General features: G+C 31.5%; 8 protein-coding genes across 11 annotated transcripts; 5 read left to right on the forward strand and 3 right to left on the reverse strand.

Moving 5' to 3' along the window:
* Nucleotides 1-13,128: 13,128 nt before the first annotated feature.
* Nucleotides 13,129-134,074, forward strand: LOC126836232 (protein trachealess). Of its 2 annotated transcripts, XM_050569457.1 has the most exons (14): nucleotides 13,129-13,694; nucleotides 34,681-34,713; nucleotides 48,603-48,647; nucleotides 112,071-112,312; nucleotides 120,577-120,656; nucleotides 120,753-120,842; nucleotides 122,712-122,883; nucleotides 124,214-124,335; nucleotides 127,755-127,948; nucleotides 129,724-129,830; nucleotides 130,939-131,086; nucleotides 131,304-131,434; nucleotides 131,998-132,146; nucleotides 132,234-134,074. In XM_050569457.1, exons 1-14 carry the CDS (start codon nucleotides 13,444-13,446, stop codon nucleotides 133,311-133,313), a joined length of 2,844 nt encoding a protein of 947 aa, XP_050425414.1. In that variant the 5' UTR covers nucleotides 13,129-13,443; the 3' UTR covers nucleotides 133,314-134,074. The 2 variants fall into 2 exon arrangements, with proteins under 2 accessions (XP_050425414.1, XP_050425415.1); XM_050569458.1 differs by lacking the exons at nucleotides 13,129-13,694; nucleotides 34,681-34,713; nucleotides 48,603-48,647 and adding an exon at nucleotides 97,099-97,623 and having other exon boundaries at nucleotides 132,234-134,073.
* A 402-nt stretch (nucleotides 134,075-134,476) lies between these two features.
* Nucleotides 134,477-138,310, reverse strand: LOC126836240 (N-alpha-acetyltransferase 80). 2 transcript variants are annotated; one of them, XM_050569470.1, is made up of 5 exons: nucleotides 138,075-138,310; nucleotides 135,813-135,929; nucleotides 135,590-135,738; nucleotides 135,013-135,088; nucleotides 134,477-134,945 (listed from the first exon to the last, which is right to left on the reverse strand). In XM_050569470.1, the coding sequence occupies exons 2-5, from the start codon at nucleotides 135,911-135,913 to the stop codon at nucleotides 134,774-134,776; spliced, it is 498 nt and encodes a 165-aa protein (XP_050425427.1). In that variant the 5' UTR covers nucleotides 135,914-135,929; nucleotides 138,075-138,310; the 3' UTR covers nucleotides 134,477-134,773. The 2 variants fall into 2 exon arrangements, with proteins under 2 accessions (XP_050425427.1, XP_050425426.1); XM_050569469.1 differs by having other exon boundaries at nucleotides 134,480-134,945; nucleotides 135,813-135,960; nucleotides 138,075-138,308.
* LOC126836237 (putative glutathione-specific gamma-glutamylcyclotransferase 2) lies at nucleotides 136,955-138,001 on the forward strand. Its single transcript, XM_050569467.1, has 3 exons — nucleotides 136,955-137,237; nucleotides 137,315-137,353; nucleotides 137,416-138,001. The coding sequence occupies exons 1-3, from the start codon at nucleotides 137,031-137,033 to the stop codon at nucleotides 137,785-137,787; spliced, it is 618 nt and encodes a 205-aa protein (XP_050425424.1). The 5' UTR covers nucleotides 136,955-137,030; the 3' UTR covers nucleotides 137,788-138,001.
* A 5,238-nt stretch (nucleotides 138,311-143,548) lies between the features above and the next one.
* Nucleotides 143,549-149,124, forward strand: LOC126836235 (tether containing UBX domain for GLUT4). The gene is made up of 9 exons (XM_050569463.1): nucleotides 143,549-143,882; nucleotides 143,958-144,013; nucleotides 144,088-144,257; nucleotides 144,391-144,550; nucleotides 145,430-145,760; nucleotides 146,092-146,225; nucleotides 147,418-147,641; nucleotides 147,797-147,971; nucleotides 148,845-149,124. The coding sequence occupies exons 1-9, from the start codon at nucleotides 143,802-143,804 to the stop codon at nucleotides 148,972-148,974; spliced, it is 1,461 nt and encodes a 486-aa protein (XP_050425420.1). The 5' UTR covers nucleotides 143,549-143,801; the 3' UTR covers nucleotides 148,975-149,124.
* A 5-nt stretch (nucleotides 149,125-149,129) lies between these two features.
* Nucleotides 149,130-154,673, reverse strand: LOC126836233 (mismatch repair endonuclease PMS2). Of its 2 annotated transcripts, XM_050569460.1 has the most exons (15): nucleotides 154,558-154,673; nucleotides 154,319-154,404; nucleotides 154,085-154,244; nucleotides 153,822-154,027; nucleotides 153,052-153,191; nucleotides 152,862-152,967; nucleotides 152,624-152,794; nucleotides 151,708-151,872; nucleotides 151,309-151,432; nucleotides 150,517-151,247; nucleotides 150,297-150,445; nucleotides 149,996-150,096; nucleotides 149,683-149,780; nucleotides 149,456-149,605; nucleotides 149,130-149,311 (listed from the first exon to the last, which is right to left on the reverse strand). In XM_050569460.1, exons 2-15 carry the CDS (start codon nucleotides 154,376-154,378, stop codon nucleotides 149,240-149,242), a joined length of 2,433 nt encoding a protein of 810 aa, XP_050425417.1. In that variant the 5' UTR covers nucleotides 154,379-154,404; nucleotides 154,558-154,673; the 3' UTR covers nucleotides 149,130-149,239. The 2 variants fall into 2 exon arrangements, with proteins under 2 accessions (XP_050425417.1, XP_050425416.1); XM_050569459.1 differs by lacking the exon at nucleotides 154,558-154,673 and having other exon boundaries at nucleotides 154,319-154,547.
* Nucleotides 154,674-155,087: 414 nt separating this feature from the next.
* Nucleotides 155,088-162,743, forward strand: LOC126836231 (RNA polymerase-associated protein CTR9 homolog). Its single transcript, XM_050569455.1, has 19 exons — nucleotides 155,088-155,363; nucleotides 156,409-156,507; nucleotides 156,610-156,849; nucleotides 156,916-157,488; nucleotides 157,633-157,752; nucleotides 157,833-157,964; nucleotides 158,025-158,203; nucleotides 158,287-158,495; nucleotides 158,554-158,735; nucleotides 158,815-158,995; nucleotides 159,142-159,290; nucleotides 159,366-159,482; nucleotides 159,551-159,696; nucleotides 159,994-160,434; nucleotides 160,604-160,730; nucleotides 160,817-160,941; nucleotides 161,025-161,057; nucleotides 161,127-161,534; nucleotides 161,612-162,743. Exons 1-19 carry the CDS (start codon nucleotides 155,322-155,324, stop codon nucleotides 161,655-161,657), a joined length of 3,549 nt encoding a protein of 1,182 aa, XP_050425412.1. The 5' UTR covers nucleotides 155,088-155,321; the 3' UTR covers nucleotides 161,658-162,743.
* Nucleotides 162,744-165,919: 3,176 nt separating this feature from the next.
* LOC126835863 (uncharacterized) lies at nucleotides 165,920-217,858 on the forward strand. Its single transcript, XM_050568709.1, has 6 exons — nucleotides 165,920-166,324; nucleotides 185,111-186,139; nucleotides 204,015-204,148; nucleotides 206,688-206,850; nucleotides 211,013-211,072; nucleotides 217,425-217,858. The coding sequence occupies exons 2-6, from the start codon at nucleotides 185,155-185,157 to the stop codon at nucleotides 217,856-217,858; spliced, it is 1,776 nt and encodes a 591-aa protein (XP_050424666.1). The 5' UTR covers nucleotides 165,920-166,324; nucleotides 185,111-185,154.
* Nucleotides 217,859-270,705: 52,847 nt separating this feature from the next.
* Nucleotides 270,706-273,141, reverse strand: LOC126835865 (GS homeobox 2-like). Its single transcript, XM_050568712.1, has 2 exons — nucleotides 272,667-273,141; nucleotides 270,706-271,109 (listed from the first exon to the last, which is right to left on the reverse strand). The coding sequence occupies exons 1-2, from the start codon at nucleotides 273,139-273,141 to the stop codon at nucleotides 270,706-270,708; spliced, it is 879 nt and encodes a 292-aa protein (XP_050424669.1).
* Between the last annotated feature and the right edge of the window lie 15,217 nt (nucleotides 273,142-288,358).

The raw sequence follows: 288,358 nt of genomic DNA on the forward strand, positions 1-288,358 counted from the left end.
CCGTTTATTTACAACTATCCCAAATGACTTTAAATGTATTATGTTTTATTTTTCCTCTTAGATGTGGTAAGAATAGTACTTAAAAACAATCACCGAATTTAATAGAAAGTACAGCGTATTATTGATCAATTATATTGTTATGATGAAAGTATATAATATAGTTAACAGAAAACACATGTGTGTATTATACACGTGTAAGTACAAATTATAAGTTGTAATTTTATTTCTTAGTAATATTTTTTAAAAACATTTTTTGGTTTTAATAAAGTGTATTTTAAGGACTATATTATTATATATATATATATTGTATACAAGTGTGTCGGCTCGGGTACAAACGGGCCAACGCCATAAATAACGAGGACGTAGAGATGATAACAAGTCGGAAAGAAAACTAAGATCAGATAATTTAATTTTTAGTTTTTTTCTGTTCGTCCGGCAGTTTCCAAAATGATAATAAAAGAAATATTGTTTTGAAAAAGTCCTGTTATTGTTATGTATTAGGTTTACGCTAGGTAGGTGCTTACGACATTCGTGTTTTTACCAGTCGACCCAACGTTAAAGCCGTCACGAAAATGTATTTAATTGCTTGATACTATTTTCTTTCCGCTTAATAAGCAGTCTCATACATTTCTAGGACCTTAACTGTGTTTATTACATTTTTCGTTATAATTATATTTATATAATAACTGCAACGGGTAACCTTCTTGTTTAATGACACACGAAACTCTAGTTTCTACGCTGCATACACGATATACCTACATAATATTATTAGATGTGTACTAACGGGTATACGCAAAAGTAGCACATAAATTAACCTTAAAGATTGTCTATAGTGCCATGATAATACCGTGCTTTAAAAATTATCATATGCTCGATTATTGTTCTGTTACTTGTTGTATAATCAAATATTAAAAAAAAAAAGTGTTATACAAATATTTATTTTAGTATTTAAAATGAAATAATTTCGAGGTAATACCACTGCGTTATTATTTTTATAAAAAAACAAACATGGATATTATACTTTTAACTCGCGGCTAAGATCAAAGGAAGCAGTATTAGATGTAATAAGAAGACAATTTACAAAGTGAAAAAACTATTTACAAATTATTAAGTAACAACACGCAACAATTATTAACTTTATTATACAGTATAATATCCATTATTAAATTATTTTCACTATTACTAGGGTCTATTACTAAGATGTAATTACTAAGGCTAGTTTGAAGAATTTTTCAATTAATAACATTAAAAGTTGTCACACATTAAACGAATATAAAAGATATACTATTCATAGATTTTCACTAGTGTACTTATTTTGCCTATTTGATACGCCGACATTTCTATTGCGATGGAAATGTTGAAAAATAGAAACAATTTGTTAAACTGGGACATAAGTCCATTACCAAACATTTTATGAAAATGTATAAAACGTGTTGATGATATACAAAGAGGTATATAAGGAGGTAATAGGTTGCCCGTAATAGGTTTCAGTCTATCGTTAGCGCTGAAGATCGCTGAACATTGTTGCCGAAATACGTATACGCGGAAAGTGTATTATTTTATGGCTAAGGGTTTTCAAATATTCTTTATTATTATTTTTAAACAAAACCTAATTTGAATTATTATTATAGTAATTTACTTTATGCAATGAGTAAATTACAGTAGAAAACACATTTACATAGTCAATTCTATTCGTTTTTCTTGAATCTTTTGCAATTTAAAAAATATAATGATACAATTTCACCTCTATCTCTCTAGGTATCTTTATATATAAATTTCTTCTGTTCGTGTGTAAGTATGCAAACTCCTTCTAAACGGCTGGACAGATATTTATGAAATTTTGTGTGCGCGATTAAGTTGATTCGAGAAAGGTTTAGATTCAGAATTTGATCCGATAGAACATGTTTTTAATTTTTAATTAATTAAAATGATTAATTATGATTATCAATAGTATCAATAGTTATCAAACATACATCTCTATGGTTTTTCATACCACAGGGATACAGTGATCCGATCAGCTGATTGTGTGTCTATTCTAATACACGGGCAACGCCGGGTCCGGGACCGCTTGTATTTATATATTATATCTATTAGTTACAAGACTATTATTAGCTCATAAGTAATAACCAATAACGGTTAGAGTAGACCGATAAACGTTACATGTTCCATACAGACGGACGTTGTGAATATTAGCACGTAATAGGATTGCATTTTAGATATAATATTACATAAGAACCTTTTTGTCCGCCTCTCGAGGCCGTATTTCCTTCCGGTAGTGGTGGCTTGCACACGCCGAGCTGAGAGAAAAAAGGAACGACCTCGGCAACAATATAACAGAAGCGGTTTTGGGGGGTAAGAAGCGTGCAAAAAAAAATTATTCTCGGCCTGTGAATTAAAAAAAAAAACGCTTAGGGGTAGCCCGATTCGCTTCAACGCTAAACCACAAAACATTGGAAATATATTTTTTTCCTTTTTTTTTTTTGTCATTCTATGGCTGTTAATGCATCGAAATGTGCTACACCGTTCTTTTATTTTTATTATCCCCATTACATCATAATGCATCCGCTCGAGTGTAAAATGTACCCGACGCCTGCCCCCGGGGGGTTAAAGGATCACTGTCAACACCCCGCAAGCATCATGTCGTATATTTGATAATTATATTTGAGCCACGGTGACGTCTTCCATCCGCGACGTATCAGCTGATCTCTAATAAAAAACAAAATAACAGTACACGTACCTATAAAAATCTGTATTATTCCTAATAATATTATATACTCTGATTATATTGTGTGAACCGCCGTTACATCGTGTTTAAACCGCAATGAGCTGTGTTGGTTTAATGCGTTGAAAAACTACCTTATTATTTATTTTAAAATGAATATAGTCTCGCCGAAAAGACAAACAAATTATATTTAATTTAATTTTATAGTAACTATTGTGTATATTCTGGTGTATATATAATATATATATATATATATATATTAGACTTTGTTAAAAAAAAAAATATTTAGTTACCCTCCAATTGTAGTTTATACAATAGTAGCTTATTATACTAAGGCGAATAAGAAATCCCAAAAATGTCATACCTCTAGCTCAACTTAGAGTTCTTCCTCATGTTTTTTATGCGTTTGTTTAACATGTAAGTTTTTAATCTAACTAGAAAATCAATTAACATTTTATCAATCTAAAAAAAAAAATCTCTAACTTTTAATATGACACTTTAAAATCACTAGGTATTAGGTTAATACCTAGTGATTTTCTTAGGTCACGATAAAAAATATTTTATCAAGTTACAGCCTATTGAAGCCGATAAAACTAATAGCTTATTTTATTTAAAGTACAAGTTTTAAATTTATAATTTATTCTTAACCAGACTTGAAAAAAAATTAAGTAAGAAATAATAAAATAATGTTCTAAACTAAATTAAAATTTTTAGTTCTAAAATGTTGACAATTTATTTTTCAATTTTTAAAGATTTATATGGCGCGTAAAGCAATGGGAAAACACCGCACCATAATTCCTCTTCCCTTTATTCAGTTTTGACTGCAAACCAATCTACTATAGGAGGATAATTATAAAAAATAAGAGAGAGATTTATATGAGATGTACATTCTAACTTATTTTCTAATGAGTACCATATCACTGAAAAAATGCATTTTATCGTTTTATCACACATGTATATGCGCAACACATGTGCCGCTAATTGTTTTATCGACATTATCTAGTCTTATTGCTATTCATCAAATATAGGACGTGCTACTTTTTTTAAAACGAGAAACGACTTTTATTTAGTCGTTAAAGACTACATTCATATAATCAATAACACTCATACTGGATAATGGGTTAATAAATAAACCTATACTATTATTGGTTTTTGATATTATATAGTTAGTGTCGTAGTGAAAAATCACTAAAACACTGTACTGAAGGGTCGTACTCTGTGGGTCTGATAATTTTCCGGGTCGAAGGATTCGCAGCGAACACAATATGATAATAGCTCTAAAAAAACGACAATCGAACGAATTTACATATGTTTCCTACCAGTCCCTTGGGCGTATTAAAAGCACAAAAAAAACTAACAACGACAATTCTATCGAAGGAACATCGCATAAGTGATTTCACGGGCAATTCGTTCAGTTTTTCGCATAAATTATAGAATATATATTTATAACAGTATGTGTCGCGAGGTATATGTGAAATAAAAAAAGTTTTTCAGCCAAATGGTGGAATTATAAATAATGATATAGTATATTAAGAAGCAGTTACAAGTTAGTATCTAAGGTGGCTAGTATATTAAAACATCAAGTTTCTGGCTAATATTGTAGCTTTTAGTAACTGGCTTAAAACAATTCATAGAGAATTTGGGCCCTTAAACTATTTTGAATTTATCATTTAGCTCTAATTCGAACGTTAAACGTACACCATATCTCTTATCAGATAACAGCGTAACGCTTTTTTGGTAACACTTTTTTCGGTTATGTGCCAGAGCTAAGACATGTAAATGTCAAAAACAATCATGCCGTCGTGTTGTTTGTTACAGGCCACGGTATGATACGTACAGGAGATTTGTCCATATTTTTTATCATAATAACGCGGCACTGTCCAGAGCATCTGTCGCTTTTTTTTTCATCTGGAGTAGTGTCCCTTTTTAATGTCTCGCGGTCGCAAAGGACGACGCAGTGCTACTAATGACGAAATAAGGACACGGTTGGCTATAGCGTGGAGATGAAAACGGCCTTTGCGCGTTTGTGTGTATGTAATATAATTTTTTAATAAAGATAGAAAGCAAAAACTACCCAGCCATTTGCTAGCCCTCCGAATGATTAATGAGAAAAAAGTACACGAAAGCTTTATATAATACATTGTCGCAGTGACGACACAGGTGAAATATAAATGACCACCAGAGGGTCTTCGCGGCCGTCGTATGTGTATAGTAGTATCCCATAGAAGATATATGAGAGCCCGTCTGTATAATACGGACTAACACGAGAAATCGAGTAAAACTAGCGAAGTATGGCTAAAGGGCGTGCCCGTGACGTGCCGTTTGCTTTTGGCAACTTGTAAAAAAAAAGTGTAACACATGTTTTGGCGCACTAACGTTTTTTCTCTCTCTTTGTCTATAAATATATATATCTCTCTGCTGTCTCTCTCGCGAGGCTGTTTTATTAATAACAGTATGGTCATTTTGTTTTGTTTTTTTTACTTTTCACTTAAACTAACCATTTGCACCAAATATATTTGTATATTTATATAGTATAAATATCAATTTAAAGGGTAAATAACGAAATTACAACTATCGATTAAGATATATACTTAAATTTATTTTAGTAAATAGTTAGTGCAAACGGTCATAACTATTCCAAATGGAAGTGTCCGTGCAAAAACTAAGTCCATTTTCATCAAAAATTATTTTGTCATGTAGAAATGACCTACATTTCATCGCAACAAACAGTAAAATGGGACCATTACTTAAAAGTATACTACAAAACGTAATTTCCCCGCCAGTTGTAGTAAATGGGATAAACAATTTTCTTTTGATCATCCTTGCCATTTTAAAAAGTGGAGCTGTCATTTGGCATATATTATAATATATTAGATATATACCAAATAGCTGTTTTCAAATAGAACATATTATTATGTTATTGCTAAATTTGAATTTTATCTCTGTATCTAATATTATATTCAACCGCCACTAAACCATAACAGTTTCATGCAATTTTTGGCATTGCGTATAATATTAAATTGTGATGTTACTCATAAAATCAAGTGTTAAACATTTTCCATAAAATGTCAATAAATTATATTGAAACAAAATTGTCGAAGAAGCTCGGCATATTTAATATGTGTAATATTAAAGGACACTTAAGGATACACTACAATTAAGTTTTGAACAATTACTCTTAAAACGCTAAACATTTTAAATTGAGTGTTAAAAAATGTAGTTGGGATGACTTTATATTTTAGATAAATGATAATATTATTAAACTATCATCTAAAAAGGTACGATTTAAAAAATGTATAATTATTTTTAAATTAATGTTGATGAGTCATAATTTGTATTTAGACATATTGTTTAAACGTCGTTTAATGAAAAAAAAAATGAAATGTATACGCAGAGCTGTGCTAAGGAAGGGGGAATGAAGCAAGTGCTTAAAGTGACTTAAATTAAAGGGACAGTGAGCACCAATTTTATAAAATAATGTCAGTAAAAGGGAGAGGAAAAGTAGTTGCAGAAGGGCGGCAAAAATGGGTTATCCTATAGGGGTAGCGTGGCACTGTATAGGTAATAGATGTCGTTTGAAAATCAAGAAAATGTACAAAATACATTAAACAAGCGGTACCTATATAGTTTGAAATGTTCTTAAGCGTTTTGTTTCTGCGCATTGTTCGACTAACTACATTCAATACGCCGGTTAAAAAACTTGTATTAGCGTTAAAATATAAAAACGGAAGAAATACTAGATTCGTTGAAAGTTTAACAGCACTTACTATGTGGTTATAGGGTCAGGCCACGTGCAGGACCATGCGAAAATCTCGGTCTGTTCCTTGTGTAGTTCTAGTGGCCCGGAGTTTAAGTACCGGTATTTTTACATGCAAATGCCGTACCGGTAGGTACAGACGTTATGTCTGCCGACCGTCTTCCGTCGCATCTGTCCGAGGGGTTTCGTTAAGTAGGATTATGTCGAAGAACCCTTTACACGGCGTAATAGTCCATAATCCTACACGGGTCGCCGCCAGCAGCATTTGTTATAAACACTCTCCCGCTGCCGTAAACAACGATTTCCACTTCATTGGTCATTATCATTAACCATTATTATTGTTATTACTATTATTATTGTTATCTTGCCGTGAACTCCACCGCGAAGCCTCCCTGTACAAACTTTCCACCTTTCTATTATTATATTTTTCCTATACCTACAGACATACGCAAAGACGGTGGCGACGACAACGACCGGTTTATGGCAAAACCGAGGGGTCCTTAACAATGATATTATTATCGATCGACATTGTCTGTATTTATCTGAAAAAAAAAACACAAGCGTGGCAAAGTACAAATCGTTTTTTTATCGATTCTCGTCTACACATTCTTACTATTATTTTTTTTTTTCATTAAAATGTTAATAAACGCATATTCTTTTACCAATAAAAGCAATAATTAATGTTCGATGTTTACACCCCATTTACCGTAATTACCGCAGTCGAGGGGAGAAGCGTTTAAAAATTAGTATTCAACGTTAAAGTCGGCACCCTTAAAAAAAAAAATCATTGTAAAACAAATACCTTCTCAGCTCCGCACCGAAGCTAAAACATTACAACGTCGGTGCATCGAATGCGACACGTTTTAAGAAATGTACCGTCGTTAAGATAAATAAGAATAGGCATTATTATAGTATTATTTTATAGACTGTTAATGTAAGTGGTTACCGCCATTGGTCATTATTAGACATTTTATAAGAAAATAAAAAAAGTATTCTTTTCGCCTCTCTGGAAAAAATTACAATTAACATATTGTATACTTGATTCTTGAAGCGCGATGATAACTATAAGACAATACAAGTAACCAAGTTTTCAAAAACTGTTGTGATCAAATATTATATTGGTCAAACATATACATTATATATATTTGAACTTCTCTTTTTTATTTTGATATTTTACAGTTTTAATAATTTGTTTAAACGTCGCTCTTAAGAACACATTAAAAATATAATTGTTTCCTCAAAGCTTATAGCTACGGTTTCCTGGAATATTTTTTTTTTTTAATCTCGCGACGGGAGTAAGACTGTATAATGTTTAATTATCATTTGACGAACATTTTTTCAAAATTGTTAAATGTCATTAATTCGGTTTTCAGGAAATTATGTGCCAATGATTCGGCAGCGATTTTTTCCCTTTGTTCTACTGTAAAATTATTTAAATAATTTTGATTTATTAAAATTTGATTTATAATTAGAGATAATAAGCTCTATTTATATAGTAGGTTGTCCTTCCAATAGACTGTCAAATGACACATCATTTTATTTTTATTCATATTAATATAACTATGTAATACGTATAACATTAACAAGTAATCAGCATTCGTCATTTTTATATTAATTAAATAGCATAAGAGTTTTAGATAGAAGTACCTATTATAAATTATGTACCTTCTCCCAATACACAAAAGTGTCTCAATAAATTTACTATTGACCAGGATTGACATGGCCATCAGGTCAGATGGTTTCATTCATTTTGTACAATAATATATTAAAAATAAATACAGAACTGAGTTGGTGAATAGTATAAATGTATAATAAGGAGAAGAAAAGGGCGCACGTGAATAATCTTTCGGATTATTACGAACACTATATAATATTTGATATAAATGTATGTACACTTGTTTGTGTCGAAAACGGTTTGGAATGCGAATCACGTTTTACTGTATGTAAATTAGAGGATAATTAATTCGCATTGAAATTTCAGTTTGCGTTTTAAACGTATATGTATGGCTGCAGACCGGGGCGAGAAATGGAAATGTTAAAATCAATCTGTGTTTTCAAATATACATCACAAGCGGTGTTCATCTAATTGGGCACGTATATTTTTGATTATAATGTATTACAATATACGTTATTACTATTATTATTGTTATGTGGTCTAAATTGGATTAGCCGTTTTTACGAGCCGACTATAACAGTGCAATAGAACACATTAGTGTCAAACAACTAAGGGGTGCGTGTGTGTTTTATGGAACGATTTTGAGCACATGATGCACGCTAATTGTCTGTTTTTACGATTTCCCCATTATAATTTTATATCGTCTCGGCCTACAATGCGCGGGCCGTGGCGGTCGCTGGAGATTCACGAGCCTCGGGGAAACATAATATACAATGTGCGTTAATAGAAAATCAAGTGCATGCCTACAAGCATATAATGTAAAGTGATTGCAGTAATTTCACATGTTTACGTACGGCAGATTGGTGGTTGGCACCGAAACAGAGTATTAACAGGAGTGTAATGTTAATAAATTTCGATTACTAAAATTAAAGTCAACTGATTTTTGTAAAAGCCATATAAATGTGTACAATGCACCTATTCTCCATGAGTATACCTACACTGTTCAAATTTATTTCTAAGGGAGAAGTTGCACTCATTCGTACGGTACGAGGCAAAGAAGAATTAGTTATTTATATAACCTATCTGCGCGTATATAAGAGTCTAAATTGGTAAATCGCATAAATAATAAATTGGACAAACGGCTTTTATTATTATTCTTATAAAAGCGCACGGCTTAAGGTTTCTTGTTAATAGTGAAAAATATTATAATACATACTATTATCTATTTAGTTGATAAAGTACGTCGACTTATGACTTTAGGAAGGGTGATGTATAAATATTTAAATTAAATAAATAAACAATTAATATAAAATAAATACACGTGAAGTATGAACTTACTATATACTTAGGTATATAGTAATACTTGGATATAACTTACCCAATTTATATAACACAAAATTCAAATCCTCAGCAATAATAATTAAATTTGTTATTTCATAGCAGATTTAAAAAAAATGTAGTATAGGTACACCAATAAATAACTTTAACTAATAAATTACTTTCCAAACAGCGGTGAACGTAGACTAAGTCCAAATACATAAATATATGTTTTGTTGTATTCTATGCAGGAAAAAATTAGTTGTATTAACTAAAAGTATCAATTTATTTAGAAATTCCAGCTATAAAATTAACGTGTCACTATATTATAACCATTATTTTATAGTTGGTCTAACTATTTTCCAACTCTTCATTGAGCAGTTATGTATGATTAGCTAAAATAGATTAACTCACTATTAACACGGTCTAGTGTAATAATAAATACCTATATGATCGTTGTTTGCCAGCCATCCGTCGCGTCGGTCGGTATATATTATTTTGCCGACGCATCATGGAAGGTAATATACATAATATTGTATTATGAACGTTTGTTTTTTTTCTTCGGAAAAGCGGTAACGACGACGGTTGTTCAAAAGTAAAAAATATCATCGTTTCAAAGATAATTTAGAGGAAAAAACAATATATTAGAGCTAGCCAAAGGAGGTCTTTTAAAAAACGTTTGCTGGTCCGGCGCGGTGCTAAAGTGGTGCTGATTGATCCTCATTGAATTTGTCATGCAATGATCGGCATGGAAGAACAAACGGTTCAACGCAGTATTTATATGCATTTACTCGTATACAGTGTGCGCCTCGGAGACGTGACTCCCGCTGTTTATACGGTAAATAATGCATCGCCCGATTAGCTGCACATATTGTACATGATGTATATATATACTAACGTGTGTGCTTGGATATACATTATATGTATATATGCGCGTAACTAAGCATTAAGGTGAGTCCCGAATAGGTATTATCATATTTTAAACGGACTTCGGCACATATTACGGTATGACTAGGCTATATTAGTGTAATATATTATGTTATTATATATAATATGTATAGGTATAGGTAATGTGTATCAGTGTATGTTATTTGTAAGCGAATAATCAGCGGCCATCAATAATGGGCGCTTATGGACGCGGTCTGTCGCGTCTGATGTTTTTGTGGTGTGTGTCTGTGTATTGCCGGTGGATTGTTCATGAGTAATTTGTATACCTACTACTAAAGTGTAAATGAAATAAAATACAAGAACGTATATTATTTAGGATTTCTGAAAACAAAATAGTAATATAACATAATATCGATCTGCGGCGACGCGATCTACAGTATTGAAATTGCACAGTTGAATACTTTAGATTATGTAGCCTAAGCTCGATATATCGTGTGCTACTGTAATGCAAATTACTGTTATGCAGTTGTATTGTCGATGTGACAGTATTTTCAACCTGTGTTCAACTAAAAATGGTTCAGATACGTTGGCTTATTCGAGCTAAAACATAAAACACATAATTATTACACGTATAAAATATTATTCTCTTTTGGTGTATAACATATTTTGTGTAATGTTTGAGAATTGTCTAACCACAAGAACTATTCTCTATGTTTTTAGGAAACAGAATGTGACGTGCTTAGCAATAGTCGTTGGCTAGGCTAGACTGAATCCATTGCCAATTTAGTTTATACATTTTTGATAATTTTACTAATTCGATACGGACGGTAAATTTTGCCCGATGACAAGAGAACATTAACTCACATGAGAGTGCTACTTATAAGCAGGGGCTTATAATTGCAAACTAACATTATCATTAAGTTCTTCCCCTCTATTGACCATGCAACCTAAGTTATAGAACGCAAAACTACTTTTGAATGATTAACACACCTAAGCGGCTAGCCTTCCCTCTCTCATAAAATGTGTCTATGCTTTTAATTAGTGAATTAATTAAAGCTATTTTTTTATATTGTAACAATGGGTTCAGAATAGTTTTGTACCTACTGTACTGGTTTATTCAAATTTAATTTGACTACTATTTCATATAGACCTACAGACTTACTTCAGTAATTCTTTTTCATCGTTCGTCGTTATTTTACGTTCTTGGAACGAGTGTGGTGTCATCATGTCAACTAGTCGTGTAATTGTAGACTTAGTATAAACAGCAATAAGTGTAATAGACATAAATAAGACGTTTAGTAAGCAGCAATGCTTGTAGGATTTTTAATTTCGAAAAATGTAAAAAAAATTGACTATCCCGATTATTGTAAAGTTATTACCTTTAATGCTCCAAGATCTCACCGACGTCCTTTGTTTACTTATGACCTACTGCTAATATAGTATTTATTTATTTTTCAGCGTAAACCGCATGCTAATATTGAGTACAACAGTATAACAAACATTATAATTTTGACTTTGATTCGAATTTGAGATTATACAATATTATGTTTTCTGCCTATGTTTCTTTATTATGTTGCTGAATACTATCTTGTTGTTGTGTTGAATTATGCATTTTATTTTAATCATCTTATGATTTGCTGAATTATTATACCCCGTAATATTCTTACGTGTGAATATTTCTTTAGTCTTTGTCCATTTGAGTCGTGAGCGAGAAATTTCGTAAATAAATAAATTAAACAAAATAGAAATTAAATTATTGCATTTATTCTCGTTGTCCGTATTATCCTATTTAAACTTAGTTATAAGGCATAAGCTATAGCGTTAATCTTATACGGTGCATCCAGCCTTAACGAATTGTAATGTAGAGAAATTCATCTGACTAATTTAAACTATAACGTCATACAGTATAAAAATAAGTTTGACTTTTGACAACGAGACGTTATCGTAGGCTGTTTCAACACTATGCACCCTTTTATTATTGTGTTAAGAGAGCGTCGCACCGGTGATTTTCAGTGGTAAAAACATGTTTAAGCAGACTGAAAATAACTTGCTTAATTTTGGTTTTAGAGTAAAAGCTCTCATTATAAAAATAAAAGAAAACAATATTCCGGAGGGCATCTTTTAATTTTATAATGGGTGCTTTTACTCTAAAACCAAAATTAATCGAGTTATTTTCAGTCTGCTTAAGCAAGTTGAGATGAAAAAACATTTTTAAATCGCCTTCAAGGACGCTGTCATAGTCCAAAAATAAATTAACTTCCAAAATAGAGTCCTAGTTATTGAACTAATATACAGTTTAACTTTTAAATTAGGATTTTGTAAAAAATTGCCTATACTTTACTCCTTAAAAATGGGCGGTGCGACGCCCTCTTAATAAAAAGTACCCGTGTCTTCACTCGTGTTCTACGGCGCACACGATAATTACTTTAATTACACAAATTCATGTATGTATCATACTCAAATGCCTGCTTTTCTGTGTGCAATTCGTGTTTATATTTAGCTAAAAAGATAGAAGTAAATACAATGCGAGAACCATGAGGGTGCGGTAGTGTTTCTGACGGGGGGGTCACGTTTCTCCCACTTACGGCCATGTCCCCCCAACGCAACGTTTCCGTGGTAGACACGCGGACGACCGACAGGTAAGCGGGACACCTATGTGGCGCGACTGGCAGGTAACGGCACGCACACACCGCACTTACCGTCGGGGCGGAGCGTATGGTTCTGGTGGAGGATCGTACGGGGCCCGCCCATCGGTACGCGGCACGCCGCCGGGAACGGCTTGTACCGGCGGCCGTTTATCAATGACGCGCTGCCGCCGGCCGTGTACCAGCCGCTGCACCACTGCACCGTGTGTCCGTGCGCACAGACACCAGTTTATCGATTATTTTCCGTGATGGCTTCATTCGGGTTTCTCGAGACGGATAATTTTAGCGCCAAAACCTTCTGAAAATAACCGTTTGGTCGGTCTTAAAACGACTAGTTTTTCTCCGTGAATAATTTACGCGCGTTTTCGATCCGCAGTGATTTTATAACACATATTATTGTTATGGCGGTGTAGTATAGTGACGCGTTTTATCGCGGGTGTTCAAGTGTGTATCTGCGATTTAAAAAAACAAGGATTATAGCGATAGCCGTAAAAAAAACATGCACGTCGAGTTGGACGGTGGTGGTCCATCACCGTGGGCCGCCGCCGCCACAGTGCTTGGGCACCACCACCATCATCACCACCACCCGGGATACCACAGTGGTGGTGGTGGTGGACAGGATCATCACCATCACCACCCCGCAGCGGCGGCGGCTGCCGTGGCCGCTGCAGCCGTGGCTAACGGGTTTCACCCTCATTCCGCCCACACCCCAATGGACCTGCACGTACCTCAGCCTTTTCCTTACTACAGGTGAGTTCTTGGCACAGTCGTTAGCTCTTATACAGTTACATAGGTACCTAATATAGTCGTTTTTCTATAATTCCATTAAACATCAATATATTTTTTATTTTTGGGTTTACATCAAAATATTCGAATTTTTGTTCTACACAACTGTTCATGTATTTTATGAAGATGGCTGTTTGTCTTTAACTTCCTACCGAATATTACAGGTCGAATGTCGATCATAGTACAAGAGTATATCATGCGTTTATTTTTAAATTGTACAACAATATATTTTTGAAAATTCATGACGCCTTAAATCATTGAAAATCCTCTTACAGTAAAACTAAATATCTGGCTTTCTATATAGGTGTTGGTCACGTAACTCAATTTCCCAAAAATTATCTATGCAGTGTGCTATTGAGTAGCGATACAGTATATTTTTATTGTCGTACAACTATAGTATATACCTACTTCATTAAATATTCTCAACTGCTAGAAAATAGCAGACTATGCCCATTAACCGTTCGAAAAACTGTGCTTGGTATTATTATAACTTGATCAGATGTATAACGAAGAAATTAATAGCGATATAATGGCAGCTTCGTTTGTGATCACGATCTATAATTATAAAATTGCAGTCTCCTTTTATTGTCATTCGCCTATGCTACTAGGTAAATATTGCTTTCACTTCGTCAGAGACCAACGACTTTTTACCAACTTTTACTATTTCTCATAAATATTACCATCGTATCGGCTGTATATATTAGTAATTAAGAGGTTTTTTTTTTTAAACGGATCGCTATTTGTCACTATCACGTATATATTTCTGCGCCCTAATGCCTGTAGTGAAATAATAACCGTGTCCGAGGAAATACCGTAACTTCCAATAACTTTTCGTAACGTGATACGAATGCGGTATTATTCGTTTTATAAGCTCATAAAATTTCAACGGCTCTATTTGGGAAAATTCACTTTTCCATTGTTGGCATGTTTGAATCTTTTCTATGTTTACAAACAAACGTCTGGGGAAATGCCAGTGTTATTTTGTGGGTCAATCCAGATATTCATCTGCTCCAACACAATACCGGTTAAGTCGATGTTACCGAGTCCCGCGGGAACACGTTTATCCTTCGTCGTCACCCGACAGGCACATTCAAAGCAACAAGTGGCCTGCGATTAACCGACGTAAAAGAATCAATAGCACATTGGCGATAAACTATATTAAGTATAATAATGATAATAATAATAAATTAATTGGGCTTTAAGGTTTTAATTGTACGCATAATCACGATTATACTCAATGTGTTATTAATAAAAAAAAAAAGGTATTATTTTTCTGAATGTCGGTAATAAATAAACTGTTCAAGTAAAAAACAATAAAAGATTGTCAACTGCTAGTCATGTCATACCGACAACGCTGCGTGTGTGGGAAGAGTACATATAGGTATTGCGATGAAAAAAATATGATTTATATATTATATGTTATTACTTGATACAAGAAAAAAACCATTGAAAATTTAAAACGTACCGAATAACGACGATTTTTTTTTATAATTCATTTTTTTATCTGTTAACATCACATTACAGTTGTCGCGCACATTACAGTCGTTCATAGATAATATAGTAGGTAGGTATACAAAACAACATTTACATTTAAACTATTAAACTTGTTATTATAATTTTCGTAGTTAAAATTCTCATTGCACAAATCTGACAACAACAGTCGTGTTGGTCGAAAAACGTTAAACACATTTTTTAAACAACAGACAGTTATATTATATAACAGTGCATTTGTAATTGTCGAGCCATCATATTTCCCAATAAAGGCTAATAATAAAATAAAATAAAAATATAACAGTGTTAGTAAAACACACAAATTATTCATTTGGCGTTTTGAAAGTAGTTTTTAATATTTACAATATTCAAAAGCAATATACTATTGAAACATTTGTGTTATTGATATGAGATAACCTGGCAACAACGTGATGAAACCATATTTTACAAAAAAAAAAGTGTTTTGTAAAACTATTATATAATTTTTTAATGTAAAATATTAGCAAAATATATCATCGAGCTGTGTGTATGTGAATTTTAATAATTACTTTCATGATCTTTTAGTATAAAAATCTATTTGAACGTAAAATAATTTTTACATTTTACGGTTCGCGGAAATTAACATCAACGTCCTTTTGGTCCATGCAGTCATGCATATTTTCTATATTTCGATATATTATCTAAAAAAAATTAAGCCACTGTTTCGGTGATTAGATATTTTATGCCTACTGATTGTGAGAAACAATGTGGTATTATAAAAAATGTATATTATATTTAAATTTTAATCTAAACAATCAACTAGCATGAAAATCAAAATGGTGACATAATACATTATTGTACAGTGTTGTTTTTATAGGAGTCGGGAAATGCGTGTGACTGCGTAGCGTTTGGTTTATTTGGTAATGAATTACACGCTTTTCTCATAGGGATATTATTATTACAGTTTATTTACATTGTCGTGTCAGTCTGTACTCTAATGCATTGTAACTAAGATGAAAATATACCTAATATTGCAACTGAATTCTTAGATTCCGTCGCAGTTACTGTTGAATAAATACCGAGAATAGAACATTAGTACCTACTTATACCGATAGTGAGAGGTGTAATAATAAGAAAAAAATAATTATTTTAATTATTTTTTAAATTTACTTTTAAAAAAAACCTTCATTAACAAAATATAATTTGTAAAACAATAATAAAATAATAAATTATAATTAAACTGACAATAATAACTGTAGTGACGGTTTAGAGCAAAACATTCGATAAATATTAATATATTTAAAAATATTGTTCAAGAATAATTACTATTAATAATACAAAAATGATTATCAACACAATTTTTAATTTTTAAGTAAACCAACTTAATTAATAAAAAATATTGTGAGTATATTTAGAATCATTGAAGTACTATAGCTATAACAAATATATTTTTAACGTTTATTTTCTATACAATAATATATGTATAATTATAATTTATTTACGTTGAATATGGGATTTGTTGTCTTTCAATATTTCACTTCAATGACATGGATATCCCTAGCCATTGGTAAAAACTGGTTTTATATTGTAATTTTATTGCTGCATAATATTTAGTCTAATCGCTATCAAAATTACCTATACATGAATGTTAAAATGTTAATAGTATAAACTATTCCTACTCAGCACTCTGATGTTTTTTTTATAAAAACAAGATAGTGTGTGTGGCCGTTAGTCGTATTTAAACATTTGTTACAATGGATTTCGATAGTAAGTAGACTTTAAGTAGGTACATTCATCGAGGACTCGAAAGGCTGTAGGTACTTCATTTTGCAATTATATGTTTTAAGAGCTGTTAGCAGTTAATAGAAAAATTAAAAGATTTAAAAAAAATTAATTTCGATCGTTTTATCTCCTACGAATCGATTTCTATGATCCGACGATCGTTTGGTTTGTTAAATCCTAGTTTTTTCGAGATCTATCTAAGATTAGAGATACATTTAATCATGGGAGGGGCCCATCTTACACTTGACGAATTCGATCGAGCAATTTGCCAAATTACTATAGACAGACACAGAACTCTAAATGGTAGAGAACGAACAAGGCATAATTATAATACATTAAAACACCAACGCCAATGCAGTTAATTAACTGGTCTGCATGTATTTTGATTATAACACATCACGGGAAACCAGTTTTTTGCCAACTATTATTTATAGTATTATTCGATACTCGATGTATATTATAACAAATGGAACTTACCTACTAAACATAGACATAGTATGCAGTACACCTACATAATATTATTATAACCAGTCGCGTTACTCTTTTTAATATATTTTTTTATATACCGTGAAAACGACTCGAGTGGAAAATGGTAAAAAAAATATACTTTAATAGTAATAATTGTTATTCTTTTTTTTTTTATTTACTACAACATCATCTAAAAGATAATATACGTATATAATACACACCATACAGCTTGTACAGGTATATTATTGAGAACCTCCTACTCGATAATAGGGTCCGATACGATATAGTATATACATTATTTTTCATTATACCAAACCGATGATGTGGGAGCCAAGGAGTAGCCTATATAGTATTACCAAGATCAGTACCTATCAAAATTATTGGGTTGCGGTAGATTTTATGTCTTTGACGACCTTCGAAGGGATAGGTACTGAAAAGTGTTTCGAATTGGATCTCTTGTATTTTTTTTTTATATTTTAAACATAGGTATATGTGACTTCAGTATGATTAGGTTTAGGGTTATATATAAAATATATCTATATAATATCGTATAGCAGTGATACTTTTAACGCATTACGCCAAATTAAAATTTAGGACGGTAGGTGAAGTGTTCAATACTCAATGGGCACAGATAAAAATAACTCTACACTCCCCCCTCTTCCCGTCCTAAATTTTAAACTTAACGTTAAAACTATTTATTCAAAACTGGTTAACGTCTAGTCAACATTTTCAGCAAATTATTCTTAATTTAAAAAAGTAATTAAACAATGTTACCATTTAAGTTTAAAAAGTTAATAAAGCTCTAGAAAATACAAGTATAACATAAACAAAAATAAACTAGCGTAGGGCGCTGGGCGTTAAAAGATATACGAGTATGTTATATGTATATATATATATAGAACACATTTTATGTATAGGTATAAGGTGTCTTATCAAAAAGAAGACTGAAAGTGCATACCATTATATTATGATTACTTTTCTTCTATTCTGATCTCATCTCAATGACCGCCGACGATCATCAGTAAACACGAGAGAAACCTGTTGATAATTCGTTATTGTGAGATAATTGATAGGCATGACCGTTTTACGTTTAGTATGATTAAAAATTATCCTAAAGTCATCGTTCACATAACATATATTTTGTACCAAGCGTATTGATTAGTTTAAAACCGTTGAAATCTCGGTCAACGCTTGTATACTTAAAAAAATACACAATCGTACAAGAAAATATAAATATAGAAAAGTCTGGGACACTGTTAGTGTAATAATTATTGTGTGAAGTAAGTCCAACCCTCCACAATAAAAATAGGTACACGCAGAGTTGAATGACCAACAGCAGCTGTCAATATTTTCAATTAAACTGAGTTTTTAATTGCACATATTTTACGGTAACTGCTTAAAAAAACGATTAACTTATAATATGAATCTTTTTGGTTCTTGTCACTTGAACAGCGCAGCGCAGTTTGGATGCCTTGCTACTTACTAGCGATTTCCTCTAGATAAAATAATTTGAAAATATATTAGTAACAACCAACGTTGAATCTATCACAGTTATAAATTTTGAACGTTTATTAATCGTATAGTTATATATTAATTTAGTCTATTAATGGGCGAAGGAAATTTTTTTTACCCATGTTGCTGCTACCGCCGTCGTAATACACACGAAGGTAGCCGGAGATTGACAAGCTTTGGCCGTTGACAGGCGGTCGCTCCACATTCCAGCATATTTAAGTGTTCTTTGTTCCTTTACACGAACCTGCATCAGACCACTCTCATTCACAAACGGAAACGACTGGGGGAGAATATAAGAATGAAAAGATAAAAAGCTAAAAAATAAAAATAAATAATAGCGTAGAAACATATACATACCTATCTACATTTTGCCAATACCAATAATTGACTGCATTATAATATAGTCGGAACCTGAGGACAACTGCCCCTCCGTTTCATTGTTCTCAATGGTAGTAAAACCAATTCAATAAACACTGACAGGTTTTGTTTTCAATAATAATATAACGTTGGATTGAGTAAAGATAATACGGAACGTTCTTCGCTACCGCACCGTAAGCAGGGTCATCGTAGACGTAACCGCCAGCATGCGAAACCGGTCTATATATCTGAGTATGTATAGGTATACTCATACTACATATGTACACATCTATATAAACATATAGATTATAGTATCTATATGGACTCTGGCTGAGATTGTTTTGTATTCACATCAGCCGAATTGGCGCCAAAATGATATCTTATACTCCTAAATGAGAATTTAAAAATAATAACCGAGAAGTCAATTATACATTTATAATTATGTGCAGATCTAAAAACCATAAATAATAGGGGGTGATTTGAGTAAGGCTAGTAAACAAATTGTTTGTTTAAAAAAAACTACCTAACCCATAAAGGCTATGTCTAAATACAAAATGGCATAATAGTAGGTACATTAATACAATGTTGATGTCTAATGTTTAAATGTTATGAATGGCACTATATGGCATAATATTATGGTATAGTATTTAAGTAACGCTATCATATTATTCGATTGCAGCGTTTATATAAAATTAACGTCAAAATTCTGGTACTTTCATAATTAGTTTCATGGGGTATTTTTAACAAAATGTATGTTTCTTTTTAATATAATTATAATTATAAAAAAAAAATAACTTGTATTATGTACACTTATATAAGTGATAATTGAGTATAATTTGCTTAAAATCAGAAACCTAGATAAAAAAAAAAGTTATGACATACAACAATGCAAGATGACAGAGGGTCACGGTCGAAATGGGGAACATTAAATACAAAATAGATGACTATCTCATTTTAGTAACAAGCATTTTAGGTAGGTAATGTTTAAAATATATAATAACTGTTTTAAAAACTAAAATTATTACATATAAATATTCATTGTGCTTTTTATTAGAATTTGATAGCTGAAATGGATATTGAAGTAGCAGCAACGTTGCCAATAAATGAGGCGAAAACGTTAACACTAAATTGATGTAACGATTGACCAAAATAGGCCTAGACCCGTTTTTTACTAAAACCGTAGAATTCATTTTCACGTGTTTCCAATTGTTTTGTGTTTTGACTTAAACCGATTAGGTTAATATGTTTGTATTTGAAATAGTGACGTAATTCGATATGATTTTTTATTCGAAATCAAGAAGGCCAAATATCACTGATATACCTACTTAGTAGTGGCTGGCCGCTGGCGTAGCGGCACCGTGCCAGTGGGTTGATATTATTATGCACATTTACCACATTTTGTGTATTAATCGCGTAAAAATTTACATATCCCAAGTTAGTTGTTTGATACGTTCATTATTACATAGCTCGTGTTGACATATTCATTGTTGACTAGATATAATCGGTAGAACAGAGTAAAAAAAAAAAAACTATATTATAATCGGTTGGAAAAAAACTACAACCGCAGGGGTATTCGTCCCCTTTTGTTTTTATCTGATGGTCAACCGTGACTGGTAGATTGTAATAACAACGGTGATATTATTATTATTACCGTCGGTTATTGCCATGGCGATAGTTTTTTCCCATCTTTTAGTAGACTACAACGTGTACGCCGAAAATTTATATCATGCCCGGACACCTGTTGAGAATTAAGTGCCACGCTTTTTTGTCTCACTGAACTTCACGTTTCAAGTGTTTATGGTAAACACCGGGTCGGTTATTATTATTATTATTATGGACTGGCCGTCGCGGGTTGATATCAAGTGACAAAATAATTTTCATAAAATGCATATAAAAGAAAAAAAAGGCCAAACACATCATAATATAATCATTGTATCTGATTTAACGAAGAATAATGTTTTTTTCTTTTTCTGTTACATTATATATATATATATATATGTGCTGATTTCATAAAGGAGGGTGTTTTACCGTAAAATTAAACGTGCTGACATATTAAGGATGACCTTGTTTTAAGAACATTACACAATTCATTATTACTATATTGAGGTGTTTGTTAATTGGAATTATATAAATAATAAAATCAAGCTTAAAATTGAATAAATCTTTTTGGTAAAAATCGAGAAAACCTATAGTTTAAGTTCTCTTCTTTTTAACGGTATCAATTTTATTTTTTTCGTTTGACAAACTGGCCAAGTGTTAAGCAATACAAATAAAAGAGCATTGTTGCTCATGAAAGTGGAAGTGAAGTGAGGTTATGAACTAAAGAAATAGCCGACTTGGCCAGAATGTAGATACCTATCACTACTTTGATAGGATGACTTTTTTGGGATGGGGTCTAGCCCTTTTTCACTGTTAGGATTTTTGTTGGATATGTTATATTTACATTTTATTAAATGCTCTTATTGAAGAAAAAAGCATAGGAAGCTAATATTAATTTCCCCTTGTATGATATGTACATATATATTATTATATAATACATTAAACATGTCACACATCTTGTGCGATATTTATAATTATTGTACCTTTTGTGTAAAACGCAAAAAGTAAAAACTATGAAGACGTCTGATCTAGTTTTGTGTGTTTCACGTTCAATATAATAATATATCTTACACATGACCAAGGGATTTTCTAAATGTCTATTAGTACGGCGACGCACGGCCTTGTTTTATTAATCCAAAGCAATTTCGGGTGTCAAAAAATGAAAAAAAAGAAAAGAACGAGAGCAGGCAGCAAGAGAGTGTGTGAGAGAGTGAAAACTAAAGTGCGAAGAGACTTCGGGGGGATTATTATTAGATGTCGTAAATTATACCCAGAACGGTGCAAAGGGAGGACAATGTGGCGGCGGCGGCGGGAGAGTGATTGTCAGAAGTCAACTGGAACACGCCGGGCACGAGGGGCGAAACACTGGGCCAGGGATAGGGATATAAGAATAGGAGAGATGGCGGTGGTGACTCTCTATACTCTAATAAACCCGACACGAATTCCACACAAATCATCCGACGACGCAGCTTTTGCCCGGGTATTACAGCAAAAAGCTTTTTAAATATATATATATACAGATATATATATATATATATATATATACATACATTGACGGGTATTTATATATTATATTACATTGCATGTGTGGTGATATGACCGCGTGTATAGAACCATTGTTACCCGGCATACATATAAGTACAATTATTAAATTATTAGGGAGTTAGAGAGACAGAAACAGACAACCCTTGCAAGAAGTATTTATATATATATATAATATGGTCGACAATCTTTGATTTATTAGGGCGAAATGAGCGAAGAAATTCGCCGCCAGCGGGTTACAAATTCTTCAAAGTCCGCGGACATTTCAATAGCATTTTGTATAAATAGGACATTGAGCAATTTATTTCCATCTAATATTAATGGATCTTAGGGCGGTAAGAAAAATATATTGTAGAATATACCGATTGGGTTAGCTCACTAAGTAGAAATACCGCTATTTTGCGATGCAAGATAATATGATGTTAGATAAAAAAATGAAAAGATATTATGTTAATAAAGATAAAAATATAATACAAGGACATTAAGAGTGTGATTTATGGTTTAAGTCGGAGGATCGAAGGACTGGATATTTTTTTTTTCTGCTGATTATGGAAATTGTCGGCTTTTTAAAACCTTTGGAAATAAATTTCATCATAAATGAAAAGCAGTTCATTAGTTCATCGATAAATTAATATTTTTTTAAAAATGCTTAGTTAATTAAATTATTTAATTAAAAACACGCTAAAGAATTTATATTTTGTTAATATATAATAATAATATATATTATTAGTATTATTGTAAGTATATTATGCAATTTTATAGCTAAATTTGAAGTACAATTTTTTGTAGTTTAATAAGTAGCAAATATTTAGTAATTTATATTTGGGACTACCTCTCAGGAGATGAAAAATGTTTGTACATTTATTTGCCTTAAAATTAAAACCATAAAAATGTAAAGATATTCTATTTTTCTATAAATAAAATGCATTAGAGTGGTTAAAAAAAGTATTAAATCGATTTTAGTTAACAGTGCCACACGCCTTGTAAAACATGGTGAAACTGATGCGCTTGAATAAAGATAAATTTGACAACTTTAAGTTTACAAAAATAAATTGTACTTTAAACGATTTTTTAAATCACTTTATCCGAATTAATTTGTATACTTTAATTGAATATGACAATTATCGTTTATAATTACTACTTCCACGGTTCTTTAACTACAGTATAATGGTTAAAACATTTTAATTAAAACAACATATTGTATTCATTATAAAGAAGTGCTCTTCTCGTTCGATAAATAATTAATTGCAGTTATTTTGTCGGTGGGTCGATCGCCAATACACGTCGTTATAGGTACATATTATAGATAAATTACTTTTACCGGGGTTATGATTTTATAAACCTGTTTTAGTATGATAATCGTTATTATTATTCTCCCATGTATATAATAGTATACTGTACGGACCACGAGTATAGGCTCTATATATTATTAACACTAAATAATATTGTTGGTTATTTATTATAATCAGTTTTTTTTTAAATCGATATTAGGCACATTGAAATATTTTGTCATTAAAATATTACAAAATACACAATACTATGGGTATCCGGTCAATTTGAAATAATATTATAATATAGGGTTAAGACTCAGGTATATATCGCCGAGCAAGTAATACCAAGATACAACTGTATTAATAATTGTGTACAGCATGGGTTTTTTCATTTTTTTAACCACTAAAATTGTTTTTCTTTAAACAAACCCATGTAATTATTACTTTTAGTAATTTAATGGTACATCTGAGTATATAATATAACATAATTTACTTTAAGCAAGGGTGGCCGTTGCGGTTCATTCATAGCTTTTCTGTACGGCTAATAATATGGAATACTGAATGAATTTTTATGACCGACCCATCAGCTACTTATATACTATTGTTACAAACGGATTTTTATACACCAGTGAGTTTTTAATAGGACCATAAAAACCTTGTGCCGCAGTCATTAAAAAAAACGATACTTAAATTCGATCGCCGCTTATATTAAAATTTTTCCCGTTCCGTTATTCGTTTGAATAATAAAATAATGTTATAAGAAACCTAAATCGTTAGGGCAAAAAAAAAAGCCTGTGATATATCTGCACCGCAAAAAAAAAAATCAATTTCATTATAGTATAAAATAACATGTACAGTAATAATATAATTTATGCATAAACAAAACGGTGGCGACACCTTTGCGAGCTGCTCGTTCGGCTTTAATTGAAAACTCGTGTCCTATTACGTGTATATATATTATATTAATAATAAATCTATGGTAGGTTGGTATGTATGGTGAATTTTTTATCTTGTCAGCAAAAGCCGCCGTTATTTTTTTGTTACAGTGTTTACTGTTTACCGTCTGCCGTGTGCATAATAATATAAGTAGTTGCAGTGGTTACTGGTTGCCCGTCGTTGGATGTATCGTTTCATCCGGTTAGAATAATACACATTATCGTCAAAAGCAATTAATTATTTCATCGAGATCAAGACAATAACATATCCGTATTCAGCAATTTCGCGTGCTCAGTTTACAGCTAATAGGACGACCTTACGTTTTGCACATTATTATCGCGTAGTAAATAAGTTCAGAGTAAAGCTAAATTTAGAATTTTTCAAACACTAAAACCAAAGTTTATAGGATTTTTTGGGAAAAAAATAAGTGTTCATATTCAATTTACTGTTGTAATAGTTTAGATTTTGGAAAATTTGAAATTCGAGGTTTCCTAAAAGTTATTAATTTTTGAGTAATTTCAATATTATTTAAAATTTGTATTATTATTTATTACATCTTATACAAGTATATTTTAGCTTTAACGCACAACGCAGCTGCTGGTGTACCTACAATAGAACGAGATTATCTTTAAAAACGCAACGATCTCTTTGGGAATCTTAAAACTCCATTCTGTGCTTCGAAATGACCTTTGCTCGGCTAGTAACCCTACTACCGTTAGACACCCCATCGAGAGACTTAAGAGAGGCCGTTAACACGCGATTTAACCTACCACCGACCCGCATTACCTACAAACCGACTTCGGTTTTAGACGCTATAATGTTGTGATACGTCCGTTAACGCGCGCCAAATGGTTCTCTAAGCAGTCTACATTTTCATCGACGAGGCTTTATTTTTTATTTTTAAAGTTCACCTATAACGTATAATATTTACAACAGTAAACTCTTGAGTCGAAATCGGTCGGCGCGGCGGTATTAATGTGCACAGGAATAGACACGGTTTTAATTATTTAAATCAAACCTGGCTGGACTCATCGGTCATAACCACTCTTTTCTTGTAGTCATCAAGATTATTTTTTATTCGTCACTTTTACTTATGTCATATACGACGTTTTGAGAGCCATTGCTCTGTATCCTAACCATTCCTATGAATGCCTATATCCTTTTTAGTTTGTTCTCAGGCCGGATAATTAATACAAACACAAAATTCCTTTTTACAATTTTTGTTCCAATAGATAAGAATGGCGATTAGTTATCATTTTTTTTATTTTTCAGCATCTATACGAAACGTTATGGGTACCGATTGATTTTCGTAGAACGATTTTGTTAACACAAATTCCACGTCGAAGGACTCGCGCGTTTACTATTCGAAGACAGCCCAATGTTATACACGAAATACAATATAATAATATATTCTTATACATTATATACCAGTGTACAAATGCACGTCGTGAGTGACGGCGTTGTTTAACGCCAATATTTATGATTCACATATGATATAATGTATGAACTTGTTATATATATATATATATAATATTTTCCCATGCAGTGTCGTGAAATCTTCATCGTCTCGACGAATCCGTCAGACCAAACGCGACGGTGCAACGAATAACGAAATAAGTGACCTTAAAAATATTATGAAAAAAAAAAAAAATAATAATAAGCAAAATAAAACAAATAAAATTGTCTCCGGACAAGATTTTTACCGCATGTCGGTCGCCTTCGGGCGTTCGGTAACCCCGCAAATGGTAATGTGTAAATGACGTACCACCGGATTCTTTCCCCTATCTCTCTCTCTCTCTCTTTTCCTCTCGCTACTACCATTTGTGACGGACAACAAATGAATAAGATTGAAAAAAACTACCCGCAACAGTGGAACGGCTGGTATGGTTTATTGGATCCGCGTATACCCATTGTTATTGCGTTTAGATTTCAATTCTATAGTAGGTACCTACGACGGTTGTCACAGATTTTTAATTACTCTCCCGTCCGCCGTATCGGTCGTTATCGGTAATTAACGCGATCAGGCCCTATTTGGGATGTCGCGCACCGATCAAGCAGTGGAAACAATTCGAGGTAAATGACAAAAAAACACATACACATAAGCGCATGTAGAGACTCGTGTCCGGGATGTTTTTTTGCAGACATATGTGCGCGCAGCACCATTACGGAAAAACGAGACGTCCAAAACAGGTCCCCGTGCAGACGCTGTTTATAGGGTTCGGTTAGTGTCTATATCTATAATAATAATAATAATAATAATACAGTCTCATGTACATCGACGGTACAGGAATTTACCGTGATCGGGAGTTGTAATATTATAGTGTGTACCCCTGTATATATATATATTATATATAGCAGGATTTTACCTGCATTATGTATATTATTCTAAAGTCTTAATGTTATTACGTGATATCAACCGCAATGTATTCAATACACGGTCTCGCAGAATAATTTATTGCAAAAAAGAGGAGGGATATCTATGGACGTTATTTTATATATTTAAGGGGGCTCCATACAAACCATTTTTAAGGAGTTTTGTATAGGTAATATTTAAGAAAAAATTGGTTTAAATAAATTTCGACCATGTCAATAAACTTACCGATTAATTTGTATAAGCTTCAAGGTATTATTTTTAATTTAAATCATTTTGTCTATGAGTAAAAGCCATTTTAGTTAACACAACATACATTTTTTGTTCCATCGCACAGGCTCAACCAGTGATCCGATAAGTAATATGAAAACAGATTTGAATTTGTCATGAAATTTACTTGAGATCGGTCGACGTACTTTTTTGATATCTTATTCCTGCTATGTATAAAACACGTTTGAACATTTTATAAAATTTCAATATTTTAAAATAAAATTTAGAAAGGGTTAAAATTAAAAATTGAAAAAAGTACTTCGACCGATCCTATGTAAACTTCATGACAAATTCAAATCTGTTTTTAGATTGCTTATCGAATCACTGGTTAGGCCTGTACGATGGAATGAAAATGATGTGTTTTGACTGAAAAAATGGTCTGTATGGAGCCCCCTTAACACGGAAAACACCACTATATGAGTACAAGTAAAGGCATAAAATCTTCGTATACCTATTATCTATGGAATTAATGTGTTTTTGTACTAATTATTACTACGACATTTCCGATTTTATACTTCATTTTCAATGTTAGAATTCATCAGGGAAAATGTATAGTTTTTTTTCTTCAAAAAAAGGGTAAATGCTTTTATTGAAAGCAATCGTCATTTTTTCGTTTGATTTAGCTTTCAGAATAAGTATATTTAATTTCATGTAAACAATATCATAATGTGGTACTAATTTGGTTCAGACTTTCCAAAAATGTTCGGGCTACGCCAGTTTATGGTTGCTGGTATTTTTTAGGAGCCTGAAGTAGCTTTGAAGAATGTGAACTTTCCGAGTCACTTGTCTAGCTACGCCGGAGCCATAACAATATACCGTCTACTGAATTGTCACATTTATAAACACACTGAACAAGTTATCGCGAAAGTAATATTAATAGCAATTTTAGTGGCTTACATTAAGTGTAATGATAGCATTGTAGTTATGTAACACAATAATATGTTTTTTAAACTTGGAAACGTGCCGTCTATACTTATATAGTGCAGTCTGTCTGGTGGTCGCCGGCGAACAATATGCACTATAGATTGCACTCTTACGATATTGCACACAAAAGGAGGGAGGAAGGCAGGTATACCATATAGTTTGTCAGCAACGCGACGGACAGCCAACTGCGGACACGATCAGAATGCGACAGAGCAGCAAAACGATTTGAAAACTCCTTAGGCCTCGGCCGCCGTTATTATGGTACACACGACAGAATTATTAGATAACAATAATAATTCGCTTACATAGCTATCATTTATCGTGTGCACGGACCACTTTTTCTTGTACGTCGCGAATAGTTCTGCGAAACTCTTATAGATGCTATGTAGCTATACAGCGTCATCCCATATAATATTCCGTAAAGCGTGTAAGAGTGATAACGAGAAACCGTCATTAGATGAGATGACTATCTAGCGTGCAGTTGCTATAAGGCCTACTATGGACAATTATCTGTCTATATGGTCGTGTCGTAGTGCAGTTTAGCTGTATATTAAACAGAAAATGGTTTTTAATTGTACCTCGAGCGCCACAATTAAGCCACCAAATAACTCAACGATCAGTATTGCCTGAAAATGTAACTATAATAATTATAAAATGTACATAAGACATGATTTATTTCAACAATTAATTATGTTTATGTCGAACGTCTATAAATGTTTAAAGTCCATAATAATAATAATACTCTGTGTCTATCGTTTTGTGTTATACAGGGTGATCAACTTATCGTGAACCACTTAGTATCTCACTGGGTTTAATTAATAATTACACGTTTTCTTTACATAGTGTTTTTATGCAATGTAATCTCAATTTTTCATCATTTTTTATTTGTTTTTACCCCCTTAGTTTTTTTGATAGCAACTTTTGAAACAAGGTGAAATTTTATCACCTTGTATAATGTCCGTATTCGAGTTACATAGAACAAGTAACCCATGAGGATTACAAAATAATAAAAAAATAAGTAATGTAATGTAAAGTTAATAAATTTGACGCGAATTTTTTTTATCATTGCCAAGATATACCATCAAAGGATCAGCAGACACAAAAATATAATATTATTATGCAAATAACATAGTAGTATAATAATTATGATAATATATGTCTATGGTGATCGGAGCGGTTGTTCTCTTTAATCTCGGCGTCACCGTTCTTGGTTAGTGTTGAAAATATTATATTCAACTACTTATCTGACGGTTCGATATGCGCCATGCGGGATTATTATCTTTAGTTTATTAGACGTGTATATTATTGTGTTCGTACACCTGCGGATCGGTCACGACAAGCAAATGAAAGGAACCGTCACGTCCTAGATGTGTCGGTTGGGGAAGGGAAGTAAAGTGGTAAAAAAAAAAAAAACAATGACTTTGTCGGGAAATGATTACGATAATCTACGGTTTCGAGGTGGGAAATTCGTATTGTATACGGTATATATTATATACGATAATTATCGTATAGGTAATTTTACCATTGTGCGCGCAATGTGTGTGTGAGTACACCAACGTCTGTCCTGGGTAATTTGCGGTCCACGGCCACAACCGATAATTACATTTTTGTTGTTTTTTTAATATTTTTTTTTTTTATTATTGTTATTTCTTCATGGTAGGTTCATACAGGCGATGCGTTTCTTTTTCTTTTTCCTCAGACTGCTGGACGCTACTCCGGACTCCGGTGGTTTTCCTATGTGATGTTATATACCTATACACGCGTAAGTACTGTGTATACGTTCACACAAACATACATAGGTAATATAAGGTGTTCAAACTTCCAACCCGCCTCGACACGCATACACTGTTATTATAATATGTGTACACTCGTAGTAAATATTTCTACAACTTACGACGTCTCCCCCCGCGACCCATAGTGGTTCTTAACCTGACGAAAGAAAAATCGTTACACCCGTAGAAGATATCCCATAACAGTTTATACTTAAACGTTTGCACGTGGCCGAGCTAGCGCAGGACCGAGGACGTGTTCCACACACTACTCGTACAATATAACACATGGAATAAGCGTGACTTTTCCAAGACATTTGTACATATTGTCTAAACCGCGTCGGGTTTTGTGTTTCATATAGTATAGCCTGCGGTTTATGTTTGCGTTACGTACTTAGTGATTAAAAAGCGTAACCATTACGCAAAATTGTCTTCAACTCTATACTTTACACGATATACTGTATGTTCCTGTGCATTCCTCATTGTAGCTCGCACTACAATAGTATATATACTCAAGACACGGTTTTACAACATTTCATAAGAATATAAATTATAATATTTTTACTGATATTGGTAAAAATTAAAGAATGTTCAGTATACATTTTAAACATCTTGTAGCCCATTAAATGAATCCCCAATGTCCAGGAATTCGTATAATTTAATTGCAGACTCACTTGGTTTAGATTCTTGTGCGATTAGACATTGTAATATGATGTTTATTCATGATCTTGTTGGTTAAAATATCGACAATACTGATTTGCTATTTCAATTATTCTACCCTCCTATCCCTCATCAACTTTAAAGTACCGCTTCACGACATTCGCTCCTATGCACACATCTCCTATGTTCAGGAAATGTGTAGATGAGCTAGGGATATAAAAACATCACTAACTCGACTCTAAATTTCTTAAATAACTCTACTATTACCCGCTCTATTTGGGTTTGTTCTGTAAAAAATACAAGTATAAATAATAAATAAAAATAAAGATTTAATTGGCAGCTGAATCTTTTTTTCCCAGGGTTTTATCTTATATGCCAATTACTCTGTATGTTTGATAATTTTTTTGATAATTCCTTCGTTTAAAACAGCTTAAATCATTAACAATATAAATTGTTTTAATATTTTTAGTATTATCAATCAATGTATATACCCTATGAGCTAGGTATGTAAAATGTAGATGGACATTGATCCTTCCCAGTTTAATATACCTACTCCTTTTAGCTTTAGAAAAGACTCCGTTTTAAACAAAATATTTCGTCTAATACATAACGGTAAAATCCATTTTGTCTCATAATCATTGAAAAACATACCTTTTTTGCGTTTTTTTCAAGTTTTTCTTCAATAATCATATTTTTTTAATGATAAACCCAAAGACGATTTTTATTCTGGTCTCTAGAACATTTTTTTCGCGGTCGTCATCAACGAAAATTCGAAACGTGTAAACTTGGCATACCAAAATTGCATTTTGCTTTAAGTCTCATGAGTCGCGCGTGTACTCATTTTACAGTGAAGTGAACTGTTCTCCTCACGCCCGCTGTCGCCACCGTCGGATTTACTCCGAGATTGTTTTTCTTCTGTAATGCAAATCACTTTTCGCAAAGGCGCGGCGGAGTGTTGCCAAAATATTGGAGGTGCTTATGAAAGAGAAAACCGCATGAATATATTATAGACACCGCGGGCAACGAGAAGAAACTATACTACTATATATACAGACACTTTCCCGAGGTACAAGAACGGAGTCTTCGCTTTAATGGGATTAATTTTTAAAGCCGAAAAAAATGGCTATAGGGGTTATATATTTTCTTTTTTTTTTACATCCGCCGAAGAGTCTCTAAGGAATTGGCTGTAAACTCCGACGGTTCCGATTTTATGTACACTCTATCAGTAAAGCGTTTTTGTATAACATTGGAAAGGCGGTGTATATACCGCTTCGTTCGCTATTAGCGTTTTCTGCAAGTTCAGTCTACGTCGCGGTCCCTCAGGTAATTGTTTTGATGGAGCGAAACGTAAAAATAAGTACTTTTAGCTTAACAACGAAATCAGCTACTTAAAATTATACGGTATCCCACGAAAAAAAAATGGTAAAAAATTAAAAACATGTCAATGCCGGGGAACAGTTCTGTAAAATTTAACTACAAATATAATCGGTTTTAGAGAGTTTTTATGATAGAAAATATAAAAATACCATCTCATCAATTGGATGCTGTTGAATAATCCCCGGGCTCTCCGTATCCGATTTAACGATATTAAATATTTTTGCTCCACTCGAATCGTGTGGCGCACATGTACGGGACAGAGCTGAAGGCTTGGGGACGTTTAACATAACCCTCTCACACTCAAACAACGATTAAAACAATCGTTAAGGTTAACCATAACACACACATGTCGTCTCATAACAATTAGTTTTCAAAAGTTTCGCCCGACTTTACCGCGTCGTTTCCCTATTGGACGACCAGTGACCGCCGGGGAAACGACAACATAAGCCATGTGAAACCAAATACAATAATAATTATTATTATTACATTAGGAAATGCACAGTTAAAGTAGATCAGGACATCACGAGTGTAGCGCTAGAGGCAGTGGTGGGGCTGGGGAAGTTCAACCGGACGAAACTCTTCATAGATTGCCATAGAATTACGATACACGTACTTGTCAATAATATACAACAATATATGTATATTATTTTAATCGTTTTTGCGCCTCGTGGTTTTACGGGCTGCGTTTCTTTCCAACGGAATCCACCAAGCCGGGGCCGCGTTATGATTGAGTCGTCTCCAACGAGAGATTAGAATCGATTCACCGCGCGCTTACCGTCAGCTCTATCGTGAGTTACCGTGAAACCGAACCCCACGTGTGAAGATTGTCATCGGTGAACGGCAATAAAAATAAATCGTTCGGTGCATACCTGCGAGACATTTTCGGTGTCATTATATATGTACTACTACTAACACAAACACACATATGCACACCTAAGACTCACGCGAGAAACGAGAATATATTATTGTTGTACAGTACATAATAATAATATGTGATATCAAGTATACGTACTTCGGGGTTGTGTAATGTCGATAACGCCACCCCCACGCCCATAAACACATGGATATATTATATATATATATATACGCATATCTATATTGTATCTGTGTTGTCTCGTGTATACACTGTGTGCGACATGTGTTTACGTCGCCGCCACCGTCGTAGTCGTCGTCGGTGGCAAGTGTTTGAAAGTACCTGCGATTTTTTTATATTATTACAAAAATATATTATACGTGCGCGTATATCCCAAAGCCAAAAAAAACAAACGAATTACCATACACCCCCGCCTGGGGCGTTTGCAATATTTCAAACAGCTTAAAGTTTTCTATATAATCAATATTATACATGTGTATAAAAACATATTATTACTCCTATTTATATATTTCACTGACGGAAAGGCAGTATAATACAATATTGTCGACGGGCCATATGTGAGAAACGCGCATAATATTCGATATTGCCTTATACGAACAGTGCCGTATCTATAATAATATATATATATATATATATTATAATAAGTTCGATAACGTAGCACAGCCGACTGCAGTTATAATTTTGAGGGTCTTAAACATAAGTCGCGTGTGCTTTGCTTTTAAATTTATATTCTGCTGTTAGTTGAAAATAAACACCGAAAACCGCTGAATACAAGTAGAGTATATATAGCTAAGGAACATAAGGTATATGATTTCCTTAAATATCGCAATCGAATAATAAGTTATACTTTATGCAACTAAAAAAAAAAATCCAAAACAAAATTCTAACCTTTTCTAGCTTTGAGCAATAAAATCCCGACGCTTCCTCTAGGCCCTAGTGTCCCTTATGGAATTATTTTACACTTTAATAGAGCTATACTTTTTTCCCTTTTTAGGTGTATCCAAAACTAGTCAACAAATAATTAAAAAACAAATAAATATATAATATATATTTAAAATAAACTATTCAACTCCGAGATGATTGACCCCTTAAAGCATATTTTCCAAGGTAGTTGACCAATGACTTCATTACAACTTGTCTAAATCTATAAATAGATAAAATAATAACAATAATTTGACCTATATTTAATACTATGGTGAAATAAATTAGTCGATTGGTTCGATTCATTTTTCAAAAGCTTAAAAACATTATATTTAATGATTAATGAGTGTAAAATGTTAATGTTTAATAAATAGCAGCATACTGCTGAACTATGGCTTATAAGTTTTTAGTGTATTGCATACAACCTAACCAAGAGGCACTGTGATCATGAACTGTGATTGTGAACATTTTTTTTCATCTGCAGCTGCACATAGTTATGTGATTATTTTAATTCCATATCCTTGGTACAAAGGTATAATATGAAACGTGGGTCTTTTCATTTTACAACTAGATTTAAAAAAAAATACTATTGTAATTTTGTTTTATTACTGCGTCTTAAATTATCCTGTATGTACTGAGATCAATTACGTTCCACCCACATTCTATAAAATATTTTAAAATGAAATAAGCTGTATTAATTACTATCTTAGTATTATGAAGTTTTATACTACCTAGTATATACACAGCTTTCATTAAAAAGCATGTTCTCAAAACTTACCTAACTAACAAACTATTTTAGATTTTCAACGAAAAAAAATTGTAAATTTGTAATTTTTTTTTTTTTTAGGTACAGAGAGGAGTCACTTTGTTGGCCAGAAAGGTATGCCTGTTATTATTATTATTTTTTATTTAAATAGAATTTTTATTGAAGAAAACACAAACTGGGAACACAATAGAACCTTTTTTTAATAAAAACTCCCGTTCAACATAATCATGATAATGTGGAATTTCGTGATTTTTTTCCCCGCGTCTCTCAAAACCTAACCTAACATTATGGAAATATTTGGTATTCATTCGCACTGCAATGGTAGGAATTTAATTTCGAAACCACTCTAAAGGCACTAAAGCCAGTGTAGAAACACTAAATATTATATTATCTTATTTATTATTAACAGACTAGTAGTTAAAGTGCAATATCGTCTATGCACTATAAGATATTTGACTATAACGTCGTTACATTAAATATTTGTTTAGAAACCTAATAATATACAAAACTATTATTATATTGCTATTATTAAACTATTATTAACTGCAAAATTAAAACAGTGTACATGTAGTGTACTAGACCAATGCGTTTTAAATCAATATATGTTGTAAATAATATGTTGGTAATAGGTATCTATAAAAATAGGAATTTTTTTGTACAAATATAACGAATAATTTTTCCACAACTGTCTTCGGTGTTAGCACCCCATTACAGTAAATTATATACTTTTTGTTTAAGGGTAAGATGACTATATAGGTTTGCTTAGGTGAAAATGTGTTTGAAAATTTATGGTGACAGCGACGTCCTAGAGTGTGAAACCACTTTTTTTGTTAGGGTTTTTTTTTTTTTTTTGAGAGATACTATTCTATAATGTGCCTACAAGAAATCTCAAATGTCGTTACGGCAATGAGAAGTGAATTTATGCATTTTAGGATCACATTGCAGGCAATTATAAGTTTAATTTATTACACCTCGCTGATGCGCCAAGAGGTTTCTGTACTATGTGATGTAAATGCATATAGGTATACACATAATATTATGTTGGGAACTTCTTTAGTATTATATACAATTATATATTATTATTTATTATATTATTATTCTGTTAATCTTACAGTGAACAGTCTATAACTCCGTTGTAACCATAAGACGTATATCTATAATAGAAATATATTGTACGTTATTTTATTTTATATACGTTTGTCTATGTGTTATGTTTATAATGTCTGATTACATGTTCAGATTTATTAAAAAAAAAAATCGAATAAAAAAATTGAACACCTAGTGCTTCCTGTGTGGTTCTGGTTCGGGCGGTCGGATAATTATGTCGAAGACGTCGGCAGTGGCGGACCTAATAATCATAATAGATAATAATAATAATAATATATTGTAATTTGGAACACCGGTCACGTATAATAATAATGAAATTAATAGAAAACAAACACCTGTAATGACCGGTGCGTTTAAAAGCGATTTTCCATGAAAAACAAAATTCAACGGACCGCCCCGATTCCGTCGTTTTGTGTTCTGAGATACACAATGTCTAAACAGTGAGCACAGACTGTATAATATTTTGTACTGTGTGTACTAATAATAAATACCTATAATATATCCGATGAAGATTATCATCGCGTTCCTCCGGTAATCTGCTGTGGGTCGTGACCGCCGGACAAAACGGTGCGGGCATCCTATTTGGCTACTTATACATAATATTATCCGGCCTTATGTTTCCTCTTATACGGCCGTTTCGAAATTAAACACGCCAAATAATAGTTACTCCGTGACGCATTGTCAAGATGCTAATTTGCGCCCATTGACCATATTATGTTGCACCGTGCAACATTATTATGTAAATAACTAATTACTCCTATTTACATAGTACGTAGTCTATTATGATATATTATAATATATTAGTGCGCTTATCAATATTTTCCACGTGTTGCACAACTGTCTGTATAGTTTAAACGAGGACCCGCGCTTATAATAGTATTATTACAGCAGGTATATTATCTCATAACAATTTTAAAATATAAATGTTTACGTATGATTTGTTTATTAAATAACCGTATAATAATTACACTTTGACTCTTCTACTCGATACATCTGCAGAGTGGCCTAAAATAGTATAAAATTAATTACTGGTTTGTTACTCTATATATCAAATAAAATGTAGTTTATTCCAGTTCAACTACGTGGTTGATTTGTACTCGTATGTCTATATATCTATTATACAGTATACTTTAGAACAATTATACCATTGAGTCTAAAATGACCAATCTCGCATTTAATAATTTCAAAAAAATGACCATTAAAGATTTTCTGTTTCCAAATTTTACTCTTACTAGACGACCTACATTTCGTAGAAACTAGATGCTAAAACTAAATCATAGAAGATAATTTTTTATGCGAGGCAATAATCGAGGTTGTATGTATTGGTTTAGCGCATATGTAGTCCAATAAAGAACATAAGGCATTTTATGGGAGAAATTAATTTAAATGATTTAACAAGACTAATAACAAGTTATGATTTTTATTGTACTTAGTTAACTTAATCATAAACTTAATTTTTTAGTTCCTTAAATAACTTATCATTTATTATTGAATTAGTTGAAAATTATTTGAACATTACCCGCTGTATTTTAATTAAAGGAGACTTGAACTAATATGTTTGATATACTAAAAAATTCATAGGGGTTGTACATCCAAGCTTGCCTGGATATATTCTTGTTGGAAGTCCAATTATGTGTTCTAAGTAGTTTTTATATTTAAAATCTAAATTATGGTTAGGTGGGAATCGTTAAAAAAAAAACCAATTACCTTCTTATAATGTAGACATCTGGTATCGACTAACCATTCGTTATGACCGAACAAAAATTGCCATACATGACGTGAGTATACTAAACGATATCGAAAATGATGTTCCATATAGTTATAATAATAATGATATTAATCGTTGTCGGTTGGAAGCGACAAATTCAATGGCGTTGTGAGATACAATGTAGTATCTATATGACAAATGATTAAGCCATCCGTGAGCGCATGTCATAAGACATCGACATTTCGTCACGCTTAAGTACGATTATTTTTCGAAAATCATTCCATTTTGTCATGCTACTCCCCTGCGGCTAATTCTTTGTGTACCGATGATAATCGTGTGTAACCGAATGAAAAATTGGACGGTTTACTTTGTATAAAAAACTACATGTACTGATATATACCTATGTATCTACAAGGATCCCGATCTATATCGTCAGTGATAAATAGTTAATTTCTCCCCTCTCACGTTTAATTGTTATTTCATACATAATTTTTTACACTTTTGCGAAATAAGCGAACAACTATTAACCAGGTGATTTTTTATTTTATTTTGAGAACATTATCGTTGTTGTAAAACACCTTTCTGTTTTCTCATGTTCAAAATTATTTTTTACCCACCATGATCGATTTAATCAGCTTACTTTATTTTAAGTACTTTTAGTATTTACGCGATATTATTTTTCAGACACTATCAATATAATTGTGGCATAAATAAACAAGAATTATAAATAAATCAGGTATTCATTTCACTTTACTAATTTCGGGTAAACTGATTAATCGTGTTTGTTTTTAAAAAGAAGTTACTAATGGTTATTGTTTAGTTTTGTTAAACAAATTGTTGTAGAAAACACTATTTTTATTTCAATATTTAACTAAACGGGGTTTTAAGCAATTCACAAATCATATTAATAAGGTGAGGTGAAAAGTGTGACAAGATATTTTTTTATCCGCAAACACAAATGTGCTATTATTACAATATAATATATAGTCCATGTACATACATATAAGAATATCGCATACTGTATAGTGCTTGTCACCAGTAGATGTGTGAGTCATATAGTGTACTTAAAATAATATTCATTGTTTTGCTAGTGGTCTATGTGCTGTTTTTTTTTACTCTCACAAATACTGCGATTTCCCAGGTTCGTTGGTATCCCTTGGTGCAACGACTCCCATCATGTACATACATACCTCTCTTGTATACAGCTATGCCGTTAACGTTCAATAAATAATACTTTTAAAATCATGCGTATACTACCTACAGCAGCTCACACACAAATACATATCCCTCTGTATAAACAATCGGGCACACGGGTGCTATTGCCGGCTATTGTTCGCCGTCAATCGTCGGCAATATTTATGTTTTGACAGTCTTAAATAAACATTATATTTAAAAGATAATGTCGTTTTCATTGAGAGAAACCTATGCGGTGCATCGCTTCACTGGGAGACTAATGATTTATACGGTAGTCATTATTATACTATTCTATTGTTGCACACATGTACACGAAATAAGTATATATGGTGTTTTAACATTTGGCTGAACGGGCATTGGTTTTCTCGAGACGTCGTAAATGTACATAATATTATGTGTTTTGTATTATTAATAAAATTATTTACAATATTATATCACATTATATTCTGGTTTGAAATAAAATAAATAAAGTTCAACGGCAGATTTCAATAACCGAGACATTCATTTTGTTTTGCTGTAAAACAGACATAGCCAATATTATACATGTACATGTACCTACACTGAAACTGATGTGTATGTCTATTTATGATGAGGTCGTTAGAATATTATGTAATGCAAGATTAACCATTCGTTTTACCGTTATATTTGTACTTATATTATAATAATACATATTTTATAGTATAGTGTTGCACACGGTTTGAAGAATGTAAATTTATTTCCACGGATTTTATTAAAATTGTTTATCTAATAATTATTGTTATATCCTATTGGATTTTTTAAATTCGATTATAGGCAAAATAATGTGATTGATTAAGTTAATTACGATTTATATTAACACTTATTTAAATTAGTAACTACATCTATATAAAGTAGGGTCGAGACATAGTTTAGACGGAGAGGACACAAGTGTTTAGGAATTTTAATATCCAAAAGTGATTTAATCACTTTTAAATAAACCCTTCCAATGCAAAACTGTTAAAAACTATCCATTTCGTATAAATATAAGTTATTTTTTAGATAATAAATCGTGTAATTAAATTTTTTTAGTTTTCCCCAGTAAAAAAGTGGCATTACAGATTTTCTTAATTTTTATTCAAAAATAATTATTAACAAGCATGTATCCTATTAATTCTTCTTGTATAATATCCAGCCTACCGACTTAACCCGAAAAAACCAATTCCTCATTACCAGAACGAAAATTGGACACACCAGTTTGACGCGTGGTTTCTTGATGTCAAATACCGAACCTCCTCACTGTGAAGTATGTGGAGTTCGGCTAACTGTGAAACACATACTCACAGAGTGTACATTAAAATACCAGACCTAACGAACTAATAACGGAATATCGGAGGATCTGTCGGAAACTCCCGGACCTCTATCCGAAGCAATCAACAAACTTATTAATTCTGAATTAAGTAATTGTTTTTAAAAATTAACTAGTTTTTACTCAATGTTTCACACTCTAATGTTCAATTAATGTATAATCAAATGTGTTGTATTTTATGTTAATATAGTCTAATGTAACCCAATGGTCTTTACTGCCGAGGGTAATAATAATAAAAAAAAAATTCTATTAATTTATTTTATTCAGAATAATATATTGAACACATTAACTGGTTGACTTGGAAATATAATAAACAATATTCTAAATAATTTAAAGAAATAAAGAAACCAAAACTACAAAATTACTATTATTCTTATTTTTATGTCTTACATTAATTCAACCATCTTGTATGAATGAAAAAAATATAAATAACAATAAAAAAATGATAAGGCAAAATTGTGTTTAAAATTATACACCTATTATTAGGATTGACTGTCTATGATTATTTCTTGCCGTTGTTACCTATACATCGTAATCAACAATATAATATAAGTATTTTACAGATACCGGTTGACTGTTGATTCATTCAAAGACATCAACTTAGAAATTTAACCCTTTTATTACCGAATTAATTTTTTTGAAAAAAAACATTTTCCGTGTTCATATCTTTAATTAGTTTGTGTACACAGTAAATCACAAAAGAGAAAATAAAGTCATGTTCATTGCAATGGACAGTGGTAGTGAAAGGGTAAATATGGTCGAAGTATTAAATTAATAAAGTTTAAAACAAATTGTATCTACTATAGATTTTGGAAAACTTGTAAACATAAGTTATAACAAAAGATTTAGTTAATTTAAACAATATATACGATTTTTGAGTGTTTTCTCGACTCTGTTGGGGGAAATAATGAACTTTTAAAATGTTTGGCCAATAAAATATTTTTTAGGTAATGATAACTGGTGATTTACAGGTCTATAGATATGTTATATAAACAAAAATCAGTTCAGCATTTTAATAGATATCGTGGGTTTAGATGTAAAAAAACACATAATTGTAAACAAATATTTTCTCAACTCCTCGACGAAGCTAAAAAAACCCAATTTAGATGATATAGGAAAAAAATATTTATGTATTATATATATTTTTTCTGTCGCGTGAACAGCACCGCGGGTCCGCTTAATAGCAACGACGGTGTTGCGGTGCTAACGAAGTGGAAATACTTGCCGTCGACGGATGATAGGTTAGTGTCGATTTGACAACGAAAGAGTAATGGCCATAGAGTCAAGAAAATATATAAATGTATTAAAAAAAAAAAAAAAACAATAAGAGACCCTCAGAAACCAAACGTGGACATGACGTCGCGTCTGAGGGCGGCATTGGAATACAATCGACCGAATTAAAACAAGGTAGAGAAAGAGAGAGAGAGTAAAGTAGAATTATGTGTAAGGGCAAGGGGAGAGCAACAGTATAAATAAGAATGAATAAAAAAAAAATTGAATAAAACAGCGACGACCAGCTACTGTGTACACGAACCATCGATATGGGCGATGGTGGGCAATGGAGTGCGAGGGGGACAAGAACGTCAACCCGATGAAGCCTTTTACGGAATGAAATAATTGTCGTATCCTGTGATCTGTGTCTGTGTGTTTATATGTTGTCGCTATAATATACAGTATAGTAAATGATAATAATACCGGCAGAAAAATAGAAAACGTCGGATATGAGAAAACAATTGCGATTATCGTGTATACGCATTTCCGTTTGATGATCTATGGATAGTATTTAAATAATACTGATTTTATGTATACTTTTAAAATATTTAATTCGTTTTGACTGACGGTATACACACGTCTTTACGAGTAAACAATTAATTAACACATCATTACATAGTACGTGTTGGTTAACCAGCGTGGACATGGTCAATGTACAAACAAGATAAAAACATATTATGTTAAATGATAATGTTAAACACGGTTTTTATTTGATGTCAATGATGATGATGAGACAACAATCAGGAGACTTTTACAATCCTGTAGCATTTATACACGATTATATTACTTGGCTAGTGTAATTGCTGATCTGAAAAATCATATAAACGTCATTTAAAACAACACTGCGTTTATTACAAATGAATATATAAACAAACTTGTTAATTATTGCTTAAAAAATCATTATAGTTAACCCCTGACTGTGTTTACTGTTGTAGGTAGGTACTGCTAACACGTGAGGTTCAAGGCACTTGTGTTAAGTATTAAATTAAAATTTACATTTACATTTGTAATTTTACATTTTAGAGTTGTATCATTATCGAGAAATACGATTGATTGCTAAACATTGAAATAAAAACATATTATATTATAAATAATATCATTGTTTAACGACATATTCAGTTACTTACTGAAATTATGTATAATATATTATGGTTTATACAATACCTGTTCTGACCATCGTTGTGATATTATTTTTCTGCATTTATAGTGCTGATATTTTTGGTAATAAAAAAATGGTTACATTAATAATTGTTTAATGCCTATATACAGCAGACTCATTTTTAGTCTAATATCTTTAGTATTTTTACTGAAAACAAAACAAATTTCAAAAATATAAAATTGTATAGTAAATATTGTTTGTAGTTCCGTGTGATGATTTCATTACATATCTCTACAATTATGTACAGGTAATTTAGATGTTATTTAAAGCTTTCAAATAATTTACGTTTATTAATCAAACTGAGGTGTTTAAACCCATTTATCATTTATCATTAATCACACAAATGGTTTCCAAAATTTGATTCTGACATAATAGCCATTTGGTTATTACCTAATGAAACTATATTGAAGATTCAACGCCACGTTACGTAACTCCTAATTAGTAATAACTAATTACTAATGAGGAAACATACATATAATATTATGTACAGGCGCAGTAAGTATATTGTAAATCAAAAGACAATTTACCTTAAATTAATATGACGTCGTGGTAGAATTACTGCGTTAAGTTATTAGTGTGAGTATGTATAGTTAAAAAATGATTATTTCCAGCTAATTTAAATGGTCTCTTTCGAAGTAATACTGTACGTATAAAGGTTGTTTTTTAACAATAACTAAAACTTAAAAGTTTACAGATTTTTTCTAGCTAAATCCTAACCAAGCCTATGATTTTATGTAGCAGGTTTTTTTTTTTTTGGTAAATCGCTTCTAAATTTTTTGAAAAATAATGATTCATGTTACTTTCAAGGTTTTGTAAGTATATTTTAAGAGTCGTAAAATTGGTTTTACAATTATTGTTGTTAATCCGTTTCACTGCTAAATTTTTTTTCTCTAAAATACCCACCTCTGCTGAATTGATTTTTTTTTTTAATATTCCTAAATGATAAATTTTGTTGTATTGAACCATATATTGATGTTGAAAAAAAAAATTATATTGCCTTGATTCTATTTTGTTAAATTCAGAGCTGACCTCGGAATAAATTATTGTCACAAAATGCCTATCTGACATCACATAACACGCTGCTTCACACCAATAGGTAATGGCCGCGATGACGGGTCTTAGTATTTTATCTAGAATTGCAGTACGAATAACTACACTGTGACATTACTAGATACGTAATGACAATTTGAAGCCAAATGCGGAAATGACGGGTGTTTGTTTAAAGGCTGCGTAAACGGGATACAAGTAAAACTCGGCTCAAATATGGCCCGTGAAAAGTTTTCAGTTTTGTACGAAACGGTCTCTGGACGAAGTTTGGACGGAGCACACACGTATGGCGACATGGCAGCTGCCAGCAGATACGTGACTTAGCGCACAAATGAGCCTGGGCACGTGCTCAGTCTTTCTTGTTGTGAGCATTGTGTGTTCTGGGTCAACCGATGATATTGTCGGCGGCGGCCGACACCGTACAACACCGTTGACCTGCAGCTACTCCTTATAATATTATTACTCGGCTATTAGCTATATATATATATATATATAAATATATATATATTTATATGTACAATAACACCGTAATACCTAATACAATGTGTGTGGTAAAACAATAACGACGCGCATAAACGCGATAGTAATGTACACACTGAACGCAGACCGGTGGTTGACTTAAACAACACCACAGTGCAACGTCAAATGTGAGCACGTATCAACGTCCATCGATTACCGTGTATCGATAATACTTTGGTACAAAAAGTGCATCGAGCGTCTAGGTTGTACCTACTATACAAATGTTGGTACGTTTTCTTCAAGTATTAATTGATATAATATTTATTATACAACGTATGACATTGAATTTGTCATAACTTTCCAATACATTTTCTTGGAAACCTTCAATTGTTTTATTATTTGTAATCATTTTATTTGAAATTAATAAATTAATTAAATAATATCAACTGGATTCTGGTCCCTATAAATAGTATGTAATGTATAATAATAAAAAAAGATTTCGATATGTACACGAATCAAAAGTATCAATGCACATTGCCCATTTTTGCTATTTGTCAACGTTAAAAAATGTTGTCATAAAATGTATAATAATAATAGTAATAATAATAATAATAAAGAACCGTCGCGGCCGAACTATGCTCGTCTTAGCCGACGGACGGTCGAGGAAAAAGACTAGTTTGGGATACACTTGCTGATTAAGGCCGTCGCCGCTGTGCCAACTTATCTGGCAACGACTGTACATCATATTATATTTTTCAAATATAGTGAACCTCCTTAGAAACTCATTAGGTTTTTAAATTTATTAAGCCTAGGCTAGATTGGTGGATGATACTTATCGTGTTCTCCAGTGTTGTAAATTAAATTAAACTAAAAAATACTTAAGTAAGTACGGTTGACTGTACTTAATGTTAGACGTGGTCCGTTATCATTTTATTTTTCAAAAAACTGTATATCCATAAAATATTAACAACATAATGATTATTTATTTTGTTGTACTTTTAATCACTGCGTGCAACTCAATCGATTGTATAATAATAGTATCAAATGTAGTATCGCTTGTGTAAGTATGTACACATTTCACCATTTTCAACGATGGGATGCGGTTCTCGTTTTATGGCCGTGCGCTTTGAAAAGATGAATTTCCGAGCACTTCGTGTATGTCTGTATATTATAATATTGTTGGTTGAAGGTCTGGAGCAATTAGTTTAACAATATTTCATGCTGTTATAGTAAGGCAACGCGGTTTACTTTATAGGTATTACTGATGGGCCGAACGTTTGAAAAAAAAAAAACGAAAAATGTTTGAGAACTTAAAAAATGATCCTCGTGTCAATAATGGATGTTTACGAAAGTGTAATATTTGGTTTGGAGCGATCGCGTGTCCTCATCACCGCTGCCGATACACAACAGAAAAACATGTACCGTGACCGCCGCCGCTTTGGTTAATTATTGTCCATTAGTAATGTGATCTTCATCGTTTTTTTTTCTTTTTAGAAAGTAACCGCAGAGTACTTAAGCGCAGGTCCTAGTATACAGATTAACACAAAAAAGAACAAATGTCCGGTTATTAATTACTACGACACGCGCGCACGGTGTGTGTATAATATAGCACATTATGCACTTTTTACAAGTAACTGACTATCTGTTATGGAGCCGCCGATTTACAAAAACGCACTCCCCTTTAGGCATATATTATAATTACGGTATCTACCCAAAAACTCAAGACCCACTTGTCTCCTTTTAATTTTAGAAAACGTGATCCGTTTCGCTTCCGTCCATTACACGGCCAAGGCGTGCCTAGTGCCTGTACACCATATTACACGTTGTTGGTATTCTAATTATTTACATTATTTTCACGGTAATTCTTGAATAATACCGTATGGTAAATACATACGAGTAATTATAATTGGTATGCGATATTCATTATTTCCAATGCCTGTCTTTCGCAAGAAGCAGCCTCGGTTAGCAGAACTGACCAGTTTTTACCAAATTCCCCTTAATTTATTATATTTTATCAATAATCGTATAATGTAGAATATAAATATTCAAGAACTGTATTGTCTTTTTAAGAGTTTCAAAATAGTAATTAATTTAACTAAATCAAATATAGCGTTTAAATATTTTTATCTTATATCAAGTTATTTATGCTGTTAGGTCATTTTTGATGAAAAATAATAAATGTATGTACATTGTACCTATATGCAAGAAAACTTAATTACTTAAATAAAAATGTAAGAAAATAGTTTTATTAATACAAATTTTACTAAACAAGCTGAAGTAAATAAAATTTGTAAAATTCATAATTAACATGAATAGATGTATACATTTATAACAATAAAATAATAAGAAATAAGAGGCATTGCACATTCTTGTGATTATAAAATTAAACATTACACTTTTATCAAAATTATTTTGTAAAATTTATTTAAAATATTATTAAAGTTTTTTACTAAAAATTATAATTTTTATTTGCTAGCATAATAAACTATAGTTATTATTAAATTAATACATTTCTATTTTTAAACAAATAAAGCAATCATTCATATATATTTCCTTAAACAATTGTAACTAAACATACTAAACCTACAATGAGTAGATGTAAAATTGCAGTTATAATAATCCATTAGGTTAATTAAAAAATTATATTTTTAAACCAACTAATATTTTGTTGTAATAATAGATATTGATAATAATCTTGGGAAATACATCACCATTTTCATTCGATGTACTCATAGATTTAATTCAGTGAAGTATCTCAAAGAAGCATAGAAATCTAAATTAGTATTGTCCAAGCGTGATCGAGTTTAACAGAGAGGATCATTACTCCTTAATTATAAGAAAAAAACCATTTTAACCGAATAATCGATTTATTTATTTACCCGTAACTAACTCATTGCTACTACTCAAATAGACGAATATATCATAATATATATGTTATATTTATGTTTAATAAACCGCATGAAGGCATATTTCCCACGAAACAATAAGATAAGCTTTAAATACTACCTCAGGCGGTGAAAAAAAAAAAAAGATTGTCAAGGAAGCAGATGTAAATGCTCATACCTGTCACTGTGGCACACTTAATAGGTTATAATATATTATACAAGGTTATCATGATTTTGAACAATAGTTGAACATAATTTTATGTTACACTTATGTTATTTTTTTTTCAATGAAATAATTATGCAGGCTAAACATTTTTTTAAATAAAATTTGTATTCTTTAAGTATAAAATTGATGGGTGATAAATATAAATATTTTACAAAGCAGAATTTTTCTGGTCAGGTGGCACTGCTGAGAGCCTTCCTATTCACACATTATGTCATTGTATCGTTGTCATCAGACTTGCTGATTATACATATTTTGTATAGATTGTAAATAAAGAAAATATATTTTTAATAAAAAATAAAAAAAAAGCAGAATGATGTAATGAAAACAATGACAGGTCGATAACCAGTTACAAATACATACTTTATGAAGTATTATCATTTAAAGTTTAGGCGTGAAAGGAAGTGCGGGTAAGTGGTGCTTGTGAATATACCTAAGCAATAGTACAGTCTACCTCACCCCTAGTCTATAGTTTACATTGCTAATTGTCAAAAATTATTTATCAGAGCGTATTAATCATAGATAAATATAATACATAAATAATTACTCACATTTGACTTTTAAAAGTTATTTCTTAACATTATCTTTTAAAATAATATTTTCAACTTGAATATTAAATATTATTTTTCGAACATTAAATATAAAAATGAATTTATTTGAAATATAACTAGCTAAAACCACTTAAGTTCGCAAGTTTTTAGAATGCATTGTATCCATTTACATTATTTAAATGATAAATCTAATAAATACATTTATTATTATTTTACCGAATCTATCACAATTTACAGTATAACAAAAGTATAGTTTTCAATTTTGTTTATGCATATTATCGCTTTTACATCGTGTTTAATTGTAAGTAATAAGTAACAACTTAGTGATATTCCCACCGTCGAATAATTATATATTCTGTATACTTCGCATTGAAATAATAAAACATAATAAGGATGTAGACTGATCCCTCAGGCTATACAAACGGCTACTGGAAACTAGTCAAGAAAGATGTATAAATTATGCTCAGTATAGTATTTAATCACAAATTCGGTTTTATATAACATATATAATATTAGCCCGAGGACATTTCACCATAATAAAACCGCCTCTAAAATCATGATATATGTATAATATATTTATTAAACATTGTAGATCAATGTACAGTATAGTGAATGAGTACATGACTTTTTTTGAAAAATCTGTAAATTACTATTATTACGATATATACCATTTTCTCAGGATTGATTTTACACATTTAATAATTGTATTAAGTAACACTATTATTACAATTTTAATTATACATTTTTTAATGCTCCTTTCTTATTATTCAGTTAAGTTCTAATGTGTAGTATTTTTTCAGACTCAAAACATATATAGTTTATTAAATGCTAATAACTATTACACTTCGCTCGATAGGTGAGATAGAGGAAAGGGGTAAAATTCTATGGTTTTTTATTTCATATTTATTACCATTAGTTTTAAATATGCTGTGCGGCACTGAACCTCAACAGCATGTGCCTGTTCGTGGTTTTTCTCAAAAATCTTTACTTCTGACTTTATCTGCTATTGATAAGTTAGTTTAAAAACTGTAATTATTAATTTAATAAATCTAATAATGTGTTCGCCTTTTTTAGGAAGCCTTCGATGGAAGAGGGACATTCGCCATCGGTTAATGCTAGGTAAGTCCGTTTATGTGTATTTCTTATACTTAAAGCCTCTAAATACAAAAGCGTTAGTACGTGAGAAAGTGTTATAGAAATTATTCCGTTGTTTGTGTAAGCGATTCAATGCATTTTTACCACGGGTAACGGTAAAATGCAGTATTAATTACATATTATAATATGTTTCTGATTGTAAACTAGTCGGGACCAAGTATGGTATAAAGAAATTATTATATCGGAAGGCGTCGAGAACGACGGCGCCTGATCGTCAGAATTTATTGCCCGCCATTTAATAATAATACAATATACTACTTATACCTATTATGTACATTTAAATATACTATATACAGTGTGATTTTTTTAACATGGGCCACTCGATATCTCATAGGGTTTAATAAGAAATTTAATTTAATTTTTCATGTTGTTTTTATACCATGTAATCTCAATTTTTCACAATTTGTTTTTGTTTTTACCCCCTCCCAACTTAGTTTTTTTGATAGCAACTTTTCAAATTTAAATGGTAAAGTATAACATATTTCATTAACTTTTTTAATTGAGAATAATGTAGGTACTAAATATTTTGACTAGTTGATAACCAGTTTTGGACAACTATTTTTAAAGTTATAAGAGTTTAAAAGTTAGGACGGGAGGGGAAGTGCGGTTGGTAAATGCGCAAAGATAGAAATAGTACTACACTCCACTTTTCCTCCTGCCCTAAACTTGAAACTTCAAAAAGCCAAGTTTGAAGGGTGGTAAAAACAATAAAGTTGTGAAAAATTGAGATCACATTGTATAAAAACAATATGAAAAAAAATATTTAAGAAATCTATAATATTTCTTATTAAACCCTATGAGATATTGAGTTGCCCATGATAAAAAAAATCACCCTGTATATATATATATATATATATATAGAAAAAAGAGACACACGTTTAATGCCGCAGTCCGCACGTTCATGTTCATATATAAATATGTTCTTAAGGTTTTTGTATGTTATACAAATTGTGCTTACACCCGTGAGTACACCTAAATCGCTGGAGAGCAGAGGGTAATCCGATGAGTCATTTGCGCGGCGGCCGTGGATTTCATAAACTATAATAGCCTGGGAAACGCCTATACCATCACTGCTGCAGCGATGATAATAATTAATTCCGAAAAATAAATCTTTGCGCGGTCAACGGACTCGAGTTTCGCCTTATTCGAAATACGTATAAGACTTTCCATAACTCCGTTGCCCTTCGAATTTTAAAAAAAATGTATTATATAATACTAATGTTGATCCGCTCGGTGAAATTAATTATTTTAAAAATGTCACACCATACCTGTTTATACAAATATTAATTATGATTATTGTCGTTGTTGGTGGTAATTACTATAACAACCATATTAGTGTTATTGTGATGACCCGCACAAACTTGGTCTTGGTCGCCCTTGACCCTTTGGTTGAAGAATACAATAACGGAATATTATCCATTATCGTCTCGGCACTGTAATTATACCGAGTGTTGGGAATTGAAATGTTAGCAAGACATTTGCATTGAGTACCGCGTAGGTAATATTGCGTATCCGAAAATAAATATATTAAGTATAGTAGTGTTTATACTTCATAGTCACTCAAAACCTGTAGGCATACTACAACTTATTGATAAAAATTACATTTTAAGACATAACGAAATAGAAAACACAAAATGTCTATGTTTTTACATAATAATTATTATATTATATAAAATAGTGTTACATAATCTCAACAAGTATTAAAACACAAGTTCTTACAAGTAAGTTGTAATAGGACAAAAATTGTAAATGTTCTCAAAGTCATTGATCGAGGAAACGCCTCAGTTGGCGTTAGACCCGTCTTGACTTCATGTCGCGTACGTTGTACGTGTTAGGTTCTCTTACCGACAAATTGGACATGGATTATAAAACACAACGATTTTCCAGTTCATTTTCACGGACTCATTAGTCGATATTCTTCGGTACGACTCGGCAGATCCATCTACTTAAATAGTTATAATCATACGGTAATATAATGTAAAGTTGAACAACACTGGTTCTAGCGGTGACACAGGGCTTAGCAGGCATTTGAAGCTACCCTTTACGGAATTTCAAGCCCTAGCTTGGGCTCGCAGGTAGTTTAAGTCGGTAATATAATACCCGTGTCCACGCCTTATTATGGTCATGAAAATAATTAATTTTACGATGATGAGAACTATAATATTTAGTTTGAAATTTGAAGATGAGAATGTATTTTCGAACGTGCCTATTTTGATCACATGTTTGTACATTATAATATGTTTATGTATTGCCTATTTTTCTTTCTACGGACATACCGGGCTCCTTGGCCGATAATCGTTTATACTGGATTCTCACCATGCATTTAACCGAGCGGAAACAACAGCAACAATATAACGAAGAATTTTCCAAGGATATAATAACATAACCTAAAGACTTGTGTGTGTTTATTGAAATATGGCATTGTTCTGAACAAGTGCCGCCGCCGCCGCGGTTAGGTTCGCTTCACGGCCGATTTCTCAGTAAATATACACGGACTAATAGAAAACACAAATAATTTGTTTTTTTTTTTATTATTTATTTATCATCCTTTTTCTCATTTCATTGTTAAGGCCCATTACACCGGCAGTTGGGGATGTCTTAATATATTATTATGTTTTTACGGTAGAAATTTCACGCACGAGGCTCCCATCCTCGTCCGTCCGTTGACCATCGCAAACTATTTTCTTCGCCGTAGCCGATAACGACTTGGTATACACCGGCATGTTCAATACAGTATGATCAATACAGTAATTAGAAATTGATAACAGTTCTTAAATGCTTTCAAACGATTAATATGAAGTAATTTGAGCGCAACGTGGAAACAAACATACTAGAAAACTTATAAAATATAAAAGATAGGTACTTATAAATTCGTAAAAAGATGTTATTAAAATATTTGTTCATAGGTAAACATATTTATACAGGGTGATCAATTTAACCGGAGACACTTATTTACTCGGAAAGTAATAACAGTTTTGTAGACTTTCTTTGTGAAAACACTTTTATTAAAAAATTGCTAAAAATGTTGACTGGTAAACATGACCAGTGTTTGATAATTACTTATGAATTTATTGGTGTATAAAATTTAGGACTGGAGATGGGGTGCGGATGAGTAATGCGCGTAGGTGAAAATAATGCTATACTACACCTTTCCTCTTGCCATAAACTTTAAACTCTAATAACTTTAAAAATATTTATCCAAAAGTAGTTATCGACCACTCAAAATTGTCAGCAAATTATTTTTAATTTAAACGGTTAATTAAAATTTACATACGTTCCCACCTAAGTTTCAAAAGTTGATAGCGCTCTGGATGATAGTAAAAAAGGATAGTACCAATTAGTAAATAATTGGTCATTTTATAATATTGTACAATAACCGAACAAAAATGTTTTCACAAAGAAATACTATAAAATTAGTGTCTAACGCTAAATGTATCACTCTGTATACTATTTTAGCAATATTTTCATGATTACAGTTTTGAAATATTAAATCTCTGACCAAAAACTGTTTTAAAAATATCGGAAAAATTTACTTTTGGTTAATACTTATGTACCTACTACCTAATCGTTAATCTCTAGCAATGCTTTGTGGTTTATCTAAATCAATCATTATAGGCAGACATATATCATAGAAAAATAGCGCTAATATCGTGCCATCGGAGTTAACTATTGCTAATTTCTTCTGACTTCTATAAACTCACATATTGGCCGATTTTTAGGAAATTGACAGTTTTCGAAAAAAAGAAAAAATGTATAAATATATATTATACAATATGATATCATACAATCTATTGTGTTTGGGCTTTGGCAAAACGATCTTGAGCGTTGAAAGCTAAATGGTTTGGTTGTTATTAATTAATACATTTTTCTGTGTATAAGTTGTTTACAGTAACAAAACACAGTCGCAATACTATTAATGATTGACGACAATTGCCAAAAATTATTATAGCAATAACACTTAGTGTATCCACATGGCTACTGTGTTACACTTAAGTTGTTTGTGTGTGATGCTGCGCTATCATTAAAATATGCCGTTTGTGGCGAGAAAGAGGCAGACAGACGGACAGCAGACATATTATTATACAATCGGTGTGTATAAGATAATATGAAATCCAAGTATGTAGCCTAGTTTTCGCTATTTTACGTGCTCGTTCACCTTCCATTGATCGGGTTTTCGGTTTACCAGCGACAGCGTTTGCCATTGTTTTACCGGTTATTATTATTTGTCGATTCTTCTTTTTCTTTTTGATACGAAAACAGTGCACCGCGCTCATTCCAAATCAGACCGGTTTTGCTCGCTGTTCAGTCATCATACGGCGGGTGTGTATACCTTCGTCTCTAGAGTTTCGTGGGGTTAGGAGCACACAGGAATAAGCTGTATAGGCTGTATATATATATATATATATATACACATAGTATATAGTACACGTTATACACTACATTAATTGACAAAAATAACGTTGTGGTTTTTAGAACAAATCGGTTTGGTGATTATTAACGCCGCCTCAGGCAATAATATAGGTTCTCTGTGTTTTTCGATCTAATAAATCCACTAGCACAGCCACCGCCGTAGAAAATCGATATGATTTTAATCATCTTCACGCACCGTACCCCACAGTTCTCCTTCCGAACAACATAATAATAACCATAACATATATAATAATAATGCAAGCAATTACGGCGCGTCGTTGCTCGGCTGCTCGGTAATAACATGTGAGTCTGGGATACAGACAATTCAAATTTTTTCAATGAAGACCAAACGCTTTCCCGTGAATGAACCAATTTTTTTGGGGGAAGTTCGGATTTTTCTTTTCGTATCTTTTCCGTTATTAAAATGTTTTTCAAAATAGCAGCTACTAATCTACTCTAAAATTTTAAGATTTAATTAAAATATTGAACATAATATTATGTTATTTCATAAATATATTTTCCTTACATACGTGTCTTAACGAAGGGGAGGATTATACAGAACACTTGTCTATATATTTATATATGTAAACAATTGAATACATTATTTAGTTTTGAGTATAAGATATTAGTTAGTCGACAAAACATTTACCTAGATGGAATTTTCAGGCGTGTGTACACGCATTTTTCGGCCTATTCTCTGCGTTTCTTTTATAAGAAATATAATAAGTAACTCTTAACACTCGACCGAAGAACAACGGTTTGTATATTGTGTGTAATTACGTTGGTCATTGTTTGGTAATGTCTCCGGCGTACAAGCCGTCCCGCGTCTGCTTGCATTATATACCTTATATATGTATATATAGGTATACGACAGCAAACGAAGAAGAGTGGACGGAGTGGGTGAGAGAGGGAAATGAAGAAAATGCTAATCCGGCCGACATAATTACTAGCGTTTTGTATAAAGCACAAAAACCTGTTCGAAGTATGTGTTTTACCGACGGCGGCAACGCGTTTTTTTTACACCTTCCAGCGCACGTCTTGTGTGTTTGTATGTTTTATACCGTCGTCACATATTCTCCATTCCTGTACGGCCAAACCCAAAAAATCTGCTAAACAAAAATGTGTCAAAATACCAGTAGGGACAAATTATTTGTAGAAAGACAACGACACGTGCGACTTATTATATATTAGAAAATCCTGTGTACGAAATACAATATATTATATTATACCTATACTGTATAGGAGTCAATGTAGTCACTGTTATAACTTAAACTATTATATCACGAACATTATAAATGCATATAAATTGTAGTCGGGGCCGTTTCATTGTAAACAATTAATATATACATCTACATGTATTCGTCTAGCATTATTCGTTTTAATAAAATCGTCCTTGTACCACGACATCATGGCAGTAGTCGTGTTAGTTTAATGTCCAATTTAAAATATTATTATCTAGGTCGGTGTTAACCGGCAAAAGCAAATTTCATGATAAAAAAGTTGCACCGAGCAAAGAATTAACTTTCCTTTCAACGTTTACCTACAAAGAGTTATCAGGCCAGTTCAATACTGAAAAATAATAGTCCTATTACTTAAATATTTTATTTTAAGAAAACCTAGGAAACAAGTGTTATACTACTTAATAAGATATAATACAGTACTAAGTATATATAGAAAAATCTTAACTATTTATAACTAATAATATATAGTTAAGAATTTGTTGAGCGTTTTATGAAAATTAAATAGTAAATAAAAATATTTGTACGTTTATAAGTGTTTGATAAAACATGATTTTCCAATAGTTAGGTGGTCAGGTTAGTAGTTAGGTTTAGAGCATAATACTATAAACAAATTTAAATGGTTAGTTAATTTACGCCTTACCTATAGAACGATGTTTCAATTTTGTTTTGTGTAATTCGTGTAGTTCAATATGAAGTCATTTTAAAATGTCTTTGTGGGAGTAAGGTAGTTTACCTAGTCACTATTTGCTGTTTGTATTTTAATTGTGAATCGCTCTAAAGACTTAGCCTAACCCGTAAGTCGCGTACTATACCATGTGTTCAAATAAAACCGGTTTCTAATAGGTATTCAAATAGGCAACGTTTTCAAAATTACCCTTTACATAGGAAGTTCAACGGGCGTTAGGCATACTAGGATATCGGTTATAAACATGATTCGTTTAGCCTATTAACTTATGCGAACGCACTGCGTTTCTACATCGGACACCCGCGGTATAGAGAAGATAATATCATCTCCACGTTGCGCCGTATTGACGTGCAATAACCAGGGTGAAATAACAGAATAGCTTTTCGAATCGTTCCTTTGACGTGCTGCGGTGGTTTGGGCCGTTTGCGATTTATGGGTACTAATCAGGGATTGGAAATCTCACGCAGGGTTAAGGAGCCGGATGACTTGATCACGGTCAACGTTTACTACGCGGTCACGGGCGGCGGCGACGGGTGAAAAACATATTTTATCCGAGCCCATCTATACCTACCGGGCGCGTGCTCGTCAAAGATTTGTCGGGCCGACGACGTGATCCGCAGGTCGGGCACGTCTTCTGGACGTCTGCGACCGAGTTGAATGTTAATTGGACCGCCGCCGCGGGTGTATCGGTTTTATTTTGTTTTTTTCCCTCCTCTTTACACGTTATACTCTACACAACCAGACGGCGGTCATGATGTAAACACCGTACTAAAGCTAGGTCAGGGGCATTTGGCATGCCGATCGACGACGACCACTGCAACAGCATCGGCATCAGAATCAGCAGCAGCAGCAGCAAATAGCAGCAATAGTGTATATAGACGAACCGACGACGGACACACGTACCTTGCACGCCATACCTATAAAACCCAAACGTGACCCGGTGCAACCGCTCCGTCTGGCCACGAACGTCCTACGTCACGTACGATTTTAAGGTCTGCATCTGTATACACATCTACTATAATACACATTACAGTGCACTATGCCGCGAGCACGTTAATATTGTTGTTGTTTTATTTTATTGCCGCGAACCGTGTCCGCAAAAAGCGTATTAAAAAACCAACTGCGCGCTTCACACATACCCTCCTGCGATTCCAGACCCGAATATCGTATAATATGACGATGGACAGACTACGCAGTTTATGGTCGTCATTACCTACACACTACAACCGTTCATTAAAAAAATATTATGATGATATTTATAGTCAACGCTATAACTGATAACACAATGTGATAAAAACAAAATTAAAATGTACTTTGACAAATTAATTCGTTTTCGTTTATTCGTGCGAATTGTGCTAGAGAGACGGATCTAGATTAGCAACTTGTTTTAATCTTATATCGATTTGCTCAAACTAACTTTGTTTCTCTTCCACGACGCTTAGACAAATCTAATCACCGTTTGGAAAAATAATAGAACACTTTCTCGTAAAGACTTACAACGTATTAATTCTTTAGCTAGTTCTTGGTATGTTTTTAGAAGAAGTCTTGACTCTTGTACCCTAAAGCTAAACAAGGGATGTTATCCTTAATCAAAATGTACGTCCATTCTCTTTTACACAGTTGGTCCAACTAAAATTTTGGTTAATCTAGGGACACAATACATTTCTAGTTGGATAATTAAATAAATATTTAGTTTAAAAAAAACTATAAATTTAGTTTGATCAATATTTAATTTAGTTACTCCAACTAGAAATATATTGTGTCCCTATATTAACGATAAATTTAGTTAGACTATATATTTTTTTCCGTGTTGTGTATTAAATACTTCAGATTATTTAAATCGCATCATGAAAATCTTAGCGGCTTTTAAAAGCGGTCCAATTTTTTTAAGCATCTTTTGTTTAGTATGAATAATGATAAAATTGTCTGTTATTTTAAATTAAACGGATCACGGTTTTTGTGAATTTCCGAATGGGTGAATCGATTTTGAATGCACGGATGCTGTTTCGGAATTTGTTCGGACGCGACGTTGTACAAAAGCGATGACCGTCATTCGATTAACTTTCCACATGCTTCTGGGAAGAGGGAGATGACACTTTAGTTTTGGGCGGCAATTTCTTTGAAGTGTCAAAAAAAAAACCACAACGACAACAACTAGTACCTATATACCATTATACTACACTAACGGTGCCCGCCGTTGATAAACACCGGATTGTATAGTGTTTACTTAGATCTGGTAGGTTTTAAATCCTCCTCTCTACTGTCCTCTCGCTTTTGTAATGGTTAACACCGGGGCACTACGACGATGTCGCAGAGGTCATTACACGTCGCTTCTTACTTGCGGACCCCGTGCCTATCAGTATTACATAGAAAGAACACAGTAAAACTAGTAGTAATTGAGTATTGGGATTTGGGAAATAAAATTTTACGGTCTTCGAAAGTATAGGGGAGAAGAATCCGAGAATCCTCGATAGTTTCTCAGGGATAAGCGCACAGAAATCTGGTTTCAGCGCATCACTTCGTTTTTTATTATTCGGTAGCCGCTAGTATTACCCCTACAATAAATAGGTAACCAAGAAAAATACTATTAGGAGCTAAGTAAATATCACAAAGTTATTTAAATACCATTCGTTTTGCGACGTATTAAAAATTAAAACATTTAATGTATTATTAGATTACTTTGTGGTATTTATTTATAGTTTTCATATTTTAAGGCTTATAACACTTGTACATTATCTTTACTTACACTCTCATACCCAATACATATATACGTTTAGATGCGGCAGATCGGCCGACAGCTGTAGTAGTGGTGGGGACTACCCGCACTTCCACGCAGTTCGACCTCTTCGCAACGACGCTTGCTTGTAACTAAAATTCGACCAATCCAATTTTTCTATACACACAACAATTTTTCCATATCTAGTATTTACACAACTTTTCCAACCTACTGACATTTCATAATACGATCAATTCTGTTTAACCGTCCGCTTGCAATGTTTGCGCAAAAAAAATGTTAAAACTTACACGGTTAAAAGGGATGCTCGTCTTCGTATATTGTATATACACGGTCGTAAGTGCTACGTTTTTTTTTTACTTAACTCCGCGCCACTACCGTGTCGCTAGATATGTGTACATAGTATAGAAACATCAAAGTTTATTTATGACCAACGCCGCCGCAGATTTGTTCATTTGCATAACAGATAAATGCCATTATCGAGGTAGCCGGTGAAAATGAACGCCAAGGTATTTTATATGCAATTTTTGCTTACAATATACAGTATACTTATCGTAACTTATATGATTATATTTAAGGAATGAAAAACATTTTTTTTCACCGACCAAAGGTATAAATGCACTAATCATTCTAACTCGGTTACGGTCGTCAGTTGTTATGTTTTCCTTAATTTTACAAAATCAAATTCCTGTATGTGTTCCTTGAATATAATATATAAATAATATATTATGTAATGTAAGGGAGGGATTCTTATTGCGCACGACTTTGGTGTGTTATTATCCCGGAGTCATAAAACACGGTCGCCAAATTACGGTATATATCCATCTATATCACACTATTTTTACAATACCTTCTGAATGAGAGGAACAAAGTAACGGATGGATTTATATGCAAATAATTTTGAAAAGTGTAGCTGTATATTGCTGGGTCACAAATACAAAATTGATACATTTAATGGAAAAATCAATGGTCACTAAATTATGTTTTAGGAACTATTAAATAGTGTTAACAATAGGCGAATTCATTGCTTAATAAAATAACGCGTGAATTATATGCGCTTTCGAAGAAACTGCTGAACTTATACTTAAGGAATCAAATCTACGCGGCCGATACATATTTATACCTAAGTTTGGCAGTTTCTTTGAAAGCGAATAACTCACGCGTTATTTTGTTAAATGAATTCGGTTAAGTTTATTATTGCATAACTTACAATATTGCTTGGGACGCGAGATTCGTTCGGTGTTTATTCAATTGACCGGTATTATGTTTAATCAAAAGTCCTTGTCGTAACATAATAACGTTGGATACATATATATTACCAGTAATAACAATGAAGGAGGTCCAGGAAAGTAAAAGAAAAAAAAACCACGTTCACCATGTAATTAGAAGACCGTAAAATTATTAGCCGCCGCTGTGAATCATTATGCATATGGAAGTATTATTTTTTGTATATGTATACATATTACACAGACAGATTATATTTTCTCCCATTGCAGTCAGCCTCCCTCTAGCTTATTTAATGTTTTTTTTTTTTTTTAATTATTTCTATACGGAAATCTCTCTACATAGATATCTTCCCTCTGTATACATGATATACAGGTTCCCGTGCAATGTGCACACTATATTATACATACCTTATAATATTATTATCGAGAAAAGCCCGTACTCGTGCGTAATCTCTATGGTCTCGCTTAATTGGGTAACACCCACAATGGCTCACGATTTATAAGGTTCTTGGCATTCCGTCGCAACAACAAACTGGTTGGGACACACGAGGACGGACCCAAGTGTAATTTGTTGGCAAACACACACACACACACACACACATATACATACATATATTTTTACTAATTTCAATTTGATTGTAAATTTCATAAACGACGACCTACAACCTTCAACTTGGTACAACAGAACAAAGCGGTAATATAATTATCATGTAAAGTTGTAACTCTGACCCATGTTTTCATTATATAAATATATATATGTTATGCATAATAATATTACCTATGATCCTCTATCTGTAAAAAAAATATATATATATATATTATTTTGAGATATATTATTAATTATTAAAATCGTTGTACAGATAGCGTGGGAATATGTTAAATTTTTTACTGTCAAAAATCATATAATCATCATAATATCTAGAATATATTAAACAGGCAGGCAAGTATATGACATAAACATTTTTTCCGCGTGACAATAATTATTAAGTATTTATATTATATAAATATATGTATATATAGTACACACAGAGGTTAACCAGATCGTAAACTTTAAACGATTTGTGCCAAGGCATGTGAAACTACATAGTACATACGGTTATTGTACTACCACGACACGTGCTACAGTTCGGGTTTGCCATATTTATAAACGCACAAGCGCAAGCGAGAAAACATTCTCATGATGTAATACAAATTTAATTACATTTAAGCCTTTCTACGACATTTTTTTTTTACTTTCATAAAGCGCACTTAAGGTTACTATGTATTCTGCAACACACACAAGCGTAGTAGGTAATCGTTTTTAAGTCGATGGAATGTAATTATTAACCTTCCCCTACATTTTGTGTTTTCTTCCTTCGATAGTATAATATTATTATCGTCAACACTGCGTGTGTTTGTATGTATATATATATATATATAGGAAAACTCCCTCAAAGCCACGCGGGTAATCCGTAAACATATGTATATACATACAAATATAACTGTCCCGTCTCTTTGTGAATCGTTCCTGTGCGAAATCGTCTTCGGGGGTTGAGTGTGTGTGTATTAAGTCGAAGGGGTGTGATGGAAAAAACGAAAAGAATCGAGGGTGCTCTAAATCATCATACCAATGACGAATTTCAGGGGGGACATTATATTCTACCTACACAATAACGTAACTTGAAGCGAAATCCTTTTTCACCTAAATTATTGGTTAAAAAGCTAGCGGAGTGCGCAGACACCACTACCCTCGAGTACATTTTTCACAGGTCATAAAATGCCATGGATACGTGCATTAACTCTGGCCATACTATCCTTTTTGACTGGCCTTTTATTTGGCGGTAAGCATATTGACTACTCAATAAAATAATAAAAATTAACTCAACAGTCTACTTTAATTAGTTTCCTATTTGATGACAGTGTAGTGCTGGTAAAAGTGTAAAACGATACCTTTTGTTATAATGTAAGATGTCATGACAACTACTCTCAAATTAGACTTATGTAGATATTATGCATTACTTGCATATGTTTAAAAAGGACTCTAGTGACTTTTTGACGAGTGTCCAAAATTGGTTTCAATTCACTTTTGGGTTGATCGTACAAAGCCTGTGATTTTTACGTCAGAAAATTATACATAACAAAACAACAACCAAATGGCTTCCTGACGGTAGGTTATATTGTAAACAGAGGACGAGTGCCAGATCATCAGGCCATTGCAGCTGTAATTACACGGTGCCACAAGCCACGTGACCGACGGCAGCCGTTCAGGATTAGATGGGCTCGGACACAGACCGAAGGTGAGAAAGGGTTGCGCGACTTCCGAGTTCGGGAAATAGCCTGACCGCCCTTTGGATTAAACGAATATCGGCATGTATATATATACAGTGGCCACGCGGCGCTGGATTTGCCGTTAATTAAATTTTGTATTGTTCAGAGAGCAGTTCTCGATATGTGTGTACCATACCTTCAGTTCGGGGAAACGTTTTGTGCTGTTGCGTTGACCAGATTATGGCAGTAGCTATAATATAGTGTGTTGTTGTTATTATACTGTCGGGTATATTTTGTATTACAGTAGATTGTTTTAAAATAATTTTTTGAATTCAGTAGGTTATAATGCAGATATTACGCGGGTCTTGAGGATTTAAAGAAAACGAATTACTTATGGTGTGGGGGAGGGGGGGGGGAAACAAATAAAAATATTCAACGTCAGGCCATAAAACACCGGCCGACCCTGGACGACAAGCGGCCACGATGTTCGACTTAAACGGGCGCGTACCTTCTTATATATTAACTTGGAAGGAAAATGCGATAAAAAAAAAAAAGAGTGTTAAAAACGGGACTGAGAGAAATTATGTTTCATTTTATTTAAAAGTCCCTCCGAGTCGAAAAGAATAATTAACATTCCGACTTTTTTCTTTTTTTTTCAATTATACACACCGTGTTACTTTATATTGAATTTGTCCAGTTTATTTTTTTTAATTTGCATGCGGCTCGGTCATACAATGTCGCCACTTTTTATTATCCCTGTAGAGCGCCTATACCTTTAAATTATACGATGATAAACTAAGTATTTTCGAATAATTAGAAAACAAGAGTAACTTATGCGTTGTATTTTATATCACGATCAAATTTATTCGTAGAAGTTATCCGTCAAACTCATCTTTAACTTGTCTTGTTCACAGCACTCAAAATCATTTTCGCTTAACGAACAAAAACCCCTTTTTCATGTAAAATTAAGACAGTTTGACATAAAATATGAGTTTCAACTTGCTTTTCTGAGAAGACCCCGCCGATTGCTATCAATCAACCAAACTGTTTTTATAGTGCAACGGCAATTGTAATTATACCAGAAAAATTGTTACACTAAAAATATTCAGTCTAAACGATGAGAATATATTGTAGGTACAGTATATAGTTATTAACTCAACCTAACTGTTGCAAGAAAAAAACACATGTATAATCCGAAGGAACGTTTTAATTAGTTTTCCAATTTTGGTATCCGTTCATATGAAGCGACCAAATCGTTTATTGGATTGGAAATAACCTGTACCCTAGAACAACTCAATAGTATCAGAATATTATAATATGTTATACAAGTAACGCACGCCATCATTGTTATTAATTAAACTTATAGACGTGTACTATCAGACTAAACTTTGCCGCTTCCTATGAAAATAAATACAAACGAGACCACCCACACACGACATCCGGCGATCATCAGTAAAGTCTCTCGTCATATCTAACCTAACAAAATAATAGCGACCACAATATCATAACGATTCAAGACCAATAGGCCCTCACACGCTGATATTTTTCGGTTACTTCAATTACTTAAATTACCCTAGAAGATTTGAAAAGGTTTGCTCTGACCTCCTAAACTTCATGAACATTTAAAGCTACATTTCAATGACTTTTTAGCATACAAAACCATTTTTTTTTTCAAGTTCTAGTGTTGACAAAGATTTTTTTTTTTGCATTAATCGATTCATGTGCTGTACTGTTGTACTTATAGCCGTAAACTGACAAATGATGTACCGTCACGATAAATATAGATTCAAATCGGTTTTCACTGTTTTTGTCTGGCAATGAAATCTGGGAATTCGGTCTCTTGACACTTTCCGACTCTCCTCGACTTTAGTGTAATCCATAGATTAAAAACGTAAATTTATCACGAGCAATCACAATGATTGAACGGGTCTGCGGATGTATGTATGTACGTGATAGAGTAGTAAATGATTCATTTTTATGGTCGTCCCGAACATCTTTTTTATGGGCTATTCGTATCCATTTAGTAAGACCGCGGTAGCGGCACAGGGTCCACGGGGACAGATACTTCATTTCTCGCGGCCGCTCCGAACAGTTAATGCATTGGCCCCCGAAGCCGCCGCTGACCTTGTAAATATTTTATTATTTCCACTGCTGCCGCCACCCCCGACGACGACTGTTTTATTTACAAAGAAAATCGTATAGTTTGTGTTAAAAACAAAAAAAAATAACGTTCCTCACGAGCAAGAATTTTGCCCGAAAACTTTAAAAACTAAAATAATTACATACAAGTTACCAGTTTACAGAATATACACTGTAAGTGTGTAATGTATACAGCAAGGGGTACGATGAGACAAGTAACATGTGTTATAATTTTTCAAAACGACCGATTATAAATAGTGTAAAGGAAAACTCCACTATATTTCATAATCTTCGGCATTAATATTATCCCAAACAAAACTTCGTTGTATTAACGGAGGGCGTTCTTTGGATTCTATTGCTATTTTCTATATAGTACATATTATATAGTTTGCCTTGCTCGAGGTTTTTTTTACAACTAATTTACAAATGTAACGCAAAATCTGAAGGACAAACACAAACATTATAATAGTCCAGCAGTCCGGTCTGTATGGTAATTAAACATGACGTTTAATTACCGGATCCTGTCATGGGGTTTAGCAGCATTGCAATGTGTTTTTGCAACCGAGTTTTGTCGTCGCCAACGTTGTTGCCGGCTGCTGATATCCGTCGGTTAAAGACGATGTTGAAGATTATGTCGAATGTTTACGACTGGATTCGAGATTACGTGGTTATAGCGAAATCCGAAAAGTTTTTAACGAGAAATAACAACTAGCCCGCAAAACCGAGCAACCGCGGCAATACGCCTATATATATATATATATACATCCGGACACGTCGATTTGATTAAAACTCCCTGGGCGGTGGATGTTTTTATTGCCAGACAGTCGTGTTTTACAGTCGAAATAATGAAAAAGTCCCAAGTATAAAAACGTAAAAAAAAAAAAAATACAATAATAATTACAATTACCGAACCTTATTCTTTCTTTCCTTTTATTTTTTTGCCGTTTTGCACGTCGTATACGGTCCCAGGAATCGGTGTACTGTAGTATAGCGTTTGACCCCTCGACTGCGGGACTAAAAAAGAAATTAACATAACATAAAAGAAATAGCTGTTTTTCGTGCTTCTGAAGGGTATTGTGGAATAAAAAGTCGGAAGGAAATTACCTCCGGGGGTTCATTTCCGTTCTAAAAATTTTAATACTCTTCTCCCCGCTGCCCCGCGATAATCCAATAAAAACGAACTGTTCCCTTAAGAATTTGACAATCGGTACATATATATGTGCGTTCAGTCACCACCGCCACCGCCATCAGGCTCTTGTGCCCATTTGTCACCGGTCACTGGAACCCTTCTTTTTATTTTTTCTGTTATTTACACCCCGTACAGCGACTATAGTGCAAGACACTGGCAAATCTATAAGAAACTAAAAAAACCGTTTTGTTTTCATTTGTGTTTGCTTAATGGACCGAAATAACACAGTGTCAACCCTATATGTATATATATATATATATATACTCGTACATGTTACAGGGAACTTATCCCAAAGAGTTTGTAGTTTTAGGAAAAAAAAACACTGTATGATATTATACTTAAATATTTTGTACAACATACACACAAATGATTTTATTAACACCATATTTTAATTGTTGTACTTACCGTATAGCCAAGAAATCGTGTACTTTATTCCTATTACAATTATGCCCTGTGCGTTTTAAAGGAATTCGGATCACATGAATTATTTGTAAATAATCAAACAAATAGTGTAGCCTGTACGTATAATCTTAATATTATTACAATATTTGTAAACTGTTGTATGGGAATTTATAGATTACAGTTTAGTTTAGTTAATTATTTAAATTAAATTAACAACATTTAATCAATGATTGCAAAAATTTGCTCGTGTCGGTGTAATGCAATATACATATATGTTTCTAAAAATGCTTGGAAACAGTTTTTGACAGCAGCTCGTTAAGCGATTTTGATATGACGGTGAGTCACACAATAGCATTAGTCGAATATAAAAATATATTAATGATATTTCTCCCTAGCAGATCGTTCAACAGGTCTCTCTGCCAAGAACCCTTATTAGCTGTTCGTTTCGCCATACCAGTTGTATAATGTTGTCGTTGTTGTATTTTGTCTTGTCGACAACAGACAAATGACTTAGCGCGCAAAATGGCCGTTGGAATATTGGTTTGGCCGTAAGCTGGAATAATATTATAATACACAAGACTGCAGCAGTATATGTATATAAATATATGTATATGCAGCCGTCAGATATTATCAATCTGGATGCAAATAAGAGTGAGGTCTGCGGGTCCTCCGGGGGCCTAAGCGTTAATGGGCTGTCATTTATACATCGAACTCGGTTGCGATGACGTCTTGTTTTAATCAAAAACCGCCGCTAAGGTCGTTTTCCGGTACGTCTTACGGTTGTCGGTCCCTCATAATATTCACCCCCTTTCACATTAGCTGATATAATATAGCTCGTCTTCTTCACGCGTTCGTTTGTTTTAAAACAAAAGTAATCATTCCATCTCGAAAACTTTACATTTGCTCGCCACGGTTATAACTTATAACATACGGCAGGCATATAAATTAGCTCACATTAAACGAATAAAAAAATTGCAAATCGAATTTCTATGTTAATATAATAATAACACTAACATATTAGGAGATAATTGAGCATAATACATTTTATCAAAATTATCTCGATTTATTCAAGTTTCACGGTTGTAAATAGCATTGCAGTATGTGGAGTTGTATAATTAATTCCACTTATTTCAGTGATCCGTTGTTAATAATTAATAAGTCAAAAGTAAAGTTTTAAAAATATATGATTGTTATTAAATTCAACAAATATTGCAATAACACAATATAAAGTATTATGCACAATTAACAATTACACAAATTACTAGGTAGGTATATATTAAATACTGAAACACCTAACAAATTAAATAAAGATGCTAGGAGTGCATCTTCTATTGGGTTCCATAAAAATATAAACAAATAATTCCTAAAATCCTAATTATGCTAATTTAACGAATGTATAGTGGAAACAAATTAACGTTTAGTACCTCATAACAAGCATAATCTTTAAAAATGTCTTTGGAAAATAATGCATTTTACAGTATTTTTATTTTTACAGCTGAACGGGTATGAGTATTTTCTAAATTTTAAAGACTTTTGTAATCCGATCTTTTTTTGAGGGTTCCAATGCTTTATTGGCAATCCGAAAGTCAATGAAATCAGGCTACCTATATGTATAATTCTAACGTTTAGTTTGGCGAATTAAATAATACCTAAATTATAATTATATTGTGCCTTGAGAATGCTGAAGACTGGCACGTGGTAAATAAGTTTAGGTAATAATATACATTGTACTAGACGCGCAATATTGTTGTCCGGGAATACGAGGGCTGAAAAAATATCCAATTTTCCTAGAACCTATTTAATAACAAATAACGGATGCCACACGATAAGATAGAGAGGTGTATTTTAAAAACCATTCAGGATATGTATGTAATTTTTTTTTATAAGGGAGTCGAATCAATATGGATACAAACGCTATACAACGCCGTGGCAGGTCGGACCTGGTGTGGTTCTTTTTTTACTTCTAAATTCATCTCATACATATACATATACATATACATACGTTTTTATTGGTCGATTTAGCCGCGCTGACCCTTTGGCTTTTGGTCAGAAGTCGGCTACAGTGATGGTAAGGGTGCACCGGGGAGACAGTATACGAGGAAATAAAAACAACTTCGTCCCATCGGGGAAAACGGATATAAACTTGGTCTGTGGTAGACGGACGGCGGTCACTGCACTACTATTTTGATGACTCTCGTTTACATAATGACCGCGCCGGCTGCTCCACCGTGCCGGGTTTTATCATTATTATCCCTTGCCCTCATCCTTGTTTCTTATTAAAGCGTATCCCTCAGGTCACCGAGATCTCCCCATTCTTATTGTCCGGTCCTATTACATATTATATGCATACCAATTCTATTTAAGTACATGTTATCTCCAACGGCGTATCAGGCTATACTTTGTATAGTTTATAATTCCACAGAATCTTCTGTACGCTGACTTTATTAAACCAGTACAAGACTTTTCTTTTTAACATACGTTCAATATACCAAACGACTATTGGCCACCAGGTTAGAGTGAAATGTTTTTTTATATTTCCATAAATAACACTGGCCCCACATTATAATATATTTTCGTTATTATAATTTATATTGTCATTTGCCAGACGATATTTAAAATGTTGTACTCCATATTAATATTTGTCCATATAGTTTGAGTTTAATACATGGTAAAACAAAATTGTTTCTACTTAAATAATCAGGTTCGTTTGTATCAACCTATCATTCTTGAAGAAGTTTTACAAATCTATCAAATACATACTAGAAAAGAGCAATTTGTTATCTTTTTTACATGCTTTACTTTAACTCGCTAACAAGTACGTACGTACGGGTATTTTTCATATGTTGCAAAATTAATTTAACCCACTTCCCAATGTCGTAGAGGGCTGAAACTTGGCACAGACACTTATCTCGGATGATAATATCCTGTATAATAATATTGGGACTCGGACATCCAGGTCGCCAGACACAGGGTCAAATATGGGGGTCACTTCACTAAAATTTCATGTTTTTTTCAAATCTTCCAAAATGAATTTATTAATCTATTCTCAATTATTAAGTACTTTAAATAGGACTAAAAAGTAAAAAATAAAATAAATAAACGTTGTTAATAAATACGACTTTGTTGAATAGGACCCACGCTTTTCTTTTTAGTAAAAAATTAAAGATGTTTAACATTATTTAAAATATTGTAGTTAATATTTGGTTGTTTTCAAGAAACTGTCATTTTTTAAAAAATATGCTACAATTTATTGGTAAATTGTACTTGTAGTAAAATGATTTTCTACTTTTTAGTTCACTTTTTTATTATTTTTTAGAAAAGCATGTTTTTAAAAAAGGTTTTTTTACTATATTATTAAATTTTCAAACTTCATGTAACAGTTTATATATTACAACGTCATGTTATTTATTACCTGTACACACATCTTTAAACAAAATAGTTATTATAAATAACCTAGTAAAAAAAAATTTTAAAAACAAAACTTGATCTAATGTTTACTAAAAGAATGACTAAAAATGTAACTGAAAGAAATATCTTCGTTATGACTAATAATAATTTTTTTACTCACAGTGGTTTTAGAGCCTAACAAAAAACATAATAATACTAATTTCTTTAGTAAAGTGGCAAAACCTGCGGCTTTCGGCGGTAAAAAAAAAAGAATCACGATAATAACATAATGATAAAACGAGTTGCTTGGATCGTTAAATTAAAATATCATGTATATAGATGCTATCTTTAGCGGCGGTGGCGGCGGCAGTATTTTTATATTTTACTTCAGGAAATATTACATTGTGCCCTGATCTCTCTCTTCCTTCTTTTCTCTCTCTCCGTCTCTCTTATTATTATTTTTCCCTCTCTTATATATGCATATGTTGTATATTATGTGTTTTAAGAATGAGCGACGGCCGGCCGAGTTATACCTAATGTCGTACAAATTTAATATATTTTTGTTTCAAACGAGGTGTGGCGGGGATTGTTGAATGAAACTCTTATACTTGCATACCCGTCTCACTTTATAGAATAACGCAGTGCAGGTGTTGTCCGTCATATCCTTTGGGGATAAGATCGCCGCCTTCTCGGACGCTTATACAGTAGACACTGATAATAGAGTGGTGTCATCCTGAAGTCGACCGCGCGATCGTCGACTGACTTCAAAAACAATATACAAGCCAATAATCTTCAGCCAAACCGTCGGACGAGCTGAAACCCCGTGTTTCTTACCGATATAAGTTTAGCACCCTTCGACGATAAAACTTTATCAAGTGTACACGATTTCGCTTAATATTTCACACTGTAATAGTACATTTGCCGCCTTCTTTTGTTATTTTTTACACGCACAATATTATTACTACTAATATAATGATGATACGAGAAAACGGACTTTAGCGTGTAATAGCCCCACCCTCCCGCTGGGCCCCCCTCCGCGAACGTCTTCCATTGCTAATTGACGTGTCATTATTATTACGCTCGTTTATATTATAATAATACAATATCTATATATGCATACTGTCTTAGCGTCCTAGGTCTTAGCGCACACCACATTTCATAAGTAGTAACCGGTCCACGTCCAACGTAGCATAAGTTTCGTTAACGTTAAGTGTTCCGAATCAAGTCAAACGGCTATTAAGATCTAAACAATATTTTCATAAACAACAAATATCAAGGTTCAAGGTTTAGACAGCGGCAGTATAGTTTTTTTTAAGTATAAATTCAACCGATTATGCTTAGATAACTCAAACTTTAAGAAATAATGAATTAGACTGATTTTTAATAGACAGTTATCATAGGACACTGCACTACTCCAGTTCTTACACAAATGCAGTACTGGAAGTTAATTGTTTTTATTTTCATTGAAAAAAAAAACAATAATTGAATTTAATCACGATAAATCGTGAAATATTGTTAACCACGAGGGCTAAAATTAAATTATTAATTTTACTCATTAACTTGTATAGCCAAAGATGTTATAAACCAACAAAAATACGTAAAACTATTAATATAATGAATAATTGAAAAATAATAAACAATTAATAGAATGTTTATTAATTAATCGAAAAATATTATTAAAAAAATGTGATATTTAATTACAAGCAATTTTATCAACTGTAATAATTTATAATTCATTTACCAATTATTTTAACGCTATACAACTTTAAGAATGTAATCATTATTTGTAATTAACATGGCTGATCATTATTCGTTTATAATTATTGAGAATGCATTATTTCCATTACATCAAAAGAGATCCAGGGTAAATACACAAAAGGCTGCTTTTGTATTGAGACTACAAAAATACGTTTTACAGTTTTATGGGCCACCATTAAATCTGTTTACGGTGGTCTAGGGTCTGTCCAGTCCCCTACTTTTGAGATAATTTATACCCTAGTGTTTGAAGTTTACTCCACTGATAATCCGATAATCGTATTAAAAATAAAATACATACGTTATGGTATAACTGAAAATAAATGTAATGATATGCTTATAGTTGTATACAATACGAGAATGAACCTAACCAAACTGTGTATTTACTTTTAATGAAATTTGACGAGTCACAATAAAAAAAAAAACAATTTTCATCGTAAATATATTTATTTAAATAAATCATCTTTAAAAAAAACTGTGATTCGATTAAACACAATTATTAACTAAAAGAAAGTGTCCAGTACTTGCAATAAGAAAGACTGTAAAATAAAATATGTACATGATATTCAGTTTAGTAAATGTGATTCATTCTTATGATTTTAAACGGTTTTGTAATTTGGGAAAACCCACACTTAGATCGCCTACTAAGATTCGACCATATACAGATATACTATGTCACTACTCACTATCTTAATAGAAACATTATTGGATAAACAGCACTATTATTTAATAAATAGGGCTATATTTTTTAAATTAACATTTTGTTGGTACGATAAATACAAGTAAATGAGTAGGTAGCTGGTGAAAATATGTATATTTTTCTTTCGGCTTGTCCGTGTAAACTATAATAATGCCCAAATCACTTCTGCGGCTACAAGAGCCGCTCCTGCGCGGTATTTAAACCGTAATATGAGCATAATTAGTAACGAGTAAACATATTTTAAAAGAAATACAAACTTGGCGGTAAAATGTCTATGGTAAGCGTAAGCCTTTTCCACGGTAGGGCATTGCACTATATCCAAATCGTGTACTCGGGGGTCCAAAAACAATGACGCGGGTTCCTAATAGTTATTAATAATATTTAGCCGTATTTTATAATAATATGTTATACTATTTTTGATAGATGAACGAAAATATGTTTTTTGTTTGTCGGAGCCCGTCGTGTATGTCCGTTCAATATCATATCCTATTACACACGTGAAATCGGCCATTTAAGGCGGCGGCGGCGGGGCGCGGGACCTCGAGTCAAAATTAAACCCAAAGTGATTTATACGCGCGCGATTAACGCAACATAAATCATGGTCCCGTAAAAAAAAAAAATATTAAAAAATGAATAACTATCGCTGTGTTTGTAACAAATAATAAAATAAATAAATATTAGAACGAACGAGAAAATTACAAGATAAAAAACACACACACACAAACACGCTAGAGTATATTTTTAATTCCACCCTGTATAACTCAACGAGCGACCGTCTAAATCAAATCCAATCGGGTCGGCGACACCCCAAAATAATACACACACATAAGACGTATCTTATTTGAGATTTTGATTCATTATGATTAGTATTCATATTTCACTGGTAGAAATGTATTTTTTATTCTCGTCGGTAGTTTTCATTGGATTGAAAGCAATATTTATTAATTGATTCTGCGCATTGTCGACCAAAAGGATGCATAGGTTGCATCTTTAAAATGTTTGATTTTGGAATTAGTTATATTATGTTTTTGAAATGGCAAAAAGAAAGTTTAGTAAAGTTGTGATTCCGTTTTCATAATTTGAATCCTCCTAGAAATTGATAGTATTTTTTCCCCCTCTTATTTTGCTAATTTATCAGGTGACTTCCATAGCCTTATTACTACAACTAAGTACAGCCTATATATGGCTGGGGGTAATACGGTTGAATAACGATTTTTACGTCTTCATGTAGAATACAAAAAATACAGATTCTTATTTTCGTCGAGTCTGAAAATAGAGCAACTGGAACGATTCGTTTACCAACCGGAGGTATCTATTATATATAAATATTCGTTTAAAGAGTAAAGACATACACAACAATGCGATGACGTGCCCGTGTGGTTATCAAAACGATCGGTCAGGCGTGGGAAGAATTAAAAACGCGACGCGTTAAAACGACCGTTGACCGCTGGCCAGAGAGTAAACGTCGGGCGATTCATCATAAACCGTATATTGCAGTCGTCAAAAATACATAATGCTTTAATTGTGTACGCTTTTGCGTTGAAAACATTATAATTATTATCGCGTTGACCGTCCACATATAAACAACAAACCGTTGCCGTCCGCCCTAACGGTGATATAATAGCTTGCGAACGCGCATCATCGAACGGCTTACACAATATACATCTGTCGGTGTTTTTTTTTTTCCATTTCTCAATTAACCATTTATCGCCACCTACCGCGATATCCGATTAAATCGAAAAACGATTGTCAGTCGTACGTGTATTTTATTAGATCCCCCCCCTCGTCTTAAAGATTAAGGGGCTCCATATAAACCATTTTTTCAGTCAAAACAGATCATTTTCATTCCATCGCACAGGCCTAACCAGTGATTCGACAAGCAATCTAAAAACAGATTTGAATTTGTCATGAAGTTTACTTAGGATCGGTCGAGGTACTTTTTTCAATTTTTAATTTTAACCCTATATAAATTTTATTTCAAAATGTTGAAATTTTATAAAATGTTCAAACGTGTTTTATACATAGCAGGAATAAGATATCAAAAAAGTACGTCGACCGATCTCAAGTAAATTAGTAGTTTTTCTTTTTTATTATAATATGTTATTTTACAATGATTAAAAATATTAAAGTTTTTACCTTTTTCAGTATTTTGCAGAATTCTACCAACTAACGTGAAGGTATATTCAATTAACTTTTTGAAAGAAGCATAATTTTCTTAGAATTTTGACTGATTGATAGCCAGTTTTTAATAATTACTTTTAAAGTAACGAAAGTTAAAAAATTAGGATAAGAGGTGGAGTGCGGTAGACTAATGTGTGCAAATAAAAATATTTTTATATATCCACCCTTCCTAAATTTTCAACTTAAATAACTTAAAAAGTAATTTCCCAAAACTGGTTATTATGGACTTACTATTTATATAATATATATTATTATATTATATATATATATATATATATATATATATATATATATATATTGGACTTGATCATTTAAGTTTCAAAAGTTGATAAAGCTCTGGAAAATACTGAACTAGGTAAATATTTAGGCAATTTATAATATTACAAAATAATATAACCTAAATAATGCAAAAAGAAAAACTACAATATTATCCTAATTGAATTGGTTGTGTCATGTTAGTCAGCTTTATATAAAATTATTTTATTTGTATGGGCCGAAACTTTTCCAGTTCACCTAACCGTTGGGCCTCTTAGACAAAAGTTAAATTTGGACGAATATATTATATCTTACACTATTGATTACTTAAATTCTTCCTACGAGTACAATACACAAAAAAAAAAATATTTATGTATAATATAATTAAACCAAATCAAGCAATGACACATACATTCAAACACTTATATGTCAAGTGGAAGTTGAAGGTGATAATTACAGGAAAAAATTTAATTAAAAACCGTTATTAAAATTCATCAATTATAACTATTGACAAATCTCAATGACGGTAATTGTAACGATTTAAAAACATAATATAATTGTCATGTTTTTGGCCGTTGTGTTGGCGCAATAACCAGTAAGCACTGTGTACAGTTAAAACTATTTCTCAGTAAGTTAATTTATTATACTTGGGTGGTTTTGTTAGTCAGACGACAATAATTTCATTCGCGATTAAATCCCGCCTAAGGGATATAATAATAATAAAAGCGATTTTAATTCAAACGGCTTCTTCGTTCGTTAAGCCACTTATTAAAGACAAACACCCCGGAGATCATATTTTACCTCCTTGGGTGGAGGAAGTGTTTATGTATAATATTATTATAATTTACATTTCGCGAAACGCTTGTGCGGTATGACGAGCAGGGCAAACCTGTTGCTTGAATAATATTATCAATTTGCAACGATTGAATTGAATACAATATAATCACAGATTAGATTTTTATCTTAGGTTATCTGTAATATAATATAGGCAACGCCTTTGTTTGGCTTAACGCCAGTATTCGTAAAACCAAAAATAATGAATTGTAAGTTGTAACGAATAGTAAACCCGACAACAACTCGCAAGAATATGCTTATAATAGGCTCGCTAACAGATTTATATACACTTCAGGTATTCGGATGGCCACGAGATGTATGTCATAAATTATAATATCTCCAAATATTATCAACCTAGAATTAAATCATACACTGGAGAGTTGAGAATACATGAAGTGTAACAGTTGCCAAAGTATTACATATGCATGTGCATGTTAAAGTATTCTTGTAGCTGAGTGACAAAGTTATTATTTATTTTATTTTACAAGCATTATTATTTTTTTTTTTAAAGCTCAAAACTGTAGGTAAATAATAAAATTGTATTTTATTTTGATTGGATCTTACAATTTTGTAAACATGATAGGTTTTTTTAACACCATGAATTGCTTTTAAATAAGGTATTTTTACAAAATTAAAAAAAAAAATAATATTCTTTTTTTCGTAGTTTAAAAGGTTTTAAGAAGAAATAAAAAGGTAAAATACTTGCAAACTACAGGGTAAGTTTTGTGAACTAATCAAAAACTTACTCTCACATATTATCTCATTAAGTCAATCGGCTGTACATTATGAGGTTCGCTTTGTCTACAAGTATTATACAATAAAACAATATAATACACCTAAACCGGTTATATTCTTGACACGGCAACCCGTATAGGCAAACAATAGTAGGTCTAGGAGAGTTGGCTGTCCCATCCATATTCGTCGTATCGCCGTAAAAGCGTTATTGGTGTTTGAGTGTTTTAGTTTTTAAATTACCACCAATTTATAGATTTTGTTCAATCTCTATCTTTAAAAAGTAACAAACTGAAAATACTTTATCCGCGGTAACATTGTTTAAAACAATACTTAATAGTCGTTTCGTCAATTTTTAAAATTTTAAACTGAAAACAAAAAACAGCGAAACAACCATTTGGTGTTAGTCCGTTGGTCTCCCGAGACGTTTGCACTGTAATATTATGGGGCACGGCGCCTTGGAGGGTAGTAAAGGACACGAAGAAACTGGGTCGTTCCACTACTAACCCACACGCGACCGTGCGTCGATTCTACACCTCGCCCATAGTTCACTTGCTATACTTAGAGTCTACCAATGTTCTGTGCGGTGTGCATATTAAAACGGTTGCTATTTTTACACGGCTACGTGTTGCGAAGCCTGGACAATAAAGAACATGCCGAATTGTGCGGGCGCAATTTTATCATTATTTAGAGAAAACTGAGATTAATAGATTGATGGATTGAACAAAGTCCAAATAGCAACGCCAACAGGGAAAACAAATACTCGGTCAATTTGTCAGTGTAAACAACGGACTTTTACCATAACGACCATACAGAAATAAACGCCGACTTGCAACTGAACTAAAAATCTATAGTAAACGGGTAGGTGTACATAATATGTATATATATATATCATACGTAATACAACAGAGTATACGCACTTAAAATAAAGAGATGACAAAGTTGAGAAAAAACAAAAAGATGAGAAAAAGCTGCGCATTATACAGCTAGAATAATGAGAGTCGGGACACTATTGGTTTACATGCAAGGCACGTAGATCGCCGGCGTCGTTATTGTGCTACTCCCAAGCTCCACCTCCCCGACCCTCCCCTCCGAACGACGCCCATCCCGACATCCACAGTCACGCTCATATCCACAAACAAAATAGCATATACAATAAAGAGCTTTTGCGCCATACATAGCGCTTAAATATATATTTTTATACTAGCCAACAAAGTCCTCCGACGTAGCGAATCAAATAAATATTGTAATATGTGTACTATTTTTATAGAAATTTATATTTTAAGAGGGCGTCGCACCGCCCATTTTTAAGGAGTAAAGTATAGGCAATTTTTTACAAAATCTTAATTTAAAGGTTAAACTGTGATGTGTAATTATTAGTTCAATAACTAAGTCTCTGTTTGGGTAGTTATTTTATTTTTTGGACTATCACAGCATCTTTGAAAGCGATTTAAAAATGTATTTTCATCTCTACTTGTTTAAGCAGACTGCAAATAACTCGCTTAATTTTGGATTTAGAGTAAAATCACCCATCATAAAATTAAAAGAGAACAATATTTCAAAGGGGAAAACGGTGCGTTTTTTTCATTATTCTAAGTATAGCGCTCAATACATAGTTTAGAAATAACGACTATTTTAACATTTTTAAATGACTATTAACGTTTTCTTTTAATTTTATAATGTGTGCTTTTACTTTAAAACCAAAAATAAGCGAGTTATTTTCAGTCTGCTTAAACATGTTTTTACCACTGAAAATCACCGGTGCGACGCCCTCTTAAGAAGTTATTTATTTTACTCGTATCAATGAGACGTATGGAAATCATTTGCCTATATTTTAAAAAAACAACACAGAGAAATGTTTTAATTGTACGCAATATTGTTTTTTTCGATTAGATTAAGTTAAAATGACATAGCTTTGGAATACAATCTTAAATTGTATTTATTTGCACAACTAAACGTTTATAACTATCAAAACTTTCAATTCATAACAGACACAATAATATTACCTCTTACATAATTTCACTTGAATATTGTTTACAAAGTATATGATTTTTTGAAAATATCTGAAAGATAAAGCTCTTACACCATCTCTCGCTGTCCGCGGCTATTACTCGTTACATATGAATTTCATATAATGGAATTATTAAAAACAAAGTCGTAAAACGACCATGGTCCGGCTTAAAAAACGCATTTCTCTAGTCGTTCAGAAGATTTACCCTTATTTCCACCCTCGTCTAGCCTTTGTCTTTTTTTATCCTTTGGATGTGGTGTAAGCTCACGGACGCCAGTGTTATCGCTAATAAAAAAATATAAAAGTAGCCAATAATTCATAGATCCATTTTGGCGAAAGTATTATTACTTAGCTACCGAGGGCGTCGCAATTCCCCTTTTTTTATGTCCGAAACAATTGAATCCGACTCATAAATTCGCACTAAAACGCATACACACACGTACTGTTATAGTGGCCAGTTGTGGTCGTTTACTTTACTTTTATACATCTTTTTAATGCTATCTTATAGCGATGCAGTCGATGTATACTTGTGTGTCGTTTTTGCAAAAACCTGTGGTTTTAATATATTGAAGGAAAATTGAAAAAATTGTTACATTATTACGTGCCAATCACTATTGATTTTCGTATTCAAGGCCTGCTTAACCAACATGCATACTGGTTATATGGCTCCAAAAATTATTTGGCCTACAAACTTCGATTTATTATACTCAGACAAACCTAACCTTATACTTTTTGTGTATATTTCTTTTTTTTTATGAAGAGGAGGTATAAATTATAATAAATACTGTGTTGGGAGTGCAACAAGTTTTATTTTATATTAAGCATAATAGAATTTCCTGAAGATTTTTAAATCTTTTTTATGTATTATAATAATAATATGATCATTATATGTATAAAATTGTATTATTACCAATAGTAATATGATTTTTCATCCCTCAAATCCGCCTGAAACTGAATTTATCACTGCCGATCATGTTGCTCAATTTACTGCAATATTGTTATATGAATAAAACCATTTTTTATAGAATCGTTGTAAAGGTTTTTTTTTATATTATCCCAATAACAAATGACATTATAATCAGATCTATAAACTTGACGGAAGTAAAGTTTCTGGTATTACAGATAAGGAATAGTAATTTTTTTTTAGTTTTTTGTTTATGAAGTAGACGGGTCTGCACTTACCGACGGTAGAACATAATATAATATACTGGGGTTATGAGGACCGGCGGTGTATGAGTAAAGACGTTTTTGTCGCATAATTTTTCATTTATATCTCTGAATGACGTTTGATTTCCATATAGATGATGCGATTTTTGCGGGCAAGGTAAAACGGAGATTGGGGAGCGGGTAGGCCCTTTTAAACGATGATTTATGAATGTTAACATATTGGAACACGACAACCCTCGGCCGGTCAGATGGAGAGAGAAAGACAATTCTTATACCCTCCCCCTAGGCCACTGCAACGACCCCAGTACATATATATATATATATATATACTGCGTGTAATAATCCCGGCAAATATTTTTCCCCGAGTGCATTGATGTAAACTTGTCGTTTAGGGTGGACATTCCGATGGACAACTTGACGTGGAAAAATTGACAAAACTATTTACATTTTTACTGCCTACTCTGTCATAAAATGACTTGCAAAAATAAAATCCCTTTATTTGGACTGAATTATAGTATTGTGACTATACAGCGCGCGAGACACTCTTTCCTATTGCGTTGTTTAAAAAACAAATCCTCTGGACACTATTTCAATTGAATCGATGACTGTTGAAACCTCATGAGTCAATAATATCAAAATGTTAGAAATTAAAAAAAAAAAACTGATTAATTTGTAATGTTTCTGCACTGATTAGTGATCAAGAATTTTTTGTTTGCTGGCCATGAGAGTTTTTAACAACCGGACTCGTGTCGTCTCTTCACTCATTGTATAATTAATACTCTTTTAGGATGTGTATTTAAAAATAAAATTAACTCACGGTATAGATGTTAGGTTGTATAACTTATTACAACTAATGTATTTTGAAGCTTACATGTTCCTTGTAATGATGAACATTGCATTGTGTTAGTTTTTAATAAAAAAAAAAACACAAGACTATGATGATTGTTGTTCAACTTGTTTTGACTTAATACGAGCAAGGATAGAATAGTCGGTCCAGACTTATAATATAATATTAATTGTTTTATCATATATATAAATAGACTTGGTACTGATATTTGGGTATATAGCAACAGTGGCAATACCCGAAAAGATTTAACTAGTGAAACCTATTCGCTATTATTGGCACAATGTTATATAAGACTTGCTGCACAGTCGTCTTGAAAGAATTTGAGGTGCAAAGCCTCGTGCGTGTGGTATTTAAACAATATATAATTTTGCTATCAGAGAAACTAAGACTATTAGCGCATGCATGTTCGGGAACGTGACTGGGATGTAACACAAAATCCCAATTCGATCGACATCGGATAATGTCGAATTCGCATAATTTTATGGTTTCATTATACAACTTTTACTCGGGTTCGTTTGTATATACACGCACACATTGTGTGTGTATGTGGTACTAGTGTGTACACGCAGTATCTTAGTAATATAATAATATCACCGCGGTGTGTCTGAAGATGTCTTTTCCTGAATGTCCTACCCCATCCGCATGCCACCGTGTTCCCTTCTTCTTTGTTTAATAATATCCGTGGCATAATTTCCTGACGCTTGTCTAGATTAGCCGTTTAACCGGGACCCATTCCATTGCCGGTTTCCATTTAAGATACCACCACCGACCCTGTCTACTTTATACAGTCATTAAACTTAATGGGCAACTGTTATTCTGTGTAGGCGTGACACGGTGGAATGGAAACAAAACTCATACATATAATCCACGCACTGTAGAATCTACAGAGCTGTTGATCACGTTTGGTGTATTAATGCCCTTGGATACTCACTGCAAACAAAATATAGATATTGATATTATAAGAAAAATGTTTAAAACGATATAATGTAGTTTTCATAGATTTCTATCAAAATTGTTGATAGTTATTCCGCTAAAATTATATTGTCTTGAGAATGAGATGAAGGCGTTTTGTATAGACAAACACATGCCTAGGTGTAATGGTAAAACATATTTTATTACAAAATATAGAACAGAACATTGTTACCGTTGTACTTAAATCTCAAATCGACTCGTTATACTCGTATTATGCAGATTATACAATTAAAATAAATTTTATTAAAAAAAAAATTCAAATAACTTTAGTTTTATGAAATTATTTTTTATGAGTATGAACAACGATTCGTCGTTGATATTTTCTCTAGTATTTTAGTTATGTGGTTTCTGGAATTGAGAAAAAAAATGAAAATAGAGAATATAAATATAATATAATGTATAAATATAATATATGTAGGTATACATATTTACGAATGCTGGAGGATATTTTTTTTTTTTTAGAAAAATCGTCGAAAGAAACGTGCATTTGCGATTGTGTTCATTCGTCGTCGGTTTCCCCGGACGGTTTGTGCTTTGAATACTAAGTTGTGACTTCCCGACTATATGGGAAAATATGAATTTTTCGCCCTCTTCCGCACTACTCCTTTTTTCGCTATTTCTTAAGAAAGCAAAAAAAAATAAAGAGTCTTAAAATCGATTATTCCTCTTCGGCCGTTCTTTCATATTTTTCAACGAGACCGAACTTTACAAAAAATAGAAAACTTTTAAAGCTTATTCCGCTTACGCATTCAACGCGCGATACGCCTCGGCCGTACCGTGATAGTGATATTAGTGTGTGTTTGTATGTGTGTATAGTGTGACCGAAGTATGCGGTCTCGGTTAAGTTGGGTCGCCCTGCCAACGTGCCTTCAACGCGGGTAAGGAGGCCGCGAGAGGTCTTGAGAGAAACGTAATTAAAGTAAAATTGTCATTCATCGCGTGTCTCGTCCTGAGGGCGGCCGAAAGGATGTTTTTCTGACCCTTATTGGATTAGCGCGAGAAAAGTTTAGGTTTTTCCTCCTCGAAATTCAACGAAACCGTCTCATTTTGAAAACCGCGTGTATGACCGCCATTCGTTCAACAAACCGCGTCTGACTGTATAAAATGCGGCAATTGCGGTCCGGTCACCCTCTGGCCGGCTGACACATTCATATATATGTGTAATATTCCATTATAATATCCGACCCCAAGCACATTTTAAGTGTGCCCTTCTTCCTTGACCCTACTTGGCCGTGGGGTCTCACGTGTGCTAAATCGCGCACATTACACGCCAAGGGAAACCGCTAAATTTGTTATGATAATATTATTATAGTTCATGCGTTCGGTATAATGTTATTACATAATATTATGTATATACAAGCAACAATAGCGGGAGATCGGGACCTAAAAACTACGGTTTTTTTTTTTTAAAAGAGACACAATTACAATTCAGTTGAACTATTGTAAAATATAGTGTGTATAAAGAAATAAAATTAAGTTTTCCCAAAAGTAACACAAAACAAATTGACGACTTCAACGTCGAATTAATAACTAAATGGTTTTTCGTAAATATAATCTATATCTATATACTACTCAACACTCACAAATCGTAAACACTAATTTAATTTTAACCAATAATTTAAATAATGATTTTTTCTCGAGAAGGAATCATCAACTAACAATAAAACCGTAATAGGATATCGATTTGTATTATGATACCACCTTCTGAAACTAAATTTTTTTTCAACATTAATAAAAAACATTTTTAAGAAAATAACGCCATTTTCGCTACTTTACGAGGACCCGTGTCGACAAAAACCAATTTGGTAGTGACTACAACTTATAAATATATATAGAAAAAACCCGAATTCTAGTGTGGAGGAGGGTCGGACTAATCCGCGGACGGGCTATAAATCTGTGGCCAATTTTTCTGCACTCTCTGTTCTCTCTCTCTCTCTCTCTTTCAAAATATTACAACGCCTATGCTTAAACAATATATATATATATACACGTCGTATATGGGTTTCCAATAGTTCGGGCCGGTCATGCTCACACGCCCTCGGATATTGGGTCTGGCGGTCGTATAATTTGTTTAAAACGAACGACCTACGACATGCCATGCAGTCGGCTTGTTGTTGGCGGAAGCGGCGCCGTGAAAAATGGTTCAGCTTCGGTCGCCGGCATATTGCCATCGGTTTTCGGCCCATATGATAAATGTACACTGATCGACGGCGGCCTAGGAGATGGCGGGGTCGTCGCAATAACGTCTGAGACAATCCATTATTGGAGGAGGGTGCGATTCGCCGAACCGGAGTGAGGTGCGTACCCGACATACGTACAGCGAGCGGCGGTACATCTTATATTGTTTTTGCTTTCTTTCACAGTCGTGTATACTTAACCCCGTCCGTGTGAGTTAAGCCGTCCAGACATAATAGCAACTTACGCGTTGTCATACGTGATTGCCACAAAGGCTAGCCCCGCTGACCGCGTATATAGCCCAATATAGTAAAAATAATGTCATTATAACGCGAGCCGACGCTCACACGTCGAGTATCTTGTTACACGCTGTTTGTTTTTGTACTTTTAAATCATCGGGTACCCGCTATATTTCAATTCGGGAACAGGAAACGACTTGGTCTTGTCACACACAATCGTACGAAGCCGGAGATCACGGCAGATAAACGCTACCTACCACCACCACGCTCCGCTACCGCCGGTCGGTCCCCGGGGCCTAATAAACCGTTTGTTCATCTACGTGTTTTTTTTCCCCGAGTCTTCTTCTTGTTTATGAATTACGCGCAGACCAAAAGAAAAAAACCAAAAGCAAACCCAGCATATCGCGCCGGGTCTTAAATCAACCGTCCGCTGCTTATATTTTAGTACAATATTCTCAGAAGGTAAATATACTGCCGCACCGAGTTAGGCAGTGAGTAAAACGCATTTGAATTTCATATTTTTTTTTCTTACTTTCCCGCCGTTAATTTATTTTTATTATCACCTTTGAACGACTGTTTTATTTATCGCCTTACACTACCCTCGCCCTCTTGCGCATATACAACACAATAATAATATATACGGCACACTCGAAAGCGTGCCTTTCATTTCCTCCGGTCGTTTCTTTTTTAACTCTTTTAATGATAAAAAAAGCTCTAGATTTTTTTTTTCTCATTTCATTCCGAATCCGCCCTCTGGACCGGAGTAAAATTATTAAAAATTCGCGGGGGAATATTTTAAAAAACGCGTCGGACACCCGTCGAAATTAATATTCCTATCGCACTCTTTGCTCCCTCTAAATAAAAATAAAAAAAAGAGTGTGTGTATATTTTAATGTCAAAACATGCACAAAAAACCAACCCTCTCTCCAACTGATACACTTACTGTAGACGATTTGAAATAAAATTCAAATTATTCTAGCACAGCGGTAATGCCGTTAATAGTAAACATTCGTCAAACGTCATCTATCAAACGTCGGTATGCTCACAGTAAATTTTCAATAGGGAAACATCAACATACCGACAACGAGTGCACAGTATATTACAACCGTAAAATTATCACACTATTGGCGTTCTGGAGCGTCGAAGAAAAATCGTCTGCTTCGAACTTACGATTATTGGCAAGTTTACATTATAAATTCTACCCGCGTTCCCTTTTCCGGTAGGTTAGGATAAAGGGTCTGCAATAAACTAGACAGAGAGATTTTTCAATCGACATAAAGTGATAAATTCGCACTGTGCCAGTGATATTTAATAAAAAAAAAAAACCATTACGATTGGGCCTGTAAAACGCTGACGATTTACACAGTTACGAGGTAAAGTTCCATGTGATTTGTATTGTACATAAAATCACCAATAGGCAACGTTACGTGTAAAACACAATATACAGAAAAAACAAGCTGGTAGGGTCGAAAGTTACGGAGAGGGGTGTGGTTGTATACTAATAGTTTGACAAAAGGTGAAAACAACATTTTAAATTTCAATTGAAATTTTTCTTATCATAATACGACTAAATAAAATTAAACAATTGTTGGTAATGTAAATTACATAAATTACCTATTCCCACAAAAATATAAATTATCAGTTAGTCAACAATTCTTACCCTTGACCTTGTCAAACATTGATAATTGTTCCTGGTAAATCTTCGCTTGTTGTTAACAGTCTTACTAATCGGCACACGCCGTAAGCGCTAATGGAAATATTATGATAAGCGCAGCTTGATGGAAAAAAATAAAAGAACAACAATAAGAAAATCACCGGAGGGGTAAAAAGTTAATCGGCGGTGTACGCACAGATTGCTCGGGATCGTTTCTAAAGTGAGGAGCAAATGGGCCGTTGTTAAGTCGTCAAGTGCCGCAGTTTTTAGCGATTTACCAGTCATAACTTTTTTCTCCAACTCGCTGGTCTCTCCCCGCCCCAGCCGGCGTTGAATTTCTAAACAAATAATAACAATAATAATACCCTCCTGTTTAAAACACTGAAAAAAACAAATGATACGTATATATTATACACAGCGCAAAGCGTGTCTGCGCTCATAGCCTGGGGAGACGTTTGCCACCTTATAATATTCTCTGTCTTTTTCCCCCTTTAATAATAGTAGTAATAACAATAACGAGATTCGTTTAAGATGTAAATCTACGAGGAGGGTTCGGGCCAACTTAATTCTGATACATATTTTTCATAATAATATAATATTTGCCCGCGTCTAAACTGCACGGTAAAGTAAAGCCCCTCTCCCGTTTGGTCGTTGCCGTTGAGCCCAGTCAATTTGTACAGCGGCGCCTATATAGACAACCGCCAGGCGCTGTATAGCACGTTTGGTCGTTTAGTTGCCTATCCGGAGTTCTTTTCTGTTCTTTTTTTTTTTTACTATCTTTGTTGTGATGCTCTTGGATGTTCACGCAACGTGTCGTTTTCGGATGTGCTCGCCAAATAGAAATAATAATAATAAAAAAACATTCTCAAGAAGTTAAAAAAGATTTCGTATATCGAATGACCCTTTAAACAATCTAATTGTATCGCCATTATATTATATAATATATTGTCGAATACAAAGAAACTGTTAAAAACAACTCTTATGTACTATATGTACTAGTACTATAGGGCATCGCGAGTAGTTCGATGAACCATCTTAGAGGTCATCCTTTCTTTAAGAAAATATAAAAAAATAGACCCATAAATGAATTATACATAGTTTGTATAGACGAATTTTGTGAATAAAAACCGCACGTTCTCTTCAAGGGGTACCAAACATGTCTACTATTTTTTTTTTTGCTTACAAATACATTTTTTCAAATCAATCTGTTTTTTTTTTTAAATAACAAGAATATATTTTATACTTATCCTATAGTTAAACGCTGTACTGCATTTAACCATTTAGGTTTGCATTTTTCAAATTAAAGTTAAACGCAGGTTGGTTTAAACCAGACTAGATTTATTCGACACGTATCCGATAAATTGCAATGAGTTCGTATAACAATGCAGCGTTGTAGCGTTTAAAGTAATTTTGTATTTAGTGTAAGCAACTTCAGAAATTACACATACACAAGTACTTGTTGTCGTAAAAAACGATTTGGTAATTTTATTTTTCACTCGTCTTTATACACGTGATCGACGAAAGTTGTCCGAGGTGTTATTACAATTCAAACATTATACCAGAACGAATTAAACCTAAAAAAAAGTAATAGTAATACACAAATAGAAAGAAAGATAACGGCATTCGTACAAAAACGATAAATATTCAATGTGCTTCGATGGCTAGTCATCACGTACATAGCCAACACGACCGGCAGGACAAAAGAAAAATAGATTGACCGTACATTGTTCGTGCTAAGGTCGTAGAGTTAAATTTTCTGTGCCTACTGGGAAAATTACCGTGTAAAAAAATAATGTAATTTTTCTGTACCAACCATAGTTGTACCTTTAAGTGCTATACTCCATAATTTACCGGTTTTTACTGGAGTTGTGATCGATTTCCTTTTCTTTTTTCACATAATATTTGAAAAACAAAGACGATGAGTACAGCGAAAAAAGAAAATACATGCTTAATATTTGTTTATAATTTGTATTATTTTGTATTGTATTAATTCTGGTTATCACATCAGTGTTTTAAATTTCCATCTAACGTAATTTGAAAAAATAGACTTAATTTCTTTCCTGCACCCTTCGTCTCAATATTCGTCTCTGTTTTATTAACGATATCAAAGCTACTACAAGCCTCTTCTTTATGATACGATATTTAAATTTAAATATTGTTTATTTATTTAAATGTTGTTGTTATTCATAAAATTATAAATGATTGTTACACTAAAAGTCAATAACACTTAATAAGACTAATGTATAAAAAATTACTATTGAAGCATTTATTTAATTTTATTTACTTTATGGTCCTTTTGTTTTTTTATTTTTATTTTAAGTAAATTTAATTAATTTTAAACGATTAGACCGCTTATGAACGGTGTACACAAATCGTATGGAATGTATGTTGTCTAAAACAAAGGGGCCAAAGTAAGGGCTACGTTGGATGCTGAACGAGATGAACCATATATGCGTTGTCAGTTGTCACACCCTTGTTTAAATTTGCCGTGTCGGCGCAAATTTCAATTTAGGCATTTAATACCGATTTGCATAGACCTAAAACTATGCGAAACCGGTGGTTTTTTGACTCGTTTATGTGTAAAAAAAAAAAGCCAGCCCAAAAAATCAACAACAAAGGGGTCGGCTTTATGAGGTGAAACGTTTTATCCGCCACGGCCGTTTTGCGCTGCAACGTTGGTCGCGACTAATGTTAAGGAACGGCGCATAATAATATACACGAGAAACATCGTTGGCGGTGCGGGCTGGGACGAAGAAGTATACATATATATACACTTACAATATCTAAAAGACGTTTTACGAGCCAACAATACATTGAAGTGTATATATATATATATATATATATATGTTATATATATATTTGTGTATAGGTGTATCTAGAGGGGCGAGAAAACGGGATTTATCGCGGTTGTAAAAATTTAATGCACCACAGAAAATCCGAAGCCACCGCTGATCCGAACGTGAATATTTTACATTAATATTATTGTATTTTTATAACGCGCCGTTGTTGGTGTATATTATATCGTGAATACGTATAACTCGACCCTAAAGCACTTGGTCGTAGGGATTTCATTCGGCGGGAGGGACAGAGGAGACGGTATAGCGTGTAAAACATTTGTTTCTTTTGCTGGAAGCCCAAAATCTGTTCGGCTTCTGCCCTTATTGCGCGGTGCGGTTTATTCCGGTTAATATAAAACGAATTCATAACGGAGGTGAAGGTGGTCGTGGCTTGTTTGTGTGTGTGTGTGTTATTCGATTAACTCGGCACATTGACAATATTTTCATACTTAAAAATATATGATATTCTTCGTCCAACACGCGTTACGGTTTCATGACCAAATTTCGGTAGCAAACACAATCCGTGTACATTTTTTACAGATTTTAAAATTACAATTTTACAATACGAATGCTCTGTCCTAGGTCCTAGACTCCTAGGTCATATTATGTTTTTTAAGCCGATAATCACCGGACGGCTATACATCATATGTACTATTTACAAGCTCTATTCATCGGCCAATGCCCATGAAAAATTTGAAATCATTAAGGCATCCATTTCAAACGTTGTTAGCTAACACATTTATATAAAATAGTATTATATATCTATGAAAAACTTAAGCAACACTTGTAGGTATATATTATAAAATATTTAAATAAACCCTTATACAACGATTGTTATACTAACCATTGTTTAAACGATTGTAACGATTGTTTAAACTAACAAAAAAATAAAATATTAACAATGTGTCCACCGGACTTTGAGCCAGACAAAACCGAAGCATGTCAGCTAGTTTTTGCTGAGTTACCTTTTATGAACATTTACCACCTAGTCCAATTGATAACTAAATAGTTCTAGTACTAGTGTGATTTAGTCGCTTATTTATTTTGATTAGTTTTTTTTTTGCTACTGAATATTTTTTTAATTAAAGAAAACTATTTTATTGTCAAATGAGTCTTTTTATTTTTTTATTTTACTACAATAAATTGCAATTACGAATACTGAAAAATGTTGAAATACAATATAATATTATAAAACATTTTAGTGTAAAGTAAGCACAGACAAAAATCACTTTTTGGGCACTTTTTTTTTTTAATTTATGTCACCTTAGTTCTCTGCTACATCGCCCATTCTAAAATAATTCGGCATCGTTTATTTAGGGCTTTACTGCCCTTGTGTGTTTGACCGATTCGAAAATAATTAATAATAAGTGGCCCTTATTTTTTTATTTTTATTTTTTTTTTATCGACACTAAATATAATTACCGAACTATAAAACCTTATTTATTGTTGTTACCATAGAACCGCCGGTAAACATAATAAAAACGGGGGTATACATATATATTTAATATAATACCTATATCGCTCGAAGCGTCTATCAAATTCGGTTTGGTTGGGTCCATCATCGAGCCCGTGGGCGTCCGGCGATGGTTCAATGTAAACAAAACCGTAACGAATGCTGCTGTCACCACACACACACACACGGGCCATAATAATGTGTACGTACGTACGTGACGGACAGACAAAATTGGTTTTTTCGGTTTTTTATTTTTTACTACAACATTGCCTCGGCACAGCGTAATATTGGTTTCTTCCAATCTGTCCGAGCACAGCTACCGTTTGGTGGTATCCACGGTGGCCGATGTTCCAGTCTCCACAACTAGTCACCTATAGCTGCGAGTATGAGATATATATTATATAGTAGCTGTTATGTACCTATATGTATAACTAACCATGGACTATGGATATTTTTTTTTCTTCTCCTCCTTTTATCGACATCTACACTATTGTCATTATCATCGGTATTATTATATATATATATATATATATGGATTTTTTTCCGACCGCGTCCATTATGCGCCTATATGTACCGGTCGTCGCACATTGTGAAGTCCACCGAACCAAATACCGCGTCTAGCATATAATATATATATATATTATTATTATTATTATTATCATTATATAGGCGTATACTTCCATGTCCGTCAGTGCCGCGGTAGAGGCAGAAGCGTGCGCCGCCGCGCGTTACACAGTATATGTATACAGGTATATATTATGTATATAATATTAAACGAGAAAAATAGTGGCACAAGCATTTCTGGAAACGAATCGGTACAATGGCCGTGAAAAATCGGACACGGGCGCGGGTCGACGTCACACACAGAATATTTGTGTCGCGCGAGTCGACTTGGGCAACACCGGGATGGGATTTTTTTTTTTATAAAAAATCCTTTTTTTTTTTTTTGGGTGGTTTTTCGGGTCGCGTTGAGATTGCGGCGGGTTGAGATCGTGTATTGTAATATATAAAACCGCTCGTATCTAAATGAATTAGTGTTGGCGGTCCGCCGGGACCGATATGCGGATAATTAAATGCCGGTTAAACGCGCTGGGGCCCGAGGTCGGTCTCCGGAATCCTTGAACTTGCGTCATAAGTTACCCGACCGTAGATACGGATCTTATCGATACGCAATATGGAATCGTTTCGGCCGCCCAAAAGAGAGAAACGGCACTAATTGGCCGCGCGGGACGTCCCGAACCGGGAACAATAACTGCAAGTGAAATATGATGCCCGTTTACATATTATACACTATTATAATACATATATATATATATATATATAGATAGGATTTAACTTTAGCGCCTCCACCGCAAAAGGCCTCGTGTGGTATTTTATATTAGAGGTAGGTATAACCTGAAACCTAACCGCAAAACCAACGTAGCAAACAGTATTGTTTCCATCTTGATTTATCATCTGATTACTGTAGTATATTATAATATTATATAGTATATTATAATATTTCTGTTAAAAGTTAACAAATATTTTTATACGACGTCAATGTCACATAATTGGGTCGTTTGATCGTCCATTAAGCTTTTACATAAAAAATAAAATGTTTAGCAATTCCTATCAAGAAGACGTCCTGCCCTCTTTGGTTTGGTAAAGACTAAGTTATTGTGTATACTATTAGTGCATTGGTCTATTATTTATAAATGATATAAATACGATTATAAAACACTCAAATATTTTATTATTTGCAGATGACGCTAAAATATTTAAAAAAGTGTATTCTATTCATGACTGTATTAAATTACAAGATGATTTGGATAACTTAAATGATTGGTGTTATTTAAATGGTTTGTGCCTCAATATCAACAAATGCAAAATATTATCATTTAATATTAAAAAATCTCATGTTCATTTTGATTATAAATTTAATAATGTTTCTATTGAATTAGTAAATTCATTTACCGACTTAGGAACTACGTTTGATTCTAAACTATGTTTTAATGAACACATTGATAGAATAACCAATAAAGCGTTTAATAATCTTGTACACGAACTTGTACAAATTTTAATAATTTAAATGCCATTAAAAATATTTATTTTGCTTTTGTCAGATCCCAATTAGAATATGCATCCCTTATTTGGTCTTCTAATAACATAGGGGTAAATCATAATCTAGAAGCTGTTCAGAATCGTTTTTTAGCTTTTAAATTTAAAGTCAAAAGACCACGACATTCAGATTATAATGGATTATTATCCCATTTCAGTATAAAATTGTTACATACAAGAAGAACTAACCTTCATTATTCATTTTTATTAAAACTATTAAATAACTCTACAGATTGCCAACAGGAGTTGTTTGCATCCGTGACAACAAGATGATGTAGTTGTATTTATTGAATAATTGTCCTTTAAACTTATTCATTAGTTAGTGTTTATGCTCAAAATCTATCACGCAGAGTGTAAAGGTACCTACACCAATCCGTGTTTGGTGTATTAATGTTGAGTGAACCATTAAATTTATACATTTATCGTACAAGCCGACATAATAGATTCAGAAGAAAAGATAACCACTACAATAATTTAACAGTGTGCTGTAATTTTGTATTTTATCAAATGAAACGAAATTAATAAATTATATCAATCTCAACATAGTCAATTATATACGTCCATTTATTCTACAGACACATTGAGACAAAATGTGAATCTTACTTTTTAGACCTTGTAATCACCTGCAACTGATGCACGCTGGACACAATGTACTTATTAAAAATCATATATATATATATATATATTTAGGGTTAAAGTCAAAAGAAGATAAGGAACTTTGGCCGGAGGGCAGTGAGTGTGTGTGTGTGTGTGTATAGTATTACCCTCGGGTCGGAAATAATATGCGACGCGTGAGGGTAGCATGACTGGGCAACCACGTGGAAGGGAATACAGAGGGCTAATGAAGCGTCTGCGGCCGCTTGATTGCACCGTATTTACTGGTCAGCGGCGGCAGATCATTTTTGTTCGTTTCACCTAAACGCCTTTGACGCCCGGTGCCGTTATTAGAAACCTTACACGGTCTAGAAGGGTAGCAAAAATGTCCTATACTGTTGCGAAGCAAGCCAAGCGTCCGTAGCAAACTGAGTCAGTGTTATAATATTCGTAAACGGACTCAGATTTTAAACATATTGTAGTTCCTATAACATCGTAGTAGAAAAAACAATAAAAAAAAAAATATCGCTAATTATTTATTATAAATTGTGAATTTTAATCATATTATATTTTATGTGCGTTTTGATTACAAAAGTTTATTATAGTCAACCATAGAATATAATGTCAAAATTAAGTTTAAGAAAAAATATATGCATTACATTAAACTCAACAGTATCTGCGTTCCCTGGGCATCTTTCAGTTCAAGTGTTTGTATATTGAAGGAATGTATGTTCACTCCCGAATAGTCCTGTGGGTTCTCCTTATAATCAGAGGTCACGTCCATGAAAGAAAAATCAAGATTTTCACCCCTTTTGACTGAATCGAATGCCAATGCGCATATATAGGTACAGTACATGTATATAATATGTATGTATATCTACCCTAAGTCTGTTATGCGGAAACAATGTTTGGACGAAATGTCTATGGATGAGTTTTTTAGTTTTTATATATAATATGTAAATCAATGGCGACCATCTCATATTATTTACACTTCAACGTTTTGTAATCTTTCTTTCCGTAGATATATCAATAAATACAGCGATAGTCTCTAAGATTGTACAATAATATTACAGTTGTTGATGTTGTATTGAAAACACTGTATACACTGTCTAGAGGTCATTCTATTTGACTATAATATATAATATACTATAGAATCGTATGTATATATAACGTCCACATTTTGTCTAATTATCTTACAACTACGATGAAATTAAATAAATAGAATTTATACAATATTTAAATTTTTTTTAAACGCTCTACAGTTGCTTGACTTAACATAAAAGTGTAATTTATTTACAATAATGAGTTAAGACTATAATAGTAAGTATGTCAAATTAGTAGAAATTAAGACCTATTTTACTATGTATTATATTAGAGAACCCGAAAGTAAAAAAAAAATAAGTCAATTTCTTTTAATTTTTCTGGAAAGAGGTTTGAAAATGCATCATGTTATATCACGACATGTACACTATGCCACACACTTCTATATCTTCTAACAGGAAATTATTAGTCTCTGACTTGCATTATTTCTGCATAAAAATATGTAATAAACTATTATAATAATAGAAACTATTATAGTGATCTATTGCTATACACAACTCAATTTCTCAACAAAAAGAAAACTATTATATCCCTAATTTTTTGGCTTCTAGAGTCCTCGTTGAATTTATACATAAATTAAAACTAGAAATATTTTCTTAAAATAATTATTAGTTATTACCATAAAATGGTGTCAAGATAAATCTTAATTTTACATATTTTAAAATAGCAGTATTAAAGCCACATGCGCTTTTTATTATGGCTTTTCCTTTTGAATAGGTTTACAAAAATAATATCATACGATTTTTTAAAAAAGGTGGAGGGTTTATTTGTTGACTGAAGACATTAGTCCCCTCCAATACGGATTAGTCCAAAAAGGGATCGTGCAAGTAACTAACTTGGTAGTGGGTACTTCGTGTCACTTAATATATATTGATGTGTGTGTGTGTGTGAGTATATTACATGTAACAATACAAATCTTAGAGATTTTGACAGTGGTGGTTTGACCGACGTGGACGTTTTACGCAATAGCTTTTGGCTAGAAATCGCTTCCACGCAACAGGGCTTAGGCAAATGAGGGTGGTCATAATGGCATCATTTGTCAGCCTTAAGAAAGAGGCTTTTTTCTTGATGTGATCCATTTCTTCAACGGGTGCGGAGATTTTCGTGAATGCGTGTACCTACATGCCTTTATACATTATAGGTATAAAGCCATTCATCCGTTCGTACATATCATATGCGCATAAATATAGGAATAACTCGACTTCTCTACACGCCACTAAAACATCACACAATTAAACAAGCTTCGTCAAAAAAATATGTATGCTCTGATATTAGTTCTATGACAATATTTTCATTTAAACTTGTCCCATTAGTTTATAACAAAAATAAGCATATGCTAATAATAATTAATAAAGCTGTTTAAAAACCTATAGAGTCATATCCTTCGGTCACAAACATGGCTCGCGTATGTTATAGGATATTATGATTTCTCGTCTGTGTCTTATGCTATTTTATTATTGTTATTTTTATTTTTATTTTTAAAGACATTGTTAACTTTTTTATAAGATCTTTGCGGCTCGCATTAGTCGTGGTCGCTTTCATACATAAAATTAATATTATACACATTATTATGAATTCCACGAGGTATGGATTATTGTTCATCAACGTATAAAGCACGTCGGTCGGGCAGCCCATAAATTCAATACCGATGAATATTCCGCCATATATTTCGGTGTACAGCAATGAATAGGACTGTGACGGAATGTCAAGTCGGCTATTTGCCAAATGGCGGCGACCTGCAGCCGAGTGTTACGCGCCTGTACTGTCGTCCTGAATATTGATTCGAAGCCTCGCTATATCCTCACCACTCGCACACATATAGCGTCATCGTTTCATTTTTAATTTTATTTTTTGTAAATAATATATAAAAAGTGTCCCCCCCCCCGTACTCCGATTAAACGATTACAACAGGCTAGGATTTTTTTATATTATCAAGGCTAAACACAATATATAGGAACAGTGCAGTTCGCTTGCCGCAGCTATCGCTTAGTAGAAAACGGATGGCCCACGACTAACCATACAATAGAACTGCGAACACGTCTTGCCCCCAACGGCTCACCACCCATCCCAAAAAAAAAACAAAAATAAATTACGTTTGTATAAATTATACAGATCTATATGTACATACATATATGAAAAACTGTTTAAGGTTTTGCAAAAAATTGGTACAGATGGAAAAGACCTACAATTCATAACAAATTTGTATTGGCATCAACAAGGCTAATGGAATAAAGACAGACTTTTTAATGACATCAAAATTAGAAGAGGAGTTCGACGAGGTTAGGTCGACATTACTTTTCAATCTATAATCAGAAGAAAGGCTTTGTCAGAGGCTTTGGAAGATGCAGCAGAGGGCATTATTATGAATGGGAAGGTTATTAACAACCTGATATATGCAGATGACACCGTATTGATAGCTAGCAGCATCGAAGACCCGCAAAAGATTAAAACAAAGTAGTAACACCTAGTGAAAACTTAGGTCTATATTTAAATGCCCGAAAACCAAACATATGGTAATCGATAAGCAACAAAGCCCGATAAATGTGCTTAGACTTAACAATGCCCCCTTAGAGTACATATTACATAAAATTACATATCTTAGACAATGTTAGATAACTAGGATCGTTCTCACGAAATAATATGCCGTACAGAGAAACCTGAGAAAGCAAGAGCGGCTTTTGTGAAAATGAGAAATGTATACTTTAGTCATCAGCTAAGCATTAATCGCCGAATTGAAATGATGCGCTGCTATGTATTGAACGTACTTTTTATGGAGTAGAGACTTGGACTCTACCCGAAGTTTCGATCAACTGAATACAAGCGTTTGAGATATGGATATACCGCAGAATACTAAAAATTAGTTGGTGCGTTCACATAACGAATGTCAGCGTATTAGAACGAATGAATAAGGATCTTGAAGTAGTGGAAACAATAAAAACGCAGACATTCAGAAAAATATAGTCTACTACAATTAATAATCCAGGGCAAAATAGTTGGAAGAAGGAACCGTAGAAGACCTCAAATGTCTTGGATGGACAACCTCAGAAGGTAGTTCAATACATCTACGAACTGACTATTAATAATAGTGAGTATATAATACATTAATACCTGAGAATCCTTATAGTGTTTAATGATTATACAATATAAGCATTCTTATAGAGGCTATACAACCAGTTTTGGTCGTGATATTTTTTTTTTTGGAGCTCGAAAAAGTTTTTAAGGATCTAAACTTTTTTAGCCCCCTCCTCTTACTATTCCTACGCCTATGAAAGATAGTATAGGCACCAGGCGGACATTACACATACAATTGGAATATTTTCGAACCATTAAAATATTATTACATTATTCTTTCAATGCATTGTCCCCGTTCTCATATAGTATATATTATTGGTCTGGTCGTCCGTCAATATAATTTATTTCCATGGACTATTTTGGAATCGTTTTATTATATTTGTGTTTTGAATGTATGTGTTTGGAATAGAAGTCAGCATTTCGAAAACGTGCGCAGTGCTTGATCGTGACACGTTTAACCCATTGAAAAATTGTCGAACGTGATTTGAACGTTTAAACAAAAAATATCTCCAGCACTATATCGAAAATATAATCAATAGGTACATATCGTAATATAATTAAAAACAAAAAGCTTCTATTATACTGTTTGGTTGTTGTGGAAATATTATAAAGATAGCTTGATTTTTTTCGATTGTAATGAAAGATATGTTTTACGTTTTGAAGTAATGAAATTTGAAATATATCATTCAACGAAAATAGTGCCAATTGACTTTAATCACAGATCCATTTCTATTCTGTAAAATTTAATTGACTAATAGTAGTATAATGATAATATTACCCAGTCGTACATACGAAATGTATTAAGTAATTTATTAGAGGTCATTTGAGGCATCTAGTTTCAAAACCAGCCCTAAGACATTTTGACAACGTACTACGGGTACTAAGTGACCACAATGTATTACACGTTATGTAAAACTGTTATTGAATATCAAATAAAGAATATAACTAATTCAAACTGTGTTTGTTTGAAAATCTTGGTTGGTTCTATCTAAAGAAATTATTTGTTGTTTTGTGAAAATTTTCAAAAATTGTATAGCTGGTTATGAAACTATAAGCGCCTCATTTATATTTGTCAGTCATGTAATAATATGCTATGGTTGTAACATACCGAAAATTATTGCTTAAATGCAGTATACGAGTAGATATATAAATATGATCATAAAATAATGAAACACTATTTCATCTATAAAGCGCTGTTGGTTATTATGTGTATACTTTCTATACCTATACACGACCTTTACACGCGCGTGTTCTAGTGGTTTTAGGTTTGAAGCAATCATATTGGCCATCATTGTTTGATTCACTTAATAATTAATTAACTCGAAAACACGAAACCCTAACCCTAAGCATATTAACAGTATATCAAAAGCGGTATAGCAAAGGGATTCTTAAAAGATTTTTTATTTTGTTAGGTGATGGTCCCCCACTTAAGCCCATTATAGGTATCCATTATTTTTTTTTTATTATTGTGGTCAGTGACTTTAACAACTCTTTCTGAGTAACTAAGATTTGAACGAAGTGTGACTTATCAAATGTATTGGCATCATAGAAAAGAATAGAAAGTTTCACGTTACCGAACGGTATACAGACAACAGTTGCTAGTTAAACGTTTTGCAACTAGACTACAATATCAGGTAGACCCCGGAAGTACACAGTAGAGGTGTAAGTCCAGTTGTCGAAAGAAATAATTAGCGGCAAAAAAACGGAAGTTGGTCGAAAGGCACCCACTCGGCGCGAGGGGGTTGCGCTAGGGGAGCGCTTGGCTAGGTGCAGGAAAGGGTGTGTGCGTTGATGAATACGGACGACGGGCGCAAAACGGTAAGCGTTGAACAGTTCAACTTGAACACTATAATATCTCTATGACGTCGGCGTCGGTGGCGGTGGCTCAACACGAAAATATAATATTATAGTAACAGGTAAGCGGCAAGTGTGGGTGGAGCGTTCCGAAACCAATGACGTACGTGCTTGGGCGTGTCCGGCAATCGCGTCGCCGCCGACTTCCTCCACCACCCACCCCGCGGCCGACGGGCCAAGGCGCGACGTCTCCACACGGACAACGACGTTTCAGTGTGGACCGCAACCGACCCGTCCTGGACGTGTCCTGCAAGACGTGCACCGACGCATACAATACACGCGTATTATACACATACATACATACACATCACACACACACACGTATCAAAACGTTTTCGTAGTGTCGCGACCGTTTCGAGGATAACTGTAAAAAAAAAAATTGATTTATTTTTTGCTCTCGCGTCTTTTATTTCTATAAACGTGTCTAGGGCTCAGATCACGTATATACACGCCGTAGTAATATCTTGTGCACCCACCGCAAGTCGATCACGCGCGCGATATGCGGCCCCGTTGAACGCGTCCGAGAACCTCGTCCACCATGCTGCCGTACCAGGCCATGGCCATGGACTACGCCGTCGGGTCCGCGTCGTTTCAGAGACACCCGGGTGCCAACATGGGACATCACCATCACGGAGCCGGCGGACCCGGCGGCGGTCCTGCAGCCGCCGCAGCTTTCAGCCCCTCGTGGTTTGTGCCGGCCGATTTGTGCATGCCGTTCGCCAAGCAAAACCAACCGCTCGTCGAGCCAGGGTCAGTTCCATAAAAATAATAACATTGATAACAATTTTTGAAATTTTCATAATATTATATTATATCATACGATACAATTGTCGATGTATAAGTACCAATCCGAGTACTTTAGGACGTACGTACCTACGTCCAAATGGCTGCGGTAGGTACAAACAACAACATTATTGAAACCAGTATTTTAATCGAGGTTATTTTATTTGGGTTAAGTGCCTAAACTAAATGAGACAATCGCCCCAATAGTGTCCGCATACCCTGTAACATTGTCCTGTTATTTGAGAAATTGCAAATTTTAATAATACCTAAATTAGTATGTCCAACTGGAAATAATATTTACGACGCTTGTACGCAGTGCACTCGCTCCGGTCAGTAACGAACACCGAAGTTATATAATACTATACTTATAAATTCTCTAAAATCGTAGTATTATTTACTGTAAATTTTATTAACAAAGCATATGCCTAGTCGAAAATACAACATTTTTAAGAACGTCAACTATAAATTGTGATTGTCGCATAACTAGTTTTAACTAAACATGTTTTTTTTTTTAATATACGCATCTCTGTTTTTTACTCGTTATATAAAGACGAGGAAATCAATTCTAATGATATGTACGATTACAGACTAAGTACAATTACTCGACATTTAAAAAATCAAATATTTTGGGAACTTTAGCACAAAATACGATAATATAGTGCAGTTGAGTTCCCTCTGTGTCTATTCATATTGTTAGCTGTTGAGTTAAACGCGGAAAGAAGCTGAGGGCGTTCGAAAACAAGTTAGGCGAAAAATGTGTGGACCAGTGCTTAATATAGACACAGGAAGATGGCGATAAGTTGTAATAAAGAACTAAAAGAGCTGATGGACATGTAGCCAGTAACTAGCTTTATAGACAAAAGATTCAATGGTTAGGCAATATTATGCATAGAATAGAAAACGAATCATCAAGAGCAGCCTTTTGATGAAAACCTCAACAGAAAAAACTACGCGGCAGGCTTAGAAAATATAGTTGAATGGAGTAAAAGAGAATGTAAAAGCTTTGAGTATAGAAAATTGGAAGGAATGGATACACAATAGAGTTAGATGGCGAGATTTTATAGTGGCGACCAATACTCTCAAAGATGAATTACATCCATCACAAGATGAATAAGAGCGGTTGAGTTAATAATATTTGAAAACTACAAATTTCAAAAGGTATAAGCGTATAAAAATATCATATGAATGATGTAGATAATTTGGCCATTTAAAAATTTAAAATAGCATCATGCCTATAGAAATTAAATAATAGAATAGTAATATCAAAAGGAGATATAATAACATTTTAACAATAATAGGTACAAAACATAAACTAAATTATTGGAAAAAAGTGAAACCACGAAACCGTAATTATTTTTAGAGAAAACATTAAGTTGTCTTTTATTATATTTATCATTCGGTGTATAAGTATGGCTAGACTTTTTTTTATTGAAGATAGGGAGATGGTAAAAATATTGTTATATTGAGTATATATTTTCTTTTTAAACTAACAAAATGGAAAAAACAGTAATAAAATCTATATTTCTTAATACTACCTCACTAAAAATGATTCTTGAATCTGCTAGGATACCTAAAAAGGATATCATTTGAAAACAAAAGAATATTACGTTTATTCAAATAAAAATGATCTATAAACTATAATGACTATAATTAATAATGTATTCTAAATTTGTATACTATGAAACCATTATTATTAACATAATATTATTACAAATTCTTTTATAATCATGTATATATATATATGCATTTAACGTTTAAACTTTAAACATTCATTAGTACAAAGAGTTGTATAAAGGGGTTGCGCGTAGGCAATTAAACGGTATCCTACCGCTAAATTACAACCCACCCTATTTTATTGACAACATCCGATTAGCCTTAATTGTTGCTTTGGCTCTAACGAATCACTTTTACAGAAATCTGGAATTTTTTTAAATATTCAAAAACTGACTGAGAACCTAAAACTCATTTCATTTAAGTTACATGCGTACATTACGTATATACATTACGTGCATTAAGATTAATTTTATTTATAAAAAAAATAAACAGGTTGAAATTTCGGCTTGTCATTTTAAACTCATCATCATATAATTTGGGGAAGCTAACTTCATTATCTTCACCAGCATATTATTATCTACTCTAAGAATACTCACAGGTTGTGCCTCCATTAAGATTTAAGACCTATAGTAAAAAACAAAAATTAAGTTATAACAGAAATAATTTCACTTGACTGTCTTATTTTAATATTATAACACAATATTAAAAATAATATTGTACTCTTATTATTAATACCAAATTTAAGTTCTTATAACCCCTTCGTCCAGTGCCGTGTTAATGAATACTATACCGCCTGTGGGCAGATTTCAAAATGCCGTCCTTTACTATCCTCCTATACCCACCACAAAAAAAAATTAATAATAATCACACTGTTATAATATTTTAATTAATTAATATTTAATACATACTTATATTTGCATGTACTTTACATCAGTTGAAATTGTTCAAATTTGAAGTATTTCAACTCGGAACTAAATATAAAAATGTATGGTACAAATATTACAAATTTAGTATTTTTTTCTGGCTTTTTATGTTACGAAGTCTTTAATAATGTCATTCTAACCCATATTTTAAAGTACACTATTTTCGATCGACATTAAAACCAACGATGACATATTTTTATTAGACATACCTAATGATGTTCTCTATAGTTTTTTACTCTCTTCGAAACTGAGAAAGATCTCTCCCCTCTGACATTGAAAGATGGTATTTGCTAAAAAAAACAATAAGTGTTCAAGCTATTTTAACGTTTGGAAAATAATAGTTTAACACCGAAAAATGTTTAATGTTTATGTATAATGCATTTATTCCAATAAGTAATAATTAATTCTTCCTAAAAGTTATTTTACATTAGAAAACTAAAAAACTTTTGTTTTGCTTGGGTTTCAAAAAGTTGCCGGCCCTAAAGATTTTCCTTTCGAGGCAACAGCCTCCTTACCCTCTTACCTCCCAATCCCCCTGCTCCCCATTACTCGGCAATGTCTTCAGAAGACAGTATCATTGTTATGAGACCGGCGACGGTACGCGTGCCGAAAACGTCGAAGAATTCTTGTAGGACCACTGACACAACGGCTGTCAATTGTTAACGCGGTAATTGGATGCGGGTGGCCTCAGGACGACCATGTACTTTTCATTAGCACTAGGAATCGACGACGACCACAACCGAGACTACACATAAGAGACTTAAGGTTTCACGGTTGGCACCCACTATAACACACATATAACATACCCGATGATATCTACAACAGCAGTAGGTTTAAATATCTCCGGATGACTTGGCGTATTTGTTTGTGTTCGTTGTTTATAACCACCCAAGGTACTACAGGTTGATGATAACCAAAACGAATTTTTTTTTACTGTTTTTTACATCTATACATTTATATCCAGTAGGTACAAATATAGGTATACATATATATGCGCGTATATGTGTGTGTACATCCAATCGATTCATTTATACTTTGTATAACAGCACTACTATATATACTAATCTTGTGGGCTCCGCTCGTAAGAAGTAATAAGTATTCTGTATTATATATATATATATATATATACTGTACCAACGAGAGTATTTTAATCGTCGATGGTGCAGAACGGTATATCGACCTCAGGGTTGTATAGTCGATGCTTTTTTTAATCATGTTTGTTGTGATCCGTAGACGTTGGATCAGTTTTTTTTTCTAATGCTTTGATTTTTAAATCTTTAAATATTCGTATAAACCTCATAAGATATTGCAGGATAAAATACCTATTATTTTTGCCATGTTTACTTAAAAAACTCTCTGAAATACACATGGTTTGTTATTTAAAGCTGTTAGACTTGGCAGAATTGCCGGTGACTGGCGATTTATGTACGTTAGAGCCTAGAGGTTTCCAACGTGTAGAAAAACAGGCAATAACATAAGTCTATTTGACAAAAAAATAAGTATTTAAAGTTTTCTATAAAACTGGTCGGTGCCCAATAAGAAACTAAGTATTTATTCAGGTTTAGGTAAATAATTTAATTAAAATCCGATAGAAATCAGTTTTAGTTTTTTGTTAATGTTATGTAAAAAAAAGTTTCAAGTCATTGGTTAACCTTTTTTTAAAACCATATCAAATTTTTTTTTTGTTAATAAAATAACATAGAGTAACTATTACACAAAGTATAAATAGTAATAAATGTGTACAAATGTAAAGTGATTATTTGTTTAATAATCGGCTCTTTCAAGTTTAATAAAATAAAATAGTGAACCTAATTTCGGTCCCTTCGATTAAAATGTATCCGCTAATGAGTTACTCTACTTATCTCTGTTTTATATTGAACTATGTAAGTTACTATTGACACGTTTCTTTAATGGTTATTGATAATTAGTCATACAACATATTATACAAAACTATTATAAGATAGAAGACATTTTTGTATTTCATCTCATTTAAAAAAAATTGTTTAAGCAAGACTGAAGTCAATGCCGAGGTCGGTCACACACAATACGGGTTACTCTTTTGAAAACGTTACCGGGTGTCATTGTTAGTAACTTACTAGGCGATTTTTTTTCCATTACAGGATGCAATTATAAATGAATTATTCGGGTGTCTTTATCTCAAGTTCACAACTCTAGGGTCGACTTTATGTACTAGTGCAAAAAGGTGTTCTATACAATACTATCGTCTCGGCGGCCAAAATCCCTATCAGAATGTTACACTAGTCGCTTTGTGCAGCAGCTGCTTAGTGTTTTTCCTTTTTTAATTTCCTGAATTGCTCTTTATATTGTTATATCAGTCGGCGATAACGGCGTTTACACCACGACGCCCTTTGCCGTGCACAGCACAATCGCAGTGATCGTATCAGACCCAGCTCGTATTTTAGCAACTCATTTCCGCCCGCGTGAGGCCGCCCACAATAGCATACATCCCGAAGGGAATACATTAGGTATATATATGCCCGTACAGATCTTTGCTGACCAAATGCATTACTGACTTTTACGATACGCCCGTGAAAACTCATAAAGTATTTGTGGTGTCGTTGTCTATACCTGTATATGTGTGTGCGCCGGTTTGAGCTTTTTTTTTCCTTATTACGTTGTCTGTATCTTGCTTGCTGCAGAGCGCGGCCAGGTTTGTAAAAAATGGAAGCTATTCGACGGCGAGGGTCCTGTACATTTGCCACAGCTCTGCGAACAAATCGACTATCAAAAGTCCTAGTCGATCTATAATCTCATGTATAACCTTATTGATGTACTACAGCTCCCAATCGACCATCTCACAACACCGTTAGCCGTTCGTCGTGTAATTTATATTAACAAAATAATAATGTTTCAACACTGATTTATCGTGAAATGGTGTAAACAAAGTACCTTTGATTTCTCATACATGACCTCTTACAGTGAGTATTTATGTACAAAAAAAACGTAAACAAGTGTAACGTACAAGTCGAAAACATTTCTATTTTACACATAACACACACACAGAAACACTATAATGTATAGTAAATTCTCTTGTATGTCTGTTTTTACTTTTTACACCGTGCTTTTGACAGACTACAAAATATTAATGACATAAGTCATAACTTTTACCGTCTTTTTTCTGATCTCACCGCATTACGTGGAGTTCTTGTGTACAGGAAACTTAAAAGGACAAAGGCGTATTTTTACCTACTCAAACAAAAACAAAACAGTCTTTTTTTTCTTTCTTATTTACAACTGTCGGTGACCAAACTTTGGGGGCGTATATATATATATATATATATATATTATCATTATTATTTTATATTAGTAATCTTATATAGTCTTGAAACAGGTCGTTTGGCGAAATATTTAAATTTTACGACTTTTCGCTGTTTATATTATAATCATCGACACGTGAAATGACACAAGTTTTTAACTTTAACCGCGCGCGCGGAGGGTGCGAGAACGCAGACCCTTTTCTTTTAAACACGCCGATTTTTAACCCCCTCGTCGTAACACACAGCAGTCGAAATAACGACCTCGGGCACGTCTGATTAAAAATGTACCCGACGGCTTTAAGTTCATTTTTTACGAGTACAAATCTCTCGACGGCGAGGCTACATCAGTTGTATAACTCGCGCTCTCAATAATTGCATGTAAACACAAACACTCATTTTCCAACCGACCTTGCCGGGGGACATGACCATAACAACAAAACAGTTGGGCCGATGCCTTCACGATTTATTTACTACAACGGTTGATAGCCTGTACATGACAGGATGAGCCTTTTGTCATAATATCTATAATTACTCCGATTTCACTTGGTTGGGAGCAGGGGGAGGGTTATTGTTTATTAGTCTCAGTGCGCCGAAATTGAGTTGCGATTGTCATATGTAAGTTCAGATTTCAGAATAAGAAACACTGTCGTCAAGTCCTACCGGACAATCCATTGTAACAATAAACTAACAGGACGATAATATGCCGTATGCGTAAGATTAATATTTAGGAAGATCTATGTCTTGCGAATGTGCGAGGTATCCCATATGCACGCTATTCGGTTCTTGCACAATGTAAGTCAGTGGTGTTCTAATTTTGGCACTTGGCCGAGATAGCTTTGACACATCCATACGAGCTCGACTCGGGTTGTTTGGCTTTCGCATTGTGGCGTGTTCAATTGATGTTATCCGTCTCGATTTGGTCATACATTTATTATTAGTATAGTGTTGTCGGGCAAGGTGTAACAGATCGTCTGGTCTAGTCAGTCAGTCAGTGGGTATGAGACGACGTGATCTCCGGTGGCCAAACGGGGAGGACGTGACGGCGGAGGATGCGCCTCGGTTGCACGTGATATCAGCCGTGGGCACGCGACGTCAGCTGAGCCCTAAAATTTTAATATTATTATTATTATTATTATCAGTGTTATAAACATACGGATACGCAGACACACACACGTACTAGCGCGTTATAGTATTAATATTATTATACACCTTTAACGGTATAACGAATGGCAATATGTATGTATAATATACTCTGTATACACACCGCGGGCTCCGAATAATTGGTCACCGCCCGTCGGTTTCTATCTTTTGACGACCCACGCTTTACATGTATTATAATCTAATTTACGCACATTGCCGACAACGGTTACCATCATTATTATTATTATGCGCAACACTAATACTAAATCGGGCTTTAATATATATATATATATATTTATATACACTTAATAATATAACATATATTATATTATTATATTATATACTATTATAATAGTCGTACGACAACGACCGTGCATGCGTATCTATAAACGAAAAGTAACGAGCAAATTACGCTTATAAGTCTTTGTACTTTAATTTGTTATTATTGTACCTACTATAAGAACCAGCCACGCGCGCGTGATGGAATGGCTCTCTTTTATTTGGTACTAACCGCGCGTATCCTATGAACGGTCACAACAGCACGTTTGCTTACTTCCGGACGTACTTTTTACTATGCGTTGCCGTGCATACTATTATTTTGGTAATTCGATTTAAAGCCCTATTTGACTCACGCACGATTCGGTTATGTCAGTCGTCACACGACCCGGACAGGCCAGACTTGGTGATAATGCGGGGTTGATAAGTTCCCAGAGCCGCATCGTCCTACGCACGCAGGACAAACCGGGGGTAAACAACTCCCACAAAGCAATTTGGAACTATAAATATGTTTTGCTGAGCTTTAAACAATCAATTAAGTTTTCTTCACTCCAGCATACGTATAAAATAATATGTGGTTGACATTTTAAACATATTCATAAATAATTATTAATTTTGTTAAACTTATAATAGTTATGGAATATATTATTAAACATGTATGTTATTATTATTATCGAATTCTTGTTAATGACTAATGTCGTGTAGAAACTTAGAAACTTCTGCTGGCGCAGAGTTTAGTAATTGTTAAGAAATTGCTAACATATACTGCAAAGAAAATCGATGATGATGTTTACACAATATTAATAAAATAAAAAAACTCAACCGTATAGAATATAATAAGCTGAATGTGAACGTTTTTACTGTGAATCGACGTTAAAACGAATTAATATTTTCAAAGTCGAGAGCTCGCCCACTAATCATTCCACCAGGAGGGGGATAGGTGTACGCCTTAGATACGGTAAAAAAAGCAACACGACCGAACCACTTTTCACATTTTATCCGTCCCATGGGCCCACGACCCCATACATCCGTATACAAATCCCGGAAACAAGCTCCCTTTTAAGTGAAATCGGGTTGTGTTATATTTTTTTTGCTACGCGTTAATACATTTTTTTGCCAATGCAAGAGCCAAGGTTTGTCGATAAGTTACATAATATATCTATACCAACAATACTATTGTTACATATTACTTCACGCTTTACCATAAATCAGCAATCATAGGTGGAATACTGTACGGATAAACAAAGTTATTTGGAGGGATATTAGACATTTCTAGTAACTTTGCTATAGTAATATCAGACGGACATGTTCCCGGTAAGAAAGTTCCGATATCGCAACTAAGTTTTGTATCACTAATGTTACAAGAAGTAATAGTTGAGGGAACTTGTACGTCAGCACATTTTAATATTGGCAAAATTCCGGCAGGGGTCGACGTATTTTCTGTTGCTGATGATTCATTACAATTTGGTTTTGCACGTTTAATCCATGATGTAAGACAATTTGTTTGTCCATCGCGTTTCCTTTGCCTTTAATCCATAGTTCAACTAGTTTTAAACTACGAAGATTAAACAGTTTAATTTAAAACTAAGAACAATAACAATACATAAAAAAAAACACTGTTACACGAAGGAAAACATACAGATACAATTATGAAAATTTTAATTAAACAATAGTTAACAATACTATTGTTTATCTATCTCGATGTCATATGGTGATAGGTGGCCCTTCTGGTATCTGGTTCTTCTCATGGATAAACTGTAGTTCAACCATGGTTATTGATTATTCTGTGATACAAATTACAAAAATTTGAAGAAAAACAAGGCCATGGAAGGGGCGACTGCCCCCCCCCCCTGAGGGCGCCTCTGGGTGGAGTGTGGACAAATCAGTTATCACAATCATACATTTTTAGGAATTCATTGGAAATTCAGGTGGGACCGTCCCGTCCCGCTACTAAAATCAAATGTATCTTACTTTTTGTTATATAATATACAAAGTAGTATAATATTGTCTATGACATCGAATAATTGTCCTTGGCGATTCTTGGGTGCTATTACCAAAATACTTACTAGAATATACGGACTTTTTTTGATATACACAATATTAGTGACCAATAAAATCGCAAAGAGTGATTCCTTTAAAAATATCGAACCCGAACTCATATTGTGTACGGTCAGAGCTTAACGCAATGTACTTTGGACAAAGCTAATATTATTATATAGTAAAAGTTGCTTATGCCAGGCGACGGGTCTCGGGGGACGTTCGATTTCGCACGAAAACGTCCGTCCGCGCGTCACCGGTTTTCATAGGTCTCCGATGAATTGCAGGTAATGGCCCTTCTTCTTTTACTACCGGCATCTCGTCATAAAAACCTATACCGAGAGAACAAAACAAAAAAAAACCAAAGACAACAACAGTTGCATTTCTTGTGTCAGACAACGGAAATCACGTACCGAATTTTTCACCGTACAGAAAAATAAAACGACCACCGAGTTGACCGCATAATATTACCGCATGGTCGTTCTGTTATTGGGATCTAGTGAAAAACGACAAATTAATAATATTAATTATAACAATAATAATATACATGCTATGTTTATATAAAAAAAAAAAAACACTTATAATACTTCACGTTGTGTTATTATAATTGTTTGTGGCCGAAGATTGATGATGGATTATTTAATCAAACACCGCGACGGCAAACGCGGTCTGGGGGGCGGCTTCGGGTCAAAGGCGAAGAAGGCCCGGTAGCAGTTCATGGATTAACGGGCGGTGTGTTTTACACAAAACAAAATCCAAACAAACAATAGCGGCAAATATGTATAGTAAAAAAAAAATTAACACCTATAAAAAAAAAACGACGACGTTTCATGCGATCCGTAACGGAATGTTAAACACGTATACGGGATAAAAATAAATGAGATCAACGACGCGCTCTGCAGTCATTCAATATATTTTATAATAATAAAAAAAATGTATTATTATTACCCTATAGTTATAATAATATACCCAATACAGTCGAGTAAAAAAAAAAACTACCGATAACAAACTATACAATATTAATTCGGCGTTGTGTGTTAACAGTTTTTAACCGCATATAGGTACCGCCGCGTTTTCCACAATATCGTGTATCAATGTACCTAATATACTGTAGTACTAACAAAACGGGCCGTGTCCAAAGAACAGTAGGTATAAGATATTAGTTGACAATCAATAAAAATCCAAATAGGTAACAAAATAAACAGCTAATAACATATTATATTTTATATTAATAATAATAATAATGGTATATGTACCTATGATATGTATTATTCATGATATTATATTGTTGGAATTGGTGATTTTATTATGCGATGAAATGTAAATAATACGCTCGTGTCAAATTCAAATTTTGAGAGGGGGAGGAGGAGTTGGTATCATTTTTTGAACTGCGTACTAGCTCACACGAGTTTGCGGTAGCCGTAATGGTCACTAGAGAATACGCGATACCTTTAACCGGCGCAGTACATCCGACAAACACTTATACATTGCACATACTTTTACTTATACGTGAACATTTTGAGTGTTGTACGGGATAAAGGCGAAAATGCTTTAAGAAAAGAAGAACCGCGCCTCGTAACCTAATAACAAACGTATGCGCGGGTAGGTTGTGGGGGGCGGTGGCAGGGGTGAAAGCGTGAGGGGATGAAAGTGCCGAGTGGCCGCTACCGCCCGTTCGTGAAGATGGTCCCGTGGGGACGAACACCGCTCGGGCAATTTGGTCAATTTGCTTGGTAAAAGAAGAGAAGAAGTATAACGCTGCGCACATAACGGGGGAAACCGTTGTCATTGATAATTCCTTTTCTCTTTTTTTTCTCTTGTACATATTATATATATTTATACGTATGTGAGTGTGTTTTTTCTTTCATTCGACCCCAAATACACTCGACGCTAACGTTTTTATTCCCTCCGTCGTCAATCACCTCGAGGTGTGCGTATGAGTAACTTCGTTTACTTGGCCGGCGCAAAGACGTGACCCTTTGAAACGGAATTACATATATTATTTAATATTATCGCCGAAGTCCGATAACGAACGGCCATTGCGGATTATTGGCTAGTTTAATCTGAAATCGACTTTTTGTGTATATATATATATATATATAAATAATCATACAATCCTATTATTGCTAGTACTCTCACCGGACACACGGACTTGGGGAACAGTTCAAAGACTCAAAACTTTAGAAAATACCGATTATACACATTAAATTCTTCAACACTGTTACACTTACCATATAAATAACGACAGGTTACATAGAAAAATGTTATAGAAAAATATTGGAAATTGTACTAAGAGTCTAGGAAACTAATTAATACAGAACTTTAAAAAAAAATAAAAACTTTAAAGCTCATTTGCCAAAGTTAAGTTAGGTAGGTCCTAAAAGAAATATATTAAACATGGTATTTTCTAAATGATCATATTGTGTGGGAGATCTAAACAGTTTTATCAAACAAAATAAATAAACAAATAAATTTATCAAAAGTGTCATACTTTTTTATATGATTATTTATATTACTTTATGTGTTTTCCTCTGATAAGTATAAGCTATAAAACTTGTAAATATTTTAGTTTAATTCCTACAGTCATGTTACTTATACCTACTGTGCACGCTGTCGTAACACATCCAATAAAGAGTGTAAATAAAACAAAACGGCGGCCCTCTACCGCTTAAACATAATATATAAGCGGATATGATATTATTATCATTATTATTATCCTGGAGAATACCTACTTTTGATTAAACGAATATACACCGTTCGGACGCAATTGATTGTGTGTTGGCCGGCGGAAATGTCTCGGCAGACGAGGGGTCAAGTTAGCCTCTAGGGAAATCGGCCGACATATATACATTCATATTATATATACCTACCATCGTATATTATTGTCCCCTTAAAAACAAACACGGGCGACCAGGTCTTATTAATTTAAAATCCGTTTTCTTCCAATAACTTGAGCGCGTTTAAGTCAATACAACTTACCTATACACTCTTATATGTATATAATCCTATACTGGAACAAGGATATCATTTATTTCATTTATGTGATCGAACGATAGCTATATTTTCTGCAGAGCATCTGCTGTGGAAATTTCTGTTAAAAATGACTTTTGCCATCGCACACGTCGTCGCCGTCGACATGTATGTTTGTCCATTTGTTATATATTTTTTTCCATAACGCGAGAATTCTAGTTTTTTTTTTTTTTCTCTTGTACTTACAGATCATTCGGGTATATAGAGATTTATTGCTACTGTGACGCTCTTCTCGTGGTTCGGCTGTTAGAGAAATAAACGATACGATCGGTATAAAAAAAACCAAGCATAATCCGTTTAACGATTCGTAATACCGAAAACGGCCGCGATATGTAATATTATTATAGCGTCGAGGACGAAGAATGGTAAAAAAATCCTGTATATATACACCTATTATTGTCTACTGCGAGGAGCAGCCTAACCGGTAACGCGGTTCTCATAAACACATTAGGTACCGACAGTTTGGCTATGCCGTTAGGACGCTTTTCGCTATTTTAAGTCTAAATGTCTTAATTTTTAAAAGCAATGCCTTATTTCCAGAATAAAAACGAATGTTTATTGATAATAATTACACCTTGTACATTTTTACTTAAAAAAAACATACAAAGTATACTTTTGCTAGACTTTTATCACGAGCCGTCTTACAAGAATACTTGAAGAAAATTTTTGTTTGAACAAAAAAGGGTCTTATATGAACTTAGCATTGTTCGTGATAAATCATACAATTAAAAAAGTATTTATCCAAAAACGTTTGTGTCTTTACGCAATGAACATCAAATCATACATCCTTGCGGAAAACGGAAAGTTCAATTCTACATTGACAATATTTTCCCAAAAATTACATTGACCTTTCTTTATTCTTAGTTTATATATTATAATACACCAATAATTGGTTACAACCAGTCTAGGACAACATTGTAATACATCTAAAAGAAAATTATGTACTACTGATGGACAAATTGTTTTTCTATTTGTTCTACATTATCTGTGTAGGTACTCTAGTCTTCAACGCGTACTTATACAATCGCCATTAACCATCTGATGGTAAACATATAACCATGCTGCAGACTCTGCTCTGCAATAAATTGTTCTGTATAAATATCCACTTCGGTCAGTTTTTCCAGAAAAGGTAAAACGTTTCATATCCTACAACCGTCCGTATAGATTGGCAAAAATAGCATCGCCTTTTTTTCTTGAAGATTAAATGGTATTTTATTGATATACATAAAAAATAGTAGCCCGTCGGTATACACTTCGACGATTAATTACAGTAATTAATGGCAAATTGAGTAATAAAAAAACATTATCTTTCTTAGTTCTCAGAATTTTATCTTCTCGATTGTAAAAAAAAAAAGTTAGTAGATAATTAAAAAAAAAATAATAATATGTAATAACTTTGGTTAGTTGTTTTACCAAAAATAATGGCTCGCTATACTCAATAACTTGTTATATATACATGTATGGTTTTCAAACGAATTAAGAATTTCGAATGTTTTGGTGATAAAATTGCTTCTTTGCGACAAATTGGGTTCTCTTATACGACCTGTGATGGTATTTTCACAACACCGAGTTCTTTTGCCGTCTGCTTTTACATGATATAATATGATGCGATTGCGGTTTAATACTGGACCGTCTCCAAAAAGTTGTAGCTAAATCTACATTCAATACCGCGTCTCCACGGTGCTTACATGGAATGATGAAAAAATACATACCTAACATAAACGGACATTATAAACGACGATAGAGCGTGTGCAATATGATTTCCTACGGCGTATACCTATACAACAACCGTGTGACTCGAATAACGTTTAAACGGCGCAGTGTCCATATAAGTCGCGTCCGGTTTCCCGGTAATACGTCCGCCGTGCACGGTGTATAGTGAGAATAATAATATAATGGCAATAATAATTAAAACAACCCCCGGAGACGACTCGCGCATTTTAAACGTGTCGCTTTTCGTGGAAAAAAAAATAACAATAAACTTTTATTTTCTCGGTCGTTCGCGCGACGAGGTGTATAATAATTAGGCGGGCGTATGTCGAACTGTCAGTTTAGGTACTAAGATAATAACCCATACAATCGACACAGGGACACTACGATATTTTACAAGCGAGATTGTATTTATTCATTTTATATATATATATATATATATTTTTTTTTTTTTATTGTCTCACAGGATACTCGAGTTGAGGAAAGAGAAGAGTCGCGATGCGGCTAGATCGCGGCGGGGCAAGGAGAACTATGAGTTCTACGAACTGGCCAAAATGCTACCCCTACCAGCGGCCATCACGTCCCAGCTGGACAAAGCGTCCATCATTCGGCTGACCATATCGTACCTGAAGCTCAGAGATTTTTCCGGACACGGTGACCCGCCATGGACCCGAGACGGACCCCCGTCGGCGTCCAAGAACCTTAAAGGTAATTGAATAAGTTGTTAATGTATCATGTTGAAAAAAGTCATGTCGGTTTCCATTGGGGGGTGGGAACACAACAAATCCAATTTGAACAAAATCGTTTTTCTAGCCGTAGAAAAGTATTATAATTACTGTACTCGTCTGGTTGTAACCTAAAAACTACGGTAGGACATACTTATTTTGAAAAAGTAAGCATTACTACGCTATACCACTATAACACTGACATATCTTCACTATAACGTTTTACTTCGTTTTATTAGCTTTATTGCAGGATTTTTCTTTGGCTACGATTTGTAAAATATTACATAAATCATCGCGTCATGACTCATGAGTTTTAGTGTTACAGAGTTTAAACAAAAATATTACATTAGATGCTCAAGTCATGTCATTCATAACAATTCCAACTTTTTTAATAATTATTGAGGTTAGCACACTTGGATATTGTTGTATAAACTGTTGCGGTTACAATGGATACAATATAATTTATGTATATTATACTTAAGCCGCAGCCATCGGTATACCACGTGTACCGATATTATATATTGATCGTATATTGTTGTAAGGCTTTTACCCCATCCTCCCTTGAATTTTAAGTCGAGCGTTTTCAATTTACATCATTTAAAGCAGCAGACGATTGTCCTGGTCTTGTCGGATATTTACTTGCTTGTCCCAGCTACGTTGCTTTTGACAATCGCTGATTTAACGGATCCAGTTTACTCAGCACCACCGATTGAAATCAAGACTTTACCCCATCCCCTCCCCCCCCCAAAAAAAATGGCCATGTAATACGGTGAAGCGGATTTTCGAGCAGATGGTCGAGACGCAGATAAAGAAAGAAAAAAAAGAAACTTTACACTCGACCAGCATTCAATTAAAGGGCAGAAATGTCAAAAAGGGGACAATAACGCTCTACGTATAATTTCCAACGTTATTCCTTGTTTTCTTTTCCTCTCTATCTTTTTTTTTTTAAAGAAGAAGAACAGTAATGATAATGTACGCTTAAACGACGTTTATGGGGCGATGATGTTTTCGAAATGTTCCAGATAACTAATTCGACCGTCATAATAACGCGACTCCCGCACCGGGCGCAACCCCTAAAGGAATAACAAAAAAAAATCATAATGCACTCAGTAATCGAATTTACATGAATCTTCCCTTTTTTCTTGCCACGTGTACTGCTGCTATGTTGGTTAAAACAAAATGATGTCGTGGAATGTGTCACGACCATCAATTGAATCATTTCCATCGTATTACGTTATATGACGGAGCACGAGCGGATTAAGCATACTATACACACATGTATAAAATATATTATACATATATAACAAAACAAATGTCACAATCGAATTTATTACAACTCAAACGAAGGGTTTACTGCATGAATGGTTCAAGTGCAAAAACATATATTTATTTATGATAATACAATAAAAAAAAAAATAGTAAAACGGTTGAATTTGATTGAAAATTTACATGAAAAAAAACGGATTTGGCCTGAACGACTGATTCGATTACCTATGCTATGACTACTATACATATTTAAAAATGGCAAATATATTTAATTATTATCGGGGTGTTCTGCTATAGGTTCCTAGAGTCACGTATTCTCAGATGGTCTTAAGTTTCCAAGTTACTCCTATGATTATTGATAACATATTTTCAACAACCTTGCCTATCGTGGTAGTTTTTTTTAAATCAGACTATCGTGAGTATGAAGAATACAAAAATAATACTTATTGGAATTCCTAGGAACTCTAACCGTGAGGGATCATAAAAAGTTTACAAGCGTCATGTACGACAATGTATAGCAATATTTCGGTCTTCGTAACTTGTACTACTTATGTATATAATAAGAAACTTTTAGTAAAATATTATTGTAGGTATAGGTAGTGTTTTTTTTCTAAATAGGTTTAAAGGGGCCAGAAATTTAGAAACTACTAGCAATTGTTTTTGTGTTTAGGGTTTTATTTGTTAAGCATACAATAATGTTCAAGACAATAGTATTTTATTAAAATATTGCGAGATGGGCGATGACTCAAAATTATTTTCCAAAAGTAATTTCCACTCATTATTTTACTTATCATGAGACGCTTTCAGTTTTTCAAACGACTAGGACATTTTGGTCTTCGGGCGAAGCCCAGACATGTCCAAATGACCACTGCGAACGTCAATCAAGAAACGAATGGTAGCGAGTACTCGCGATAGATAATTCGATTTCTCATTTAAACGCACATTGGTCGGACGGTCAAGTATAAATTAATTTACCTCCACCGCAAACGTTTATCGAATTACCCATACACTTGTCGTCGGGGGAATTGCCGGCGGTTGTCGACAGCGGGTCAGTACTAAATTGCGGCTGTTATATAGTTTTGCCCGTCAGATGTCCATGATTCGAAAACGGAAGCCAATAAAAACACCATAAAGTTTATTATTATATTATGGTTTTGATGGTAATTAGTCTGAAGTTGCAACTAAAATTCCAAACTGAAAACAATGACTATAGGCGATTATAGCGAGCACGATTGATTTTATGTAGGTACCTATTGTATATTAATGTTGACGTTTATTATTTAAAAAAAAAACTGTCAAATCGAACGGATCGGGTATTTTTCGAATTGACATACGGATTTTGTCCTCGAAAAATTAGCATTAACATAATATAGTACGGATGAAGTCTGAAGATTATTTTTCGGTTCATTTGACTTGCGTAGCACCGCCTCCGGGTCTAGACAGGAATCGTGTTGGAATCGCTTCGACGGCGCACTCTTCGCTGTAATAATAATAAATAATAATAGTAATAATAAAACGTGCGACCGGCTCACAATACGGATCTAACTAGCTAAACACAGCCACCGTCGTCCCTTGTCAACACCACGGCTATATTATATAACATGTATAAAAGCGAAAACTATAGAAAAGAGGGTGGGTCGTGCCGATTCAGTTGACGGCGACGGTATGTGTGATTAGATTAATAATCCACACGGCACTACCCCTGAAGTCTGAACGTGCTCTACCGCCTACCATACACAATGAAATTTGCGTACATTATAAACGAACACTTTGTCGCCGAAAATTTGCATGCCTAAGAGCTGGTGCACACTTAATAGTCTGTCGGTATATTATTTTTTCGGAGGAGGAGAGGGCGTGGCCATTTTATTTTATTATGACGAATAAAAAAAAAAAAAAATTATGTACGATATTTCCGTAAGACACCGTCCGCCGAATATTATAACTTATAACCGTCACTGATGAGCTGCCGTTCAATACGGTTCGATATTTTTATTTTTCATCGTCGATAGATATCGTTTATTTTTGTTAACTCCGCCTGCATTGTATTCGACTTGGTCATTATTCTCTTGAAAATTTGCCGACGATTACAATAATATAATCGCTCACAAACAAAAAAACTAGTCCAAAACATTAACGAGACCGGAGACTACGAAATTGCATGCATTATTTGTAAAGAAGGGATAAAAATCAATAGTTCTTTTAAAACAAATAGATACTTTAATAAAAGTTCTACATTAAAAATGTTCAATGAGAGTTCTAATTAATATTTCTGTACCTATTTCAACGTTAATACTAAATAAATTTAGTTTATCTAGACTTTAAAACAACAAAAATTACTTTCAACTATGTTGTATAATAAATTAACTAAACTAATAAAACGTCCAGTACCACTCGGTCTTACGATTTCTAAATTTAAGATTCTCTATGCTATGGTTATCTTATTCTGCAGAGAATGTAAATAAATACTAAAAGAGTCAAATGGTTATTGTACTACATTATAATATTACTAAGTAAGTATAAAATCTAAAAATGTAATGGTTAGATAAGAATTTTGACTACGTTTTTACTTTTATTGTTTTAAAACTAAATTTTTAGGCGAACAATGTAGTTGTATGTCATTTTTATTTTAATAACGATCCAACTATAATCGTTTATTAATGGATATTGTAAAATACAAATTATCGGGTATACTTTACAAAATAGGTAAAACACAGAACGAGACGATCAACCGAAAAATTGTAATATATAATGTCTTAAGGAATTGTTTCTAATGAATCAGTTGATCACTTCATTAAAACAGTACACCGAAACTCGGTCTTGTTTCCTAATTATGTAGGCCTAGACAATGGCGAAAATACTTGGTTAGTTAAATTGCTTAAGGCGTCTGCGAACGCGCTAAAAGAATTCATCTGTGCCTTTTTTTTTAACAACGTTCATTGTCGAGTGAAATTCGTTTGAATAATCGATTCGAATTAAAAAACCGATACCGTTTGTCTGGTCGTGTAACGCTAAATCATTTCTTCGGTATCGTTTAATTTTTTTTATTTCCCCATCATTTCGGAGGTCGTGTTTTGTTCTCTTTCATAGTACAGGTATCATTCGGACGCACTGTGAGAAAAACTATGCGAGACGTCCCCGCGCCGACGCCGAGCTTTCCCGACAACGGCCGCGGTGACACACACAATGGGCTATAAAACCTAAATAGAAAAAGGAGAAAAATAAAAAAATATATATAAAAACCTTACCGAACGGGAACAACAAGCGACAGTTGGTAGTAATTCATGACTCGTGCCTTGGAAAAATGACAATTTCTTCCACGGCTGTCAGCACGAGACTCTCGCGAGCACATGCCCATTGTTGGCTCGAGGACTCATCTCTTCTCCACGGTCAATCATCCGATCAATATTTTCTGACCATCGTCGCGGTAGCAATTATTTTGATTATATATAGGACCCATCTATATAATATTATATATATATACCTGCCGGCTACCGGGCCAGGCGAAAACACTATACACGAGCGATATACGTTATTATTGTACACATACTCGTGCATAGACGACAAAATATTATATCAAATCCCGCTGCTTGCTTCTTCTCGTACGTATCTCTGTATACCTGTATACACTTTATACCGACCCAGGTGTAACGTGATAATTCCAATCTGTCAAGAGAGCGTTTCGAAATAAAAAAAACTACTTACTACCCATACAAATATACAATGCCGAAACGTTAATGTAATAATAATCATAATGGGTCGTAAACAATTTCGTGACCAGTAGGTTAGTACTGCTGTAATATACAATTTTGTCTCTCGTGACAATAATATCTAGATAATAATAACCATATTATATTAAAAACGAATTCGCTCCAACCGCGAGGAAACTCAATTTGCACTTGGAATAAACAGTTTTAGTTTAAATCGTAACATGTTTTATTCGAAAGTTTAACGATTTATTTATTTATTATGAAACTTAAAATGATTTTGTAAACTATGTTTGCCAGCCTATCACACCACATGATAAAAAGTTTATAATGGCAGTAATAATTTAATGACTTCAACAAAATAAAAACAATATCATTGTTTCGTTTCCGAAAATAATTTGATGTTAACTCTAAAAAAAAATTATAAAAATAGAATAAGTAATTATATTTTGAACGGAAAAAAATGTTTTCTGTATGGTTTTTTTATTCTTAACCAACTGTTCAAACAATCAAACTTATATTTTTATTAAAAACACTTTAGTGCTATGCAATTGCAACATCTAAACTAGAACTTGAGTCTTGAAGATTTATTTACTTTAATTATAATATTGAAATCTTGAGCCAATAATAAATAGTAAATAGCAATAATAATACGGTATTTGGACTGTCCACCTGTGTACTTAAAAGGAACTTCCATTCCCCAATATTCTCAAATAAAATATTTAGGCTTATTATTTGTTAAGCGCATTTCACTACTATCAATGAATGCACTGCCTATTATTTCTTACAAGCCTTGTAAAGGTTTAACAGTATAACATATTACATTATAATATTATTAAGTGCGGTAAAATTTACCGGGGTGGCGGCATCGTTGCTGCCGGGCGTGAACATATTTTCAAATGAATAATCATAATTATTATTATTATTAGCGGCATTATAATTTCGTATTTACAGTGTCTCAATAACCGGCAAACGAGATTATTCTGTTGACAATATTAATAATCATAATCATAATATAATATTTTCATCAAACAAACCCCGCCCGATGACAGTGTACCGTTTTAAAGCGAATTAAAATCGTCGCCGCCCTCAGGCTTGTTATGGTTTTACAAAGAGGATGAGGGAAGATTTGAGCTTGGGGAGAGTTTAAAACGCAACCCGACTGATTGCCGGGCGCGAGTTAACCTAGTTAAAGACCGAAGGCGAGGGGCGGGTTTATAAAACAGTTTTCCTCTCGTTCTTTTTATAAACATTTTTGCGGTTTCAATCAGCCACCCGCAAAATAGGGGGGTTTTGGATTTGTTAAGTACACACACACACACTCACGCTCCGTTGGTTTAAGTTAATTTGGATAACAAAGGTGCCTGCTCACCCCGCTTAAATACACACAATGTATGTATTATATATGTTTTATACTATCCATATATACATTGATGTTATATTATACACGAGCAAGCGAAAAACAAATAAAACGTAAAAAAAAAAAGTATGTGGAAAGCCTACAGATTTGGATCAACGTTTCTTGCGTCGTTATAGACAGCGGTCAATCTTACATAATAGTTGTGTATGTTAGTTCACCGGATCGAGGGTTTTCCGGTCTTAAACCCAAACGACGTGGTTACTGAAAAATATGATTTCAATAATAGGATATATAAAAAAAACCTAGTACAGAACCGACAAGCGCGACGGTTACATATTATTTTTCAATTAATTTTCTTCACCTTAACTCGATTCTACGCTTTAGATCAGCGCATATATTATGTATCAGCATACAGGCAATGATAAACGGCGGTTGCGATAATCATAAAAAACAATACTCAATACTTTTATTTTCCCTGAGTACTCATTTGAAAGTGTTCATTGTGTTAAAAACTAAAAAAACATTCGAATCCAATAAATTACTAATAGGCTAATAGCATTAATTGAATTGTACTGAATACTCTAACCTATATAACCTAACCAAACCGTACAAATGGAAAGAAACGTGTAATATTTTTGAAGGAATTGCCACAAAAATGTTGGCGAGCAATTCGAAAAACTTATCTCGCGTTATAAACGTCATATTTGTGGAATACGCATATATATATATATATATATTCCACAAGTTGGCATTTTCCCCTTGGATAAAAAGACGATAAATAATTGTTGACACCCCGAACACATGTGTGGCGGTAGTCCCTATGGGACGACTTTTCTCCGGCACGACAAGGCAATACTTCATAGTTTTTGTTGCCGGTTATAGTAGTCGGTGTGATATTAGTGCTCCTATACAATATAATAATATGAGACATGACGGTACAGCAGTTACTCGTTGGCCGTGTGACGTTTAAATAGTACCGGAACGATGGGAAATCTAATTCTATACAAAATATTAAACCATAATAATATATTGCCAAACTAAGATATTATAAACTATATATGTATTCAACCGATTCTTTTATATTTATATTAATATACAGAGCTTCCAAAGGAAAAGCAAGTTTTCATGTAAAATAATCGTGTCGCATAAAAAAGTTTCTAATAATATCATAATGATTCAAAACTTGGGAGTCTCGTTGCTTTTGCAGTCAAACGTATTTGCCATCATAACTATAATTATTTTATTATTAGAAAATCAATTGTGGACATATGTATAATATATTTTATTAATTTTGTATTATGTATTTATTATTGGACAACGAGCACATGTTTTTATTTTATAAATTCTACTTGATAGTAACACCTATCACCGTTAAAAAGGGTTGACACTGGCAGCTATCTAATTTTAAGTTATTTCGATTTCGTTTATGAGGTATATAGTACGGTGGCGGTTATCATATACATTTGTACAAAGGGGTTGTGGTATATTGTCATGATAATATTATATAAGTCTATACATGTGGACTGTATATTTTACACACACATGCCGTATAGCGAAGCAGTATAATAATAATATGTTTGTACAAAGTAAACGATCAAGTTAGCGGCTTAATGAAAGTCGATGTAGGGTAAGGCAATAGTAAAGTGTTGTACAGCCATGACGGCCGCATAGACGACGGACATGTTTACTCGGTCCGGGGATTAGGACTGGGGATTTTTTTTTTGATTAAACTGAAATGTATTTATACTTGGGGAGATGTCGTCACGAGGGAAACTATATGATTTCGCGTGCGTTTAATGAAAATATATATTATGTGAGCTTGAGCAAACACCGTGCGGGACTTCTTCTCTCTATTATTTATACACACAGTTAAACCGGGCGATTTTGATGACAGCCATTTGTATCGTTTTGTTTCAGGAACCTCAGCCCGTAACAGATCTCCTAGTACCATAGCCATGGAACTGTTCGAACAGCACCAGGGAACGCATATACTTCAAGTGAGTCTCTCTATACAACATACATAATAGCACATTATTATGGTATGTGCATACAGTTTTGTTATATTGACAATTTGTGTTTTAATTTGTTCATAGTCGTTGGATGGTTTCGCGTTTGCATTGGCTGCCGACGGTCGATTCTTATACATATCAGAAACCGTGTCTATCTACTTAGGTCTTTCTCAGGTAAGCATGTTTTACTAAACATAAAACCACTATCACTAGATAGCGAAACAACTACATTTAGATAACTGTAGACGGTATCATATGCAAAAACAAAAAACAAGCCTATACAAGTGTGTTTAAGTCTCCCATTCCCTTTTCCTTGTCATTATTTGTTCTTTGGAAAATGTTAATAATACATCCGCCAAAACACTTAACGCCGTACTATAAACATGCATATATTAATAGTTAATCAGCTTTAATTTAAACTTAAACGGCGGTCTGATATTATTGCATAACTAATTGCAAAGAAATAAGTTAGTTAGTGGTGGTTTTACAAACGAATGGTCGGACGTCCTAATTGAAATATCAAATATTTTAACAACATTGCTCTTAGTCGACCACTCGACAACGGTACGGCCGTAACATAGTATACTGATTTAATAGATGAACCTATTATAGTTTTAATTCTATACAACATTTTGAGAGGATATCACACACATATTTTTTAGGCATACGGGATAGGGAATTTTTGAAAGACCTACAGTTTAAACTTTAAAAAGGCTTAAGCCTTTCGCTGTATCAGTTCTATACTAAGCATAATAGCGAGAGTGCTTTGTATAAAGACAATTTGTTTATTCGGAGTGACAGAGTATAGCAGGTCACGTTTAAAATAGTTTTATACAAAAAAACTATATAGTGAAAATCCAGACTGAAAATAGTACATTTCAAAATTAAAGAACTTCAACTTAAGCGTATCAAATATATTTTCAATACATAGACAATTTTTGCCATAGTTTCTTTTTGTATTTTAAAACCAAAAATAGATTTGATAAAAACGCCTTTAAGGGAATTTAAATCGAGGTCAATGGTATTTACTTTGATTTTAAAATGTTTTTAGAACATGTTTTCTGTACATTATTATTTATTATAAATCCAGTTATCCAAATGATTGTGGGTTGCTATAAACTATATTTAATACTTTGTAAGTAAGAAGGCCAAATTAAGTGTTACAATATACAAGTCATCGGATCCGACTGGTTATTTCATCAAACCATAATTAACATTATTAATATATAGCTTTACCGGGCAAGTTTTTTAGTTACCGCGGTTCAGGAGGTTTTCTCCTTTTGGGGGTTTGCCTAGAAATTAAGACGAGGTGTTTTATGGTGTGAAGGTAGGTAGGTAGATACGGCCAATCGGTAAAAGTCGACGGCCTGTCTACTGAAATCAATTCCCCCCCCCATCTCCCTCCCCTCCATTTACCTCCCCGAGTACGTACGGCCACGTTGATGCGTGCGGACCACATCAAAAAGCGCAAAACCCCGGGTCTCCCCCCGGTGTCGGCCTTTGCAACAGCAGCGGCACCACCAACATAGCTATTGATTGTGTCGGTGGCAACGGCGGCGGGCGACTATCCGCGTCCGGAATTACGAATGAGGAACACGCTCGCACGGCTCAAGTGTACGTGAGTCGAATTCGAGTCTGAGGTGCCGGCACCGGAACCCGCCCGCTCGGCCTTAAAAACCCGTCAAGCTCTCCCCGTACGACCTTTCTCTCTGGATGCCAACCATGGGGGGGTTGGGGATAACCGTGCGCAGCACCCCCGCGTATACGGTCTAAATTAACGGTATTCGGGGGGGGGGGGGGGTTGGAGTGTAACAATGATGGACGATGCGAATTGAGGTTTTTTTTTCTTATTTTATTCCTCTCTCTCTCTCTCTTTCTCGTACGCACACACACACAGGTTTATAATTTATCCCTTCCCCTTTCCCACTGTACACCCGCAGTTCAATCTACAACTAGCCGCACTGTCCGCAATACCCGTGTGCCGGACAAACGTATACCTATTATAATACTATATTTGATTTGTCGGGGTTTTTTGTTTTACAGGTGGAAATGACCGGAAGCAGCGTATTCGACTACATCCACCAGGCGGACCATTCCGAATTAGCCGAACAACTGGGACTCGGTCTTAGCCAAGGCCAAGGAATGGCATCGCCGTCGCCGAGCAGCGCCGGTTCCGAAGAAGGAAACTCTAACGTGGGCACGGCCAACCCCGACGGTAAGCGATTTCTCACTACGTACAGCCCTCAAGCGCCGCCGCCGTTGTGGTGGTGCAGTTGTTATGCGTTTCACGTGATTAGCCACAAGGCTCTCACCCTTGGTGTTTTTTTATTAATGCCTCGTCACGCCGTACGAAACACTGAAATCCAATCCGATTTATGACCAAAAAACCCAAGAAAAACATCCAAGTCGGGGAGAAAATTAGTTTGGTCCTTTTTTTAGTGCGACCAGCACCGCTAGAGCGTATCGGAGTTATTTTATATGTATATATATATATTTATTATATACTATATCTAAAGAACTCTGCAGGAAGCTATGGCTTACTGTGCTGTCGCGGATCTCCATGTATTGTAAATATTATAGCGTTGCTCGAAGGGCCGTTATCCCTTTACTTCCGTGTACATTGCATTCGACTGCATGCACAGAAAATAGAAAATTATTGTATTGAAAAAATGTTTAAGCAAAACATTTCAGTTTTTTACTTCAGTTGTATAATTCTAACCAAAACACATTTCTAATAGAATATTTCCATTTAATGTTTTAACAATATTTTTAAATTTATTTTTGAAATATTTAACCTCGAATCAAAAACTAATTTTAGATTGTTAAAAATCATATATATGTACAATACTTGTAATCTGTATGGGATAATTATATGCGAACACAGTAGGTACATACTACGTATGTTGCGATAATCAGCGCTTATATGTTTTTCAACCGCCTTTAGGCTAAATAGCTATATATTAACGCCTTAGGCGGAGCTCGAAGCGGTCTTGAGGAGACTATAATATATCATAAAACACCAGTGTTCAAAAAAAAAAAAAAATGGAAAAATCATTTATGGAAGCTAAACCGCATTTATCCCAACCTTTTTTGCGTAACAGCAAGTTGTTTCCTACGAAAATCCATTTTTTTCCACTTACCGGCCATCGGCTTATTCTATATATTTGTACGAAGCCAGCGAGTGGATGCTATAATATATCCAGTGGGCGTGTAGGGAATCATGGATCATTGGTTTGGCCGCAGACGGTCGTGACTGTACGCGATTATCGCGCGGACACACCATTCATTGAAATAGGATGGATCCCATGGCAATAAACATAAAAGGTATCTGGTACCTCTATCACCTATGTACAGTGTTATGGCGAGTAAGCCCACTTTAAACGCATCACGTCCGACACAAATGAAAAGTAATAATTAAACGATTAAAAAGTATAAACCATTGCTTTTTTGCTTTTTACTATTATTATCTATTTCGAGGATTACTATATTACCTATATAAATTGAATTAATATGAATAGCCTTGCGTTTTTTGATTTTGCTTACAGTGTCTTCGGTGATGTCGTTGTCCAGCTCGAACGCGTACAAGGGCCTGGATAGGGCGTTTTGCATCAGGATGAAGTCGACGCTGACCAAACGCGGTTGTCATTTCAAGTCGTCCGGATATAGGGTGAGCATCACTGATACGTCCAAGCACTATATTGAGTGTTCCGTCTAGCGAGTTCTGGGGCTTACACATACATATACCTATATATATATATAACACACACATTGGGTTTTTCTCCCGTTTTAACGAATGCGACCGTACTTCATAATAATATACTTGGGGTGGTTGCCGCGTAATTTCCAACTCGAAATCCAAGAAAGGGTTCGCCATAATTGTGTGATCTCATGTCTAAAACAACCGCGAGCGAGTGCGTCATCCGTCGCGCACGACGTTTAATATAGTATATAATAATCACAACAGGATCGAGTTCAAATACCAACACTCCAAGTCCCTTTCCCATATAATTTTAACCCTTTTTTTCTATTTTATTGCGACAATAGTGTCTGTCGAAACTGGAAACATGCTAATAATAGTTGCCTAACGCCCCTGCAATGACAAGCAACGCGATATTCCCAACGGTCGTATCTCCGAGTTCCTAAGAACGAGATCAAGTGATGTATCGCTAGAACTTAAAACTACAAGTGGGCTCGTATAGTCCTAGTCAAGTGGGTCATGTGGTAACGCTAAACAAACGGGGTAGTTGCAATTTTCAAACAAAATTATTTAGGCATTTTAACTGAAAACTTTTAATTATAAGCAATTTGAATAAAACACAAATTAAAATAGGGTCTCTACTCTCTAGTTTACGCTATTATTCGACTTATGGAGCAATTTAGTTAATTGATTTTATCTGTCTCCAATATTTACAATTGAACCTTTTAATATTGTCATACTCGAGTCTTGCCTTTTAAACAACTCTACAATAACTTTTGATTTTTATACACAATTAGTAAAATACATGTTGTTCAGATTTGCACCTGTAATAAGTCTTAGAGAAAACGCGATTGCCATGGCCCATGTCCATCTCGTTGTTACTTATCCGCCGACTTGATGTGTATTTCTTTATTACCTAATATATGTTTTATACGTATTGCAAACATTTGAGAATTTTAAGATGCGCTTGTAAGTCGATAATAAAACGAAACTCAACCGTGCGCTATGCGATACAATATTAGAGGTAATGTAAAATTTATAATTATATAATTTGAGTACAACTATAAATTTCGATAAGAAAAGTAAACGGTCGGTCAGTGACATGATAAAGAGGAAAAATTAGAGGTTCCTATATATATATACGTGTGTATAGTGATTGTGCGTGTACAGAGACGGTTGATTGAAAAGAAAACATTGACCGACGTCTGAACCCCAAACGAGAACGCGATGATTCACAGAAACTGCAACTCCGGAAATTAGCTCTCTTGTTCTCTCATAAATGTGGCATGAAAATAAATTTATTGGACTCCACCCCCGTAATCTAATTGTAACTCGTTTATATTTTCGACCTGGCTCGATATGTACCGAATACATACATAATAAATAATAACAATACAAACGCGGTGAAAACGAAACAGAAGTGTAACATACCTATTTCTAAAACCTCAATAGTGGGTTTGATAAAGAACAATAATAATTTGCTTACATTGTCGGTCAGTCACCGAAAAACAAAAGAAAACCCAAGTCGGTTCATACGCAATGCGTGTAAGCGGTCACATCATGACCGACGGTACGTGTCCCGTAACGTCTTATAAATGTCCCATAACGTTTAGCCATATTCATGTACAAATATATACCTCATATACATGCATATGACGTATATTCTGTGTCCACAAAATCGACCACAGGTGACAGTTGTGCAAGCATGTGTGGCGACAACTCACAACAACCAAGAGAAAGCTATACACAGTTACAGTATCTGGGGTACCGTACCGGTTAATATTATAACACCTATAACATTACCTACATAATGTTATAATACAATGATAATTATAACAATAATGCAGAATTCATAATAGCTCCTATACATTATTATTTACACGCTTATAGTATGTATGTTATTGCTGGGAATAGAAATCTATAAGGAAGTCATTCGAAGAGACCCGAATAAGAGTCTACCTCAATAGGTAGAATAATATTATAAGATATAGCTAAGTCGATAAGTGTAAAATTGTTTGTAAAATCATTACAATATTATATCTATCAATCTGCGGCTTGGGTCAATTTTACTTAGTGACAAGCGTGAGTTAGCTGTTAGACAACTATATTGACATGTAAATTACAATATTATCCTTAACATTGTTTGAAAAAATTGCACTCTTTTAAAAAAAAAATTTGAGATTGGCCTAAGTTGCGGTGTGTGTAAAAACTAAAATATATAACTATTTATAAATGAATACATATGTGTATGAAATCTATACAGTTTCGGTGGATCTATACACAAGCGACAACCGTTTTACAAAAACAACCGTGAATAATCTCACTATATTATAAGTGTCGGGGTCCCCACAAATCAATCCGAAACAATATCTACAGTCGATGGATTTTTTCCCCCGCCTAATCATATTTAATGTCTTCGACGGAACATCTGGATTTTAAGTGTGAACGATTCGGATTTTCTGGACCAACGAGTCTTAAATACGCTACGGATAGTTTTCCACTCGAGACAATCTTTTAATGAGCCTAATTAATTAAGTGTCCGTAAGCGGTTTTACCGATACGCGTTTATCTGTCGGTCGCCTTGTCTTATTCCTATATAGATGTATAGTATCTTTGTTCCGATTAGGCGTTGAATGAACACAATGGAAATGAGTTCGGACGCGTTTCATTCAAAATATTATATTATATAATATCGTAAAATAATATAACATTATGCAGGCAACCTATGCATCGAGTTTTCCGGAGAGGCCAGAAGAGCCCTAAGAAAATAATTAGATATTCGCTCCGCATATAGAACTCTATGTACGGTTTTATGGTTTTATATAGGTATTATGTAGTTTTTTTTATAAACAAAAAAAGTACACACACACACACACACATGTCAAATGACCAGGAGTAGACGAACGAAATTGAATGGGGACAGACAGAAATATAGTATAAATATTGTACAAGCGACGGCTGCAGAGGATTATGACCGTCGCCGGGATGTACAAATCATATCCGACAAATCGTGATGAGTTTACGTGAAGAGAAGAACGCACCTCTGGTGCCGGGAGGAGGTTGTTCTTTTTTATGTCAATTACGTGGTAGAACTCTTGATGTCGCGTTAACCGTCGTGTCTTTCACACGCCTGCGCAACCGCAGTGGTAATTTATTACAATAATAATAATAATAATAAAATGATAACGCAGCGCATGTTATAATAATATGTAGACATAAGTGTATGTACCTAGGTAATCTACACGCACAAAACGACAATATCGCGCGCCATATTTAGAGGCACGACGATGTTGGTCTATGATATACATATATAACATGCATATAATATGCATGCACCTAACTTGTTTGTATGGCTTTTATTATTGAAATTGCGCTTTGTCCGTCTACAGGTGGTGTTGTTGGTGTGCAGACTCAGGCCGCAGTACACGTTCTCCCACAACCGCAAATGTGCGCCTCCTCTGCTGGGCGCCGTGTCCCTGGCCATAGCCCTACCGCCGCCGAGCGTGCACGAGATCCGATTGGAGACCGACATGTTCGTCACCAGACTGTATTTTGATCTCCGAATAGCTCATTGCGAACCCAGGTACAATAATAATATGATATCATACAAAATGGTCTAAAACCTAATACCGACTTTCTTCCTGTACAAGGGGGCAAACTTGGATTGTTGAATTTAACAGGGCAAATACCGCGCATAATGATGTCACGTCCAAATGAGCCTATTAGAAATTTCTATTATCGACTAAAGGGCCCAATCTTTAAATTTACTGCGGTAGTCGCGATAACATACAAGCACCAATGGTGTTTTTACCTGTATAACCATCATAGGCGGAGATCCTATTTAATATATTTAGGGGGGCTTAAATTATAGGTATAGCAAACAGACCCGCTGGGGCTTCGCTCCCACACCCCCTGACAACAAGAAATTTAATTACACAATTACTATAACAATATTATAAATTTATTATCCTATTACATTTTGTAGCAAATGTATTTAAAATATTTTCACAGTTTAATGCTTTAGTGATATCCTTTTCTATACATAAAATTGAAAGTTCATTAAATCGGGTTTACTCCTTAGATGTTCTTAAATATTGCAGAAAAACTCCTCTCAAATGTAGCAGAGCTAAAAGGAATTGTTAAAGCAATTTGGAGCATTTTATCAAAATTAGGAAACACTTGAGGTGTAATATTCTTTTTTAAATCTTCAATATCTTATTTTTTATTGTACAATGCTGTGAAATTTTTCTTTAATTAACAAAGGAAATAATTAATTTTTGGGGGGGCTTTAGCGAGAGTGCTTTGTATAAAGACAATTTGTTTATTCGGAGTGACAGAGTATAGCAGGTCACGTTTAAAATAGTTTTATACAAAAAAACTATATAGTGAAAATCCAGACTGAAAATAGTACATTTCAAAATTAAAGAACTTCAACTTAAGCGTATCAAATATATTTTCAATACATAGACAATTTTTGCCATAGTTTCTTTTTGTATTTTAAAACCAAAAATAGATTTGATAAAAACGCCTTTAAGGGAATTTAAATCGAGGTCAATGGTATTTACTTTGATTTTAAAATGTTTTTAGAACATGGTTTCTGTACATTATTATTTATTATAAATCCAGTTATCCAAATGATTGTGGGTTGCTATAAACTATATTTAATACTTTGTAAGTAAGAAGGCCAAATTAAGTGTTACAATATACAAGTCCTGTACAAGTACAATGCTGTGAAATTTTTCTTTAATTAACAAAGGAAATAATTAATTTTTGGGGGAGCTTTAGCTACAAATTAATTATTTGGGGGTAGGAGGGCTAAGCCCCCGTAAGCCCCCTCGATCTCCGCCAATGATAACCATATCTAAATAATTATAGACATTTTGATTTTTAATTAAATTTAGCAATTATTGAGTTATTTAAGCTTGTACCAAACTTTTCCAAAAGCAAGTTATAGTCATAATGACGGAATCGATTTACGTGCAACATTTTACATTTACGACACTAAGAAATTAGAAAATATACCAACACTATAAGTCGATAATTTTTTATTATGAAAAAATACGTTCCCATCTGTTTTGACCACACCAACTAGTACCTAGCTATTTCAAAATAATCAAACATTTGAAATGTTAATTAAAAATATAGAATTGCAAACAAAACGAAATGCATATACCTATAAGCTTTTAAGTAAATTTTTGGTTATTTTTATGTCAAAAACATTTTCTCTTGCATTTGTATGACGATCGCTATTTGTGTAACGCCGGTTTGACATTGAGCTAAATTTAGTTTATTTTGAATAGGTTTATACATATATAGTAGGAATATAATATTGAAATTGTTTAATTTTTGTGTGGACAGGGTAGCGGAAATACTTGATTACACGGCGGACGAACTGACCGGCATGAACTTGTACACCCTGTGTCACGGCGAGGACGTGAGCAAACTTAGAAAATGTCACCTAGACCGTAAGTATACATAATATAATATTATTACTTTTATTTACTCTAGCCGGAGACCTCATCGTTAGTAGTGCAGAGAGTATAATAATATGGTGGCCATTATTACAGGCGCGCGATCGGGAGCTGATATTATAAATTATAATATATTATGTTTAGAGGCGCATAAAGTATGCGGGTTGGGTACTCGGGTGTATACATAGGTATATAATAATATATTATATTCCTTAATCGTAAGTGTGTGTGTGTTTTTAAATGGCGGTCGACTGTACCTATTTATTTATTTAGGTATATATAAAACGATTATATTATTATTTTCGTCAACAATGTACATCCTACCTACTTGTATGCGGTACCATATAATTGAGTTAAATGACAACCGGAAGGGGTAATCAGCATTCAGGTCGCCGACGCTTTTTGTTTCTTTTTTTTTTTTTTTATTACTATTTTTCTTGTCGCAGTTAAACCGTCAACGACTGCTGTTGTTGGTGGACGATAATGCGCGTCTAATGGGCAAACGGTTAACAGGAGGACGGCAAGGGCGGAGCTTCCGGTGCGATACCTGTCCGGCATACACGATGGTTATGATGAAGTGATTGTGTGATGTGCCTAATATGCTCACGTCGTGTGATAAATCTTTAGGGAGGGATCGCAGCTGTGTGTAGGCAGTAGAAAATGTATTATTACAGATTATATTACTGCATAGGACTTCTATTTGGGGCTTGGGGGCTTCTACCACAAGCTTCTAAGACAATGATTAACTACTACAGCGGTCACTGGCCATTATATGTACCTACCTATATTAACCACTATGACATACATTTGACGCTACGACCAGAGAAGCGCAAAATAAATAGGCTAGTCAGTATTTGTGGGGAGCATGCGACAGACTTATGACACATCGATATCGTATCGAGGACTTAAGGGAGATGCTCGATTCATACCTACCTATTAAGTTTTGCTAAGTCTATACACTATAGACTATAGTGTATAAGTTAAAATTGACTCGCACTGTACAATGTAGGTACACGGCCATGTACATGTCTTAGGTATATTAGTTTTTTTATTTACTATATGTTCGATATTGAAACAATAAAATGACGTTTTCGTTTTTCAGTTATCAACAAAGGTCAAATGATGACCCATTACTATAGGGTGATGAACAAGAACGGAGGGTACACTTGGATGCAGACTTGCGGCACGGTGGTTTGCAACTCGAAAAACGCCGAAGAACAAAATATTATTTGTGTAAACTACGTGGTCAGGTAATAAAGTGTTCTTTTTTTAGATATTTTATCCCCACGCGCTGCAATTAGGCGTGTCTCCTCGTTATGTATTCACAACGCTTGCTGCCGTCCCGGTTTTATATAAATAAATGAAATAAAAATTAAACAAAAAAAAAAATAAAATTCTAAATTTTATAATATATACGAGACGTACTTGTGCGCAGAATATTGATGTGGTGTATTTTTTTTTTTCCAGCGCCCGAGAATATGACAATTTGATAATGGACTGTTGCCAGATGGAAGAACACATCAGGCAAAGAGCGGTTAAGAGAGAAGAAACCGGCGGCAACGACCCGGAAAACGGTTCGCCGGGCGGTGACGGTGGCGGTAAGTACAGCTATATTGTCTATTACAACTGCTGTGGTCTCTGTTCTCCAATAAATGTATCATTAATTATTATATAAAAGTTTAAACTTCAAAGTATCTATAGCAAAATATAGGTACCTGTGTTGCGACCGCTTGGAATAGATAAATACCTAATCGAAATATAGCATTTACTGGGATTGTCATTGTTTAGAAGGGGCGGCTTCTGGTGTACTGTTTGTTTTGGAAAATTTAGATGGATGTCTCATTCCCCCGCTATTTAGGTGTGACTCCCAAATTTTCTTCTCATTCTAAAACCATCACGCGTGGACATAATATGCTTTTCAAGATTCTCGTTCTCAGTTCTTTTTTTACCAAGCCTATTACACGTCTTGTCTACGTAAGAGCATCAATTATATCAATTATATTATTATGATATCATATTCACCATTTACCCTCCCCTGTGTTTCACTCCATACATTTGATTTATTAGTTAGTAATGACTAATGCGATGAATATAGAATTAATATAATATTATTAAAACAAACAAACCATAATGTAAATAATAATTGTTTTATTTGCTATAGACGGTCGAGGTGGCAATCCTAGAAGAGATCACCTGACACCCGCCGATTTGGACGACGGGCCATCGGCCGATGGCCATGGAGATCCAACTCGTGGACGGAACCACGTGGACATCACCCAATTAAACAGCGGGCCGCCGGAACGCCTGCAAGTAAGTGTCTGCCGAACTGTAAAGACGATTTTAGTGTCTAGTAGTATAGATACCGTCCGCTATAACATCCGCTGATATTTTTTGCAGATAAACAACGTCGGTATTAACTTACTGCCGAAAAAAGGGGACAAACGGAGGGCACACAAAAGGAAAATAACCGAACTTATGTCCCGGGACGAGGACAACAGCTGCTGTAGCAGTTCCGAAGAAGACACTGTGGCCAGAAAACACTTTTCCAGCCTGAGTCCGGCTTCGTCGTCGTGCCAGTCCACTTTGCCGCCCAGTTCACCGAAAACTATCGGCGGCGATAAACGGGGAGGCGTTGGCGATCCAAACGCCGTCAAGGAACTGGAACACGCCATGTCCAAGCACCTACCGTCGTCCGCTGCCGACAAGACGCCGTCGGCCGTCCACCAGCCGACGGACTTTAGCACAGACGCGTTGCTCAAGCAACAGCAGCAAAAAAGTACCATTCAGTGGATCGGTGCCCACCACCTGGGCCACCAGCATCACACACATCACCCCAACGGGCCTTCGCATCATCCGTCTCACAATCAACACCACGGCACGTTGCCCGCGTCCGCACTTCTTCGACAAATCTACGCCAACCGCGAATCTGTAATCAGGGCCAACGTGCACGCGCCTAGATCGCCGGGCGGCGGCGGTGGGACGGCCGTCTACTACCCCGGCGAGATGAACACGTTGCCGACGCCGCCGGGCAGCGAGGGCGGTTACGGCGAGCAGCAGTTCATGCCTCAAAAGCCGAGCGGCGACTTCAACGGACTGGTACCGCCGCCGTACAACTACGCCGACTATCATTCCGCGATGACTCCCCCGTCTTCCGTGTCACCGCGGGACAAGCAGCAGCCGCTCAACGCTTACGACGCGTACGCTCCGACGGCCGACGTACTCCGACAACAGTACGGACATCACGCAGAGGTGACGTCGTCGCTGCCGCTTAAGCCACAACCTTACAACCCCGGACCCGTGCTCGACCACTATGACCAGTCAGCGCAATTCTATCATTCGGCCGCCGGGTTCCATCTTTACCATCCGTCGTCAGCTGGTAAAACGGCTGCCGGTGGCCCACCTCCTCCTCCGCCACCACCAGCAGTATACTTGGACCCGTTAAAAAATCCACACAACTGGTACCCGACGCCTTCATAACGACGATAATGCAACAGCACAGCAATAAATATAATATGATACCAAACCTTATTTATGTTATTTAATAAAATATATTATACCTAATATTGTACCTCAATGTATAGGTAATATAATGGTAAACAAATTGGGTAATTTTTTTTTTTTTAAATCATTTTGAGACTGTATTACTGTCGTTAATAAATAATATAGTCTTTTTCATTTTATCTTTAGTTTCTAATTTATGATTATTATAAATTAACTAACCTTAAATAACTATAGGTATGTTTGTATTAGCTTACCAAAGGATACGTTTTAAAAAGAAACTGTAAATTTAAGATTAATGTGTACTAACAATTTCCAATCGTAACCAAAGATTAAGTTCAATAGTGTAAGCCATTACCTGCACAACTCATACGGTAGGTAATTTGAAGTGAGAAAATGGAAATAGTTATTTATAGTATAAATTTTAACTTTCATAATTCATACCTATGCATTTAATTCATTTAAATAAAAATTATTATTTTTTCATCCCCACTAATAGTTTGTTTCAATAGAAGTAAGCACATGTATTATACATTTACTTAAGTCTTCTAAAAAAAAGTATCATTTAAGTTAAAAAAAAATGTATAATATTTCAAATTGAGTAAATTACCGAACCGCCTATTAATTTAACTTCTTCTTTTGGCTTTCTAAATAACTAATTTATATTAAATATTATTAATTATATATTTATATTTGAATATTTTTTACTCGAGACTACATGGAACATACAATTAAACATACGTATTATAATATTCATAGATGAATTTTTGTTTATAAATGTCCAACTATCATTTTGTTATCTTTAATATTATTGTTTAAATAATAGTTTTCATTGTGAACCTTTATTTAAAGTATTAGTAAGTAATTGTTTTTAGTGTATGATTATACTATACTACGATCTAGTAAAACAAATTAGTAGTTAAACATAAAATATTTATAATCCTTTGAATCATACATACATAATGAATATCATATCAAACTTTATTTTAAATTAATTATATATGTGTAATTTTAGATTTGCATTTTTCATGATTAAAAGACTACTAAACATTATGTTAATGATGTCTGAAACTATTATTTGTAAAAGTTATGTACTATAATTATTTCCATTATATAATATTCTATGTACTCATGAAAAATCTCAAAACGTATTTTGGCATTGTTTTTAGTTAATTTTTTTTTATATATTATGATTATTTTACGTTGGCTCAATTAATTTGTAAATAATGTAATTTTTTTAAAACTATATATAAATTAGTATTGTACAGTATACACAATTTTAAACTATTATTATTATTATTATTATTATTAATAAAGGTAATACTGTTAGTTAGGTTAACTGAAATGTGCAATAGCCACACATGCGTTTATAACAGTGATAATATAATTCCTTGTTTGTAAATTAAAAAATATAACAAAAACAAAATATAAGTTGTTCATTATAATTTTTTTTTCATGTATATCTTCTTCGAAGGACTTATAATGACAGGTAACTTTTGTACAGATGAAAAACTGCCATAAATGGACACTGGTGGACACCTCACATAGCCAAGCTTGGAATAAAAATCTTCTTTATCTTTAGTAGACAAGTACACCGTATTTATTCCCAACCTATTGAAAGAACAAAATAAAAATTACTTATGTTCGTGGACATTTAACAATTTATTTCAGTCTTTACGTTTTTATGTATTCCTCGGTTTTATACATTAAAAATTTGCCAAGGCCTTTTCCACGATATCTGTGGTCAATAACAACTATAAAATATAATGGCTCAATTACAGACATTTATCATTAAATAATAAATAGATGCTTACATTGTTAAATAAATTCATTTAAAAATTTTATTATCATTACAAATTACAAGTATAGAAAATATAAAATTCTACAAAATGAACATTTTAAATTTTAAGTTTTTCTTTGGAAGTTTAAACATTTTGTTTTACCCATATCATGTTTTTTGTATTAATAAAATCTATAATATTATGATAAATGTAGGCAATAAAATAAATGTGATCATTTCAGGATACATTTCATTTGCTTTATGATGAGCAGTATATTTTGTATGCACTCTAAAATGCTAAAATATTAACAGTAATTATTCAAAATTGGTTAGGTTTTAATAGGTTATTTATTGTGATTATAATTAATTCAATTATATTCTGATTACAAATTAAAACATTTATTTTGAAAATATTAGTTTTCTTTCACTTTACATTGAACACAATTGACACGTAAAGAAATAATGGTTAACTTACCACTTTCAACAAAGCAACTGCCTAGCATTGATGGTATCGGAGTAATTTTCGAATGTCCTATTACAGCCTTATTTCCGTTATTTTCAAGTTTTTTTACTAGCACAAGTGATGTTGGTAACGTGTCACATGAAGCCTCCAAGCTATGAAGTCTTTAATAAATAGATAAGTAATACAATTATTGTTAAACCAAATTTTCTATTTTTATATAAATAATAGTTAATACCTGGCAGTTTCACTACGAGGCCATTCAGAATTGATTACAGCACAACAATCTTTAATGAAATGTTTATTTCTATGAAGTTGCAATACTCCAAATTCTTCCATGTCTCATTTTTAAGTACTTAAAGTAAAATCAATCACAATTTATACTTCTAAAAAAAAACATACAGTTGTAATTTAATTTAAAAAAAATTAAAAATTATCAGAGACGCAATTAGCCAAAATTTGTTTGGACGTCTAAAGTTTCCAGTCATATAGATAACAATAAAAAAAAACACTGAAACAATGTTAATCATGGTTGTTGACACTTTTTTGAGGTGTAAATAATTTTTTAAGAGTATAAAAGCCTCAAGGCTCGTCCTTTTTTATTATTTGCTCTGTAAATTGGATAGTATAATAGTATATTATATAAAAATAAATTTACATAATATTATATATTACACAAAAGTGATAAAGATGTGGTTTTTTAATTTAAATTGTGTTTATATAATACTGAAATAAAACCACTTTGATGTGTCTACATAAAACTATAAAAAAAAACTGTTTAAATACAGATATAATTTTTTTTTTTTTGAAAACTGATGGTTATAGACTAGAATTAATTAGAACTTTAAAGTGAGGCTGTGCTATTGGTTTTATAACATTTTAGTATTGAAAAAAAAAAATTATGTCTAGATGACAATAGCAAAAGTCAAAATGTATCATAGTTAATTATATACAGTGACCAAGGTAGGCAGTAGAGGAGTTTTCTTTTTTATTACGTAAATTCTCAAACTTTACTAGGTACTGAATTAAAAAACTGACTATTACAAATAAACTGTCATCAAACAAGTTATAGGTCTAAAAAGTGGACTTAAATTAGATCTACTCAAGAAAGAAAATATTTTGAAAATTATAATACTCTAGTTTTTAATGATTTTAAAAATATTAAACATTCTATAAGTCTTAATAATAAAAATAGATATTCTAGTATACTGTAAAATAAATGTACAAAAGTAAAAAAAAAATTGTGTTTTCAATAATAATAAAATTGTAGCTTACATTTCAGTGTTCAATAAAACAGCGCTATCTATTTGTCTAAATAAGAATAAACTATTATTGATTTTATAATGCAATTTTCTTGCAAATCCTTAGAAACCCTATCGCTATGTTATCAAAAGTTAATAAATAAGAAAAATAAGAAAATTATACATCAGGATTAAAGCAACTATAGGTAATAAAAATGAAACTCGAAAATTTATTGGATAGTCACCGCTTTATTAGTGAACCAACCGACACGATGGACAACCATATGTTTTGGATTTTTGGTTATGGATCCTTAATTTGGAAAGCAAACTTTCCTTTTATTAAAAAATATTCTGGGTACATAAAAGGATACACTAGGCGCTTTTATCAATATAGCCCTGATCACAGAGGCACTCATGAATTTGTATGTTATAAACTATATGTATATAAAAATAATATGTCCTTTATGTTAAAACTAAACAGTATAAAAATAATTTTCAGCCTGGAAGAGTAGTTACACTCATACCATCAACTGATGAGGTTAGTACCAATAAACCATAAGATTGTTTGTTAAATGAATGCTTTGCTTAATATTTTTACAGAGTTGTGTATGGGGTATAGCTTATGCAATTGATGATCGTGAAATAAATCAAGTATGTGCGAGCTTAGACTTCCGTGAACGTTCAGGGTATACTAAGAAAGTGATACAGTTTTTTACTAATTCACCCGATGATGAAGCTCCAAAAAAAGTTACTATCTACATAGCTGATGAAAATAATGAATGGTATGCTGGAGAAGCTCCTATTCAGCAAATTGCATCAAGAATAATAATGTGCCATGGAACTAGCGGTCCAAATCCTGATTATGTGTATAAGTTAGCATCAGAAATGAGGCGAATAGCTCCTGATGAAGATGACAAACATTTATTTGAACTTGAAGCTGCGTTAAAATTAATTGACTGTAAAAATAAATAATTAAAATCATATTTTGTTAAAGTAATTTAATAGTTGAGAAATTATAAATGTTTTATCTATTATTTACAAAATACGCGTTTGATTTTAAATAATATTTTATAGAAAGGTGTATTTTACAAAACAAAAAGGTGTTGAAATTAGAAATTGTTTTATTTGTTTATTTTTACTAAAATGTAAGCCAAGAGATATATTATTATTCAATAAAATTATTACTATACTGTCATTAAAAACTATCATAACCAACGTTTTCTGATTTTGCAGTTATTATAAGATTCTAAAATACCTACCTATTGGTTTGATCCTGGAATTCTTTGAAGTTTATCATTTTTTACATAGGTTTTAAAGATTTGGTTCCAATAGAGGAACATTTAAAAAAATGTTATTTTTTAAAATGTTTTCAGTATACTGATAATTAGATCGTAATTAACTTTTACAATTTACAGCAATACTCAATTATATTTTTACCAATATCGTGATTTACAGAAATTACTACAAATTTGTAATTTATAATTTATTGTAAAAAACCTACATATCTAGTACGATGTAGAGATGATAAGGTGACGCCATTCCAACCAAATCAGTGGGTCAAGAAATTACGGCATTTTAGTAGTACAATTTTGTCACGTAGATAGCGCCACTATTCGCCCGGAGGCCGACTTTTATATGGAACCAATAGGGTTTTTTACATATTATTATATGTTACTGTCATTTTTATTGCTAAATAAAAATATATTACATCGAATTTAAGTTTAATACAAAATTTCACCTAATGAAAAACCGTTAACAGACAAGCAGTGGATGGATAAATTAAAAGCCTAAGTAGCCATCCATGATTATTTGTCGTTAAAACAAATTGTATCTGCCAAGAAAAACAAAATAAACGATTGCCATTTGCCTCAACCCAACCAGTAAAAAGAAGGTAAAAACTGAAAACAGCCCTTCCACTACACAATTGTTCAATGAAAGTGTTGTTAAAGAACTCGAGGAAGAGGAACACATTGATGTCGAAGATAGCGAAGAACCAAAAAAGAAAGAGGAAGAAGAAGAAGTAAAAGATATCGATGATGAGTTGGGAAGTGATTTTTACCAAAAAGAGTATTGACAATAAATTGTTGCCTCGGATAGACAGGCATTTATTGCTATGTGAATTTTACATGAAAAATCAATTTTTATGTTCTGGTGTTGGATATTTTGTATAATGATAGTATTTACAATTATTATTAATTTATAAACGACATGTTAATTTTAGTTAGGTTTAATATTACGCCTTTAATAAGTATAATACAGACTAGTGGTGGGACTATTCGAAAAAAAACAATTCGAATATTCGAATACTTTTTTCGCACGAATATTCGAATTTTTTATTCTATCTATTTTTAATAATTTATTACAAAATAAATATAATTATAATGAATTATTCTTAAAAAGTATAGTTAACCTAACTAAATGTTTAGTATGTTAATCCAACTACTCGTAAACAACTAAATTAGTTTCTAACTAAAATGATATTGTAGGCGCAGCCATATTATAGTAGATCAAACAAGAATATTTCCAAACATTTACTATAACCAAATTATTTTTTTCCGTGTAAAAAAACATAACTAAAAAATCTCTTAGATTAAGAAGTTTTTTTTAGTTTTTTATGCGAAAATTCGAATATTCGAATTATTTATTACTATTCGAATTATTCGAATATTCGAATTATTTTCATACGAAGAGTTTTATTCGATTATTCGAATAATTCGAATAATAGAAAAATTCGATTCGAGGTCTTAGCTCTAATACAGACCTATATAAGTCCTGAAATCTGATAACATTTTTGACATAACAATTTAATTGTTAAATACTTTTTTTTATTTAATTCTTATAAGTTATATAAAGTATTTGGGATTCCATATAAATGAGTCCTATTTACTTATTAACTCAACATCTGAAAAAAATCTTATATTATTTTTACAGTATATAATAAATTGATGCATGTTTGAAAATAGGGTCCGGTGAGTGGTGATATGAGATATGTACGTCAAAATCTTTCAAGTAGGCTTCTCTAATCATATCGTGGCCTTAATAAAACTATCCGTCCCTCTAAACTATACTTCTAAAATTGCATTAAAAAAAATGTAAAACCACATTCCTAAATCCTAATAATTATAGAAATAATATACATATGATTTAAGATTAAAAACATAGTTAATTTTTGTTCACTAATTAAGGCGTTGCGTCGTCTGCACCAGTGTAATGTCAAAAAAAGTAACAATGACCTATCATATTATTTAAAAATATTTCCAAACCATTTTCATTAATATTCAATTAATTAAGTTTTATATCTTTCATTTGATCAAGATTATTTTTATAATAAATAATTGTTTGAATACAACGCATGTGCATACTGGACGAGCTACTATATACAGTATACACCCTTCTATCAACCACAATTACTCTGTCAAATAATTCAATCTATGCTAAATTCATATTAATAATTTAAAGCAAATTTTGTGTTCAAAGAGATCCTTTATTATATAATATAATATAGGATCTCTTTGAACACAAAATTTGCAAACCTTTGCTGACTCTGTGTGAGTTTTTAACTGCTGGAAACAATTCGTTTCTATGTTAACTTCTGCTTGTTGTTTGAATAACAGGACGTAGCAATTGTATACCTATTGATAGTATATTAAAAGTCAATACTTAGATTTTAATATTTTCAGCGAACAATATGCATTGTGTCGAAGCGTTCTGCAGATATATTTTACGTTAAAACAATTACTTTTTTGAACGACTTAAACATTACTGTCATGTTCTACCATAAGTTTGGGCGTAACTTCAAGCTATTTCAAAAAAAAAATCCGAAGGAGGCCAAAAACTCAAAAGGGGTTTCGCCTGGAGTCTTGATGGTAGGTATTTTGAACACATACAGTTATTATATTATGTAACATAATACAGCAATATGTTCTTTTCTCTCATTGTTATTCATAATAACTGTTTAAAAAAAAACAGAAAACTTTTATAAGAACACTTGGAATTTTAAAAGTTGGTGAATTAATTTAAGCATTTGAGAGTCTAACAGGGCGATTTTACATTTGGTCTTCAGAGTAGGTAATGCAAAAACCCAGCATGCTGTGTAGAAATCTCTTAATATATAATAATTTAGATACCAAATCTAAAGTCCAAATCCAATTATTACAAAATACTATTTACTAATATTATGTTAAATTTTTTTTTTAGATTCAAATGCAATTATTTACACGTGGCGGTCGATCATAAATTTCCTAATAAGTATAAATAATACGAAGTAACCCGTAAGCAAAACATGTAGTAATTTATTTTAAATATTAATAATAATTTAATTGTATACAGCTGTAAGGGTCCGGAATTAACTACAGACGAAATAATTGTACTTAAATTTCTCTGCTCAGTAAAATTCTTACATATTAAATTTAAAATAAAATAATTGAAAAAACATTTTTTTTATACCTATGACGGTTTGTTAATTCTAGACATTTTTCTAGTGCTTGATTTAGTATAAGTAATGTATTCCTCAGACGAATTTATAAAAAGGGAGTGTAATTATTGGAAATATTTTTTTCAACTAAATCAATACATTTATGAGTAATATATTCTGGTCTCACTTGGAAGTAAAATAAAGATACCTAGTAGGTACCTACGCTAAAATATCTAAACAATTGAGTTACCTCCCCTCCCCTCTACTAAGTCAAGTACTGTGTGGATTAGGTCTATGTACGATGATGCCATTTTACTTCCAATTCTCCCTTTATAAGTTATTCTGGACAACCGCACAATTATAATTTATTTATTTAAGTAAATTTACACATTTTAGCACTATTGTCATTTCAGATAATTGAACTAAACTATTTTAACAATTTTTTCGTTTGTAACTTCTCACTTTCGCGTTGTGGTCGTTCTCGTTATAGTTCATAAACCTCTCACATTTTCTGCTCAGTAAAAATTAATTACTTACTTTAAAATTTGCGTCCAGTTAATCAAGTCACAACATTTTGTTCACCAACAAGATCTTTTTTGGAAATCAAATTACCAATATCTATCTCGTGGATAACCTCCTTCGTACTTTCTTATACGCAAAGTCTGTCGATACCGGGATATTTTAGTCATTAAGTTAGTCATAAGTTAGTGCATTGAGTTAGTCTTAAGTTAGTCATTAAGTTAGTCTTAAGTTAGTCATAAGTTGTATGCCCGGATCGACTTCGATGCATAAGTCCACCATTGTCTGTTGTATGGCCGCCCAGTCTGTCGATACCGGTTAGTCATTAAGTTAGTCATTAAGTTAGTCATAAGTTATGCCCGGATCGACTTCGATGCGTAAGTCCACCATTGTCTGTTGCGTGGCCGCTCAGTCTGTCGATACCGGGATATTTTAGTCATTAAGTTAGTCTTAAGTTATGCCCGGATCGACATCTATGCGTAAGTCCACAATTGCTTGAAACGCCCCTATCACACATTTCTGGTGGTTGTACAGTAAATTCAATTTGAGCATCATCGTAGATGGAGATACCACATTAAAAAAAACGAGCCAAATACTCTACCTCATGGGTGGTTTGGAAACGAGTACACAATCCCTAATACGAAGTAACCGGTAAGCAAAACATGTAGTAATTTATTTTAAATATTAATAATAATTGAATTATATACAGCTGTAAGGGTCCGGATTTAACTACAGACGAAATAATTGTACTAAGTTTCTCTGCTCAGTAAAATTCTTACTATTTAAATTCAAAATAAAATAATAGAAAAAACACTTTTTTATAAGTCTGGTTTGTTAATTCTAGACTTTTTTCTAGTGCTTGATTTGGTATAAGTAATGTATTCCTCCTTATTGACGTCTTCTAATAAGGTACACCAACGAAATTAGTGTTCCTAGGGATGATATTTGCATCACCAATAATTGTTAATATTTTGTGTCTACATAATATACCGCGGCATATATAATTATATAAAATACTGTTGTTCTTATTCATTTTTATTTGGTGTCTTTGGCCTTTGCCTTATGAACTTAACTTACGTTCATTATTTAAGGAAATTATGGAACATTAAGTATTAGTACATGGATCCACGTCACTGATTAATTGTTCTATATAGTTAGACTTTAATATAACGACTGGCGTTTCAAAGTAGGAAGAAAACTAATATTCGAAAATTGAATTTATTCCCTTTCGGAACACCATGTATACAGTATGGATAATTCTTATGAATGCTACTATAGTTATTAAAATGTATTAATATATACATTTAAAGTACTATAATATACTTATAATTAATTTATAGAACAATTCTACGCTTATTTATTATTATTACTATTATATAAAATTAATAATTAAGTGTAATGTTAGTGTATAGGCTATTGAAACCTCTTTTCTTTTACTATCAACATTTTTCAATTCCTACTTATTCCTTATTCGATTTAATTAACAACTATACATTTATCCTAATATACCTTATATTAATAAGTTTATGTTCAGATTAATGTGTAATTAGTTAATAGTTATTATATATTTTACAAATAATTAACATAAAAAAAATGTTATGTTTATCGTCCATAGTGGCGTCACCTTACCTTGTCTACATCGTAATATCCATGACAAAATAGATTTATCTAATCTAATTTGTCATGGTGATGTCTAGCTACTACAATAATCAATGGTTTTCGTTACCAGCTACCGTGTTACGGTTTTCTAATATTTGGTGATAATTTGATAAGAACAGTAACCGGTGGCGGGTGACAAATGACAATGATTAATGAAAATTTTAATTTTGAGAGTTGTAAAAATACGTAATACGGATAACGGAATACCTAATTTAAATATAATATACCTAATATAGCAAAATAATACATAATTAAATAACATAATATATTGTCTATATATTTTACAGTAAACTAATTTTGCGATTTGTACTTGAAGTGTACTTAAATTTTTGATTTATTCCATTTTTTTCTTCGTAAAACTGTTTTTATATACTAATCTGCCTATTTTTTTAAAATGGCCACTAGTTTAGTAATTCTTGGTGATAATGCTGCCAGAATTACTGTTAAAGTTAACCCTAACATGACTATACTCAATGTAAGTATTATTTCCATTAAACATATTTGTTAATTATTATTTTTTATACATAAACATTTATTTAATTTTAAATAGGTGCTCGAATTAGCTTGTACAAAATGGAAAGTAGATAGCAACAACTATGATTTGAAGTAACTTTTTTTATAATTTTATATAATTGATGTGCGAATGTATAAATAGTAGGTGTATGATTTATTTTTAATAGGTACCATAATAAGATATTGGATACAACTAGCCTTATCCGGTTTACAAATATTGCTAACAATGCTTTATTGGAATTAGTACCAGTTGCTAAATCTAGAATAAACAGCCCAGTTGGTATATGGCTTCAATTAGAAGATGGGTCAAGGTTGACTGGAGAATTTACACCAAATCGTATGTTATTGACCTTCCGTTGGTAACAAGGGTGATAAGTAACCCCAATCTATGAGTGATATACTGTTACCAATGGAATGTTAAAATTGGTATGTTCTATCTTGAACTATATTGTGCATATTATTTATGTTAGAAAGTCTATGGGATGTTATCCAGTCAATTCTTAAAGAAAATGCTGCTAATTATGATAGTCCGGCTATAATTTATACCAGAATGGAAATAATAGGCAAGGAGCAGTTACAAAAGAAATCTTTAAAAGATATTGGTCTTGTTGGTGGTAAAGCATTATTAAGGTTTGTTAAGTAATAAATCCAGAATATCATAAAAAAAACATGTCTATGGTAATTATATTTGTATAAAAATTCAAATCTATAAAATATTATTGCACAGAAACCTCCATGGAATAATACTTTGTAAATATCTACAAAATAAAATATTTTCATTAGTGATAACAGGATTTTTTTATGTTTAGTTCATTTTACTTTCATTGCATATACCTAGTAAATAATATAAAGTAGTAATTATTTGCTGAGAACGTATTGAGTGATTACTGATATTCAGAAAGTTGAGCATTAGAACCATACTACTTTTATTACCAAATGGGTACAGCTATGAATAAGTATACAAAATTCATTTTACATCCATGTAATATTATTAACATTGAATAGTTTACACCTAAGTTAGTTATTACCTTTTTAAATTATGTGACAATAACTTGTTTTCACTGAACTTGCTGACATTTTTTTTAGCTTCACATTATAACTAAGTATTATAATGAGATTTTTTTTTATTTTTAAGTTTGGAGCCTCAACAACTATGTAACCACTACATTAATATTCATTATAATATAGTCTAAAAATCAATATGTATACAAAGTTACTTAACGTGGTCACGAGTTGAGAAAATTTATTTTATCCACTTCTCAAAAACACTTGATGCAACTTAAATATGCACACTATAAATACAATATAAAATATATTATAAACTTGTTAGAAGCGTTTGTAAGTACAGCTTTACAAATGTGCAATGAAAAACCCAAACAAATATCTATCCTTTTCCTTAGAAGGGATGGAAACTTTCTTTATTTTAGTCAAATGTGTTTACATTGTTAACATACCTAGGAATAATTGAAATAAATGGAATAAAATAATAAAATATTTTATTTTTGGTAGGTTATTAAATAAAAGTGAATCAGTCGAACAAGCTCATGTGTATGTGCCTCCAGAAAGAAAGCCAAAAATTGAAGAATCTTCTCAACGTTTAGGTCATAGAGAGAGGTCTCCTATTGATCAATCTAATAATTTAGGTAATCTAGAAAAATTAAAGGAAGAAGTTCAACAAAATCAAGAAACCACAGATATTAATATTCCACCAAAAACTGAGGCAATAGATACATGTGCAACTAATAAAACCATAGAAAATAAGGACAAAAAAAATAAAAAAGATATTAATCCTAAACTCAGTGATGAAGATCTCAACAATTTCAAATCTACTATAAAATATGTTAGTGAAAATATTGTTTATAACTATCTAAAATCTATATTATATCTGTAACAACTATGAATAAGACGTGTGTAAGTCAAATTTTAGTCAAAATTGACTAAGTACGCTAGGATGTAGTCCGAGGCGTCTAGCACACGTTGAATAAATGTCTAACTCGTTGGACCGACAAGAAGACTTTGAGAGAGATGTGTTATTGGCTAAGTTGGGATTTATGGCAGCTGGTCAAAGTTTAAAACCGCTCCCCTGTAAAATCACTGAAATTGACTTGCACACTTATTCACAGTTGTTACAGATATAAGTTTTATAAATATAACTTCAATTTATTTATTAGCTAGATGAACGAGAGACTTTGTTGTTTGACATGATGGATGGAACTTTTGTTACTTACAAAGACGAAGGTGATGATTTCTATGAGCCTACAGTCAAAGATGTAACACTTGTGATGAGGGATTTGAAAAGTTATAGGTAATCATAACATGTTATAAATTATTTTTACCAAGTATTTGATGTATTCATATTTTTAAAAATTATTAAATATTCATTAAACATTTTTACACATAGGTATGTATTTTTTAATTACATCTTATATAATGAAGCACTATAATGTGTGTGATCTTAATTAGGGATAACAGAAAATGTAATACTATCGTTATATTGATATCAGTCGACCATTGAATTGATAATTTGATGAAAATATTGAATTAATTCTTGATTGTATAATTTGTATAGGTAGTGTATTACTATAATGACACTACCATTTTAAACTTAATACTTTTGGCTATGATTATTAATATTAATATATATTTATATTTATATCAGTTTTATAATATAATTCATACTAAATAAAATTACTGTTTGCACGTGGTAGGTGTAGAATAAGATGTAATGGCGTATTTTTTAAGCTGGTAAGTTTTAATTTGATTGACAAACTAGACTCTGGTATGGTAACCTAACCCAACCATAATCTGGTTGATTTTGGGACAAATATTTTGTCAGCATTTGTTGTGAAATGACTGGTGGGAGTTTTTCTTCGAGGGAAAGATATTTTTAAGGCATAGTGACTTGTTGAAGATCACTATAAAACACATAATCTTGAACATAAAATAAAAACTACCCACCTAAACCGAACCAAGTGCCTACTTTAAGCGGTTTGTTTTTAACATTGTTTACATTCATTATAATCTGGTTTAGACGATATTGCACATACTAGGAAGCTGTCCACTGTATAAAATTATTATTTTTAATTAAAGGATTTTAATGAAGATATAAAAAACACAAAACCAAAAAGATAGATTGCTTTTGGATTTGTTGAATCTACAGTTTATATATATATATATATAAATTAGAATTCTTATTAAATTACCTAAATTTAGAATTAAAAAGCCATAAAAATTAAATTAAAATTAATGCAAGTGAGTTTGGGTTATTTTTTGTTTCTTTTTTAAATACATAGTGTTACCACTCCCAAATTTTTATGCCCCATTTCTATTTTTTACTGTGTAGGTTCATATTTATTATAATTGTTATTAAGATTATAAAATATTAATATATTTGTATGGTTTAAAATTAAAATACATTTATATGATTAATTGTTTTAAACAAATTATTAACATATAATAGACCATATATATAATTATAAATTGTGTATTTATTTTAGATCTCAACTTGAAGATGGTCAACTATGTACAAATGCTATGCGAGTTTTACAAAAAACTCAAAACCAATTGAACTTGTTATACCAGTACAAAAAGTGTATTGTTAGAGTACATTTTCCTAACCGATTAGTGTTACAGAGTGTTTTTAAGTCAACTGAAAATGTATCAGACGTAATTAGTTTTTTGCGAAAATATTTAGTCGATGGATCAATGGAATTTCATCTTTGTAAGCATAATTTTTAAAATGTTACTGTGAAATAATTTAGTACAATGACTTACCAAGAAAAGAAGTCGAGGCGTTTTACAACTATTATAACATCTTCCTTACTTTATATGTATTATTATAAATTAATTAATTAACATAATGGTACAATTTTTTAGTTACTGCACCACCTAAAATCATTTTAAACCCAGAAGAAACACTTTTAGAATGTGGATGCGTGCCATCTGCTATGGTACATTTTTCAAGTATGACAGAAAGTGATCATTTGAAACCAGAGCTCAGGGAGAAAATTGTTTCTGCAAACCAAGCATCAATAGCTGCATATCTTGTCAGGTTAACAAAACACATTCATTTTTATATTATATCAATGAAATCAGGGTTCAACTGGGAGATCACTTTTGGGGGCTCGGGAATTGAAGATTACAAATGATAAGATCATTAATTAACAATACTTAATCATACAATATACTATATATATGTATGAATGTATGTATAAATATATAGCATTCTTAAAAAGAGACCAATAATATTTGAGCAAATAGGTGATAATAGCAAATAATATGATTTCTTTGTGTAGCAAGTATATTGACTAGAAATTGTACCCTAAAAGTACTTTATTGGGTCAAAAATTCTTGTAAGATAAGAAACAAACAAAAAGATTAAGGGATTATTTATGTATAAAGAGATACCATTACTTGTATATTTATTAACTAATATTAGTGGATAAATTGACTAATCTTACATTTTTAGAATAATTATAATAGGTAGCAGATTCTCATGACAATTAGAAACAAAATCGGTAATGTCACCCAATTTTTTTTAAACATTTCATACTCTAACACCATACAGCTTAAGAATATATAATCTTTTTTTTATTTCTTTCAAAATGTCAAAAATATTTTGGGTTTATTATAAGATTGTAATGGAGGATTCGATTAAAATATTTTGAGTAATATTGTTTAGGTAACACAAATTATATTCTACTTTTTAAAATACTTCCAAAATGCCATTCTTCTTAATAAGAAATATGATAACATATAAAATATTGTTTTATGAAAAAATATGTTGTCTTCTTGAAAATTAGGATTTAATACATCATAAGGGTTTCTTTGCAAAACAAAATAAAATATATACTTAATATTTTTTCCATTTACATAAAATATATATATAAATAATAAAATAATTTTTTAATTTTGTATATTTTAGGAAAGAAAGAGCTAAAAATTCTAAAACAACTAGCAATGAAGTACCACATGATGAAGCTCAACAAAATCCAGGTCCTAGTAGAAAGTCGAATCAAGAAATCAAACAGAAACCTAAATGGTTTAAGCCATAGTGATATATTAAATATTTTAAACACCTATTAATGTCCAAATTAAATTTGAATTCTCGATATCATTATTAATAATAATTTATTATTGTATAAAGGAAAATTTAAAATTAGTTCAAAAAAACAAAATAATTAAATTTATAAAATATAAACCAAATTATGTATATATTCATAAAATACATAGTTACTGTTTACAAACTAAAAATGATTTTATAATTTTATTCAGTCTTTTGCAATTGTTGCATTCTTTTTTATTTATACTCTCGATTGATTACTCTAATTTTTGTTCTAATAACACCAAGTTTACTAAATGTCTCATAGTTGGTCTTCCATGAGGGCAATTCTACAAAAAAAAAAAAAGTATTTTTTTGTAAGCTGTAAGATACAATAAGGATACAAGTTCATAGATAGCATATTTTAGTAATAACTTTTATAGTTAGTTAGATATTATAGTAAGAGGTAATATTGCAAATGTAAAAAGGCTTACCCAAGGTTGTTCAATTACTCCCATATTATTTATCAGTTTTCTCATATCATTTTTATTTAGCACAGTCCCAATCATAACAGACTTACGACAAGCCCGAGAAGCAAACATAGAACGAACTCTAGATGGCCTACATAGGGTATGTGGTGAATCCTTTAAAAAAGAAAAAAATTTGTTCACTTTTGAAAGATATGTTTTTAAGGATATTTTACGATGGGTATGATTCATACTTGCAACATAAATAAAAGTTCGTCGACATCTTCTTTACCAAATTTCCAATTTTTACTCATTGGGATCATGGTCATTTTTACTTTTTTTGTAGTTACTTCTAAAAAAAAAAAAATCAGAAAATATAATGCATGCAACGTCAAACATATGAACAATTTATCATCATGTCTAAAAACTAAGTAGAGTAAGTTAGTCCGTAAACTGTTATATTTTTATTGGTATAATAGAGGTAAAAAAAATAATTGCATTTAATATTATGCATACAAGTGTAGTTTAAAAATAGTATGTAATTATAATATCTAAAATTGAATTTACCACTTTCTTGAATTTCAAAATCGAAACCATTCATTCGGAAAATATCAATATTTTCAATTAAAATCATTTCATTAACAGCAGTGAGCTCCAATTGTTGTGGCCTATAACAATAAAAAAAAAAACATACTTGTTATCTAAGTAGCCCATTTCTTACTCATCTAAAAATATCATTCTTTTAATTATTATCATTTGGTAATTATTTATTTATTTGGTATTTATAATTGTATACTTAATACAAATATCTGGAAACCAATTTTTGGAAAAATATTAATTGAACTTATATTAATTAATTTATACTTACACAACAAGTTTTTGACTTGTGATTTTAGTGGTTTTTTGTAGTGTCTCAAAGTTATATTTCTCGTCAGTAGCATGTTGATCGACTATGAATAAATCTGCATCGAGTTTTGTAATAATAAATCCCAGGTTAAACTGTCCTATTATACTCATCTTTTGTAAAAAAAAAAAAATAATAATAATAATATATAAATTGTATAATTATACTATAAATATTTATTTACTTGGCTAAACATAGTTTTAGTGATTTCTTTACTTAATTCGTTTTCAGCTTGTTTATTTTTATTAGGATCAATTGCAGCATAAAATCGGGTTTTTGCTTTTCTTTTTTTCACTTCTTTACTCCATAAGTTTTTTAATCTTTGTTCTATTTCATCAATAGTTATTCTCACAACAACTTCTCTTCTACTTGCGGTTGCACTTGATTTATCTATTTCGATGCATTTATGAGGAGTATTCGAAGATGAACTGTCAACGATGTCTACATCAGCTTCACCTACAGATGATATATTCATTTCATCTGTTGAACCACTATGATCACTTTTATATTTTACAGTTTGAAATGATTTTTCACGATCTTCGACTAAATTATGAGTTAGAGTAGAAAAACTTTGCAAATTAAAATTTTTAGTTTCAAATTGTTTATAATCAGTTTTTTCAATAACAAAATGCTTTTTTTCAAATTCAGTTGTTTTGTTTCCTTCAGTATTATCTTGCATGAAATTACATTTTTTAACACAGAAATCAACTTTAGATTCTTGGTTTTCATTTTTGTCTTCTATATCAACTTCATCATTAACCTCATGTTTCTTTTGTAAAAATGTATCTATTCTGTTTGTAGTAACTACTTTAGATTTTTCAGATTTCCATCGGCTAAGCTTGGCTTTAATTTGATCTACATGACTACTGGAATTTTCTTGTTGGTTCAAATTTGAATTTGTAGCCAGCTTTGGTTCTAACACATAAATAAATTAACATAAAAAAATATAATTCAAACACTATTTTTTACTACTTACGTTTAATAATACTATTTTCTAAAATGGTCTCATCATGTGATCTTTTTAATGAGAATGATTCATAAATAGATGTATTTATTTTGTATGTAGATGGGATGGTTTCGTATAATCTAGTTAAACTCATCTTAGAAGAGAAATAAATAATAATTATAGTTTTTGCATTACAATATATTCTTAGATAAAGTGCAGTTGGATAAGTTGAAAGGATATGACATATATGCAAGGTCGGTCTGGTAGCAGGAAGGTTGTTTAGGTAATAAATTTATATTGAGAGACTAGTGTATAGGAAAGCAAAAGAAAATGTAGCCCAAATAAGGATAAATAGAAACCATTATGGACATAAGACTAAGCAGGAAGTATGAGTAAAAATTAGATCTGCATAAACTCAAATACACTTACTTTTAAGATTGATATTATGGAATTCTCATTTGTTAAAAATATTTGTCTTTTATCAGGTGTTACATTTACATCTACTTCAGCCCTCTTTATATTAATATTTAAGTAAACAAATGGATATTGATTTTGATTATATTGATGATAAACTTCATTAACAGTTTTAATAATCTATAAAATATAAAACAGATTGATAATTATTATAAAAAGTATTTAATAATTTGTTGAGTAGGTATCATTTAAAAATACCTATATCATTTTTAATTTATCCAAATTTAATAATCATACATTAAATATACAAGTTAAATTAAATTTATATATTTTTAAAATTATTTTTTTTATGGCCTTTATTTAAATATATAATATGTTAATAAAGTATATGTATACTCTTCCATTTACAATGTGCCAGTTTTATAGAATTTGTCGGTTTTATTTAGAAAAAGAGGCAATTCAAATTCTTGTTTTGGTTTTTATTAGTTTTTGTATTCATAAATTTAAATAAATACTTTACTTGACGACTATAAAAGTATTTAGCAGAACATTTAATTTAAATCCAGACTTGGTAATGGTATAAATAGAATTAAAAATATTCTTATCAATTTAATTGTTATAATTTATAATAATTATTAAATTAAAGGATTCAGTCTAAAAACATACTAAAAGTGAATTTGTAAATTGTACAGTAACAAAAAAAATTAACATTTTTATCAATGGGTTAGAATGGTTTTCTATGCTTTTTGCACAATGATTATATTATGTAGTAAGAAAATTCTGAGAAATGTTATGATTCTTAAAATAGGTTTAGATAGCTTAATATTTCACATAAAAACAAGAACCGAAAAAGTGGTCAATAGCACTTTATTTGGACAGAACCTTCAATAATTTGAATACTCATACTGTGATTACTAATTATTATATTTACCTTTGATGGCTCACATGGTCTAGAGTTAATAAAATAAAATTGTCTGTCTTTAGAACTTCTTCCACTATTATGATCACAGCTAGACACATAACCATCAATTTCAAAAATATTTTCTTCTTGTTCACCTATTTCTTCCGGGTTAACTTTTTTAAATTCTAACAAATTACTAGCCTATAAAAAAAAAAAAACTAAATTTGTCAACATCAATTTTGACTTATTCGTTTTTATAGAAAATTACTTGTTTGGATCCAAAAATACAAGAAATATTTTCTAAAACAGTATTACCTCCATGAGTAGAAAGAATAATGTTGTTATTAGATTTTGTTTGGTTAGAACATAATATTCTGAAAAAGCAAATAATTTTCAAAATTAATCATAATATGCAAGTAATTATATAATTTAGAAAATTACAATTACAATGACTATACTTGACTTGTGTAGCTACTAAACAATATCCTGTAACTACTTGAATCATTTTTCCAAATTCTTTTTTTAAATTACGATGAAATTCTTTATATCTCACAGGCAGTGTTGAAAATAAATTTGTTAACGTAACTGCAGTTCCTACCTAAAATTATAATAGACTTTATATTATTTGAATAATAATAAATATATTTATAAAATGTTGTGCTTCCATATAATTTTTTAAAAGTTTAAGAAATTAAACCATAAATAGCTAGGAACAAAGCCAGCATGATAAATTAGTACAGAAAGATTTCAATCATGTCAATTTTGTCAGTTAAGTTAAGCAAGTTTTTAGGAATAATTTATCTGTAATTATTTTGTTAAATAAGACACAATAACCATATTGGCAGAGGTAGAAATGAAGTTAATGTATTGAGTTATTTGTGCTGATGCTTATTGCTGAGTTAGAAACATACAATTTTGTATTATCTTTTTTGGTAATAAGTAAATAATATTTTATTTATTATTGTTAAAATAATAGAATTTTAGTAATAATTAAATAATTGGATATATATTATAACAGTCAACAGTTTGATATTTCGTGATAGTTCCCTTTACTGGGCATACAACTGTCAAAGATGTAAATAGCTACTCCTCACTTTCCAAGTCACAATTTTTTTTGATCAGTGTTAAAATTGAAGCCAGTAGTAATTCAATCTACCAATTCTAAACAGCATTTTAAATATTGTGGTAAACAAAAACAAATGTTATAAAAAGAACAAAATAGTTATACTTGTCTGGCACAGGGTACTTTAATTTTAATATGACCTCGATAGTCAAATACAAGCTTAGTGCCACATGGCTGGGATGTGTGCCTTGTTGTTACTATTACATCGCTAAGAGCACATAGTGAACTTAAAGCTTCTCCGCGGAAACCAAATGTTTCTATAGAGCTGAGATCAGAAAATTCTTGAATTTTGGATGTATGATGCTTCAGAGCTAAAGACAGTAATATTAAATTAATAAAATATAATCTACTTTATATATCTTAATTACCTAGTCCTTCGAAATTATCAGGATGGACACCACAACCATTGTCCGTAACTTCTATCATGTCTTTCCCATATTCCTTTATTTTTAATTCAACAAACGTTGCTCCTGCATCTAAACTGTTCTCAATCAATTCTTTTACTGCAGTAGCCAAGTTTAAAACGACCTTATGGATGAAGAACATAATATAATAATTTTACTTTATTTTTAAAATAGTAAAATTAATTGTCTAGTAAGTACCTGTCCTGAACATATTTTATGAATATCTAATTTACTTATAGGTTTTATTTGACCAGACATCGTAAGTATGAAATAAGTTTGACAATCTAATGTGATATACAAAATTATGTTAGTAAGTAAAATATAGTTGTCTCTTAGTTGAAACAAATTTATAAAAATTAGGGCGTTATGATGAATTTAAGGATAATAATTAGACCATCGAATTTAACGGTATCTCTGATTTATAAACTATGAACTACCTTTATAAATAACAATTGGATTCCATTAATGGGTAAATAATTTAAATTAAAAAACTGACTATAATCATTGGTAAATAAATAAATATGAAAATATTGATAACATAAATTGATAATACCTCCTGAACTCAATATTGAGTTCAGTGATAATAACACAGACTTTGAAGATAATATTATCACTTAAAGACGTGCTGTCAATTCATAGAGTTATTTCACATCTGTGTTAATATTGAGGGCCGTTCCATCAAAATATTGGTTTGAACCATAGAGTAATACTATTGTATATGTATATGTATATAATATTATTTAAAACTCAGTATATATTTGACTTTTAGCTCTATGAATATTATCTATAAACCTTGCAGTCAACTTACAGCGGACGGTTGACAGCGGCCATTTTGTAGTTATCACAAGTTATTGACCTACCTACCAGTTTTTTATCATGACCGCGTGCACTTGTAATATTAGCGTCGGTTGGTAACGCTACAGAGCTACCAATTTAACAGTTATCTAATCTAGCCGCTAAGCAATTGATAACATTAGATGGCCAAGTGTGACTGTAGTCTGCTGTCTGTAGTATTTTTATTACAAAATAAAAAACATAGTCGTCGAGGGTAGCGCATACTGTCTAGAAATTGGTAGTTTTTAAATTTATTATAATATTGTACTATGCAATTTCGTGTTCAAAAGTTTATAGTTCCTCAAAAATGATTTATTAAGTGTTTTTTCTTTGTGTACGTTTCACTCAAGTTTCGACCATTGCAAAAATGGTCAACCCAATTGAAATTCCATTAAAAGATTCCGACGAGGTAAGTATTTATTGATTTATAGTTGTATATTATTAATTCGAACGCACTTAAGCTTCCACGTAATTGATATAATATGTATTTTATTATTATTAACAACTATTACTAGGAAATTTTTTAAAATTCTGGGATTTTAATATCTTTGTTTTGATTCGTTCCAACCAAGTATTGTTTAATTGAACAAAAAAACGGCAGTTTTACCAATACATTTTTTAAAATGTATAACAATAATTTTTATAAAATGCATTGTATTATTAGAAGTGCTTAAATAATCCTTAAAATTATTTTAAAGTTAAAATAATTGTTTATGCCTTTATTAGGAATTCTGTGTACAATATAAAGCTTAGGCTTAGATGATTTTCCCCCAAAAAAAAATATTTTACGTACACACAATTTAAATTAAGAATTATTGTAAATAGTCTATTCTTTACTTTTTGTTTCTGTTCTTCGACTGTTACATTTCATTGGGATAATCCTCTTAAATCACAAAATAGTTGTCGAACCAGTTTTTATTCAGAAATATTTAAAAGAAAATTTGCATTCTTATAATAATACTTATACCTGTATTTAATTCAACCTAGTAGGCTAGCTTATGCTTCTTTAAATAATAAATAATTAAAGATAAAGATACCTAATAAAAATATAGTAATTTACCAAAACAAAACAAAAATTAATCTTGATTTATTTGTTTTGAATACAATAGTTTAATTAAAACAAATAATTTGTAGAATCTATTATGTTGATAATAAAATATGTAGTATTATTTTGGTTTGATATTTTTCATATTATTGTGGTCTTAAAGTCAATATGTATAAATATAAGAGTAATATCCGTTTTATTGTACATGACATTATTTTAGCTCTTAATTGTAAATTTTTAGTAGAGTCACTTGTGGTTTTATTATAAAATTATGAATAAACCTTAAACACAATAAAAATATACTTATGAGCGTATAACGGCGACTATGTTGTCATCATCAGCGCTAACCGCAGTCCGTGTTTAATTAATTGTATATTATTAAAACAAAACACCCAACTATTCATTTTAGGTAATTGAAATACAGTTGGACAAATTACCTGATTATGAAGAGGTACTTGGTATTTTGAAATCTGAAAACTCAAATTTACACATATGGGTTAACTTAGCTGTAAGTGTATTTTTTTAAATAATAAATATAAAAAAAAAAAAAATAATAATGTAACCAATGTAATTGTTGAGCCATAATGTTTTTATTTAATGAACTCGATAGTTGGAGTATTACAAAAGTGGGAACACGATTGCTCTGGTAAGATTGTTAGAATCATCACGCAGCAATGCGAGCTTGGAGTATAAAGACAGTGACAAAGATCAAATGAGGGCACTTGACATGCTGGCTGCATACTATGTGCAAACAGCTAACCGAGAGAAGAGTAAAGATAAACGACGTGAGCTTTTTACTAAAGCTACGCAACTTTATACAACGGCAGATAAAATTATTATGTATGATACGGTAAGAATATATCAACATATTATTTTAGTTCTCACTTTTTACATAAATGTTAAATTAATTTTACAGAATCATTTATTGGGCCGAGCATTCTTTTGCTTGTTGGAAGGCGATAAAATCGAGCAAGCTGATGCTCAATTCAATTTTGTTTTGAACCAGTCATCTAATAATATTCCAGCTCAGTTGGGTAAAGCATGTATAGCATTTAATCGAAAAGATTACAGAGGTGCGTTGGCCTATTATAAAAAAGCATTGCGGTCAAACCCTAAATGTCCTGCTGATGTACGTCTGGGTATGGCTCATTGTTTCCTTAAGTTGGGAAATACCGAGAAAGCACGATTAGCATTTGAGAGAGCTTTGCAGCTAGATCCTAAGTGTGTTGGAGCATTAGTAGGCCTGGCTATTATGAAGCTGAATGGTGAAAACCCTGGCGACATTAAATTAGGTGTAAATATGTTGTCAAAGGCGTACACAATAGACACAACAAATCCGATGGTGTTAAATCATTTGTCCAACCATTTTTTCTTCAAGAAAGATTATAGTAAATCAGAACTACTAGCAAGGCACGCATTACAAAATACAGAAAACGAAGCAATGAGAGCTGAAAGTTGTTATCAAATGGCTCGAGCTTTTCATGTACAGGTATATATATAATAAACATATTGTTAAATAGTATTGCAAGATAAAATAAAATTATACATATTTTTAGTTTTTATAAAAAATTGTTGATTTTTAGTAATTAGTTATAACGATAAGTGATAACTAATTTTGTTTTTTAACTTCTAGAATAACTATGATCAAGCCTTTCAATATTATTACCAAGCGACTCAATTTGCACCTGTAACTTTTGTATTGCCACATTATGGATTAGGACAGATGTATATTTATGGCGGCGATATGGAAAATGTAATATATTGTGCACACACTATGGTTTTGTTATAGAATCTGTATCATTATTATAATATGTTATTTTATAAATTATTTAGGCAGCTCAGTGTTTTGAAAAAGTACTTAAAGCTCAGCCTGGTAATTATGAAGCTATGAAAATTCTTGGTTCGCTGTATGCTGATTCAAAAAATCAACAAAAACGTGATCTAGCAAAAAATCATTTAAAAAAAGTATTTATTTGATAACTTTTAAGTTCGGACACTATCTACTAACTTAAAATATGTTCATAGGTGACTGAACATTTCCCAGACGATGTTGAAGCATGGGTTGAGCTTGCACAAATTTTAGAACAATCGGATCTTCAAGCATCATTATCTGCGTATGGCAAAGCTATGGATTTAATTCGCACCGGTATAAATAGAGATATTCCACCTGAAATACTTAATAATGTTGCTGCATTAAATTATAGGTTAGAATAATTTTATTTAAATCACATTTTTGTTATGTATATCTAATTTTACTTCATAATATTATTTCTATTATTACTTACAGATTAGGAAATTTAGAAGAATCACGTTCTAAACTGGAAGAATCATTGAGTTTATCTAAAAAAATGGTTGAAGCCGATCCACAGCATTATAATTCTATAGCTGTTACAACTACTTATAATTTAGCTCGTATATTTGAAGCACAATGTCAGTTTCAAAAGGCTGAAACACTTTATAAAGATATTCTTAAAGAACATCCTAATTATATTGATTGTATGAATAGTTGAAAATGTTCACATTTGTTTTCCTTTACTAAACTTAACATGTTTAGGTTATTTACGTTTGGGTTGCATGGCACGAGATCGTAACCAAATTTATGAAGCATCTGATTGGTTTAAAGAAGCATTGCGTATAGACACTGAACATCCCGATGCCTGGTCATTGCTCGGAAATTTACATTTGGCTAAAATGGAATGGGGACCAGGTCAAAAGAAATTTGAACGTGTTTTGAAAGTAAGTGTTTAGTTTAGTTCATTACTTAAGTATTAAAAAAAATAATGATAATATAATAACTTAATGATACAATAATAAGAATCCATCAACTTTAAACGATTCATATTCACTAATTGCCTTGGGAAATGTTTGGCTTCAAACTTTACACCAACCAACTAGAAATAAAGAACAAGAAAAAAGACATCAAGATTTGGCTTTACAATTCTTCACGAAAGTGTTGAAAGTTGATCCAAGGAACATTTGGGCAGCTAATGGAATCGGTAAGGAATTTTAATACTATAAAAAATAAGTGTCATAGCTTAAAATTTTTTGAAGAAGTAATTTACTATCCATACAGACATTACAATGAATAAAAGGAATGTTTTGCTATATTTAATTAAACCTTGTTAAAATTGTTTTAATTTAGGTTGTGTTATGGCTCACAAGCATTGCATAAATGAAGCGAGGGATATATTTGCTCAAGTTAGAGAAGCTACTGCAGATTTTTGTGATGTTTGGTTGAATATAGCACACATTTATATTGAACAAAAACAATATATTAGTGCGATTCAAATGGTACATATAATATAATAATTATCATGTAAACTGTTCGAAGTGAAATAATCTTAGTTTTGTTCAAAAACATTTTAGTATGAAAACTGTATGAAGAAATTTTTTAAACACGATAGCGTTGAAGTTCTTCAGTATCTAGGACGTGCTTACTACAGAGCGGGCAAGCTAAAAGAAGCAAAAGTTGTATTTCTTAAAGTAAGTTTTTTTATTATTTCTTTGGTTTTGATGATGTTATATTTAAATAACTATTTTTACGATTATAGGCTCGGCGAGTCGCTCCTCAAGATACTGTTATCATTTATAACATTGCCTTTGTTCTTCAAAAATTAGCAGCACAAATTCTTAAAGATGAAAAATCTAACTTAAAAGATGTTCTTCAAGCTGTACACGAACTAGGTTTATCGCACAAGTAACGTTTTTGTTTTGTTTAATTATCATGTACTAAGCAGGGTACTGTGTAGCTTTTACGTCGTTAGAAAAATATTTATAAACGTTATTATGGCCATTGTGATAACCTGATAAAAGAAATGACTTACTAAAGAATCTTTATTTCTGTGCTAAGAAATAGATATTTTAGTTTTAGCTTAAGAGTACAATTTTATAATATATGGCTTATACCGAATCTCTTAATATACAATGTTATGTTTAGATTTTAAATATATGTAAATTAATAAATATGATTATTATGATTTTATTTGATTTTAAGGTACTTTCAGTATTTGTCTGTACACGGTGATCGTATGCGTTACGATGTAGGTCTGGCGGAGATTGAAGCTAAACATTGTCAAGACTTGTTATCGCAAGCACAATATCACGTGGCCCGTGCTCGCAAGATGGACAATGATGAAAAAGAAAAGCGTCGAAAACAGGAAGAAGAGCGAGAAGCATTCAAATCGAAGCAACTTCAAGAGCAATTTAAAGCACTACAACAGCAAGAAGAACAAAAAAAAGAAATGTTACTTAAGAGGCAAGAATATAGAGAAAAAACTAAAAATGCTCTTGTTTTTGATACTATACAAGAAAAACCTAAAAGTAAAGGTAGACGCCGGGAAAACTATGGATCCGATTCAGGTGGAAGTATTGCGTCCGAACCTGCAGACGGCAATAGAAGTCCGAGACCTGTGAAATCTAAAAAGTCTAGAAAAAGGTAAACAGTAGTGTCTAACTTAGTCTCTATAATATATATATTGTGTGGGAATAAATTGTAAATGGGTTTCATCTTGTAAATTATTGCTCTTTAACAATAACTAAAAAATTCAATAAAGTGTATAATAGTATTATTTTGGCCTACTATTATAAACATATTATTTTTTTAGTGGAACTGTTGGGGGTGGTGATAGAGAAAATAAAAAGAAAGGAGGCTCTAAACGAAGAAGAGACAGTAATGCTGCATCAGGTGGTTCCGAGAGTGATAGACCTTCATCTAAAAAAGGCCGTTCTTCCGTGAGTATTGTTGTTATTCTTTCCACGTTAATTTTTTTTTTTTTCTTTAATATATTAGGTATGAACTATTTTTTTTTCATTTCTAGACTCAGAGTAAGAAAGCACCAATGTTGTCCTCAAAACAGAAACTTAGAGTTGTATCTAAAGCAACTATATCAACTAGTGAAGATGATAGTAGTGATGGTGAAGTCAAAAAAAGAATTTCCGGCCAGTTAGTATTATATATAAATTTTATTTGTTTTAAATAATGTTATTTAATAATTATTTATTTCTATTATTTTTTTTCCTATTTAGAAGTTCAAGCAAGGGTAGAATGTCACGTTCTAGGTACTTTTATAAAACGGCCGTAATATTGTAATACATTTTTACACTTTACAAATTATTTTTATTTTATAGCTCTGGGTCCCGTTCAGGATCAGGAAGTCGCAACTCTAGAAGTCCATCAAGATCACGATCTGGTTCACGAAAATCGCGATCTAAGAGTGCTGCTTCTCGTAGTCGTTCTAGATCCCGTTCAAGGAGTCGATCACAGTCAGGCAGCCGTTCTCGTTCAGGTAGCCGTTCTGGTTCAGCTAGTCGCTCTCCTTCTCGTAGCCGATCGAAGTCAGTCAGTAGGTCAAAATCTAGATCAGTTAGTGGCTCAAGATCACGATCCCGTTCACAATCTCGTAGTAAATCAAAATCACAAGCTCGTTCAAAATCTGGTAGTCGCTCTGCTTCCAATTCTCCAAATCGCTCAGGTAGTAGATCTGTATCAAATTCTCCTGTGAGAAGGTCTACAAGTAGATCACCTTCTGGATCCAGGTAAATATTATTAATACATGTATGAAATTAATATAACTCAGTTTTATGGTTTATTAAGTACAATATTGTGTTTACAGGAGTGCATCAGGGTCTAGATCAGGATCTGTTTCACCTAATGTTTAACTTAAAATTAAATTTTTTGTTCTCTTTTAACAATAATGTCATTAATACCTTATAATATTATAAAACGAAAAGGTATTTTTTTTTTTTTCATGTATGTTAAATAAGTTGCAAATTAATAGCATGTTAAATTACAGTTTTTAAATTAAGTCTAAAAAAATCGTATTAAATTTGTGTTTAATTGTTTAAAATTGTACTTCTTATGGACAAATGAATCAACGCTTAATTTTATAGATAAGGGTTATCTTTCATTCAAAATAGGTATTATTATATATGTTTCAAAACCATCGAAGTTTTTATATGCTCTGTTTGGTATTTATAATTTAAAAACTATAGATAAACTGTTACCTAAACATATTGTTACTTAATAGGTAATAGCTTTTTTTAAAAATAATTATAACAATAATTTGATGTGTATTTTTTATGCTAAAATGTTTGTTTTTATTTTTTATTATACATACATAGGGTTATCTAAAATTTATATTACATTCATTTTTTCTATGAAATAATTGTATTAGCTAAAAAAGGATTAAATAAAACAGTTATTATTTTTAATATTTATGTAAAAAATATTCTTCTTAGAGGTAGTTTTAATTGGTAACTTTTAAAAGGCAAAGAGCAACCTACCATATTTGAATTAGATATAAAAGAAGGACAGACAATTGAAAATAATGACTGGTCAAAAACCAGTTTTGAGTAAATACTTTTTGAGTTACTAGCATTTAAAGTTTAGGTGAAGTGTGGATTTAATAACATCACAGTCCATCTCACCTCTAGCCTATATCTTTACACACTAAAATCTCACAAAGTATTTATTCAAAACTGATTTTATGACATCATTTTGCTTTTAATAGGAAATTAAAATACACAGGGTATCATTTGCTTGTTATAAGTTGCCCTTTAAAATATAATTGGTAATTCAAACAAGAACAACTATCTCCAAACATTAATAATATGATAATGATTTTATTTGAATTTTGTTGTTGCTTAAACTATTTTTTCATAGTTAAAATGAAATTTGGATAACCCTGTTTATAGAAATTTATATTATCTAACTATTGGCTTGTTTCAAGGTTTTACTATTTATTTTAATAAATAATTAATCGACAATTTATTATTTAAAATTTCTTGAAATGTATATTATATTCATATTTGTTGTACATTTTTTAATATGTATATTTTTTACATATCTAATGTGTTGGTTGGATTGTTGGAATAATAATGAAGATCAGCTGATGTAACACATTTTATTACAAAACATACTTAATTGGTTTTATATGTCTTATTATTATTACTTTATTCTGTTTTGAAGGCTTATAATTTAAAAAATTCCTTTGTATTAAATACTCTATAAAAATGTGTAAATTTATAATGAGTTAAAGGTAGTTATGCCTGAAAATACTTCCACCCCCCCCCCCCCCAAAAAAAAACCAGTTCTTAACAAATTATTGTACCTAAAAGTGATAAAATCACTTTCAAATAAATGCTTCGATGCGAATCTGTAGATGGGAAGTATACAAATACCGACGAAAGCATTGTAATCTTTGAAAAATCACATACCATTATTTCATTTATAATTAATATTATACGTGCCTTTATGCCCTCTCTGACTACGGCACTCTTTAAATGTATTTATGTTTATTAAGTTAAAATTAACGTTACATACCATACAGTAATAATCTTTTATACCCGCGGTTAAAAAAAAAAGTATATTGTTTTAATATTACATATACGTATCAATAATTGACATAATCGTTGATGTATGTACGTTGTGTACAATAATCATGCCCGGACGTTATGGCCCACGGGACTTAATTATTTTTGAACAAAATATTGTGGACATAACGTCCAAGTCCTGATGACCATTTTTATTACCTGTCTGTGCTGACAGCTGCAGGCTGCTGCTGTTCCTTGCTAGCTGTTCGTCAACAATGTCATTGTCCATTGACACTTATTTAGACTGATTATTTCGGACACTGGATTGTCAACCTTTTTCAAATGGGCCCGAAAAATTGTTATTTGTGAACTTAAGACTGTCAATGTTGAGCGATTCGTACAGTAATGAGTCGGTTTATTATAGCAAACATTTTTGTTCTCGATTTCATCTATCCAAGATAACTGCAGTTGTTCATGTACCTCATCATGGAATGGCAAACATATTGTGTAATTTTAACGTTTCCTATTTGCTTGTGCATGATTATAATTTATAATACTTATACTAATAAGTATTATTAACCGTTACTAATAGATTAGTGCACTTTTGTATGTATCGTGTAGTCGCATAGCGCCAGAAAAGCTTAACCCACAAATTATATTTCGTTTTATTACATTAAACATTTTAGAATAATATAATACTTCAAAATCAAACTGATCAAACTCTAAAAAAAAACCTCATCCACTAAATAACAGAACTTATTTTTTTTGGAGTTGTCATATAAATAATAGCATTTTAAAAACTACAATTGGATTTTTCTTGAAATATTGGATTTGTGGGTTAAGCTTTTCTGGCGCTATGCGTCTTCGGCCTTTTTTAAATTTCAACCATTTCTTTTTGAAATACTAGCAGTAAAATTATTTAATTGTTATGAATTAATCAAAACAAGAGTTCACACTCTCAACTCGAATCGGTTAGGTTTTAATCGTTAAATATTTGTTCTGAAATCTTAATACTAAAACAATTACCTTTTGCACATTATTTACATTCTAAAATTCACCGGATTCAAATTGAAATAGTCATAATATTGAGCTATTGATTTTGGGGGATCAATATTATTTTAGAAAATTAATGCTATTTTAGTAGATCCTAGTACTTAGCCCTCCGACGTACATTTAATCTACTATAGTACATTAAATGTATGTCGATGGGTAGGTAGAGGTAGGTGTACCTAACTTAATTATGGTTTGGCGTTATTCAATAATAATTATTCATTTGCATTGGATATTTGGACTAGCTTTCCTAGTCATTAGTCCTGTTGTCCTGTTAATCGGTTTAGTAACACATTGGTTTTGCAATGATATAATTTGTAGTTGGAAATGACTAAATAATTATTCATTCGGTGACACAAATAGTCGAGTTTGTTAATTATGATCTACCTACCTAACAAATCTTCTTTTTTCACAAAAACTTCCCCACCAGTTTTAGTATTATAATTATAACTATAAGGTTAGCTATCATAACTATAATAGATTTTCGAACCTCATCAAAAATAATTTTTAATAAATCACAATACTTTATTTATCATGTTTTTATTATATTGTTAGGTTTACCGAACTTTAACTTTCAAAATTATTCATTGATAATTGTTTTTTTATTTTATTTTGGGATAGTTTAGTTTTCTAATTTAAATCCATGTTCATAAGCTATATGGTTAACAAATCAACATTACCTATATTATATTATCATATTACTATTTACTACTGGTAAGTGGTAGCTGTATAATATTATGCGTTGTACCTATATATTATTACCTATTTGTTGCTTTCTAGTTTTAGTTTTATGGTAGCGCGATTAATTGGTTTACTGTACAGAATATATAGGTTCAGTTCAAAAATTTAAAGTAAGTATCTTCTCTAAAATGTATTAAGTATTCTGTATTTCGCTTATTCTCAGGTTGACTTGAACGTGCAAGCAAGATTTTGACTCTATTCCCTAACAGCCCTATGGTAAAATTTAAACGTATAAATCACCCATAATTTTTCAATACGAGCTTAGACGTAAGACATATCATGCACATTTTTGTATAAAAATAAAAAAATATTTGATTATTCATGTAACTAATTATGTATTTTCAATTTATATTCTAAAACATTGAACAGAACACTGTTAAGCGTCTGTGATTATGACAGTGATATACGGTGGATAATTTTTGCTTTGCATATTATAGAGGTGACATAAGAACCGCAAGCTATGCGCATCCATATTGTACCCGAGGGAACGAGTTTTGAATAGGTATGTATAAAAAAAATGTAGATCCCCACCTACGCGCGCGGCGGAAATAAAAAAAAATATATTTATATTAAAAAATTACATAATAAGGTAATAAATAAATCGGTCAAAAAACGAACGGTCGTGCGATAGCAGCGAGGTACAAAAAAATAAAAAAAAGTAAGGAAAGAAAGAAAGAAAAAAAAATAATCTCGACGTATAAAATACACCTAGGTACGGAAAACGCAGGAAAGGCGCTCGTCGTGTCGCGTGAGCTGCGGGGAAAACCGCCGCTGTTTTACCGTCAGACTTCAGTTTTCCCGTCCGCTTTAGCCGCGAAACACGCTTTGTGTTTTCCGTGCCTCTCCGCCGCCGCCGCCTTCGTCGGTTTCAGCGCACATTCGCGTGACCAGCGGGCAGAAATAAACGCGCGCCCTTCGTCATTCAGCGCGCAGTGGTAATAATAATCGTTGCCCGTCAACGGCAATAATACACAATTTATTGGTCCGGCGCGAAAGAGTGTCCGTTTTTTTCTTCGTTATTTGTTATTTCTACCATATATTAAAATAATATTATTATAACTACACAACAATACATATATAAATAGACCGTCGCAATGTATTTGGTCACGACCGTTTTGTCCGTTGGATTTCCCAATGAACCCAATGTAATTTTTCGGGGCCACCGGTTTTCCACCGCCAGAGCACGGAGCGTCGCCACACTTTGACGGACTTGCCGCGTTAAGGTAAACGACATTAATGATACTATTATACATACATCATCCACCGGTAAACTTGCACAAACATTGGTAGATACATGACGTACCTATCATAATGTCGAGTGTTCTCTAAAGACCGTGTTCTTCGCTTTGGCCTTATCCCGAACAAATTGGATTCGTTCCCATTTGTTTGCTCCCTTATCCTCGGCTATAAAACATAAACCATAACATACACTGTGTATATCCACTTTTTCTTCGGTCTACAACTACTACTATCATGCTCGTTTCACTGGTTTTATTATCCGCCGTTCTTTCTCATTTATTCTAGTACAGGCTTCCCTTATCTTTTATTTTCTTCTTATTCCGTCTGACCTCGTCATTACACACATCCATCTCAGCAATTACATATTTTGATTTACTCCCGTTTTCCTTTTACTTGAAATAATTAAATGGCATCATTCCATCTGCTATAATGGATATATCTTGTATTGTAAAGCCCATTGGCCATTTGTTATAAAATATCTATTTAATTTATCAATTCATAAGTTTTCACAATGCTATAGCCTTTACAAATTAAAGCCAGGATGAGTTAGATATCAGAGACTCGGATGAGTACTTAATATAGTTTTTGAAAATAAACCAGACTTGATTGTCTTAACGTTTTACTGAAATATGTACACATCGTGGTATAATGGTATATGTCAAGTGAAACTTTGTTGATTCTTCAGCTGGTCACAGTATAGTAATGCATACTTATTGCATTTTAAATTTATGTGCATTTCTTTAGTCTATGTCAGTCTAAATTTGTGATGAAATATTGCGTTTAGTTTATGTTAATTGAGTTTAATTGTTTATCTATCATAATTTATCATTTATCGTTTCACTGCAATGAAGAAATTTGGTTTATACTAACATATTGTGTACCTACTACGTATGATGTAAAAATGTTTATTTTTAAAAAGTTTGGGAAATACAAGTATTTTCAGCTTAAACTGACCGGACAGATAAGTTAATCGTAACTTTAAGTGACAAAACCACCAGGCTTCATTAGTTATAAGTCGCCAACATAATGTCACATTACGGTGACGTTTCAGGCCCATTTAATAGAAAAAGTCGGATACCAATTCTATGACAGGGTAACGTAGAATAATATAATCGATTCACTTAAGAACTAAAAGTCCTAGGAGAATTTTTCAAAATATCGTCTATTTTTTTTTTTTTGCATGATTTGGAAGTATATATAAAGTTTTTTAGATATCTATTGTTTTAACTAAAGATGTTTGAATTTATAGAAAATTAATAACAAAGATAGAATATTTCCTTTTACATAACGTTTTTAAGTAATTAAAAAAAAAGTTACTTAAGTAAAAAAAGAATAGCTCTGTTTTTGATATAATTTTATAAGATATTACAGTATTTTCAATAAAAGATAAAAAAAAGAATTCGAAGATCAAGAGTAATGAGGATGAAAGATATTGTATTGTATTCTGGTAGATAAATGAAAAATAACCACCGAAAAATGTTACAGTATAAATATAAGTTGATTTAAGTGAAGAAGCCTACAAAGTTTGGATTTAATACGCAGTCTTAAATGTATTACCGACTCTTCGTCAACCTCTTCGGGGCGTGGAAAGTTTATTATTGAAGTCTTTTTGACGAGTTTTGTATTTTTTGCAACTGTACCGTAATAGTTTTACAATTTTAACTTTTCTTATTGTTGATAAAGATAGCGTGAAAACAGTCGGTTCTTAGATATTTTCAACATGTTTCTACACAAGAAACATTTATTATTTGTAAAGTTATAAAATATTTAAAAGACAAGACATAATATATGGATGAGCGGTGACGATAAACTATTTGAAAAAAAATGAAATGCTAATTATTAATTAAAGGAATAATTTATTTGTGGGCACATAATGCAATTGAGAATATTTAGATTGAGGTTAGAAAATACAATTCCGATGAAGATGTAAATAAAATGGCATTACGATGATTAGAGAATTGTTAATGGTATTAAACGTTAAATGGTCACTATTGATATCGACTTATTGGAGTTTTCCCCAATTAACTGAGAAGTGTGTTTAATTTTAAATTACTTTTGGCTGGGTTATCGAAATGCTAAACAGTAGGCTTTATATTTTTAAAAAACAAGCTTCTATTATATTAGCAATTTTTGTGGTTTTAAATTTGGGCCAAATTTTAAAAAATTCAATTTTACTCGCAAAAATGTATGATTATAATAATGTGGTATGACATAATAATAATATAATAATATATATTATATATAATATAAACATAATGATAATTATTATCAAGTGATAATGATTTATGCTAGCAAAAATCATTTTGCTGCGAATTACGTAAAAATACGAATATACAGAGTGGGGCAGTGCAACGGGCGATTTTAAAATAACTAAAAAGAAACTAACAAAATTGTTTTAAATAAATTTATTCATACCACATGAAAGTATATAAAAAAGCATTTAAAAAGTGTAAATTTTGTATTTAATTTTTATGAACGATATCCGCAAGATGGCGTTCATTTCGAAGCAAGCATTCGTCAAGGCGTTCAGATGATATGAATACATTTATTAAAAAAAATCTTGTTGCCATTTTTTTTTTAGTTATTTTAAAATCGCCCGTTTCACTGCCCCACCCTGTATAATAGCATCACTAGTAGTAGACAATTTGTCTACTTATACCGGCTTGCCCCACCCCTCCCCCCCGGACAGGCTAAAATTAGAGATCCTACCGCAAAAGTGTATAATATTTTAAAACAATAAACTACATTTAAAACACATTGTGTTCTACAACAGCCACTTGTAAACAAATTGTATTGATAAAAACATAATTGTAGATGTGTTAAAAAAAAAGAAACACCATATTGGGCCTAAACTCTAGGCGTACTTTAATACTTATGGTTCGTTCTGTCGGTTTGTTTTCTTTACAACCTGCTTCGAGCAAAGAATGTGATGGACCGCCATTTGTACTTTTCGTTGAAAGTTATAAGTGGATATACGAACAAACAATTTCTTTAACAAATATTTATAAATAGTCTATTGTGGCCGGTTGACTTTTAGGAAGAGTGTCATATTCGGAGGATTGCTTATGTTACATAATATTGTGATAAATTCTAACCCAACTCAATTTCAACCAATCTCAACCAACTAAAATATTTTATACCACTCACATTGATAACAAACATAAACCTTATATAAGAAATACCGTGTTAGACGTAAAGTTCGAACAATAACCTAATCTGTATACAGAAAATTGTTTAACTATAAGTGTACATTTATATTTTATATGCTACAAGATGTGAAAATTACTCTTTTTAGCTTCGGTGTGTTTGTTTTGTTTAATACCGAGTAACACTGCGTAATGTTTATTTTATTATATTAAAACATAAGGTACACTAAAACTTGAGAGTTAAGACTATACAGGGTGTTACAGAATAATTCGACAAATGAAATAACTTTTATTCTAGTGATTAGTTAGATGTAATAAAAAACGTAGTGCTTATAGCGCAAATGAGTATAAATTAATTTAAAAAAAATAAATCTTAAAAATATTCACTAGAACAAAAGTAATTTCATTTGTCGAATTATTCTAGAACACTGTATATGTATAAGGCTTATAATAATTGTATTACTTTATATTATTACTTTCACAACGAGAAGGCATTCCGAGCAGAGTTCATCATAACAATTCTATTCATTAAATACTTGAATAAAATGAAAAAATAAACATTTAATATAGCACGCCGGCATAAAATCTTTACATCAGTGGCGCAACCAGGCTTTAAAAGGGATTATGTTCCCTCCCAAAAATAAATCCGATTGATCCAATATTTTTATGTGTTTTAGAACCAAATAGTCATTATAGTAGTATTACAATAGTTTTTTTGTATTCACTTGATCTATATTAAACAGTTATAATACATAAGCCAGGAAGTGGCTAATATCCGTATTTCATAAAAATAATCATAACCCATGAACGTAAATTAATAAATATATATTATAACATATTATGTGTTTTTGGGAACTACATCCGATTTTTTTATTTTTCTAACTGCTGGGTAACCATATTTTACTTTATAATTCAAACGTTTATTTCGGACAATGATTAAACATGTATTACATAGCATTGTAATTTTATTAAAACGTTCGTACAAAGTTCACAGTAAAACCAACAAGTTGTTTTATTAAAATTATCACACGCAAGTAAAATGTTTAAAAATGGTATACATATATTATGTGTAATAAAATATTGAGATTCAAGTTAATGCATAACAATTAAAAATACCATCTCAGCCCTTAATATATTCTTATATTTTGGTACATAATAATAATATAAAATGTTGTTCGAATAACAAAATAAAGTTTTTCTCCTAAAATACACTTAGCCTTAAGTAAATGTTTGTATACAAGTTATCTATTGTTGTATAAATATTTAAAAAAAAAAGTTATTTCTTTTCTAACAAATTCATTTGACTATCCTTATATATATATATCCTTATATATCCTGCAGCTTGATGTATCTGTGTGATACGTGTGGATACTCTTAACTTTATTTTCAAATTGACCCTCCATTATCCCCCATGACGTAATAATAATGACGTGAGCACTGTGACACTTAACAAGTCGAAATTTTCAGAACGACTCCCAGCCAAAAAGTCATGTCAAAGTCCATGTCAAAAGTTTTCACGAATAAATAAAAGCAGAAAATTTGTTTACTAGCGTCAAAAATAATAAAATTAACAATCAAAAAGTTTACATTTTACTACAAGGCATAAATTTTATTTTTAAATTTGTATGTACTCGAAATTAAAATATAGATATGTTGATGCTTGATAATAAAACTAAAAATGAGTTTAGTATCGTGAATAGCTGCACGTTCACAAATAAGTTTATGGTCAAAACATAAATTCCGTTTCTCACACATGTTAGCATTGATCCATAAACTTATGTTTTATTTTATAGAAGGTATAAACCGTAGTAATTAGCCTTAAAAAAAAAAAATTTTGGGTTTTCAAAAATAATACACGATTCATTTATTTAATTTTATTATTGTCAATTTTATCAATTATATTTTCCTTTGTAGATATTTAGTTGAATGACCAAAGTCCTGTTTATGTCCCACACTTTAAGAGTAATGTTAAACAAATGTAAAATAATAATTATTTCTTTAATAAAATTGTTTTATCTAATATTATAAAATGTATGAATAGTTTTTTTATTACAAAGATTTTTAGTATGTATTGCTACTTCATTGACACGTAAAACATTTGATGCATACTTTTAGATTACTTTTCGATACTATTAGATTGTTCCAACAGTAAAAATACCCTCTACTGTAAAGATATTCTCACTAACATAGTAAGTGATGTAAAGTATGTATTTATAATACTGTAATAATTGTTTCTAACAGTTTGGCTTAACATTTTTGCACAATTTTGCAACTGGAGTCAGCTCAAAAGTCAAGACATGGTTTAGATCTTGTCATAATATTTTGTAGCTTTTGCTTTTTGAAGCTATGCTTCTTATGGGACGCCTGGGCGCTGGGGGCCAACGAAGAAAAACCGTAACGCGGGCATATGTATTATGCCGTATGTTTGTTTGTCCATTACTACACCATTCATCCGATCGCCATGAAACTTTGGGAAGTTGTTGAATACACTCCCGTGAAGGTACTGGCAAAGTGCTTTTCGAAAATTCCACCCCTAAGGGTGGCCTCAAACACGAATTTTGCACTTTAAATACGAAATATTTTTCGTTGCTAACCCAAAACAAAACCACTTGGTTTGTAACCATGGTAACCATGGTACTCGAGCGAATGGTAGGAGATGATTAATTTTATGCTGTGATCAACATTTTTTTCCCGTGACCCACACGTTCAAATTTTTTTTTAATTAACGACTATATATTTATTCTGGCATTTATTTAAAGTAGTTTTTGTTTAATAATATTTTTTTTTATTCAATGAAACATTAGAATTTCTTTACAAAATTATACTATAATATTTTGTAATATTATGGTAACACAACTATAATTATTCTTGCTATCCCCTACATTAACATTAAATGTTAAAAAAAGTTCTTTGGGTTTTCTACAGTCTACGATAAAAAAATATTAACAGCATCCATTATCATTCTATATCATGATATGGGGTACTTTACGCTTTACAATGGTGTTGTTGAATACTTATGGGATTATGACTAGGTATTATCGTAACAAAAACATATTTTAATGCATTCAATGTTTTTAACATCACGAAGATGTGTAATGTGCTTAGGATTAATTTTGCATTTCATTGTTTAATGAAATTATGCTTTTAAATGTTTTTAATCGATGGTTTTTATGTTAAAAAATCATATTATGGCTAATACCAAATATAGTAGTAAATACTAAAAATTACCTATAAACGTTAGTTAGTCGACAGCTGTTACCGATATAAATCTTTAGACATACCATTAATATTCTTGAACTATAGATGCATTTTAAATAATAGTATTAAAATATTAAAATAACATGAGATTACACTGAGTTTTCAGTTTTTCATTGTTTGTTATCATTTAATCCTTAAAAAATAAAATTATTCTTCCGAGGAAATCTTAATACTTTTGTACTGACTTAACATGAAATTCACAAACCTCTAAAGTTTAGATTACCTCTCTTTTCCTCTAAAAAATGATGGCCCGTAATGCCAAAGCGTATCTCAGATTTGGCTCGCCGTAAAATATGGTTGGAGACCCCTGCTCTAAATCATTATTTCGTTTCATCTACTTTTTTTTAGTGTGCAGTGTGCATTACATATTGGCTCTTCATATTTCAATTGTGTCAGTGAACCTGTTACAGCGAGACCTTTGTTTACAGACAATTTCTATAGAATCAAATATAAATCTCCGTTTATGTCACAAATACTTGATGTAATCTATAAGATAATAAACCCAGGTTTTATATTGCATTCTCGATACGAAAAACCATTAAATATGATATTCTATAATATACAAGATAAATGTGCAATGTGCGGATGCAAAATATAAAGGCAGTATTTTAGTAGAAAACAATTATATATCATTTTGTATTGTACAATTTCAAACGAGTGTGGTATGACTAAAATATTTAACGTTATTGATCTTTACTTTATTAAAACACAATAAGTTATTAATGTTCAACCCTACATTGTTATTATAAAATCAGTGATTAAATGTTACCTACTCTCGAAAAAGTTTACTAGAAAAAAATATACACTTCAAACCGATTGAAACTATGAAGATACTGGGAATTTTAATTCAATAGGAAGATATCTGTTTTAATGGATACATGTACTGTAATTATAAAAAATTATTTATGATGGGGATGAGTAAAATATAGTTTGCTAATTGTTAAAATGAATGTTTTGATGTCTACTAAATTATAGATTTATAGACAGATTACAAATTAGTTTACATTTTGGACATATTTTGAAGTGAGGAAAATATAAAATGTTCACCTGTTTTCCGTTTTGGTTTTTAACAATATTTATTTATTCTTTTCTCAAGTACAACATAAACAAATTTACAAATTTAAATAAGACGATTATTTCCAAAAACAAAAACTTGTAGAGCTTTTTTGTATTTTTTGTATTATTTTCTTATTTCCTAAAAATTGTTAACCAAAATATTCTATTAACTATTTTTGGAAATAGTAGTAATTAAGTTTTTTAGTTAGCAATATTATTTATTTAGTTATTAACTTCACAATACTACAACAAATTAAAAAATGTGAAAATAAAGATTTCGTGTATTAAAAACAATGGTTAAGTATAGTAAATATGAATTAATTTCAAACCTGATATTGAATACTGGTACAATATCGTGCCATTTTTATTAGTCTAATATTAATTCATTATTTGATTGTTACTTTTTTTATTTGGGCTATCGCGTCAATACATTAAATACTTTGTAAGTTATAAAAAATAAAATATGTTAAATGATCATAATCAGCTGTATAACTTACAGGTTAATATTTAACAGATAACACAATCACTAACGTTTTCCGAAATTAAAATTAAAAGTACATTTTATAAATGTGAAAATTAATTTATAGTGTCATAGATAGTGTTTTTCATTATCTAGTCTAAAAATCTAGAAAAAAATACTTATATTTATAGAGAAAATATAAAGATTGGTAAGGAAACTCAAAATGTTATTTGTTATTATTATTATTAGGCATACCTCATATCAATATATTGTCTCAAACCTAATTTTATACCATCCCCGATCCCCAGGGAGGTTGGATATTTTTTATTTTTTAGTATAGCATAAACCAGTACAGCAATAAGATAGGTTGTAACTTGTAAGTGGAAAGACAATTATTAAATTTTAAAGTGCATGCATCATAATCAAAAGTTTCGATGCGAATCTGTGACTACTAGAAACCACTTAGGTAATTTCTTACTGTGCTTGGTTCAGGCTGTGCTTAAGATATTGCTGGGTTTTGGATTGTATTTGTGTATACTAGACACTAGTGTATACTTGGCTTGAACCCTGTTGGTTTATACTGTGCTGGATTTTGAGCCAAGATTAAATATTTACATTAAAGTTTGTTGATAATTTGTATTTTACTTGTATTATAGAGGGACTAAACTATTGAGCTTTTCGCTTAACCCCTAATTACCGACGTGCAGTCTGTCAGACCGCATTAAATATTTGCTTACAATTTACAATTTGATACAGTGTTTTAAACTGTATTTTTAAGGTACCTTTAAATTTTCGACTTGTAGTTTAGTTGGCAATATTCAATAGTCTTGGTTTTTTTTTTATTGATAATTCAATGTTTATTGTTGAAGCGGTCTTTATACGTCGGTAATTAATGGTTAAACTTTACATTTTTCGTTCCTTTATAAATAGCACAAGTATAAGATTTTGTCGAAAGTGATTGAAGTACCTATAAAAGAGGTTGTCGTGTTTCAAGTTAAACCAAACGTCTATTCACCCCAAGGAAAGCACTTAGCTATCGTATAGATTTAAAGCAGGTGCCATAGAATATGAGTACCTATGTTAGCAGTTGATGAACACTAAAGTACTTTGACCTAAAATATAATTTTCATACATAAGGTATCCTTAAAAGATTTATACATAATATCAACATTTTTCTTGAAATATTAAAACTAATTATTATTTTACTTCTGCGTTACAATTATGATACTCGTACTTTATAATATATATTTTGTTAAATTATTTATTATTATAAAATGAGCACTTTTTTTTAGAATTTTGTACCGCTCAAAACAGAATTATGTAAACCTAAAAAATAATTTCATAAATAAGTGATTGGTTACAAATTGACGAACGAGAGTTTGATAGTTCTCGAGGAAAGGGGAGGGGGTGATGATTGCCGCCCCCCCATTGTATAGGTTACCGACGTGGATCTTAAAGACAAAAAGTTGTCAAAATTACTTGTCCAAAAGTAGGCAGACTACGCTTTTTATTTAAATACAACTTTTAGATTTAACAATATTGATAGTTGAACACAAATGTAGTATTTTTTTTAAAATATAGTTTTGTGAAGAAAGAAGTGGCGTTTGAAAATTTGTTTTCAACTATATTAGATTACTTCAAAATTAAAATGAGAAACGAACAGAAAAAAATGGAAAACGCATTGTAATGTGAAGTTTGTTTCTCTAGGTCTACCTATTATTGTGGTTTCTGTTAAGTTTTGAAGGTAAAACAATCATTTCTTACTTTTTTGACTGTAATCTGTTTGGCAAAATAATATTTTTATCTAGATTTAATTCGAAAAACTATTCCGTCAGTGCTTTTTAGGGTATAAACATTGTACACGATTTTATTTATTTGTGACTGCATAGATTAAGGCTTAATTTGTGATACAGTCATTCATGATTCACAAATAATTACATTTAAATTTTATTCAATCAAAGGCGTATATTTTTTTGCCTACCTAAAGCCGTGAAAGCACTGTCCACTGATTTTGTTAAGAGTCAATTACGGCAACAATTTTTTTTATATAATACAACATATTATATGTTCCACCCTATAAACAGGTTTTACTTGTATAACATTTTTTAGAAAACTCCAAACGTTTTATATGATCAAATCTTGTGATTTCTATTTTGTATTAAAAAGAAACCTAAATTGTTTTTCAAAACCACAGTACACCTTTAAGGTTTATGGGCTTAAAGAAAATAAAAGATCAATTTGTCCAAACGTCAACCTAGGGAAGTTTTAGAAAAACGAGTCGCCTACAAAAAAAAAAAAAAACAACTGCAAAAACAGTCGCCACATAAATGTCAATCTTATTATTCATGTGGAAAATGTATACAACGCAATGTTTAAATTAAACGCGACGTGTCGTTTGAGCAAAAATCGTAGTACTCCGTTTCATACTTACTTACTATCTACATACTATGGTAATATTATTTGATTTTCACAAGCGAAGTCTAATCACTCATGAGAGGACAAATGGGGAAAGCCGTAAGAACTTTTCAAATGCGATTATTATGATGGATTGAAATCCTTGGGATAACTAATTAAGGTAAATCAATTATATGTAAACACAAGATTTTAACAGCTGTTATCTTGCGTTTGCACTTAAGTGTTTTGAATAAAAGTTCTACTCTATGACAGTGATGTACGCATATGTATCAACCAATTGTCATATAGTACATTAATGAATAATGATAATTATTGATACAAAAACATTAATCAAGTATCAACATTGATATTGAAAAAATATGTAAAAATAAATGTCGTCGCTCACAAAAATGTTGTATTATTTGAGATTATTTATTCCTTAAAATGCAGAATAAGATAAATTTTACTGTTAAAAATACTTATTAATACACTGTTTGCTTATAATATACATATGAAGAGATGTTTCGTTTTATTCATGTATTTTCACATTATTGTTTTTTTGTTATATTTTCGAAAAAGTAAAACTATATTTATTTCTGCATTACACCGAACTTTAACACTTCCATTAAAAGCAACAGCTGAGGTGTCATGTTAGGATGAAAATAAAAAAAAAAATTATGCCAACGGTCAATAAAAATTTTACAACAGCGCAAAACTAATTTAACGAAATGGAACGCAGTAACCGACACTGTATTTAACGCAAACCTCAAAATAATCTAGTACCTATAATATCTCAATTTTTCCTTAAGTTTAATATCATTTTCGGTCGGTTTTATGTCTTTTAATCGATTTATAATAGTATGGTCGTTTACCCAAGGGGTTGGGTATGAATCGGAGGTGTCCGAACATCATCAAATGACCAAAAATACACTTTCAAGGTTGACCCGTATATATTGATCGAAAGTATTATGCAGTATAACCACATCACAATGTACATTAACCGCGAATTTAACTTTTAATATACCCAACGAGAGGTAAGTTTTCATAATGATTGGTTTCCATTTCCTGCGACCAACTTGCGTAACCGTAAAATGCGACTAGTGGAGTGTATAGCGATTTTCTTTTTATGATCCTTGCAATGTTTTTAGTCATCATTTTTATTGTGCGACCAAGTTGTGATCTCGTCTTGACGAGACCCTGCAAAGATCAAATGAAAGCAATCATAATTTATTGTTGAATACGTTTTTATAATATTCTACAAAAGATTCTCGGGTTTTCCAGAGACAAAGAATTTTTTTAAGCAAGTATTTAATGAAATTTGTTTTGCATAAAGTTACGACGTTCGCTGAGAGTTTAAACGCTGGTTGAAACGTTTTGATATAAAACAAGGTCGTCTCGAAAATAATAATACATTTTATATTTTGTTATTATTTATATGAAACAATAAACAATTAAAATATTAAATGAATAGTGACAAAACACCATGAGCATTATACATATTAATTATTCGTAAGTAGGTATCCTACTCTATTGTAACATAAAACTTATTTTTTATTATTTGTAGAGAATTTCCAATAAATTCATCTAGCTAGATGAACATAAATGTCTAGATTCTAGATAATTAAAAAAAAAAATACAATGATTGATGTATGACTCATAAACGTAATGTTTAAATAACATATTCCCATCTATTTAAGATTATTTAATTACAACTATTCATTTAATAATTATCAAAATGATCATTGAGTAATTTTCAACTTAAATCATTTTAAATGTTTGTTAATTATACTGGATTAAACTAGATAAGTATTATCTTTAAATCAGTTGTGCTGTCGTTTAGCGGGATTGGTAGGATATGATAATGTTAGTTTTCGATGAATCTACAAAATAATATCTATTACATTTTATTATTCATTTTTTCAAGAACATAATGAACACCAATGAATTACGTTCGTAAAAAGTTTTAACTTCTATATTATTATTCATTCATTAGTTTTTCATTTCATTTTATGTGCCTCTCCATTGTTCAACAAATTGATATATTCTCGACGATGTTAGCTGTTACATTAAAATATGTACTCCAATCACAATTATATTAAAATGACGCGCCACAGTCATAATAAACATGTTATACATTTAATTTTTTTATATCGTGTGCAATTTGACCAAATTGTCTAATCTGTTTAAACCATCTGTATGAATACTATTTTAGCGTTGACTGAGGGACACATATTTAGCAATAATTTATTTTATGAATATATAGTTGAACTATAGATTAAAAGGTTATTTTGAAGTGGCGGGTCTATTGTCCAGACATGTATAAAACAATTATAAAATCAATACCTTCTCGGTTAGCAGTCAAGCTTAAAGGTATAGTACAGCCAATAATAATAGTTATTGTAACATTGTGTTTTTAATAATAACTGTAGGTCTATCTAAAAATGTTATTACAAACACGCAATTATTGTTACTCCGGTAGAATTAAATTATTACATTACAACTTGTTTTATTATTGTAATCTCTCCATACATGATCTTTGTACGCTATTCATTTTTGGTGAGGTTTCTACAGCTAGCCTTCTTTTGTCTTTAATTACCGTAAACTTTTCTTTCTATGTGGATACTTAATATTATTCTTATATTTTGTAGGACTACCTAGTACCTATATTCTGTATAAAAATTATGCTGATCATTGGAAATTATCCAACTTGGATTTTGTCGGCACATTGGGCGTATAAGAAAAAATCCTCTGTTTTCATTATTGTATACACTCGGGGTGGGTTCATATCGTAGGCTGAACAATTTTTTAAACGTTTATTCCAAGTCCAACGATTTTTAATACTTAGTTTTGAGTCTTGTCCTAATTTGTATACAACTAATTATCGTATACAACATTTTGTTGCTTTTATTATCTCATCGATACAACTTCTGTTATTGAAATGTAATGTAATGCGTCGATATTTGTTTCAGTTAATAATTACTTTATACTATGTAATTTGCTCGAGTCTTACCGGAGGGAACTCTGTAAATAAATAAAATATTTTTAGTTACAACAAAATGCATCAATTAAAAATTGAAGTCTTAGATTCAGTGTATGCATTGTTATTGTAATATTATGTCCATAGAAACGTAGTTAATGACTGCTGTTGAGTGGTCGGAGTTACGTTATAATGATTATGTTATATCGTTATAAGAAACCCTCTCTTAATGAAGTTCTTTGTAATCGACATGATATACTGACTTACGAAAATGGAGAACGCTATAATAATTATCACAGTTTTTCTCATCATAATTACGCTATGACTTTGTTTTAGTATTATTACTATATTATTTAAGGGGCCTCTACACTAACATTTATTAAGGCGCATTGTATAGGCAATTTTCCTCTAAAAATTAATTTAAGCTAAGATTTTAAACATATATATATATACAACAATATAAAGAGGGATCTATTTTAATATTACATTTTTTTTTTACAACTTCTATAAAACAAACGGGCTTTATTTTTGTTCAAAAACATATGTTTCTACTTTGATAATAATTACGTTCTTAAAAATAATCCGATTTAAATTAAAAAAAAAAAATATATAGATTCTTCATAAAATTTATCGATTGTGGTATAATTAAACATTTTGTTTTTTGTTAATTTTTAATTGCAATATATAATGATTTTTACAATACAATAACAATAAAAACGCAAATTAAACATTTACTTTGATCGATACATCAAGCACGTATTGAAAAATTTATATCTGTTAACTTATAAAACCTATTCTGTCCTCGAGTCTCGACGTGTAACTGGCTTATAATGGATAAACAACATGGTCTTCTCCAAAAAAAGTTTACATCAACCATTTTACTAGTTTTCTGGGCTTATCTTTTAAATACAGTCCAATTAGGCGGTCATAATTGTTGTCATTTCTAAGAACTTGCAAGCGTTCGAAACAGTTAAAATCAAAACTTTAATAGATAAACTTTTTGATTTTAGGTATAGGCGAGTGAGTGAGCCGCGAGTCTCTCATTAGTCGGAGTAATTTATATTTAGCTAATAACGCAATCATAGTAACAATTTCAAATCCTATTCAACATATTGAATTAGATTCAATTCATCAACTTTTTCTTAAAGACTTATTGCTTATAAAATACAAGATTATAGTAGTAGTCAAGGCAAATTTAAGTCAGCAAAGACAATTTAATAATGCCGAATTTAATGGTTGGTGGCATTGACCGGAGGAAATAGTAATTAAAACGATGATATGTATACTTTTACGTTTTATGCCACGTTATCAACACAAACATACACATTTCACACTGAATGCATATCATAAAACAGAAGCTATGACGGTATGACAGGAAATCAATGTGAGGCAAACGGCGTAGCACTGACGACAGGTCGAAGAGAAGGGAAGAGGGTTTAGAATTTAGCAAATGCCACAGCAGTAACACGTTAGAATCGGCGCTATAGTATTAATTAACGATTCGACTTGATTTTCTAATGGGCATTGCCATTATCAGCTTCACCCGACGGTACAAGGTGACACCCTGTGTGTTGAATTTAGATACAGTCAACGATAGCGAATAACATACATACGGTAACGACGAACTTACATGTTTCTGAAGCGGAAAAAGAGAGAGAAAAAGGATATAAATAGATACATACGGAAGAAGGTATTATTTGCGTGCATGTGCGGAAGGATATTTAATGTCGATTCTAGGGACATATCACATGAATAGGGGTGCATATTGCTATACTAACACACAACACACATCCTTCCGGCAGCACCGACACTACTATATTGCCACGAAGCAAACTTGCTCTTTGATGTGTAAATTTTTCAGGAGGTAAAATAAAAAATATATAGATCATACATAACGCAGTGTAAGTATCTGTGCGTAAATCACCATACGTAAAACCCGAAAAACATACCTATAATATATTATATGGTCTGAAATAATGGTGTGAATGCTTTAAGTTTTGTTAAATTTTTTTTGTTCAGTGGGCGTGAACATTTTTCTTTGGATTCTTATTACTTTACTTAACCCAATGATGTGATAAATATATATGAATAAATTACACAGCAAAACAAAATAATGGAATTCCCAGACACATACTGCGTATTGAATATAATATTAGCAGTAGAGCTACGTTTTGTGAACATTTATTAGTTATTCATAAATCGTAAATACTCGTTTATCAAATATTTAGAAAATAGTAATGGAGATATCATATACATGAAATAATTTATATTTCAACATGATAATCGCATTCAGATTTTGCATTTTTATTAGTATGACCTTATTAGTATAAATATTTATAATCAATGGTATGACCGTTGAGTAGTATAACACTTTGACAGAGTTGGCACTTTAAGGCGAAGCTATAGTGCCCATTTTAACATCTTATTCGTAAAATATATTATATTATGCAAGAAAAAGTAATACTCGGTAATTTTAATAGAATTAGCGTACAGTATAAACCCAATTGAGTCTAATGGTGTTGCTTCGAAAGCTTTTAAACTCTTTGTCTAAACGAAAAAATATTCAATGCTGCAATATTCTAATCCCATAAAATGTACGATTAGACTTAATCGGGATTATATTATTTACTGATTCCTAACATTGAACATCTAATTTTTGCTCGATACCAAGATAAATCTTGTTGTACTCAATTCTTTTTTCAAACGATTTACAATTATTACGACTTATCACCTTTTATCCTCTATCTCCATGGATAACATAAGGTAACAATGAAACTATTTGTTTCAAATACATTTTTCCCCAACATAACATGGTTAAACTTGTCATATTTTAAATTCTATATTATTGGCATGGATACGTCTAATGGCTGGGGGTCTGTCAAACATATACTACATCAAATTTGCGATATCGTTTTCTCGACATTGATAAGAAACAGCTGATTACTGATGCTGATGAGAGACAGCTGATAAAAGATTAGTGATAAGATACTTGTGATCATGACTAAATCTAAAGGCATGGTTTCTAAATAACGCTGTGCAGGATAATTGCCTCAGACTTGGAAAAAGAAATTTTTACCGTGTTAATTGATCTATATAAATTGAAACATCTTCCATATTGCAAAGATAGAATAGTTCGTAATCTAGCAATTATATCTGTTTATTTAGTCATGATTGCGATTGGAGACAGCTGATAACGGTTCCTGATAAAAAGTAGACTATAAAAGGAAAATGATCATGAACACGAACTATAATATTATAAATACTAAAAGATATAATATTTATGTCTGTTGGTAAATCACATTATAAGGTTCATTTGGTCTTTTAATATGGTAATATATTTTTAATAGTGTTAAAGGCAAACTAGACAACTAGTCATATAGATACGTATGTCACGTACATTACTGATATAATTTAAAGAATTTTTATTAAATAAAAAATTTGAATTACTTTATTTTTATAACTTTGGTTGTGCACATATTTACCTATCCGCAATATTTTTATAGCATTACTTAATTTCAATTTCAATTAAATATGCATTTAAAAATTGTAGTTATCCAGTAGTTGATTTATCTAGGTGACTAGGAAATTATTTTTTGTATAGGCGTACACTAGATAAATGACCATTAGTTTAATTTATTAACCCGAAGTCTAAACATTTTAGCCGAACCTTGATGTGGAATGAGCCCGGTAATTAAAAAGTTAATTGTGGGCTCACACGAACAATTTTTTTTAACAAACATTATTATAAAAACGTCGTTTTTCATATGAATGACAAAATCCTTCAACTCTGTATCAAAGCCAAAAATTTTTTTACAATACCAGTCATCGTTTTAGATATGATTCGAAAGTAAATGTAGGTATAATTATTAATTTTATAGCTTTGATGCAAAAATAGAAGAATATTTAATTTAAAGCTTTGATCTGAATCAGCAAAAAATATTGGTTTTATGTTGTATTTTGTTTTGAGTATTGTTTTAAAGTTACACGTATTTAAGCTGTATTTTGTTGAACTTTTAAGAAGTAATTAGCATATAACGTTAGCGGTAACTGAACGGCTTTTACATTTTTCTCTTGTAACAAAATCAGTAATGACTTTTGACCTAGATAAAACAGGTAATAAATAGCATGCTAAAAAGTTGTCGACAGAAGTAGAACAATGAATGGAAAACATGCATTTTTCTAAAAAAACGTAGCGTGTGTAAGTTGTTCACTAGAAAATGTTTTTTTTGTCATTATAAATTAGTTTTATTAAAATCTAACGGTAAACGAGTGCATTGATTAATTAAAAAAATTATAGAAGAAACAATTGGTAGATGTTTTGGGTATTATCACTTTTATCAAGTCAATTTCATTAAAGAAATCCTGTGTCTAGCAATAAGACACTAAAATTTTTTTTATAATTAAAAAACATATTCTTATGGTATATAATCAACAAATTAAGTCAATATTGCATACAAATAAATGAAATGGTAATGGGTAAATACTGTAATAACAATAATAAAATAAAGCCTGCGGAAATATTTGCTTATGTAGTTTCTGATTTAGACCGCAGAGCTAATACATGTATTCTAGATAGAAACTGACATGTTGATCGTTATAAATTACAATATCATTTCAAATTTGATTTGAATATAGTGTACTTGATTTACAACACTTTTAATACAAATATAAGTAAAGAGTGTAATAAGTGTAGTAAGTGTGTGAGTAAAGAGTGATACTTGGCAGTTATCTCGAAACATTTTTATTTTCAAATAGTAATCACATTTATTCCGGAAAAACAGCTTGTGTTAGAATATAAGTCTGCATATAAAATATTAAGCTTGCATCTCGAGCAAAATTGCGTTTGAAAACGTTATTCAAATATTATAAGAAAGGCCTAAATACATTGATTTTATTATACTTGGTTGTATTTAGGCACAAAGAAGTTACCAAAATATTTTATTCATGTGCTTAATTCAATAAATTGTTTTAATTTGTATAAAGCAAACTTTTCTATAGTCCGGCTCACGAAAACTGAGCGTTGACATCAGCGCTACCAGTGGCAAATTCCCATTAGTGGGTATCAAAATAATTGGCGGGCTTTTTGAAATGTTTAAATGTACATATTTTATTATTTTGTCTCGCGCACTACGTTACGTGTTAAAAATATAGCAATTAAAAACAATTAATAAAAATATGTTTAGTATGTATATTTTAACATAACAGCTGACTCTATCCAACAGCTGACAACAACAATAATACATACAATACGGAGAACCACTGGCATCGACAATATTTGGCCGCCGCCCCTCGGCCTTGAACGTTCAGTTTTCGTGAGCTGGACTATAGTTACATTCCAAGTGTTTTTTTTTTAGTCGCTTGTTTTATCCTTTTTCGATTTTATATTGTAAAAATGTACAACTTACTAATCTAACACTATTTTACTGATAAATTCTATATAAATGTTTGAATTTAATAAATTTGTTTGACATTTTTATAGGTACAACTGCTTCGCGTTCGACTGCCGGTAACCTAAATACAAAGATGCTACAGAGGTCACCGTCATCGAGAAAGAAACGTGTGCATAACAATGACGCTCGTCGAACAAGTGTTGCATTTAATTTGGACGGTCAGTCAATGCGCCAACAGGATATTGGAAGACAACAACTGCCACAGCAACCCCAACAGACCCCGCAATATAGTGGTCAGCACAGGAGGGCTAGTATTGCGGCTACATCGCCATCTGATGGATTCGAGATGCATCAACGATCTAGGATATCGCCGGACGAGGAATTCTACGAATACACGTCACACAAACGTAGTCCCAGACCTAGTTTTGTATCTGAGACCAAAGTACAGTACATCGATAAGAGCCCAAGGAACAGTCTCGTGCCAGAGATATCGAGGAGTCCACGGAGTAGTCTAATACCATCCGATCATCGGAAACCACCGCGGTTGATGCCGGATGAACAACAAGAGTGTTATATTCGTCCTAGTCCGTCCAGACTGGAGGTCGATATTAACCGGAGTCCTAGGCATAGTCTCACGTCCGAACATCCGGATCCCAGGAGCCCGAGAAGTCCTCGCGGTAGTATGGTACCGGATGATGAATACTCTGATCTGAGGTCCGGGCTCCGTTTAGACGTCGAGAGTTTCAACCGTAGTCCAAGATCAAGTACTGCTGGGTTAGATCCGTCGAGAAGTCCCAAAAACAGTTTGGTACCCGACTTCAACCGATCACCAAGAGGCAGCGTAGCGTACGACTTGAACCGTAGCCCTAGAGGTAGCTTAGCAGTGACTCCCGACGCTAGCCGTAGTCCACGTGGTAGTCTGATACCAGATCCCGGTAAAAGTCCCAGGGGCAGTGTGGCCTCTGAAGGCGCGTACAACATGAATCGATCAGCCAGAGGAAGTATAGCAATGGCGGAATCGGCGTCGTTGGGCAGGACTCCTAGAGGAAGTTTGGGATCTGTTTCGTGCGTTCATTTTGATCCACAATTGAGAACTACCAGGACTTCAAATGAACAATGTAAGTTTTTTTCCAACTTAATTTATATAAATATTATACATGTAAATAAATTGTTTAGGATTTAACAACTTTTAAAAATATAGTTGCTATACGGTTGTTGGCATAGTTCTGATTTTTAGCTTAGGTATAGGAAATAATGCCTGTAATAAGTAATACATACGTTATAATCATCGTTAGAGAAAAACTTTTAACAAAATTATTTTTTACTATTCATTTAAAATTATTAAGTTACCTCAGTTTAAATTTTAAAACTGACAACTAATAGATTATTAATTGTGATCAAATTGTAACAAGTTCATTAAAACAACTTGAACCATGACACTTGAACCGAAAATCTGAAATAGAATCTGTCATTTTTATTGTCTTCCTTTTTGTCAATATATCTTTGTGTATATATTTGTTCAATACATCTTTTATTTTATTCGTTTTAGCGAGGAATAAAATTTGAAACAGTTCACCTGTCTTATCCTACAAAAGCGGGGTCGGTCATCTAAACCCCTACTGGTCTCTTTTTGACCCATCCCTATATGTCTCTCAATGTGATCCACACGTTTATATCTTTTTCTTGATAACCTCATCACGATTTATAACAAATAAAACAAAAAAATACTAATAACAACTGTATGACCACTGTAACCATAAATCAAATGTGAACGAAGTATTCTTTGGCATAGTTTGATTTTGTTGGTGAACTCACGCATTATGTACAGTGTACACTATATATATAGTATATAAGTTAAAACTATAGAGAAATTAGCTTCACACTGTAGTAAATCATAATATATATGTAGTATCTTTCGATATCTTGAATTATCCTATTAAGCAGTCTTAATTATTTACTATAACATGAGACAACAATTGTTTAAAATGTAAATGTTAATAATTTTCGTTTGGAATGTTAAAAAATTAAACATAAGTGAAACGATCAGCGAGGTATTTGACCAAAGAACAAATAAGAAATAGATATTTTGTATCGTATAGCATTTCTTAACATGTATAAAGTTTAGAGCTACAATAACATTATGACGTAGACTAAAATGTTGGTGGTCCATTTAATGATGAATGACGGTACCTTTTATTTTATGAAATTATAACTGTAGTGAAGCCAGTAATGGTGTATATACGTGATTGACGGACATTAAGTAAAAGAGATAAAAACAAATTTGGTGTTGATAATATGAAATCATTATTGGGAGTATTGCTAAGATAGATTTTCGAATGAATGTATTATACTCGTAACAAATGTATTGCACCAAATTCAGAGAAGGCAATTTATCGAAATAGTTTGAGTGCGTTAAAAATAGGGAAAGAAATGAAATAGTTAAATAGGTATGGAAGTATTGTGATAGTGGGATTTAAACCTAGAGCCAACCCGAATAAGTAGACCAGAATAAGTTCATAGTAATTAGTGGCGAAGAGAGAATTGTGAAAAAAAAGGATTTCTTAGTCATGATTAGTTTAGTAAACTTTTAAGAATATGGTACTCTATAACGGGATTGCAATATACAAATTTGATGAGTTTAATAATTTATTAAAATTAAAGGCACTGGTCATATTTCATTAGATAGTGTTTGAACAGTAGCGCAATTAGCTTCAAATAGTTGGGGGAGAGGGGGGTAGTATAGTACCAATGGAAAGTTATTTGCAGGGTACAATTGCCAATCATTCGTTCCTTGATAGTAACTCGTTCTAAGACGATCCATTCTTTCTCACCCTATTGTTAATTTTATAAGCCTTTAATAAACGTCCATGCGACCCGGAATTATTACACTCCTGAATTATGAAAATTATTAAAATCTTGGCATATTTGTTTTTTGATTTTAATCTAAACTAACGCGGACAATTTGTATACTAAACAAAAAAGTTCTGCCTCTCTTTTTAATATAAGCCACTGTAGGTAATTCAACAAAAATCATCATTATATTAACGTCGCGCACCATTATTAGTTGTTATAGTAATATTACCGCCTGAAGGGCCTTCATACGGTCGAACAGCAGAGGTGGCGGTGGTGCACGTGCTTATATCTGTTAAAAGCTGTCAGCACCACAATGACATCCGTTCACGTGGCTCTATCCCAAGTTTGCGTTTCGTTCGCATTTGACTTGTTTCGACTAACTGGGGTTAGACTGCTTTTCGATATAATAAACCCCTGTTAATGTAATATTTAAAAAAAAAAAAAACCCGGAAGCGACATTGATTAAACACAATAAAACCGCGTCACGGCCATTTTACGCATGATGTTATTATACAACAAAATAATGTATTTAGGCAGTCGTTTGCAGGGCCTATCACTGATATAACATTTTAATGCCTCGGGCGTCAAATCACGTGCACGCGCCTTGTTTGATTATAAAAAAAATCTTTGCCGCTCACTTGGCCGGACAATTCTTTTGTTGTACGTGTAAAATCATTTTTTCGACGATTAAAAGCTTTACTAGAAAAATCAAATTTCATTTGGGTTTTACGGTGGACGTGTTTTTAACCGCAACGCATTGTACACGTGTCGGCGTATTGAGTAAATAGGTATCAGCCACGACAGGGTGTCGCTAAATTAATAATATCAGTAGGGACTTAGGATTGCATTTTGCATGAATACCTAAATATAACGCGAAACGCTCGTTAAATACATTTTGCTTCAACAACAGTGAAAAGTGCGAATGCATATCGCTTGTTTGCTACAACAACGACATAACACAAAAATCGTCATTTTTGAGTTGTTTGCAAATAATAATAATTTTGGTGTTTTTCTTTATACTGCAAGAACGACATAAGTGAACATTCAAAATTAGCCGCTAGGTGGCAGTTGTGACGTCATAAGTTATCATGACGTCATCAAGTTATCATTTAATTTTAAACTAACTCCTAATTTTATAATAATAATATTGTTGTAGGTAAGAATAGAAAGCAAGAATATAGTGTGTTATAACACTTTACTTCTAATAAAAAAAGTTTTAAAGCATTATAAATATTAAACATGATTTTATCATAATTTCATTGTAAATAAAATTTTCAGATTCGTTTTGTGTAAAATCATGTTTTTTGTGTTATGTCGTTATTGTAGCAAACAAGCGATATTATATAACATATTTTAATTACAGTGGTTTATATTACTACGAACAAGTGACGGTATTTTTCGTTAAATTAAATAAATAATTTCAAACGTCAATTAAAAGGTCAACATTAAAATAATTATTCAAATGTGGGTAGTAGTAATAATAATAATATGTAAATATTGACTTATAATACATGCAGCGATACAAGTTAATGTAAGCACAGTTCTTCAATTATCTAAATTACAGCGAATTTATTTATTTATGTAAACGTCCATATAGGCTTAAGTGGAGTACATAATACCATTGATTATAAATATAAATATTAATATTTATAATCAATGATAATACTTTAATGTATACATGAAGTATACTGAATAATAATAAAAATGAAAGTAATATAGCAAACCAATAGTAAAAATTAATTAATGTATTATAGAAACAAATTTGATTTGTTTCCAATGATCGACCTTCTCTAAATCCATACTGGTCAGTATTTAACATGTTATTAAAAGACATTGTTAAAGCAGGCATTATTAATTTTTCTAATAGTTTGGCGGAGTAAATAAATTAGGTCTAGAACTAGGAATAACATTTTTATATACCAGATTTGTAAATAGGCAAGACAAAAATAGATTTTAATTGACTCGGTAAAACACCCAAGAAAACGAACGATTAAAAATGTTCTGTATTGAAATAGGCAAGTAGCATTTTTAAAAATTTAATAAAATATTAGGGATTCCATTTGGCCCAGGATACGGATTTAGGTCTAAAGGACAAATGACTTCTCTAGTTGTCAATTAAAGAAGCGGTTCGTAACTACTATTTGAGCAGTTTTTTAGTATAATTGGACTGTCACTTATACTAAAACTTTCCGAAGAATAAACTGAGCTAAAAAAGTCTTTAAAAAGGTTAGATACTTGTAAGGGATTTACCATAATCTGCTTTTAGGCCTTTTATGTGGCGCTAAAAATATTTTGGGTTAGAAGAACGATCTGACTGAACTTTTTGTTTAACCTTGAAAACTTTGGTACAAAAATACTAATGGCGTTGGAAAAAATAGAATACAAATTTGAAACTCCAACTAAAAACTCTAAGGTGTCATTTAAAAATGTTGTTTTGGACTATTGTAATTGAACGTGTAAAAAATTACAGATATGTTTAAAACTGCGACCAAAAAATCAAGAATAAAAAATGCATCGCAAATTATTGTCTTTAAACTTGGGAGGATTATGAAAATTTTAATTTCTGAACAATTAGGACCGCCTGTTTTATGTTGAGCCGTCTTGGTCCAATTAATTATAATACATCAAGCACTATAAAAAAAAAATAATTTTGACTTATCAGTAAGAAAAGTATAAGGCTGTCTTTTAAATAATGGACAACGGTTATTCTCGATTATAATCTTATCTTAAGCATTTTGAATTCGTAATTTTTTTTATACTTGTAGTATTCAAGTAATTATTGCTGTTTTTGTTATCTTAATTTTATAAACATTCTACGACCGTTGACTTTTAATTGTTTAAATTACCGAGACTTAATGAGTTACCGCTGATGTCTATTTTTACTTAAATCATTTATTTTCATGTCATGCACTTGTTTATTATTAGAAAACGTGGGCCAACAGTTTTCATTTATGTACTGAGTAGAAATGTTTGCAATTTATTTTATGCATTTTTAATTGCAATGGGCAACTTAATATGCATGAAATTAACTTGACATAGATACAAAATGTAAGATTTTTTTTTTACTTTGTGTTTTTATAAAGTTAATGTTTACTTTTGATTCCATAAAATATGCACACTATCTATAACATAAACTTAATAACCCATTCAATGCGTTTAACAAAATTGATAATTGATTTCATCAATTTGATAAAAAATAATGAATGTTTATTAATAAGGAATAAAATCATTTTATTGTAATAAACATTTCTATGGATACTGTTTTTATTTAGTTTTATAAGAATACATTTGAATAACCATATAAACTATAAGATATCGTTTTAAAGTAGTTATTTTTAAATACGAGGGTTTAAAACAGTTTAATGATGATATTTTTGCTTTCAAATTAAAAATAAAAATCATAATCAGAGAAGTATGTTGTATTGATGTAACTATAGTATAGAGATTTACTTATGAAAATAAAATAAACCCAATAGTTATAGAGAATTATACCGATGATGATTCATTTTTCTCCGTGTTAAGAGGACGCCACACCGGTCATTTCTAAGGAGTAAAGTATAGGCAATTTTTCGAAAAATCTTAATTTAGAGTTTGAACTATAATGTATACTTAATTAATACAGTATTGAGGATACTTTGTTGATGCCATTTTTTTTGTCAGACCATCACAGTCATTTATATAGGATAAAATACAATTTTTTTTCCATCAAAACGGCTTTGAGGGGATTAATTTTTCTCAGGCTTCATATATAGTTAAGGAAAGAAATTCATACATATTATTTATGACAAAATTATCTGTGTTCCATCATCCGTATTATTTCGATATACCTAATACAACCAACGCTATATTATTTTTAAAAAAGTCAAAAAAGTCCTTTCTTAATTAATTAATTATTCATTAAGTGGTTGAAATATTAAAAAAAGGGCGATGGTAGAACACAGAAAATGTTGTTGTCTATATTATGTAAAAATTAGGTTTCTTAGTTTTGATTATAACCTTTGTAAAATTAAACCACGCAAGGCGGGTTTTTTGAAGAAAATAACGGGTGTGTGACGTCCTCTTAACGAAATACATATTCTTAGTGTTATGTGTTACTGTTGGGTGTTTTATAACTATTATGATTTATATTTGTCATCCTTTCAGCAGTATTATGAGTACGTTAGATATTTGATTATGAATAAATTTTACTTTAGTTATTTCAAAACGTTATGCTGTATTATCGTTTTATTATTTTCTTGATTATTATAAAAATAAGAATGTATGAAAATACTAAATTAAACTAAAAAAAAAAAAAATTGTTTACGAGTTATTAGATAACGCGAATCAATGTAAATATGATTGGAAAAGTTTTTTTTAATAATTTAGAAATTAGTAATGCATGAAACATTAGTAAGATTTTTAAATATTTAATTTTATAATAATGGTTATTATTAGAAAAAAAAACACTAGAGCTTATTTTAAATAGTTACGTGACATTTAATGGACAACGTTTAATTTCAAATCGCTTAGACATTATATTGTTGCTAAATTCCAGAAAATATATTTTATTTTTTGAAAAACAAACGTTATATTGTCATACAAAAAAAAAATTAAGCTATACATCACAGAGAAACTTTGAATTAAACGCGTTTCTTCAACGGGTATTCCGACTTGAAAAGTCACATTTGAAATTAAACTTTAGAATAATTTAATTTGTTTTACGCTGAACACGTCCACTGAAGCCTGCAATACCAGCCAGCGATTTAATTGCAAACAATAGTTTTTTTTGTATTTTCTCTGATGGAAAAGCAAATAAAATATAACGAAAAAGACTATCGTTTTTATTAAATTATTTTTAAACAACTAACTAGTGTACACACATGTTTTTTTATTTCTATTTTTTATTTATTTTTAACACAAATTATTTATATTATATTGTCTAAAAATACACAATTGCTGATAATATATTTAAATTTGTCATAGTACATTGATGACGTAAACTTTATTTATAGTGACATCAATTGAATAACAAACAATAGTCTTATAACAAGTCAAATTATATTACTCTTTGTGTGAAGTGTTAATTTCAAGTAAGAAATTTGTTAAATAGTTTAGTAAATATAATCTATATACATATATTAATAATATATATGTATAAAAATGAATGTATGTCTGTCTGACCTTTATGCAATAGTTCACCATTCATCCCATCGCCATGAAACTTTAAGAAGTTGTTGAGTTCACTCCCGCGAGGGTTTCTGGTATAGTACTTTTTGAAAATTCCACCCCTAAGAGTGGCCTCAAACACGAATTTTGTACTTTAAATACGAAATATTTTTTGTTGCTAACCCAAAACAAAACTACTTGGTTTGTAACCATGGTAACCACGGTACTCGAACGAATGGTAGATGATGATTAAAGGAACAGGCCGATTCTGTGTTCCACGATTCTGGGGACGCTATCAAACATTTTCACGATTGAAACTGGATCTGGGACCGGGACTGGGACCCTTGAGTAAGAGGAGGACATAACCAATATAATGCAATGTACATATGTAGATCCAAAAAAAAGGCCGAGACGGGGTATGCTAAAGCTTTACAATATACAGCCTAGAGTACTGACTTTTATTAAAATCTTATTTGTAATTATTTTACTCAGCCCTGGCTAATTAAATCCCGGGCACTACCGGGTCGGGACAGCTTGTATTTATATAAAATCAACTTTATCATAATACACTATTACAATTTATGTTTTTATTCTAAAACTGACCGGGCATTTTTTCAATAAACAGTTAAACAAAGATTATAGGAAATTATTTTATGTAATTTATTATCATATAATAATTTCGAATACCGGGTGATTCATTTAACTCCCCACATTATTTTAATTTTAAAATAATTGCAGCTTTGTAGTGTTTCTTTTTAAAAACCTTTTTATTTATGTTTTAGTTCAATATTCAACAATATTTAAACTTTCATATTTTAAGTATTAGCTAGAGCATTATTAGCTTTTGAAACTTAAATGGTAACGTATATATTTGATTAACATTTCAAATTAAGAAAAATTTGCTGGAATAGTTGACCGGTCGATAAATATGTAGTTTTAAAATTATTTAAATTTAAGACGGAAGGTGAAGTGCGATTGAGTAATGCTCGTAGATAAAAATAACTCTACGCTCCAATGTTCCTCCCGTCCTAAATTTTAAACTTAAATAACTTGAAAAGTAATTGTCTAAAACTGGATATCGACCAGTTACCATTTTTAACAAATTATTCTTAATTTAAAAAGTTAATAAAATATATCGTTACTATTTAAGTTTCAAATGTTGATAAAGCTCTAGAAAAAAATAAAAATTTGGATATTGTCTAATATTATATTAGAGCATAAAAAAAATGTTTACAAAAAGAAAACTACAAAATAACAAGTACTTATATTTTAAGAAAAAACTAGCGTAGGGCGTAAAAAAATACCCGTTATGCTAATATCCGGTTTTCCGTGTGGTCTCGCTCAAGGTTTTTGGATACAAATATTATGAATCATCATCAGCGTTTGTGACTAGAAATGTATATCTAAGAAATTGTTCTTTTACAAATATTCTAACATACATAGATTAATAATATAGATATAGATTGCTATTAGGTACATATATTAGTATCTTTGATGACTTACATACAATTATTTAGATACATTTATATCTTAGAAGGTTAAAGAGACAGAATATTTTTAGAAAGAAAGGTTTCGATAACCAAAATTCGTATGTTTTTTATACTGTAGAAAGCTCTTAATACTCGAAAGCAGAGCAGTACTATAGAAATACTATACTATGTATTATAGTATTATTTAGTAGTTAATTTCAAATGAACGTCATCTGTAGTTATGTGATATGGTATAAAAGTATAGCCAAATTCGAAATTGAATTCTATAGAAACTAAATAAAGAATAAATCTTAGTCTTGAAAGCAATAAGAAAATAATATTGAAAAAATATCGTTTATTGCGTTTTTATTTATTCGCACGGGATGTAAAGAAAGTTTTATGAGTTTGCTAAGCTGGACATATGTCATTTATTTTTACTTGTGAATTCAATCTCGAATAGCTACGTTAAAAAAAACCAATAGAACTTGTATTCATCTTTGTCAAATACTGTAAATATCTGTTCATTGAACATTAAATTATAATTAACGATTTTGAAAGAAAAACTATTTAATATAAAATAAACTCTTGTGAAATAGTACTTAGTAGATATAAAATAAATATATATATTATTTAGTTGAATCATATTACATACAGTACAGTGACTGATATAAGGGGTATTAGTCACTGTAAAATTGCAAAATAAATTGTGTATGAAAACTTAAATAAAAAAAATAAAAATTGACATTGTTGCGTTATTGAGGGGTGGTGTAAATTTTGGTAACAATGTGCTTTGTACAACTTTCTCAGTATTTGCTTAAAAAAATAACAAATGTTAACTAGCTTAGATCGGAACTGGTAGTTAGGATTATTAGAATTTTTCTAATAAAATGAAATAACACCTACATATTAGTTACACTATAGTTATATGACAAATATGATTACATTAAATAAATCAACCCCAAAAAAGTTGGACAAAAAACAATGTTTGATTGAAATGTTACTTGAATCATACCATACATATACTCCAGGCAAATTGGGCAACTACATGCATTTGTTAAAACAACATAATTTATTCCCGACCGTTGAGCAGCTTACAACCCACCAAAAAGTCCATCGGTTTTCATTAAGGAGAATAATTAAACAGGATGGTTGTCGAAGTTTACATGCCATTGATCAATAAATATAATTCTGTTCAGGATTTTATTAAAACAATTTTTTTTTGTTCATAATTTAAATATTTAATCATATTAATATTGATTGCTACGTGCATGTCTTCCAAAACAATAATAATTTGTATTTTTTCATATCGTCAAAAAATATTCCTGTTAATTATGTTTGTATTTACTTGAATGATTTGTATTGTTTTTTAAATATTTTATTATACATTTGTAAATTCCATTTTATAAAACAATTATGTGTGGAGTTTTTTTTCGAATTTTATTGAACCCTTAATTTTAGTGATGATCCCCACAATTTGTTTGTTCATAATACTGAATTTGAAAAAAAAAAACTGTAAAAAAGTATGAAATGAATATAATGTAATCGTATTATCTCTAAAAGCAAAATTTTTTTTACCTAAACTAATTTCACCTAAAATGGTATTGCGTGTATTACTATTGTTTGAGTTAGGTAATAACAAAATTAATAAAAATACTTGATACATTTAGTCGACTTAACAAATTAAACATTTTACTGTAAAAAACCAATTACCAACACACTTAGGAATTAACAAAGTTACGATTGAGATAGTATACAAATTTGGACACATTTTAGTCATATATTATTTTTTATTCGCATTCTCTGTAGCTATAGCACAAACAGTTATTTTTCAAAGCAAAAATTCATAGCTGTATACAAAATATTATCTCGTGGACATCGATTGTTATACACACAAAAAAAAAAGAGTGTCGCAAGACATTAAAAGTATTGTTATTATAGCTAATAAACCTACTTCACAAAGAATCAGAAAACCATATTTTTTTTGTACTTTATTGTATTCCTTTACAAAATTTGTTACTATTTAAGCTTAAATGCTAAGAAACAGAAAAAAAGTTTGTCTGTAACATGCATATAATATCATATTTCACGCTAATTTTTTACCAAAACATAAAAAGGCAACTCTACCTGTATTACAGTTTATTACACACACACGCAATATTTAAAAAGAATATCTAAAGCTATTTTTTTAGCCCACTGTTGTACTTTTTTAGCCAAGAAAATAAATTACGCGTGGTGTGGTTACTGAAAACACCTCTCGTGTGCTGACTATACTATGTTTTCTCTTTGTTCCATCCTGTTTTTTGTGTACATAGCACGAAAAAAAATCTATAAAGTATGGTGCCAAACGATGCACAGCTATAACTCTACAAAAACAACCGACTTAGCAAAAAACTACCAACTCCTCTGGAAAAACATCCACGGATGAGACGGAGTAATCAACTGAAGCTGGCAAGGCAGCAAATTCGTAAAATTAGAATTCACCGAAAAATAAACCTACCCACAATATTTGTATGGTTTCTTGTCATTACTGATTCAAATTTATTTTTTTAATATATTACCATTTATGATTGGACGTTAACGAAGGTAGTTGAATTTTGTTGAAAACGAAAATTATTTAAAAACGTAATTGATAATATTATCAAAATATAAATGGAAGAATAACTGAGTAATCGAGTTATTTATTAAACATACTACTTATAAGTTATACTTAGGTATGTAAAATATTGTTGTTTCTTTTTCAAATTCACTGTTTGAAATATATTAAAACAATTATAATCAGTACGTAGGTACACGTTTTACTCATCACATAATTATGTAATATTACAATAACAGTATTATACAAGTGATTACTTAGTTCAGTTTACAATATATGTCTGAACCGATTCAAGACTGTCTAAAAAGAAACATGTAAAATAAAGTAATGTTTACATTAATTATAGTAACATTTTCAAAAGAAAATGTTTTATATATTTTACTGGCACTTCATAATAAATAGTTATATTATATTATGATAAAAATAAGATACATTTTTGTTATGTTATTCTATTTTAGTTATATCATCTTAAGACAACGGTAAAATTATATTTTATGGATATTGTCCGTATGGTGTGTACTATAAAATATATTCTAATAGACATTTGTTAACTTAATAACAATTTTTCTATGCAAAAGAAAGCTTTTTACCATTAATTTTAACCCAAAACTCCCTCCATCGAATGAAAAAACCAAAATGTTGTAAATCCACAAATACCTAATGCGTATTGCAGTTGTTATTGGGAAGAGAGTCTACAACTTTCATTGTTAAGCGCTCTTAAAGTTTTAAAATTATATGCTGGTGTAGCGATAAATGTGATATCAAACGCTTAAATATCAAAGGCTTTTCATAATGTATACATTATACTACGTTGCTTGCATTGCATACAAATTAAAATAGTGTAAACACAATATGCATATAACTTTCAAGTTTCACGAGAATTCATATAAGTTCAGAAGTTATAATTATAAATACTTGTTATTTTTACAAGCAAGTTAAAACACAAAATATCTTGACAAACGTTGTTTTCAAATTACAAAATAATAATTGTCACATCATATTAAAAAGGAGCTGTCAAGTCAACTTAAAAACAGTTCAGCCATAATCGGTCAATCATTTTAAATTTTTTCACTATGTTTTATTGATTTATTGATCATACCGACAAGATTGCAACTAAACTATTACTAAAAGTAAAATCAGTTCATTGTAAATAATTAAAATGCAGTATATAAATTAAACAATATATATATATATATATATATATATATATATATAACTTTTTTTATAAATTATAGACTAATTTATTAATAGGTATACAATCATACTGTAAAGATATAACTTTTGTAAAATGACTGTTAGAATACATTTAAATTGTAAAACCGTGAAAATGTTTTTAATCGTTTAAACATTATGTAATCAAATTGAAATATCCAGTGTTGTTTTATAATAGTATTTGTAATACAATTTTAAATTCAGTTCTCATCAAGAAGAATGAGACGAGCGTTATCCCCAAAAAAATCCACCTGAAATAAACAAACATAGTATATTAAATCAGACAATTATTAACCACATTTTTTTTTACTATTTTCAATTGGATAACAATTATATTGTCTATAAAATGAACTCTCTTAACAGGTTTAGAGTCGTGAATATTAAAAATATTATCTTAACAAAATTTAAATATTCAATTGTCGTTTCGTAGCAATTAGAGAAAAGTGACTTTTAGAAGATTGACTTTTTAAGTTGCAGTTAACATATAGAATATAATTTATGATGCTTGAAAATGGTTGTACTCTTATGTTATATTATAATTAATAATTACACAAAAAATAAATTGATAAACTTAAATTAATTTGTAGTGATAAGAAATGTATTTTCAATAAGATATATTAGTATTTCTTTATAATCACCAGCTTATAATTTTTTTTGTAATCTAATAAGTAATATTATAATCAGCTAATTTTCTTAACAGATAATAATAAGAAATTAGTTTTGAGTGTATTATTCTATTTTGTCATCCTTTAGCAACATCTACTATCAATTACTGCGAATTTTAACTTAGATGCATTATTTCTATAATATCGCTTTTATTTTTCTCGGTATATATTAATCTTCAGAATATTAAATTAAGTCCAAATTGGTTTCTAATTCAAATTTAAATGCTTTAATTGTTTCTATAGAAGATGTGTATATTTCATCAAATCGGACCCTAAATACACTGCGTACAAATTATAAACTAAAATTATGATATTATTTTTAACGCGGTGTAAATGTTTTCTATAACTTGATTTTCTATCTATCGGCCTTCTAAAAGACAACTTTTGAAAACTTGCTTTGTTACCATTTACGCGTTTTTCAATAATATGCTATTAAAAATTAGACCTTAGAAATTCTGAGAGTACTAACGACCTTCATATACATATTATAAATGCAAACTTGTATAAACCAGATATGTTTAATGACTCGTTAAGTTTGTCAAACACTATTTGGAATAAACGCAAACCTGGTGACCTAGTCATCGAAGCGGTGGCTACACGTGCAATTTCTATCGTGTACTTACTATACTTACAATGAAAAACAAACAAATTTTCATAGAAAAACAAAATAGCGCGGACGTCAAAACCACAATAATCCGAAAATCGGAGCTTGCGAGGTTTACTTTCCTAGAGTTTATAGAAGTTAAAAAAAATCGCAGTTGTGTACGCGTTGACACATTATTAATGCTTATTGTAATCGGTTTTAATGTATGCAAAATTATATATTGTAAAAGTAATAACTACAGTATGTACACCATTAAAAATACAAAATCAGTTCTGGAAGCTGTTTTTATTATGGCTAAGACATAAGTACTTTGTCATCAGAATAAATTGTTAAAACTAAAATAGCGGTAATACTCGAGCTGAATGAAATTACTTATAAGATTACAAGATAAGATGAGAAAAAAAATATGAAGAAATATATTTGGAACGGACTCGAATACAGGTGGTGGTTGCTCTCGCGAGCATAGAACTGAATAAGAAAACAAAAGAATGTTTGTAAAATATTAGAATGGCATTTGTTTAGCAAAAAAGGGAAAAAACGTTGAAACGGTCGTAAAAATATGACACACTGACGTATTCTAATGTCAAAAGAAGTTACTCCAGAATGCGAAACGTGTCACGTGTGTGGATTACAATTCACAATAAAGTGTATTCTAATGGAATATATGGAAAAACGAGGAGAGTCTAAGAGATATGAAAGACACACTATGTAACTGTTAGATCTGTTAGATTCTAACAGATTGAGAATCAAATAGAGTAATATCACAACAACCCCAAGTTTTTTTTTGTCCGAATAGCGAATCTTTATAGTAATATGTATTGATATATTATGAAATAGAAAAAATAGCTATTTTGGCACTAGATGTCTATGGAAATTTGTACAGTTTCTAGTGAAACGTTTAACAACGTCTCAAGCATTTTTGTATTAGGTAATGTACTTTTTACAAACAATTTATCAATATATCTAAAAAAAAATTAAAAGTAATAGCCAAATACGCCAACTCAGAGAAACATCAGATGTACCATAAATAGGTTTAAATTAATTATTATTCGACTATCTAAAAGAAAACCGAACAACGTTATAAGAATGTCAATAAAAAAATACACTACAACGGCGTTTATATAATCAAATAATATAAATCTGTTAAGAGGTTTCTACACCTACGTATTTTTGGTCGTAAACAACTTAGTCTACGTCAAACGTACTATTTCTAAAAATACTCCGATTTAAGTTTTGAAAAAGCATTTGAGTTCTTCATAACATTTTCAAGTCTATGGCTGTGACACAATTTAAAAATTATTTTCTGTTAATTAATTATTTCAGTTTAAAAAAGTTAAAAAATTCAGTTTTTTACACTGAAATAATAATTAACTAAAAATAATTTTTAAATAGTGCCACAGCCTTTGCCTTGAAAATGTTATGAAAAATTCAAATATTTTTTCGAAACTTAAATCGAAGAATTCTTAGGATCAGTACGTTTGAAGTAGTTACATGTATTTTTGTAAAAAAAGAGATCCTATAGACGTTATACAAGTTGGGAAAAAAACATTTTTCAAAATAGATACTTCTTTCTTATGGTAGTAGGTATGTTTAAAATTTTTAGCTTAATGTTAAGTTTTATCGAAAAATTACCTATACAATGCGCCTTAATAAATGCTAGTGTAGAGGCTCCTTAATAAATTCTTTTTTTTCTAAAATAGTCTTAAATGGGTTGATCAACATGTTTAAATAAAATGAGAAGGAGTTACAGCCATACGATCGTATCTCAAGAAGTTGTGTTATGTTTATTAACAGAGTAAATTTATAATAATGTATCTAAACAAAATACTAGTCTGCTAAAAGTTGGAAAATGTGAGATCAGAGATTCTGTATTTTGTCTTAATGGAAAGCAAATTATAATCCTTAAGTTTATGCTTAATACTTTTTTGTAGCCTTGAAATATACAAATTAAATAAGATCACAATAAAAATTTTACTTACCCCATCCGCCATATCCGCCCCATCTGCCCCATCCGCCCCATCCGCCCCAACCTAAAAAAATAATTAAAAATAAATGTATTACTGCAACATAAAATGTATAAACATACATTTTATGAATACTATAGATAGCAACACGAATTGTGAAAATAATTAAAATTCAAAAAGTATTTACCCCACGGTCCTACAGCCCAGACATATTCAGCCGTTTCCATATCGCTTCCGTTTGCTGAAGTCTTATTGACGATTTTGCCATTGAATAACGTGTTGTCATTGTGTAGCTTAGAAGAATCACTTATTTCAGTCACGTGTGGCGAAATCAAACGCTTCCTGGACAAAATTATATTTTCGTTGTTCTCATCCAGAGGAAGTGTTAAAACCAAATCGAAGTAGAATAGAACACAAACCATTAATGCAAAAACCTAAGTAAAAAACAATTTTATAAAAACAACATTATACATTTTTATTGATACAGTTACAATTATTTAAACAAATTATCGGCTGTAACGTTATACCTTCATTTGGATTAGTCTTAGAGTATCCGTGCGTGTGTGTAATTGCATTCATTGAAATAAATTGAAGTGGTTATCCGAGATTTCAACGGGTTTTATATGTGCTTGTAGATTTTTTCCATTAAGAGTGCGTCACATTATTATGTCTTGTCTTTGTCTGTCACACGTTGTTTGTACACAAACCACCTACCGCACTTTTCCACAGTAGTATAACTTACTGTGGTTAGGTTTAGGACAAAATCACGTATTAATACAAGTACAAAACTTAAAGACGGCCACTCGATTGAGGACAATTTTCGAAATCTTTATTTTTTAGATAATTATTGAATAATAGCTTAAACAATGTTGAGTATGTTTTTTCATGCAACTATATATTAGGAGAATGAGAAGTATGAAATTTAATCCTTTTGGGAATATAGATCAAGCCATCCTTTCCAGGGTTTCTAATATGCGTTCATGCCTAAATTTTATGAGTAGGTCATCTAGATAACTCCATTTCGCAGTTTCTATAACTTTTGCGTGTGATAGACAAAGACAACACATTTTACTACGACGTAGCGTAGCCCTCCTAAGCTAATGTAGTCGTTAACCTTGATTTTCCAAATAATATTACTTTATCATACTTGAATAGGTTTTCATTTATGTCTTAATAGGATTTATTTTTATCGAAGTTCTAAAAATACTTTGTTTCAGTGTGTAATCCATTAAGGTTGTCGCAACATTATAAGTGCATTACTAATTTGCTATTTTGATGGAATCGTCCTTAAACTTTTAACTATGTAATTAAATTTAATTACCTACTTCATTAAACTCCCTATATATGTGGCGTATTTTAATTATTATATTGATTTAATGCGAACAAGTCGTTAGTCAAAATCACTTGTGAAAATTAATCAAACAAATATAAAAAGATTAAAAAAATTTAATGACAAGCCATGAATCTATTAACTAATTTATAGCTAAAGCTTAAACATTGAAACATGAATATGTTTCAGCAGTTTCTCTTATCTCTCAGGTTTCTCCACAAGTTTTTTAACTGACTAAAATTAAATAGTGTCGTCATTACGTTTATGACGATTTTCACGGGATTGGCCCCCAGGCTAAAATATATTCATGTTAATATTTAAATGTTTTACAATTTTTTAAATAAATACCACAGTTTACTCAAAGATTTAAAAAAAAATCAATAGCATTCAGGCACTATAGTATAATTTATTTTATGATTTTTTTTTATTTTACAAATTTAAACTCTATTGCGCTCTCGCTCAGATTTTGTATTTATAAATTGGTAACAAATAATGTGTTTATTATAATAAATTTGTCGTTTTTCTATAATACTCTAATATTTTCTATTTTTTTTAACAATAATTTTTTTTATCAATGTTATGACTTAAAAGTTTCTGATCCCTTTACATATGACCGGTTTTCTGAGTAATATAAATGTGATTAATTATTATAACAGTAATTGCTTTAAAGCTAAAAATCAGTCATTGTTAATATATTGTAGACAGTAATAAAAATATGCAACACCTAATATGAACAGAAAATATAAACTTTGACGAGATATAATCAAATTAGACAAAGTTACAACTTATAAATAATTATGTTTTTATAAACGCTATTATGGTTAAAAATACATTATCATTATTTTTTTTTATTGATATAAATCATTGCTATACATTACAATATAAATTACAAAGTTAACGTTTTGATTAATTTACCCCATTAAGCATGCTTGTGGCGCGGTAAATGATTTTAAGTAATAACTTTTATTATTTTAAGTGTGAGAATCATAGACCTGACTGAATTTTGGTAGGGCGTTAAAATAAACCGAAATATTATCAGTGAAAATTGTATCAGCCACCGATATTATGGTTTTGTAATTAAAATTATAAATTATTACTGTAAACACGAATGTAGTAAATCATACAATAATGAACAATTTAAATTTATGTGTGTTTTAGCCAGTGGATCTCCGAGAGGAACACTCAATAAAGATCCACAGAGGAGTTCGTCGCCTTATAAAAATACACAGTACAATGTGCAAAAACAAACTTTTCCAGATGAGTCGAGAAGAGCTAGTAGTAGTGTAAGTCAAGTAAGTAAACACTATTAATTATGTTTTAACAATAATGTTTACTGTAAATAACTTTTTCCGGGCGGTTCTGGTAGGTTTAGTTAGATAGAAGGAAGTGTGGGGTGGGCCGTGAGTGTAATGAAAAAGTAAAAAGCGGTAGGACCAGTGGAAGTGGGGAGAAGTCAGGGAATGTAAACATAGGTTGGTTGAACGATTTTTTTAAATAAAGTAGAGGGGAAAATGTCAGAAGAGTGGAGGAAGAGCTTTGTAGTAATTATATTTAAAGACAAGGGAGAATTACAAGAATGTGGCGATCATAGAAGAATAAAATCGATGAGTCAGATTTGATGAGTGATTGGGATTTGGGGAAAGATTATAGAAAAAAGAATTAGAAGTGAGACATTAATATCTAAAGATTAATTTAATATTTAATTAGTTTAGATTAATGCCAGGGAAATTGTCGACGGAACTGGTGCTTTGTGTGGGACAGCTTGTGGAAAAGTATAGAGAGAAAAGAATCAAGCTACGTCTAGTTTTTATAGATTGAGTGAAGGCGTACATATGACAAGGTTAGGCTCGATGGCGCATTATGTTAGCAGAAGATATACATTTGTTAGAAGAAAATCAGGAAGAAGTTAATAATAGGCTCGAATGAGAATAGCACTTAAACGAAAGGAACTAAGGATTAGTAGAAGTAAAACAAAAGAATATATAGAGTATAAATTTAAAATAATGGGACAAGAGGTTGACGGGACAAAGCAAGCAAGTAATGATAATATAAGCGGTGACGTACGTGACAAGGTTGAGAGTTTAAAGTAATTAGAATCTTTTGTGCAAAATAACAGTGGTTTTGATGAGGATATGAAACATAGGATTAAGTGTGGCTACATCAAGTGGAGTAGAGCGTCAGCCATCAGGTGTTATATGTGATAAGCAAATTTCAATTAGATTTCAAGGTGAAATCTAAGTTTTCAAGAGTGTGGCAAGAGTCAAGACTGACTATTTTGTATGCAATTTTTATACAATATACATTTGTATTCTCAATATACATTGTATATTAAGAGTATAGTTTATTAAAAAAATAATGTTTCGAAATAAATTAAAGCTTTTACCAGATTTATTTTTATAATTCATAAGACTTACTAATTAAATTACATTTTTGATTTTATGACTTAAAATTGTAATTTTATTTTCTATTGCTTATGAATTATAATAATATTAATAATGATAAATGTACAAACATGATTAGTTATTATTCTATTTAGTTTTAATAGGATTTGCTCAAACGCTATGCCTGGGTTTAAAACTACTATTGAAAAAAAAAACCAAATAACGATTGTATATTTTCCTGGTTGTTGTGCCACATTCCATATTATATATGTACATAGAGTATTGTTCCCATTTACAAAGTAATCAATTCTGAAAAGGATATATTATGGTATACGGTTAAACAGTCGTATATAGTCCACGTTGCCATTCACCAATGCTGCTATCATACCGTATAGGTACGGATCTGTCTTTAAATAGAATTTATTAATTTGCTTTTAATATGATGTCAATTAAGATTTCATCAGTACACTCAGCTTCTTTAAAGTATAGATAACGGACTAACATTTTAATTATATATTCTTTTTGATTTAGTTAATCCCGCCGATGTATCGTCATTATTTTATTAACTATTATAATACGAATGAAATACTATAAGTCATTATACAACAATAAATAAATAAATTCTCGTAGGTACTTATGACCGGTAGTAGACCCTGTTTGGACCTAATTCGGTGGCAGAAATTACAGCATTTTTAGTTTGTACCGCTGAAGAGCCAAACACTGTCACCTCACTCGGCCGCTCATCTTCTTCAATTATGTATTCAGTTATTTATTAAGACAATATGGACTGAACCCTTTGGAAGCCCTTAGTATTAACAAATAAACATTATCTTGTATGAAATTAAAATATATCAAAACTTGAACATAAACTTTTAGAAAAAATAATATTAAATATATTTAAAATTATAGTTAAAAACGCACAAATTTAATTATAGCTAAACCTGCTAATAGTTTTTATCGGGAAAATATCTGTTTAAATGGCAATTAATGATGAATTATTTTTAATCTGTTATATTTGCTTGACTAGCCATACATAAAAAAAAACCATCGTTAAAATAATTAGGAAGGCCACCTTCAACACTAAAGGATTATTTTTAATTGACTTTAATTTGACCTTTAAATCATTAGAAATAATCTACATTATAAAAATATTTTTATTTAAATACATAATAAAATTATTATATTATTATTATTATTAATAACATTAATTTGGAATAAGCAAAATAATTACATCAAGTTATATATACATATTTTTCTTATAACTACTAAGTTATATCAAATTACTAATATATACGTGTGCATTTCAGCTTAATTTTTAATTTAAGCCTTCGTAACTTTTAGTATTTCTTATTTTACTTATTGGTTTTTTAATAGTAAAAAGAAAATTAAAAAAAAAAAACGTTTTACTTTATACTATCATTCATCTGTATTGCGTTATTATCATTTGCAGGTTTCCGGCGATGAGAGAAAACGTTTATGTGATCATATCAAGCCTTCTGACAGTGGTCTTACTCTTTATGGGTCATTGACTTACCAACTGAACCACGCTAACATGGAGTCCACGGGTATATTCGATTATATTGTCAAAGCTTTGGGTATTATCCATAGAACAGGTAAGGATTACATAATATTATAATATGCACATTTGCATGAAGTTCGGTGTATCTGTAGCATTTCTGTCATTAACGAAGAATTCTGTACATAAAAAATATCATGTTTATTTTGAAATCATAAATGTATTCTATTAGTACTAACAATATGAAACTAATCTTGTACAAATATACAATTAAAATGCAAAATGTCGTTAGTAAATACCGTTTAAGGTGAAATTATACTATTAATAGATTCATAATTATTTATTGTTATAGTTACTAGACTTCCTACTAACTATAATTTAAAAAATATATAATTAAATATTTCAAAAGAGTGGGGAATATTATTTTTTTAATTATAAGTAAATTTTTTAACAATTCTCAGCATTCAAAAAATGTTTTACATTAGTTCCTTGTTTGTCTTGTTGCATATATTAGCTTACACATGATATAGGATGGGCACTGCTTTTAAGTAGAATAACTTAAAAAGAAAAAGAGGTGAAACTTTGAAAGTGTCATCGTCAAACTACGACAATACTTTTGTTTTTATTTTCAGTTATCGAATACACATTGAAAGTTTCTAGTATTTCTATAATGACAAATCTTCATGCATCAGACTATTCGCTTTAGACCAACCGGCTTTTTAGTACTAAATTCGATTGAAAGATTTTTTGTTAAAAGATAAACAGTTTCTTAGTTCAAATAAAAAAACTGTATAAAATTGAAGCCATGTCCTATTATTACAAAGTAAATTAATACATTTTTTTTTGACATGGGATCTTAAACTTGTTAAATGTGTATAAAAATAAAACAAAGTGTTTATCTTTATTGACCAAAGAGTATACACCAAAATGGCCAATGTCTAAAATGGCTTAAGTCAAAATATAGTGGTGACGTCCAAATGTCTTATTTCCGTTTGTTTAATGTTTTATGTAAACATTTAAGCAGAACGGCTGAAGTAGCATCGGAATGGTGTAGTTTGTATGTTATAACTTATAAACATAAGTAACTTGTCATCGGATACTTCTCGGTTTAATCCTTGACAATATAATAATTTAGTTCAACAGTGTAGTTCATTGTACCAAATAAAAAAAAAAAAAAATCATAATGCGGTTGTTTGAAGTGTTTTGCTTATCATCAACGTAAAATATGTTTTTATTCTCAAAATAAGCTCCGGGCTTAAAATAAAAACTTGAAGTTTTCTTTGTTTTCCATTGACAAAGTTGATGACTAGTAATTATTTTTGAAAATATCTAAGTACTCTCATGAAGAATGGCGAAACCCATAAAATGCAGTGTTTTCAATCTCCGTTTTGAAATTTCGTAAGATAATTGCTTCTTATGGCATGTACCGGGTCGGACACGAAAGAGTAAAACAGTCTTCAAGTGTTTTTTAAGTGACAGTATACCGACTTGAAACATTAAGGAACTGATTTAAAATTTCCCTCTTTTTCGCTATATCTCAAGTAGGTATTATTATTATCTTTTTGTCCTCTTTTCAAGTTATTTCTTTTTCATGTCAAATTCATTTCTATGGTTGCGCATTCCCGTCACGTTCACTACAACAGGTCTTGCTGTCGTTCACCACTGGAACCACCTGGAGTCACGTATGCGAACTTTGCAAAATGCTAAAATGAAATTCGGTCAAGTCGTTATTCGTGTCCATACCTTTAATTTATTTGCTTTGGATTACCACCATCGTCATATTCGCTCGTTATTTAATTAGAAACTCTGATTCAGTTGTTGGTTGCTGTGATTGTTTTCCATTGTTATGCCAAACGCAGTTTAATTAATTATTTGTTGAGGTCAGTCTGTTGACTTAAATTATAACAACCCATCATACAAACCTGTGTAAACGATATAACGGGCAAAGAGTAATAAAATAAATAGTTATAATGGCTATAAATTTGCAACACATGGTGCTATCAAGTGGGAACATAAAAATGTATACCTAGTGTTGAGGTGAGCGTGTAAAATTTAAAAACTAATACTCAATTCTTAAAATATTTACCGAAGAAATGACGTATATTTGGATCATTTAACAAATTCGGGTTTTTTCTGTTCTACGTCAATCTTGTCTACATGCCTCAATTTTACGACACGAAAAAAATGTCCAATTACTTTGACCTTTTGTTGGCAACTTTAACACAAAGCTTTCCAAATATTTGCCTGTAAGCAAACTGAAAATAATTCCAACATGTTTTTTTCATTCCCCTGTTGTCCGACCTCATGGTTTCCAAGTTTTTGTATAACCAAAATAAGCAATATGCAATGCAGTAAGATTTATCTATCACTGCGGTTTCATCGTTTTGCATTCATTTTCCCGGTTGAAATTTGATGAGTATTTTTCCATTGCTTCTCTCACCACGCATGATGGGATTCTCTGGACAAGATCTTAATTTCATCAAAGTTGGCAAGTCAAGAAGGCCACAGCATCAACTAGTGATACATCAATTAAAAAGAAGGCCAGTTTTTGAGAAAAAATGACATTTTATTGTTCAGTGAAATGGAAAAATGGTTTGCTGGAATAAAACGATTTTTAAATATATATGATTTTTCGTTCACCGGTAATTTCATAACGATTTGTCAAAAGAAAATAAAGGAAAAAATAACACCGACCAAATCGTTTGTCTTCCGGTCATGTATCATAGTTATTTCTATTTTATATGTTAGATTATACTGTAGAGGTATGTTTAAACAGTTGTCAAATGGTTTTATCCTATATTTTTCATGTATACGAATCTACTTAATTCTTAATATCTTGATATTAAGAACAATGTTGACAATTAAGCCTAAGCCTCAGTATCCTTTGAGTTAGGGTTGGGTTGAGTGAGTAGGGCACATACATAGTTTACACCATAGGGATTTTAGACCTTATCGTGGCAGTTGTTTTGGAGTCTACTTATTTGTCAAAACTTAAACTGATTAGAAAAAAGAAATTATCAGTGAACAAGAACTTAATAACGTTGTTTGAAAAACAATTAGGAAAAAGCAACATTTGTTTTATTATTACAAGTTGTCTTTAAAATACTACAAGTCATAAAACTTTTAAATTATTTAAAGTTATAGTTAAGTAAGTGTAAAAATACGATAATTTTCCGTATTTTTTTTTAATGAATTTTCACCTCTTTTTTTTTTCTATCCGTTTTTATTGAGAACTCAGTTTGAAATTTGCACATTTTGTATAAAATTTTCTCAGCTTTCTGAAAAAAACTTAGAGGTATTCTCAAATTTTGGACAACACGAAAAAACCAACATTTTAGATTATAAACTCGGTTTTAATAACCTTCTTTTACTCAAAAAAAAAATCAAAATTTTTTCAGAAAAGTGAGATTATTTTACAAAAGAAACTGATTTGTATTAATTTGTTTTGATGCCCGAAGATACTATAAAAATGATAAAAAATAAAGGTAAACAAATAAATAAATAAAAACACAATTTGAGAACATTTTTTTCATCGTAACAGTCATGCTGGGTAAGTTTCAATAAGTCCCGCGGGTGGGTGTTCCAAAAGTTCGTTCGCATTTGGCCATATATTATATTGCGTGGTCGTTTTTAACCTATAATATGTATAAAAGTTAGAAAAAAAAGTCTAACAATAATTTAACAAAATGATAATGAACTCTAAAAAAATTTATGAGTTCTGGTGGTACCAGTGTGGATTATTGGTTTGCCCTGCGGTAGATTGGTAATTGAAATTATTGTAAGTGGGCTACCTCCTGTAGAGGCAATAATCATAATTTAGTAAAGGGCACTGCTTTTGAAATGACCTACGCCTTAACAGCGATGACGTGAATTCCGCTTATGGAAAGGTTATAGGTATACTATTTTTATGACCCCACCACGATGTCAAACCCTTTGGACAGCTGCGTGTTGTCTGAATAATATATTAATTGTTATTCTTTTTTTTTGCCATCTATCTTCCATTAGATAATCCAAAACATTTGTAGTGAATGTTTCGGACAAATAAAATAAATAACGCACAGTGTTTATTATTTTTATAACCTTTTTTATGAACTCACAATTTTGTTTTCTAACTTATTCTTATTTATTAATTCATAGAGCCATTACTGATTTGAATGGCATATTAGAATAGTCAACTTTATGCTTGCACCCAACACCCAAAACAAAATTTTGTCATCTGTCCAGTTAAAGCATCTAATGCAAGATATTTTTTTTTTCAGTGATTGTCACGGTTATTTTGTCAATTTTGGCAATTGTGCCTTTAGTCATGTTCGTTGTTGGTAAGTAAAAACAATTTTTATTTATTACGTATAACATTGATGTATTACAACTTCTTTACTGTGAAGTTATATAAGTAATAAAGTCCTAAAGTGCTTATAATTAAGTCACGATGATCCATTGGGATTACCGTTAGGGTACACGTTTAATTTTTAAGTATCCTGTTTTGCTTTTATTAATTATGTACCACTAAAGTGATCTTACCACTTTCAGCTATACAAATTCTTCAAAAAACAAGTTACCTCACCAATTCCAATATGGTCCGTCCCCACTATGCCTCCACCCTACTGTGCTGGTTTTTTGTTATTTTAATTTTTCATTATACAAAAAAAAAAATACTTCACAAAATATACCCTAGAGAATTAAAAATACACCACTGCACCAGTAAAAAAATGTTAATTATGTTAAAACGTTGTTATTTATGGACATCAGACCATTTTCATTGTATAATTTTATATAGAAAAAAATATGTAGCAACGGACATGCTTGAATTTTGGTTTGATAAAGAAATGTAATTTATTGAACTTCCATCACCGTTAAACATTTTCCTATTATGGTGATTCTTGCATTACTGATATTTTGGAAATAAACTGATGTACTTAGGCACGTTAACCATGTACACTGAACGTAGCACGTTTTACTAATGACTTCTCCTTTTTTCTCAATCATATTATGTTTAAAGTGTAATCAACATTCCTCGGCTTCTGCAACTTCATAATTCATCATACTTATATTTTGTTTAACGTGTTAAATTTAGCTGACATAATAATTTTTCTATTTAAAATGAGATTTATACGTAGTTAATTATAATGTATTATCGTTATTTCAACTAAATTCTGCTTACAGGGTAGTCTGAATATGATTTTCAACTTTAATAATTCCGTTAGCGTTTCATGAAATTGCTTTTTTTTTAAAAAAAAAAGCATATCAAGTGTGGTGCTACGATATTATGTATAATAAATTACCTCAAAGAAGATAAGCCATGTATTATAATATGCACCTACTACATACCACTATAGGTATCGTATAGTAATAAATATTAATTGTGCAAGCTATAGTATGTCTCATAATCATAATAAATTATCAAATTCAGTGGAATTTCAATGAATAACTAAGTTGGGTGACTCCGTAATGTATTGACTTTATATTGTATAGTTCTGACACAAGATTAATATTTCTGTAATTTTGCCAACTGATATTAAACTGTAGTAAATTTATAAATATAAAAACTTATTGTTCGATGCGAAGCCGAGAAAAGGTACTGTTTTTTAATGTGTGTTGTTTTTTTTTGTGTCTGAAACCACGATACCTCTTAAACCGCTGTACCGATTGATTTATGTAGTAAGTTTATGGATCAGATATCGCGCCTCAAAGATATTAATATAATAATAATAGATAGATAGTACATTATTAGATAATAAAGTACTTATAAATGATAACGCAGAAAATAGAAAATGTATTTCTTCCCCTTCAAAACAGAGAAAACACCCTCAAAATGTACACTTTTTTTAATTTAAAATTATGGTATGTCGCAGCTTTTGGAAAAATAATCACTTACTTCCAAACTGGTGGAGTCTTAGGGTGTAATACTATCTATACACATTAAAAACATTGCAAACACATAACAAATATTATGAACCCTTTACCCCAGAACGAGTAAAAAATTGCCTTTATTTCGTTTTACTGTAGGTGTAAGTTTTTGGATGTAACTTTAAATGTCAAAATATAAGACTTTATTTAGTACTAGTGTGCCCCATAATATCTACACTTTTCAAACATTTTGTAGTCGAAATTATAATTATTACTAAAAACCAAAAAAGCTAAAATCACGGTTACAAATACAGTAATCATTTTTATAAAATGTAATATTTGAACTCGTTGATACTTACTTATTGTGATTTTTTTTTTATGTCAGGTATACAGGAAATAGATTTTATGTATACCAGGTATATTTTTTTGGAACAATAGTATTTTTTTATTTTTCTTATTTTGTAGGTTTTTTAAAAATAATTTAAATTTTACCTCTTGACGGGTAATTTTTCCATCGTAAAATTTGACAGTAGATCTTTTTTAATACAGGGTGATCATTTTATCGTGAACCACTGAATATGTCATAAGGTTTAATAAGAAATTACATTTTTTTTCATAATGTTTTTATACAATGTGATCTCCATTTTTCACAATTTAGTTTTTTTAATAGCTATTTTTAAAACTTAAATCGTAATGTATATATTTAATTAACTTTTTTAATTGAGAATAATGTACTAAAAATTTTGACTGGTTGATAAATAGTTTTGAACAACTATTTTTAAAGTTATAAGAGTTTAAAAGTTAGGACGGGAGGGAAAGTGCGGTTGAACAATGCGCACTGATAAAAATATCTCTTCTTTCCACCCTTCCTCCCATCCTAAATTTTAAACTTTAAAACTAATTATCCAAAACTAGGTATCAACCAGTCAAAATTTTTATCACACTATTCTCAATTTAAAAAGTTAATGAAATGTATGCGTTACCATTTAAGTTGCAATGTAGCGAAAATCTATAGAAACTTTCAATATAACATAATTATATAAGAAGATTATCTATTTTAGTTTTGTTACGCTAATAGATTAACTAATATAACTATTGTCTGTTATTTTATATATAACTACATAGAACTATTATATAAAATATAAATCTACTAAAATTTAACTAAATTAACTATATATAAACTAGTTTTGCGTTTTGACTTTGACGTTGAAACCGAAGGTATTATTTAACAATGATGTGTAGGTATACCAATCAGGAGAATCCAGGACAAAAACTCTACTGGACTGTTTTTTGCATAGTGTGTATGTCTATACTGTATTCATGCGTAACGAAAATATATGCAATCGGTTATTTTAAGTAGGTCAAAAGTTTAGAAAGTCTTTTTACCTTCCTTCACGTCCTCACCTATATAAAACAAATCAGTAGAGCTCATTTTAAACAAAAAGTTTACTATTGACCGCCCATCATCTTGCAAAATGAAAAAAAAACAGAAAACAACTGATTTTAATTTAATTTATTTTTCTTATTCAATAACAACAGTTCTAACCAAATAATAGGTTGGGAAAATTGAAATATACATACTTAATGCTACCTATTGTTGATTAAATCTATCCTAGACACGATTTTATGACTTTAGGTCTGATAATAATTATTCTAATTATTAACTAATTATTAGACTTCAACTATAATATTTTTAAAACAAATTCAGTTAAGTTAGGTTAAGAAGATGATGTCTTTAGACATAGACCGTAAACTTAGTGCACTAAATAAAATCTGGCAATGAACATTATCAAACAATTTTATTAAGGTGTCGATTTAATATTTAATTTTTTTAATTGTTGAACGTAGCAATGGTCAAGAGTTGTACTTTTAAAGTGGTTTTATCATTATTAAAATTTATTATGCTTCCAAACCAGTGGTATTCATGATTTAACTCGATGTTCACTTATTATAATTGTTTTTACTTTTCACTGTGCTATATGATAAAAATTATATGCAGAAGAACAGAAATGCCTCTATAAAAAAAATAAGCTTTATCCTTGTAGAACAATTTTAGAACATAAGGTCCAAACATTTTTTAGTTTTCTCTGATATTGTATTTTTACTACCTACGCTTTATATGGAAATATTAAGATAATTTTATACCTTATTCAAATAATGTATTCATAATAGATTTACGTGTTTTTTAATTTATTTATAATGTTTAAATTTAGATTACGACAAAAGATTTTTACATTTTACGCCAATTTACTTTTTTTAGGATTTTATATAAAAAAAACAACCCGTCATCGGTTACTTTTTGCTAAGACTTGCTGAGAATGGCAGTTTTTTTTTTACTTTTGAGTACAGTTAGCAAGTTAAGCAATTTGTAATTATTTTGATCGTTTTACTGAAGTACTCAACTCTTTAATGGCTGCAGTTAAGATTCGAATTGAGTTTAATAGATTTGGGTTTTTCTCTATGCGAAGACCTATTTCTCTTTCAAATATTAATTTATTTAATGAGTACGTTTAAATAAATTATGACTAATATCGCATATGGAGTAAAAAAATGGATTGTAATAATATGCCGTTTTCTACAGAGTTTTCCGTTTGTACTAAACTATAAAAAGTGACTAATTACCGGTTTACTAGCACTTTTTTAGATGATGCAAGTTTAATAAAACCACAAATGGCAACGTTCTTGAAAAATTGCCTATGTTATAGCCCCATTCTATACGTCAGACATTAAACCCTAAGACTTCACGTAAAAAAAAGCGAAATAAAGAAAAAAAATTACAGTTTACTTAAAGCCTAACGGCTAAAACGTATTATAAAACATGGAGCATGATGTAGCCTGCTGGCTCCTATGAATTGTGATTACATCTTACCTATAATCTCCTTGTGATTTATGATGATGGTATAGTATTAATTATATGTTCTGGTCAAATAAACAATAAATAATAAATTTGTTTTCTTCATGTTGTACAATACACCAATGGTTTTTTTCCCCATTCAACACAATTGTACGCTACATCAAAATCTTAAATTACAACTGATTTAATTGTAAAACATAATAACAATGGGTAGGAATTTTTGATAACCGTTCGGTATTTAAAGCGAGTTGGTAAAATCAATTTTAGCAAACACAAATAAATTACTGCGAACATTGTTTGCGTACATGCTTGCACACAAGTTCGCCTAAACCGGGCAACATTTCATTGAACATGTGCGCGCACATAGTTTTCTACCCTGGACCCGGTTTAATATGTATATTTTTAAACATAATAAATTTATGTATTTACGAATTCCATATAAAGTACCTATATTAAATAAAAATTCAGAAGAGACAGATGAACCTCACCTCCAAAACAGCCACCGTTTCCCCTTCAAAGTTGAAAAATGGACATGTATTTTTTTCAATTTAAAAAATATGTGGTATGCCATAAAATGACGAATTCCTTCCAAATAGAAACAGCATATTATTTTGGTGTAGATGAAGGGGGGGGGGGGTGAGAATATAGATGTAGAATATAACTCAGCTTTATAATGATAAAACAGTCTAAACGAGTTATAGGTTGTGATGGTGTGTAAAGGGGTTATAATAGGCCAGTTTCTGAATGAAGCATAAAACATCATTATCAAATATACTCACTTGGGAGTTACGTGGATGATAGAAAGGAGAGAACTCAGCAAAAAAAATAAGGTTTAGATCCCCCTCCCCCAAAAAAAGTCAGCCGATCAAAGTCGTGGTATCTACATTGCGGCCAAGCCTGTTTTATGCCTCACTCAGAAAGGTCATGTTTCATTCATAAACTGGCCAAGTGTTAAACAATACAAAAAAAGAGCAGTGTTGCTCATGAAAGTAGTAGTGAAATTAGGTTATGAACTAAAGAAATAGCAGGCAAGGCCACAATGTCATGTGTATAAAGTCACGTTGTATGTTAAAATCACCCTAAATGTTCATAATTATTCATAAAATACTGCATCAAAACGCCGGTATATAATAGAAAAAAGAAAATACGGATGTTCCATAATTGCATGATAGCTTAGACGAAAGATAGTTATCATTTATATTTTACATTTACACTGTCAGCTTTATACCTCTCGTTGGTGACTTCTGGGTAACGCTAATTGTCTGATGTTAAGTGGTAATTATTATGTGGCCGCAACTCATACGTCTCTCTTATAAACCCACGCCGCAACTCCCGCTTGATTTAGGGATTGGGCGGCAACTCATCAACACAGGTGTCGTTAGGCAAAAAGAAAGGGGATAGAGATACTCTATGCTCTGGGTGTATATACACTGGTTGAACACTGGTACTTGTTAGAGCACTAGAGTATAACGGATTGCTGTCCGGGTTCTTTGCGGATGTCGAAGAGCCGTTGTTTACACTGGATTAAAAAGAATTAGAGATTGAGAAAGGATAGGTACAAGATGCGAACGAATCGCAAAACACGAATACCTAAGGAAATGTAAGCATACACTGTGCGAACGAATCGCAAGACAAGTGCACGAGGAAAGAGGATAGACTACTAGGTGTTAAATGAACGAACTCTCGAACTTAAACCTTGTAGACGGACAGCGACAACCGAGTACTCTTGACTAATGACATGTGGTTACGGTTAAGTCGACTGACGAAATATCATTGAATTTAACTGTCTTTTATATTGTTTTACATTTTGCAACTAAGCATTAAGTTAATTTAATTGTTTAGTAATCAGTCTCGAGTCGTCGGAAACACTGCCCATGTTTATTTTTATAAATTTACCTATATTGATGACGTGGTCATCATATAACACAGGGTAATGATGATATTATGTTGTTTGTTTGTTTGTTTCGCAGGTGTTCAGTTTGTGCGTGACTGTCCCCGTGAACCGCACATACCAATCTACATGATCGTGGGCGGCATATTCGGACTGATCAAAATGATTTGGCTGTTGTTCCGGCAGGTCAAGTCTTTGCGGTACGACCGGCGCCGGCGTCCCGATCTCGGGTCCGGCGAGGACGTGGTCTCGTCCATGGGGTCCCGCATAGCGTCGGTCGCGCTGTCCGCGTTCCTGGCCGGGTGGTTCGCCCTGGGCAACTACTGGATACTGTCCGTGTACTGGCCCGACTCGGAACCGTCTTCGCTGTACGAGCCCAACGGCTGGTGCAACCGGACGCTGTACGTTACCAGTCTGGTGCACCTGGGCCTGGCGTACGCGTCCGGCGCCGCCGTGCTGGTCGCCGTCGTGGCCGTGCTCGTGTTTCAGCAGTGCGCGCTCCGTTTCAAATAGCATACGGTGGCCGGGTGTCCGTGTGCCGCCGCCGCCGCCGCCGGACGCCGCAGGCGGATGACCATCACCGGTATGCTGCCGTACAGCGCCATACACATCAGCGTCACGCATCCCGAAGACGGCGACGTGGACCTGTGATTTGCCAAAATCTCCAACATTACTGTTATTTCTGCCAAACATTACAAAAACCACTACTATACATTTCACATAGCGCGCGTTGCACATACATATAGAATAATGTAATGTCCAAAATAATGATAATAATTCATTTTTTTAATTATCTACATCGTTAGTCGTTACCTATAACAATAATATTATATCAACGGCGGTATTTTCAGTAACGCGTGTTAATTCTATTATACGCGTTTAACGATGATAATTAACTACTATAGCTAATTACTACTCATTATCCGTTTACATTAAGTATATAATTACATATTATTATTATTATTATTACCAAATTCAATTATAAATTGTACGGTTTACAGTAAACATTTGGATTGATCGTTGTTCCGGTAAGCGGTAACGACAACGCGCCAAACAATACTGAAAAGGAGGTACGACCAACAATATAATATTAATATTGTGGTTTTCGAACGAGTGTGTCCGAGGAATCGATTTTGAAGGACGATACGAACTCTGTATATTATATTTATAAGGGACAATTATGTATTATCAAAAGTGGCCAATGTATCTGACTTCACGACCGCGTGTAAGTATTCGTGAAAATTATATATTACTCTATTACATTTAGAAATAATTATAGAAAAATATATTATAATATTACCAATAGCAAAAAACCATACAAACATTACCCTAACGAAATTTTTCAGTGTCAACCCTAATTTATGTTACATTACTGGTCCTAGGGGGCAAATGTAATGTAATTATTTTCTATGAAGAAACAATTCTCAACATTTGTTATTTTCTGTTAAACTTGGTATTACACCTATATTATTACTTATTCATACAAACGCTTTCAATAAAAATTTAAAACCGTTAATTATTTCAATTCTACTTGCAGTTTGTCTGATGCGTTTAAGATTATATACTATTAGGCATGCCTATTATTTTGTTGACATTTTTTCCCACTCGTTTCCTTTTTTTTTTTAATCGTCTTTTAATTACACATCTAATATAATATTGGAAAGAACTATAAAATAATATTTTTATTTCACTCAGCCATTAACTTTTCTACCGTTAAATTTTATTGGATATTAATTTCTTTTCTCATCATTGTCAAATGTGGACCAATGAACACTATACAGTTTTTATTCAGGGAGATAAAACAATCGTAGCTTATTATCACAAATCACATTAATTGTTACATGGTCAAAGACTTAATTAAAATACTAAGTGTAAATAAAAAACATTTTCAAATTATTTATAGTTATCGAAAACATATATATATATATATACAGAGTGATCCAACTAACGTAAGACACTATTTTTTAATAAAGTAATAACAAATGAACAAATAAATGAAAGTTCAAAATTTAAACGCTAACATATTTTTAGTTAGAAAATGTAATTAGTAAAATATGTACCTAAAATTTTAGGAAAAAAAAATTCTCAAAATATTCATATTTTTAGAGACAATAGTGTCTTACGTTAGTTGGATCACCATGTGTATATATATATATATATGTAAGTCTAATATAGAATAAAATATGAATGTTTATGAGACCAATATATTAAATTACTGAGGAAACACCACTCTACAATGTCACAGGGAAGCACGAAACTAGTAGGAGACATATAATATTTTGTAAATTTGTTATAAAAGAATATTAATGTTTAATTTAACCAAGAAGGTAATTGAATTTAAAAGAAATATGACCCACATTTAAGCTTGAAGGAGGGCCAAATTATAACTTTACAACACTATATATAAAAAAATCCAGTAATGTCATAAAAACGAGTAAAACATCAACCATATGAAATGAATCATAATCCTTTCCTAAAATGTGATAATAAATATTTACTTATGTACATATAAATCATGCAAAAATAATATTAAAATAAAGTCTTTTATAAAACAAAAAAAATAATATTCTTTTCATAGTAATAGCTTACATAGTTAGTGTAATGAATTTTAATAGTATTATGTGTGGATTGTATATTAGACTTATGCATTCTTTTTTTTGCTAATTTAAAAACATGAATTACATAAGAGAATAAACTGTTTGTTGTAAGTTATGTAGAATAATTTAAGAAATCAAAAAAAAAAAAAATTATACGATATTATTAATGAGAAAAGTTATACTAAGTCAAAAACAAATTATTCGTACATTAGTTTGAAGCGAATGACAGATTATCACTATAAAACATAATGCCAGATAGGAAAATATTTCAGAAAACGTTGAATTATTATAAATCTGATGGTCAAGGGATAACCGAATGAGTAGTAAGCACATTTTATTTAGGACGGAAAGTAATGCGTAGACAAGAATAATACTACACTCCACCCTTCGTCCACCCCTAAACTTTAAACTTCAAATGAAAAGTTGAAATGTTTACAAAAAGTAAAACTACAAAATTGTAATTATTTTCCAAAACAAATGAGGATCTTATGTTAAATGGATCGCCCTGTGTACACAGACTATTTTTCCTGGAATTCGCGCAAATATTATTGTAAATTTGTTTTACTTTAATTATATATGACGCAGTAATTTTCTTATGCCCGCCTTTCTTATACTTTGATACTGTCATTGAGCGAAATGCGACAACAATCTCATTTATTTGCCAAATGTCGGCACCAAAGTTTGCAATTAAGTTCAACATTTCTTCGACGGTGTTGGCGGTGAGCACTAATAATGAATTATTGTCCAACTCGAAGCAATGGGAAATCCCACCTTTATCGTGCCAAAGCGATTTCAGCGTTTCCGACGATTCGTTTCAATTTTGGTTGAGACTTTAATGTTTTTATTTTGTAATTTCTGATGTGTATAATATACTGTATATATACTTATACATACATGTTTATCAGAATTTCATGGCACACCTGATATTTTGATGATGTTCTAAAATTCTTGAAAAAATAACCTATTTGAACCTTTTATGATTTTTATAAAAAAAAAAATTAATTAACATAATCAAATATTTATGTAACTATATTATATTAATTACGAATATGTCTAATTAATAAACAGAACTAAAAACATCAAATTGATTTACGAAGACATTTGTACTTGAAACTAGTTATTATAGACAAGACACTCATAAATATTGACACGAATTTAACAGAGAAGTCATTCAATTATTAGTTTTATCAAGGTGAATATAACTAACATATTTAATCACATATCTTAACATAAATACCTAAAAATTGCATACCTATAGAAGTCATTTGTCATAATATTATTATAAGAATAATATTTTTATAATTCAATATTTCATTTTTCTTTCAGTGTACCTATTTAATTGGTCATCATAATAATTATAATTTTACATGTGTATCAAGTTGCTGTAATTCCAGGGACCAATATCGTAGAGACCCAACCATGTCGAATTAGGTCATTATGTCGGACAAGTTGTATAGATAAACAATTGTACTTTGTATGTATTTTGTCAAGATAACATACAAATATCGTACATATGTGTGTGAATTGATATTAAGTATATAGCCTATACACATATATTAATAAATAATAATATTATAATGTAGAATGTTTCTCTCACAACACACAATACTTGACTAATAGTACTTAGTTACACTAAAACTCTATACTAAGCAGTCTCACCTGAAACCATAGGTCACAAGACTTGCATCGATTTAAGGATTTATTCATATCTATATTACAAATAATTTTTTTTGTTTATCATATTAATGAAATCAGGCAGTTTGATTCACTCTATCCACAAAATATATCAAATATTTATCCATCACAATTTTTTTTCACTTACTCCTCACACCTTCATTCCTTTCTTAACACTTCTTTTTCTGTTTACTTCTACCACTAACCTTTTACATTATAATTCCATTTATCCTTTTTATTATGTATCATATCTGAGCCCTGTAATTTAAAAACGTTTAATGTATCATTTGCATGGGCATATAGCTAGAAGACAGGCTTTGGACGTTTATACCTTTTTAAACCCCATACAAGCTCTCAAAAAATGTCAGCAACCAAACTGGCGTAACCTACATGCAAGGTTTTTTAATCAATAAAATACGTTGGAAAAGTTTGAACCTCCTTCTAACTACAAACTCATGTAGATTTATCACAAATTTATACTTTTCACCCAAATTCATTAATGGTGAAAATTTCAATCTTTTAAAATATTAGTTTAAAATATAAAATCCCTGAAATTAAATATTATTATAATAAGCTATTCAAATATATTTAGTAAAAATGTTTATATATATATGAAAATAATTAGATTACATAATGGATAAGGTGTTCACGTCATAATTATAATTATTGGTATCTTTATAAATTGTCAGTTGTTCAATAGTGATTATATTGAATTCCATTTTTATATTACTAAAGTAACTCCTACAATTATTATCAATAAAATGAAATAAGAAGAATTATTTCATAGGATTGTTGGACTAAATAATTTGTATAAAATTATGCAATTACAATGACTCGTGACATAATTTAAATCTCATGAGTTCTAAATTCACAGGTAAAGTCAGCTAACTAATGTGAACTTATGCTTGATTTTATTGTTTGACTTTACGTTCTCGGTAAAGTCCTGTGATTTAGATAAGAGTAGGTATCAAGTAAATCAATTGTCCAATTGTACTCTTTGAGCACGTTTTCTTAACAATATGTTTTATGCACAACATTATTTAAACATATTAAGTCAAACTTCACTGAATCTCAATGCAAACGAAATCTTATAAACTTAGCTTGTGTCTCTCAGATTAATTTTTAGCAACTACCTTGGCATATCATACACATTGACAATGTTGTATATTTTACACTTGTTGTAATAATGTACATAGGTACATACAAATTGTAAAATTCTACAATGTACAATTGCCAATTACTTATATCTATAATATATAACAATGTCCCTTATAATACCTGTAGTATTATTTGTGTAGTCAATAAAATAAATATGTAAATATTATTTTTAATTAAATTATACGGTTATTATTTACCAATCTACCTATCAAAGTTATTATTTTCAAAGGGTTCATACAGAATAATGTAAAACACCAATCGAATAATAATGTTGAATTATAAAACTAATTATTTATCCTATATTGTAATTGTAAAGTTTATAAACATTAATAACAACAACTATAATATTATAATTATATATAAAATATAATGTTTGTCTGTCTATAGATAAAGTATTCTGATAGTTATAGTATTATTAAATATGTTTGTAAGTATACAAATTAAATATCATGTAATATTACTAAATTATATATTATGTCTTCATGATGGGTTAATTTTTTTAGTTATTAATTATCTATTTCAATACTATTAATGAGAATTTATAACTGAATAAACCACCATAATATAGTAATGATATAATTTATTTCTATTTAGGAAATGTGAAACTAAAATATCTATTTTAAGTAAAAAAAAAGCATATAATAAAATATTATGTTATAGAATATTATTATAATATATATATTTAAATATCATTATATCAAACGTTTAAATAGCTGTATGTTTAACTATATGTTAAATTAATAAAGTATTGTTTTGTTTTTTATTGTACACATTGTTATTTTATTACTATTCCTAATTAATGTCCTAACTACAATTGCATGTTTATGAGATCAACTCGGAAGGTATGTGAGACTTTAGTTGATATACTATGAGTATATCAGTATAATAGGTGATTGAGTATAGATTTGTACATAAATTTACCTGCCACATATTAGGGAACCTCAGTAAGACCACGGAAAAAGTTTGTTGGAGCTTTAATACCGATATCTTTAAAAAAAATCATAAGCGAATCATAACTTACCAATAAAAAAAAAATGGGTAATGTTGGCTTAAAGCTCAATGTTTGAAACAAACAATTTTTTTTATATTGGCTATCTCCGAAAATAAAGTGTATTAGTACGTTAAAATAAATATTTCTTAAACAAATACAAAATGGTTACAATGAGTTTGTATTTTGTAAACAGACGACAATGGACGTTATTGGTTTTCAATAAGCTTAAAGCAGACGTGCGTTAATATATTTACTGGCTTTAGCTGAACACTGAACAGCTGTCCCTGCCCTGAAAGGATAATGAAATACAAGCATACCTACATACATTTTGATATCTGTTCAATAATGCATTAATGTGAAAATGGCAATTTACATTACTATCCTAAACAACAGTAAATATGTCAATAAAGTTAATGCCTACTGTAGTCAAACTCAAGTTAAACCTATAGAAGAGGTTGTGATTTTAGGTTGTTTATAAAAATGCGTAAAATAAAATCTTTAATTTAACTAAAAAAACCTGGCTGTAAAAAAACCAAAAATAAAAAAGTTGTTTCTTTAAAATATTTAAATCGAATGTTGCAGTTGTCAGTTGCTCTAAATTGTATCTTACGGTTAAAATATTAAAATAAGCAAGAGAGAAATTTCTAAAAAGAACAAGGACCAACGAAGACACCCAAAGACTGCAACATTCAATTTCTTCGATATTTTTTAAACCTCAGAATCGATTTCTTCGTGTTGCAACTCTATAGATCAGAAATTGTAACTGTAAGGTACTTTATTGGACCAAAAATTAAAAAAAAATAATTTCTTTCCTTTCAAAATCGAAAAAAACACCCAAAAAATTTACATATTTATCAACTTAAGATTACGGCGCCCCATAACTTTTTTTTAAAAATAATGGAATTTATTTCAAATTTGATTGGAATATTCTTTAAACACAGAACTACCAATAAACGTTTAAAAAACAAAAAAATATTATAACCCCCCTGTGAGGAATAGAATTGTTTGTTATTTATTTTTTTCAAGCAAAGTCTTAGGGATTAAGTTCTGAAAATTTTACCGATGAAGATGGGGCTATAACATACACAATTTTTTTAAAAATCTGTAGCCAAACTTATTTTTTTATCAAGGAAAACCCCCCAAAAAGAGGAAGATTACACTTTGACCGTAGTCAATTTCTAGGTTGCTAGTGTAAGTGAATTAACAGTCTACAGGTAATGAAAATGTTTTAATTATACTGTTAATTATGATGATATGTATTAAATAGATAACAATGGTAGTACATTTTTATAAACAGACGATCAATGATAATCGTATCAACCCTAGTACTAAAATTAATTTTTAAGCACGTAATTGTCTTTAGGTACAGTTATAATAACTGTACTATCAACCATGCCTCAACATAGCATTACAGACAAAAAAACAACAACTTTAAACCCCTGGCTTTGTGTTTTCACGCCGCCGTAGCTGTGCCAAGTTATCTGGCAACGACTGTACAGTGCTTTTATTAATATTTGTATTTTTATCAGTGAACACTGGACCTGCCTTTTTTACTATTACTGCTACTACTCGCTTCCGTAAAATGCTTTCTTAATATTGTGCTGGTTTGAAGTTTGTACTATATTGATTTGAACCTACTATCCGCATATTCGCATCGAAGCGTTTATTTAATAGTCATTTTATCATTTTTAGCTAGAACATTTTTTTTAGACCTGTGACCTTCCCGTCCCCACTATGTCCTGACCCAACCATACTAGTGGTTTTTGTTATCTTCGATAGTTACAAAATGTTATAATTCATTTTTTATTTTCACAATGCTTTTAACGATATATTTTATAATGTCTACCATCTACAGATTCGCTAGCGCTTATTTAAAAATGGTTTTATCGCATCAGTTATAATTATTCTTGAAAACCTGAGATACCCCCCCATCCTCAATAATATGATCCGTTTCCACTCCGGTGGCTTTTTTTCATATAAAACGTTTAGTCAAATAATTGTTTTACTTTTTATGTAACTACACCTTTAATCTATAATATGTAATAAGTGTTATTTATTATTATTTTCGTAACAAAATATGGTATATTAAAGAATATCGTATTTTCCGGATCCATAACTTATAATAAAGAAGGTAATACAATTAGTAATAAGGAAATATAGCACTCCACACTTCCATTAATTGGAAATAACTACTCTTTATATCACGTAAAATATACTTAAAAATAAAGTTACGCCTTACTGTAATCGTCAAAGACCACGTCTTGTCCTCGTCGAGTTCGATTCAAATTGTCATAAATTATGGTAAAGTAAATATCATATGTTTCATGAAAAAATGCTCTTTATAATAATTTTCTAAATATTTATTTGAAAATAAATACAAATACAAATACAATGTATTATTAATGAACACCCAAGTGATAAATAGGACAAAAAAACGCAGAAGTTAAACTACAAAGTTAGCACAGTCTTAAAGTGTACATAAAATAAGAAAAAAAGATAAGTAAATATACACATTAACCATTACACATAAGCTCCTAGATCAGCTACCTTTCACAACTACGAATGGACTACTCTGGTTTTAGTACTCAGTCACAGCTCACCTCTCCCTCCAATTCAGTAATATTAAAAATATAATAAGAGTGAGAGCTAAACTAAAAAAAAATATATATATATATAATAATTATTATTATACAGGGTGATACATTAGAGATAAGGCATTCATTTTCTCATAAAATAATTGCAATTACTTTGTTTATAATTTACAAATACTTTAGTTGATGTTATTGTACAATATTGAAATATAGTGTCTTATCCTTAATGAATCACGCTGTATGTTTATAGTAACACGATATTTTTTTTAAATAATACACAAATACGTGCATTTTTATCATGTACACATTATTATTTTGCTATCCGGATAAAAAAATGAGTAAATATTTAATTTTAACTTGTAGAGGTCACAAATATATATTACAGCTGGAAGACCTTAAAAATCAATTTAAAATAGTTCTTGCTTGACTATCCGTAATATATTATTTTTATTATAACAATAATAATATTATCTCTACTTATAACTTCTTTTGTTGTTGGAACTGTTTTCGGTGAAACGTTTTACATTAAGCAATGCGCATTATTAGAAAACTTTATCATTACGTGATACCATTATTAAAAACTCCCACTGTTATAAATGTTATCTATTGTCATAACTTCAAGTCGAGATGGAAATTAAAATTTTAAATATAACGAGAGTTTTTTTTGTATATTTTTATTTTTTAAATCAAGACGTTTATTTAAATGTACATCTTGAGATGCAAGTTTATCCTTAGTTATTATTGCTTAAGTCGTTTATTTTATTGCCGCAGCTCCATTTAGGTTTCGCCTTTTCATATCTAAACGACTCAATGTTATAATAATATTTCTGGTATATGTATAAAGAAGTTTCACTTTTGTATAGAGTGCGCTAGAGTATTGTATTTAAATGCAATTTAATTTATAATTAAATGTACTTAGACATTTTTTTTCTTAGAAAATGCAGAGGTAACGGTAATACCGGAAATTTCATAATATTATGGTGAAGGTCACATAATATACCACAGTGTTCGGTATAAGGAAATCGTCTTGAGGTATACACATTTATCACATTTTGTTCATGTTAATCATTTTTTTTCGTCCTACAGTTAATTCGTGTTATAGCGGCCAACGATTTACAGAAAAGATTTTTTTTTTTTTTTTGATACTTGACTACAACGAGTAGTTAGTGACAGGTTGCCAGAACGAAATTTACTGTTATTTAAGCTATTCTGTATAAAGCCAAGAAGATATTGATTTTTTCATTAGCTTGGTAGAAGAAACGACAATTCATTAAAAGCTTCATCTTTGCTCCGCATCTATACTTTTTGTTGAGAACGATATCGGGCAAGTTAACGAATAATACAAACTTCAAATGTGAAAATACTAATATAACAGTTGTAAATTAATTTATTCTATACCACTAATGAGTCTTTGACCACGTATGTTTTTTTAAAATAATTTAAATAAATAATATTTATGAGTTACTTATTATGGCTAGGCTTCCAGCAATAACTTTAATTAACGTATTTCATTCTTTATTCGTTTATTTTTTTTTTCGTTTGCTTTAAAAAATAATTTAATTTTATACCCAACAGTCGTAAACCGGAAGCAGACATATTTCACGGCATAGCCGTTTGGCGTATAATCCATTTTTTATTTAAATAAATAATATAATAACAATCTCCGCTTAATAGCTTAATTTATTACATTTGACGTTTGTTCTAATATTTATTAGTGCTACAATAATCCTATTTTAACTCGACTATATTCACAAAAGATTGTATAATGATAAATTAGTATTCATTAAAAATCAATGAAGTATGAACATTTATTAAAAGAGTTATTTAATAAATATTGATTAAAGTGTTTTTTTTTATTAAGAGTTGAAACGCAATGGTCCATAATAAACGCATTTTTGATGAGCAAAAAAACCTATAACCAGCCATCTCAAAACAAGATTTTGGAAGATGAACGATCCTTTGTTGTAGTGTGCAATAGTTACAAAATGTGATTTATTGTTTATGTCCCATAGAAAGTCCCTTGAGTAATGCATAAGTTAAACTTCAAGGTATCATATGTAAGTTCATATAAAGCATAACAAATCAGAAGGAATAGTCTCACTGTTTTTTAACAAGCACAGTTCACAATTTTGTTAACAATAAAATGGCGTAATTATTTTAACTCTTTCTGAGTTCAAAAATTCGTTTTTTTTTCATTAAAATTAATAGACGCGTATTGTAATTTTTAGGTTTTTTTTTGTTCATATATTTTCTTACTTGTTTAGTTATTAATTAGTTTTTTAATAATATGTTATGGCTATTATCGTTTTATCAACTTTTGATGCGACGTGTCCCCGATTTAGGATAAGAAGGTATCTAAGGTTATTAATGCACGCAGTGGCCGGTTTGGTTCTCGGTCACTGTCAAGTTTCTTTAGGCAGGCCATTGTCTTGAGAAGCAATCCACTACCCCTCTTCGAATAAATCCCAATTTTTTTTTTACTTACGTTAGGTTGGCTTTCAGCTGTCATCTCGACCCGGCAAACCAATAATCCGTTAAAGTCGGCCTGATAGAAAATTCTATACTGTTAACCTTATGAACACTGTTTTGTCAAATAATAATTAATGTAAAATTTAAGTTATTAATTTAACACTGTGGTATGATTTCTTGTGTTTTCTGTAATATTTTTAAAACACGTTTCTTTTATACAATTGATTTTTGGAATTCTTAAACAATATGCAAACGCTAAATAAGTATACTACTTTGTACCCTTTTAAAAAAATAATGATACTAATTACTAAGTAAATAATAAATCAATTCGGTTATTAGATCTAGTATGATTAGTACGTGATCCAACTATTTATATATTTGCTCTTTTAGCTTATATTATTATTTGCTTTAAGTGGATCGTTTCCTTTTGTTTCCTTTTGTATTGTCATTTTTTCTCGGGGCTTCCCACGAGCAATATAAAGAAGATCCAGCACGGTTGTTGAAGATTTTTATCACTAAGATTTCGCAGTGCTGTACAGGCATGTTTCATTGTCGTCTCCGGGGCATCGTTTCAATCTACTGCGATTATTTATACCATTCTGTGACTTGAAGTTTACAGTTTGGACATTTTTAGTTCGCCATACAAAAGAAATAAGGACCAATTGGGTTGTTGAAGAACAAAATCAGTTTTTACGCGTGTAGAAACGTCGCGAACAACAAGAACTACAAAAATTATTGTTGTGTGTGTCCCATATACCTCATTAAACTGTTATACATTCTAAAATCGTATGTATACATTTATTACAGGTTTGCATGCATACATGTGCTATATTCTGCAATGCGACTAAAAATTATAGTCGTGTAGCATTATAGCAATAAAATAAAATGATACGTCATAAAGTTTTATCGTTCCATGTGTGAGCTATGTACAATACGCCATAGTTGGCTTTTATTGTAAAGACAAAACAGTATAATTTACCACTCGATTTGATAGGTACATTGTCTAGAAAAGAAAATGCTTATTTAATTAAAACTGCACAACACTATGTTTACGTTATATTGTGTTTCTCAAAACTTCAAAATATTGCACTGTTTTTAGTAGCCAGGATTCAAATAAAATTGAATTATATAATTATTAAAGTAGCGTTTAAATCGCCATTTAACGTAACAAGGAATCGGTTTCGATTACTTATCAGATAGTTGCTGGCCGTTCCAAAGAAAAACGTCTAATGTTTTATACACTCAATACTTTCGTTCCATTTCAAAAATCTCCCAAGACGTGTACCTAAGATTCACCCACATCGTCGTACTCACATATTCTTGATACGTACATAAATAGTAAACTGTCTTGTCCGCACGCTGTACTTAACTTAAGCTGGTGTGTCGTGTCTCACTCGCCCACTTCGCGCGCATCTCTGACGTTCATAGCTTGATTTCGGATTTTTAACCCTTAAGAATAGATCACCAATTCACCAATCGAGACAAAACACAACTTTCATTTTGAAATTGATTTATTATACATCTTGTTAAAAAACACTAATATAGCAGCAATTTTTAAGTTGCCAGGTTACTTAAAAAAAGACTTGGGCATAGAAAATAAAGTAGTCTAGTCTAGATAGGATAAGATATATTCGAAATGTAAGATAATTTTTTTGTACAAAATAGTTCAAATTTAAAAAAAAAAATTTAAGTCTAGAAACTCGATAATTATCAGTCAATAATAAATTATTTTAAAAGTAATTATAATTAATAAAATATTAATTATTCAGTACAATGCGTATGTCAGTTGGCAATAACATGTATAATGTATATATATATATATATATATATATATATATATATATATATATATATAAAGGTACTACTGTATAGGTGGTATACACAATAAATATGTTTATCATTTAAAATGTAGTGGATCTGTGGATCTCAAAGAAATTTTTCAAACGTTTTTAGTGTTTAGCTTTTTCTAAACTGCTGAATATTCAAAAAAATCCCATGAAGAAAATGTTATATTATGTATAAGAAAAATGCGTTTTACAAAAGAAAATTATTGTAATTAGTGAAACAGTTTTTTTTAAGATTGAGGTCTTACAGGGTTGCCCAAGTCATAAGTCCTAGGCCTCCAAAATTATTGAAAGGGTAGACTACAATTTAAAAGTATTTTCTATAAACTTAAAAGTTAAATTACTTTTATTTTAAATAGTTATCTTAAAAAATACATGTTTTTGTTCACTATAAATTACATTTTTTACCTAAATCTAAAATATGTGTTTTTTACATGCTGAATATGATGGGTTGGCCACATTCTTCTAATTTTGAATTATATTATATTCAATAGCGGCAATAAGTAAAAATATAGCACACAAAATGTACAAAAACAAAATGTCCTTTTTGAAAATGAATCTATTTTTTTCATGCGTTTTCAAACTTAAGACGTCATTAAAATCTAGGATATACCTAGCTTACAATTTGTCTAAAATATATTGTTTAGTTATAAAAACGATAAAAAATAATCTTTTGTTGGCTGTTTTTGCAAGTTTTGCTAAGAATTAAAGATAATTATACAAAATGGCGTGTTAATAGCACAATTACAAACAAGTATATTTATTTCTATTAGTGATAGGAATCCGAAAATCTGGATTTTCACAAAAAAACGCTATTTAAACTACTTAAAAATCATATAGTGTTGAATAATTTTACAATATAAAGATGTGTACCTAAGTGCAATTTTATTGATAAATATATAAAAATAAAATTAAACACCAAAAAGATCAACTGCTTTTGGATTTCGGATTTGTTAAAATCCGAAAATCCGAAAGCATTTTATAGACAAAGTTAAGAGGTTTTTTTAAAAATTTGTATCAACAAATTTTACTTAGGTACACATCTTTATATTCTAATAGTATTTAATATTTATACGATTTTCAAGTGGCTTAAATATCGTTTTTTTTAAAAAGCCGGATATTCGGATTCCTATTACTATATTTTCTATAGAAATAATTATGGTTTTATTATAAAACCGATCGGCTTATAAATTATTTATGACATTCATACCACCGTGAAGTATGATTCTGAATATTATATTATTATGCCAATCAATTTTGACATTTTAGTAGCGCGACACAAAATAGTTCTCATTGCTAAACAAATGATTTGTTGTTATTAAGTAACATCACAGTATATACCATATAAAGTGCATATTTTATGTCCACATCCCGAAATATATGAAATATTATACAATAAAGTATTGTTACTATTATTATTATGATAACTGGCATTTTAACGGTGTTATAATATTTAAATGGTCTCAACAAGGCCAACGTGAATACAGCGTAAAACCAACATACAAATTTACTCACAAAATGTATTTGACGAAGGTACTTGTTAGTTGTTACTTACATGTATCAAGTATCAACATATTCCATATTTGATAAAATACCGTAGAACTCTAAAATAAAATGTAAATAATGATTTTACCAACAAAATGTATCATTCCTTGCATTTCAAAACTTTATAAATAATCGCAGTATTCATTAATACAACAAATTAGTAAATATTATAATACGTTTAGTAGGTATAGTATAAATAGTACCTATATTAATTATTAATAAATGTAATTATTATAATATTATACTTTAACAAGTTTATTTTACAAAGCTATTGGTTTTCAAGCAGGGAAAGTAAGCACTGAACAATTCGGGTCATGTTTAAAATTAATGAACGCAATTATTAATATGATGTACGTTTTATATTGTAGTAAGTATATGTAGTCTTGTAGTGATCATGATAGGGTGAGTATAATGGTAGTATAATCTTTTAACGACTTCAGACTACGTGTATGTATACCTATGTATTGCCTTTGAGCAACAAACCGCATTATGTTTTCACTAAATTTTTCAACTATTCACCCTGCTATGACAGTGGAATATTATGGTCACGTAACAATTGAACCACGATAATAACACGAATCCCCTTGTTTGCAAACCATAAATATTGTCATTAATGACACCGGCAGATTTGTCTGGGACGACAAATGTTTATCCGTATAAAATACAAAACCTCAATGGGCCACTGTAGATTATTAACAGCTAGCAGCTATTTGCGACTGTGGCATTTAGTTTAACGTGCTCGCGGCCATGTTGCCGATTAAACCGGATCAGCTTCTAGGGTACACCGTACGCATTACTGGGGTCACGCCCTTTTTTTAACTGGTTCATTTGCGTACCTACTGCCGTAGTGCGAGGCCCTCATATTCACATCCTACATAATATACAGCGATTGGTTAACTATTACCTATCCGGTCGCGACAATGTCTTTAAAGATGTATGATATTTTATTCAAACTAGTTTTTAAAAAGTTATGAATACCCACCTATCAAAACGGGTGCTCTAGTTCTTTTTTAATTCAATCCTTAATGTTTCTTAACATTTGCAACGCAAACGAAATCCAACGGTAAAAAAAAATATATTATTCTAAATTAGGTTTTGGCTTGCTACTATTTCAATTCAACCGGTCTCGTAGCTCGTTAATAAAAAATAAATGGAATACACCAAAGAATATTTATGTGACATAACATTTTGAATTAATTTCCAACTCGATAAGCTTATTTAATAATTAATTAATTTTAAATTAAACTAATAATGTACCTTTTTTTTAAGTTAAAGATAGTTTACTGAATTGTCAATTTGTGAAATTTTCAAAAAACTCACCAAGTGTAAAACGTTGACTCGGTAACTAACTGCGAGATAAAACTTACTTTTCCCTCACAGTCAAAGTTGAAGACTGGCCAAGCTAACTGCTAGATATGTGTAAAATATTTTTGAGGACTGAGAGTCATAATATTATATGTTAAGCAAACAGGGAAAAGGTACCTCTTGTCGGTTAAGTTGATTTCGTGGAAAATACCAAAACAGTCACAAACTTCAAAGTGCAATAACTTGGTCATTTTTTAACTACAAAAATGTTCTAGGTCTCAAATTGTTCAAAGATTAAAAAAATAGTACTAATTCAATTTAGGAAAATTTCGACAAGTAGTGATACAGATTCCGAAAAAGTCTGTGTAGATTGTGCAAGAGTTTATGTTTCTCTTTTAGTTAAATTTAATTTAATTAAAAAAAAAAAGAGAAAACAAATTTAAGAAATAAAAAAAAGAAACCTGGTCGCAAAACGTAGAAAACATGACATATCTCTATTTTGTATTGAAATTCAAGATAGCGTAATAACGAAGATCCGTTATGGCCAGATGATTTTGGAATTGGACGGGCCTCAGTTTGATGAATTACCGAATATGATAGATGGCCTAATCAAGAAATAAGATACCAAAGCGAAAAATACGAGCACGAATCTTACTAGCGATTGCCTTTTACTCAGTGTAGTCTGTAAAAATAATTCGCTTACCTAGCTACAAATTGCAACACGCTTAATTGACTTAATTTGTTCGTAAATTGTAATCATATGTTTTGTATTTTAGAACTATTTGATAAGATATCAAGTAGTTTATACCTGTGTTATTGTCACTTCTCAGTGACACTAAAAGTAAGTCGTACAAGCAAGTTTTGAATCACTTATAGATCTTGCATTATACATTTTGTTGTGTAAATCGATAAAAAATCCAATAAACAAACAAATGAATTATTTATTCCCCCATTACTTTTCTAGTTTCTTCTTTGATTAAAAAATAATCGAATAAGCGTAGTATTTTAGGCTGTCCTTGAAAAACGATACTCACAAGAAGTAGCTTACCGGCCAAAAATTATTTCTTTTAAAGTAATATTTTTATATATTCATATTATTACTTTATAACAATCGAATGTATAGTGTTATTATTATAATGAACAAACAGTGCTTTGGGTGACGTCCACTGATGTTTTTTGAATTCTATTTTAAGGTCCTTGACAAACACATCGATTTTGCTGACAACGTCGTTGAGGTTCATAACCCGGTTACGGTTGATTTTATGCATTTGATGTTAACCACTATTTTGTTTTATGAAGACCCAAAAGCATTTTTCCTATACCTGTACCATTGAAATATTTTAAAACCGACCGTGGAATCGGCGAAGGTATACGTGTCGGTAAACTCGTTTGCTAACTATCCGATTTTGGAATGGTATCAGTGAGGAGTTTGATATAATTTTAAAACTAAAAAACTTTTCGCCGGTGGGCGCCTCCGGATAGCAGCAGGTATAATTTCGCGGATGTCTCGTGCATTAGTAATTCGCTTTTGCGAAAATGAGCTGAAAGTCGTTACAAAGCATCCGCGTGCCAGTCAAGGCTAGCAGAATGTGGAACAGTTGCAATTCGTTTTGAATAATTTTGGCTAATGTAATTGGCCGTAAAGTTTCTACTTGGCTTGAAGGAGCGTTGAAAATGTGTTGACGACAGTGGCTCCATCACTGTACCTCTTCTAATTAATTGAATTACTCTTAAAATACCTCAATCCGTCAAAAAGCGATCCGGTTATAGATAGACTAGTTTGTCTCGCCATTTAAATCAACCAACGCAGGCGGAAGATCTACCACTGAGCTTAGTATAATTATTCGGTTCTCCAATTTCATTAATTGCGTTTCAATACTAATCTACACTTAGCGAAAAATAACGTTATATTCAATACAAATGTAGATTAAATTGATAAACACTTTATTGCTAATTGACCCCGTACATTTTCATCAATATAATAATGCAACATTTGTAAGTATTTTTGATGAAAACATTGTTGTTATAATAAAAATTGTATCGCGGCAATCGAAAAATACATTGTATCAATAAAAAAAATGTTATCAAAAATAAAACATTTTTTTAACTCATAATTGTTTGTTTATCAATTCAATAAATTGATATCAAAGTAATAATTTCGTTTGTCGTAACTCGTATTGACAGTATTTCTTTCATGTAAATAAAGTGGTTTTATTAAGGGTTGATAAATAATGTTTATTCAAATTGATTGTTATTTTTTGTTGAGTGCATAACATGAGCCTATTTGTATGAGTTTATAGCCATGGAAACATTTCACAACTAAGAGACATCTATTAAACGCTTGTGACCGATAATTTTTATGTTTTTTCAGTGGACACCGAATGACAAATTTAACCTACCTCGTGTATAATAAGAGGCATCACCGTTTTCCGCCAGAAGTTATAATCCGATTTTCGCCAAAATAAATAAAAATATGTTACCTAATATGCTTTAAAAAAACCCTGAACCTTATTTATAAATTTTTTTTTGTCTAATAAACATGTCATAATATACTATCTATATAATATACTGATAGTAACATAATTTCGTCAGTGGAAAAATCACAAGATTGTTTATTGTGTCTGTAAATTAATTATTCAAATATGAAGTGCCATTTTTGTTAATAACAGTAAGCATATTATGCTAATTTATAACAAATTTAAATTTGATTACGCGTAAACACCAAAAAACGAATTACACGATTGAGGTGTTACAACAAAAAGTTTACGGCTAAAATGTTCTCAAAAAATAATAATTGTGAACTCGTCAGAATGTAGGGTAATCAATAATCATACAGCAGAACATAGTGTTGTCGATAGACGTACCTATCAAATATAAACAAATTTTTAATTCAGCATGTAAGCGAAAAGCAGTCTACGATATTATGGATTTAGTTTCAGGGGTTCTTAAAAAATATTAGGTAACAAATTTTTATTTATTTTTGCGGAAATCGGAATATACCCTTTGGCAGAAAACGGCTGTGGTGATAACGGTCGAGGGTCGTTTTGGCGTAAAACAGAAACACCCATAATATGTGCCTTTATAGATAAAAATATGAAAACGAGTATACATGTGCACGTTTACCGCTCATAGGTACACCCAAAAGTAGTAATAATATTCTACAAACATTTCGATTATCCATCTTACTTTTACACTTGTTAATATGGTTATAGCAGCATACCTTCTTAATTAAAAACTTCTTAATTATTGTTCATTTTTTTCTCTTTCACTGTATTTTATTTATTCTGTATATAAACTGTCCTTGTAGTTGGACTTCTAACGGATCACTAGAATCCGTGATTTTAAATAATAAATAATACCTAATTAGATTCGTCTTTTGCGTTATCCTACTGTTGATTCAATTTTTAATTAAATATACAATTTTATGAAAAAAGTTATAATAATAATAATATTAATGATGATAACAATATATTGCGCAGGCTTGTAATTTTGTAAATGAAGCTGTTATCAAGATAATTAAAACGTATTTCGAACGGCAAGAAAGCAAGAAAGGGATAGAGGGTCTATAAACGTTCCACGATTGTTGTATACATGTTAACGTATTAGTTTATATGATAAACTTCGGTTGGGAGAACCAAAAAGCAATATAGGATACAACGCCCGTGGTCAAAGATAAAAATTACAGTCTTTGGACGATCCAAAGCTTTGCGCCATAACCAACCAGATTCAAAATAAAATATATCTGTCACATTTTGTAAAATGTATTTTTTACAACACATTTCTAAAATATTTGATTAGCTATTTATTGGTAAAACCCTTTATTGGTGTAAAACTATTGCAGGTATATACTATTACTGGTTTCTATGAAATGAAAAATAGAACAGTTTTAGATTAATATGAACGATTTGAACATAAGAGCTCACGGTATCTATGAGCCTGAGGCCTATGGATATTGACTTAGTAGTTAATCCGACTTTAAATGTGTAACTTGCCTGTATGTCTAGTTAGTTAGGCTAGGCCGAAACGACAGTCGATAGGGTTAGGATTAGTGGAACTGAAGGGCGAGTCAGATGGCTAAGCCGTATCTACACTTATAAAAATCCCTTAAGTTTCCTTTATATAGTTGCTATATCGCCTGAGGAGCTTAACAGGCGATATAGTACCTCCAAATAACTATTAACTCTGAAGTGTGCAACGAAAAGGAAACAGGTTTAGTAAATAAGTAAATCTATGTATATAATATGTATTACACCTCTACCTGGATCCTAAAGCGTTCTCTGTAGTTAGTCCAGGTAATCGCGGAGTTGAACGGATACACGAAATATTAAGTAATGGCTCGAGATTAATTGGGTCGCGGTCCGAAGATGGTAGTATGTCAACTAACTGGGCATTGGTGCCCCTGGCTTATTGTCCCATGTGTATGTTGTCTCCTCTACCTATAATGGCTTACACGCTAATCGGGGTAAACTGCTAATAATACATATTATTTGGAGGCGAGTGGTAAAGGGCGGCTAAATGTGACAGTTACAAAGGTATGTACAGCCATAATAATTGATTTTTTAAATAATATACAACGCTTTTACATTATTTTATAATTGGCCATTAGTGTAAATTTCGTTTGTATATTATGAATAATAATATACATTAATATACAAATATATAAGTAATTAAAATGGCAACTGCGTGTATTTTAATGGTCGTTACCATTGTTATAACTAAGTTGTAATATTGCCTTGTACGTCACATATCATTCTACCGCACACAGATTTGTTCTTCTTCGTCTACAGCATTTTCGTCTCGCTTTTAATCAGATTTTATATAAAGCTTTTATAGTAATATATGATATATAAATACACTAATTGAATTGTCTATTAGTATGTACATCGAACAACATTTTATATCACAAATTATTTTAAGCCTGGGTACGCTGCCCTTGATAATTATGCCATACTATACTAAATTCAATTACATTACATTCACTTCCTGTTAGCGTCGTCTTTCTCTGCTCTTATAATATAATAAACGTATTAACTAACTTTATTAAAATTGGTGTCTGTTGTATATCTAGCTATTAAGTTAATTTTAATATTCAACATTTTTAATGTTTTTCATAAAAAAATTAAAAATTAACTTCAAAAGTAGCAATATTCAGATTTTCTTAAACCCGAACATATTATAATATAATATAAGTCCGTTTATATGTTTATTTTTAGCTTATACACTATTAATGTAACTCAATCAAAAGCTGCAACCGCTAGCATAAGTTAATAATATTATTATGCTTTTGTTTAAAAACATATGATATTATTCAATAGGTAACCATTTGCCGCAAGCTCGCAGGGCTGAGCAACAAGCTCGTATTAACATTAACGGTTACATTACACGTGCACAATTGGGTTAACGCTGAGTATTACAAATTATTTATTAACTCTGGGCACTATTATTTTAACAAAGACAACAACAACAATAATAATAATAACAATAGAATAATAAGTTCTGTTAGAGGGCTAACGTTAAAAGTCGAATGCTCGAAAACGACATATTATTATTATAATAAGTGCGTTTGCCGTTTTACAGTGAAAAATCCTTATGAATATTATAATATTGCTGCCGTCATCGCGCTGTTACTATGTTATGGGTGTCCTATCATACACAACACGGACGGTGCATTAAATCTATTAAGAGTAACACTGTTGAGCCCTTGGCCGATATTCAGTAAACACACACAGAACGAGACTACTTCGCCGCTTATACATACCATTATCATTATCATTATCATCATCGTCGTCGTCATTATTATTACTTTTATTACTATTGTTGTTAAGGTTCCCGATATTTACCGACGTACACAATGAACCACTCGTGAAATCTCCTGCAGGACATTTGGAACGCGCGTGGCGGTGGCGGAGGACCAGTATTTTATATTGTTAACGCAGCAAACACACAACCCTGGAACTGGCCGGGCTCAATGAACGATATCCCAGGAATAATATATAATATTATTACTATATATATATACTCGTATATAAAAATATATAGGAAAAGCGAGCCACGTGCCCGGTAATTATGCAGGCACGTGACCAATATATATTATATATATGTACGTCAAGCATATGGTATATGTGCGGTGCACTGTCCGTGTCAGCACCGAGTGCCTATCATTAATAATAAATACACAGAAATCGGTGCAATATAATACATCACATCACCGACGCTTTTACCCTGTGATGAGAAAGAATATATTTGTATATTACAATGTACATATACGATCGTTTATGTATAATATGGTTCAACGGTTTTTTTGGCGATACCAATTCGCGCTTATAACAAGTAATAATAATAATAATAATTGTGTATTTTATGATATTTTTTTTTTTTGACAGCTGGGGAATCCGTGCACAAATGGCCCGTAACGTAATTGACCGTATTTAACCATGTGTAAATGTTTTTTTATGCAAACGTTCACATCAAACGCAACCTAAAGTAAATATGATGAATATAAAATGTTGAGTAAAGTCGTTAAAGTCGCTTCATTAAAATTGTTTGTATTGTTTTAATTACCCGCCCTCCCCTCTTCCGAAAAACCAAATTGTTTTAATGAATATTTTAAAGAGACTTACAATAAATCGACGAAAAAGGAGATTATAAAAAATATTAACGCATAATTAAGTAGAAAAAAATTACAAAGTGTACATAGTTTTATTATTTCAGAAAAAAAAATACCTTTTAACACATACGTAATATACCTACAATAGATAAACAAATTAATATAAATTGTTACATTTTTTTCTAAATTATCTAATTCCTCTAAGCAAGCTTGTGACGGAGATAGAAAGTTAAAAAAAATTGAAGACTTGGTAATATGTATATAACATCATAGGTATAATAAGCTCATAAGTTATTTGTTATTATAGTCGGCAGAAGTTGTCTCTCTTGAGTACATTAAAAATATTTAATAACCTTAAGTGAGACGAAACAGACAATTTGAAATATTATGACGAGAAAAAAATGTATCCCAAGAAATATCAATTGGAGAATACACTTATTCTCAAGGTAACCGCCGAATCAAAATTTGTGTACAAATGTACTACCATAAGATATGTTTTTTATATTAAATAATTTACATCCTTTTGTCAATTCCTAACAGACCGAGGTAATCAAAAAGTTTTACTTAACATTTTGGATAATATAAAAGAAGGACATTAAATAATAAAAAGAAGGGTTTAAGAGTAAGGGGAAAAAGAAGAAAAACATAGTTTGGTTTTTAAAATTAAAGACGTGAAAAAAAAAACAGGTAATTATTAGAGATCTGAGGGGCCAATGGCCGGATTAATTTTGTTAACAGATTCATTTGATTAAATTATTTCGATAGAAAATAAAAATTGCAAAATTATTATAAATTATTATTTAGTTAGAATTATACAAATGAAATTAAAATGTTTTTATTGCGGGTAACTAAGTTTTTCTATGTATTTAAAAATTACTGTAATTTTAAGCTATTAAATTGTTTATTTGAGTTAACAATTGTTTTCCTTAGTAATGGATTAATTAACAAAGGACATTAAGAGCACCTTAATAATGTCCGTTGTTTGCGGATGTTTTTAGTACAATGAAGGAAAGCATTGAAGAAAAAAGGTTTACAAATGAACAGAACTAACAGTTAAAACTATAATGCAATGTTGTACAAAAACTCAAAAATTGAATGGTTCTATGAAGGGCTACTAAATACCTATTGATTTATTATCCTTTATATAGTTTATATTTAATATCATTTAGAGTGTAACTTGTAAGAAAAAATGTATACAACTATGTTGTATGTCAGGCTAGTGATGATGTATTGAAAAAAATGTTGAACATTGAATAAAATATTTGAAAAAATAAAGTAGTCGAAATTAGTATGTTAAGATAGACGTGGAGGGACTAATTTGGGCAGAATAAGTATGTTATGCTCACTTATGGTATCGACTATGATGATGACTTTTTAACTTATTTCGTCGTATAAAAAAATATTTCCATGGTATAAAATAATTCTTGGCATATGGCGCTACAATAAAAAGTTAGTATGTTTCAATCATACATAATATATATATTTAATTGATATTGGAATTGGAATTTTAATTAACAAAACACGTTTGAGTAACAAAATTGAACATTGAGTAAAAAAATATTAGCTTTTACTCAAAAAATGCTAAGTAAAAACTGTTATTCTATACATTTTAACATTTGTGTAGGTAAAAATGTATTATTTCTATTGACGTGTTTTAATGAGACAATTAACAATTGCACTTATAAAGGGTTCAAATGTAAGAAATAATAATAAAATATTTATACTTGTGTATTTAGAGACGCATGCAATACGAGGAAACGCATTGTGTTTGAAGATGCGCACCCACGCCACGGTGACAGTAGTAGGGTAAGTATACTACAGTGGATTCGGAATTCCACGAACAAGTGGGTATCCACTTGGAATTCAATTTGTCTTTCAAAAAAAAAAAAACATTTTTCTCGTTCGCTTTCCGTTCAGGGGCCGTGCTACGTCATAGCCATAATATAATATAGGGTTTATCTAACGCCGCCATCGACACTCGGCAGCATGGTTATAGCCAGTAACAGAGTAATGTTATGTGCGTATTTTTATTATTATATGACTATTGTGAAGTCCATGAATGAGACGTCCAGATGAATGTTCGCTGATAACGTTGAATTTTTTTTTATCTCCTGGCGATTGTTTTTTACGATGACGAACAGCGCCCGTACTGATAAACTGGTAAACGATGTGTTTTATTTTGCCTAACACACAGAAGGGTTGCATATAGTGGCTGGAAACGATTTAAAAAAAAAAAGCGTTTTATTTTCTCCATAATATCATATCATGTCGTTGCTGTTCGGATAGATAAAAAATTATGCTCCGCGAATGGGGGCCGGGCTATAAAAATAATATAATATACGGCGAGTTACTTTATATTATCGGATGGTTGCGGTTTTGTTGCAGGGCGCGCACAAACATATGTACAGTAGTGTACAGTGTATCCTACTATACTATTGTATGTACACCGTCTGATGCTGCGGGCAGATATGATACTGAGTGAAATTAATCGCGTTTGAAAGGCGGCCCTCCCAGCGAGAGCAGGTAAACATGAATGTAATAATATAATGTCTGGTCGGACGATCGACAATGGAAGCACGTCATATTATTATTCGGTCGGTAAAAACAAGTTAACTAAAATACGAAAAAGGATAAAAAAAAGTGTGTAAAAAAGGCTGGGGAGTATTTGCCCAAAGGGTTGTAACCCTTCAAATACGTCGTCAAACACTATACATATAGTATAGTAACGAATTTCGACCGTCGAATATGACGTGTATGCATAGCTACTTGCAGACCAAAAAAAAAAAAAAAGGAAGAAAAAAAAACTTATTATAAGGATTCGATCCTCGTGCAAACAATATTGTGTATAGGTGCGCTTTTTTATTTCTCAGTTCGGCTATACCTAAAATAATAGCTCTTATCTGGTTTTCTTCGAGTTTCTCTCGTCGCAGGCAAATATCTACAGCCGAAACTGACGTTACAGAGTGGTCCTACATAATACTATACAGGATTTAATAAAATCATGTACATTATACTTATATAACGGCGAACGTAAAAGCAAAACGGGTACAACGCCATTACATTCTTACAACGCCATTGATATACGGATAGTTGATGTTTTGTTTCAACGGTCTATAATTTTAGAAATATCCGCATGACATAATTTGTTAACGAGTTCCGGTGGTACACGATTTCGAACGTTTTATCTTTTTCGCAACACGATTGTCGGTGGATCAAAGAAATACTATTTTATACCCATAAATAAATTAATTTTAAAGCAATTTGAAAGTTAGTATAGGAGGGAAAGTGTGGTTGAGCAATGCGCACAGTTAAACAAATTTAAATGTATATAGTGTAACTATAATATAATGTATATAATGTTACTATTGATTTTTACGATTGACGAAGTATAACTATTTTTTCTACACCTAATTTTTTTTTTAAATAATTATATATTTTAGTATTTTAATTTTTTAATTTTTTACTTCAGTTAAAATAAATTTGTATCTACAGTATCATCTTCACTAACATTTTTTTTAATTCGTTTTTTATTTATTCGCAATTTAAAGTACTATCATGTTGGGGAATTTAAAAAAATTATAATTGTATAAAATAAATTTCAAAATAACAATCATACATACAGTTGATCACCGATCGGGGTAAACGCTAACTAAATGAAAGTTTGTACACATAAAGTAAGAGTCGGTCTCCAATTTTACCGTTGATAGCGACAATTGACAAAATTATATTGAAAAATACTTTGTTGGTATTTTCAGTTTTGAAATTTTGGGGTAAGATTACAAATATTGATGATTTATTTTTGTTATAATAATATTATTATTTTGTAGTCTTTGATAAGATCCATATGGCAACATTGCATGAGAGATGGCGCAGGTAAAAACGTTCGCAATCGTGTTTCACCCACTAGCTCTATTAATAAGGATTACATTTATTTTAAAGTATTAAATGATTACCGTTAAAACTTGCAAGAGTTCTATCCTAGTACCTAATAGTTACATTGAAAAACATTCTTCATTCTTCACTGATTAGTAAGTTGGTTCCTTCCTTTTTGCGTTTGACAGACTATGATAAATGACTACCTACAACATTTTTGAACGTGTCCATATGATTGACATTTATTGCGCAATAGTGATCTCGGTTATTTGAAGAGTTTTACATGTACATCTTTAGTATTCAAAGAAAATATACTATAATCATAAAGATACCTTGTTGTTGACACTTTAGCTGCGTGTGATAAGTTGACATAAGTCTACTAACAGTGGTGAATATGTTCATATTTAGGCGATCAAATATTATAATAAAGTGTTACTGTGGTTCGCGAACAACCCGTAAAATAATAGTGATATAGGCAAGACATACGTGAAGTAGAATTGTGGTATTGCGACATCTACTGCAACACTGGACAAAGTTCATAAAGATACATAGACGATTTTGCCGTTTTAACATACTATATACAGTGCTTAAACTAAAAAAAACATTTATTAAATTAGAACATTTTTTATTTATAAAAGTTGTGTAACAAACTACTAAAACTTACTTAAGTTTAAATTACTATTTATAATTAAAACTTTTAACATTTAAGTACAATATTTTATTTTTAATACAAACGGATAAACAAAATCGAGACACATAATATTATAAAGATTCAATTCCAAATATATTTTGTTTGTTTGTTAGAAAACCAATACAGTATACATTTTTTAGACATGAAAGTTTTTCGGTTTATTTCTTGACATTGCTTAGGCGGATTTCTTTTCAAATAAAAAATATACTCTATGCACCATACTATATATTATATTATAGTCTTATCTAGAAAGTACAACTTTCAAAGACACACTTGAAACTACATTTTCCAACTGTTACGACATTTGTACATGTGTCCTTCAAGAAAGCGACATCACTCACTCCCTCTATATTATCTACATCGCAGACATTCCAAAAACAAATACCTTAATTATTGGGGTCTACGCTAACGACACTGACATCTTAATATTTGAAACGTATGATAGTAATTTATGTAGGTACACAGATCTTTAAATAATTCTTTATCAGAGATCACAAAATCGTTCCAACCAGGTGTTCTAGTTATTTTTTTAACGCTCTATTGAAGTACAGTTATGTTGTTATAACTAATAATTATTCCCATAATGATTAGCATAATAACTAATTAGACTCTAATCTGATCAGCATTGGACTCTACAGTAAATTTGATATGACTTTGTTCCAATGATGATTATGATTTGTCAACTTCGTACTCGGTTGTATTAGGAAATATTGCGATAGCAGTATTTTGTCAAACATAATCATAAATAAGTGTGGAATTGACTTGAACTTCCAATTTCAGCACTATCACCCCATTATTTCACAATGTTAGTAGAATATTGATTTTTAGCAACTTATTTAAGACAATTTGAGGCTATAGTACTGAAAGTAGGTAACATTGTGTAAGCATTTGTTTTAAAGTATGCATAATATAATAATATGTTGACACTCAATGTTCTATAAATATTCCGACTATTAGTATAAAGGTCTGACGGTCATGATGTAATGTATTAAAACGGTTATATTTCTTTTCATAATAACACCTAAATTAACTTGATTTGTTTCCGTAATAACACTATAGTATTATACAAGTTCGTGAGACCTATATGCGCAAACGTTTGGTTAACGAGCGGGCTTTTAGATTTAGCCGATCGAAATTGAAATTCAACGTGCGCCGTGCGTGGGAGAACAAAAAGTTTTTTTTAAAACTGGCTCAGAGCACTTATGTCTTATACGGCTATGCGATATCGTGCTTTGATCGTCCAACCGAGACTTGCTAGAACTTCTTAGCGGGATAACGTTAAAAAAAGTTAGACCGAAACGGTCACGTCACGGTTTCGCGGTGCCGTCGTTCGTTTGCCGTTTAACAAATATATAACAATATATACATATATATTCATGTTATTATTATTATTAGCCCTAGGACCTAACCTAATGCTACGTTTGGCGGGGACGATTGATAATCGGTGGCGGCGGCTTGAACACAGTAGTAAAATGTATAGGATGACACCAATAAAAACCGGTCGCCCGACAAGCACCAGGCCCGCGCGTTGTCCGATTTCGTCACGGCATTATATGAGATATATTATATACAATATTATATTGAGACTGGGCGGTGATAAAAAAAAAAGGGCTGGGGTCGCAATAATATTGAATATTTTCGAGTACCGCCGCTGCGGCGTGTATAATTGCTTGTTACCGCTCTGGAGTACTTATACCTTCCCCGCCGACCCCCGTGCGCAAAAAAAAAAAAAAAATAATAATAATAATATTCACTTGGCTCCCCTTCGGAAGCCACCGCCGTCGCCGCGGCTCGTATTTGTAAATAATTCACGATAATTTCACACTTGTCACGGCGCGACTATCGAGCAGATTTTTTTTCATTCAATTCTCCTTTTATTTTTATTTCGTTTTATTATTACAGCCCATTATGTTATGTATTTTGTCACTCGTGTTATTATGCCGAAGCTGCTACAAATGCGCGTTGTTCTACCGCATCGGCATCGTCAACACAGTAGCAGACACCCGCTGAGATTTTCTGGTCAACACACAGACGACACGTATGCGGAAAACGCCTTGTGTACGCTTCGTTTGGCCCGCACAATACTAACCGTTTAAAATTTTCAACTCGAGTATTCTTATTATTTATTTTTTTCCGTTAAAACGTCACGCGCCCCTCGTGTCTTCTTGCACCGCCGTGCACGATTTTCCACCGAAACCGCAATAAAATATATTATTGTTAATCTTAAGTTCCCGCGCGCCGGTCGCGGATTAGGTAATTTTCCTATACGGCCGGATCGAACCACTCGAAACACCCGGAAACCGCCTTAACACGGTACGTACCTCGTTAATCGTCAAGTCGTAACGAATTTCCGTTTTTTTTTTTTTGCCGGTTGCCTCTTACTTTTCTATTTTCTACGACAATTAATTTTACTTTACAGTGCATTCGCTTAAGAACTACCGGCCTGCGCTCTGTGTACGATTTGTTATGGGTTGGCGGATTCTATTGCTGTGGAAGTTACGCAGCCGTAATTAGGTGCAAAATTTGCTACTTCTTAAAGCGTCCTACAGGATGTGAAATTTTGAAAACTTACAGAAAACAATATTATACACTGTGCATGGTGTGGCGCAGTAAACACCTCAGTTGTCACTCAGCACCTGAAGTTAAGCCGTGTCCGTTGCTACTTGGACCCGGATGGGTGACTACCCGGGACTTTTAGCGGTGACCTATGCCATGACCAACCAACAAATAAATATAATAATAGTTGCCTGAGTTGCCGAACCTAAAAAAAATATATATATATACATATATATTGTACATTGTAGACGGTTTTGTTGATATTTCTTAGAGCTTAATTTTGTTATGATTAAAAAAATATAAGCTCAATGATGTGCGGCATAACATATTGTATTTAAGTGTTATTAAGATTCTACGATCATTAAAGACAAAATAAGATAGATTATAGCTGACTAATAATAATTAAAAATAAACCAGTGTAATCAGGGCAAAGTGGGACGGAGCGTATTGGGGCAAGGGAGGTACCAGATCTTCAGGAATTAAAATGATATAAACACTTTACAATAAACGCTATGTTACTACTGTCTGTAAGTAGTAGACATACGAAAATCGATAAAAGCATTGTAGGATCTATAATGTGCTTAAAATTATATTATAATATTATATTTAGTTTATCAATGTATATCGATAGTACCTACACTATAACTAAAAAGCTAGTACAGTGTGGTCAGTGTGCATAGTGGGAACGGGGAGGTCACTTGTCTACAGGAAATATTATAACTAAACGCTTGCATGCGAATCTGTGGTCTAATAAGTTGAAAAATATGTAAATATTTTGAGTGTTTTTCTCGATATCGAAAAGGAAGGGTTGAATTTTTTTCATTTTTGGCCCTATAAACTACCTCACAAGTACAGTTTCTCATCTATAAATTTGTTACACGGAGAAATCGGTTCAGCGGCTTAGAAGATATCGTGGGTAAGGACCCAAAAATAAATAATAAACCCATCATTGTAAATACAATACCTTCTCAGCTCCACATCAAAGCTAAAAATATACTATACAAATTTAGAAAAAAATTCGAAATAATTCTCGATTTTGAAAAGATAGGGATGAATTTCTTTTTCACCCATTTCAGGTCTATATATTTGCATATTGATGAAATCGGATCAATGGGTTGAAAGATACCGTAGGTCCCGACACAAAAATAAAATAATTGATAAAAAAACACATCTTTGTAAAAACAATAACGTCTTAGCTACGCATCGATGCTAAGGCATAGTGAACAACTTTTAAAACAAACACTATAAAAGTCTGATAAAAAAAATAACCCTAAGGCTCTACGTTACTGTACAAATAAAAGTACACTAAAGTTTTATTTAAAATAAATATTTTGACGAACATTGCCGATATTAAACCCTTTATTAAATCGTAGAATGGCGTCCTCTTTAACCATTATCCGTTATTTTATTCATTCCAGACTTGTTCTTTGTGTAAATGTTTTATTCATTTATAGGTTACTCCAGGACAGAAATTGTAAATCTCCGCCCGTTACAAAAAGGAATAGTTTTGTTCTAGAATTTAACATTCTATAAGTATAACAAAATGATTATTAAAATGTTTAAACCATTTACAATTAATGGTATTTTGTCTTATATCTCATCAAATATTTTAAATTTATTTTCGAAATATTAATTTATACTTTGCTCTCTTAATCTTGTGTTCACTTCAATAATAATAAATACTATCGTATATCAAAATACACAACACGATTCGTGTTTTATGGAATAACATTATTATAACAGAGACTAATGCAACTAAGAGCTTAGGTATACGATACTAAGTAAATTAATAAACAACATAAAACTTGTAAGTCGCTTTCCTATATAAACTGCTACCTAAAATGATTTAATCGATTTTATGTTATTTTAGCTTCGATGCGGAGCTGAGCAGATACACAGTTTATTTTCAAATCCAACAACAAAGTAAGTAAAGATTTCACAGTAATGAAAACCCACTTTGTCAAGTATAATATAAATAATATAACATTATGTCTACTAGGAAATTCGAGTCACGTTGTCGTGATACGGATAATACTTTGTACATTTCCATAAATCTGTGTTCTCGGTAAGTAGATAATATATGTTGGTTAGTATTTTATTAGGTTTGGTGACAACTAATACATCAGTATTTTCATCAGCCCAAGTTAAACAAAATAAGTGGGACTCCCATGCAAGAAGACGATTGTGTACATTAACATATTGTTTTGGTAAGTCAACAGTACCTGTTTGATTATCAGCTACATACAAAACCTTCCTATACTTTAACACGAATATGATTTCGGTGACTATGTTTTCATCTTTAGCGCTGACAGAAGACAAAGTTTGCGGTATACCTTATATAATATAATATTCTTATGCCTGTAATATTATTCTAATATTTGTAAAAAACGAAACCAATAATAAAAAGTAGTTTTAGCGAAATTCAGCGATCTATTTAGGTCAACGCTTTTTCGTAAAAAGTGTAATTGTTATATAAATATAAAAATATACATGACTCGTTAAAATATTAAATTGTATTAAATATTATTTAAACATAAATATTACTACTTGGAACCCGCTGTGCTACACAAACTCGCAAGTTGAAATGTATTGCGCACATGTTTAACGAAAGTTTTTGTATTGTGCTGATCAAAAATATTAATTAGAAATAATGTGTACTTTGAATCTTTCGGTACAAAATAGTAAACATGAATTCACGTTATACGAAAACAACTTTTGTCCAGGAAATGCTGTTCGGTACTTATTATTTGAAAAGAGGTCTATACAGCACAATTTATTAAGGATTTGCTGTCACTGACAGGCAAAGTTTTAATACCAACTCTATGTACCTTTTATACTTCTTATAATTTCTATCATCGCGTCAGGCAAATTAATAAAAATAATCTCACCAAATGACTGCTTATAATTCAAAATATGTTTCAATGTATTTATAATTCATAGAATAATATAATGTGTACCAAGTATTTTTCAATAAAAATACTGCTATAATTTGATTTATTCTAATTCTAATAGCCTCGGGTATTCGTGTACTTAAATTTAAATGTATTAAATCAATGTAATATTTCTTGTATTTAATTATACGATATTTATTTTGTATAATTATTATTAAGAATTTGATTTGAGATGTTTTTCGAGTGGGTAAGTGCGATAAATAAATAAATAGAGATATGTGGGGTGAATAAAGACAAAATGGAAACCGTTAAGGATTTTATGAACGAGGTGATTTGACAGTCTGTAAAATATGTAATGTGTAACGTAAAATAAAGTAAACTAAGAAAAAAAACAGACCAGCGGTTAGAAAGTTATCGAGTTTGTACAAGCACAAAAAATAAAAAAAAACATATACATACATCATTTTAGCAATTCACGTCACATCCGTAACAGAGATAAAATAGATCACATTTTTATTAAATTTTTTTCCATATAAAAACACAAAACTAATTTATGTATAAAAAACAATTACTTTTCCCGTCTATTGATAATTATTTATGATAGTTGTCAAAACCGTTTCTTTTATTGTTTATTTAATCGTAAATCTTTTTGCCGATTTAAAGGTCTTGAAGATTTGCGTGTGTCTGAATATAATAAATGACTGCCCGAGCTCCATCGGTTATCCTGTCACTAAGGTGTATTTTAACCTGGATTTTAACGATTCTCACGAATTTCATTAAACAAATAACACAAAACAGAACGTTTGTAGAAAAACTAACAATATGGTTTTTTTTTTGAGACCGTTAATAAAGGAAAAAAATTACATAAACGCACAGTGATTATTGAATTCATTTTTTTTTTACCTTACCTCACTTTATGACTTTTAATAATAAATAATATTATTAGGTTAAATAAAATCCCTATAAGAATGGAATTTAACATTTTAATAGGCTTGTTATCAACCATAAAGACAAAGATCAAAATGAATTGAAGTTATTTTTCCAAAGTAATATTATATAAAACTCGGTATAATTACATTAGTATGAAAATGGTTATTACTGTCATTATTATTATTTTTTTATGAGTACAATAATTATACGCCATAACTCATGGCTTTCGCACAAAAATATGTTATAATAATAAAACAGCGCTTTTAAAAAAATAAAAAAAATAAAAAATGTTCATTTCTATATTGCACTTTTGTAATTATATAATTTAAACACACAATAAAATCCTGCTGCGAGTCCACAATAGGCATCTCTTATATAAAGGGACTTTATAAGCCCACAATGTATTTCCAGTAAAATATTTTTTATACGAAGTTTATGGCTTTAGTTTTATGTGGCGAATGATATAAACACTTGACAACCATACAAAATTATAAATTGTAACTTTAGTCAATTTCAAAGAGAACGGAACTTATTTACGTTTTTAATAATACAAATTAAAAGTAACAATAATACTGGCAATAAAAATTGAAATTTAATTCCATTATTGGGGATATTTTCTATCAAATTTCACAACATCATTATTATTATTTCTACCTCAATCATGATCCAATTAATTTTTATTCGTTGAAACCTTACGTTATTGCCAAGCTACCGGTGCAGCTTAATTGAATTTGGGAACTTACTTTAACACAATGAACACAATATTATTATAAGCCATTCAAGATGTAGTTAACATTTTAAAGCAACTAGAACATAGTACTAGTATCAATTATACAATGTTGTTCTTGTAATCTGTGTAATTGTATTTTTTATATATTTGTACAGTATAGTATGTATGTAACTGAACTATTAACCTAAATATATTGTATATATTATCACAATGGTTTTACTTAAAAATGTTAATAAATGAACCTATACTATTATGTTAAGGGCCATTTTTTAGTTTCCTAATAAAGGTTATGGAATTTTTAGTGGTTTTCAAAATATTTAATTGAAAAAAAAAAGAATTCTGGTTAAAATGTCGGCCATTATGGTTCAATATCGGTTTTTAGAAGTCATATTTAATGTATAGTTTTCTTATTACTAATTAAGTAGACTATAGAGTTTTTTTCTACTCATTCATAAATCATAAGTCGCTTTGGATACCTTGGTGGGTAACTAGCATCTATAGTTGCTAAACTATTTTTTATTGTTATTTTATTCGGCTGTAGATGAGTTGCAGCCCGACGTGCTGTCTACGATGTCGGAGACAGGTGAATTCCGGCCCGTCAGATTTTGATGAGTTGCGGACCATGTAACCTTTTTCATTTAGAAACTTGTATCGCTGATAGAGTTTCAAAATTACGGTATCTAATTAAAGTTCAGATGCAAAATATTGTTCATACATTCTACATTTACACTATCAATCCTAAGTCAGCTTTGTACCTACTCGCATGATGATGGAATTTGTTAATAGTGAAATAATTTATTTTAACGGTGTTTTTTTTAATTCTATACTATAGTATTTAAACCTAACTAAATCATTTTTTCTTAAGTAATCAATATATACAAATATTTTATATCTCAAGTAAAATTATTGAATTCAGTGCAATTTACCTTAGAGCCCATAAAAAATTATGTGTAGCTTACAAATTTTTTGACGAGGTACAAATAAAGGGGGGCAATTTTCAATTTCCCATTTTATTTGCTTATAGCAATCTGAAATATTCATATAATATGTACATTGATTGTTAAAAAATGTCCAATTCAAATAAATGAAATATCACATTACAATTACAAGATAGATAGAAAAGTAACTATTTCCTAATGATTTACATGAATATTTTAATATTTAATAAACGATAAATAAATTGTAATAATTTTTGGCTCGACAGAATGGGCCTTTATTTGTTGCCTTCTATAAATACACTTAGTAATTTAGTTATTATTTTAGTCTACAATAATAACTTTAATAAATTATTATATTAGTTTAAGTTCGGAAAATATATATTTGTAATGTAATATTTCTTTCAATATTACAGTACCGCGATAGAAGGCGTTTGAAACGCCAAAAGGCAAACCTATCTATAGGTATTATTTGATTATACCTATTTTACGTTGCAATCAACTTGAAATTATTTTCTCTTTCGTCGACTATATAGTCAGCTGAAACTAACTTAAAAATGATGTTATAGAGGTTAATACTATTAGAATAAAGTCTTAAAACTGAATTATAATATAAAATAAATTCGTATTTAATTATTACTTATTAAATACTAATTACTATTATTCAAATACGATTATTTTTCTACTGATATTTGTTTTATGAAAATGGTAAATATGAAGAAATAATGTTTTTTTTTCATTAAGCAATTTTTGTAAAAAAAAAAAACAGTTGCTTTGTTGCAACAAATAAACTAAAACTGCATAGATATATTTTATCTTGTTGATAGAATAAAAAAAACGTACTAATAATTGTAACTTTTTCAAATACAGTTTTTGTTCTTCAATAACACAAACACTATAAAGTGGATTGTTGTTTTTCCATAATTTGTTATTTTTATTATTAAAATTAGATTTTTGCTTGTTTTTTCACCAGTGTATACCGTTTTCATTTATTCCACGCTTATAAGCCAAAAGCAAAATATGAAATCGATTTTAGTTTTTATTTTATACAACAAAAAAAGTGCTTGTAATAACAGATTTTATAATCCATTGAAATGACATACCGCATATCGTGATAATTAAATACATAAAATGCATACTAACGGTTTGTAAATGGACACAATAAGCCTAGTTAGAGTGGTGTTGAATTTTAAATGAATAATTATATTGCTGTTCGTTTGGAAAGGGAAGTCGAACATAACCAAACCACGGACCCCTAAAGTAATATTCATATACATACAAAAAAACTGGTATACAAAGAAAACTCAATTGTTCAACAACCCTAGAGTACACAACCAATCCGGCCTAGCGCAGTGATGTTTAATTAAAACTTTGAATCGTTTAAACGCATTCGAAACGACATTGTGACGACAACAAAATAAAAAACACTGTGACGAAAAGTGCAGTGAAGTTGTCATTAGAGGATACATAAAGAAGGGGCACATAATGACGAATTTCAAACGAGATTTATAAGCCGTGAAGACAGCTGCAAATAATTATTTATAATCGCATGTATTGTCAATTAAATTATTTACTGACATTGATCGTAAATTGAATTACTGACCTCCAGCGTGTTAAACCTTTCAAATGAATTTAGCCATTTCAATAATATTACAATAAAGCGTATGAAAATTTGATTGGATTTGTGTAAAAAACTGCGAATCTTTGTTGAAACTATGAACTAAATCAATTCCAATACAAATCTCGTTTGATTTAACAAAATTAATATAGATAAAGAAACGTGTTTTGATTTATAAATAACATATTTTTATTTTAACAAATAGATAAATACTTTGTTGATTTCACAGTATATCTTTATAGATGTACTATGTTAAATTAAAAACAAACAATTGAGGAGTTATTTAAAGTAACAATAATAGTTTTGTTCATTTAAAAATTTACATTTGTTGGTTTAATAATAATTATCGTTATTTTAAACACAATATTGATCAAATTGATAACTGTGTTATTGTATTAAACTAAAACATGTTGTTACTATTACAATTTTATTTAGTTAAAACTAAAAATGTCATATGTTATAAAATATTTAATGCATAAACCTCTTATTTTTAACATTTATTAACTTAATAATATTTTTGTTCAATTAATAAAAATTGACAAATTCATATAATTTATCTTACAAATTATACATCGTTTAATACACAAAAAAATAATCATAAAAGTTTAATATTAACATTTTTTTTTTTTAAATTGTTAGTTAAATTAATTACTTGTATCTAAGGACCTTTCTGTAGTCCATGTTTACGCTATTTATCCCCTCGAGTTATTATAAAAAAAAATTAGACTAGTTATGCCTAACACAATTTTAGTTCAATTTATTTATTGTTACTATTCTATATCGCTTTGATATAATGCGACTTTGTAAAGCTTCGCGTTCTAGGTATTTTAACACTAGAATTTGTTACGTGTGACCGACACGCTCTTATACACAAACTAACAGTCTTCCGTTTATTACATAGCTCAATATAAATTTAATTATAGGTGATTTGGTAGGGAACTTATACTTATTTTAATTTAAAACTGGTAGATGTAGTGTTAAAAATAGTTATTCTTAAATGTGTTTATGTGTATATGTTTAAAAATGTAAATATTTCTTTTTATAGGGAGTAAGGATAAATAACCTAGACATAAGCAATAAGTAAAATCATGAGTAATAAAAATCAAAAGTATACAACCACAGTTATTAAATCTAATTTTGTCAACATAACCTTTTTATATTTGTATTTGTTTTACAATTTGTCATGAAATTTTGATTGAGATATTGATGGAAAATGACTAACCACAATACATTTGATAAAATTTAAGACTTTTTTTTTAATTTTATAATACTACTATAAATTGTATTAATTAATAACTAGTGAAGATTGTCCTTTATGAAAGTCAACTTCATTAACATAAATACATACTTAGCTTTCATTAGTCATTATTAGCTAATTTATTAAATATAAAATACATACTATTAAAGAGGATTAGGTCATAATAAATGAGACATTAATGAGACCAAGAGCCTAATTCCCCATGCAATAAAGTATGAATTTGAGCTCGGGTCTTAACATTTTCCTAATTAGGTGATAATATTATTATAATAAACGCTAAAGGGTAATACGTTACTATGATGCTGTGTTTTAACCTGAATTGTGTAATGTATTTAAAAGGAGAAGGTCTTAGGTGTCTAGTATAAGGAAGATAGAAACCCATTCACATTAGTCGATGTGGCCAGAATGGAGGCAGTTGGAGTGACAATATTATAATATTTTTACCGGTAGAACGTGGTCGGTTGATTAACAAGTATTCGAATCAACGCAAAATAATTATACAGAAGAAGTTTTTTTGTTTTAATAAAAATCGATAGTTTTAAGTTTTATGTTAAAATGTTGGTAAATATATTTTGTGCACTGTGCATCATTTAACGGCGACCATCTTAACCCAATGTCGTGGGTGTCCTTTTACATAAGGTTAGATTCAAACGGTTATTGCTTTTAGTGTCCGAAATGTATTGTATTTTGATTATGTTGAACGGTACATAGTTAAAACAAATATTTATATATATATATATTTATACTCTGTACGATTAATATTGTTTATTCAACGATGGACTCGGTTTCCAGGTACGGTTAGGTCGACTATACTAATTATCCATTCGCGCTGTATCGTTGTCGTCCGTTGAATCGAACCCCTACTCGTTTCGGCGCGGCGTGAAAATGATTTTGCAGAAATTTACATTCTCAAATTACCTCTTGATTGAACAATACTAGCCGCATGCACTTGGCCGAGGGGGGGGGGTATATGTACGCGCATAATAATATGCAAATGTCGCCCAAAGACGGGAAAGGGATTGCGTTGCAGGACGTGTGTTTGGGGCGAGGGCAAGTTCCGGAACGTCGGTAATGGTCGCGGTGGTCGGGTGGTATAGGTAATGTAAAGAACAGTAGACCAGCTATACTATCTCCTAATGCTAGGAAAGCGTCATCACCATGACTCATCTCTAAATCTCGTTAAACACACCTGCGCATTCCCCTCCGCCCCTCGTCTCCTCTGTCACACACGTTTAAATCACACTTCGTTAACCACCGTGTACGCATATTGTACCTAAATACACGTCAACTGTCGCCACTTGAACATTATCTGCGACAACAACCGCACTACAATGTACTTATTATAATATGCAACGTTCATTTTTCAATAATTTCACACATTATTTTGCCCTTAATGTAAGTATACTGAAAATTGAATGACAACAAAATAATTTAAAAAAACGACTGTCAAATGGTAGAACACTCCAGTTGCAGCTCGCAGTTTATTCAAGTTTATTTGAAAAAAAAACATAGTTTATATTGTATTTTCACATCTTTGATTAAAGAAAATCTTTAATAACTAAAAAAAAAAAAACAATAAGTTATAAAGTCAATCCAGATTTTGATGAAGACAAACGCTTATAACTTGAGTTGTAGATATTTTTAATAATAATAAAAAAATCAAAGTAGGTATGATACCGTTGAATTGCTTCACGTGTATAAGTACATATAACATGTCAAAGAGCTTTGATCAAATTTTATTTAACTATTTTTTAATATAATACACTACTACTACTCCAACAACGATTCTGCAAAATAAAAAAAAAATATTTTTTTCCGATTTGAAAAGACCCCCTTGCGATACCGATTTTTACTGAAACTTTTACTGCGTATTCTCGGAAATTCCGAATTATTTTTCAATGTTTGTCAACTTTTTCCGTTTCTAGAATTACACCAAAGAAATACAGTAAGCTAAACTGGTAGAACCGTATGAATGTCTATATTATAATATGATACTACATGGTTTGAACATCTGACTTTATTGTATATTTTTTTGTAATATTATACTCTACAGGGTGAGTTTTTTATCATGAGCGCCGCTCAATATCTCATACGGTTTCATAAGAAATAACATTTTTTTTTCATATTGTTCTTATACAATGTGATATCAATTTTTCACAATTTTTTTTGTTTTTAACCCTCCCAACGTTTTTTTTTTATAGCAACTTTTGAAACTTAAATGGTAACGTATATGTTTTATTACATTTTTAAATTGAGAATAATGCACTGAAAATTTGACTGGTCGATAACCAATTTAGGATAACTATTTTTAAAGCTATAAGAGTTTTAAAGTTAGGATGGGAGGGGAAGTGCGGCTGGGAAATGCACGCAGATAAAAATAATACTACACTCCACTTTTCCTCCTGCCCTAAACTTGAAATTTCAATGACTTCAAAAATAGTTATCCGAAACTGGTTATCGACCAGTCAATATAGTAAAAAAACAATATGAAAAAAACAATTTTTAATTTCTTATTAAACCCCATGAGATATTGAGTGGCCCATGATAAAACAAATCACCATGTATAGTACAGTGGAACCCTCGTTGACAAAATTCGGGTACCATTCGAATTAAATAAATTAACCGGATGTTAATTTATTAAGTATCACTCACACATAAATAAACTGGAGACAAATAATTAACTACAATATAATTTGATATAATACACAATCATACCATTTGTACGCCTTTATATCGGACACGGTCGTTCGGTAGGTAGTAACAATAAAAGGACTTTAATTTTATAACATACTCCCACATTGGATGGATTATTACACTAGATCATTGAGATGAGCATACTGTTGGTCTATATCTCACATTGTTGACGGCCAACACTATTTTATAGTTAATAATTATGTATTCGTTAGTTGAATATTAATAAAATATAATCAATTATCAATTTAATAAAAATCAATTAGTAGGTAATGACTTTGATTGATACTATTGACAGAGTTAAACATGTCCGGGGATACTGGTCAAATAGTCTAACCTCATTTGAAAGTCACAATGGTGGTGAATTATCGGTGGTAAACTCTTGTTCTTGTATTGCTTAAAATCACACTTCATATAATATTATCATTTGAAACCCACAATATCACCTGGTATGTGTAAACACAACAGTAACAGTAGTAAGAACTCGTCATTAATATTTCAACGAGACACTTTGCATTGAATCGTCGAACAACGCGCGTTCATTTACTATTCGCATAACAATATAACCGTTTACTATGCTCTGCCCTGAACGTCTGACTTCATTGTAATATACTATAGAAACAGTTAGTATTCATATAACCTCTTTGTCGTTGTTTTTAAATGTTGACTATACTATTGTAGAATGTAGATAAATGAATAACAAATGGCGTGATTTCGTCGGAAATCATTTTACAGAACTACCTATTGTGTAGAAGTCTCTCTTGAGATACATAATATTGGCTTTTGCATTCAAATTTCGAAGGAACTTATCTTTAGGAACTATTCAAATATTCACAAGTATGCGTCTGTCGTACGATGTTTTTTAATTATATTAACTCACAACGATAACAACAGAAAAAAAAATAATAAACCAACATATTCTCAACTTCCACATTATGTACCTAATAAAATAAAAAGCGTATCATCAGACATCAACATTATTGAAAACAATATTCAAAGTGTTAGCAAATAAATGTTTTTCGTTTTAAGTAAAACGATATTGTCTTAATGTTTATTATCATATTTTGTATAATATAGTAATAAAACTTATTTTTCAGCTCAATACGATTTTACATAACTAAAACTACAAAAATTATTTTATTAGTTCTTTTTTCGACATGTATGCAGTTTGGCTGTTAAAGTTAGAAGTATTTTATTATAAAGTTATCCCTAATAACACAGTGCAGGGTTAGCCTAAAAAAACTGGTACAACAGCGTTGACAAAGTGTAGGTCATTTAGATTCGAGCATGACAGATTACGACCAGGTGCATGTTTACATTAAGCATAAAAAAAGGCAATTGCAAGGAGAAAAACATTTGTGCGGAATTCCTTTTTGGAATCAAAAAGCAGAAATTATCTCTTCAACGACGTAGTGACATTTGACACCCTCATTTTTTTATTTATAATTTCCTAAAGAGAAAATAGGGTTATTAAACGAGATGGCAGATGTTCTTAGACTATTCGGAGAGTAGTGAAAGGTTTGACTGCGTATAATATGCTAAAGAATGATTTTCATATTGATTCTTAAAACGATTGAAGGGTTGATAATACTATAGTAAATCATAGTAGGGTTTTGAAAATTGTAAAAATATTGAAAAAAGGGCGTGCACTTCTCAATTATTTATTTTTCTAAACGTACATCTGCTACAATACATCAACAACTGCAGTAACTTGATTGATTTCAATAGTATAATATGTATTATGTTGATGTGCAATAAAATGTTTCAATGCACTCCATTACCCCGATTCGGTTCGAAAACTGATATTAGCACTTTTATTCTCTATATTGTCATGATTAATCAGCCCTTAACAGTTATATCTATTGCAAGTATATAATTGTGACTTTGCAGGATGTTTGGTTAACTATAACCCATTCAATACTATAAATATATTAGTTTTTCTTAAATGCTATTATTTTTCATACTTTTAAAGTTATTAATAAAATGTGTTATATTTTTCAACATTCCTTATATGTTTAAAGCCCTATTAACTTAATATTTTTTATTGTAACATGTATATTATGTCTTTTTAAATTAAGAAAAATTTGATGAAAATGCATACTGGTCGATAATCAGTTTTGAATAATTATTTTTAACATTAATAGAGTTTAAAATTTAAGACGGGAAGTGGAGTGAGGTTGAGTAATGCGAACAAAAAAAAATAATACTACTTCCACCCTTCCCCCTCTTAAAATTAAAACTCTGGCCAAGTGTTAAGCAATACAAAGGAGCAGTGTTGCTCATGAAAGTAGGAGTGAAGTGTAGTTATGAACTAAAAAAAATGCAGACTTGGCCACAATGTATATATCACAACTTTGAGAGGCTGACACTATTGGTAGGGGGTCTGGAACTTGTTTTTGTTGGGGATTATATATTGTATAAATAACCAAGTAAGTTTTTGTAGCATTTATTGACTACTGTACCCATTGAGTTTATATAACTCTTACCTACTAATTGATCTTTAAGAGTAAAAAGCGTTTTAAAAACATGATCAATTACTATTTGACGTTATTGATTAATAATATGTACTTATTAGTTATTATAAATTAATTACATAGCATACTAAATTAGCTTGCACGTGTAAATGAAAAATAGAGAACAACATTTGTTTCCAGTTCTATTTATCGTTGACGTTTTCATTGAAAGGGCCGTAAAATAATTCATATGCAGCCATGCAGGTATATTCTAAACACACTCATGTAGCGAGCTTTGTATATTTTATATAAATCAATAAATCATTAAAAACTCTTTACAAAAATAAAACCCCCGATTTCCTTATCATTATTTGGAAGGGTGTTAGTGCCTAGATGTATACATATAATCGTAAAACCAATAAATTCTTAGCTGGCTGTCTCTACATAAATGTTAATAATATAAATTATTTTATCTTCATTTTTTTTAGAGTTAGAAGAATTTTTTTTATCTAAAAGCGTTGTCTCGTACAACAATACCACATTGTTTTTTCAAAACAATTTACAGGACAATGTTATTGTATACTGTCACGCGATCGGCTCTTTATATTATGTATGTAAATCTACAACGCAATCAACTGCATTCTAGTAAAAGTGGATATTTCGTTCTCGGAAATTGATCATTACTTTTTTGCAGTAAAATATTTTGTGATTTCACAAATAATTAGCTACAAACATTTATATTATTTTTTCTTATAAATGGATATTTAAAATTATCACTATGTATTATGTCAAACGTATACATAGAGAGTTGAACTGGAAGGCTATACCACGACCAACCCTAAACAGCTGAATTACGTAGGTAGCATGCTATATGCGGTGGGGTAGATGTGAAGAGAGGGTCTTGGATGACGTACAATGTCTTATAACCCGTATATAATACGCCGGATCAAAAATGTATAAAAAAAAGTATCTTGAATTAAAAAGTAACAAGTCCGGTTAGGAAGTTTGAGACACCTAATTAGGTGCTATTTTTCGAGTTTAAATGTTAAACTGCACAAAAAAAATATTAAAAACATTTAAATTTTATCGCTTGATATTTAAACTTTACCCAAAAATGAAATGAACAAGCTGTACATAAGCTATTTTCGTTAGTTAAGTTTACTGACCGATAACGTTTATAATTGTTTGATACTTTCTAATATTTGATTTTAAATACAAAAATTGTTTAAGCGTAAACATTACATATTATTTTATTTTTTAAAAACAATTGAAACTATCACATATATTTCAGTTCATAACTATAATTGACCCCCATCGGTTAACAACGTTGTTAATTATCGTATTTCATTTATGTTTATTATTATAAACAGCTTGCAAGCTTCGAATTGGTTGTCGACCAATATACGGGTACAATTTTTTGTAGTATTGTTAACAAAAGCATCAAAACAGTTGGAAATTATTAATTATTTTTGAAGTAATAATATCGCCTGTAAGTAACACTACATAGCAGTATAATACATGATAGTTGTCCAATAATTATAAAATGTTGAGAATATTGTTAAAAAGTACAATACTTACGTACAGAGACATATCTATTTAAAATTATGTAATTTTATTTACATTTAAACTTTTTTTAATCTTAAGTAATTAAATACCGAATACTTATTTTAAATACTATTTAAAATGTATATATGGAAGTCAGAAAGTCAACATAAAAGTAAATAACGCAAAATATTAACATCAATTTAGGTCGTTTGGTAGTTTAGACGTCATATTTTGTTATGGTCATTTATTTTTTTACCTCAGATCTAAATGAGTTAATCTCAATTTTTGGCCAATGTGAGCTTTTACTACTCATAGCATACCTGATAATTGTCTTTCACTTCACTACCCGTAAACAAATCAAATCACCCATTGTTTGCTTCTTAACAATTATCCGTAGTAAAAACACAAATTTAAAACCGCGCTAATTATGGAAATTATAAATGACCACAACTGAAATAAATAACTATAAGATGGCCGCTTTTACACTAGAGGTACAGGCTTCAAAATTTATGAAGGTTAATTTTCTCAAAAAAAAAAAAAGATACCTAGATGTTATGTTCACCCTGAAGAACAGAATAAAGAAAGTACGGTATAACAGTGGTTTATATTGTACTTAAGAAGTTTAATTGCGTGTGAGCGTATCTAGTGCACATTTCTGCGGTCAATATATATTTGTAGGCCGTAAAATATGTTTATATGTGTTGCAATTGTTTTTGAAGCGTTCAATGCAGTTCAATTTACACGGTCGTAAAATAAGCGTATAGTTGGAATTGCGCAGACACGGAAAACGCACAAATGAACAGCAGTGGAGTATCGGGAAATAAACTACCAAAAGGCACGACGACTGTAATGTTTTCTTCTCAGCTTGTTTTATGTTCACGTGACATAAACCTTATACCTCTATTTTATGTAGTACTTAAAGGTCTCTTGTATAAATAAATAAAATTCTAACAAAAACACTATAAAAAAACGCCATAATTGCCTATACTTAATATTGTATACTATTGAAACAATAAGATACGGAACTCTGAAAAGTAGTTTAAAAATAGTTGTTTATAACTGGTTATCAACTAGTCTAAATATTTTTAATACATTATTCTCAATTAAAAAAGTTAATGAAATGTATGCGTTACCATTTAAGTTTTAAAAATTGGAAGGGAGGTGAAAATAAAAAAAAAAAAAGTGAAAAATTGAGGTCTTATAACAACAATATGCAAAATAAAATACAATTTCTTATTAGGCCCTATGAGATATTGAGTTGTCCACGATAAAACGATCACCTTGTATACTTTAAATTAATTTAATATTTATAACTCATAAAGTCATCATAATTATTAAATACAAATTATTATATTACTTATACGCAATCTGTTATTGTTAATATATTATATACAAGACATGTATGGATAACGACAACAATTGAAAACCCATTAACATTCCAAAGTGATGACGACGTCAAACACTCGCAATCGCCACCGCCCCTAACCGTTCACCAGTACAGAACATTTGACTTATGTGAAAATAGGTACTATAATTTAAAGCAAGAGATGACTGATAAACAGAGGGAAGAGGGGACGTTAAATAAATGATCCTTGTTATACACTTATTAAATACTTGAGTATAGTACACAGAAAAATCATTCTTGACCCAGAACAATGTCAGTGATGGTGGTCACAGTAGTCAATCATAGTGGAATATTAATAGGTGTTTAATAATAATTGTTACCGGTATGGTTTGTTAATCAGCATCGGCCGTATTTCTTAACCAGAATTTGTATTTTTATATCTTTATTACTGTATACAATTAGTTTACCTTAACTTTAAGACCTACTTTAATAAATCGGCAGTATATTGTGACACTCGCGGCAATTGTTGCAAATTCATTCGCTGGACTGTTCAGAGAGTGAATTGCGCACTTCCCCAAGCAGTTGTAATCTCAAGCCACTAAATCATAACCCTGACTAGGTCTGGTAGAAGAATTACCATCAGAGATACACACAACACTACATTCGATTTTATTCGCCGTTTAACTTCAGCACATTTAAAGCAAAAGTATGATGTGCGCAAGAATTTCAAACATTTTAAATTTTTTTATTTTAGACTCACCTTATAGTCTTTTAACATAAATTATTATTTAAATTGACTGAAGCGTTTTTTAACGTTTTCGTAACAATACTTCAATTCTGCCACTCGGATTTAATACTACACCAACATCATTTTAGTTTAACCGCACTAACCGTATTTTATATATTTATCCACAAGAAGGGTATGTTGATTTAGTACGAGACCAACACAAAAGGTCACAGAGCGGCCGTTTGTTTAAATTTTCAAATTGAAAATCGTAGGCGAAATAATTAAGCCAAGCACTTATACTACATGCATTCGTCCCTTTTTTGTGCATAGGGATTATATTTTTGTTAGTGGAAATGTGTTTTTATGATAGGACGTTATGCGGCGGTCCCAATGTGCCATTACACTAGCGCAGCAGCGGTCTAAAGACAAATGATGGGGACCGCCACATCAGCTTCGCACTATAACAGCAGCGACCATGTAATTATTATTGTCTTGGACCGACTTAAGTCTCCGGGGACATCCGTTTTCCGAGACAATTTACTATACGCCAAAATACACGAGAACGTTGCATGCACTTTCTGTTTTCTTAAGTTTCCTCCAAACGTTTGTTGTCGGAGTCGGCCAAGAGTTATTACATGCGTTTTGCTAACGGCCGAGAACCGCCGTTCTTAGATACGTTTTCAGAATTTAAGATGTGTAGAAAGGAAAAACGAAACGCCTTTTTAAAATAAAATAAATCAGTTTATACAATCGGCTGCTTACCACCAATGTCAAATTATTGGCGACCTAAATACTCTTCGGTTATAATATTTTCGGAGATATATTTTTCAGTGTGAATATTTTACTGCTAAAATATTTTTTTGTAAACAATTTCTATTTACAGATGAAGTAAATTTACACTCAATATGAGTATATAAATCTAAAACGAATTCAAACAATCCTGATAGTCTTCGTTATTAAACAAAATCGTAATAAAATAACAACTACGTTTAAGTCAAATCTACTGAATATTATTTTTATAATTATTATTTATTTAAGTTTAAAAATGAAAGCATTATTGAGAAGTTCCGATAAACGTCACTATCCCGTCAAAGTAATAAATTATAGTACGAAATATTGAACGATAAATTATGTGTTTTTGAAACAATCAACCGGCTTGATTGACAAAACGTTTGATATTTTGTGAAAGAGTAAACACATTTATTGACAGCGTTTTCAATTAAATGAAAAAAATTAAATATTATTTTAATATCATTATTTTTCAATAAATAATTCATCAGGATTCATGGTCATCAAAATTCATAATTTTTAAATGTTAACCAGTGCACTATTTAAATTTCCAAGTTAAAAAAATTAAACACATTTATTACTAACAAGAAACGGCAAAATATGTATAAAATATGGAAATAAAAAGCAAACAAATGAAATAATACTACGACACTAGGGATATGTATCTGTTTTAGAAGTATAACTTAAAAATATTGGTACACCTAGCTTAAAAATTATTCTGTTTTCAGGTTAATACAACCCGACTCGGTTAAAACTGTTTTATCGATTTACATGCAAATTCCCGGAGTTAGTTTTAATCCGAATTTCAGATGTAACTCAACCTTTTCAGCCATAGGGTATCATAATATAATATGGGACGCCTTTCTTTATTTTTTACTTTACAGGTATTACCATTGAGTTTATACTAAACGGTATTATTTATATTTATTTTAAAATGTTTAATTTTAAATTTAGTTTAAAAAATATCAAGACTGTAATGGTATAAGAATACGAGTATAATTTCAACAACTGTCAAAGCTCTTAAAACACATTAATACAAAGCTTAGTTAAATGCTAAATAATATTAATTCAATAGCTCTGTTTAATATGGTTATTTTGTTTTATTCTTCGATTTTCAGTCAGAAGTCAGACGAATTTTGTACGCTATAATGTTAACTTTAAGTCTTAATAAATGTTTTGGCCCCTAAGCCGTTTGTCGCATTACTTTTATTAATACTAACTTTGTCTTAAGTCTAAATGCATACATCATAATTTATGTAAACATATCATAGTAAGTAAACACTACACACGCTACTTTGGTATATCACATCGTGTCAGCACGGTCCGTTTTAATTAATTATTATCATATTTCCTCAGTAGTCTTCCTTTCATTTGTTAAATTTTGTAATTAGTGGTGTGCAAATACTGTTTAAATACCTAAAGTGTTTCTCTCTCTCTCTGGTACAGTTATTGATACTACGTGGAAGCATATTTTATAATGTCCCCAGAGAATTGGTTAGAACTCATTTGGCTCTAAACTGTATATTGCTGATATTTTAATGGTTACATTCAAATAACCAAGAACTTGTATACAGAATATACCTATATACATTTATAAAATATATTATATATATATATTTTATACCTATATAAAATTACATAGTTGCTCTCTATCATAAATTAATAGAGTAAATACATAGGAATTAGTATGAGATGATAATATTTAATACACTTGATGATTAATATTTATTTTTTATTACTACAGTAATTAAACTTAATATTTCTTTTGGCTGTTAGCTTATTGGATACAAGTGAGCAATGATGAAGACAAATATTATTTATTACTTATGTGTAAAGTGTAAACATATTTTTAAGCAGTCCGTTAAATACAATACTAATTATTAAAATATAATTACACAAATTGCATATGTGGTATATGTAAATAAAGTATAATTTATTAATATATAATATAATATTAGAAACTTTATAAAGGGCAACAAAGTGGCTTATTTCACTAATTTAATATGAAGTCTAATGTATACAAATTTAAAAAAATTAAATTTAATCGCATGATTTTGTAGGAATGTGTTTTAATGGAGCTTTAGAAATTATAATAATTATTTTCGATGTATTAATGAATACAAAATGTTGTTTATAATATGGTGTAAGAAATTGTTATGCATTTTCCATTACTACGTATACACGCGTGGCTTATACCGACTTTACTTAATCGGAATAAGTTAAAAGCTTGTCTACAACGTATGTTTACCTGTTGACGTCAAATCGCATTAACCTAATACGCATTCGCATTTCACATTTAGGTTAACATATGCAATTGTTAATTTGAGAAAACAAACTTAATGCGTATTAAGTTAATCCAGGAATTAGGTGCACGTATAAACCTTTTTTTTTATATGCACATTATAGCTCAATAGGAATAAATTATTTATTTAGATTCCTCAATTGAATTAAATCTTCCTAATCCAACTCCACTCCTACTTCTAAATAGTATTATATATTATGATATAAAAAACATTTTTTTTTGCCAAGTAAATAATAGTCATTGTAATAACAATTTATTCAAATAATAACTCAGGATATGACAATACAACTTTAAAATAATTTTGTTTTAAATGTTTATAACTACTAAATATCAGTTATAAACATCTTATAGAAATACCGTAGCTGAATACAAACAATAATAACGTTATAAGTTTCAACACCGAATTTTTACTATCGAAATTATCACTGAAAAAAAAAGTTTATTTTAAAATGTAGAATCATAGTACCCATCATTCAATTTAAACACACAGTTATGGATAGATAAATAAATAAATGGGTATCATTGATCAGAAATAAAAAAAAATGTCGACTAGTCGATAACCAGTTATGCATCATTACTTTTAAAATTATTAGAATCAGTGGTGAATTGAAAGAAATAGGGCCTAGTTCTAAAATATAACAAAAGGGCCAATAACATAACTGCTTATAATAAATTTTTCGCAAAATCTTAATTCAGATCCTAAACTATAGTAATGAGGAATTTTTATTAGTTACTTTTTTATTTTGACAGACCATCACATTCATTTCTGTAGACAAAATTACAATTTTTCCACCAAAATAATTTTAGGCTAGTCAAAACCAAAACGTATTGGAATTATTGTTACTAAGTCATCTGCAAATGTTCATAGTAAATAGAAAAGATCTTTAACTGTGCTTAAGCGTTTTTTAATTTTTTATTACTCAATCCGTTCATTTTTAATAGTTTAGTAAAAGAATACTAAAAAACCTACTTTAAAATTTCGTTGAAAAAAAATTATTTGATCTATGGAAAAATTGGTACGTTTAAGCGTAAATAATATTTTCCCATATTTTCTTATGAACAATTTGTCGATTTAGTACAGTCACAGTATCTATCTATAATATTCATTCGCATTAGCCCTGTTTTTATTCTACAAATTCCTAAAATTGTTAGTTTAAATCATTTTTCTTTCTGCGCATAAAATGATTATTTTATATACATTTTTACATTAGGAATATTTGTTATAATAGCTCGACTTGTCTTTTACAAAAATCGAATTAAACAAATAATTTGTGGGGTTTGGGCCAGGGTGCCACACAGATATAAGGTCGCACTTCGCAAATGTCCGGGTTTGCTGTGTAAAATCCATCACTGCTAGCTGTGTTATATACACTTTTCATAGGTATTATCATACTCCTATCTTTTTATGCCATATAACAACGATATTAGAGGTAGAAATAATTTTGATAAAATTTCATACCACGGTGTTATTTCATAACAAACTCACTTTCATACTATAATATATTATATTATGTAGTGGGTGTAATATAATATTCTGATAACGAACTGATGTCGGTTGTCACGTCTCCAGGGACAAATAGTATTTTTGGGTCTTATTCGATTTCCGAGGCCGGGTACGTAATACGATTAAGGAGAAGGCAGCGCCCTGTTTTGATGGCGCGTGGTTAAAGAATTGGATGCAAACGAAGGGGGGACAAGAACAATATACTTTCGGTGGATCTTAACTGCGTGTCGACAACGTAAACAATATTTTATAGGTCATTTCGGTCAAAGACCGATAAAAAAAAAAAGATAAATAATTTGATACTCAAAAATATAAATTATATTGTCACGAAACAGTGAATAATTATATCATTACATTAATGTAAGTATCAAGTTTTATATAGAAAATAAAAAATGTTACAGAAAAAAAAATACATTTTCATTAAAATTAACAATATAATAATAGTATAATATGATAATAATATATTCAAGGGTATCCTTTATAGCGGTAGTGGGAAGAAAGAGACATGTCTCTTTTGTTTATAATTTTACCATTTAAATTATCTCATTAAGTACAGTTAAGTGAGTAATTGAAATTAAATAGTAAAGCAAGTAGACATATAACTGAACAATATTAAGTAGAAAAATAACATTTTTTTTTAAAGTTTATACAACGATGTATAATTTTAACTTCAGTTGGTTAAAACCACTCAATTAATATAATATTATTTTTACTTTGACATTGTAGCGGTCGTACTATTTAGACTCCAATTCACCAAAAAAAATATTTATGAAATAATAAAAATAATCAAAAAATATGTCAATACAATAATAAACTTCATAATGTTATCATAATATTTCTGTTTTAAACAACTTTATGTATAATTTGTGTTATAATTACCAGATACTCTTTTTTTTTTGGTCTATAACTGTTTATGTAATTTTGATAATAATTATTTTGTACTTATAATATAAATATTGAGATAAAAAATTAAATGTATGTCGTAATAAAAGGAACTACAAACCTACGCGACCTATCGTTCTATTGGATGTATTATAATAATATTATTCCTAAAAGAGTTTTAGACAACATATTATACAAAATACAAATCGAGTATTTTTTTTTCGAAGGTATACAGATCGTTTTATAAAAAAATACATACGAGACACGGGAATTAAATTTCATAAAAAAAAACGTCACCACGATGGCAGTACACGGAGGAAAAGTGTAAAATGAAGTGTAATGTGTATTAATATTTCTCATGTGCCGTACGCAATAAAACAATGTGACGGCCGGCAATTGTCGGGTATACGTGTGTACGCTATGGTGTTATCATAACAAAGCCGGTCGGACAAGCAAATCCCCGTAGGAAATGAACACGGTTTACCGAGAAGTCACATAAATCAACCCTTGCTCGGTCGTGCGAAAATCTTGGGCGGCCTAAGCGCCACAACAGCCGTCGCGTCGAGAGGACGCGTGCAATACGCGCGACCCGTCCGTCTTCCTCAATAATTAATACTGTAATGTTTTAGAAGTGCAACACACTTTTCCCCTCGATAAAACTTCAGATCGTTTAAACGAAAATTCGGTCAAATGTCGTTTTATAATATAGTCTTTTCGGTATTTAAAAAAAGAGTTATACTATGTATTGGATTTTCGGGTACACTTTCAGTCCAAACACCGCAACCGGTATACCCATCACAGCCAAACTCTTAACGGTAAACGTTATCAGTCAAATAATTAAGCGTTGGCGACAACACGTCTAGTCGAAATGGTCACCGTCTCGGTTCAGCAGCTGATGGCGGTCATCGCTTTCGCCGGTGCGCTGACAACCGGTTTCGCCGGATGCGGTAGGCGATTGGTGACATGATTTTGGGCAAGTGCAGCACGATATAGATCTGTTGGTCGCGGCCGTCGTAGGTCCGTCCTCTTTCTTGTGCTTGACCCGCCTGTTTTGGAACCAAATCTTCACTTGTTTTTCGGACAACCGCAAACAGTTGGCGATCTCGATGCGCCTCAGCCGGGACAAGTACATGTTGCTGGAGAACTCCCGTTCCAGTTCTAGCAGTTGATTGCTGGTGAAAGCGGTCCTGATCCGTTTCGAACTACCGGAATCCGTGTCGCTTTCCACCCCAGCCTCTCGCAAAGGATCCACAAAGGGACTTTCTAAAAAAACATAAAAGAAAACATAATAAGTACGTACGCATTACACAAGTCAAATTAAATTATCTAATAAAATACAGCAAGTTGACAAGCCCCGGCAATTAAAGTAGAGTGGAGTGGATTAGTTCAATTAATCTGTGCTTATTTCCTTTTCATAAACTTCCCGACACGGAGCCATCCCAATTCCCAAATTGTTATTCTCTTTCAGTTCGTCAACTATTGATTTTCAAACGGCATATAGTCTTACATTTTTTTTTTCATATGGTAAAGTAGATAGCTGTAACTTAATTGGGTCGAGTGCTAAATTTTCTAAAGTAATAGTTGAAATGTTTAATTTGAACTAAACATTTCCAACCTTCAGGGACTATTATAAACATCTTACAAACGTTTTCGTACGTATGAACTGCATTACATTTGTGTTATACATGGAGTATGAAAAAGTTCGTATGGCGTTCAAAATAGACAACCTGATGTTCAAGTGTTATAACGTTTAATACATAAGAAAAAATTATTTATATATAAAATTTGTCCGTTGATTTGATCCATTTAAATGCAGTTACCCCACTTCACTCTGTTATAAAATAGTGATTGGTCATATTTATTTTTCGACTAAAAATATTTAAAAATTAAGGTACAAATGTAAATGAATAGTGCTAAGAAAAAATATTTAAAATCATATTACTACACATTTTTTATCAGGCTAATTTAAAAAATAATTTTAACTTAAGAAACGATTATTTTTCATGGCTGGTACCCAATCAACCACATTGAAAATTATCCCGTATATATCTCGTAATTACACTTAGAGTGCGATTAATCGTAAAACACATAAACTTTAGCAAGTTAGCATAAATAAAAAAAGGTGTAATTTAGCTATGTTAGAGGTTGATGTTTGTATTTAATTAAATTTTCGAAAAATCTGTTGTTTTCAGAAAAAAAAATAATAATAAGAACAGGCTATAGAAAAAGATTACGGTTGAAACGTTCTTATACTATCATGCACATTCTTTTTCGTGAACCATTACTTAAATTTTTAATTACCAAGAGGGAGATAATTAAATTTTTATTAAAACTAATCGTTAAGACTACTATGAATTTATTGAATTATAAATGATAAGTTTTGTTGTTAAAAAAATTATTAAATTCAGTAAGGTTGCAATTATTTTTGAATTATTTTTAACAAGTATGTTTCTAAATAACTAAATACATTTCTCATTTAGCCACTTGTGTTGTACACAGACACTTTTCTTTACACCGTGTTTCTTTCACATTTAAAGCCTGTATTGTACTTTTTTACTAGTCGGGTTCTATTGTTTACTAGGCGGTTACCGAAATGGCGAAAGTGTGCAAAAACTGCCTACACAGCTAAGCCGATCCCAATAATTAAACAACGGCATAATTAGTTCATCGTTAAAAGCAATTTAGCCGCCCTCAAAAAACCTTAAAAATGTTTTTACAAAATTCAGATTCCTGATTAAAAAACTAATTGGGAAAACCAGTCGATAATAGTACCTATTGTAATATGTTTACTTGATGCGATATGTAAAACAAAGTAATTACCTGTTTCGCATTTAACCTCGTCGATGGTTCGCTTTTTGGCAGCCGCTGTCCGTTGGACTTTGACTTGGTGTTTTGCTTTTTGCGCCAATTGCGGTACCGGTCTCACCGGGCCGTTGCCCGTCGTCTGTCGGTCTTGTCGATGCTGACTTACGGTGTGATGGTCTTCGGCGCTCTTGAACCTAGCGGTGGCCGGGAATCCACCGTAAAGCGGCGACATGGATCTTGGCGCGAACAAGCTAGGTTGTTGCTGATGCTGATACCGGTATACGGCTGCCGCAGTCCTATTAAGAAACTGCAAGTACTCGTTTAACTGAGGGTGATAAGGCACGGCTGACGTGGCGACCCCGTGACCGATAGAAGCTACGGGCTGCTGCTTGATTCCGACACCACCGGCTCCTCCGCCAATTAACGAGTCGATCAAAAACGACCGGGACATGACTTTCTTGTTGCTTCCCGCACCGGCGGATGTGGTCATCATCAGTGAAGAGTGGTCCATAGCGTACGAAGAGGGTTAACGCGGTGTTCAGAGGTTGTTTTCGTACTCGCACAAACACTAGTAAACGCGCACGCCGCAAAACTCTGTTCGAGAACTGGTCGGCCAGCGTTAACGTCTTCAAAGGGTCTGCGGCTGGAAGGCACTGACGAACCGGTAGGTCGGACCTCGGGTCGGAGGGTCGAGTTCCTCGTCCCCACCCGGTACCGGTTAAGCGCCTCCCACAACCCCTACCCAAACTCGTACCCTTCGGGGTACCTATAAAACATGCCCGGTAGCAACAGCTATTTGCGCCGCCGCCACCCTCGTCTTCTACATTACACACTATATAGATAACACAATATACGCGTGTTTGTTGTCTGTTTTTAAAAACCTATCCCGCTAATTGTCCCACCGCCGACAACCCTCCGCCGCGAGCCGTACCGAACAGTTCGGTGCCCGACGATGTAAATATTGCATCGACCGATTAATCAAAATTGAATGGGCTCCCCGCTGCCAATGTATCTCCCACGCGCCCGACGTGCACGACTGCAGCCACAGCATTAAGTGCACTTGAACGCGGCCTAACCATTTATAATATTACAGCCAAAGTGCAAAGACGATATAATGGAAATCAATACAGACAGCAGCGACTGCAATCATGCCTTGTAGTATTATTAACGCGGAAAACGCTGTAATGGACTTCGAATCAACTTTGATTAAAAATTAAAATACATTTTTTACTTATGAGTAGTAGTAGTAGTAGTAGTAGTAGGTAGTGTTATTTGTTTAAAATTAATGAAAATGTACCTAATATTTAATTCAAACTATGAATTGTTTTAAACGGTACATATCATCGATGCGATTTTGGTGGTAAGCGAGTTAACAACAGAATTTGATTCTGTTAGAACACATTGAAAGTATCATTTTGAATTTGACTCCTGTACAATTTTTTAAAAACTCATGTATATTTTGGTTTTCACCACTTCATTACTAATCAAATGATCGCTTATAAATCATCTTAAGGGGAACGGAAAGCGTCAATTTTTTTACAAATAAAGACTAAAACGCGGAGTCACTTTCTGAAGTGTCTATCGAACCGATTTCAATAATTTTTTGTTTGTTTTATAGTTTAACATCATCTCTATGGGGGATAAAAGGCTCATTTTTTATTTTTGTCTTAAAAAAATATTTATAAGCATTTTTATTTTTACTTTTTTTATAGTTTTTTCTAATACATCTAACTAGTTTTTTAATCGCTAAATCAAAAATCGGTCTTTTAGCCCCCATAGAAAAAATAGTAAGCTTCGCATAAAAAAAAAAACTTGAAATCTATCCAATAGATACGCTAGAAAATGACTTCTACGAAAGTAATTTTTTATCAAACTTTCGTCATAACACGGAGAAAAATAACTTTTTAAATATCATAATTAGAAAATGTGTTCACCTTGAAAATAGTAGGCATATGAAAAATTACTATTAGATAAATTTTTGTAAAATATTGCCTATCATTTGCCCCTTAATAAATAGCGCTTTAACCTTTAATGTAGTTATTTCAAATAAATATTCAAACGTTATTTTCTCTAATAGATATCAAATTGTGTTATTTCAGATGACAGCGACTTAAATGAAACATAATATGGTTTTTATGAAAAGCGAAATTGAATTCTATAGATAATGGAATTTTCCCAGTAGCCGCCAATCTGATGACAGAATCCTTAATGTTGTTTAGTCACAAACGTCTCAAGTTTGACGTCATGCTTCCTAAAGAAAGACGTCATAACTAACACGGCTCTCTTGTCACTTCAATAAATGTTTGTTTTTGATGTGTTTTCCAAAACTATTACTTACGGCTTTACTTAAGCACGGCTGTCTCAGTTGATATAAAAGTGTATAAAAACATTTCAACGCTCTTTCAATAGCTTAGAATATAGCTGTTATATTCCACGTGAACGAAACCTAAAGACGTGATGTTAACTAAAACCTCCGTAAATTTATATTCAAAGTTTTATTTTTCATTTCTTTTAGAAGAACTGTGATTTTGTAATATCAGTTAAATGCTCCTGATAACACACAATGAATGTACATTACTCTAGGTATTTTTTTTCTAAGGCAATTACTCAAGTTGTACTGTTGCATTCGACTTTTCAACAATCAAATGATACAAATGTGTAGTTAAAATAAAACAAAATCCATAATAGGATGTGCAAATAGGTATAACCAAAATTAAAAAACATATATTCGTAGAATAAATTTAAGGAGTTTTTTTAAGATCAAAAAGGGGAGGGCCGTAAAAAAAACTGTAAAAATATTACCGTTAAGCCACGTAAAATATTCCAGTTACTTAACCTGGCAGAGGTTGTCGGTAGCAGCCAATTTTAAACTAACTTCGTGCACATACTATAGTAGTTTTTTTTTATTTTCTAGAATTTCGGTATTTTAAAGTGCAAAAGAGATAATAATCGGCTCACAGCATTCGAGTGAAGTAAAATTGAATTCACAATTACGCTGACAGTGCCGGCGGCAGTATAGTATATTATAGTCTCTCATGACATCCGGAGCATGACGCTTATTCGCTGCGCGATTACATACTTAGACTGTAAAATATGGATAAGACCATTTACTTTACACCCACTACTTACGCATGGCAGATTTTCGTCAGACTCGCGTGTACCACGAGCTCTGGGGTAACATGGTGCAGCCTTGACGTTTAACCGATAACATACTGTATTATTTTAGTAATCATATTAAAACGTTGCCGGTCACTGCTTTTTCACCGAAGGGCACAAAATCTACCCCCCCCCCCCACCAAATTAAAAATACACCCGGCCATTATCAATTCCCATACCCTTATTAACAAACGGCTATGACAGTGTGTATGTATAATGAATGTATACAGGGTGATCATTTTATCGAAAACCGCTGAAAATCTCATAGGGTTTAATAAGAAATGGTATTTTTATTTTTCATATTGTTTTTATACGATCTCGATTTTTCACAATTTTTTATTTTTAACTCCCTCCCAACTTAGTTTTTTCGATAGCAACTTTTGAAACTTAAATGGTACCGCATACATTTCATTAACTTTTTAAACTGAGAATAATGTACTAAACATTTTGACTGGTCGGTATTTTTCGAAGTTTCAAATTTTGGGCAGGAGTAAAGGTGGAGTGTAGTGTTATTTTTATCTGCGTGCACTTCCCTTCCCATCATCATCATTTTTAAGCCTTATAACTTTAAAAATAGTTATTTAAAATCGGTCATATCGACTAGTCAACATTTTTATTACATTAGTCTCGATTTAAAAATACAACGAAATGTGTGCGTTGCCATTATGAACTAATTATGCGTACCAAACACAACATTATGAACAATTAAATTTCTTATTAAACCCTACGAGATATTAAGCGGTTCACGATAAAATGGTCACCCTGTATATATATTTGCCCTCTTCGTGCGTTTAGTGGTTATAACATAAACGTGCTCATACACACACACACAAACAAGCTGCGTGAAATACTAAACAATTACTCTGTTCCCCATTCTGGAATTATTATCCATTATTCAATTTGTCGCCGAACTCTTGGCTCTTTACAATCGTCCACTGCGAATATATGGGCGGGAACACAGACAATAAAAATAAACTTAAAACGGGAAAACGGTAGAACAGATAATAATGTGTTGTTGTTGGGGATAAAGGAAGATATAATATATGCATTTCAAGTATAGTATACGTAGTAATAAAAATCATTGAATTCCGGTTGGACCAGACCTTAGTAATAGTATTACTGACCACACACGTGCGGTTTAATTATGGTGGACTTAACAAATATGTCATTTAATCCGCGAAGTCCCTCGCAATTGACTTACCGAAATCTGCAAGTACAGTTAATTCAACTCGAGGTATACAAGCAAAATAACAGGGCCGCCTCTTAATGCATCTTAATTTTAGGTTCAAATTTGATTAAATAGTATCAGCGTTAGTTTATTAACAAGGTAAGCGAATAAACCGGTCTTTAAATTATACAATACAAATTTCTAATTTAAATACGTACATTTATCTTTATGCTAATTGTTTTGGGTCCCGCTAAGGTTCCAGTGCTATGTTTTAACACAATTATAATATTTTTATTAACTTCAATGCAAAATGGAAAAAGTGCTTTCATTATTTCAGCTTAACTATTATTTTATTCGGACCCGTTTAAAAAAAAGTATACACGTAAATAATGTGTGTATAATTATTTTTATACCTAGGATTTAAAAAGGCTAATGTATAATATTGTTATTTACCCTCTTTCTTTCATGGTCGCGTAAAAATGGGTTAGAATCACAATCATGTAAATTACAAAAATCTATAAATTGTGTAAAAAAAACGGCATTCTCATGATAAAAATTGAACATGTTATGAAAAATCATAGAGCCTTATGGGGAAAATAAATGGTTTAAAAGATCATTAGACAAAAATTAAAAACATACGAGGTTGGCTTTTTTAGATAGACCCATTGTACAGATATATTACCTATATATTAGACAAATGGGTTATCGAGTCAAATACTAACAAATATTTTAACATCTTTTTTGTTTTCTTACAAACTTGTAAGATTATAAAACGTAGTACTGTTTCAAGTTTTAACCAAAATCATATAACAGTAGCGCTAAATGTGAAATAACCATTTCTTATTTAGACCGTGATAGGATCTCATTAAAATGTTTAAAGATAAATCGAGTTGTATATACTTGGAATTGTTTTATAAAAACGTTATGCCTTTAAAAGTTAATTCGATGGTTAAATTGGCAAAAAAAAAAGGGATTGCCGCAACCGCAGTTATATTAAAAACCCGTTATATCTTTCAAATGCAAATTCCACGTCCTTGATAAACCAACCGTTTTCAATCCCTTTAAATTTATACAAGTTTTAATTTAATTGGAATTACGATCATTATAGCACTTTATTTTTGCGTGTAACGCGAACTTATTCAGCACGAGTATAATAAAAGTGTGTCTCAACATTTAAATAATAATTGGTATTAAAACAAAATAATCATTGTGTTGCAGATAATTTGTACCATTTGAATCCATTCTAGAGATTTCAAAATATTGTAGATTTTGAAAATAAAGATCGTTTTGTTATTTGTCCTCCTTTCATAAACTAAGTCGACCACTTATACTGCTGCAGGACCATGTTAAATTAAGTATTATAGCGTTATAAATATTCGATTGTCATCGTTCCCTTAAAATTAATTAAAAAATTGTAGTTACGACACTTAAGTGCTATGCTGTCGACTTGGTCAAATCTCGAAAACTATATTTGATGAAAAAAACAAATGGAATTAAGTTTGCCATCGCAGCGACCCTAACATTTCTGTAAATAGGTATAATTTTACCGAATTTTTTTTTATTGTCGACCAGATTTATTGTTAGGTATAATAAGTATACAAATTATTACGATATAAATAATTTAGTACAATTATTGTACTACTTAATGTTTAAAAATAAATTATTGTAGATCAGTTATCATTTTATGTTTCATAACAACTTTTTGTATTATATGTTTTTGTAAAAAAAAAACTGTTTGTTTTTTAAATCTCTATTAGGGGTTTAAAAAGTATATTATGGTAGATAGTAGGTAGATTCAGTATGTATAATATACGTCAAGGGAAATTATAAAACAACACACAGACTGAACGATAGCTGCGGAATGAAGTTATGCGATAAAATACTTATAAACTTATTATGTAAATCGAATACGAACGAATGTATTATTTTTTAATACTGGTTAATCTATTTTTATCTCGAACTGATCGTATCATAAAGCGGTATTTATTTGAAACGGTTTCCGACTGAGAGGTGCATATGAAAAGGCAACACGATTTTACAGTATAATATATATATATATATATATATATATATCCGATTTAACTATACAGCCGTGGTGCACGACGACGAATCAATTTTGCTTAAGACTTCGATGACACATGACTGGTTGTGTTTATTATACCGCGTAAGAAGTCTGTGCGCATGAAGCAAGAAAAAGGTTTATTCGATTTAAGTAGAATTGATGTGTCTTATAAATAAACGAGTCCACACACATAAATACTATAGATGGTTCTTTAGTATAAAAACATATTTTCACAGTAAGTAAAATATATGCACCGTTGCGTGCTTTTCCGCTAACGATCAATATAATACAATATACAAATATACATGTGTATATATTTATATATAGAGTGTATTATATAGTACCAAAGGTTATTGAATTGTGCGGATCAAACATTTTTTAAAAAAAATATTTATATACATCCAAAAACGTAAGGTATAAAAGGGAGGAAAATGCCTGGTGTAATCTAAAGGGTAGCGTGAGCGGTGGGGAATCTGTCGGACAAATAGCTCAAGAAAATAGATTATCACCATAGCCTCACGTGTCTGAAACAATGTGAAAACATAAAAACGAACTGGACACGCAAGACACATACACGATAACACCGGGATCATGTGTTATTCATTGAAAAAAAAAACAACCACCTTAAGCACAATATTTTTCACTATATTTGCTAAATATGGTACATAGTTTATGTAACAATATTAATAACATAGACCTCAACAACACGGAACAGATAGTTTTTCCGGTGGCTTTTATATGGGAAGAGAAACAATGGTCTACAAACGGATTCAATATTTTACAACGACGTTGATTACCGTAGTTAAGGTGTGAATAGAGAAGTGTGAACACCTTATTTATTAATACTATAAAAGCGGTTGTACGGGTTGCCAAATGACACAGTACGTAATTATTATAGGATATACGGTACAGTTAAGTTTACATACTAATAAGGTTAAAATATAATATTCGTATACGAAGAAAGATAATAATATTAACAGTTATAAAGTATAAATAAATGTCTAAGCAAACAATACGCTTTATAAATAAATAATTATAAAAAAAAATTTAAAAAAAAAAGGAGAATACGAATAGATTATATATTATTATAAATGCTTATAAATTATATTAAACGTGTCTTTCATTGTTGTTAAACGTATTGTTTTGAAATCTTCCTTCTTTAATTTGTGTTTTTGAACAAAACGAGAATTAAGGGTGAGGCCATACCTAATGCAACGAACCCTGCATAATAGACCCTGGACTTCCCAGTTGTTTACTGAAGGTATTTGAAATAAGGGACAGTAACTGTTGGTAGGTAAATAAATACCTCTTTTCTCCTTATATTATACTTCCTCATTTTGTTTCGTATTGTTACTTTCCAACAAATGGTTGGGTCAAGAACGAGACTTTTGCTTCGTGGACGGTCAAGAATTATGATGTCCGCCTTTCTATTTTGGTATCCTGTTTCTGTTGCAGCAACGCAATGAACCTCTTCATGGACGCCTAGACGTTGTTTACGAAACAGATTTGCAATCATAGTCCGAACTTTGTGATTTATTAATATTTATATAAAAAAATCAATAAGTAATCTTACAATAATCGATAGCCTTATTAATACGGTCAAAACGAAAAATAATAATACTCTTTATACCAACAACCTATTCGTTATAAATTATAGTACGTAGGTATACTATAGACAATATATACATATACAAAATTACAGTTTAGTCTTATTATCATTAAGAAATTTGCACATAATTTCTATTCTACATGAGGGACCATGTTGTATAATTCGAGGTGTTGGACGGTAGAAAGGATACGAAACGAGACTACATGCGAACTCCTACAAAAGTGACATTTTTTCCCGACTAAATAGATAATGAAAAAACATTTGTAAATTGGTAACCTCCTACAAGCTGGTACAGACAAATTAAACAATTAGGTGTAGATAATAACTACAAAAATGGTTTAGTAGAAGTACAGATTGAAGGTACATACAAATAAGACGTTCTGGTACACAAAACCGAAGAAAAATTAAAACAATTTCCAAATATATTTAAGTATTAATATCGAGGAGAAAAAAACAAATATCAACAAGGAACAAGTTACGCAATATGATTATTGATTTCATACACATAAAAAAGTCTGTTATAGAAATAAAATGTTGTAATTTATTAATATTTTTTACAAATAATTTTGGCTTCATTGTTTATTGATTTTATAATTTATTATATTACATCCACATATCGACGTGTCCAACGAAGAAGGCTGTAACTCGATTTTATAATTTTTCGGTTTATTTAATATTAAGATAGCTTATTTTCATTTTCTTAATTCTTGATCTCCTATAGAGACAATTTGTAACTTCTGTCTTCCAAAGAGGTTGTAAACATTTTGTAAAAAATTTAAACGCAATATTAGATTTTAACTTAGAAAACTTTGAATGGCTGTACTGAAAAGTTGTAAATATCGAGTTACGTCCTTCTTTATAGGACACGTCAATATTATTATTAACAAATTATCGTGATTTGTATTATAATTATTTTTATATTTTTAAACTAAAATATAATAAGAATTTTAACTTTAATTTTATTTAAATGATTTAATTTAATTTTTAAAAGTTAAATTTTTAACTAGTAAGTAAGTTTAGATAATCTGTCGATATTCTATGTACTAGACTACACCATATTTTGTAGGAGACAACACTTTGTCCGTGTAGGAGTTTACTTACTTTTGTAGGACTTAACCATCTTCCGAAACAAAAAAGTAAGAAGCAGCATAAGGGAGACTACGATAGCAGACAAAATGAGGGAAAATAGACTGAGATGGTTTGGACATGTTATGAGGAGAGAGGAATGGTAAGAATGGTAATAAAAATTGGAGGAAAGGGGGGAGAGGAATACTAAAAAAATGAGGTTGGATACAATAATTAAGAACGATATGAGTGTGCGACATGGTGTATGCGACGATTATGTGGGAGATTGTGTCGAGTGGAGGTTTAAGACAAGAGTGGCTGGGCCCAAATAGTTGGGATAAAGGCTGAGGAGAAAGATGAAGAGATTTTTCAATTCACTTTCTGTCAATCATTTGTGTAGTAATTAAGACTAGCTTAAAATGTATATATATATATATAATATATATGCTGTATGCGTCTGTCTACATGTCCGATCGATACTTTGCAGTGATTACCAATCTCAATATTTACAATTGTATTTGTTTTGTTGATTTGCCAACTAAGGACAACTAAGGAAGCTTGATTTGACAGTTGATTGTATTTACATTTCGAATTATAGTTTATTGTTTTAAATACGTTTAAAAACTGGGAATTTAGCACGCTCGCAGGGTGAACTTTCCTTAATTGTTTATACATAAATAGTTATTTAGTGTTTGCACGTCTGCGGTATCCATAGTGTTATCTTGTATAACTTTCAATAAAAATGTACAGGTAGAGAGATGAAATAAAATACAACAGTAAAGTAGTGAGGTAATAGTTATTTAAAAATCAATAATTATACAAAAATATCTATGTCTTCCATTAGTGTGAAGTGTCACCTAATATATGTATGTAATTATTGTTTTGATCGACGACTCGTTAATGCGGTTTTGGTGGTAAATGTTAATGGTTTTCGAAAATCACACCCCCCCGGATTTGGGGATTTTTCGGAATACATTAGTGATGACAAAACGCTACCGGTCGCTATGACTGCGTGTTTGAATAGGTATTTCACACGTCAACGACTCAAATTACATGTATAGAATATTATTTTGTATCCTTTTTATTTGCGCACAAACCGCCTCGTTTGATCTGGATCGTTCGCCATTGTCGTTCATTACAACCCTGTCGCTGCCGTCAACGGACACTCGAGTGGTTCTCTGTTCATTGCCATTATATATATATATGTGTGTGTGTGTGTGTGTGTGTGTGTGTGTGTGTGTTATTATATTATTGTAATACACAGTAAATAGCGGATTCCTTATGTATTCGTGTCATCGGATGCTTAGCGACCGCCGACTAGGGAGCGTCGACAAATCTGTTAAAAAGAATATTACACGTGTTGTAGTATTATAAGTACCAGTTGTATTTAGGTATCGCTTATAAGGTGTTTCGGCGGTCTGTTGCCACGCGAATATCCGACAAAAATGTGTATTGTATACATACAATTCCATCTGTTCCTTTGTCGGTCCGCCGCCGCTTCTTTGACAAAAATGTATCGTAAAGTCATTCTGAACTACTTTCGCGGTCGCCGTCAATGGATTTAGGCCCAGCCGTAGAAGTGTATAGGCCAACGGGTGGTTGGTTAATAGGTATAAGTACGCGGTTTTTCATTCTTGACATACCCGGCCGGTACGTTTTTAAGAATAACCGCTCAAAGGGGCCGAAATTATATCAACCGATGTCCTTAGTGTTGTTTTATTGTAAAAAAAAAATTATTTAAATGTTATTTTAACAACCAAAAAAAAAAAAATATATATATATACATAAAACCCCAATTTTAAAATATATATTGACTATTAATGATTAACTTTTTTTGAGAAAGCTAAATATAACTTAGACAATTTTTATGCTGAGCTACCCAAGTGTATCATTCGACTCTTTAATGGATAATTTAGCGAAATCGAAGATTTAAAAAATTACGTTACTACTGTTCTATTAATACAGGATCTATCGATTTTATGATACAGTAAATTTTGTTTCAATTGACTAATAATTGTTGTTGTAATTACAAAAAATTCATATACAATTTAGATTATTATTATAATATTTTAACGAAAACATTTTTAGCTTCGATACAAAACTCTAAAGGTATTGGATTTAATGCTTAAGTGGAAAATAGTCTTTTAATAAGTTAAATTAACAAAAACATTTCTTTTGAAAAAATTGAAAAACAATTTTACACAGGAAAAACATTTTATGTTATAAAATAATATGGATACAATTTTGAAAAAGTGCCATCAATGGGTTTTTATTCAAATATTATCATCACCATAATGTTAGCTTAACGGGCCTTGGAAGCCCAACGAACAATAGAAACATCATGAGATGATTTTTAGACGATTTTGCTATCTGGGAAGGGTAGTCAGGCCGTCGCCAGAGAGGGGGATGCCGACTTCTTTTTACTTATACAATATATTTATCAAAATCCAAAAATTGCATTTCAATCAGTGTTATGGATACCACAACAATATTTTTAAAATGCACTCGCTCTCGATGGAGTTCTATAATAATTTAATTTAGACCATTTTAGACAAAATACATCATCCTGTCCGTTTGGACCTATGATCTTTTAAACTTTACTGTCTTACCGAGTTTTCAGAAAGTCTATTTGCTTAGAGCTAAGAAATGTTGAGCTCTTTCAAGCCTTCTCTAGTTACGGCGATAATAACACGCTTTACAAAAAAAAATACGCATTTATTAGTTTTAACCTTATTTGCATTCATTGTGTCTTATTATATATATTTTTCAATTTATTGGCGTGAAAACCAAGACCCTATCTAAATCTTAAACGTTAAGCAGTTATCTCTCGACTTCGTTTCCTTAGACAGAAGACTACACCTCAAATAGAATCTTTCTCTCCCTCTATCCATTAAAAACCAAAAAAAAAAATAAAACGCTGCGACATAGATAAAGTTTTCTTCTATGTATTGTGAAAATTTGGTAACTTCACTGTGAATGATGATTTCATAAGTTTATCCGTCTAAAAACAGTTTTGATGAGAAAAAAATTATAATTTATCCTAATCCTTACAGACCGAAGCCACATGATCGTGAGGGTTCGGTTAACATTGTTTTTTAGTGTAAAGACTTAACCCTCACGATTATAAAGGGGTAGTTTCACCCCTTAATCCAGCAAAAAGAATATATTATTTTAACTTTTAAGTATACTACACCTCTCGAAGACAATAGTTTTGTAAAATTGATAAAAAAATCCTAGGTCTGCAAGGTCAAGTTGAAGCTCTAAATTAAGATTTTAAAAAAATTGCCTATACTTTACTCCTTAGAAATGGGCAAAGTGGCTTTCTCTTAAAACAAGTTTTATTTTAAAATTTTGTTGAACTACATAATAATTGTCTTTTCATTCACTAACGTACTGTGAAAAATTGATTAAGAAAAACCTATTGACTTTTGGAAAAAAAAATGTACTCCTTTTTTCGATGAAATGTACGATATTGATCCACTTTGCGCTGTGCCGTCGTCGTAGCGAATCAAATTTAATTCCAATTAAACAAACAAACAAAATCGAAAATAAAGTTCAGTCCGATGGTTATTGAATATTTTTGAGTGCCCACTCAATTATAACGTCATCATTTTGTATTTTTTTCCTACCCTTACGATACGCCCCACGTACAAAACGTATGCCGTTACAACCTTCAAAAATGAGAATTAATATTACTGTGTCGATTATTTTAATATTTAGGTTAACGTGTTTACGATTTCTCTGACCTTGAAAATAAAATAAAAAATGAAAATGCATACACTCAAAATGTTTTTTATGCTATCGTAAGGTCATTTTTTTTATTCTACGTGAATTCAAATAACAACAATTGTGTTAATAAAAGTTTAATTTTTGAGATAGTATAGTTTTTTCTGGCGTTATCCGGAATAGCATAATTTACCCAAATCTTTGCCCAAAGAGCACACATTTGATTTTTGTGTCACACAAAACTGCACAAACTGATAATTATTGTTATTTCTATTTGTGTTATTTCTACTTCTATGTAAAATTAGAAAAAAAAACATTTTTCAGTCTAGTCTGCAACCACGAAAGAGCATTTTCATGTCTTGTTGAAGTACCGAATAAATTTCGCGTGCTACAACACATAATTTAAAAAATTTAACATTCCCACCCCAATCACCATCTGTAATGTAGGGTGAAGAAAGGTATTTTCGTGGCATAAGCAATTTCGTGATATAGTTTGTTTGATCGTATCGCGTAATTCCCTATTAGAAAAAGAAATTTGCTTATGCCACGAAAATACCTTCCTTCACCCTAACACTTTTTTCGGTTATGCAAAGACATGAAAATGTCTAGTGGTGTCGATTTTTTTATCATCAATCTATACTAAAACTTGTGTTTAAAGACATTTTTGATAATGATAGTACGTTGTTAATATTTTATTCGATTTTTAAAGTTAAATCCTCGTACGAGGATGTCAGTAACGAAAGGGTTAATATAAATAATATTATATATAGTCACCAACAAATAAAATCTGTGTAAATACCTTCACCAATAAATAACATTATTATATGTATATACCTACTACATGAATAGTTTTGAACAACGTAACTAAAAGCCCCTATTACATACATATATAATATTTGATGCTTAAAAAGAAAAATTTCAGTAGAAGGGAGCAAGTTTTTATTGCCTGTCTACACATCTATATATTAATATATTATATGTTGTCGCCATTATATGGTTTTATACTATTGGCTATTACAGAAGTTAAGTCCCACTGGGAAGATTATTTTATTTGACCGTGTGACCGCCGACCATTTGTTTTGATGATAATGCTTTAACGTTTATATTCTGCCTAACGCCCGTAGGAGTTTATCCCCAGCCAATATAAAAACAAGTAGATACTCCTCTCCTCAAAAACGCAGCTAAAGTGGCTGGAAGGTCAAACCACTTTCTCCAAATTAAAGAGTATACTCGGTCTTTAAAGTAGTATTGAAAAATATGAATTAAATGTACTAGCTCATCTAATACTTAAGAAAAATATTTACATTTCGGCAAGCTTTAAGTTTGTTAAAGAAATGTTTAAAATATTTGTTTTAAAATCGTTTATAATAATACAGCTTTCCATTACAATTTGCATTCATCCATCGCATTTACTTCTTTGGAACTAATGTACTAAATATTTAAATGAAATTCAGTTCAGTGCTCAGAACGCTCTTTTTCAGTCATTGTTAAGTCAGCTATCTAGGTTAATATATATATACAAATGATGTTACATGATCTAAAGTCAATTTTTGAGGTTAATCGATTTTCGATAATTATCAATCGATAAAATGTATTAGTTTATCGTTATAGTGTTTGTGCTCAAATTTTTAGTGCTCATTTACTTGAAAAAATTTAAAAATTACATTAAAAAAATATAACATTGCAACACGTCTGTGTTTTACTAATCCCTAATTTCTTGAAAATGTAATGGTCGCTAAGGTCATCAAGATAAACAGGACGGGATGTACATATTTTGTTTTGAATTATGATAAAGGTAAGCATATCAACTTTTTCTAATCTGGAAATATAGATTAAAGTTTGGGATATGATTGTGTTATTTTATATGTTTAATTGTGAAGCAATGAATACAATATGGCTTTAGATTCAGCATATCCTCTCTCTTTTATGATTTTATGGCTTGTCATACCACTGTCAACTAAAAAGATTCCTGTGGATAAGTTTTACAAACTCACTATTTGTTAGAGGCTTACGTATGCTTTTAGATTTATTACCATACGTCGATCACTTGAAAAAATGCAAATTACCTCATGCAAGCCCCAAAATAAACGAAACCGGAAGTCGTATTGCTATCTCTGCCGAGACGATACTTTATGAGTAGATGTTTATTGCGAACGGTTAGAAAACACGCGAGTATCGGAAACCTAATGGGCCATGAATGGGGGGGGGGGGTTCTTGAAAAAGAAATGAAAGAGCTGTTATTTTGTTCTTAAGGGAGAAAAAACAGTTACCTAACCACTCCAGTGTATTTTTCAAGTTTAAAACATTTCTCCTCAATGACATTATTTGCGATGGAAAATTTATCTACCCTGTTATCGGGCAAACGGTATATAATATATTGTCTGAACTGTAAACGCGTTTTTCAGTATTATTTAAATGTATATAACCATAATATACCTAATGTATATTCAACTTGAATTTTTGTTCTGCTGCCTGGTTCTCTGATTTTCACTAACAACCTACTTATTTCCGTCTGGCTCACGGATGTCTTGATCCTTTAAATTATGCTCTTTTTTTATTTTTATTTTTTGGCTCTCTAAAAAACAGATATTGAAAAACGTATAATCGTTCAGCGTAAACGCACAGATTGTAATTTATCAGCCATAATGACAACGGTTAAAACGTACAGTAGTCGGTGCGTCATTGTATAATATTATTATCACACCGAGGGTAGACTAGGTGTTTGAAAAATTACACGCATTACTTATCTTAAAAGCCATAAAACACCACCGAATTACATTATATTAAACTATTCCCCTTATAGTGCAGTCTGTTATCGGTCTCAGTATTTATAAACCTACTCAGTAATTTATTATAAAATTTAGGGTGGCAATATTTATTTATACCTACATAATTTTTAAGCTCAAAACATTTTACATAAT

Source organism: Adelges cooleyi, unplaced genomic scaffold, assembly GCF_023614345.1.
Source record: "Adelges cooleyi isolate 19-005CV unplaced genomic scaffold, UGA_ACOO_1.1 ACOO_flye_CR_arks_rails_tigmint_CR_PRNA_23, whole genome shotgun sequence".
NCBI lineage: Eukaryota > Metazoa > Arthropoda > Insecta > Hemiptera > Adelgidae > Adelges > Adelges cooleyi.

Coding starts and splice junctions, on each gene's coding strand:
- LOC126836232 (XM_050569457.1), top strand. CDS start 13,444: ATGCACGTCGAGTTGGACGGTGGTGGTCCATCACCGTGGGCCGCCGCC. Junction 34,714..48,602: donor TCACTTTGTTGGCCAGAAAG/GTATGCCTGTTA, acceptor CGCCTTTTTTAG/GAAGCCTTCGATGGAAGAGG. Junction 122,884..124,213: donor GGGCACGGCCAACCCCGACG/GTAAGCGATTTC, acceptor TTTTGCTTACAG/TGTCTTCGGTGATGTCGTTG.
- LOC126836240 (XM_050569470.1), bottom strand. CDS start 135,913: ATGGAAGAATTTGGAGTATTGCAACTTCATAGAAATAAACATTTCATT. Junction 135,739..135,812: donor CCTCGTAGTGAAACTGCCAG/GTATTAACTATT, acceptor TATTTATTAAAG/ACTTCATAGCTTGGAGGCTT. Junction 135,089..135,589: donor CAGTTGCTTTGTTGAAAGTG/GTAAGTTAACCA, acceptor TATATTTTATAG/TTGTTATTGACCACAGATAT.
- LOC126836237 (XM_050569467.1), top strand. CDS start 137,031: ATGAAACTCGAAAATTTATTGGATAGTCACCGCTTTATTAGTGAACCA. Junction 137,238..137,314: donor ACAGAGGCACTCATGAATTT/GTATGTTATAAA, acceptor AATAATTTTCAG/CCTGGAAGAGTAGTTACACT. Junction 137,354..137,415: donor TCATACCATCAACTGATGAG/GTTAGTACCAAT, acceptor ATATTTTTACAG/AGTTGTGTATGGGGTATAGC.
- LOC126836235 (XM_050569463.1), top strand. CDS start 143,802: ATGGCCACTAGTTTAGTAATTCTTGGTGATAATGCTGCCAGAATTACT. Junction 144,014..144,087: donor AGCAACAACTATGATTTGAA/GTAACTTTTTTT, acceptor TATTTTTAATAG/GTACCATAATAAGATATTGG. Junction 144,551..145,429: donor GGTGGTAAAGCATTATTAAG/GTTTGTTAAGTA, acceptor TATTTTTGGTAG/GTTATTAAATAAAAGTGAAT.
- LOC126836233 (XM_050569460.1), bottom strand. CDS start 154,378: ATGTCTGGTCAAATAAAACCTATAAGTAAATTAGATATTCATAAAATA. Junction 153,192..153,821: donor AAGTACCCTGTGCCAGACAA/GTATAACTATTT, acceptor TTATAATTTTAG/GTAGGAACTGCAGTTACGTT. Junction 151,873..152,623: donor GACCATGTGAGCCATCAAAG/GTAAATATAATA, acceptor TATATTTTATAG/ATTATTAAAACTGTTAATGA.
- LOC126836231 (XM_050569455.1), top strand. CDS start 155,322: ATGGTCAACCCAATTGAAATTCCATTAAAAGATTCCGACGAG. Junction 158,496..158,553: donor ACATCCTAATTATATTGATT/GTATGAATAGTT, acceptor TAACATGTTTAG/GTTATTTACGTTTGGGTTGC. Junction 159,291..159,365: donor ATATTAGTGCGATTCAAATG/GTACATATAATA, acceptor AAAACATTTTAG/TATGAAAACTGTATGAAGAA.
- LOC126835863 (XM_050568709.1), top strand. CDS start 185,155: ATGCTACAGAGGTCACCGTCATCGAGAAAGAAACGTGTGCATAACAAT. Junction 206,851..211,012: donor GGGTATTATCCATAGAACAG/GTAAGGATTACA, acceptor TTTTTTTTTCAG/TGATTGTCACGGTTATTTTG. Junction 211,073..217,424: donor TTTAGTCATGTTCGTTGTTG/GTAAGTAAAAAC, acceptor TTTGTTTCGCAG/GTGTTCAGTTTGTGCGTGAC.
- LOC126835865 (XM_050568712.1), bottom strand. CDS start 273,141: ATGACCACATCCGCCGGTGCGGGAAGCAACAAGAAAGTCATGTCCCGG. Junction 271,110..272,666: donor CGAGGTTAAATGCGAAACAG/GTAATTACTTTG, acceptor ATGTTTTTTTAG/AAAGTCCCTTTGTGGATCCT.